We start from the raw sequence: 288,358 nt of genomic DNA on the forward strand, positions 1-288,358 counted from the left end.
TTTTACCAAGATACAACTGCTGAATTGCAAGAAAACAGCAGAATTCTGCACGAAATCGTCAAAATTCTTAGAGAAAACCGCATATTTCGATGCAAAACGAGGATTTCTCGCCGATTTTCGATGTTTTCTGGCTTGAATTCGCAAAGAAGAGCACGAAATCTACAAAATCATCACTTTTTACCAAGATTCAACGGCTGAATTGCAAGAAAACAGCAGAATTCTGCACGAAATCATCAAAATTCTTAGAGAAAACCGCATATTTCGATGCAAAACGACGATTTCTCGCCGATTTTCGTTGTTTTCTGGCTTGAATTCGCAAAAGAGCACGAAATCTACAAAATCATCTTTACCAAGATTCAACGGCTGAATTGCAAGAAAACAGCAGAATTCTGCACGAAATCATCAAAATTCTTTGAGAAAACTGCATATTTCGATGCAAAACAACGATTTCTCGCCGATTTTCGTTGTTTTCTATCTTGAATTCGCCAAGAAGAGCACGAAATCTACAAAATCATGACTTTTTACCTAGATTCAACGGCTGAATTGGAAGAAAACAGCAGAATTCTGCACGAAATCATCAAAATTCTTACAGAAAACCGCATATTTCGATGCAAAACAACGATTTCTCGCCGATTTTCGTTGTTTTCTATCTTGAATTCGCCAAGAAGAGCACGAAATCTACAAAATCATGACTTTTTACCTAGATTCAACGGCTGAATTGCAGGAAAACAGCAGAATTCTCCACGAAATCATCAAAATTCTTACAGAAAACCGCATATTTAGATGCAAAACGACGATTTTTCGCCGATTTTCGTTGTTTTCTGGCTTGAATTCGCAAAGAAGAGCACGAAATCTACAAAATCATGACTTTTTACCAAGATTCAACGGCTGAATTGCAAGAAAACAGCAGAATTCTGCACGAAATCATCAAAATTCTTACAGAAAACCGCATATTTCGATGCAAAACGACGATTTCTCGCCGATTTTCGTTGTTTTCTGGCATGAATTTGCAAAGAAGAGCACGAAATCCACAAAATCATGACTTTTTACCAAGATTCAACGGCTGAATTGCAAGAAAACAGCAGAATTCTGCACGAAATCATCAAAATTCTTAGAGAAAAGAAGAGCACGAAATCCACAAAATCATGACTTTTTACCAAGATTCAACGGCTGAATTGCAAGAAAACAGCAGAATTCTGCACGAAATCATCAAAATTCTTAGAGAAAACTGCAAATTTCGATGCAAAACGACGATTTCTCGCCTATTTTCGTTGTTTTCTGGCTTGAATTCGCAAAGAAGAGCACGAAATCTACAAAATCATCACTTTTTACCAAGATTCACGGGCTGAATTGCAAGAAAACAGCAGGATTCTGCACAAAATCATCAAAATTCTTAGAGAAAACCGCATATTTCGATGCAAAACGACGTTTTCTCGCTGATTTTCGTTGTTTTCTATCTTGAATTCGCAAAGAAGAGCACGAAATCTACAAAATCATGACGTTTTACCAAGATTCAACGGCTGAATTGCAAGAAAACAGCAGAATTCTGCACGAAATCATCAAAATTCTTAGAGAAATCCGCATATTTCGATGCAAAACGACGATTTCTCGCTGATTTTCGTTGTTTTCTATCTTGAATTCGCAAAGAAGAGCACAAAATCTACAAAATCATGACTTTTTACCAAGATTCAACGGCTGAATTGCAAGAAAACAGCAGAATTCTGCACGAAATCGTCAAAATTCTTAGAGAAAACCGCATATTTCGATGCAAAACGACGATTTCTCGCCGATTTTCGATGTTTTCTGGCTTGAATTCGCAAAGAAGAGCACGAAATCTACAAAATCATGACTTTTTACCAAGATTCAACGGCTGAATTGCAAGAAAACAGCAGAATTCTGCACGAAATCGTCAAAATTCTTAGAGAAAACCGCATATTTCGATGCAAAACGAAGATTTCTCGCCGATTTTCGTTGTTTTCTGGCTTGAATTCGCAAAGAAGAGCACGAAATCTACAAAATCATCACTTTTTACCAAGATTCAACGGCTGAATTGCAAGAAAACAGCAGAATTCTGCACGAAATCATCAAAATTCTTAGAGAAAACCGCATATTTCGATGCAAAACGACGATTTCTCGCCGATTTTCGTTGTTTTCTGGCTTGAATTCGCAAAAGAGTACGAAATCTACAAAATCATCACTTTTTACCAAGATTCAACGGCTGAATTGCAAGAAAACAGCAGAATTCTGCACGAAATCATCAAAATTCTTAGAGAAAACTGCATATTTCGATGCAAAACAACGATTTCTCGCCGATTTTCGTTGTTTTCTATCTTGAATTCGCCAAGAAGAGCACGAAATCTACAAAATCATGACTTTTTACCAAGATTCAACGGCTGAATTGCAAGAAAACAGCAGAATTCTGCACGAAATCGTCAAAATTCTTAGAGAAAACCGCATATTTCGATGCAAAACGACGATTTCTCGCCGATTTTCGTTGTTTTCTGGCTTGAATTCGCAAAAGAGTACGAAATCTACAAAATCATCACTTTTTACCAAGATTCAACCTCTGAATTGCAAGAAAACAGCAGAATTCTGCACGAAATCATCAAAATTCTTAGAGAAAACTGCATATTTCGATGCAAAACAACGATTTCTCGCCGATTTTCGTTGTTTTCTATCTTGAATTCGCCAAGAAGAGCACGAAATCTTCAAAATCATGACTTTTTACCTAGATTCAACGGCTGAATTGCAAGAAAACAGCAGAATTCTGCACGAAATCATCAAAATTCTTACAGAAAACCGCATATTTCGATGCAAAACAACGATTTCTCGCCGATTTTCGTTGTTTTCTATCTTGAATTCGGCAAGAAGAGCACGAAATCTACAAAATCATGACTTTTTACCTAGATTTAACGGCTGAATTGCAGGAAAACAGCAGAATTCTCCACGAAATCATCAAAATTCTTACAGAAAACCGCATATTTCGATGCAAAACGACGATTTTTCGCCGATTCTCGTTGTTTTCTGACTTGAATTCGCAAAGAAGAGCACGAAATCTACAAAATCATGACTTTTTACCAAGATTCAACGGCTGAATTGCAAGAAAACAGCAGAATTCTGCACGAAATCATCAAAATTCTTAGAGAAAACCGCATATTTCGATGCAAAACGACGATTTCTCGCTGATTTTCGTTGTTTTCTGGCATGAATTTGCAAAGAAGAGCACGAAATCCACAAAATCATGACTTTTTACCAAGATTCAACGGCTGAATTGCAAGAAAACAGCAGAATTCTGCACGAAATCATCAAAATTCTTAGAGAAAACCGCATATTTCGATGCAAATCGACGATTTCTCGCTGATTTTCGTTGTTTTCTATCTTGAATTCGCAAAGAAGAGCACAAAATCTACAAAATCATGACTTTTTACCAAGATTCAACGACTGAATTGCAAGAAAACAGCAGAATTCTGCACGAAATCATCAAAATTCTTAGAGAAAACCGCATATTTCGATGCAAAACGACGATTTCTCGCCGATTTTCGATGTTTTCTGGCTTGAATTCGCAAAGAAGAGCACGAAATCTACAAAATCATGACTTTTTACCAAGATTCAACGGCTGAATTGCAAGAAAACAGCAGAATTCTGCACGAAATCGTCAAAATTCTTAGAGAAAACCGCATATTTCGATGCAAAACGACGATTTCTCGCCGATTTTCGTTGTTTTCTGGCTTGCATTCGCAAAGAAGAGCACGAAATCTACAAAATCATGACTTTTTACCAAGATTCAACAGCTGAATTGCAAGAAAACAGCAGAATTCTGCACGAAATCATCAAAATTCTTACAGAAAACCGCATATTTCGATGCAAAACGACGATTTCTCGCCGATTTTCGTTGTTTTCTGGCTTGAATTCGCAAAGAAAAGCACGAAATCTACAAAATCATGACTTTTTACCTAGATTCAACGGCTGAATTGCAAGGAAACAGCAGAATTCTGCACGAAATCATCAAAATTCTTACAGAAAACCGCATATTTCGATGCAAAACAACGATTTCTCGCCGATTTTCGTTGTTTTCTGGCATGAATTTGCAAAGAAGAGCACGAAATCTACAAAATCATGACTTTTTACCAAGATTCAACGGCTGAATTGCAAGAAAACAGCAGAATTCTGCACGAAATCATCAAAATTCTTAGAGAAAACCGCATATTTCGATGCAAAACGACGATTTCTCGCTGATTTTCGTTGTTTTCTATCTTGAATTCGCAAAGAAGAGCACAAAATTTACAAAATCATGACTTTTTACCAAGATTCAACGGCTGAATTGCAAGAAAACAGCAGAATTCTGCACGAAATCGTCAAAATTCTTAGAGAAAACCGCATATTTCGATGCAAAACGACGATTTCTCGCCGATTTTCGTTGTTTTCTAGCTTGAATTCGCAAAGAAGAGCACGAAATCTACAAAATCATTACTTTTTACCAAGATTCAACAGCTGAATTGCAAGAAAACAGCAGAATTCTGCACGAAATCATCAGAATTCTTAGAGAAAACCGCATATTTCGATGCAAAACGACGATTTCTCGCTGATTTTCGTTGTTTTCTATCTTGAATTCGCAAAGAAGAGCACGGAATCTACAAAATCATGACTTTTTACCAAGATTCAACGGCTGAATTGCAAGAAAACAGCAGAATTCTGCACGAAATCATCAAAATTCTTACAGAAAACCGCATATTTCGATGCAAAACGACGATTTCTCGCCGATTTTCGTTGTTTTCTGGCTTGAATTCGCAAAGAAGAGCACGAAATCTACAAAATCATGACTTTTTACCAAGATTTAACGGCTGAATTGCAAGAAAACAGCAGAATTCTGCACGAAATCATCAAAATTCTTACAGAAAACCGCATTTTTCGATGCAAAACGACGATTTCTCGCCGATTTTCGTTGTTTTCTGGCTTGAATTCGCAAAGAAGAGCACGAAATCTACAAAATCATGACTTTTTACCAAGATTCAAGGGCTGAATTGCAAGAAAACAGCAGAATTCTGCACGAAATCATCAAAATTCTTACAGAAAACCGCATATTTCGATGCAAAACAACGATTTCTCGCCGATTTTCGTTGTTTTCTGGCTTGAATTCGCAAAGAAGAGCACGAAATCTACAAAATCATCACTTTTTACCAAGATTCTACGGCTGAATTGCAAGAAAACAGCAGAATTCTGCACGAAATCATCAAAATTCTTAGAGAAAACCGCATATTTCGATGCAAAACGACGATTTCTCGCCGATTTTCGTTGTTTTCTGGCTTGAATTCGCAAAGAAGAGCACGAAATCTACAAAATCAAGACTTTTTACCAAGATTCAACGGCTGAATTGCAAGAAAACAGCAGAATTCTGCACGAAATCATCAAAATTCTTAGAGAAAACTGCATATTTCGATGCAAAACAACGATTTCTCGCCGATTTTCGTTGTTTTCTATCTTGAATTCGCCAAGAAGAGCACGAAATCTACAAAATCATGACTTTTTACATAGATTCAACGGCTGAATTGCAAGAAAACAGCAGAATTCTGCACGAAATCATCAAAATTCTTACAGAAATCCGCATATTTCGATGCAAAACAACGATTTCTCGCCGATTTTCGTTGTTTTCTATCTTGAATTCGCCAAGAAGAGCACGAAATCTACAAAATCATGACTTTTTACCTAGATTCAACGGCTGAATTGCAAGAAAACAGCAGAATTCTGCACGAAATCATCAAAATTCTTACAGAAAACCGGATATTTCGATGCAAAACGACGATTTCTCGCCGATTTTCGTTGTTTTCTGGCTTGAATTCGCAAAGAAGAGCACGAAATCTACAAAATCATGACTTTTTACCAAGATTCATGGCTGAATTGCAAGAAAACAGCAGAATTCTGCACGAAATCATCAAAATTCTTACAGAAAACCGCATATTTCGATGCAAAACGACGATTTCTCGCCGATCTTCGTTGTTTTCTGGCATGAATTTGCAAAGAAGAGCACGAAATCTACAAAATTATGACTTTTTATCAAGATTCAACTACTGAATTGCAAGAAAACAGCAGAATTCTGCACGAAATCATCAAAATTCTTAGAGAAAACCGCATATTTCGATGCAAAACGACGATTTCTCGCTGATTTTCGCTGTTTTCTATCTTGAATTCGCAAAGAAGAGCACGAAATCTACAAAATCATCATTTTTTACCAAGATTCAACGGCTGAATTGCAAGAAAACAGCAGAATTCTGCACGAAATCATCAAAATTCTTAGAGAAAACCGCATATTTCGATGCAAAACGACGATTTCTCGCCGATTTTCGTTGTTTTCTGGCTTGAATTCGCATAAGAGCACGAAATCTACAAAATCATGGCGTTTTACCAAGATTCAACGGCTGAATTGCAAGAAAACAGCAGAATTCTGCACGAAATCATCAAAATTCTTAGAGAAAACTGCATATTTCGATGCAAAACAACGATTTCTCGCCGATTTTCGTTGTTTTCTATCTTGAATTCGCCAAGAAGAGCACGAAATCTACAAAATCATGACTTTTTACCTAGATTCAACGGCTGAATTGCAAGAAAACAGCAGAATTCTGCACGAAATCATCAAAATTCTTACAGAAAACCGCATATTTCGATGCAAAACAACGATTTCTCGCCGATTATCGTTGTTTTCTATCTTGAATTCGCCAAGAAGAGCACGAAATCTACAAAATCATGACTTTTTACCTAGATTCAACGGCTGAATTGCAAGAAAACAGCAGAATTCTGCACGAAATCATCAAAATTCTTGCAGAAAACCGCATATTTCGATGCAAAACGACGATTTCTCGCCGATTTTCGATGTTTTCTGGCTTGAATTCGCAAAGAAGAGCACGAAATCTACAAAATCATGACTTTTTACCAAGATTCAACGGCTGAATTGCAAGAAAACAGCAGAATTTTGCACGAAATCATCAAAATTCTTACAGAAAACCGCATATTTCGATGCAAAACGACGATTTCTCGCCGATTTTCGTTGTTTTCTGGCATGAATTTGCAAAGAAGAGCACGAAATCTACTAAATCATGACTTTTTACCAAGATTCAACGGCTTAATTGCAAGAAAACAGCAGAATTCTGCACGAAATCATCAAAATTCTTACAGAAAACCGCATATTTCGATGCAAAACGACGATTTCTTGTCGATTTTCGTTGTTTTCTGGCTTGAATTCGCAAAGAAGAGCACTAAATCTACAAAATCATGACTTTTTACCAAGATTCAACGGCTGAATTGCAAGAAAACAGCAGAATTCTGCACGAAATCATCAAAATTCTTACAGAAAACCGCATATTTCGATGCAAAACAACGATTTCTCGCCGATTTTCGTTGTTTTCTGGCTTGAATTCGCAAAGAAGAGCACGAAATCTACAAAATCATCACTTTTTACCAAGATTCTACGGCTGAATTGCAAGAAAACAGCAGAATTCTGCACGAAATCATCAAAATTCTTACAGAAAACCGCATATTTCGATGCAAAACGACGATTTCTCGCCGATTTTCGTTGTTTTCTGGCTTGAATTCGCAAAGAAAAGCACGAAATCTACAAAATCATGACTTTTTACCTAGATTCAACGGCTGAATTGCAAGGAAACAGCAGAATTCTGCACGAAATCATCAAAATTCTTACAGAAAACCGCATATTTCGATGCAAAACAACGATTTCTCGCCGATTATCGTGGTTTTCTATCTTGAATTCGCCAAGAAGAGCACGAAATCTACAAAGTCATGACTTTTTACCTAGATTCAACGGCTGAATTGCAAGAAAACAGCAGAATTCTGCACGAAATCATCAAAATTCTTGCAGAAAACCGCATATTTCGATGCAAAACGACGATTTCTCGCCGATTTTCGTTGTTTTCTGGCTTGAATTCGCAAAGAAGAGCACGAAATCCACAAAATCATGACTTTTTACCAAGACTCAACGGCTGAATTGCAAGAAAACAGCAGAATTCTGCACGAAATCATCAAAATTCTTACAGAAAACCGCATATTTCGATGCAAAACGACGATTTCTCGCCGATTTTCGTTGTTTTCTGGCATGAATTTGCAAAGAAGACCACGAAATCTACAAAATCATGACTTTTTACCAAGATTCAACGGCTGAATTGCAAGAAAACAGCAGAATTCTGCACGAAATCATCAAAATTCTTAGAAAAAACCGCATATTTCGATGCAAAACGACGATTTCTCGCTGATTTTCGTTGTTTTCTATCTTGAATTCGCAAAGAAGAGCACAAAATTTACAAAATCATGACTTTTTACCAAGATTCAACGGCTGAATTGCAAGAAAACAGCAGAATTCTGCACGAAATCGTCAAAATTCTTAGAGAAAACCGCATATTTCGATGCAAAACGACGATTTCTCGCCGATTTTCGTTGTTTTCTAGCTTGAATTCGCAAAGAAGAGCACGAAATCTACAAAATCATTACTTTTTACCAAGATTCAACAGCTGAATTGCAAGAAAACAGCAGAATTCTGCACGAAATCATCAGAATTCTTAGAGAAAACCGCATATTTCGATGCAAAACGACGATTTCTCGCTGATTTTCGTTGTTTTCTATCTTGAATTCGCAAAGAAGAGCACGGAATCTACAAAATCATGACTTTTTACCAAGATTCAACGGCTGAATTGCAAGAAAACAGCAGAATTCTGCACGAAATCATCAAAATTCTTACAGAAAACCGCATATTTCGATGCAAAACGACGATTTCTCGCCGATTTTCGTTGTTTTCTGGCTTGAATTCGCAAAGAAGAGCACGAAATCTACAAAATCATGACTTTTTACCAAGATTTAACGGCTGAATTGCAAGAAAACAGCAGAATTCTGCACGAAATCATCAAAATTCTTACAGAAAACCGCATATTTCGATGCAAAACGACGATTTCTCGCCGATTTTCGTTGTTTTCTGGCTTGAATTCGCAAAGAAGAGCACGAAATCTACAAAATCAAGACTTTTTACCAAGATTCAACGGCTGAATTGCAAGAAAACAGCAGAATTCTGCACGAAATCATCAAAATTCTTAGAGAAAACTGCATATTTCGATGCAAAACAACGATTTCTCGCCGATTTTCGTTGTTTTCTATCTTGAATTCGCCAAGAAGAGCACGAAATCTACAAAATCATGACTTTTTACATAGATTCAACGGCTGAATTGCAAGAAAACAGCAGAATTCTGCACGAAATCATCAAAATTCTTACAGAAATCCGCATATTTCGATGCAAAACAACGATTTCTCGCCGATTTTCGTTGTTTTCTATCTTGAATTCGCCAAGAAGTGCACGAAATCTACAAAATCATGACTTTTTATCAAGATTCAACTACTGAATTGCAAGAAAACAGCAGAATTCTGCACGAAATCATCAAAATTCTTAGAGAAAACCGCATATTTCGATGCAAAACGACGATTTCTCGCTGATTTTCGCTGTTTTCTATCTTGAATTCGCAAAGAAGAGCACGAAATCTACAAAATCATCATTTTTTACCAAGATTCAACGGCTGAATTGCAAGAAAACAGCAGAATTCTGCACGAAATCATCAAAATTCTTAGAGAAAACCGCATATTTCGATGCAAAACGACGATTTCTCGCCGATTTTCGTTGTTTTCTGGCTTGAATTCGCATAAGAGCACGAAATCTACAAAATCATCACTTTTTACCAAGATTCAACGGCTGAAATGCAAGAAAACAGCAGAATTCTGCACGAAATCATCAAAATTCTTAGAGAAAACTGCATATTTCGATGCAAAACAACGATTTCTCGCCGATTTTCGTTGTTTTCTATCTTGAATTCGCCAAGAAGAGCACGAAATCTACAAAATCATGATTTTTACCTAGATTCAACGGCTGAATTGCAAGAAAACAGCAGAATTCTGCACGAAATCATCAAAATTCTTACAGAAAACCGCATATTTCGATGCAAAACGACGATTTTTCGCCGATTTTCGTTGTTTTCTGGCTTGAATTCGCAAAGAAGAGCACGAAATCTACAAAATCATGACTTTTTACCAAGATTCAAAGGCTGAATTGCAAGAAAACAGCAGAATTCTGCTCGAAATCATCAAAATTCTTACAGAAAACCGCATATTTCGATGCAAAACGACGATTTCTCGCCGATTTTCGTTGTTTTCTGGCATGAATTTGCAAAGAAGAGCACGAAATCCACAAAATCATGACTTTTTACCAAGATTCAACGGCTGAATTGCAAGAAAACAGCAGAATTCTGCACGAAATCGTCAAAATTCTTAGAGAAAACCGCATATTTCGATGCAAAACGAAGATTTCTCGCCGGTTTTCGTTGTTTTCTGGCTTGAATTCGCAAAGAAGAGCACGAAATCTACAAATCATCACTTTTTACCAAGATTCAACGGCTGAATTGCAAGAAAACAGCAGAATTCTGCACGAAATCATCAAAATTCTTAGAGAAAACCGCATATTTCGATGCAAAACGACGATTTCTCGCCGATTTTCGTTGTTTTCTGGCTTGAATTCGCAAAGAAGAGCACGAAATCTACAAAATCATCACTTTTTACCAAGATTCTACGGCTGAATTGCAAGAAAACAGCAGAATTCTGCACGAAATCATCAAAATTCTTAGAGAAAACCGCATATTTCGATGCAAAACGACGATTTCTCGCCGATTTTCGTTGTTTTCTGGCTTGAATTCGCAAAGAAGAGCACGAAATCTACAAAATCAAGACTTTTTACCAAGATTCAACGGCTGAATTGCAAGAAAACAGCAGAATTCTGCACGAAATCATCAAAATTCTTAGAGAAAACTGCATATTTCGATGCAAAACAACGATTTCTCGCCGATTTTCGTTGTTTTCTATCTTGAATTCGCCAAGAAGAGCACGAAATCTACAAAATCATGACTTTTTACATAGATTCAACGGCTGAATTGCAAGAAAACAGCAGAATTCTGCACGAAATCATCAAAATTCTTACAGAAATCCGCATATTTCGATGCAAAACAACGATTTCTCGCCGATTTTCGTTGTTTTCTATCTTGAATTCGCCAAGAAGAGCACGAAATCTACAAAATCATGACTTTTTATCAAGATTCAACTACTGAATTGCAAGAAAACAGCAGAATTCTGCACGAAATCATCAAAATTCTTAGAGAAAACCGCATATTTCGATGCAAAACGACGATTTCTCGCTGATTTTCGCTGTTTTCTATCTTGAATTCGCAAAGAAGAGCACGAAATCTACAAAATCATCATTTTTTACCAAGATTCAACGGCTGAATTGCAAGAAAACAGCAGAATTCTGCACGAAATCATCAAAATTCTTAGAGAAAACCGCATATTTCGATGCAAAACGACGATTTCTCGCCGATTTTCGTTGTTTTCTGGCTTGAATTCGCAAAGAAGAGCACGAAATCTACAAAATCAAGACTTTTTACCAAGATTCAACGGCTGAATTGCAAGAAAACAGCAGAATTCTGCACGAAATCATCAAAATTCTTACAGAAAACCGCATATTTCGATGCAAAACGACGATTTTTCGCCGATTTTCGTTGTTTTCTGGCTTGAATTCGCAAAGAAGAGCACGAAATCTACAAAATCATGACTTTTTACCAAGATTCAAAGGCTGAATTGCAAGAAAACAGCAGAATTCTGCTCGAAATCATCAAAATTCTTACAGAAAACCGCATATTTCGATGCAAAACGACGATTTCTCGCCGATTTTCGTTGTTTTCTGGCATGAATTTGCAAAGAAGAGCACGAAATCCACAAAATCATGACTTTTTACCAAGATTCAACGGCTGAATTGCAAGAAAACAGCAGAATTCTGCACGAAATCGTCAAAATTCTTAGAGAAAACCGCATATTTCGATGCAAAACGAAGATTTCTCGCCGATTTTCGTTGTTTTCTGGCTTGAATTCGCAAAGAAGAGCACGAAATCTACAAATCATCACTTTTTACCAAGATTCAACGGCTGAATTGCAAGAAAACAGCAGAATTCTGCACGAAATCATCAAAATTCTTAGAGAAAACCGCATATTTCGATGCAAAACGACGATTTCTCGCCGATTTTCGTTGTTTTCTGGCTTGAATTCGCAAAAGAGCACGAAATCTACAAAATCATCACTTTTTACCAAGATTCAACGGCTGAATTGCAAGAAAGCAGCAGAATTCTGCACGAAATCATCAAAATTTTTAGAGAAAACCGCATATTTCGATGCAAAACAACGATTTCTCGCCGATTTTCGTTGTTTTCTATCTTGAATTCGCCAAGAAGAGCACGAAATCTACAAAATCATGACTTTTTACCTAGATTCAACGGCTGCATTGCAAGAAAACAGCAGAATTCTGCACGAAATCGTCAAAATTCTTAGAGAAAACCGCATATTTTGATGCAAAACGAGGATTTCTCGCCGATTTTCGATGTTTTCTGGCTTGAATTCGCAAAGAAGAGCACGAAATCTACAAAATCATGACTTTTTACCAAGATTCAACGGCTGAATTGCAAGAAAACAGCAGAATTCTGCACGAAATCATCAAAATTCTTACAGAAAACCGCATATTTCGATGCAAAACGACGATTTCTCGCCGATTTTCGTTGTTTTCTATCTTGAATTCGCAAAGAAGAGCACAAAATCTACAAAATCATGACTTTTTACCAAGATTCAACGGCTGAATTGCAAGAAAGCAGCAGAATTCTGCACGAAATCATCAAAATTCTTAGAGAAAACCGCATATTTCGATGCAAAACAACGATTTCTCGCCGATTTTCGTTGTTTTCTATCTTGAATTCGCCAAGAAGAGCACGAAATCTACAAAATCATGACTTTTTACCTAGATTCAACGGCTGAATTGCAGGAAAACAGCAGAATTCTGCACGAAATCATCAAAATTCTTACAGAAAACCGCATATTTCGATGCAAAACAACGATTTCTCGCCGATTTTCGTTGTTTTCTATCTTGAATTCGCCAAGAAGAGCACGAAATCTACAAAATCATGAATTTTTACCTAGATTCAACGGCTGAATTGCAGGAAAACAGCAGAATTCTCCACGAAATCATCAAAATTCTTACAGAAAACCGCATATTTAGATGCAAAACGACGATTTTTCGCCGATTTTCGTTGTTTTCTGGCTTGAATTCGCAAAGAAGAGGACGAAATCTGCAAAATCATGACTTTTTACCAAGATTCAACGGCTGAATTGCAAGAAAACAGCAGAATTCTGCACGAAATCATCAAAATTCTTACAGAAAACCGCATATTTCGATGCAAAACGACGATTTCTCGCCGATTTTTGTTGTTTTCTGGCATGAATTTGCAAAGAAGAGCACGAAATCCACAAAATCATGACTTTTTACCAAGATTCAACGGCTGAATTGCAAGAAAACAGCAGAATTCTGCACGAAATCATCAAAATTCTTCGAGAAAAGAAGAGCACGAAATCCACAAAATCATGACTTTTTACCAAGATTCAACGGCTGAATTGCAAGAAAACAGCAGAATTCTGCACGAAATCATCAAAATTCTTAGAGAAAACCGCATATTTCGATGCAAAACGACGATTTCTCGCTGATTTTCGTTGTTTTCTATCTTGAATTCGCAAAGAAGAGCACAAAATCTACAAAATCATGACTTTTTACCAAGATTCAACGGCTGAATTGCAAGAAAACAGCAGAATTCTGCACGAAATTGTCAAAATTCTTAGAGAAAACCGCATATTTCGATGCAAAACGACGATTTCTCGCCGATTTTCGATGTTTTCTGGCTTGAATTCGCAAAGAAGAGCACGAAATCTACAAAATCATGACTTTTTACCAAGATTCAACGGCTGAATTGCAAGAAAACAGCAGAATTCTGCACGAAATCGTCAAAATTCTTAGAGAAAACCGCATATTTCGATGCAAAACGAAGATTTCTCGCCGATTTTCGTTGTTTTCTGGCTTGAATTCGCAAAGAAGAGCACGAAATCTACAAAATCATCACTTTTTACCAAGATTCAACGGCTGAATTGCAAGAAAACAGCAGAATTCTGCACGAAATCATCAAAATTCTTAGAGAAAACAGCATATTTCGATGCAAAACGACGATTTCTCGCCGATTTTCGTTGTTTTCTGGCTTGAATTCGCAAAAGAGTACGAAATCTACAAAATCATCACTTTTTACCAAGATTCAACGGCTGAATTGCAAGAAAACAGCAGAATTCTGCACGAAATCATCAAAATTCTTAGAGAAAACTGCATATTTCGATGCAAAACAACGATTTCTCGCCGATTTTCGTTGTTTTCTATCTTGAATTCGCCAAGAAGAGCACGAAATCTACAAAATCATGACTTTTTACCAAGATTCAACTGCTGAATTGCAAGAAAACAGCAGAATTCTGCAGGAAATCATCAAAATTCTTACAGAAAACCGCATATTTCGATGCAAAACAACAATTTCTCGCCGATTTTCGTTGTTTTCTATCTTGAATTCGCCAAGAAGAGCACGAAATCTACAAAATCATGACTTTTTACCTAGATTCAACGGCTGAATTGCAAGAAAACAGCAGAATTCTGCACGAAATCATCAGAATTCTTAGAGAAAACCGCATATTTCGATGCAAAACGACGATTTCTCGCTGATTTTCGTTGTTTTCTATCTTGAATTCGCAAAGAAGAGCACGGAATCTACAAAATCATGACTTTTTACCAAGATTCAACGGCTGAATTGCAAGAAAACAGCAGAATTCTGCACGAAATCATCAAAATTCTTACAGAAAACCGCATATTTCGATGCAAAACGACGATTTCTCGCCGATTTTCGTTGTTTTCTGGCTTGAATTCGCAAAGAAGAGCACGAAATCTACAAAATCATGACTTTTTACCAAGATTTAACGGCTGAATTGCAAGAAAACAGCAGAATTCTGCACGAAATCATCAAAATTCTTACAGAAAACCGCATTTTTCGATGCAAAACGACGATTTCTCGCCGATTTTCGTTGTTTTCTGGCTTGAATTCGCAAAGAAGAGCACGAAATCTACAAAATCATGACTTTTTACCAAGATTCAAGGGCTGAATTGCAAGAAAACAGCAGAATTCTGCACGAAATCATCAAAATTCTTACAGAAAACCGCATATTTCGATGCAAAACAACGATTTCTCGCCGATTTTCGTTGTTTTCTGGCTTGAATTCGCAAAGAAGAGCACGAAATCTACAAAATCATCACTTTTTACCAAGATTCTACGGCTGAATTGCAAGAAAACAGCAGAATTCTGCACGAAATCATCAAAATTCTTAGAGAAAACCGCATATTTCGATGCAAAACGACGATTTCTCGCCGATTTTCGTTGTTTTCTGGCTTGAATTCGCAAAGAAGAGCACGAAATCTACAAAATCAAGACTTTTTACCAAGATTCAACGGCTGAATTGCAAGAAAACAGCAGAATTCTGCACGAAATCATCAAAATTCTTAGAGAAAACTGCATATTTCGATGCAAAACAACGATTTCTCGCCGATTTTCGTTGTTTTCTATCTTGAATTCGCCAAGAAGAGCACGAAATCTACAAAATCATGACTTTTTACATAGATTCAACGGCTGAATTGCAAGAAAACAGCAGAATTCTGCACGAAATCATCAAAATTCTTACAGAAATCCGCATATTTCGATGCAAAACAACGATTTCTCGCCGATTTTCGTTGTTTTCTATCTTGAATTCGCCAAGAAGAGCACGAAATCAACAAAATCATGACTTTTTATCAAGATTCAACTACTGAATTGCAAGAAAACAGCAGAATTCTGCACGAAATCATCAAAATTCTTAGAGAAAACCGCATATTTCGATGCAAAACGACGATTTCTCGCTGATTTTCGCTGTTTTCTATCTTGAATTCGCAAAGAAGAGCACGAAATCTACAAAATCATCATTTTTTACCAAGATTCAACGGCTGAATTGCAAGAAAACAGCAGAATTCTGCACGAAATCATCAAAATTCTTAGAGAAAACCGCATATTTCAATGCAAAACGACGATTTCTCGCCGATTTTCGTTGTTTTCTGGCTTGAATTCGCATAAGAGCACGAAATCTACAAAATCATCACTTTTTACCAAGATTCAACGGCTGAAATGCAAGAAAACAGCAGAATTCTGCACGAAATCATCAAAATTCTTAGAGAAAACTGCATATTTCGATGCAAAACAACGATTTCTCGCCGATTTTCGTTGTTTTCTATCTTGAATTCGCCAAGAAGAGCACGAAATCTACAAAATCATGATTTTTACCTAGATTCAACGGCTGAATTGCAAGAAAACAGCAGAATTCTGCACGAAATCATCAAAATTCTTACAGAAAACCGCATATTTCGATGCAAAACGACGATTTTTCGCCGATTTTCGTTGTTTTCTGGCTTGAATTCGCAAAGAAGAGCACGAAATCTACAAAATCATGACTTTTTACCAAGATTCAAAGGCTGAATTGCAAGAAAACAGCAGAATTCTGCTCGAAATCATCAAAATTCTTACAGAAAACCGCATATTTCGATGCAAAACGACGATTTCTCGCCGATTTTCGTTGTTTTCTGGCATGAATTTGCAAAGAAGAGCACGAAATCCACAAAATCATGACTTTTTACCAAGATTCAACGGCTGAATTGCAAGAAAACAGCAGAATTCTGCACGAAATCGTCAAAATTCTTAGAGAAAACCGCATATTTCGATGCAAAACGAAGATTTCTCGCCGATTTTCGTTGTTTTCTGGCTTGAATTCGCAAAGAAGAGCACGAAATCTACAAATCATCACTTTTTACCAAGATTCAACGGCTGAATTGCAAGAAAACAGCAGAATTCTGCACGAAATCATCAAAATTCTTAGAGAAAACCGCATATTTCGATGCAAAACGACGATTTCTCGCCGATTTTCGTTGTTTTCTGGCTTGAATTCGCAAAAGAGCACGAAATCTACAAAATCATCACTTTTTACCAAGATTCAACGGCTGAATTGCAAGAAAGCAGCAGAATTCTGCACGAAATCATCAAAATTCTTAGAGAAAACCGCATATTTCGATGCAAAACAACGATTTCTCGCCGATTTTCGTTGTTTTCTATCTTGAATTCGCCAAGAAGAGCACGAAATCTACAAAATCATGACTTTTTACCTAGATTCAACGGCTGAATTGCAAGAAAACAGCAGAATTCTGCACGAAATCGTCAAAATTCTTAGAGAAAACCGCATATTTTGATGCAAAACGAGGATTTCTCGCCGATTTTCGATGTTTTCTGGCTTGAATTCGCAAAGAAGAGCACGAAATCTACAAAATCATGACTTTTTACCAAGATTCAACGGCTGAATTGCAAGAAAACAGCAGAATTCTGCACGAAATCATCAAAATTCTTACAGAAAACCGCATATTTCGATGCAAAACGACGATTTCTCGCCGATTTTCGTTGTTTTCTATCTTGAATTCGCAAAGAAGAGCACAAAATCTACAAAATCATGACTTTTTACCAAGATTCAACGGCTGAATTTCAAGAAAGCAGCAGAATTCTGCACGAAATCATCAAAATTCTTAGAGAAAACCGCATATTTCGATGCAAAACAACGATTTCTCGCCGATTTTCGTTGTTTTCTATCTTGAATTTGCCAAGAAGAGCACGAAATCTACAAAATCATGACTTTTTACCTAGATTCAACGGCTGAATTGCAGGAAAACAGCAGAATTCTGCACGAAATCATCAAAATTCTTACAGAAAACCGCATATTTCGATGCAAAACAACGATTTCACGCCGATTTTCGTTGTTTTCTATCTTGAATTCGCCAAGAAGAGCACGAAATCTACAAAATCATGACTTTTTACCTAGATTCAACGGCTGAATTGCAGGAAAACAGCAGAATTCTCCACGAAATCATCAAAATTCTTACAGAAAACCGCATATTTAGATGCAAAACGACGATTTTTCGCCGATTTTCGTTGTTTTCTGGCTTGAATTCGCAAAGAAGAGGACGAAATCTGCAAAATCATGACTTTTTACCAAGATTCAACGGCTGAATTGCAAGAAAACAGCAGAATTCTGCACGAAATCATCAAAATTCTTACAGAAAACCGCATATTTCGATGCAAAACGACGATTTCTCGCCGATTTTTGTTGTTTTCTGGCATGAATTTGCAAAGAAGAGCACGAAATCCACAAAATCATGACTTTTTACCAAGATTCAACGGCTGAATTGCAAGAAAACAGCAGAATTCTGCACGAAATCATCAAAATTCTTCGAGAAAAGAAGAGCACGAAATCCACAAAATCATGACTTTTTACCAAGATTCAACGGCTGAATTGCAAGAAAACAGCAGAATTCTGCACGAAATCATCAAAATTCTTAGAGAAAACCGCATATTTCGATGCAAAACGACGATTTCTCGCTGATTTTCGTTGTTTTCTATCTTGAATTCGCAAAGAAGAGCACAAAATCTACAAAATCGCGACTTTTTACCAAGATTCAACGGCTGAATTGCAAGAAAACAGCAGAATTCTGCACGAAATTGTCAAAATTCTTAGAGAAAACCGCATATTTCGATGCAAAACGACGATTTCTCGCCGATTTTCGATGTTTTCTGGCTTGAATTCGCAAAGAAGAGCACGAAATCTACAAAATCATGACTTTTTACCAAGATTCAACGGCTGAATTGCAAGAAAACAGCAGAATTCTGCACGAAATCGTCAAAATTCTTAGAGAAAACCGCATATTTCGATGCAAAACGAAGATTTCTCGCCGATTTTCGTTGTTTTCTGGCTTGAATTCGCAAAGAAGAGCACGAAATCTACAAAATCATCACTTTTTACCAAGATTCAACGGCTGAATTGCAAGAAAACAGCAGAATTCTGCACGAAATCATCAAAATTCTTAGAGAAAACAGCATATTTCGATGCAAAACGACGATTTCTCGCCGATTTTCGTTGTTTTCTGGCTTGAATTCGCAAAAGAGTACGAAATCTACAAAATCATCACTTTTTACCAAGATTCAACGGCTGAATTGCAAGAAAACAGCAGAATTCTGCACGAAATCATCAAAATTCTTAGAGAAAACTGCATATTTCGATGCAAAACAACGATTTCTCGCCGATTTTCGTTGTTTTCTATCTTGAATTCGCTAAGAAGAGCACGAAATCTACAAAATCATGACTTTTTACCAAGATTCAACTGCTGAATTGCAAGAAAACAGCAGAATTCTGCAGGAAATCATCAAAATTCTTACAGAAAACCGCATATTTCGATGCAAAACAACAATTTCTCGCCGATTTTCGTTGTTTTCTATCTTGAATTCGCCAAGAAGAGCACGAAATCTACAAAATCATGACTTTTTACCTAGATTCAACGGCTGAATTGCAAGAAAACAGCAGAATTCTGCACGAAATCATCAAAATTCTTACAGAAAACCGCATATTTCGATGCAAAACGACGATTTCTCGCCGATTTTCGTTGTTTTCTGGCTTGAATTCGCAAAGAAGAGAACGAAATCTACAAAATCATGACTTTTTACCAAGATTCAACGGCTGAATTGCAAGAAAACAGCAGAATTCTGCACGAAATCATCAAAATTCTTAGAGAAAACCGCATATTTCGATGCAAATCGACGATTTCTCGCTGATTTTCGTTGTTTTCTATCTTGAATTTGCAAAGAAGAGCACGAAATCTACAAAATCATGACTTTTTACCAAGATTCAACGGCTGAATTGCAAGAAAACAGCAGAATTCTGCACGAAATCGTCAAAATTCTTAGAGAAAACCGCATATTTCGATGCAAAACGACGATTTCTCGCCGATTTCCGTTGTTTTCTGGCTTGAATTCGCAAAGAAGAGCACAAAATCTACAAAATCATCACTTTTTACCAAGATTCAACGGCTGAATTGCAAGAAAACAGCAGAATTCTGCACGAAATCATCAAAATTCTTAGAGAAAACCGCATATTTCGATGCAAAACGACGACTTCTCGCCGATTTTCGTTGTTTTCTGGCTTGAATTCGCAAAGAAGAGCACGAAATCTACAAAATCATGAAATTTTACCAAGATTCAACGGCTGAATTGCAAGAAAACAGCAGAATTCTGCACGAAATCATCAAAATTCTTACAGAAAACCGCATATTTCGATGCAAAACGACGATTTCTCGCCGATTTTCGTTGTTTTCTGGCATGAATTCGCAAAGAAGAGTACGAAATCTACAAAATCATGACTTTTTACCAAGATTCAACGGCTGAATTGCAAGAAAACAGCAGAATTCTGCACGAAATCATCAAAATTCTTACAGAAAACCGCATATTTCGATGCAAAACGACGATTTCTCGCCGATTTTCGTTGTTTTCTGGCATGAATTCGCAAAGAAGAGTACGAAATCTACAAAATCATGACTTTTTACCAAGATTCAACGGCTGAATTGCAAGAAAACAGCAGAATTCTGCACGAAATCGTCAAAATTCTTAGAGAAAACCGCATATTTCGATGCAAAACGACGATTTCTCGCCGATTTTCGTTGTTTTCTGACTTGAATTCGCAAAGAAGAGCACGAAATCTACAAAATCATGACTTTTTACCAAGATTCAACGGCTGAATCGCAAGAAAACAGCAGAATTCTGCACGAAATAATCAAAATTCTTACAGAAAACCGCATTTTTCGATGCAAAACGTCGATTTCTCGCCGATTTTCGTTGTTTTCTGGCTTGAATTCGCAAAGAAGAGCACGAAATCTACAAAATCATGACTTTTTACCAAGATTCAACGGCTGAATTGCAAGAAAACGGCAGAATTCTGCACGAAATCATCAAAATTCTTACAGAAAACCGCATATTTCGATGCAAAACAACGATTTCTCGCCGATTTTCGTTGTTTTCTGGCTTGAATTCGCAAAGAAGAGCACGAAATCTACAAAATCATCACTTTTTACCAAGATTCTACACTGAATTGCAAGAAAACAGCAGAATTCTGCACGAAATCATCAAAATTCTTACAGAAAACCGCATATTTCGATGCAAAACGACGATTTCTCGCCGATTTTCGTTGTTTTTTGGCTTGAATTCGCAAAGAAGAGCACGAAATCTACAAAATCATGACTTTTTACCAAGATTCAACGGCTGAATTGCAAGAAAACAGCAGAATTCTGCACGAAATCATCAAAATTCTTACAGAAAACCGCATATTTCGATGCAAAACCACGATTTCTCGCCGATTTTCGTTGTTTTCTGGCTTGAATTCGCAAAGAATAGCACGAAATCTACAAAATCATCACTTTTTACCAAGATTCTACGGCTGAATTGCAAGAAAACAGCAGAATTCTGCACGAAGTCATCAAAATTCTTACAGAAAACCGCATATTTCGATGCAAAACGACGATTTCTCGTCGATTTTCGTTGTTTTCTGGCTTGAATTCGCAAAGAAGAGCACGAAATCTACAAAATCATGACTTTTTACCAAGATTCAACGGCTGAATTGCAAGAAAACAGCAGAATTCTGCACGAAATCATCAAAATTCTTACAGAAAACCGCATATTTCGATGCAAAACGACGATTTCTCGTCGATTTTCGTTGTTTTCTGGCTTGAATTCGCAAAGAAGAGCACGAAATCTACAAAATCATCACTTTTTACCAAGATTCTACGGCTGAATTGCAAGAAAACAGCAGAATTCTGCACGATATCATCAAAATTCTTACAGAAAACCGCATTTTTCGATGCAAAACGTCGATTTCTCGCCGATTTTCGTTGTTTTCTGGCTTGAATTCGCAAAGAAGAGCACGAAATCTACAAAATCATGACTTTTTACCAAGATTCAACAGCTGAATTGCAAGAAAACAGCAGAATTCTGCACGAAATCATCAAAATTCTTACAGAAAACCGCATATTTCGATGCAAAACAACGATTTCTCGCCGATTTTCGTTGTTTTCTGGCTTGAATTCGCAAAGAAGAGCACGAAATCTACAAAATCATCACTTTTTACCAAGATTCTACGGCTGAATTGCAAGAAAACAGCAGAATTCTGCACGAAATCATCAAAATTCTTACAGAAAACCGCATATTTCGATGCAAAACGACGATTTCTCGTCGATTTTCGTTGTTTTCTGGCTTGAATTCGCAAAGAAGAGCACGAAATCTACAAAATCATGACTTTTTACCAAGATTCAACGGCTGAATTGCAAGAAAACAGCAGAATTCTGCACGAAATCATCAAAATTCTTACAGAAAACCGCATATTTCGATGCAAAACGACGATTTCTCGTCGATTTTCGTTGTTTTCTGGCTTGAATTCGCAAAGAAGAGCACGAAATCTACAAAATCATCACTTTTTACCAAGATTCTACGGCTGAATTGCAAGAGAACAGCAGAATTCTGCACGAAATCATCAAAATTCTTACAGAAAACCGCATTTTTCGATGCAAAACGTCGATTTCTCGCCGATTTTCGTTGTTTTCTGGCTTGAATTCGCAAAGAAGAGCACGAAATCTACAAAATCATGACTTTTTACCAAGATTCAACAGCTGAATTGCAAGAAAACAGCAGAATTCTGCACGAAATCATCAAAATTCTTACAGAAAACCGCATATTTCGATGCAAAACAACGATTTCTCGCCGATTTTCGTTGTTTTCTGGCTTGAATTCGCAAAGAAGAGCACGAAATCTACAAAATCATCACTTTTTACCAAGATTCTACGGCTGAATTGCAAGAAAACAGCAGAATTCTGCACGAAACCATCAAAATTCTTACAGAAAACCGCATATTTCGATGCAAAACGACGATTTCTCGCCGATTTTCGTTGTTTTCTGGCTTGAATTCGCAAAGAAGAGCACGAAATCTACAAAATCATCACTTTTTACCAAGATTCTACGGCTGAATTGCAAGAAAACAGCAGAATTCTGCACGAAATCATCAAAATTCTTACAGAAAACCGCATATTTCGATGCAAAACGACGATTTCTCGCCGATTTTCGTTGTTTTCTGGCTTGAATTCGCAAAGAAGAGCACGAAATCTACAAAATCATGACTTTTTACCAAGATTCAACAGCTGAATTGCAAGAAAACAGCAGAATTCTGCACGAAATCATCAAAATTCTTTGAGAAAACTGCATATTTCGATGCAAAACAACGATTTCTCGCCGATTTTCGTTGTTTTCTATCTTGAATTCGCCAAGAAGAGCACGAAATCTACAAAATCATGACTTTTTACCAAGATTTAACGGCTGAATTGCAAGAAAACAGCAGAATTCTGCACGAAATCGTCAAAATTCTTAGAGAAAACCGCATATTTCGATGCAAAACGACGATTTCTCGCCGATTTTCGTTGCTTTCTGGCTTGAATTCGCAAAGAAGAGCACGAAATCAACAAAATCATTACTTTTACCAAGATTCAACGGCTGAATTGCAAGAAAACAGCAGAATTCTGCACGAAATCATCAAAATTCTTAGAGAAAACCGCATATTTCGATGCAAAACGACGATTTCTCGCCGATTTTCGTGGTTTTCTGGCTTGAGTTCACAAAGAAGAGCACGAAATCTACAAAATCATGACTTTTTATTAAGATTCAACGGCTGAATTGCAAGAAAACAGCAGAATTCTGCACGAAATCGTCAAAATTCATAGAGAAAACCGCATATTTCGATGCAAAACGACGATTTCTCGCCGATTTTCGTTGTTTTCTGGCTTGAATTCGCAAAGAAGAGCACGAAATCTACAAAATCATGACTTTTTACCAAGATTCAACGGCTGAATTGCAAGAAAACCGCAGAATTCTGCACGAAATCATCAAAATTCTTACAGAAAACCGCATATTTCGATGCAAAACGACGATTTCTCGCCGATTTTCGTTGTTTTCTGGCTTGAATTCGCAAAGAAGAGCACGAAATCTACAAAATCATGACTTTTTACCAAAATTCAACGGCTGAATTGCAAGCAAACAGCAGAATTCTGCACGAAATCATCAAAATTCTTAGAGAAAACCGCATATTTCGATGCAAAACGACGATTTCTCGCCGATTTTCGTTGTTTTCTGGCTTGAATTCGCAAAGAAGAGCACGGAATCTACAAAATCATGACTTTTTACCAAGATTCAACGGCTGAATTGCAAGAAAACAGCAGAATTCTGCACGAAATCATCAAAATTCTTACAGAAAACCGCATATTTCGATGCAAAACAACGATTTCTCGCCGATTTTCGTTGTTTTCTGGCTTGAATTCGCAAAGAAGAGCACGAAATCTACAAAATCATCACTTTTTACCAAGATTCTACGGCTGAATTGCAAGAAAACAGCAGAATTCTGCACGAAATCATCAAAATTCTTACAGAAAACCGCATATTTCGATGCAAAACGACGATTTCTCGCCGATTTTCGTTGTTTTCTGGCTTGAATTCGCAAAGAAGAGCACGAAATCTACAAAATCATGACTTTTTACCAAGATTCAACGGCTGAATTGCAAGAAAACAGCAGAATTCTGCACGAAATCATCAAAATTCTTTGAGAAAACTGCATATTTCGATGCAAAACAACGATTTCTCGCCGATTTTCGTTGTTTTCTATCTTGAATTCGCCAAGAAGAGCACGAAATCTACAAAATCATGACTTTTTACCAAGATTTAACGGCTGAATTGCAAGAAAACAGCAGAATTCTGCACGAAATCGTCAAAATTCTTAGAGAAAACCGCATATTTCGATGCAAAACGACGATTTCTCGCCGATTTTCGTTGTTTTCTGGCTTGAATTCGCAAAGAAGAGCACGAAATCAACAAAATCATCACTTTTTACCAAGATTCAACGGCTGAATTGCAAGAAAACAGCAGAATTCTGCACGAAATCATCAAAATTCTTAGAGAAAACCGCATATTTCGATGCAAAACGACGATTTCTCGCCGATTTTCGTGGTTTTCTGGCTTGAGTTCACAAAGAAGAGCACGAAATCTACAAAATCATGACTTTTTTATTAAGATTCAACGGCTGAATTGCAAGAAAACAGCAGAATTCTGCACGAAATCGTCAAAATTCATAGAGAAAACCGCATATTTCGATGCAAAACGACGATTTCTCGCCGATTTTCGTTGTTTTCTGGCTTGAATTCGCAAAGAAGAGCACGAAATCTACAAAATCATGACTTTTTACCAAGATTCAACGGCTGAATTGCAAGAAAACCGCAGAATTCTGCACGAAATCATCAAAATTCTTACAGAAAACCGCATATTTCGATGCAAAACGACGATTTCTCGCCGATTTTCGTTGTTTTCTGGCTTGAATTCGCAAAGAAGAGCACGAAATCTACAAAATCATGACTTTGTACCAAAATTCAACGGCTGAATTGCAAGCAAACAGCAGAATTCTGCACGAAATCATCAAAATTCTTACAGAAAACCGCATTTTTCGATGCAAAACGACGATTTCTCGCCGATTTTCGTTGTTTTCGGGCATGAATTTGCAAAGAAGAGCACGAAATCTACAAAATCATGACTTTTTACCAAGATTCAACGGCTGAATTGCAAGAAAACAGCAGAATTCTGCACGAAATCATCAAAATTCTTAGAGAAAACCGCATATTTCGATGCAAAACGACGATTTCTCGCTGATTTTCGTTGTTTTCTATCTTGAATTCGCAAAGAAGAGCACGAAATCTACAAAATCATGACTTTTTACCAAGATTCAACGGCTGAATTGCAAGTAAACAGCAGAATTCTGCACGAAATCGTCAAAATTCTTAGAGAAAACCGCATATTTCGATGCAAAACGACGATTTCTCGCCGATTTTCGTTGTTTTCTGGCTTTAATTCGCAAAGAAGAGCACGAAATCTACAAAATCATCACTTTTTACCAAGATTCAACGGCTGAATTGCAAGAAAACAGCAGAGTTCTGCACGAAATCATCAAAATTCTTAGAGAAAACCGCATATTTCGATGCAAAACGACGATTTCTGGCCGATTTTCGTTGTTTTCTGGCTTGAATTCGCAAAGAAGAGCACGAAATCTACATAATCATCACTTTTTGCCAAGATTCAACGGCTGAATTGCAAGAAAACAGCAGAATTCTGCACGAAATCATCAAAATTCTTAGAGAAAACCGCATATTTCGATGCAAAACGACGATTTCTCGCTGATTTTCGTTGTTTTCTATCTTGAATTTGCAAAGAAGAGCACGGAATCTACAAAATCATGACTTTTTACCAAGATTCAACGGCTGAATTGCAAGAAAACAGCAGAATTCTGCACGAAATCATCAAAATTCTTACAGAAAAGCGCATATTTTGATGCAAAACGACAATTTCTCGCCGATTTTCGTTGTTTTCTGGCTTGAATTCGCAAAGAAGAGCACGAAATCTACAAAATCATGACTTTTTACCATGATTCAACGGCTGAATTGCAAGAAATCAGCAGAATTCTGCACGAAATCATCAAAATTCTTACAGAAAACCGCATTTTTCGATGCAAAACGACGATTTCTCGCCGATTTTCGTTGTTTTCTGGCTTGAATTCGCAAAGAAGAGCACGAAATCTACAAAATCATGACTTTTTACCAAGATTCAACGGCTGAATTGCAAGAAAACAGCAGAATTCTGCACGAAATCATCAAAATTCTTACAGAAAACCGCATATTTCGATGCAAAACGACGATTTCTCGCCGATTTTCGTTGTTTTCTATCTTGAATTCGCCAAGGAGAGCACGAAATCTACAAAATCATGACTTTTTACCAAGATTCAACGGCTGAATTGCAATTGCATCAAAATTCTTACAGAAAACCGCATATTTCGATGCAAAACGACGATTTCTCGCCGATTTTCGTTGTTTTCTGGCTTGAATTCGCAAAAAAGAGCACGAAATCTACAAAATCATGACTTTTTACCAAGATTCAACGGCTGAATTGCAAGAAAACAGCAGAATTCTGCACGAAATCATCAAAATTCTTACAGAAAACCGCATATTTCGATGCAAAACGACGATTTCTCGCCGATTTTCGTTGTTTTCTGGCTTGAATTCGCAAAGAAGAGCACGAAATCTACAAAATCATGACTTTTCACCAAGATTCAACGGCTGAATTGCAAGAAAACAGCAGAATTCTGCACGAAATCATCAAAATTCTTAGAGAAAACCGCATATTTCGATGCAAAACGACGATTTCTCGCTGATTTCCGTTGTTTTCTATCTTGAATTCGCAAAGAAGAGCACGAAATCTACAAAATCATGACTTTTTACCAAGATTCAACGGCTGAATTGCCAGAAAACAGCAGAATTCTGCACGAAATCATCAAAATTCTTACAGAAAACCGCATATTTCGATGCAAAACAACGATTTCTCGTCGATTTTCGTTGTTTTCTGGCTTGAATTCGCAAAGAAGAGCACGAATTCTACAAAATCATCACTTTTTACCAAGATTCTACGGCTGAATTGCAAGAAAACAGCAGAATTCTGCACGAAATCATCAAAATTCTTACAGAAAACCGCATATTTCGATGCAAAACGACGATTTCTCGCCGATTTTCGTTGTTTTCTGGCTTGAATTCGCAAAGAAGAGCACGAAATCTACAAAATCATGACTTTTTACCAAGATTCAACAGCTGAATTGCAAGAAAACAGCAGAATTCTGCACGAAATCATCAAAATTCTTACAGAAAACCGCATATTTCGATGCAAAACGACGATTTCTCGCCGATTTTCGTTGTTTTCTGGCTTGAATTCGCAAAGAAGAGCACGAAATCTACAAAATCATGACTTTTTACCAAGATTCAACGGCTGAATTGCAATTGCATCAAAATTCTTACAGAAAACCGCATATTTCGATGCAAAACGACGATTTCTCGCCGATTTTCGTTGTTTTCTGGCTTGAATTCGCAAAGAAGAGCACGAAATCTACAAAATCATGACTTTTTACCAAGATTCAACGGCTGAATTGCAAGAAAACAGCAGAATTCTGCACGAAATCATCAAAATTCTTAGAGAAAACCGCATATTTCGATGCAAAACGACGATTTCTCGCCGATTTTCGTTGTTTTCTGGCTTGAATTCGCAAAGAAGAGCACGAAATCTACAAAATCATGACTTTTTACCAAGATTCAACAGCTGAATTGCAAGAAAACAGCAGAATTCTGCACGAAATCATCAAAATTCTTACAGAAAACCGCATATTTCGATGCAAAACGACGATTTCTCGGTGATTTCCGTTGTTTTCTGGCTTGAATTCGCAAAGAAGAGCACGAAATCTACAAAATCATGACTTTTTACCAAGATTCAACGGCTGAATTGCAATTGCATCAAAATTCTTACAGAAAACCGCATATTTCGATGCAAAACGACGATTTCTCGCCGATTTTCGTTGTTTTCTGGCTTGAATTCGCAAAGAAGAGCACGAAATCTACAAAATCATGACTTTTTACCAAGATTCAACGGCTGAATTGCAAGAAAACAGCAGAATTCTGCACGAAATCATCAAAATTCTTAGAGAAAACCGCATATTTCGATGCAAAACGACGATTTCTCGCTGATTTTCGTTGTTTTCTATCTTGAATTCGCAAAGAAGAGCACGAAATCTACAAAATCATGACTTTGTTACCAAGATTCAACGGCTGAATTGCAAGAAAACAGCAGAATTCTGCACGAAATCATCAAAATTCTTACAGAAAACCGCATATTTCGATGCGAAACGACGATTTCTCGTCGATTTTCGTTGTTTTCTGGCTTGAATTCGCAAAGAAGAGCACGAAATCTACAAAATCATCACTTTTTACCAAGATTCTACGGCTGAATTGCAAGAAAACAGCAGAATTCTGCACGAAATCATCAAAATTCTTACAGAAAACCGCATATTTCGATGCAAAACGACGATTTCTCGTCGATTTTTGTTGTTTTCTGGCTTGAATTCGCAAAGAAGAGCACGAAATCTACAAAATAATGACTTTTTACCAAGATTCAACGGCTGAATTGCAAGAAAACAGCAGAATTCTGCACGAAATCATCAAAATTCTTACAGAAAACCGCATTTTTCGATGCAAAACGTCGATTTCTCGCCGATTTTCGTTGTTTTCTGGCTTGAATTCGCAAAGAAAAGCACGAAATCTACAAAATCATCACTTTTTACCAAGATTCTACGGCTGAATTGCAAGAAAACAGCAGAATTCTGCACGAAATCATCAAAATTCTTACAGAAAACCGCATATTTCGATGCAAAACGACGATTTCTCGCCGATTTTCGTTGTTTTCTGGCTTGAATTCGCAAAGAAGAGCACGAAATCTACAAAATCATGACTTTTTACCAAGATTCAACGGCTGAATTGCAAGAAAACAGCAGAATTCTGCACGAAATCATCAAAATTCTTACAGAAAACCGCATATTTCGATGCAAAACCACGATTTCTCGCCGATTTTCGTTGTTTTCTGGCTTGAATTCGCAAAGAATAGCACGAAATCTACAAAATCATCATTTTTTACCAAGATTCTACGGTGAATTGCAAGAAAACAGCAGAATTCTGCACGAAATCATCAAAATTCTTACAGAAAACCGCATATTTCGATGCAAAACGACGATTTCTCGTCGATTTTCGTTGTTTTCTGGCTTGAATTCGCAAAGAAGAGCACGAAATCTACAAAATCATCACTTTTTACCAAGATTCTACGGCTGAATTGCAAGAAAACAGCAGAATTCTGCACGAAATCATCAAAATTCTTACAGAAAACCGCATATTTCGATGCAAAACGACGATTTCTCGTCGATTTCCGTTGTTTTCTGGCTTGAATTCGCAAAGAAGAGCACAAAATCTACAAAATCATGACTTTTTACCAAGATTCAACAGCTGAATTGCAAGAAAACAGCAGAATTCTGCACGAAATCATCAAAATTCTTACAGAAAACCGCATATTTCGATGCAAAACAACGATTTCTCGCCGATTTTCGTTGTTTTCTGGCTTGAATTCGCAAAGAAGAGCACAAAATCTACAAAATCATCACTTTTTACCAAGATTCTACGGCTGAATTGCAAGAAAACAGCAGAATTCTGCACGAAATCATCAAAATTCTTACAGAAAACCGCATATTTCGATGCAAAACGACGATTTCTCGCCGATTTTCGATGTTTTCTGGCTTGAATTCGCAAAGAAGAGCACGGAATCTACAAAATCATGACTTTTCACCAAGATTCAACGGCTGAATTGCAAGAAAACAGCAGAATTCTGCACGAAATCATCAAAATTCTTAGAGAAAACCGCATATTTCGATGCAAAACGACGATTTCTCGCTGATTTCCGTTGTTTTCTATCTTGAATTCGCAAAGAAGAGCACGAAATCTACAAAATCATGACTTTTTACCAAGATTCAACGGCTGAATTGCCAGAAAACAGCAGAATTCTGCACGAAATCATCAAAATTCTTACAGAAAACCGCATATTTCGATGCAAAACAACGATTTCTCGTCGATTTTCGTTGTTTTCTGGCTTGAATTCGCAAAGAAGAGCACGAATTCTACAAAATCATCACTTTTTACCAAGATTCTACGGCTGAATTGCAAGAAAACAGCAGAATTCTGCACGAAATCATCAAAATTCTTACAGAAAACCGCATATTTCGATGCAAAACGACGATTTCTCGCCGATTTTCGTTGTTTTCTGGCTTGAATTCGCAAAGAAGAGCACGAAATCTACAAAATCATGACTTTTTACCAAGATTCAACGGCTGAATTGCAAGAAAACAGCAGAATTCTGCACGAAATCATCAAAATTCTTACAGAAAACCGCATATTTCGATGCAAAACGACGATTTCTCGCCGATTTTCGTTGTTTTCTGGCTTGAATTCGCAAAGAAGAGCACGAAATCTACAAAATCATGACTTTTTACCAAGATTCAACGGCTGAATTGCAATTGCATCAAAATTCTTACAGAAAACCGCATATTTCGATGCAAAACGACGATTTCTCGCCGATTTTCGTTGTTTTCTGGCTTGAATTCGCAAAGAAGAGCACGAAATCTACAAAATCATGACTTTTTACCAAGATTCAACGGCTGAATTGCAAGAAAACAGCAGAATTCTGCACGAAATCATCAAAATTCTTAGAGAAAACCGCATATTTCGATGCAAAACGACGATTTCTCGCCGATTTTCGTTGTTTTCTGGCTTGAATTCGCAAAGAAGAGCACGAAATCTACAAAATCATGACTTTTTACCAAGATTCAACAGCTGAATTGCAAGAAAACAGCAGAATTCTGCACGAAATCATCAAAATTCTTACAGAAAACCGCATATTTCGATGCAAAACGACGATTTCTCGGTGATTTCCGTTGTTTTCTGGCTTGAATTCGCAAAGAAGAGCACGAAATCTACAAAATCATGACTTTTTACCAAGATTCAACGGCTGAATTGCAATTGCATCAAAATTCTTACAGAAAACCGCATATTTCGATGCAAAACGACGATTTCTCGCCGATTTTCGTTGTTTTCTGGCTTGAATTCGCAAAGAAGAGCACGAAATCTACAAAATCATGACTTTTTACCAAGATTCAACGGCTGAATTGCAAGAAAACAGCAGAATTCTGCACGAAATCATCAAAATTCTTAGAGAAAACCGCATATTTCGATGCAAAACGACGATTTCTCGCTGATTTTCGTTGTTTTCTATCTTGAATTCGCAAAGAAGAGCACGAAATCTACAAAATCATGACTTTTTACCAAGATTCAACGGCTGAATTGCAAGAAAACAGCAGAATTCTGCACGAAATCATCAAAATTCTTACAGAAAACCGCATATTTCGATGCGAAACGACGATTTCTCGTCGATTTTCGTTGTTTTCTGGCTTGAATTCGCAAAGAAGAGCACGAAATCTACAAAATCATCACTTTTTACCAAGATTCTACGGCTGAATTGCAAGAAAACAGCAGAATTCTGCACGAAATCATCAAAATTCTTACAGAAAACCGCATATTTCGATGCAAAACGACGATTTCTCGTCGATTTTTGTTGTTTTCTGGCTTGAATTCGCAAAGAAGAGCACGAAATCTACAAAATAATGACTTTTTACCAAGATTCAACGGCTGAATTGCAAGAAAACAGCAGAATTCTGCACGAAATCATCAAAATTCTTACAGAAAACCGCATTTTTCGATGCAAAACGTCGATTTCTCGCCGATTTTCGTTGTTTTCTGGCTTGAATTCGCAAAGAAAAGCACGAAATCTACAAAATCATCACTTTTTACCAAGATTCTACGGCTGAATTGCAAGAAAACAGCAGAATTCTGCACGAAATCATCAAAATTCTTACAGAAAACCGCATATTTCGATGCAAAACGACGATTTCTCGCCGATTTTCGTTGTTTTCTGGCTTGAATTCGCAAAGAAGAGCACGAAATCTACAAAATCATGACTTTTTACCAAGATTCAACGGCTGAATTGCAAGAAAACAGCAGAATTCTGCACGAAATCATCAAAATTCTTACAGAAAACCGCATATTTCGATGCAAAACCACGATTTCTCGCCGATTTTCGTTGTTTTCTGGCTTGAATTCGCAAAGAATAGCACGAAATCTACAAAATCATCATTTTTTACCAAGATTCTACGGTGAATTGCAAGAAAACAGCAGAATTCTGCACGAAATCATCAAAATTCTTACAGAAAACCGCATATTTCGATGCAAAACGACGATTTCTCGTCGATTTTCGTTGTTTTCTGGCTTGAATTCGCAAAGAAGAGCACGAAATCTACAAAATCATCACTTTTTACCAAGATTCTACGGCTGAATTGCAAGAAAACAGCAGAATTCTGCACGAAATCATCAAAATTCTTACAGAAAACCGCATATTTCGATGCAAAACGACGATTTCTCGTCGATTTCCGTTGTTTTCTGGCTTGAATTCGCAAAGAAGAGCACAAAATCTACAAAATCATGACTTTTTACCAAGATTCAACAGCTGAATTGCAAGAAAACAGCAGAATTCTGCACGAAATCATCAAAATTCTTACAGAAAACCGCATATTTCGATGCAAAACAACGATTTCTCGCCGATTTTCGTTGTTTTCTGGCTTGAATTCGCAAAGAAGAGCACAAAATCTACAAAATCATCACTTTTTACCAAGATTCTACGGCTGAATTGCAAGAAAACAGCAGAATTCTGCACGAAATCATCAAAATTCTTACAGAAAACCGCATATTTCGATGCAAAACGACGATTTCTCGCCGATTTTCGATGTTTTCTGGCTTGAATTCGCAAAGAAGAGCACGGAATCTACAAAATCATGACTTTTTACCAAGATTCAACGGCTGAATTGCAAGAAAACAGCAGAATTCTGCACGAAATCATCAAAATTCTTACAGAAAACCGCATATTTCGATGCAAAACAACGATTTCTCGCCGATTTTCGTTGTTTTCTGGCTTGAATTCGCATAGAAGAGCACGAAATCTACAAAATCATCACTTTTTACCAAGATTCTACGGCTGAATTGCAAGAAAACAGCAGAATTCTGCACGAAATCATCAAAATTCTTACAGAAAACCGCATATTTCGATGCAAAACGACGATTTCTCGCCGATTTCCGTTGTTTTCTGGCTTGAATTCGCAAAGAAGAGCACGAAATCTACAAAATCATGACTTTTTACCAAGATTCAACGGCTGAATTGCAAGAAAACAGCAGAATTCTGCACGAAATCATCAAAATTCTTACAGAAAACAGCATATTTCGATGCAAAACGACGATTTCTCGTCGATTTTCGTTGTTTTCTGGCTTGAATTCGCAAAGAAGAGCACAAAATCTACAAAATCATCACTTTTTACCAAGATTCTACGGCTGAATTGCAAGAAAACAGCAGAATTCTGCACGAAATCATCAAAATTCTTACAGAAAACCGCATATTTCGATGCAAAACGACGATTTCTCGCCGATTTTCGATGTTTTCTGGCTTGAATTCGCAAAGAAGAGCACGGAATCTACAAAATCATGACTTTTTACCAAGATTCAACGGCTGAATTGCAAGAAAACAGCAGAATTCTGCACGAAATCATCAAAATTCTTACAGAAAACCGCATATTTCGATGCAAAACAACGATTTCTCGCCGATTTTCGTTGTTTTCTGGCTTGAATTCGCATAGAAGAGCACGAAATCTACAAAATCATCACTTTTTACCAAGATTCTACGGCTGAATTGCAAGAAAACAGCAGAATTCTGCACGAAATCATCAAAATTCTTACAGAAAACCGCATATTTCGATGCAAAACGACGATTTCTCGTCGATTTCCGTTGTTTTCTGGCTTGAATTCGCAAAGAAGAGCACGAAATCTACAAAATCATGACTTTTTACCAAGATTCAACGGCTGAATTGCAAGAAAACAGCAGAATTCTGCACGAAATCATCAAAATTCTTACAGAAAACAGCATATTTCGATGCAAAACGACGATTTCTCGTCGATTTTCGTTGTTTTCTGGCTTGAATTCGCAAAGAAGAGCACGAAATCTACAAAATCATCACTTTTTACCAAGATTCTACGGCTGAATTGCAAGAAAACAGCAGAATTCTGCACGAAATCATCAAAATTCTTACAGAAAATTGCATTTTTCGATGCAAAACGTCGATTTCTCGCCGATTTTCGTTGTTTTCTGGCTTGAATTCGCAAAGAAGAGCACGAAATCTACAAAATCATGACTTTTTACCAAGATTCAACAGCTGAATTGCAAGAAAACAGCAGAATTCTGCACGAAATCATCAAAATTCTTACAGAAAACCGCATATTTCGATGCAAAACAACGATTTCTCGCCGATTTTCGTTGTTTTCTGGCTTGAATTCGCAAAGAAGAGCACAAAATCTACAAAATCATCACTTTTTACCAAGATTCTACGGCTGAATTGCAAGAAAACAGCAGAATTCTGCACGAAATCATCAAAATTCTTACAGAAAACCGCATATTTCGATGCAAAACGACGATTTCTCGCCGATTTTCGATGTTTTCTGGCTTGAATTCGCAAAGAAGAGCACGGAATCTACAAAATCATGACTTTTTACCAAGATTCAACGGCTGAATTGCAAGAAAACAGCAGAATTCTGCACGAAATCATCAAAATTCTTACAGAAAACCGCATATTTCGATGCAAAACAACGATTTCTCGCCGATTTTCGTTGTTTTCTGGCTTGAATTCGCATAGAAGAGCACGAAATCTACAAAATCATCACTTTTTACCAAGATTCTACGGCTGAATTGCAAGAAAACAGCAGAATTCTGCACGAAATCATCAAAATTCTTACAGAAAACCGCATATTTCGATGCAAAACGACGATTTCTCGCCGATTTTCGTTGTTTTCTGGCTTGAATTCGCAAAGAAGAGCACGAAATCTACAAAATCATGACTTTTTACCAAGATTCAACGGCTGAATTGCAAGAAAACAGCAGAATTCTGCACGAAATCATCAAAATTCTTCGAGAAAACTGCATATTTCGATGCAAAACAACGATTTCTCGCCGATTTTCGTTGTTTTCTATCTTGAATTCGCCAAGAAGAGCACGAAATATACAAAATCATAACTTTTTACCAAGATTTAACGGCTGAATTGCAAGAAAACAGCAGAATTCTGCACGAAATCGTCAAAATTCTTAGAGAAAACCGCATATTTCGATGCAAAACGACGATTTCTCGCCGATTTTCGTTGTTTTCTGGCTTGAATTCGCAGAGAAGAGCACGAAATCAACAAAATCATCACTTTTTACCAAGATTCAACGGCTGAATTGCAAGAAAACAGCAGAATTCTGCACGAAATCATCAAAATTCTTAGAAAAAACCGCATATTTCGATGCAAAACGACGATTTCTCGCCGATTTTCGTGGTTTTCTGGCTTGAGTTCACAAAGAAGAGCACGAAATCTATAAAATCATGACTTTTTACCAAAATTCAACGGCTGAATTGCAAGCAAACAGCAGAATTCTGCACGAAATCATCAAAATTCTTACAGAAAACCGCATATTTCGATGCAAAACGACGATTTCTCGCCGATTTTCGTTGTTTTCGGGCATGAATTTGCAAAGAAGAGCACGAAATCTACAAAATCATGACTTTTTACCAAGATTCAACGGCTGAATTGCAAGAAAACAGCAGAATTCTGCCCGAAATCATCAAAGTTCTTAGAGAAAACCGCATATTTCGATGCAAAACGACGATTTCTCGCCGATTTTCGTTGTTTTCTGGCTTGAATTCGCAAAGAAGAGCACGAAATCTACAAAATCATGACTTTTTACCAAAATTCAACGGCTGAATTGCAAGCAAACAGCAGAATTCTGCACGAAATCATCAAAATTCTTACAGAAAACCGCATATTTCGATGCAAAACGACGATTTCTCGCCGATTTTCGTTGTTTTCGGGCATGAATTTGCAAAGAAGAGCACGAAATCTACAAAATCATGACTTTTTACCAAGATTCAACGGCTGAATTGCAAGAAAACAGCAGAATTCTGCCCGAAATCATCAAAATTCTTAGAGAAAACCGCATATTTCGATGCAAAACGACGATTTCTCGCTGATTTTCGTTGTTTTCTATCTTGAATTCGCAAAGAAGAGCACGAAATCTACAAAATCATGACTTTTTATCAAGATTCAACGGCTGAATTGCAAGTAAACAGCAGAATTCTGCACGAAATCGTCAAAATTCTTAGAGAAAACCGCATATTTCGATGCAAAACGACGATTTCTCGCCGATTTTCGTTGTTTTCTGGCTTTAATTCGCAAAGAAGAGCACGAAATCTACAAAATCATCACTTTTTACCAAGATTCAACGGCTGAATTGCAAGAAAACAGCAGAGTTCTGCACGAAATCATCAAAATTCTTAGAGAAAACCGCATATTTCGATGCAAAACGACGATTTCTCGCCGATTTTCGTTGTTTTCTGGCTTGAATTCGCAAAGAAGCGCACGAAATCTACAAAATCATCACTTTTTACCAAGATTCAACGGCTGAATTGCAAGAAAACAGCAGAATTCTGCACGAAATCATCAAAATTCTTACAGAAAACAGCATATTTCGATGCAAAACGACGATTTCTCGTCGATTTTCGTTGTTTTCTGGCTTGAATTCGCAAAGAAGAGCACGAAATCTACAAAATCATCACTTTTTACCAAGATTCTACGGCTGAATTGCAAGAAAACAGCAGAATTCTGCACGAAATCATCAAAATTCTTACAGAAAACCGCATTTTTCGATGCAAAACGTCGATTTCTCGCCGATTTTCGTTGTTTTCTGGCTTGAATTCGCAAAGAAGAGCACGAAATCTACAAAATCATGACTTTTTACCAAGATTCAACAGCTGAATTGCAAGAAAACAGCAGAATTCTGCACGAAATCATCAAAATTCTTACAGAAAACCGCATATTTCGATGCAAAACAACGATTTCTCGCCGATTTTCGTTGTTTTCTGGCTTGAATTCGCAAAGAAGAGCACAAAATCTACAAAATCATCACTTTTTACCAAGATTCTACGGCTGAATTGCAAGAAAACAGCAGAATTCTGCACGAAATCATCAAAATTCTTACAGAAAACCGCATATTTCGATGCAAAACGACGATTTCTCGCCGATTTTCGATGTTTTCTGGCTTGAATTCGCAAAGAAGAGCACGGAATCTACAAAATCATGACTTTTTACCAAGATTCAACGGCTGAATTGCAAGAAAACAGCAGAATTCTGCACGAAATCATCAAAATTCTTACAGAAAACCGCATATTTCGATGCAAAACAACGATTTCTCGCCGATTTTCGTTGTTTTCTGGCTTGAATTCGCATAGAAGAGCACGAAATCTACAAAATCATCACTTTTTACCAAGATTCTACGGCTGAATTGCAAGAAAACAGCAGAATTCTGCACGAAATCATCAAAATTCTTACAGAAAACCGCATATTTCGATGCAAAACGACGATTTCTCGTCGATTTCCGTTGTTTTCTGGCTTGAATTCGCAAAGAAGAGCACGAAATCTACAAAATCATGACTTTTTACCAAGATTCAACGGCTGAATTGCAAGAAAACAGCAGAATTCTGCACGAAATCATCAAAATTCTTACAGAAAACAGCATATTTCGATGCAAAACGACGATTTCTCGTCGATTTTCGTTGTTTTCTGGCTTGAATTCGCAAAGAAGAGCACGAAATCTACAAAATCATCACTTTTTACCAAGATTCTACGGCTGAATTGCAAGAAAACAGCAGAATTCTGCACGAAATCATCAAAATTCTTACAGAAAACCGCATTTTTCGATGCAAAACGTCGATTTCTCGCCGATTTTCGTTGTTTTCTGGCTTGAATTCGCAAAGAAGAGCACGAAATCTACAAAATCATGACTTTTTACCAAGATTCAACAGCTGAATTGCAAGAAAACAGCAGAATTCTGCACGAAATCATCAAAATTCTTACAGAAAACCGCATATTTCGATGCAAAACAACGATTTCTCGCCGATTTTCGTTGTTTTCTGGCTTGAATTCGCAAAGAAGAGCACAAAATCTACAAAATCATGACTTTTTACCAAGATTCAACGGCTGAATTGCAAGAAAACAGCAGAATTCTGCACGAAATCATCAAAATTCTTACAGAAAACCGCATATTTCGATGCAAAACGACGATTTCTCGCCGATTTTCGTTGTTTTCTGGCTTGAATTCGCAAAGAAGAGCACGAAATCTACAAAATCATGACTTTTTACCAAGATTCAACAGCTGAATTGCAAGAAAACAGCAGAATTCTGCACGAAATCATCAAAATTCTTTGAGAAAACTGCATATTTCGATGCAAAACAACGATTTCTCGCCGATTTTCGTTGTTTTCTATCTTGAATTCGCCAAGAAGAGCACGAAATCTACAAAATCATGACTTTTTACCAAGATTTAACGGCTGAATTGCAAGAAATCAGCAGAATTCTGCACGAAATCGTCAAAATTCTTAGAGAAAACCGCATATTTCGATGCAAAACGACGATTTCTCGCCGATTTTCGTTGCTTTCTGGCTTGAATTCGCAAAGAAGAGCACGAAATCTACAAAATCATCACTTTTTACCAAGATTCTACGGCTGAATTGCAAGAAAACAGCAGAATTCTGCACGAAATCATCAAAATTCTTACAGAAAACCGCATTTTTCGATGCAAAACGTCGATTTCTCGCCGATTTTCGTTGTTTTCTGGCTTGAATTCGCAAAGAAGAGCACGAAATCTACAAAATCATGACTTTTTACCAAGATTCAACAGCTGAATTGCAAGAAAACAGCAGAATTCTGCACGAAATCATCAAAATTCTTACAGAAAACCGCATATTTCGATGCAAAACGACGATTTCTCGCCGATTTTCGATGTTTTCTGGCTTGAATTCGCAAAGAAGAGCACGGAATCTACAAAATCATGACTTTTTACCAAGATTCAACGGCTGAATTGCAAGAAAACAGCAGAATTCTGCACGAAATCATCAAAATTCTTACAGAAAACCGCATATTTCGATGCAAAACAACGATTTCTCGCCGATTTTCGTTGTTTTCTGGCTTGAATTCGCATAGAAGAGCACGAAATCTACAAAATCATCACTTTTTACCAAGATTCTACGGCTGAATTGCAAGAAAACAGCAGAATTCTGCACGAAATCATCAAAATTCTTACAGAAAACCGCATATTTCGATGCAAAACGACGATTTCTCGCCGATTTTCGTTGTTTTCTGGCTTGAATTCGCAAAGAAGAGCACGAAATCTACAAAATCATGACTTTTTACCAAGATTCAACGGCTGAATTGCAAGAAAACAGCAGAATTCTGCACGAAATCATCAAAATTCTTCGAGAAAACTGCATATTTCGATGCAAAACAACGATTTCTCGCCGATTTTCGTTGTTTTCTATCTTGAATTCGCCAAGAAGAGCACGAAATATACAAAATCATAACTTTTTACCAAGATTTAACGGCTGAATTGCAAGAAAACAGCAGAATTCTGCACGAAATCGTCAAAATTCTTAGAGAAAACCGCATATTTCGATGCAAAACGACGATTTCTCGCCGATTTTCGTTGTTTTCTGGCTTGAATTCGCAGAGAAGAGCACGAAATCAACAAAATCATCACTTTTTACCAAGATTCAACGGCTGAATTGCAAGAAAACAGCAGAATTCTGCACGAAATCATCAAAATTCTTAGAGAAAACCGCATATTTCGATGCAAAACGACGATTTCTCGCCGATTTTCGTGGTTTTCTGGCTTGAGTTCACAAAGAAGAGCACGAAATCTATAAAATCATGACTTTTTACCAAAATTCAACGGCTGAATTGCAAGCAAACAGCAGAATTCTGCACGAAATCATCAAAATTCTTACAGAAAACCGCATATTTCGATGCAAAACGACGATTTCTCGCCGATTTTCGTTGTTTTCGGGCATGAATTTGCAAAGAAGAGCACGAAATCTACAAAATCATGACTTTTTACCAAGATTCAACGGCTGAATTGCAAGAAAACAGCAGAATTCTGCCCGAAATCATCAAAGTTCTTAGAGAAAACCGCATATTTCGATGCAAAACGACGATTTCTCGCCGATTTTCGTTGTTTTCTGGCTTGAATTCGCAAAGAAGAGCACGAAATCTACAAAATCATGACTTTTTACCAAAATTCAACGGCTGAATTGCAAGCAAACAGCAGAATTCTGCACGAAATCATCAAAATTCTTACAGAAAACCGCATATTTCGATGCAAAACGACGATTTCTCGCCGATTTTCGTTGTTTTCGGGCATGAATTTGCAAAGAAGAGCACGAAATCTACAAAATCATGACTTTTTACCAAGATTCAACGGCTGAATTGCAAGAAAACAGCAGAATTCTGCCCGAAATCATCAAAATTCTTAGAGAAAACCGCATATTTCGATGCAAAACGACGATTTCTCGCTGATTTTCGTTGTTTTCTATCTTGAATTCGCAAAGAAGAGCACGAAATCTACAAAATCATGACTTTTTATCAAGATTCAACGGCTGAATTGCAAGTAAACAGCAGAATTCTGCACGAAATCGTCAAAATTCTTAGAGAAAACCGCATATTTCGATGCAAAACGACGATTTCTCGCCGATTTTCGTTGTTTTCTGGCTTTAATTCGCAAAGAAGAGCACGGAATCTACAAAATCATGACTTTTTACCAAGATTCAACGGCTGAATTGCAAGAAAACAGCAGAATTCTGCACGAAATCATCAAAATTCTTACAGAAAACCGCATATTTCGATGCAAAACAACGATTTCTCGCCGATTTTCGTTGTTTTCTGGCTTGAATTCGCATAGAAGAGCACGAAATCTACAAAATCATCACTTTTTACCAAGATTCTACGGCTGAATTGCAAGAAAACAGCAGAATTCTGCACGAAATCATCAAAATTCTTACAGAAAACCGCATATTTCGATGCAAAACGACGATTTCTCGCCGATTTTCGTTGTTTTCTGGCTTGAATTCGCAAAGAAGAGCACGAAATCTACAAAATCATGACTTTTTACCAAGATTCAACGGCTGAATTGCAAGAAAACAGCAGAATTCTGCACGAAATCATCAAAATTCTTCGAGAAAACTGCATATTTCGATGCAAAACAACGATTTCTCGCCGATTTTCGTTGTTTTCTATCTTGAATTCGCCAAGAAGAGCACGAAATATACAAAATCATAACTTTTTACCAAGATTTAACGGCTGAATTGCAAGAAAACAGCAGAATTCTGCACGAAATCGTCAAAATTCTTAGAGAAAACCGCATATTTCGATGCAAAACGACGATTTCTCGCCGATTTTCGTTGTTTTCTGGCTTGAATTCGCAGAGAAGAGCACGAAATCAACAAAATCATCACTTTTTACCAAGATTCAACGGCTGAATTGCAAGAAAACAGCAGAATTCTGCACGAAATCATCAAAATTCTTAGAGAAAACCGCATATTTCGATGCAAAACGACGATTTCTCGCCGATTTTCGTGGTTTTCTGGCTTGAGTTCACAAAGAAGAGCACGAAATCTATAAAATCATGACTTTTTACCAAAATTCAACGGCTGAATTGCAAGCAAACAGCAGAATTCTGCACGAAATCATCAAAATTCTTACAGAAAACCGCATATTTCGATGCAAAACGACGATTTCTCGCCGATTTTCGTTGTTTTCGGGCATGAATTTGCAAAGAAGAGCACGAAATCTACAAAATCATGACTTTTTACCAAGATTCAACGGCTGAATTGCAAGAAAACAGCAGAATTCTGCCCGAAATCATCAAAGTTCTTAGAGAAAACCGCATATTTCGATGCAAAACGACGATTTCTCGCCGATTTTCGTTGTTTTCTGGCTTGAATTCGCAAAGAAGAGCACGAAATCTACAAAATCATGACTTTTTACCAAAATTCAACGGCTGAATTGCAAGCAAACAGCAGAATTCTGCACGAAATCATCAAAATTCTTACAGAAAACCGCATATTTCGATGCAAAACGACGATTTCTCGCCGATTTTCGTTGTTTTCGGGCATGAATTTGCAAAGAAGAGCACGAAATCTACAAAATCATGACTTTTTACCAAGATTCAACGGCTGAATTGCAAGAAAACAGCAGAATTCTGCCCGAAATCATCAAAATTCTTAGAGAAAACCGCATATTTCGATGCAAAACGACGATTTCTCGCTGATTTTCGTTGTTTTCTATCTTGAATTCGCAAAGAAGAGCACGAAATCTACAAAATCATGACTTTTTATCAAGATTCAACGGCTGAATTGCAAGTAAACAGCAGAATTCTGCACGAAATCGTCAAAATTCTTAGAGAAAACCGCATATTTCGATGCAAAACGACGATTTCTCGCCGATTTTCGTTGTTTTCTGGCTTTAATTCGCAAAGAAGAGCACGAAATCTACAAAATCATCACTTTTTACCAAGATTCAACGGCTGAATTGCAAGAAAACAGCAGAGTTCTGCACGAAATCATCAAAATTCTTAGAGAAAACCGCATATTTCGATGCAAAACGACGATTTCTCGCCGATTTTCGTTGTTTTCTGGCTTGAATTCGCAAAGAAGCGCACGAAATCTACAAAATCATCACTTTTTACCAAGATTCAACGGCTGAATTGCAAGAAAACAGCAGAATTCTGCACGAAATCATCAAAATTCTTACAGAAAACAGCATATTTCGATGCAAAACGACGATTTCTCGTCGATTTTCGTTGTTTTCTGGCTTGAATTCGCAAAGAAGAGCACGAAATCTACAAAATCATCACTTTTTACCAAGATTCTACGGCTGAATTGCAAGAAAACAGCAGAATTCTGCACGAAATCATCAAAATTCTTACAGAAAACCGCATTTTTCGATGCAAAACGTCGATTTCTCGCCGATTTTCGTTGTTTTCTGGCTTGAATTCGCAAAGAAGAGCACGAAATCTACAAAATCATGACTTTTTACCAAGATTCAACAGCTGAATTGCAAGAAAACAGCAGAATTCTGCACGAAATCATCAAAATTCTTACAGAAAACCGCATATTTCGATGCAAAACAACGATTTCTCGCCGATTTTCGTTGTTTTCTGGCTTGAATTCGCAAAGAAGAGCACAAAATCTACAAAATCATCACTTTTTACCAAGATTCTACAGCTGAATTGCAAGAAAACAGCAGAATTCTGCACGAAATCATCAAAATTCTTACAGAAAACCGCATATTTCGATGCAAAACGACGATTTCTCGCCGATTTTCGATGTTTTCTGGCTTGAATTCGCAAAGAAGAGCACGGAATCTACAAAATCATGACTTTTTACCAAGATTCAACGGCTGAATTGCAAGAAAACAGCAGAATTCTGCACGAAATCATCAAAATTCTTACAGAAAACCGCATATTTCGATGCAAAACAACGATTTCTCGCCGATTTTCGTTGTTTTCTGGCTTGAATTCGCATAGAAGAGCACGAAATCTACAAAATCATCACTTTTTACCAAGATTCTACGGCTGAATTGCAAGAAAACAGCAGAATTCTGCACGAAATCATCAAAATTCTTACAGAAAACCGCATATTTCGATGCAAAACGACGATTTCTCGTCGATTTCCGTTGTTTTCTGGCTTGAATTCGCAAAGAAGAGCACGAAATCTACAAAATCATGACTTTTTACCAAGATTCAACGGCTGAATTGCAAGAAAACAGCAGAATTCTGCACGAAATCATCAAAATTCTTACAGAAAACAGCATATTTCGATGCAAAACGACGATTTCTCGTCGATTTTCGTTGTTTTCTGGCTTGAATTCGCAAAGAAGAGCACGAAATCTACAAAATCATCACTTTTTACCAAGATTCTACGGCTGAATTGCAAGAAAACAGCAGAATTGTGCACGAAATCATCAAAATTCTTACAGAAAACCGCATTTTTCGATGCAAAACGTCGATTTCTCGCCGATTTTCGTTGTTTTCTGGCTTGAATTCGCAAAGAAGAGCACGAAATCTACAAAATCATGACTTTTTACCAAGATTCAACAGCTGAATTGCAAGAAAACAGCAGAATTCTGCACGAAATCATCAAAATTCTTACAGAAAACCGCATATTTCGATGCAAAACAACGATTTCTCGCCGATTTTCGTTGTTTTCTGGCTTGAATTCGCAAAGAAGAGCACAAAATCTACAAAATCATGACTTTTTTACCAAGATTCAACGGCTGAATTGCAAGAAAACAGCAGAATTCTGCACGAAATCATCAAAATTCTTACAGAAAACCGCATATTTCGATGCAAAACGACGATTTCTCGCCGATTTTCGTTGTTTTCTGGCTTGAATTCGCAAAGAAGAGCACGAAATCTACAAAATCATGACTTTTTACCAAGATTCAACAGCTGAATTGCAAGAAAACAGCAGAATTCTGCACGAAATCATCAAAATTCTTTGAGAAAACTGCATATTTCGATGCAAAACAACGATTTCTCGCCGATTTTCGTTGTTTTCTATCTTGAATTCGCCAAGAAGAGCACGAAATCTACAAAATCATGACTTTTTACCAAGATTTAACGGCTGAATTGCAAGAAAACAGCAGAATTCTGCACGAAATCGTCAAAATTCTTAGAGAAAACCGCATATTTCGATGCAAAACGACGATTTCTCGCCGATTTTCGTTGCTTTCTGGCTTGAATTCGCAAAGAAGAGCACGAAATCTACAAAATCATCACTTTTTACCAAGATTCTACGGCTGAATTGCAAGAAAACAGCAGAATTCTGCACGAAATCATCAAAATTCTTACAGAAAACCGCATTTTTCGATGCAAAACGTCGATTTCTCGCCGATTTTCGTTGTTTTCTGGCTTGAATTCGCAAAGAAGAGCACGAAATCTACAAAATCATGACTTTTTACCAAGATTCAACAGCTGAATTGCAAGAAAACAGCAGAATTCTGCACGAAATCATCAAAATTCTTACAGAAAACCGCATATTTCGATGCAAAACGACGATTTCTCGCCGATTTTCGATGTTTTCTGGCTTGAATTCGCAAAGAAGAGCACGGAATCTACAAAATCATGACTTTTTACCAAGATTCAACGGCTGAATTGCAAGAAAACAGCAGAATTCTGCACGAAATCATCAAAATTCTTACAGAAAACCGCATATTTCGATGCAAAACAACGATTTCTCGCCGATTTTCGTTGTTTTCTGGCTTGAATTCGCATAGAAGAGCACGAAATCTACAAAATCATCACTTTTTACCAAGATTCTACGGCTGAATTGCAAGAAAACAGCAGAATTCTGCACGAAATCATCAAAATTCTTACAGAAAACCGCATATTTCGATGCAAAACGACGATTTCTCGCCGATTTTCGTTGTTTTCTGGCTTGAATTCGCAAAGAAGAGCACGAAATCTACAAAATCATGACTTTTTACCAAGATTCAACGGCTGAATTGCAAGAAAACAGCAGAATTCTGCACGAAATCATCAAACGTCTTCGAGAAAACTGCATATTTCGATGCAAAACAACGATTTCTCGCCGATTTTCGTTGTTTTCTATCTTGAATTCGCCAAGAAGAGCACGAAATATACAAAATCATAACTTTTTACCAAGATTTAACGGCTGAATTGCAAGAAAACAGCAGAATTCTGCACGAAATCGTCAAAATTCTTAGAGAAAACCGCATATTTCGATGCAAAACGACGATTTCTCGCCGATTTTCGTTGTTTTCTGGCTTGAATTCGCAGAGAAGAGCACGAAATCAACAAAATCATCACTTTTTACCAAGATTCAACGGCTGAATTGCAAGAAAACAGCAGAATTCTGCACGAAATCATCAAAATTCTTAGAGAAAACCGCATATTTCGATGCAAAACGACGATTTCTCGCCGATTTTCGTGGTTTTCTGGCTTGAGTTCACAAAGAAGAGCACGAAATCTATAAAATCATGACTTTTTACCAAAATTCAACGGCTGAATTGCAAGCAAACAGCAGAATTCTGCACGAAATCATCAAAATTCTTACAGAAAACCGCATATTTCGATGCAAAACGACGATTTCTCGCCGATTTTCGTTGTTTTCGGGCCTGAATTTGCAAAGAAGAGCACGAAATCTACAAAATCATGACTTTTTACCAAGATTCAACGGCTGAATTGCAAGAAAACAGCAGAATTCTGCCCGAAATCATCAAAGTTCTTAGAGAAAACCGCATATTTCGATGCAAAACGACGATTTCTCGCCGATTTTCGTTGTTTTCTGGCTTGAATTCGCAAAGAAGAGCACGAAATCTACAAAATCATGACTTTTTACCAAAATTCAACGGCTGAATTGCAAGCAAACAGCAGAATTCTGCACGAAATCATCAAAATTCTTACAGAAAACCGCATATTTCGATGCAAAACGACGATTTCTCGCCGATTTTCGTTGTTTTCGGGCATGAATTTGCAAAGAAGAGCACGAAATCTACAAAATCATGACTTTTTACCAAGATTCAACGGCTGAATTGCAAGAAAACAGCAGAATTCTGCCCGAAATCATCAAAATTCTTAGAGAAAACCGCATATTTCGATGCAAAACGACGATTTCTCGCTGATTTTCGTTGTTTTCTATCTTGAATTCGCAAAGAAGAGCACGAAATCTACAAAATCATGACTTTTTATCAAGATTCAACGGCTGAATTGCAAGTAAACAGCAGAATTCTGCACGAAATCGTCAAAATTCTTAGAGAAAACCGCATATTTCGATGCAAAACGACGATTTCTCGCCGATTTTCGTTGTTTTCTGGCTTTAATTCGCAAAGAAGAGCACGAAATCTACAAAATCATCACTTTTTACCAAGATTCAACGGCTGAATTGCAAGAAAACAGCAGAGTTCTGCACGAAATCATCAAAATTCTTAGAGAAAACCGCATATTTCGATGCAAAACGACGATTTCTCGCCGATTTTCGTTGTTTTCTGGCTTGAATTCGCAAAGAAGCGCACGAAATCTACAAAATCATCACTTTTTACCAAGATTCAACAGCTGAATTGCAAGAAAACAGCAGAATTCTGCACGAAATCATCAAAATTCTTAGAGAAAACCGCACAATTTTGATGATTTCGTGCAGAATTCTGCTGTTTTCTTGCAATTCAGCCGTTGAATCTTGGTAAAAAGTCATGATTTTGTAGATTTTGTGCTCTTCTTTGCGAATTCAAGCCAGAAAACAACGAAAATCGGCGAGAAATCGTCGTTTTACATCGAAATATGCGGTTTTCTGTAAGAATTTTGATGATTTCATGCAGAATTCTGCTGTTTTCTTGCAATTCAGCCGTAGAGTGTTGGTAAAAAGTGATGATTTTGTAGATTTCGTGCTCTTCTTTGCGAATTCAAGCCAGAAAACAACGAAAATCGGCGAGAAATCGTTGTTTTGCATCGAAATATGCGGTTTTCTGTAAGAATTTTGATGATTTCGTGCAGAATTCTGCTGTTTTCTTGCAATTCAGCCGTTGAATCTAGGTAAAAAGTCATGATTTTGTAGATTTCGTGCTCTTCTTTGCAAATTCATGCCAAAAAACAGCGAAGATCGGCGAGAAATCGTCGTTTTGCATCGAAATATGCGGTTTTCTGTAAGAATTTTGATGATTTCGTGCAGAATTCTGCTGTTTTCTTGCAATTCAGCCGTTGAATCTTGGTAAAAAGTCATGATTTTGTAGATTCCGTGCTCTTCTTTGCGAATTCAAGATAGAAAACAACGAAAATCGGCGAGAAATCGTCGTTTTGCATCGAAATATGCTGTTTTCTGTAAGAATTTTGATGATTTCGTGCAGAATTCTGCTGTTTTCTTGCAATTCAGCTGTTGAATCTTGGTTAAAAGTCATGATGTTGTAGATTCCGTGCTCTTCTTTGCGAATTCAAGATAGAAAACAACGAAAATCACCGAGAAATCGTCGTTTTGCATCTAAATATGAGGTTTTCTCTAAGAATTTTGATGATTTCGTGCAGAATTCTGCTGTTTTCTTGCAATTCAGCCGTTGAATCTTGGTAAAAAGTCATGATTTTGTAGATTTCGTTCTCTTCTTTGCGAATTCAAGCCAGAAAACAACGAAAATCGGCGAGAAATCGTCGTTTTGCATCGAAATATGCGGTTTTCTGTAAGAATTTTGATGATTTCGTGCAGAATTCTGCTGTTTTCTTGCAATTCAGCCGTTGAATCTTGGTAAAAAGTCATGATTTTGTAGATTCCGTGCTCTTCTTTGCGAATTCAAGATAGAAAACAACGAAAATCAGCAAGAAATCGTCGTTTTGCATCGAAATATGCGGTTTTCTCTAAGAATTTTGATGATTTCGTGCAGAATTCTGCTGTTTTCTTGCAATTCAGCCGTTGAATCTTGGTAAAAAGTCATGATTTTGTAGATTCCGTGCTCTTCTTTGCGAATTCAAGATAGAAAACAACGAAAATCGGCGAGAAATCGTCGTTTTGCATCGAAATATGCGGTTTTCTGTAAGAATTTTGATGATTTCGTGCAGAATTCTGCTGTTTTCTTGCAATTCAGCCGTTGAATCTTGGTTAAAAGTCATGATGTTGTAGATTCCGTGCTCTTCTTTGCGAATTCAAGATAGAAAACAACGAAAATCAGCGAGAAATCGTCGTTTTGCATCTAAATATGAGGTTTTCTCTAAGAATTTTGATGATTTCGTGCAGAATTCTGCTGTTTTCTTGAAATTCAGCCGTTGAATCTTGGTAAAAAGTCATGATTTTGTAGATTTCGTTCTCTTCTTTGCGAATTCAAGCCAGAAAACAACGAAAATCGGCGAGAAATCGTCGTTTTGCATCGAAATATGCGGTTTTCTGTAAGAATTTTGATGATTTCGTGCAGAATTCTGCTGTTTTCTTGCAATTCAGCCGTTGAATCTAGGTAAAAAGTCATGATTTTGTAGATTTCGTGCTCTTCTTGGCGAATTCGAGATAGAAAACAACGAAAATCGACGAGAAATCGTTGTTTTGCATCGAAATATGCGGTTTTCCGTAAGAATTTTGATGATTTCGTGCAGAATTCTGCTGTTTTCTTGCAATTCAGCCGTTGAATCTATGTAAAAAGTCATGATTTTGTAGATTTCGTGCTCTTCTTGGCAAATTCAAGATAGAAAACAACGAAAATCGGCGAGAAATCGTTGTTTTGCATCGAAATATGCAGTTCTCTCTAAGAATTTTGATGATTTCGTGCAGAATTCTGCTGTTTTCATGCAATTCAGCCGTTGAATCTTGGTAAAAAGTGATGATTTTGTAGATTTCGTGCTCTTCTTTGCGAATTCAAGCCAGAAAACAACGAAAATCGGCGAGAAATCGTCGTTTTGCATCGAAATATGCGGTTTTCTCTAAGAATTTTGATGATTTCGTGCAGAATTCTGCTGTTTTCTTGCAATTCAGCCGTTGAATCTTGGTAAAAAGTGATGATTTTGTAGATTTCGTGCTCTTCTTTGCGAATTCAAGCCAGAAAACAACGAAAATCGGCGAGAAATCGTCGTTTTGCATCGCAATATGCGGTTTTCTCTAAGAATTTTGACGATTTCGTGCAGAATTCTGCTTATTTCTTGCAATTCAGCCGTTGAATCTTGGTAAAAAGTCATGATTTTGTAGATTTCGTGCTCTTCTTTGCGAATTCAAGATAGAAAACAACGAAAATCAACGAGAAATCGTCGTTTTGCATCGAAATATGCGGTTTTCTGTAAGAATTTTGATGATTTCGTGCAGAATTCTGCTGTTTTCTTGCAATTCAGCCGTTGAATCTTGGTAAAAAGTCATGATTTTGTAGATTTCGTGCTCTTCTTTGCGAATTCAAGCCAGAAAACAACGAAAATCGGCGAGAAATCGTCGTTTTGCATCGAAATATGCGGTTTTCTGTAAGAATTTTGATGATTTCGTGCAGAATTCTGCTGTTTTCTTGCAATTCAGCCGTTGAATCTAGGTAAAAAGTCATGATTTTGTAGATTTCGTGCTCTTCTTGGCGAATTCAAGATAGAAAACAACGAAAATCGGCGAGAAATCGTTGTTTTGCATCGAAATATGCAGTTATCTCTAAGAATTTTGATGATTTCGTGCAGAATTCTGCTGTTTTCATGCAATTCAGCCGTTGAATCTTGGTAAAAAGTGATGATTTTGTAGATTTCGTGCTCTTCTTTGCGAATTCAAGCCAGAAAACAACGAAAATCGGCGAGAAATCGTCGTTTTGCATCGAAATATGCGGTTTTCTCTAAGAATTTTGATGATTTCGTGCAGAATTCTGCTGTTTTCTTGCAATTCAGCCGTTGAATCTTGGTAAAAAGTCATGATTTTGTAGATTTCGTGCTCTTCTTTGCGAATTCAAGCCAGAAAACAACGAAAATCGGCGAGAAATCGTCGTTTTGCATCGAAATATGCGGTTTTCTCTAAGAATTTTGATGATTTCGTGCAGAATTCTGCTGTTTTCTTGCAATTCAGCCGTTGAATCTTGGTAAAAAGTCAGGATTTTGTAGATTTCGTGCTCTTCTTTGCAAATTCAAGCCAGAAAACAACGAAAATCCGCGAAAAATCGTCGTTTTGCATCGAATTATGCGGTTTTCTGTAAGAATTTTGATGATTTCGTGCAGAATTCTGCTGTTTTCTTGCAATTCAGCCGTTGAATCTTGGTAAAAAGTCATGATTTTGTAGATTCCGTGCTCTTCTTTGCGAATTCAAGATAGAAAACAACGAAAATCAGCGAGAAATCGTCGTTTTGCATCGAAATATGCGGTTTTCTCTAAGAATTTCGATGATTTCGTGCAGAATTCTGCTGTTTTCTTGCAATTCAGCTGTTGAATTTTGGTAAAAAGTCATGATTTTGTAGATTTCGTTCTCTTCTTTGCGAATTCAAGCCAGAAAACAACGAAAATCGGCGAGAAATCGTCGTTTTGCATCGAAATATGCGGTTTTCTGTAAGAATTTTGATGATTTCGTGCAGAATTCTGCTGTTTTCTTGCAATTCAGCCGTTGAATCTTGGTAAAAAGTCATGATTTTGTAGATTTCGTGCTCTTTGTTGCGAATTCAAGCCAGAAAACCACAAAAATCGGCGAGAAATCGTCGTTTTGCATCGAAATATGCGGTTTTCTGTAAGAATTTTGATGATTTCGTGCAGAATTCTGCTGTTTTCTTGCAATTCAGCCGTTGAATCTTGGTAAAAAGTGATGATTTTGTAGATTTTGTGCTCTTCTTTGCGAATTCAAGCCAGAAAACAACGAAAATCGGCGAGAAATCGTCGTTTTGCATCGAAATATGCGGTTTTCTCTAAGAATTTTGACGATTTCGTGCAGAATTCTCCTGTTTTCTTGCAATTCAGCCGTTGAATCTTGGTAAAAAGTCATGATTTTGTAGATTTCGTGCTCTTCTTGGCGAATTCAAGATAGAAAACAACGAAAATCGGCGAGAAATCGTTGTTTTGCATCGAAATATGCAGTTTTCTCTAAGAATTTTGATGATTTCGTGCAGAATTCTGCTGTTTTCTTGCAATTCAGCCGTTGAATCTTGGTAAAAAGTCATGATTTTGTAGATTTCGTGCTCTTCTTTGCGAATTCAAGCCAGAAAACAACGAAAATCGGCGAGAAATCGTCGTTTTGCATCGAAATATGCGGTTTTCTGTAAGAATTTTGATGATTTCGTGCAGAATTCTGCTGTTTTCTTGCAATTCAGCCGTAGAATTTTGGTAAAAAGTGATGATTTTGTAGATTTCGTGCTCTTCTTTGCGAATTCAAGCCAGAAAACAACTAAAATCGGCGAGAAATCGTTGTTTTGCATCGAAATATGCGGTTTTCTTTAAGAATTTTGATGATTTCGTGCAGAATTCTGCGGTTTTCTTGCAATTCAGCCGTTGAATCTTGGTAAAAAGTCATGATTTTGTAGATTTCGTGCTCTTCTTTGCGAATTCAAGCCAGAAAACCACGAAAATCGGCGAGAAATAATCGTTTTGCATCGAAATATGCGGTTTTCTGTCAGAATTTTGATGATTTCGTGCAGAATTCTGCTGTTTTCTTGCAATTCAGCCGTTGAATCTTGGTAAAAAGTCATGATTTTGTAGATTTCGTGCTCTTTTTTGCGAATTCAAGCCAGAAAACCACAAAAATCGGTGAGAAATCGTCGTTTTGCATCGAAATATGCGGTTTTCTCTAAGAATTTTGATGATTTCGTGCAGAATTCCGCTGTTTTCTTGCAATTCAGCCATTGAATCTTGGTAAAAAGTGATGATTTTGTAGATTTCGTGCTCTTCTTTGCGAATTCAAGCCAGAAAACAACGAAAATCGGCGAGAAATCGTCGTTTTGCATCGAAATATGCGGTTTTCTCTAAGAATTTTGACGATTTCGTGCAGAATTCTTCTGTTTTCTTGCAATTCAGCCGTTGAATCTTGGTAAAAAGTCATGATTTTGTAGATTTCGTGCTCTTCTTGGCGAATTCAAGATAGAAAACAACGAAAATCGGCGAGAAATCGTTGTTTTGCATCGAAATATGCAGTTTTCTCTAAGAATTTTGATGATTTCGTGCAGAATTCTGCTGTTTTCTTGCAATTCAGCCGTTGAATCTTGGTAAAAAGTCATGATTTTGTAGATTTCGTGCTCTTCTTTGCGAATTCAAGCCAGAAAACAACGAAAATCGGCGAGAAATCGTCGTTTTGCATCGAAATATGCGGTTTTCTGTAAGAATTTTGATGATTTCGTGCAGAATTCTGCTGTTTTCTTGCAATTCAGCCGTAGAATCTTGGTAAAAAGTGATGATTTTGTAAATTTCGTGCTCTTCTTTGCGAATTCAAGCCAGAAAACAACGAAAATCGGCGAGAAATCGTTGTTTTGCATCGAAATATGCGGTTTTCTGTAAGAATTTTGATGATTTCGTGCAGAATTCTGCTGTTTTCTTGCAATTCAGCCGTAGAATCTTGGTAAAAAGTGATGATTTTGTAGATTTCGTGCTCTTCTTTGCGAATTCAAGCCAGAAAACAACGAAAATCGGCGAGAAATCGTCGTTTTGCATCGAAATATGCGGTTTTCTGTAAGAATTTTGATGATTTCGTGCAGAATTCTGCTGTTTTCTTGCAATTCAGCCGTAGAATCTTGGTAAAAGGTGATGATTTTGTAGATTTCGTGCTCTTCTTTGCGAATTCAAGCCAGAAAACAACGAAAATCGGCGAGAAATCGTCGTTTTGCATCGAAAAATGCGGTTTTCTGTAAGTATTTTGATGATTTCGTGCAGAATTCTGCTGTTTTCTTGCAATTCAGCCGTTGAATCTTGGTAAAAAGTCATGATTTTGTAGATTTCGTGCTCTTCTTTGCGAATTCAAGCCAGAAAACAACGAAAATCGGCGAGAAATCGTCGTTTTGCATCGAAATATGCGGTTTTCTGTAAGAATTTTGATGATTTCGTGCTGAATTCTGCTGTTTTCTTGCAATTCAGCCGTTGAATATTGGTAAAAATCATGATTTTGTAGATTCCGTGCTCTTCTTGGCGAATTCATGCCAGAAAACAACGAAAATCGGCGAGAAATCGTCGTTTTGCATCGAAATATGCGGTTTTCTCTAAGAATTTTGACGATTTCGTGCAGAATTCTGCTGTTTACTTGCAATTCAGCCGTTGAATCTTGGTAAAAAGTCATGATTTTGTAGATTTCGTGCTCTTCTTTGCGAATTCAAGATAGAAAACAACGAAAATCGGCGAGAAATCGTTGTTTTGCATCGAAATATGCGGTTTTCTGTAAGAATTTTGATGATTTCGTGCAGAATTCTGCTGTTTTCTTGCAATTCAGCCGTTGAATCTAGGTAAAAAGTCATGATTTTGTAGATTTCGTGCTCTTCTTGGCGAATTCAAGATAGAAAACAACGAAAATCGGCGAGAAATCGTTGTTTAGCATCGAAATATGCAGTTTTCTCTAAGAATTTTGATGATTTCGTGCAGATTTCTGCTGTTTTCTTGCAATTCAGCCGTTGAATCTTGGTAAAAAGTCATGATTTTGTAGATTTCGTGCTCTTCTTTGCGAATTCAAGCCAGAAAACAACGAAAATCGGCGAGAAATCGTCGTTTTGCAACGAAATATGCGGTTTTCTCTAAGAATTTTAACGATTTCGTGCAGAATTCTGCTGTTTACTTGCAATTCAGCCGTTGAATCTTGGTAAAAAGTCATGATCTTGTAGATTTCGTGCTCTTCTTTGCGAATTCAAGACAAAAAACAACGAAAATCAGCGAGAAATCGTCTTTTTGCATCGAAATATGCGGTTTTCTCTAAGAATTTTGATGATTTCGTGCCGAATTCTGCTGTTTTCTTGCAATTCAGCAGTTGAATCTTGGTAAAAAGTCATGATTTTGTAGATTTCGTGCTCTTCTTTGCAAATTCATGCCAGAAAACAACGAAAATCGCCGAGGAATCGTCGTTTTGCATCGAAATATGCGGTTTTCTGTAAGAATTTTGATGATTTCGTGCAGAATTCTGCTGTTTTCTTGCAATTCAGCCGTTGAATCTTGGTAAAAAGTCATGATTTTGTAGATTTCGTGCTCTTCTTTGCGAATTCAAGCCAGAAAACAACGAAAATCGGCGAGAAATCGTCGATTTGCATCGAAAAATGCGGTTTTCTGTAAGAATTTTGATGATTTCGTGCAGAATTCTGCGGTTTTCTTGCAATTCAGCCGTTGAATCTTGGTAAAAAGTCATGATTTTGCAGATTTCGTGCTCTTCTTTGCGAATTCAAGCCAGAAAACAACGAAAATCGGCGAGAAATCGTCGTTTTGCATCGAAATATGCGGTTTTCTGTAAGAATTTTGATGATTTCGTGCAGAATTCTGCTGTTTTCTTGCAATTCAGTCGTTGAATCTTGGTAAAAAGTCATGATTTTGTAGATTTCGTGCTCTTCTTTGCGAATTCAAGCCAGAAAACAACGAAAATCGGCGAAAAATAATCGTTTTGCATCGAAATATGCGGTTTTCTGTAAGAATTTTGATGATTTCGTGCAAAATTCTGCTGTTTTCTTGCAATTCAGCCGTTGAATCTTGGTAAAAAGTCATGATTTTGTAGATTTCGTGCTCTTCTTTGCGAATTCAAGCCAGAAAACCACGAAAATCGGCGAGAAATCGTCGTTTTGCATCGAAATATGCGGTTTTCTCTAAGAATTTTGATGATTTCGTGCAGAATTTTGCTGTTTTCTTGCAATTCAGCCGTTGAATCTTGGTAAAAAGTGATGATTTTGTAGATTTCGTGCTCTTCTTTGCGAATTCAAGCCAGAAAACAACGAAAATCGGCGAGAAATCGTCGTTTTGCATCGAAATATGCGGTTTTCTGTAAGAATTTTGATGATTTCGTGCAGAATTCTGCTGTTTTCTTGCAATTCAGCCGTAGAATCTTGGTAAAAACTGATGATTTTGTGGATTTCGTGCCCTTCTTTGCGAATTCAAGCCAGAAAACAACGAAAATCGGCGAGAAATCGTTGTTTTGCATCGAAATATGCGGTTTTCTGTAAGAATTTTGATGATTTCGTGCAGAATTCTGCTGTTTTCTTGCAATTCAGCCGTTGAATCTTGGTAAAAAGTTATGATTTTGTAGATTTCGTGCTCTTCTTTGCGAACTCAAGCCAGAAAACAACGAAAATCGGCGAGAAATCGTTGTTATGCGTCGAAATATGCGGTTTTCTGTAAGAATTTTGATGATTTCGTGCAGATTTCTGCTGTTTTCTTGCAATTCAGCCGTAGAATCTTGGTAAAAAGTGATGATTTTGTAGATTTCGTGCTCTTCTTTGCGAATTCAAGCCAGAAAACAACGAAAATCGGCGAGAAATCGTCGTTTTGCATCGAAATATGCGGTTTTCTGTAAGAATTTTGATGATTTCGTGCAGAATTCTGCTGTTTTCTTGCAATTCAGCCGTAGAATCTTGGTAAAAAGTGATGATTTTGTAGATTTCGTGCTCTTCTTTGCGAATTCAAGCCAGAAAACAACGAAAATCGGCGAGAAATCGTTGTTTTGCATCGAAATATGCGGTTTTCTGTAAGATTTTTGATGATTTCGTGCAGAATTCTGCTGTTTTCTTGCAATTCAGCCGTTGAATCTTGGTAAAAAGTTATGATTTTGTAGATTTCGTGCTCTTCTTTGCGAATTCAAGCCAGAAAACAACGAAAATCAGCGAGAAATCGTCGTTTTGCATCGAAATATGCGGTTTTCTCTAAGAATTTTGACGATTTCGTGCAGAATTCTGCTGTTTACTTGCAATTCAGCCGTTGAATCTTGGTAAAAAGTCATGATTTTGTAGATTTCGTGCTCTTCTTTGCGAATTCAAGCGAGAAAACAACGAAAATCGGCGAGAAATCGTCGTTTTGCATCGAAATTTGCGGTTTTCTGTAAGAATTTTGATGATTTCGTGCAGAATTCTGCTGTTTTCTTGCAATTCAGATGTTGAATCTTGGTAAAAAGTGATGATTTTGTAGATTTCGTGCTCTTCTTTGCGAATTCAAGCCAGAAAACAACGAAAATCGGCGAGAAATCGTCGTTTTGCATCGAAATATGCGGTTTTCTCTAAGAATTTTGATGATTTCGTGAAGAATTCTGCTGTTTTCTTGCAATTCAGCCGTTGAATCTTGGTAAAAAGTGATGATTTTGTAGATTTTGTGCTCTTCTTTGCGAATTCAAGCCAGAAAACAACGAAAATCGGCGAGAAATCGTCGTTTTGCATCGAAATATGCGGTTTTCTCTAAGAATTTTGATGATTTCGTGCAGAAGTCTGCTGTTTTCTTGCAATTCAGCTGTTGAATCTTGGTAAAAAGTGATGATTTTGTAGATTTCGTGCTCTTCTTTGCGAATTCAAGCCAGAAAACAACGAAAATCGGCGAGAAATCGTCGTTTTGCATCGAAATATGCGGTTTTCTGTAAGAATTTTGATGATTTCGTGCAGAATTCTGCTGTTTTCTTGCAATTCAGCCGTTGAATCTTGGTAAAAAGTCATGATTTTGTAGATTTCGTGCTCTTCTTTGCGAATTCAAGCGAGAAAACAACGAAAATCGGCGAGAAATCGTCGTTTTGCATCGAAATATGCGGTTTTCTGTAAGAATTTTGATGATTTCGTGCAGAATTCTGCTGTTTTCTTGCAATTCAGCCGTTGAATCTAGGTAAAAAGTCATGATTTTATAGATTTCGTGCTCTTCTTGGCGAATTCAAGATAGAAAACAACGAAAATCGGCGAAAAATCGTTGTTTTGCATCGAAATATGCGGTTTTCTGTAAGAATTTTGATGATTTCGTGCAGAATTCTGCTGTTTTCTTGCAATTCAGCCGTTGAATCTAGGTAAAAAGTCATGATTTTGTAGATTTCGTGCTCTTCTTGGCGAATTCAAGATAGAAAACAACGAAAATCGGCGAGAAATCGTTGTTTTGCATCGAAATTTGCAGTTTTCTCTAAGAATTTTGATGATTTCGTGCAGAATTCTGCTGTTTTCTTGCAATTCAGCTGTTGAATCTTGGTAAAAAGTCATGATTTTGTAGATTTCGTGCTCTTCTTTGCGAATTCAAGCCAGAAAACAACGAAAATCGGCGAGAAATCGTCGTTTTGCATCGAAATATGCGGTTTTCTGTAAGAATTTTGATGATTTCGTGCAGAATTCTGCTGTTTTCTTGCAATTCAGCCGTAGAATCTTGGTAAAAAGTGATGATTTTGTAGATTTCGTGCTCTTCTTTGCGAATTCAAGCCAGAAAACAACGAAAATCGGCGAGAAATCGTTGTTTTGCATCGAAAGATGCGGTTTTCTGTAAGAATTTTGATGATTTCGTGCAGAATTCTGCGGTTTTCTTGCAATTCAGCCGTTGAATCTTAGTAAAAAGTCATGATTTTGTAGATTTCGTGCTCTTCTTTGCGAATTCAAGCCAGAAAACAACGAAAATCCGCGAGAAATCGTCGTTTTGCATCGAAATATGCGGTTTTCTGTAAGAATTTTGATGATTTCGTGCAAAATTCTGCTGTTTTCTTGCAATTCAGCCGTTGAATCTTGGTAAAAAGTCATGATTTTGTAGATTTCGTGCTCTTCTTTGCGAATTCAAGCCAGAATACAACGAAAATCGGCGAGAAATCGTGGTTTTGCATCGAAATATGCGCTTTTCTGTAAGAATTTTGATGATTTCGTGCAGAATTCTGCTGTTTTCTTGCAATTCAGCTGTTGAATCTTGGTAAAAAGTCATGATTTTGTAGATTTAGTGCTCTTCTTTGCGAATTCAAGCCAGAAAACAACGAAAATCGGCGAGAAATCGTCGTTTTGCATCGAAAAATGCGGTTTTCTGTAAGAATTTTGATGATTTCGTGCAGAATTCTGCTGTTTTCTTGCAATTCAGCCGTTGAATCTTGGTAAAAAGTCATGATTTTGTAGATTTCGTGCTCTTCTTTGCGAATTCAAGCCAGAAAACAACGAAAATCGGCGAGAAATCGTCGTTTTGCATCGAAATATGCGGTTTTCTGTAAGAATTTTGATGATTTCGTGCAGAATTCTGCTGTTCTCTTGCAATTCAGCCGTTGAATCTTGGTAAAAAGTGATGATTTTGTAGATTTCGTGCTCTTCTTTGCGAATTCAAGCCAGAAAACAACGAAAATCGGCGAGAAATCGTTGTTTTGCATCGTAATATGCAGTTTTCTCTAAGAATTTTGATGATTTCGTGCAGAATTCTGCTGTTTTCTTGCAATTCAGCCGTAGAATCTTGGTAAAAAGTGATGATTTTGTAGATTTCGTGCTCTTCTTTGCGAATTCAAGCCAGAAAACAACGAAAATCGGCGAGAAATCGTTGTTTTGCATCGAAATATGCGGTTTTCTTTAAGAATTTTGATGATTTCGTGCAGAATTCTGCTGTTTTCTTGCAATTCAGCCGTTGAATCTTGGTAAAAAGTCATGATTTTGTAGATTTAGTGCTCTTCTTTGCGAATTCAAGCCAGAAAACAACGAAAATCGGCGAGAAATCGTCGTTTTGCATCGAAATATGCGGTTTTCTGTAAGAATTTTGATGATTTCGTGCAGAATTCTGCTGTTTTCTTGCAATTAAGCCGTTGAATCTTGGTAAAAAGTCATGATTTTGTAGATTTCGTGCTCTTCTTTGCAAATTCATGCCAGAAAACAACGAAAATCGGCGAGAAATCGTCGTTTTGCATCGAAATATGCGGTTTTCTGTAAGAATTTTGATGATTTCGTGCAGAATTCTGCTGTTTTCTTGCAATTCAGCTGTTGAATCTTGGTAAAAAGTCATGATTTTGTAGATTTCGTGCTCTTCTTTGCGAATTCAAGCCAGAAAACATCGAAAATCGGCGAGAAATCGTCGTTTTGCATCGAAATATGCGGTTTTCTGCAAGAATTTTGATGATTTCGTGCAGAATTCTGCTGTTTTCTTGCAATTCAGCAGTTGAATCTAGGTAAAAAGTCATGATTTTGTAGATTTCGTGCTCTTCTTGGCGAATTCAAGATAGAAAACAACGAAAATCGGCGAGAAATCGTTGTTTTGCATCGAAATATGCGGTTTTCTGTAAGAATTTTGATGATTTCGTGCAGAATTCTGCTGTTTTCTTGCAATTCAGCCGTTGAATCTATGTAAAAAGTCATGATTTTGTTGATTTCGTGCTCTTCTTGGCGAATTCAAGATAGAAAACAACGAAAATCGGCGAGAAATCGTTGTTTTGCATCGTAATATGCAGTTTTCTCTAAGAATTTTGATGATTTCGTGCAGAATTCTGCTGTTTTCTTGCAATTCAGTCGTTGAATCTTGGTAAAAAGTCATGATTTTGTAGATTTCGTGCATTTCTTTGCGAATTCAAGCCAGAAAACAACGAAAATCGGCGAGAAATCGTCGTTTTGCATCGAAATATGCGGTTTTCTGTAAGAATTTTGATGATTTCGTGCAGAATTCTGCTGTTTTCTTGCAATTCAGCCGTAGAATCTTGGTAAAAAGTGATGATTTTGTAGATTTCGTGCTCTTCTTTGCGAATTCAAGCCAGAATACAACGAAAATCGGCGAGAAATCGTGGTTTTGCATCGAAATATGCGCTTTTCTGTAAGAATTTTGATGATTTCGTGCAGAATTCTGCTGTTTTCTTGCAATTCAGCTGTTGAATCTTGGTAAAAAGTCATGATTTTGTAGATTTAGTGCTCTTCTTTGCGAATTCAAGCCAGAAAACAACGAAAATCGGCGAGAAATCGTCGTTTTGCATCGAAAAATGCGGTTTTCTGTAAGAATTTTGATGATTTCGTGCAGAATTCTGCTGTTTTCTTGCAATTCAGCCGTTGAATCTTGGTAAAAAGTCATGATTTTGTAGATTTCGTGCTCTTCTTTGCGAATTCAAGCCAGAAAACAACGAAAATCGGCGAGAAATCGTCGTTTTGCATCGAAATATGCGGTTTTCTGTAAGAATTTTGATGATTTCGTGCAGAATTCTGCTGTTCTCTTGCAATTCAGCCGTTGAATCTTGGTAAAAAGTGATGATTTTGTAGATTTCGTGCTCTTCTTTGCGAATTCAAGCCAGAAAACAACGAAAATCGGCGAGAAATCGTCGTTTTGCATCGAAATATGCGGTTTTCTCTAAGAATTTTGACGATTTCGTGCAGAATTCTGCTGTTTTCTTGCAATTCAGCCGTTGAATCTTGGTAAAAAGTCATGATTTTGTAGATTTTGTGCTCTTCTTTGCAAATTCAAGATAGAAAACAACGAAAATCAGCGAGAAATCGTCGTTTTGCATCGAAATATGCGGTTTTCTCTAAGAATTTTGATGATTTCGTGCAGAATTCTGCTGTTTTCTTGCAATTCAGCCGTTGAATCTTGGTAAAAAGTCATGATTTTGTAGATTTCGTGCTCTTCTTTGCAAATTCATGCCAGAAAACAACGAAAATCGGCGAGAAATCGTCGCTTTGCATCGAAATATGCGGTTTTCTGTAAGAATTTTGATGATTTCGTGCAGAATTCTGCTGTTTTCTTGCAATTCAGCCGTTGAATCTTGGTAAAAAGTCATGATTTTGTAGATTTCGTGCTCTTCTTTGCGAATTCAAGCCAGATAACAACGAAAATCGGCGAGAAATCGTTGTTTTGCATCGAAATATGCGGTTTTCTGTAAGAATTTTAATGATTTCGTGCAGAATTCTGCTGTTTTCTTGCAATTCAGCCGTTGAATCTAGGTAAAAAGTCATGATTTTGTAGATTTCGTGCTCTTCTTGGCGAATTCAAGATAGAAAACAACGAAAATCGGCGAGAAATCGTTGTTTTGCATCGAAATATGCAGTTTTCTCTAAGAATTTTGATGATTTTGTGCAGAATTCTGCTGTTTTCTTGCAATTCAGCCGTTGAATCTTGGTAAAACGTCATGATTTTGTAGATTTCGTGCTCTTCTTTGCGAATTCAAGATAGAAAACAACGAAAATCAGCGAGAAAACGTCGTTTTGCATCGAAATATGCGGTTTTCTCTAAGAATTTTGATGATTTCGTGCAGAATTCTGCTGTTTTCTTGCAATTCAGCCGTTGAATCTTGGTAAAAAGTCATAATTTTGTAGATTTCGTGCTCTTCTTTGCAAATTCATGCCAGAAAACAACGAAAATCGGCGAAAAATCGTCGTTTTGCATCGAAATATGCGGTTTTCTGTAAGAATTTTGATGATTTCGTGCAGAATTCTGCTGTTTTCTTGCAATTCAGCCGTTGAATCTTGGTAAAAAGTCATGATTTTGTAGATTTCGTGCTCTTCTTTGCGAATTCAAGCCAGAAAACAACGAAAATCGGCGAGAAATCGTCGTTTTGCATCGAAATATGCGGTTCTCTCTAAGAATTTTGATGATTTCGTGCAGAATTCTGCTGTTTTCTTGCAATTCAGCTGTTGAATCTTGGTAAAAAGTCATGATTTTGTAGATTTAGTGCTCTTCTTTGCGAATTCAAGCCAGAAAACAACGAAAATCGCCGAGAAATCGTCGTTTTGCATCGAAATATGCGGTTTTCTGTAAGAATTTTGATGATTTCGTGCAAAATTCTGCTGTTTTCTTGCAATTCAGCCGTTGAATCTAGGTAAAAAGTCATGATTTTGTAGATTTCGTGCTCTTCTTTGCGAATTCAAGATAGAAAACAACGAAAATCGGCGAGAAATCGTTGTTTTGCATCGAAATATGCGGTTTTCTGTAAGAATTTTGATGATTTCGTGCAGAGTTCTGCTGTTTTCTTGCAATTCAGCCGTAGAATCTAGGTAAAAAGTCATGATTTTGTAGATTTCGTGCTCTTCTTGGCGAATTCAAGATAGAAAACAACGAAAATCGGCGAGAAATCGTTGTTTTGCATCGAAATATGCAGTTTTCTCTAAGAATTTTGATGATTTCGTGCAGATTTCTGCTGTTTTCTTGCAATTCAGCCGTTGAATCTTGGTAAAAAGTCATGATTTTGTAGATTTCGTGCTCTTCTTTGCGAATTCAAGCCAGATAACAACGAAAATCGGCGAGAATCGTTGTTTTGCATCGAAATATGCGGTTTTCTGTAAGAATTTTGATGATTTCGTGCAGAATTCTGCTGTTTTCTTGCAATTCAGCCGTTGAATCTAGGTAAAAAGTCATGATTTTGTAGATTTCGTGCTCTTCTTGGCGAATTCAAGATAGAAAACAACGAAAATCGGCGAGAAATCGTTGTTTTGCATCGAAATATGCAGTTTTCTCTAAGAATTTTGATGATTTTGTGCAGAATTCTGCTGTTTTCTTGCAATTCAGCCGTTGAATCTTGGTAAAATGTCATGATTTTGTAGATTTCGTGCTCTTCTTTGCGAATTCAAGATAGAAAACAACGAAAATCAGCGAGAAAACGTCGTTTTGCATCGAAATATGCGGTTTTCTCTAAGAATTTTGATAATTTCGTGCAGAATTCTGCTGTTTTCTTGCAATTCAGCCGTTGAATCTTGGTAAAAAGTCATAATTTTGTAGATTTCGTGCTCTTCTTTGCAAATTCATGCCAGAAAACAACGAAAATCGGCGAAAAATCGTCGTTTTGCATCTAAATATGCGGTTTTCTGTAAGAATTTTGATGATTTCGTGCAGAATTCTGCTGTTTTCTTGCAATTCAGCGGTAGAATCTTGGTAAAAAGTGATGATTTTGTAGATTTCGTGCTCTTCTTTGCGAATTCAAGCCAGAAAACAACGAAAATCGGCAAGAAATCGTTGTTTTGCATCGAAATATGCGGTTTTCTGTAAGAATTTTGATGATTTCGTGCAGAATTCTGCTGTTTTCTTGCAATTCAGCCGTTGAATCTTGGTGAAAAGTCATGATTTTGTAGATTTCGTGCTCTTCTTTGCAAATTCAAGCCAGAAAACAACGAAAATCGGCGAGAAATCGTCGTTTTGCATCGAAAAATGCGGTTTTCTGTAAGAATTTTGATGATTTCGTGCAGAATTCTGCTGTTTTCTAGCAATTCAGCCGTAGAATCTTGGTAAAAAGTGATGATTTTGTAGATTTCGTGCTCTTCTTTGCGAATTCAAGCCAGAAAACAACGAAAATCGGCGAGAAATCGTTGTTTTGCATCGAAATATGCGGTTTTCTGTAAGAATTTTGATGATTTCGTGCAGAATTCTGCTGTTTTCTTGCAATTCAGCTGTTGAATCTTGGTAAAAAGTCATGATTTTGTAGATTTAGTGCTCTTCTTTGCGAATTCAAGCCAGAAAACAACGAAAATCGGCGAGAAATCGTCGTTTTGCATCGAAAAATGCGGTTTTCTGTAAGAATTTTGATGATTTCGTGCAGAATTCTGCTGTTTTCTTGCAATTCAGCCGTTGAACCTAGGTAAAAAGTCATGATTTTGTAGATTTCGTAATCTTCTTGGCGAATTCAAGATAGAAAACAACGAAAATCGGCAAGAAATCGTTGTTTTGCATCGTAATATGCAGTTTTCTCTAAGAATTTTGATGATTTCGTGCAGAATTCTGCTGTTTTCATGCAATTCAGCCGTTGAATCTTGGTAAAAAGTGATGATTTTGTAGATTTCGTGCTTTTCTTTGCGAATTCAAGCCAGAAAACAACGAAAATCGGCGAGAAATCGTCGTTTTGCATCGAAATATGCGGTTTTCTCTAAGAATTTTGATGATTTCGTGCAGAATTCTGCTGTTTTCTTGCAATTCAGCCGTTGAATCATGGTAAAAAGTCATGATTTTGTAGATTTCGTGCTCTTCTTTGCGAATTCAAGATAGAAAACAACGAAAATCAGCGAGAAATCGTCGTTTTGCATCGAAATATGCGGTTTTCTCTAAGAATTTTGATGATTTCGTGCAGAATTCTGCTGTTTTCTTGCAATTCAGCCGTTGAATCTTGGTAAAAAGTCATGATTTTGTAGATTTCGTGCTCTTCTTTGCGAATTCAAGCCAGAAAACAACGAAAATCGGCGAGAAATCGTCGTTTTGCATCGAAATATGCGGTTTTCTCTAAGAATTTTGATGATTTCGTGCAGAATTCTGCTGTTTTCTTGCAATTCAGCCGTTGAATCTTGGTAAAAAGTCATGATTTTGTAGAATTCGTGCTCTTCTTTGCAAATTCAAGCCAGAAAACAACGAAAATCGGCGAGAAATCGTCGTTTTGCATCGAAATATGCGGTTTTCTGTAAGAATTTTGATGATTTCGTGCAGAATTCTGCTGTTTTCTTGCAATTCAGCCGTTGAATCTTGGTAAAAAGTCATGATTTTGTAGACTTCGTGCTCTTCTTTGCGAATTCAAGCCAGAAAACAACGAAAGTCGGCGAGAAATCGTCGTTTTGCATCGAAATATGCGGTTTTCTGTAAGAATTTTGATGATTTCGTGCAGAATTCTGCTGTTTTCTTGCAATTCAGCCGTTGAATCTAGGTAAAAAGTCATGATTTTGTAGATTTCGTGCTCTTCTTGGCGAATTCAAGATAGAAATCAACGAAAATCGGCAAGAAATCGTTGTTTTGCATCGAAATATGCAGTTTTCTCTAAGAATTTTGATGATTTCGTGCAGAATTCTGCTGTTTTCATGCAATTCAGCCGTTGAATCTTGGTAAAAAGTGATGATTTTTTTAGATTTCGTGCTCTTCTTTGCGAATTCAAGCCAGAAAACAACGAAAATCGGCGAGAAATCGTTGTTTTGCTTCGAAATATGCGGTTTTCTGTAAGAATTTTGATGATTTCGTGCAGAATTCTGCTGTTTTCTTGCAATTCAGCCGTTGAATCTAGGTAAAAAGTCATGATTTTGTAGATTTCGTGCTCTTCTTGGCGAATTCAAGATAGAAAACAACCAAAATCGGCGAGAAATCGTTGTTTTGCATCGAAATATGCAGTTTTCTGTAAGAATTTTGATGATTTCGTGCAGAATTCTGCTGTTTTCTTGCAATTCAGCCGTAGAATCTTGGTAAAAAGTGATGATTTTGTAGATTTCGTGCTCTTCTTTGCGAATTCAAGCCAGAAAACAACGAAAATCGGCGAGAAATCGTTGTTTTGCATCGAAATATGCCGTTTTCTGTAAGAATTTTGATGATTTCGTGCAGAATTCTGCTGTTTTCATGCAATTCAGCCGTTGAATCTAGGTAAAAAGTGATGATTTTGTAGATTTCGTGCTCTTCTTTGCGAATTCAAGCCAGAAAACAACGAAAATCGGCGAGAAATCGTTGTTTTGCATCGAAATATGCGGTTTTCTGTAAGAATTTTGATGATTTCGTGCAGAATTCTGCTGTTTTCTTGCAATTCAGCCGTAGCATATTTCGATGCAAAACGACGATTTCTCGCCGATTTTCGTTGTTTTCTGGCTTGAATTCGCAAAGAAGAGCACGAAATCTACAAAATCATCACTTTTTACCAAGATTCAACGGCTGAATTGCAAGAAAACAGCAGAATTCTGCACGAAATCATCAAAATTCTTACAGAAAACCGCATATTTCGATGCAAAACGACGATTTCTCGCCGATTTTCGTTGTTATCTGGCTTGAATTCGCAAAGAAGAGCACGAAATCTACAAAATCATGACTTTTTACCAAGATTCAACGGCTGAATTGCAAGAAAACAGCAGAATTCTGCACGAAATCGTCAATATTCTTAGAGAAAACCGCATTTTTCGATGCAAAACGACGATTTCTCGCCGATTTTCGTTGTTTTCTGGCTTGAATTCGCAAAGAAGAGCACGAAATCTACAAAATCATGACTTTTTACCAAGATTCAACGGCTGAATTGCAAGAAAACCGCAGAATTCTGCACGAAATCATCAAAATTCTTACAGAAAACCGCATATTTCGATGCAAAACGACGATTTCTCGCCGATTTTCGTTGTTTTCTGGCTTGAATTCGCAAAGAAGAGCACGAAATCTACAAAATCATGACTTTTTACCAAGATTCAACGGCTGAATTGCAAGTAAACAGCAGAATTCTGCACAAAATCGTCAAAATTCTTAGAGAAAACCGCATATTTCGATGCAAAACGACGATTTCTCGCTGATTTTCGTTGTTTTCTATCTTGAATTCGCAAAGAAGAGCACGGAATCTACAAAATCATGACTTTTTACCAAGATTCAACAGCTGAATTGCAAGAAAACAGCAGAATTCTGCACGAAATCATCAAAATTCTTACAGAAAACCGCATATTTTGATGCAAAACGACGATTTCTCGCCGATTTTCGTTGTTTTCTGGCTTAAATTCGCAAAGAAGAGCACGAAATCTACAAAATCATCACTTTTTACCAAGATTCAACGGCTGAATTGCAAGAAAACAGCAGAATTCTGCACGAAATCATCAAAATTCTTACAGAAAACCGCATATTTCGATGCAAAACGACGATTTCTCGCCGATTTTCGTTGTTTTCTGGCTTGAATTCGCAAAGAAGAGCACGAAATCTACAAAATCATGACTTTTTACCAAGATTCAACGGCTGAATTGCAAGAAAACAGCAGAATTCTGCACGAAATCGTCAATATTCTTAGAGAAAACCGCATTTTTCGATGCAAAACGACGATTTCTCGCCGATTTTCGTTGTTTTCTGGCTTGAATTCGCAAAGAAGAGCACGAAATCTACCAAATCATCACTTTTTACCAAGATTCTAGGGCTGAATTGCAAGAAAACAGCAGAATTCTGCACGAAATCATCAAAATTCTTACAGAAAACCGCATATTTCGATGCAAAACGACGATTTCTCGCCGATTTTCGTTGTTTTCTGGCTTGAATTTGCAAAGAAGAGCACGAAATCTACAAAATCATGACTTTTTACCAAGATTCAACGGCTGAATTGCAAGAAAACAGCAGAATTCTGCACGAAATCATCAAAATTCTTAGAGAAAACTGCATATTTCGATGCAAAACAACGATTTCTCGCCGATTTTCGTTGTTTTCTATCTTGAATTCGCCAAGAAGAGGACGAAATCTACAAAATCATGACTTTTTACCTAGATTCAACGGCTGAATTGCAAGAAAACAGCAGAATTCTGCACGAAATCATCAAAATTCTTACAGAAAACAACATATTTCGATGCAAAACGACGATTTCTCGCCGATTTTCGTTGTTTTCTGGCTTGAATTTGCAAAGAAGAGCACGAAATCTACAAAATCATGACTTTTTACCAAGATTCAACGGCTGAATTGCAAGAAAACAGCAGAATTCTGCACGAAATCATCAAAATTCTTAGAGAAAACTGCATATTTCGATGCAAAACGACGATTTCTCGCCGATTTTCGTTGTTTTCTGGCTTGAATTCGCAAAAAAGAGCACGAAATCTACAAAATCATCACTTTTTACCAAGATTCAACGGCTGAATTGCAAGAAAACAGCAGAATTCTGCACGAAATCATCAAAATTCTTAGAGAAAACCGCATATTTCGATGCAAAACGACGATTTCTCGCCGATTTTCGTTGTTTTCTGGCTTGAATTCGCAAAGAAGAGCACGAAATCTACAAAATCATCACTTTTTACCAAGATTCAACGGCTGAATTGCAAGCAAACAGCAGAATTCTGCACGAAATCATCAAAATTCTTACAGAAAACCGCATTTTTCGATGCAAAACGACGATTTCTCGCCGATTTTCGTTGTTTTCTGGCTTGAATTCGCAAAGAAGAGCACAAAATCATGACTTTTTACCAAGATTCAACGGCTGAATTGCAAGAAAACAGCAGAATTCTGCACGAAATCATCAAAATTCTTACAGAAAACCGCATATTTCGATGCAAAACAACGATTTCTCGCCGATTTTCGTTGTTTTCTGGCTTGAATTCGCAAAGAAGAGCACGAAATCTACAAAATCATCACTTTTTACCAAGATTCTACGGCTGAATTGCAAGAAAACAGCAGAATTCTGCACGAAATCATCAAAATTCTTACAGAAAACCGCATATTTCGATGCAAAACAACGATTTCTCGCCGATTTTCGTTGTTTTCTATCTTGAATTTGCCAAGAAGAGCACGAAATCTACAAAATCATGACTTTTTACCTAGATTCAACGGCTGAATTGCAAGAAAACAGCAGAATTCTGCACGAAATCATCAAAATTCTTACAGAAAACCGCATATTTCGATGCAAAACGACGATTTCTCGCCGATTTTCGTTGTTTTCTAACTTGAATTCGCAAAGAAGAGCACGAAATCTACAAAATCATGACTTTTTACCAAGATTCAACGGCTGAATTGCAAGAAAACAGCAGAATTCTGCACGAAATCGTCAATATTCTTAGAGAAAACCGCATATTTCGATGCAAAACGACGATTTCTCGCCGATTTTCGTTGTTTTCTGGCTTGAATTCGCAAAGAAGAGCACGAAATCTACAAAATCATGACTTTTTACCAAGATTCAACGGCTGAATTGCAAGAAAACCGCAGAATTCTGCACGAAATCATCAAAATTCTTACAGAAAACCGCATATTTCGATGCAAAACGACGATTTCTCGCCGATTTTCGTTGTTTTCTGGCTTGAATTCACAAAGAAGAGCACGAAATCTACAAAATCATGACTTTTTACCAAGATTCAACGGCTGAATTGCAAGTAAACAGCAGAATTCTGCACGAAATCGTCAAAATTCTTAGAGAAAACCGCATATTTCGATGCAAAACGACGATTTCTCGCCGATTTTCGTTGTTTTCTGGCTTTAATTCGCAAAGAAGAGCACGAAATCTACAAAATCATCACTTTTTACCAAGATTCAACGGCTGAATTGCAAGAAAACAGCAGAATTCTGCACAAAATCATCAAAATTCTTACAGAAAACCGCATATTTCGATGCAAAACGACGATTTCTCGCCGATTTTCGTTGTTTTCTGGCTTGAATTTGCAAAGAAGAGCACGAAATCTACAAAATCATGACTTTTTACCAAGATTCAATAGCTGAATTGCAAGAAAACAGCAGAATTCTGCACGAAATCATCAAAATTTTTACAGAAAACCGCATATTTCGATGCAAAACGACGATTTCTCGCCGATTTTCGTTGTTTTCTGGCTTGAATTCGCAAAGAAGAGCACGAAATCTACAAAATCATGACTTTTTACCAAGATTCAACGGCTGAATTGCAAGAAAACAGCAGAATTCTGCACGAAATCATCAAAATTCTTAGAGAAAACTGCATATTTCGATGCAAAACGACGATTTCTCGCCGATTTTCGTTGTTTTCTGGCTTGAACTCGCAAAGAAGAGCACGAAATTTACAAAATCATCACTTTTTACCATGATTCAACAGCTGAATTGCAAGAAAACAGCAGAATTCTGCACGAAATCATCAAAATTCTTACAGAAAACCGCATATTTTGATGCAAAACGACGATTTCTCGCCGATTTTCGTTGTTTTCTGGCTTGAATTCGCAAAGAAGAGCACGAAATGTACAAAATCATGACTTTTTACCAAGATTCAACGGCTGAATTGCAAGAAAACAGCAGAATTCTGCACGAAATCATCAAAATCCTTACAGAAAACCGCATTTTTCGATGCAAAACGACGATTTCTCGCCGATTTTCGTTGTTTTCTGGCTTGAATTCGCAAAGAAGAGCACGAAATCTACAAAATCATGACTTTTTACCAAGATTCAACGGCTGAATTGCAAGAAAACAGCAGAATTCTGCACGAAATCATCAAAATTCTTACAGAAAACCGCATATTTCGATGCAAAACAACGATTTCTCGCCGATTTTCGTTGTTTTCTGGCTTGAATTCGCAAAGAAGAGCACGAAATCTACAAAATCATCACTTTTTACCAAGATTCTACGGCTGAATTGCAAGAAAACAGCAGAATTCTGCACGAAATCATCAAAATTCTTAGAGAAAACTGCATATTTCGATGCAAAACAACGATTTCTCGCCGATTTTCGTTGTTTTCTATCTTGAATTCGCCAAGAAGAGCACGAAATCTACAAAATCATGACTTTTTACCTAGATTCAACGGCTGAATTGCAAGAAAACAGCAGAATTCTGCACGAAATCATCAAAATTCCATATTTCGATGCAAAACGACGATTTCTCGCCGATTTTCGTTGTTTTCTGGCTTGAATTCGCAAAGAAGAGCACGAAATCTACAAAATCATGACTTTTTACCAAGATTCATCGGCTGAATTGCAAGAAAACAGCAGAATTCTGCACGAAATCGTCAATATTCTTAGAGAAAACCGCATATTTCGATGCAAAACGACGATTTCTCGCCGATTTTCGTTGTTTTCTGGCTTGAATTCGCAAAGAAGAGCACGAAATCTACAAAATCATGACTTTTTACCAAGATTCAACGGCTAAATTGCAAGAAAACCGCAGAATTCTGCACGAAATCATCAAAATTCTTACAGAAAACCGCATATTTCGATGCAAAACGACGATTTCTCGCCGATTTTCGTTGTTTTCTGGCTTGAATTCGCAAAGAAGAGCACGAAATCTACAAAATCATGACTTTTTACCAAGATTCAACAGCTGAATTGCAAGTAAACAGCAGAATTCTGCACGAAATCGTCAAAATTCTTAGAGAAAACCGCATATTTCGATGCAAAACGACGATTTCTCGCCGATTTTCGTTGTTTTCTAGCTTTAATTCGCAAAGAAGAGCACGAAATCTACAAAATCATCACTTTTTACCAAAATTCAACGGCTGAATTGCAAGAAAACAGCAGAGTTCTGCACGAAATCATCAAAATTCTTAGAGAAAACCGCATATTTCGATGCAAAACGACGATTTCTCGCCGATTTTCGTTGTTTTCTGGCTTGAATTCGCAAAGAAGAGCACGAAATCTACAAAATCGTGACTTTTTACCAAGATTCAACGGGTGAATTGCAAGAAAACAGCAGAATTCTGCACGAAATCATCAAAATTCTTACAGAAAACCGCATTTTTCGATGCAAAACGACGATTTCTCGCCGATTTTCGTTGTTTTCTGGCTTGAATTCGCAAAGAAGAGCACGAAATCTACAAAATCATGACTTTTTACCAAGATTCAACGGCTGAATTGCAAGAAAACAGTAGAATTCTGCACGAAATCATCAAAATTCTTACAGAAAACCGCATATTTCGATGCAAAACAACGATTTCTCGCCGATTTTCGTTGTTTTCTGGCTTGAATTCGCAAAGAAGAGCACGAAATCTACAAAATCATCACTTTTTACCAAGATTCTACGGCTGAATTGCAAGAAAACAGCAGAATTCTGCACGAAATCATCAAAATTCTTACAGAAAACCGCATATTTCGATGCAAAACGACGATTTCTCGCCGATTTTCGTTGTTTTCTGGCTTGAATTCGCAAAGAAGAGCACGAAATCTACAAAATCATGACTTTTTACCAAGATTCAACGGCTGAATTGCAGGAAAACAGCAGAATTCTGCACGAAATCATCAAAATTCTTACAGAAAACCGCATATTTCGATGCAAAACAACGATTTCTCGCCGATTTTCGTTGTTTTCTGGCTTGAATTCGCAAAGAAGAGCACGAAATCTACAAAATCATCACTTTTTACCAAGATTCTACGGCTGAATTGCAAGAAAACAGCAGAATTCTGCACGAAATCATCAAAATTCTTAGAGAAAACTGCATATTTCGATGCAAAACAACGATTTCTCGCTGATTTTCGTTGTTTTCTATCTTGAATTCGCCAAGAAGAGCACGAAATCTACAAAATCATGACTTTTTACCTAGAATCAACGGCTGAATTGCAAGAAAACAGCAGAATTCTGCACGAAATCATCAAAATTCCATATTTCGATGCAAAACGACGATTACTCGCCGATTTTCGTTGTTTTCTGGCTTGAATTCGCAAAGAAGAGCACGAAATCTACAAAATCATGACTTTTTACCAAGATTCAACAGCTGAATTGCAAGAAAACAGCAGAATTCTGCACGAAATCGTCAATATTCTTAGAGAAAACCGCATATTTCGATGCAAAACGACGATTTCTCGCCGATTTTCGTTGTTTTCTGGCTTGAATTCGCAAAGAAGAGCACGAAATCTACAAAATCATGACTTTTTACCAAGATTCAACAACTGAATTGCAAGAAAACCGCAGAATTCTGCACGAAATCATCAAAATTCTTACAGAAAACCGCATATTTCGATGCAAAACGACGATTTCTCGCCGATTTTCGTTGTTTTCTGGCTTGAATTCGCAAAGAAGAGCACGAAATCTACAAAATCATGACTTTTTACCAAGATTCAACGGCTGAATTGCAAGTAAACAGCAGAACTCTGCACGAAATCGTCAAAATTCTTAGAGAAAACCGCATATTTCGATGCAAAACGACGATTTCTCGCCGATTTTCGTTGTTTTCTGGCTTTAATTCGCAAAGCAGAGCACGAAATCTACAAAATCATCACTTTTTACCAAGATTCAACGGCTGAATTGCAAGAAAACAGCAGAATTCTGCACGAAATCATCAAAATTCTTACAGAAAACCGCATATTTCGATGCAAAACGACGATTTCTCGCCGATTTTCGTTGTTTTCTGGCTTGAATTCGCAAAGAAGAGCACGAAATCTACAAAATCATGACTTTTTACCAAGATTCAACGGCTGAATTGCAAGAAAACAACAGAATTCTGCACGAAATCATCAAAATTCTTAGAGAAAACCGCATATTTCGATGCAAAACAACCATTTCTCGCTGATTTTCGTTGTTTTCTATCTTGAATTTGCAAAGAAGAGCACGAAATCTACAAAATCATGACTTTTTACCAAGATTCAACTGCTGAATTGCAAGAAAACAGCAGAATTCTGCACGAAATCGTCAAAATTCTTAGAGAAAACCGCATATTTCGATGCAAAACGACGATTTCTCGCCGATTTTCGTTGTTTTCTGGCTTGAATTCGCAAAGAAGAGCACGAAATCTACAAAATCATGACTTTTCACCAAGATTCAACGGCTGAATTGCAAGAAAACAGCAGAATTCTGCACGAAATCATCAAAATTCTTACAGAAAACCGCATTTTTCGATGCAAAACGACGATTTCTCGCCGATTTTCGTTGTTTTCTGGCTTGAATTCGCAAAGAAGAGCACGAAATCTACAAAATCATGACTTTTCACCAAGATTCAACGGCTGAATTGCAAGAAAACAGCAGAATTCTGCACGAAATCATCAAAATTCTTACAGAAAACCGCATATTTCGATGCAAAACAACGATTTCTCGTCGATTTTCGTTGTTTTCTGGCTTGAATTCGCAAAGAAGAGCACGAAATCTACAAAATCATGACTTTTTACCAAGATTCAACGGCTGAATTGCAAGAAAACAGCAGAATTCTGCACGAAATCATCAAAATTCTTACAGAAAACCGCATTTTTCGATGCAAAACGACGATTTCTCGTCGATTTTCGTTGTTTTCTGGCTTGAATTCGCAAAGAAGAGCACGAAATCTACAAAATCATCACTTTTTACCAAGATTCTACGGCTGAATTGCAAGAAAACAGCAGAATTCTGCACGAAATCATCAAAATTCTTACAGAAAACCGCATATTTCGATGCAAAACGACGATTTCTCGCCGATTTTCCTTGTTTTCTGGCTTGAATTTGCAAAGAAGAGCACGAAATCTACAAAATCATGACTTTTTACCAAGATTCAACGGCTGAATTGCAAGAAAACAGCAGAATTCTGCACGAAATCATCAAAATTCTTACAGAAAACCGCATATTTCGATGCAAAACGACGATTTTTCGCCCATTTTCGTTGTTTTCTGGCATGAATTTGCAAAGAAGAGCACGAAATCTACAAAATTATGACTTTTTACCAAGATTCAACGGCTGAATTGCAAGAAAACAGCAGAATTCTGCACGAAATCATCAAAATTCTTAGAGAAAACCGCATATTTCGATGCAAAACGACGTTTTCTCGCTGATTTTCGTTGTTTTCTATCTTGAATTCGCAAAGAAGAGCACGAAATCTACAAAATCATGACGTTTTACCAAGATTCAACGGCTGAATTGCAAGAAAACAGCAGAATTCTGCACAAAATCATCAAAATTCTTAGAGAAACTGCATATTTCGATGCAAAACAACGATTTCTCGCCGATTTTCGTTGTTTTCTATCTTGAATTCGCCAAGAAGAGCACGAAATCTACAAAATCATGACTTTTTACCTAGATTCAACGGCTGAATTGCAAGAAAACAGCAGAATTCTGCACGAAATCATCAAAATTCTTACAGAAAACCGCATATTTCGATGCAAAACAACGATTTCTCGCCGATTTTCGTTGTTTTCTGGCTTGAATTCGCAAAGAAGAGCACGAAATCTACAAAAACATGACTTTTTACCAAGATTCAACGGCTGAATTGCAAGAAAACAGCAGAATTCTACACGAAATCATCAAAATTCTTAGAGAAAACTGCATATTTTGATGCAAAACAACGATTTCTCGCCGATTTTCGTTGTTTTCTATCTTGAATTCGCCAAGAAGAGCACGAAATCTACAAAATCATGACTTTTTACCTAGATTCAACGGCTGAATTGCAAGAAAACAGCAGAATTCTGCACGAAATCATCAAAATTCTTACAGAAAACCGCATATTTCGATGCAAAACAACGATTTCTCGTCGATTTTCGTTGTTTTCTGGCTTGAATTCGCAAAGAAGAGCACGAAATCTACAAAATCATGACTTTTTACCAAGATTCAACGGCTGAATTGCAAGAAAACAGCAGAATTCTGCACGAAATCATCAAAATTCTTACAGAAAACCGCATTTTTCGATGCAAAACGACGATTTCTCGCCGATTTTCGTTGTTTTCTGGCTTGAATTCGCAAAGAAGAGCACGAAATCTACAAAATCATGACTTTTCACCAAGATTCAACGGCTGAATTGCAAGAAAACAGCAGAATTCTGCACGAAATCATCAAAATTCTTACAGAAAACCGCATATTTCGATGCAAAACAACGATTTCTTGCCGATTTTCGTTGTTTTCTGGCTTGAATTCGCAAAGAAGAGCACGAAATCTACAAAATCATCACTTTTTACCAAGATTCTACGGCTGAATTGCAAGAAAACAGCAGAATTCTGCACGAAATCATCAAAATTCTTACAGAAAACCGCATATTTCGATGCAAAACGACGATTTCTCGCCGATTTTCCTTGTTTTCTGGCTTGAATTTGCAAAGAAGAGCACGAAATCTACAAAATCATGACTTTTTACCAAGATTCAACGGCTGAATTGCAAGAAAACAGCAGAATTCTGCACGAAATCATCAAAATTCTTACAGAAAACCGCATATTTCGATGCAAAACGACGATTTTTCGCCCATTTTCGTTGTTTTCTGGCATGAATTTGCAAAGAAGAGCACGAAATCTACAAAATTATGACTTTTTACCAAGATTCAACGGCTGAATTGCAAGAAAACAGCAGAATTCTGCACGAAATCATCAAAATTCTTAGAGAAAACCGCATATTTCGATGCAAAACGACGTTTTCTCGCTGATTTTCGTTGTTTTCTATCTTGAATTCGCAAAGAAGAGCACGAAATCTACAAAATCATGACGTTTTACCAAGATTCAACGGCTGAATTGCAAGAAAACAGCAGAATTCTGCACAAAATCATCAAAATTCTTAGAGAAAACTGCATATTTCGATGCAAAACAACGATTTCTCGCCGATTTTCGTTGTTTTCTATCTTGAATTCGCCAAGAAGAGCACGAAATCTACAAAATCATGACTTTTTACCTAGATTCAACGGCTGAATTGCAAGAAAACAGCAGAATTCTGCACGAAATCATCAAAATTCTTACAGAAAACCGCATATTTCGATGCAAAACAACGATTTCTCGCCGATTTTCGTTGTTTTCTGGCTTGAATTCGCAAAGAAGAGCACGAAATCTACAAAAACATGACTTTTTACCAAGATTCAACGGCTGAGTTGCAAGAAAACAGCAGAATTCTGCACGAAATCATCAAAATTCTTAGAGAAAACTGCATATTTCGATGCAAAACAACGATTTCTCGCCGATTTTCGTTGTTTTCTATCTTGAATTCGCCAAGAAGAGCACGAAATCTACAAAATCATGACTTTTTACCTAGATTCTACGGCTGAATTGCAAGAAAACAGCAGAACTCTGCACGAAATCATCAAAATTCTTACAGAAAACCGCATATTTCGATGCAAAACAACGATTTCTCGCCGATTTTCGTTGTTTTCTATCTTGAATTCGCCAAGAAGAGCACGAAATCTACAAAATCATGACTTTTTACCTAGATTCAACGGCTGAATTGCAAGAAAACAGCAAAATTCTGCACGAAATCATCAAAATTCTTACAGAAAACCGCATATTTCGATGCAAAACGACGATTTCTCGGCGATTTTCGTTGTTTTCTGGCTTGAATTCGCAAAGAAGAGCACAAAATCTACAAAATCATGACTTTTTACCAAGATTCAACGGCTGAATTGCAAGAAAACAGCAGAATTCTGCACGAAATCATCAAAATTCTTACAGAAAACCGCATATTTCGATGCAAAGCGACGATTTCTCGCCGATTTTCGTTGTTTTCTGGCATGAATTTGCAAAGAAGAGCACGAAATCTACAAAATCATGACTTTTTACCAAGATTCAACGGCTAAATTGCAAGAAAACAGCAGAATTCTGCACGAAATCATCAAAATTCTTAGAGAAAACCGCATATTTCGATGCAAAACGACGATTTCTCGCTGATTTTCGTTGTTTTCTGGCTTGAATTCGCAAAGAAGAGCACGAAATCTACAAAATCATCACTTTTTACCAAGATTCAACGGCTGAATTGCAAGAGAACAGCAGAATTCTGCACGAAATCATCAAAATTCTTACAGAAAACCGCATATTTCGAGGCAAAACGACGATTTCTCGCCGATTTTCGTTGTTTTCTGGCTTGAATTCGCAAAGAAATGCACGAAATCTACAAAATCATGACTTTTTACCAAGATTCAACGGCTGAATTGCAAGAAAACAGCAGAATTCTGCACGAAATCATCAAAATTCTTACAGAAAACCGCATATTTCGATGCAAAACAACGATTTCTCGCCGATTTTCGTTGTTTTCTGGCTTGAATTCGCAAAGAAGAGCACGAAATCTACAAAAACATGACTTTTTACCAAGATTCAACGGCTGAATTGCAAGAAAACAGCAGAATTCTGCACGAAATCATCAAAATTCTTAGAGAAAACTGCATATTTTGATGCAAAACAACGATTTCTCGCCGATTTTCGTTGTTTTCTATCTTGAATTCGCCAAGAAGAGCACGAAATCTACAAAATCATGACTTTTTACCTAGATTCAACGGCTGAATTGCAAGAAAACAGCAGAATTCTGCACGAAATCATCAAAATTCTTACAGAAAACCGCATATTTCGATGCAAAACAACGATTTCTCGTCGATTTTCGTTGTTTTCTGGCTTGAATTCGCAAAGAAGAGCACGAAATCTACAAAATCATGACTTTTTACCAAGATTCAACGGCTGAATTGCAAGAAAACAGCAGAATTCTGCACGAAATCATCAAACTTCTTACAGAAAACCGCATTTTTCGATGCAAAACGACGATTTCTCGCCGATTTTCGTTGTTTTCTGGCTTGAATTCGCAAAGAAGAGCACGAAATCTACAAAATCATGACTTTTCACCAAGATTCAACGGCTGAATTGCAAGAAAACAGCAGAATTCTGCACGAAATCATCAAAATTCTTACAGAAAACCGCATATTTCGATGCAAAACAACGATTTCTTGATGATTTTCGTTGTTTTCTGGCTTGAATTTGCAAAGAAGAGCACGAAATCTACAAAATCATCACTTTTTACCAAGATTCTACGGCTGAATTGCAAGAAAACAGCAGAATTCTGCACGAAATCATCAAAATTCTTACAGAAAACCGCATATTTCGATGCAAAACGACGATTTCTCGCCGATTTTCCTTGTTTTCTGGCTTGAATTTGCAAAGAAGAGCACGAAATCTACAAAATCATGACTTTTTACCAAGATTCAACGGCTGAATTGCAAGAAAACAGCAGAATTCTGCACGAAATCATCAAAATTCTTACAGAAAACCGCATATTTCGATGCAAAACGACGATTTTTCGCCCATTTTCGTTGTTTTCTGGCATGAATTTGCAAAGAAGAGCACGAAATCTACAAAATTATGACTTTTTACCAAGATTCAACGGCTGAATTGCAAGAAAACAGCAGAATTCTGCACGAAATCATCAAAATTCTTAGAGAAAACCGCATATTTCGATGCAAAACGACGTTTTCTCGCTGATTTTCGTTGTTTTCTATCTTGAATTCGCAAAGAAGAGCACGAAATCTACAAAATCATGACGTTTTACCAAGATTCAACGGCTGAATTGCAAGAAAACAGCAGAATTCTGCACAAAATCATCAAAATTCTTAGAGAAAACTGCGTATTTCGATGCAAAACAACGATTTCTCGCCGATTTTCGTTGTTTTCTATCTTGAATTCGCCAAGAAGAGCACGAAATCTACAAAATCATGACTTTTTACCTAGATTCAACGGCTGAATTGCAAGAAAACAGCAGAATTCTGCACGAAATCATCAAAATTCTTACAGAAAACCGCATATTTCGATGCAAAACAACGATTTCTCGCCGATTTTCGTTGTTTTTTGGCTTGAATTCGCAAAGAAGAGCACGAAATCTACAAAAACATGACTTTTTACCAAGATTCAACGGCTGAATTGCAAGAAAACAGCAGAATTCTGCACGAAATCATCAAAATTCTTAGAGAAAACTGCATATTTCGATGCAAAACAACGATTTCTCGCCGATTTTCGTTGTTTTCTATCTTGAATTCGCCAAGAAGAGCACGAAATCTACAAAATCATGACTTTTTACCTAGATTCTACGGCTGAATTGCAAGAAAACAGCAGAACTCTGCACGAAATCATCAAAATTCTTACAGAAAACCGCATATTTCGATGCAAAACAACGATTTCTCGCCGATTTTCGTTGTTTTCTATCTTGAATTCGCCAAGAAGAGCACGAAATCTACAAAATCATGACTTTTTACCTAGATTCAACGGCTGAATTGCAAGAAAACAGCAAAATTCTGCACGAAATCATCAAAATTCTTACAGAAAACCGCATATTTCGATGCAAAACGACGATTTCTCGGCGATTTTCGTTGTTTTCTGGCTTGAATTCGCAAAGAAGAGCACGAAATCTACAAAATCATGACTTTTTACCAAGATTCAACGGCTGAATTGCAAGAAAACAGCAGAATTCTGCACGAAATCATCAAAATTCTTACAGAAAACCGCATATTTCGATGCAAAGCGACGATTTCTCGCCGATTTTCGTTGTTTTCTGGCATGAATTTGCAAAGAAGAGCACGAAATCTACAAAATCATGACTTTTTACCAAGATTCAACGGCTAAATTGCAAGAAAACAGCAGAATTCTGCACGAAATCATCAAAATTCTTAGAGAAAACCGCATATTTCGATGCAAAACGACGATTTCTCGCTGATTTTCGTTGTTTTCTGGCTTGAATTCGCAAAGAAGAGCACGAAATCTACAAAATCATCACTTTTTACCAAGATTCAACGGCTGAATTGCAAGAGAACAGCAGAATTCTGCACGAAATCATCAAAATTCTTACAGAAAACCGCATATTTCGAGGCAAAACGACGATTTCTCGCCGATTTTCGTTGTTTTCTGGCTTGAATTCGCAAAGAAATGCACGAAATCTACAAAATCATGACTTTTTACCAAGATTCAACGGCTGAATTGCAAGAAAACAGCAGAATTCTGCACGAAATCATCAAAATTCTTACAGAAAACCGCATATTTCGATGCAAAACGACGATTTCTCGCCGATTTTCGTTGTTTTCTGGCATGAATTCGCAAAGAAGAGCACGAAATCTACAAAATCATGACTTTTTACCAAGACTCAACGGCTGAATTGCAAGAAAACAGCAGAATTCTGCACGAAATCATCAAAATTCTTAGAGAAAACCGCATATTTCGATGCAAAGCGACGATTTCTCGCCGATTTTCGTTGTTTTCTGGCATGAATTTGCAAAGAAGAGCACGAAATCTACAAAATCATGACTTTTTACCAAGATTCAACGGCTAAATTGCAAGAAAACAGCAGAATTCTGCACGAAATCATCAAAATTCTTAGAGAAAACCGCATATTTCGATGCAAAACGACGATTTCTCGCTGATTTTCGTTGTTTTCTGGCTTGAATTCGCAAAGAAGAGCACGAAATCTACAAAATCATCACTTTTTACCAAGATTCAACGGCTGAATTGCAAGAGAACAGCAGAATTCTGCACGAAATCATCAAAATTCTTACAGAAAACCGCAAATTTCGATGCAAAACGACGATTTCTCGCCGATTTTCGTTGTTTTCTGGCTTGAATTCGCAAAGAAATGCACGAAATCTACAAAATCATGACTTTTTACCAAGATTCAACGGCTGAATTGCAAGAAAACAGCAGAATTCTGCACGAAATCATCAAAATTCTTACAGAAAACCGCATATTTCGATGCAAAACGACGATTTCTCGCCGATTTTCGTTGTTTTCTGGCATGAATTCGCAAAGAAGAGCACGAAATCTACAAAATCATGACTTTTTACCAAGACTCAACGGCTGAATTGCAAGAAAACAGCAGAATTCTGCACGAAATCATCAAAATTCTTAGAGAAAACCTCATATTTCGATGCAAAACAACCATTTCTCGCTGATTTTCGTTGTTTTCTATCTTGAATTTGCAAAGAAGAGCATGAAATCTACAAAATCATGACTTTTTACCAAGATTCAACTGCTGAATTGCAAGAAAACAGCAGAATTCTGCACGAAATCGTCAAAATTCTTAGAGAAAACCGCATATTTCGATGCAAAACGACGATTTCTCGCCGATTTTCGTTGTTTTCTGGCTTGCATTCGCAAAGAAGAGCACGAAATCTACAAAATCATGACTTTTTACCAAGATTCAACGGCTGAATTGCAAGAAAACAGCAGAATTCTGCACGAAATCATCAAAATTCTTAGAGAAAACTGCATATTTCGATGCAAAACAACGATTTCTCGCCGATTTTCGTTGTTTTCTATCTTGAATTCGCCAAGAAGAGCACGAAATCTACAAAATCATGACTTTTTACCAAGATTCAACGGCTGAATTGCAAGAAAACAGCAGAATTCTGCACGAAATCATCAAAATTCTTACAGAAAACCGCATATTTCGATGCAAAACAACGATTTCTTGCCGATTTTCGTTGTTTTCTGGCTTGAATTCGCAAAGAAGAGCACGAAATCCACAAAATCATCACTTTTTACCAAGATTCTACGGCTGAATTGCAAGAAAACAGCAGAATTCTGCACGAAATCATCAAAATTCTTACAGAAAACCGCATATTTCGATGCAAAACGACGATTTCTCGCCGATTTTCCTTGTTTTCTGGCTTGAATTTGCAAAGAAGAGCACGAAATCTACAAAATCATGACTTTTTACCAAGATTCAACGGCTGAATTGCAAGAAAACAGCAGAATTCTGCACGAAATCATCAAAATTCTTACAGAAAACCGCATATTTCGATGCAAAACGACGATTTTTCGCCCATTTTCGTTGTTTTCTGGCATGAATTTGCAAAGAAGAGCACGAAATCTACAAAATTATGACTTTTTACCAAGATTCAACGGCTGAATTGCAAGAAAACAGCAGAATTCTGCACGAAATCATCAAAATTCTTAGAGAAAACTGCATATTTCGATGCAAAACAACGATTTCTCGCCGATTTTCGTTGTTTTCTATCTTGAATTCGCCAAGAAGAGCACGAAATCTACAAAATCATGACTTTTTACCTAGATTCAACGGCTGAATTGCAAGAAAACAGCAGAATTCTGCACGAAATCATCAAAATTCTTACAGAAAACCGCATATTTCGATGCAAAACAACGATTTCTCGTCGATTTTCGTTGTTTTCTGGCTTGAATTCGCAAAGAAGAGCACGAAATCTACAAAATCATGACTTTTTACCAAGATTCAACGGCTGAATTGCAAGAAAACAGCTGAATTCTGCACGAAATCATCAAAATTCTTACAGAAAACCGCATTTTTCGATGCAAAACGACGATTTCTCGCCGATTTTCGTTGTTTTCTGGCTTGAATTCGCAAAGAAGAGCACGAAATCTACAAAATCATGACTTTTCACCAAGATTCAACGGCTGAATTGCAAGAAAACAGCAGAATTCTGAACGAAATCATCAAAATTCTTACAGAAAACCGCATATTTCGATGCAAAACAACGATTTCTTGCCGATTTTCGTTGTTTTCTGGCTTGAATTCGCAAAGAAGAGCACGAAATCTACAAAATCATCACTTTTTACCAAGATTCTACGGCTGAATTGCAAGAAAACAGCAGAATTCTGCACGAAATCATCAAAATTCTTACAGAAAACCGCATATTTCGATGCAAAACGACGATTTCTCGCCGATTTTCCTTGTTTTCTGGCTTGAATTTGCAAAGAAGAGCACGAAATCTACAAAATCATGACTTTTTACCAAGATTCAACGGCTGAATTGCAAGAAAACAGCAGAATTCTGCACGAAATCATCAAAATTCTTACAGAAAACCGCATATTTCGATGCAAAACGACGATTTTTCGCCCATTTTCGTTGTTTTCTGGCATGAATTTGCAAAGAAGAGCACGAAATCTACAAAATTATGACTTTTTACCAAGATTCAACGGCTGAATTGCAAGAAAACAGCAGAATTCTGCACGAAATCATCAAAATTCTTAGAGAAAACCGCATATTTCGATGCAAAACGACGTTTTCTCGCTGATTTTCGTTGTTTTCTATCTTGAATTCGCAAAGAAGAGCACGAAATCTACAAAATCATGACGTTTTACCAAGATTCAACGGCTGAATTGCAAGAAAACAGCAGAATTCTGCACAAAATCATCAAAATTCTTAGAGAAAACTGCATATTTCGATGCAAAACAACGATTTCTCGCCGATTTTCGTTGTTTTCTATCTTGAATTCGCCAAGAAGAGCACGAAATCTACAAAATCATGACTTTTTACCTAGATTCAACGGCTGAATTGCAAGAAAACAGCAGAATTCTGCACGAAATCATCAAAATTCTTACAGAAAACCGCATATTTCGATGCAAAACAACGATTTCTCGCCGATTTTCGTTGTTTTCTGGCTTGAATTCGCAAAGAAGAGCACGAAATCTACAAAAACATGACTTTTTACCAAGATTCAACGGCTGAATTGCAAGAAAACAGCAGAATTCTGCACGAAATCATCAAAATTCTTACAGAAAACCGCATATTTCGATGCAAAGCGACGATTTCTCGCCGATTTTCGTTGTTTTCTGGCATGAATTTGCAAAGAAGAGCACGAAATCTACAAAATCATGACTTTTTACCAAGATTCAACGGCTAAATTGCAAGAAAACAGCAGAATTCTGCACGAAATCATCAAAATTCTTAGAGAAAACCGCATATTTCGATGCAAAACGACGATTTCTCGCCGATTTTCGTTGTTTTCTGGCATGAATTTGCAAAGAAGAGCACGAAATCTACAAAATCATGACTTTTTACCAAGATTCAACGGCTAAATTGCAAGAAAACAGCAGAATTCTGCACGAAATCATCAAAATTCTTAGAGAAAACCGCATATTTCGATGCAAAACGACGATTTCTCGCTGATTTTCGTTGTTTTCTGGCTTGAATTCGCAAAGAAGAGCACGAAATCTACAAAATCATCACTTTTTACCAAGATTCAACGGCTGAATTGCAAGAGAACAGCAGAATTCTGCACGAAATCATCAAAATTCTTACAGAAAACCGCATATTTCGATGCAAAACGACGATTTCTCGCCGATTTTCGTTGTTTTCTGGCTTGAATTCGCAAAGAAATGCACGAAATCTACAAAATCATGACTTTTTACCAAGATTCAACGGCTGAATTGCAAGAAAACAGCAGAATTCTGCACGAAATCATCAAAATTCTTACAGAAAACCGCATATTTCGATGCAAAACGACGATTTCTCGCCGATTTTCGTTGTTTTCTGGCATGAATTCGCAAAGAAGAGCACGAAATCTACAAAATCATGACTTTTTACCAAGATTCAACGGCTGAATTGCAAGAAAACAGCAGAATTCTGCACGAAATCATCAAAATTCTTAGAGAAAACCGCATATTTCGATGCAAAACAACCATTTCTCGCTGATTTTCGTTGTTTTCTATCTTGAATTTGCAAAGAAGAGCATGAAATCTACAAAATCATGACTTTTTACCAAGATTCAACTGCTGAATTGCAAGAAAACAGCAGAATTCTGCACGAAATCGTCAAAATTCTTAGAGAAAACCGCATATTTCGATGCAAAACGACGATTTCTCGCCGATTTTCGTTGTTTTCTGGCTTGCATTCGCAAAGAAGAGCACGAAATCTACAAAATCATGACTTTTTACCAAGATTCAACGGCTGAATTGCAAGAAAACAGCAGAATTCTGCACGAAATCATCAAAATTCTTAGAGAAAACTGCATATTTCGATGCAAAACAACGATTTCTCGCCGATTTTCGTTGTTTTCTATCTTGAATTCGCCAAGAAGAGCACGAAATCTACAAAATCATGACTTTTTACCTAGATTCAATGGCTGAATTGCAAGAAAACAGCAGAATTCTGCACGAAATCATCAAAATTCTTACAGAAAACCGCATAATTCGATGCAAAACAACGATTTCTCGCCGATTATCGTTGTTTTCTATCTTGAATTCGCCAAGAAGAGCACGAAATCTACAAAATCATGACTTTTTACCTAGATTCAACGGCTGAATTGCAAGAAAACAGCAGAATTCTGCACGAAATCATCAAAATTCTTGCAGAAAACCGCATATTTCGATGCAAAACGACGATTTCTCGCCGATTTTCGATGTTTTCTGGCTTGAATTCGCAAAGAAGAGCACGAAATCTACAAAATCATGACTTTTTACCAAGATTCAACGGCTGAATTGCAAGAAAACAGCAGAATTCTGCACGAAATCATCAAAATTCTTACAGAAAACCGCATATTTCGATGCAAAACGACGATTTCTCGCCGATTTTCCTTGTTTTCTGGCTTGAATTTGCAAAGAAGAGCACGAAATCTACAAAATCATGACTTTTTACCAAGATTCAACGGCTGAATTGCAAGAAAACAGCAGATTTCTGCACGAAATCATCAAAATTCTTACAGAAAACCGCATATTTCGATGCAAAACGACGATTTTTCGCCGATTTTCGTTGTTTTCTGGCATGAATTTGCAAAGAAGAGCACGAAATCTACAAAATTATGGCTTTTTACCAAGATTCAACGGCTGAATTGCAAGAAAACAGCAGAATTCTGCACGAAATCATCAAAATTCTTACAGAAAACCGCATATTTCGATGCAAAACAACGATTTCTCGCCGATTTTCGTTGTTTTCTGGCTTGAATTCGCAAAGAAGAGCACGAAATCTACAAAATCATGACTTTTTACCAAGATTCAACGGCTGAATTAATAAAACAGCAGAATTCTGCACAAAATCATCAAAATTCTTACAGAAAACCACATTTTTCGATGCAAAACGACGATTTCTCGCCGATTTTCGTTGTTTTCTGGCTTGAATTCGCAAAGAAGAGCACGAAATCTACAAAATCATGACATTTTACCAAGATTCAAGGGCTGAATTGCAAGAAAACAGCAGAATTCTGCACGAAATCATCAAAATTCTTACAGAAAACCGCATATTTCGATGCAAAACAACGATTTCTCGCCGATTTTCGTTGTTTTCTGGCTTGAATTCGCAAAGAAGAGCACGAAATCTACAAAAACATGACTTTTTACCAAGATTCAACGGCTGAATTGCAAGAAAACAGCAGAATTCTGCACGAAATCATCAAAATTCTTAGAGAAAACTGCATATTTCGATGCAAAACAACGATTTCTCGCCGATTTTCGTTGTTTTCTATCTTGAATTCGCCAAGAAGAGCACGAAATCTACAAAATCATGACTTTTTACTTAGATTCTACGGCTGAATTGCAAGAAAACAGCAGAACTCTGCACGAAATCATCAAAATTCTTACAGAAAACCGCATATTTCGATGCAAAACAACGATTTCTCGCCGATTTTCGTTGTTTTCTATCTTGAATTCGCCAAGAAGAGCACGAAATCTACAAAATCATGACTTTTTACCTAGATTCAACGGCTGAATTGCAAGAAAACAGCAAAATTCTGCACGAAATCATCAAAATTCTTACAGAAAACCGCATATTTCGATGCAAAACGACGATTTCTCGGCGATTTTCGTTGTTTTCTGGCTTGAATTCGCAAAGAAGAGCACGAAATCTACAAAATCATGACTTTTAACCAAGATTCAACGGCTGAATTGCAAGAAAACAGCAGAATTCTGCACGAAATCATCAAAATTCTTACAGAAAACCGCATATTTCGATGCAAAGCGACGATTTCTCGCCGATTTTCGTTGTTTTCTGGCATGAATTTGCAAAGAAGAGCACGAAATCTACAAAATCATCACTTTTTAACAAGATTCAACGGCTGAATTGCAAGAGAACAGCAGAATTCTGCACGAAATCATCAAAATTCTTACAGAAAACCGCATATTTCGATGCAAAACGACGATTTCTCGCCGATTTTCGTTGTTTTCTGGCTTGAATTCGCAAAGAAGAGCACGAAATCTACAAAATCATCACTTTTTACCAAGATTCAACGGCTGAATTGCAAGAGAACAGCAGAATTCTGCACGAAATCATCAAAATTCTTACAGGAAACCGCATATTTCGATGCAAAACGACGATTTCTCGCCGATTTTCGTTGTTTTCTGGCTTGAATTCGCAAAGAAGAGCACGAAATCTACAAAATCATGACTTTTTACCAAGATTCAACGGCTGAATTGCAAGAAAACAGCAGAATTCTGCACGAAATCATCAAAATTCTTACAGAAAACCGCATATTTCGATGCAAAACGACGATTTCTCGACGATTTTCGTTGTTTTCTGGCATGAATTCGCAAAGAGCACGAAATCTACAAAATCATGACTTTTTACCAAGATTCAACGGCTGAATTGCAAGAAAACAGCAGAATTCTGCACGAAATCATCAAAATTCTTAGAGAAAACCGCATATTTCGATGCAAAACAACCATTTCTCGCTGATTTTCGTTGTTTTCTATCTTGAATTTGCAAAGAAGAGCACGAAATCTACAAAATCATGACTTTTTACCAAGATTCAACTGCTGAATTGCAAGAAAACAGCAGAATTCTGCACGAAATCGTCAAAATTCTTAGAGAAAACCGCATATTTCGATGCAAAACGACGATTTCTCGCCGATTTTCGTTGTTTTCTGGCTTGCATTCGCAAAGAAGAGCACGAAATCTACAAAATCATGACTTTTTACCAAGATTCAACGGCTGAATTGCAAGAAAACAGCAGAATTCTGCACGAAATCATCAAAATTCTTACAGAAAACCGCATATTTCGATTAAAACGACGATTTCTCGCCGATTTTCGTTGTTTTCTGGCTTGAATTCGCAAAGAAGAGCACGAAATCTACAAAATCATGACTTTTTACCAAGATTCAACGGCTGAATTGCAAGAAAACAGCAGAATTCTGCACGAAATCATCAAAATTCTTAGAGAAAACTGCATATTTCGATGCAAAACAACGATTTCTCGCCGATTTTCGTTGTTTTCTATCTTGAATTCGCCAAGAAGAGCACGAAATCTACAAAATCATGACTTTTTACCTAGATTCAACGGCTGAATTGCAAGAAAACAGCAGAATTCTGCACGAAATCATCAAAATTCTTACAGAAAACCGCATAATTCGATGCAAAACAACGATTTCTCGCCGACTATCGTTGTTTTCTATCTTGAATTCGCCAAGAAGAGCACGAAATCTACAAAATCATGACTTTTTACCTAGATTCAACGGCTGAATTGCAAGAAAACAGCAGAATTCTGCACGAAATCATCAAAATTCTTGCAGAAAACCGCATATTTCGATGCAAAACGACGATTTCTCGCCGATTTTCGATGTTTTCTGGCTTGAATTCGCAAAGAAGAGCACGAAATCTACAAAATCATGACTTTTTACCAAGATTCAACAGCTGAATTGCAAGAAAACAGCAGAATTCTGCACGAAATCATCAAAATTCTTACAGAAAACCGCATATTTCGATGCAAAACGACGATTTCTCGCCGATTTTCGTTGTTTTCTGGCATGAATTTGCAAAGAAGAGCACGAAATCTACAAAATCATGACTTTTTACCAAGATTCAACGGCTTAATTGCAAGAAAACAGCAGAATTCTGCACGAAATCATCAAAATTCTTACAGAAAACCGCATATTTCGATGCAAAACGACGATTTCTCGCCGATTTTCGTTGTTTTCTGGCTTGAATTCGCAAAGAAGAGCACTAAATCTACAAAATCATGACTTTTTACCAAGATTCAACGGCTGAATTGCAAGAAAACAGCAGAATTCTGCACAAAATCATCAAAATTCTTACAGAAAACCGCATATTTCGATGCAAAACAACGATTTCTCGCCGATTTTCGTTGTTTTCTGGCTTGAATTCGCAAAGAAAAGCACGAAATCTACAAAATCATGACTTTTTACCTAGATTCAACGGCTGAATTCCAAGAAAACAGCAGAATTCTGCACGAAATCATCAAAATTCTTACAGAAAACCGCATATTTCGATGCAAAACAACGATTTCTTGCCGATTATCGTTGTTTTCTATCTTGAATTCGCCAAGAAGAGCACGAAATCTACAAAATCATGACTTTTTACCTAGATTCAACGGCTGAATTGCAAGAAAACAGCAGAATTCTGCACGAAATCATCAAAATTCTTAGAGAAAACCGCATATTTCGATGCAAAACGACGATTTCTCGCTGATTTTCGTTGTTTTCTATCTTGAATTCGCCAAGAAGAGCACGAAATCTACAAAATCATGACTTTTTACCTAGATTCAACGGCTGAATTGCAAGAAAACAGCAGAATTCTGCACGAAATCATCAAAATTCTTACAGAAAACCGCATATTTCGATGCAAAACGACGATTTCTCGCCGATTTTCGTTGTTTTCTGGCATGAATTTGCAAAGAAGAGCACGAAATCTACAAAATCATGACTTTTTACCAAGATTCAACGGCTGAATTGCAAGAAAACAGCAGAATTCTGCACGAAATCATCAAAATTCTTAGAGAAAACCGCATATTTCGATGCAAAACGACGATTTCTCGCTGATTTTCGTTGTTTTCTACCTTGAATTCGCAAAGAAGAGCACAAAATTTACAACATCATGACTTTTTACCAAGATTCAACGGCTGAATTGCAAGAAAACAGCAGAATTCTGCACGAAATCGTCAAAATTCTTAGAGAAAACCGCATATTTCGATGCAAAACGACGATTTCTCGCCGATTTTCGTTGTTTTCTAGCTTGAATTCGCAAAGAAGAGCACGAAATCTACAAAATCATTACTTTTTACCAAGATTCAACAGCTGAATTGCAAGAAAACAGCAGAATTCTGCACGAAATCATCAGAATTCTTAGAGAAAACCGCATATTTCGATGCAAAACTACGATTTCTCGCTGATTTTCGTTGTTTTCTATCTTGAATTTGCAAAGAAGAGCACGGAATCTACAAAATCATGACTTTTTACCAAGATTCAACGGCTGAATTGCAAGAAAACAGCAGAATTCTGCACGAAATCATCAAAATTCTTACAGAAAACCGCATATTTCGATGCAAATCGACGATTTCTCGCCGATTTTCGTTGTTTTCTGGCTTGAATTCGCAAAGAAGAGCACGAAATCTACAAAATCATGACTTTTTACCAAGATTCAACGGCTGAATTGCAAGAAAACAGCAGAATTCTGCACGAAATCATCAAAATTCTTAGAGAAAACCGCATATTTCGATGCAAAACGACGATTTCTCGCTGATTTTCGTTGTTTTCTACCTTGAATTCGCAAAGAAGAGCACAAAATTTACAACATCATGACTTTTTACCAAGATTCAACGGCTGAATTGCAAGAAAACAGCAGAATTCTGCACGAAATCGTCAAAATTCTTAGAGAAAACCGCATATTTCGATGCAAAACGACGATTTCTCGCCGATTTTCGTTGTTTTCTAGCTTGAATTCGCAAAGAAGAGCACGAAATCTACAAAATCATTACTTTTTACCAAGATTCAACAGCTGAATTGCAAGAAAACAGCAGAATTCTGCACGAAATCATCAGAATTCTTAGAGAAAACCGCATATTTCGATGCAAAACGACGATTTCTCGCTGATTTTCGTTGTTTTCTATCTTGAATTTGCAAAGAAGAGCACGGAATCTACAAAATCATGACTTTTTACCAAGATTCAACGGCTGAATTGCAAGAAAACAGCAGAATTCTGCACGAAATCATCAAAATTCTTACAGAAAACCGCATATTTCGATGCAAATCGACGATTTCTCGCCGATTTTCGTTGTTTTCTGGCTTGAATTCGCAAAGAAGAGCACGAAATCTACAAAATCATGACTTTTTACCAAGATTCAACGGCTGAATTGCAAGAAAACAGCAGAATTCTGCACGAAATCATCAAAATTCTTACAGAAAACCACATTTTTCGATGCAAAACGACGATTTCTCGCCGATTTTCGTTGTTTTCTGGCTTGAATTCGCAAAGAAGAGCACGAAATCTACAAAATCATGACATTTTACCAAGATTCAAGGGCTGAATTGCAAGAAAACAGCAGAATTCTGCACGAAATCATCAAAATTCTTACAGAAAACCGCATATTTCGATGCAAAACAACGATTTCTCGCCGATTTTCGTTGTTTTCTGGTTTGAATTCGCAAAGAAGAGCACGAAATCTACAAAATCATCACTTTTTACCAAGATTCTACGGCTGAATTGCAAGAAAACAGCAGAATTCTGCACGAAATCATCAAAATTCTTACAGAAAACCGCATATTTCGATGCAAAACGACGATTTCTCGCCGATTTTCGTTGTTTTCTGGCTTGAATTCGCAAAGAAGAGCACGAAATCTACAAAATCAAGACTTTTTACCAAGATTCAACGGCTGAATTGCAAGAAAACAGCAGAATTCTGCACGAAATCATCAAAATTCTTAGAGAAAACCGCATATTTCGATGCAAAACAACCATTTCTCGCTGATTTTCGTTGTTTTCTATCTTGAATTTGCAAAGAAGAGCACGAAATCTACAAAATCATGACTTTTTACCAAGATTCAACTGCTGAATTGCAAGAAAACAGTAGAATTCTGCACGAAATCGTCAAAATTCTTAGAGAAAACCGCATATTTCGATGCAAAACGACGATTTCTCGCCGATTTTCGTTGTTTTCTGGCTTGCATTCGCAAAGAAGAGCACGAAATCTACAAAATCATGACTTTTTACCAAGATTCAACGGCTGAATTGCAAGAAAACAGCAGAATTCTGCACGAAATCATCAAAATTCATAGAGAAAACTGCATATTTCGATGCAAAACAACGATTTCTCGCCGATTTTCGTTGTTTTCTATCTTGAATTCGCCAAGAAGAGCACGAAATCTACAAAATCATGACTTTTTACCTAGATTCAACGGCTGAATTGCAAGAAAACAGCAGAATTCTGCACGAAATCATCAAAATTCTTACAGAAAACCGCATATTTCGATGCAAAACAACGATTTCTCGCCGATTATCGTTGTTTTCTATCTTGAATTCGCCAAGAAGAGCACGAAATCTACAAAATCATGACTTTTTACCTAGATTCAACGGCTGAATTGCAAGAAAACAGCAGAATTCTGCACGAAATCATCAAAATTCTTGCAGAAAACCGCATATTTCGATGCAAAACGACGATTTCTCGCCGATTTTCGATGTTTTCTGGCTTGAATTCGCAAAGAAGAGCACGAAATCTACAAAATCATGACTTTTTACCAAGATTCAACATCTGAATTGCAAGAAAACAGCAGAATTCTGCACGAAATCATCAAAATTCTTACAGAAAACCGCATATTTCGATGCAAAACGACGATTTCTCGCCGATTTTCGTTGTTTTCTGGCATGAATTTGCAAAGAAGAGCACGAAATCTACAAAATCATGACTTTTTACCAAGATTCAACGGCTTAATTGGAAGAAAACTGCAGAATTCTGCACGAAATCATCAAAATTCTTACAGAAAACCGCATATTTCGATGCAAAACGACGATTTCTCGCCGATTTTCGTTGTTTTCTGGCTTGAATTCGCAAAGAAGAGCACTAAATCTACAAAATCATGACTTTTTACCAAGATTCAACGGCTGAATTGTAAGAAAACAGCAGAATTCTGCACAAAATCATCAAAATTCTTACAGAAAACCGCATATTTCGATGCAAAACAACGATTTCTCGCCGATTTTCGTTGTTTTCTGGCTTGAATTCGCAAAGAAGAGCACGAAATCTGCAAAATCATCACTTTTTACCAAGATTCTACGGCTGAATTGCAAGAAAACAGCAGAATTCTGCACGAAATCGTCAAAATTCTTACAGAAAACCGCATATTTCGATGCAAAACGACGATTTCTCGCCGATTTTCGTTGTTTTCTGGCTTGAATTCGCAAAGAAAAGCACGAAATCTACAAAATCATGACTTTTTACCTAGATTCAACGGCTGAATTGCAAGAAAACAGCAGAATTCTGCACGAAATCATCAAAATTCTTACAGAAAACCGCATATTTCGATGCAAAACAACGATTTCTCGCCGATAATCGTTGTTTTCTATCTTGAATTCGCCAAGAAGAGCACGAAATCTACAAAATCATGACTTTTTACCTAGATTCAACGGCTGAATTGCAAGAAAACAGCAGAATTCTGCACGAAATCATCAAAATTCTTGCAGAAAACCGCATATTTCGATGCAAAACGACGATTTCTCGCCGATTTTCGTTGTTTTCTGGCTTGAATTCGCAAAGAAGAGCACGAAATCCACAAAATCATGACTTTTTACCAAGATTCAACGGCTGAATTGCAAGAAAACAGCAGAATTCTGCACGAAATCATCAAAATTCTTACAGAAAACCGCATATTTCGATGCAAAACGACGATTTCTCGCCGATTTTCGTTGTTTTCTGGCATGAATTTGCAAAGAAGAGCACGAAATCTACAAAATTATGACTTTTTACCAAGATTCAACGGCTGAATTGCAAGAAAACAGCAGAATTCTGCACGAAATCATCAAAATTCTTAGAGAAAACCGCATATTTCGATGCAAAACGACGATTTCTCGCTGATTTTCGTTGTTTTCTATCTTGAATTCGCAAAGAAGAGCAGAAAATTTACAACATCATGACTTTTTACCAAGATTCAACAGCTGAATTGCAAGAAAACAGCAGAATTCTGCACGAAATCGTCAAAATTCTTAGAGAAAACCGCATATTTCGATGCAAAACGACGATTTCTCGCCGATTTTCGTTGTTTTCTAGCTTGAATTCGCAAAGAAGAGCACGAAATTTACAAAATCATTACTTTTTACCAAGATTCAACAGCTGAATTGCAAGAAAACAGCAGAATTCTGCACGAAATCATCAGAATTCTTAGAGAAAACCGCATATTTTGATGCAAAACGACGATTTCTCGCTGATTTTCATTGTTTTCTATCTTGAATTTGCAAAGAAGAGCACGGAATCTACAAAATCATGACTTTTTACCAAGATTCAACGGCTGAATTGCAAGAAAACAGCAGAATTCTGCACGAAATCATCAAAATTCTTACAGAAAACCGCATATTTCGATGCAAATCGACGATTTCTCGCCGATTTTCGTTGTTTTCTGGCTTGAATTCGCAAAGAAGAGCACGAAATCTACAAAATCATGACTTTTTACCAAGATTCAACGGCTGAATTGCAAGAAAACAGCAGAATTCTGCACGAAATCATCAAAATTCTTACAGAAAACCGCATTTTTCGATGCAAAACGACGATTTCTCGCCGATTTTCGTTGTTTTCTGGCTTGAATTCGCAAAGAAGAGCACGAAATCTACTAAATCATGACTTTTTACCAAGATTCAAGGGCTGAATTGCAAGAAAACAGCAGAATTCTGCACGAAATCATCAAAATTCTTACAGAAAACCGCATATTTCGATGCAAAACAACGATTTCTCGCCGATTTTCGTTGTTTTCTGGCTTGAATTCGCAAAGAAGAGCACGAAATCTACAAAATCATCACTTTTTACCAAGATTCTACGGCTGAATTGCAAGAAAACAGCAGAATTCTGCACGAAATCATCAAAATTCTTACAGAAAACCGCATATTTCGATGCAAAACGACGATTTCTCGCCGAGTTTCGTTGTTTTCTGGCTTGAATTTGCAAAGAAGAGCACGAAATCTACAAAATCAAGACTTTTTACCAAGATTCAACGGCTGAATTGCAAGAAAACAGCAGAATTCTGCACGAAATCATCAAAATTCTTAGAGAAAACCGCATATTTCGATGCAAAACAACCATTTCTCGCTGATTTTCGTTGTTTTCTATCTTGAATTTGCAAAGAAGAGCACGAAATCTACAAAATCATGACTTTTTACCAAGATTCAACTGCTGAATTGCAAGAAAACAGCAGAATTCTGCACGAAATCGTCAAAATTCTTAGAGAAAACCGCATATTTCGATGCAAAACGACGATTTCTCGCCGATTTTCGTTGTTTTCTGGCTTGCATTCGCAAAGAAGAGCACGAAATCTACAAAATCATGACTTTTTACCAAGATTCAACGGCTGAATTGCAAGAAAACAGAAGAATTCTGCACGAAATCATCAAAATTCATAGAGAAAACTGCATATTTCGATGCAAAACAACGATTTCTCGCCGATTTTCGTTGTTTTCTATCTTGAATTCGCCAAGAAGAGCACGAAATCTACAAAATCATGACTTTTTACCTAGATTCAACGGCTGAATTGCAAGAAAACAGCAGAATTCTGCACGAAATCATCAAAATTCTTACAGAAAACCGCATATTTCGATGCAAAACAACGATTTCTCGCCGATTATCGTTGTTTTCTATCTTGAATTCGCCAAAAAGAGCACGAAATCTACAAAATCATGACTTTTTACCTAGATTCAACGGCTGAATTGCAAGAAAACAGCAGAATTCTGCACGAAATCATCAAAATTCTTGCAGAAAACCGCATATTTCGATGCAAAACGACGATTTCTCGCCGATTTTCGATGTTTTCTGGCTTGAATTCGCAAAGAAGAGCACGAAATCTACAAAATCATGACTTTTTACCAAGATTCAACGGCTGAATTGCAAGAAAACAGCAGAATTCTGCACGAAATCATCAAAATTCTTACAGAAAACCGCATATTTCGATGCAAAACGACGATTTCTCGCCGATTTTCGTTGTTTTCTGGCATGAATTTGCAAAGAAGAGCACGAAATCTACAAAATCATGACTTTTTACCAAGATTCAACGGCTTAATTGGAAGAAAACAGCAGAATTCTGCACGAAATCATCAAAATTCTTACAGAAAACCGCATATTTCGATGCAAAACGACGATTTCTCGCCGATTTTCGTTGTTTTCTGGCTTGAATTCGCAAAGAAGAGCACTAAATCTACAAAATCATGACTTTTTACCAAGATTCAACGGCTGAATTGTAAGAAAACAGCAGAATTCTGCACGAAATCATCAAAATTCTTACAGAAAACCGCATATTTCGATGCAAAACAACGATTTCTCGCCGATTTTCGTTGTTTTCTGGCTTGAATTCGCAAAGAAGAGCACGAAATCTACAAAATCATCACTTTTTACCAAGATTCTACGGCTGAATTGCAAGAAAACAGCAGAATTCTGCACGAAATCATCAAAATTCTTACAGAAAACCGCATATTTCGATGCAAAACGACGATTTCTCGCCGATTTTCGTTGTTTTCTGGCTTGAATTCGCAAAGAAAAGCACGAAATCTACAAAATCATGACTTTTTACCTAGATTCAACGGCTGAATTGCAAGAAAACAGCAGAATTCTGCACGAAATCATCAAAATTCTTGCAGAAAACCGCATATTTCGATGCAAAACGACGATTTCTCGCCGATTTTCGTTGTTTTCTGGCTTGAATTCGCAAAGAAGAACACGAAATCCACAAAATCATGACTTTTTACCAAGATTCAACGGCTGAATTGCAAGAAAACAGCAGAATTCTGCACGAAATCATCAAAATTCTTACAGAAAACCGCATATTTCGATGCAAAACGACGATTTCTCGCCGATTTTCGTTGTTTTCTATTTTGAATTCGCCAAGAAGAGCACGAAATCTACAAAATCATGACTTTTTACCTAGATTCAACGGCTGAATTGCAAGAAAACAGCAGAATTCTGCACGAAATCATCAAAATTCTTACAGAAAACCGCATATTTCGATGCAAAACAACGATTTCTCGCCGATTTTCGTTGTTTCCTGGCTTGAATTCGCAAAGAAGAGCACGAAATCTACAAAAACATGACTTTTTACCAAGATTCAACGGCTGAATTGCAAGAAAACAGCAGAATTCTGCACGAAATCATCAAAATTCTTGCAGAAAACCGCATATTTCGATGCAAAACGACGATTTCTCGCCGATTTTCGATGTTTTCTGGCTTGAATTCGCAAAGAAGAGCACGAAATCTACAAAATCATGACTTTTTACCAAGATTCAACGGCTGAATTGCAAGAAAACAGCAGAATTCTGCACGAAATCATCAAAATTCTTACAGAAAACCGCATATTTCGATGCAAAACGACGATTTCTCGCCGATTTTCGTTGTTTTCTGGCATGAATTTGCAAAGAAGAGCACGAAATCTACAAAATCATGACTTTTTACCAAGATTCAACGGCTGAATTGCAAGAAAACAGCAGAATTCTGCACGAAATCATCAAAATTCTTAGAGAAAACTGCATATTTCGATGCAAAACAACGATTTCTCGCCGATTTTCGTTGATTTCTATCTTGAATTCGCCAAGAAGAGCACGAAATCTACAAAATCATGACTTTTTACCTAGATTCTACGGCTGAATTGCAAGAAAACAGCAGAACTCTGCACGAAATCATCAAAATTCTTACAGAAAACCGCATATTTCGATGCAAAACAACGATTTCTCGCCGATTTTCGTTGTTTTCTATCTTGAATTCGCCAAGAAGAGCACGAAATCTACAAAATCATGACTTTTTACCTAGATTCAACGGCTGAATTGCAAGAAAACAGCAAAATTCTGCACGAAATCATCAAAATTCTTACAGAAAACCGCATATTTCGATGCAAAACGACGATTTCTCGGCGATTTTCGTTGTTTTCTGGCTTGAATTTGCAAAGAAAAGCACGAAATCTACAAAATCATGACTTTTTACCAAGATTCAACGGCTGAATTGCAAGAAAACAGCAGAATTCTGCACGAAATCATCAAAATTCTTACAGAAAACCGCATATTTCGATGCAAAGCGACGATTTCTCGCCGATTTTCGTTGTTTTCTGGCATGAATTTGCAAAGAAGAGCACGAAATCTACAAAATCATGACTTTTTACCAAGATTCAACGGCTGAATTGCAAGAAAACAGCAGAATTCTGCACGAAATCATCAAAATTCTTACAGAAAACCGCATATTTCGATGCAAAACGACGATTTCTCGCCGATTTTCGTTGTTTTCTGGCATGAATTTGCAAAGAAGAGCACGAAATCTACAAAATCATGACTTTTTACCAAGATTCAACGGCTGAATTGCAAGAAAACAGCAGAATTCTGCACGAAATCATCAAAATTCTTAGAGAAAACTGCATATTTCGATGCAAAACAACGATTTCTCGCCGATTTTCGTTGATTTCTATCTTGAATTCGCCAAGAAGAGCACGAAATCTACAAAATCATGACTTTTTACCTAGATTCTACGGCTGAATTGCAAGAAAACAGCAGAACTCTGCACGAAATCATCAAAATTCTTACAGAAAACCGCATATTTCGATGCAAAACAACGATTTCTCGCCGATTTTCGTTGTTTTCTATCTTGAATTCGCCAAGAAGAGCACGAAATCTACAAAATCATGACTTTTTACCTAGATTCAACGGCTGAATTGCAAGAAAACAGCAAAATTCTGCACGAAATCATCAAAATTCTTACAGAAAACCGCATATTTCGATGCAAAACGACGATTTCTCGGCGATTTTCGTTGTTTTCTGGCTTGAATTCGCAAAGAAAAGCACGAAATCTACAAAATCATGACTTTTTACCAAGATTCAACGGCTGAATTGCAAGAAAACAGCAGAATTCTGCACGAAATCATCAAAATTCTTACAGAAAACCGCATATTTCGATGCAAAGCGACGATTTCTCGCCGATTTTCGTTGTTTTCTGGCATGAATTTGCAAAGAAGAGCACGAAATCTACAAAATCATCACTTTTTACCAAGATTCAACGGCTGAATTGCAAGAGAACAGCAGAATTCTGCACGAAATCATCAAAATTCTTACAGAAAACCGCATATTTCGATGCAAAACGACGATTTCTCGCCGATTTTCGTTGTTTTCTGGCTTGAATTCGCAAAGAAGAGCACGAAATCTACAAAATCATTACTTTTTACCAAGATTCAACGGCTGAATTGCAAGAGAACAGCAGAATTCTGCACGAAATCATCAAAATTCTTACAGAAAACCGCATATTTCGATGCAAAACGACGATTTCTCGCCGATTTTCGTTGTTTTCTGGCTTGAATTCGCAAAGAAGAGCACGAAATCTACAAAATCATGACTTTTTACCAAGATTCAACGGCTGAATTGCAAGAAAACAGCAGAATTCTGCACGAAATCATCAAAATTCTTACAGAAAACCGCATATTTCGATGCAAAACGACGATTTCTCGCCGATTTTCGTTGTTTTCTGGCATGAATTCGCAAAGAAGAGCACGAAATCTACAAAATCATGACTTTTTACCAAGATTCAACGGCTGAATTGCAAGAAAACAGCAGAATTCTGCACGAAATCATCAAAATTCTTAGAGAAAACCGCATATTTCGATGCAAAACAACCATTTCTCGCTGATTTTCGTTGTTTTCTATCTTGAATTTGCAAAGAAGAGCACGAAATCTACAAAATCATGACTTTTTACCAAGATTCAACTGCTGAATTGCAAGAAAACAGCAGAATTCTGCACGAAATCGTCAAAATTCTTAGAGAAAACCGCATATTTCGATGCAAAACGACGATTTCTCGCCGATTTTCGTTGTTTTCTGGCATGAATTTGCAAAGAAGAGCACGAAATCTACAAAATCATGACTTTTTACCAAGATTCAACGGCTTAATTGCAAGAAAACAGCAGAATTCTGCACGAAATCATCAAAATTCTTACAGAAAACCGCATATTTCGATGCAAAACGACGATTTCTCGCCGATTTTCGTTGTTTTCTGGCTTGAATTCGCAAAGAAGAGCACTAAATCTAGAAAATCATGACTTTTTACCAAGATTCAACGGCTGAATGGCAAGAAAACAGCAGAATTCTGCACAAAATCATCAAAATTCTTACAGAAAACCGCATATTTCGATGCAAAACAACGATTTCTCGCCGATTTTCGTTGTTTTCTGGCTTGAATTCGCAAAGAAGAGCACGAAATCTACAAAATCATCACTTTTTACCAAGATTCTACGGCTGAATTGCAAGAAAACAGCAGAATTCTGCACGAAATCGTCAAAATTCTTACAGAAAACCAGAAATTTCGTGCAGAATTCTGCTGTTTTCTTGCAATTCAGCCGTTGAATCTAGGTAAAAAGTCATGATTTTGTAGATTTCGTGCTCTTCTTGGCGAATTCAAGATAGAAAACAACGAAAATCGGCAAGAAATCGTTGTTTTGCATCGAAATATGCAGTTTTCTCTAAGAATTTTGATGATTTCGTGCAGAATTCTGCTGTTTTCATGCAATTCAGCCGTTGAATCTTGGTAAAAAGTGATGATTTTGTAGATTTCGTGCTCTTCTTTGCGAATTCAAGCCAGAAAACAACGAAAATCGGCGAGAAATCGTCGTTTTGCATCGAAATATGCGGTTTTCTCTAAGAATTTTGATGATTTCGTGCAGAATTCTGCTGTTTTCTTGCAATTCAGCCGTTGAATCTTGGTAAAAAGTCATGATTTTGTAGATTTCGTGCTCTTCTTTGCGAATTCAAGATAGAAAACAACGAAAATCGGCAAGAAATCGTTGTTTTGCATCGTAATATGCAGTTTTCTCTAAGAATTTTGATGATTTCGTGCAGAATTCTGCTGTTTTCATGCAATTCAGCCGTTGAATCTTGGTAAAAAGTGATGATTTTGTAGATTTCGTGCTTTTCTTTGCGAATTCAAGCCAGAAAACAACGAAAATCCGCGAGAAATCGTCGTTTTGCATCGAAATATGCGGTTTTCTCTAAGAATTTTGATGATTTCGTGCAGAATTCTGCTGTTTTCTTGCAATTCAGCCGTTGAATCTTGGTAAAAAGTAATGATTTTGTAGATTTCGTGCTCTTCTTTGCGAATTCAAGCCAGAAAACAACGAAAATCGGCGAGAAATCGTCGTTTTGCATCGAAATATGCGGTTTTCTCTAAGAATTTTGACGATTTCGTGCAGAATTCTGCTGTTTTCTTGCAATTCAGCCGTTGAATCTTGGTAAAAAGTAATGATTTTGTTGATTTCGTGCTCTTCTTTGCGAATTCAAGCCAGAAAACAACAAAAATCGGCGAGAAATCGTCGTTTTGCATCGAAATATGCGGTTTTCTGTAAGAATTTTGATGATTTCGTGCAGAATTCTGCTGTTTTCTTGCAATTCAGCTGTTGAATCTAGGTAAAAAGTAATGATTTTGTAGATTTCGTGCTCTTCTTTGCGAATTCAAGCCAGAAAACAACGAAAATCGGCGAGAAATCGTCGTTTTGCATCGAAATATGCGGTTTTCTCTAAGAATTTTGACGATTTCGTGCAGAATTCTGCTGTTTTCTTGCAATTCAGCCGTTGCATCTTGGTAAAAAGTCATGATTTTGTAGATTTTGTGCTCTTCTTTGCGAATTTAAGATAGAAAACAACGAAAATCAGCGAGAAATCGTCGTTTTGCTTCGAAATATGCGGTTTTCTCTAAGAATTTTGATGATTTCGTGCAGAATTCTGCTGTTTTCTTGCAATTTAGCCGTTGAATCTTGGTAAAAAGTCATGATTTTGTAGATTTCGTGCTCTTCTTTGCGAATTCAAGATAGAAAACGACGAAAATCAGCGAGAAATCGTCGTTTTGCATCGAAATATGCGGTTTTCTCTAAGAATTTTGATGATTTCGTGCAGAATTCTGCTGTTTTCTTGCAATTCAGCCGTTGAATCTTGGTAAAAAGTCATGATTTTGTAGATTTCGTGCTCTTCTTTGCGAATTCAAGCCAGAAAACAACGAAAATCGGCGAGAAATCGTCGTTTTGCATCGAAATATGCGGTTTTCTGTAAGAATTTTGATGATTTCGTGCAGAATTCTGCTGTTTTCTTGCAATTCAGCTGTTGAATCTAGGTAAAAAGTCATGATTTTGTAGATTTCGTGCTCTTCTTGGCGAATTCAAGATAGAAAACAACGAAAATCGGCGAGAAATCGTTGTTTTGCATCGAAATATGCGGTTTTCTGTAAGAATTTTGATGATTTCGTGCAGAATTTTGCTGTTTTCTTGCAATTCAGCCGTTGAATCTATGTATAAAGTCATGATTTTGTAGATTTCGTGCTCTTCTTGGCGAATCAAGATAGAAAACAACGAAAATCAGCGAGAAATCGTTGTTTTGCATCGAAATATGCAGTTTTCTCTAAGAATTTTGATAATTTCGTGCAGAATTCTGCTGTTTTCTTGCAATTCAGCCGTTGAATCTTGGTAAAAAGTCATGATTTTGTAGATTTCGTGCTCTTCTTTGCGAATTCAAGCCAGAAAACAACGAAAATCGGCGAGAAATCGTCGTTTTGCATCAAAATATGCGGTTTTCTGTAGGAATTTTGATGATTTCGTGCAGAATTCTGCTGTTTTCTTGCAATTCAGCCGTAGAATCTTGGTAAAAAGTGATGATTTTGTAGATTCCGTGCTCTTCTTTGCGAATTCAAGATAGAAAACAACGAAAATCCGCGAGAAATCGTCGTTTTGCATCGAAATATGCGGTTTTCTCTAAGAATTTTGATGATTTCGTGCAGAATTCTGCTGTTTTCTTGCAATTCAGCCGTTGACTCTTGGTAAAAAGTCATGATTTTGTAGATTCCGTGCTCCTCTTTGCGAATTCAAGATAGAAAACAACGAAAATCAACGAGAAATCGTCGTTTTGCATCGAAATTTGCGGTTTTCTCTAAGAATTTTGATGATTTCGTGCAGAATTCTGCTGTTTTCTTGCAATTCAGCCGTTGAATCTTGGTAAAATGTGATGATTTTGTAGAGTTCGTGCTCTTCTTTGCGAATTCAAGCCAGAAAACAACGAAAATCGGCGAGAAATCGTCGTTTTGCATCGAAATATGCGGTTTTCTCTAAGAATTTTGACGATTTCGTGCAGAATTCTGCTGTTTACTTGCAATTCAGCCGTTGAATCTTGGTAAAAAGTCATGATTTTGTAGATTTCGTGCTCTTCTTTGCGAATTCAAGATAGAAAACAACGAAAATCGGCAAGAAATCGTTGTTTTGCATCGTAATATGCAGTTTTCTCTAAGAATTTTGATGATTTCGTGCAGAATTCTGCTGTTTTCATGCAATTCAGCGTTGAATCTTGGTAAAAAGTGATGATTTTGTAGATTTCGTGCTTTTCTTTGCGAATTCAAGCCAGAAAACAACGAAAATCCGCGAGAAATCGTCGTTTTGCATCGAAATATGCGGTTTTCTCTAAGAATTTTGATGATTTCGTGCAGAATTCTGCTGTTTTCTTGCAATTCAGCCGTTGAATCTTGGTAAAAAGTAATGATTTTGTAGATTTCGTGCTCTTCTTTGCGAATTCAAGCCAGAAAACAACGAAAATCGGCGAGAAATCGTCGTTTTGCATCGAAATATGCGGTTTTCTCTAAGAATTTTGACGATTTCGTGCAGAATTCTGCTGTTTTCTTGCAATTCAGCCGTTGAATCTTGGTAAAAAGTAATGATTTTGTTGATTTCGTGCTCTTCTTTGCGAATTCAAGCCAGAAAACAACAAAAATCGGCGAGAAATCGTCGTTTTGCATCGAAATATGCGGTTTTCTGTAAGAATTTTGATGATTTCGTGCAGAATTCTGCTGTTTTCTTGCAATTCAGCTGTTGAATCTAGGTAAAAAGTAATGATTTTGTAGATTTCGTGCTCTTCTTTGCGAATTCAAGCCAGAAAACAACGAAAATCGGCGAGAAATCGTCGTTTTGCATCGAAATATGCGGTTTTCTCTAAGAATTTTGACGATTTCGTGCAGAATTCTGCTGTTTTCTTGCAATTCAGCCGTTGCATCTTGGTAAAAAATCATGATTTTGTAGATTTTGTGCTCTTCTTTGCGAATTTAAGATAGAAAACAACGAAAATCAGCGAGAAATCGTCGTTTTGCTTCGAAATATGCGGTTTTCTCTAAGAATTTTGATGATTTCGTGCAGAATTCTGCTGTTTTCTTGCAATTTAGCCGTTGAATCTTGGTAAAAAGTCATGATTTTGTAGATTTCGTGCTCTTCTTTGCGAATTCAAGATAGAAAACGACGAAAATCAGCGAGAAATCGTCGTTTTGCATCGAAATATGCGGTTTTCTCTAAGAATTTTGATGATTTCGTGCAGAATTCTGCTGTTTTCTTGCAATTCAGCCGTTGAATCTTGGTAAAAAGTCATGATTTTGTAGATTTCGTGCTCTTCTTTGCGAATTCAAGCCAGAAAACAACGAAAATCGGCGAGAAATCGTCGTTTTGCATCGAAATATGCGGTTTTCTGTAAGAATTTTGATGATTTCGTGCAGAATTCTGCTGTTTTCTTGCAATTCAGCTGTTGAATCTAGGTAAAAAGTCATGATTTTGTAGATTTCGTGCTCTTCTTGGCGAATTCAAGATAGAAAACAACGAAAATCGGCGAGAAATCGTTGTTTTGCATCGAAATATGCGGTTTTCTGTAAGAATTTTGATGATTTCGTGCAGAATTTTGCTGTTTTCTTGCAATTCAGCCGTTGAATCTATGTAAAAAGTCATGATTTTGTAGATTTCGTGCTCTTCTTGGCGAATCAAGATAGAAAACAACGAAAATCAGCGAGAAATCGTTGTTTTGCATCGAAATATGCAGTTTTCTCTAAGAATTTTGATAATTTCGTGCAGAATTCTGCTGTTTTCTTGCAATTCAGCCGTTGAATCTTGGTAAAAAGTCATGATTTTGTAGATTTCGTGCTCTTCTTTGCGAATTCAAGCCAGAAAACAACGAAAATCGGCGAGAAATCGTCGTTTTGCATCAAAATATGCGGTTTTCTGCAGGAATTTTGATGATTTCGTGCAGAATTCTGCTGTTTTCTTGCAATTCAGCCGTAGAATCTTGGTAAAAAGTGATGATTTTGTAGATTCCGTGCTCTTCTTTGCGAATTCAAGATAGAAAACAACGAAAATCCGCGAGAAATCGTCGTTTTGCATCGAAATATGCGGTTTTCTCTAAGAATTTTGATGATTTCGTGCAGAATTCTGCTGTTTTCTTGCAATTCAGCCGTTGACTCTTGGTAAAAAGTCATGATTTTGTAGATTCCGTGCTCCTCTTTGCGAATTCAAGATAGAAAACAACGAAAATCAACGAGAAATCGTCGTTTTGCATCGAAATTTGCGGTTTTCTCTAAGAATTTTGATGATTTCGTGCAGAATTCTGCTGTTTTCTTGCAATTCAGCCGTTGAATCTTGGTAAAATGTGATGATTTTGTAGAGTTCGTGCTCTTCTTTGCGAATTCAAGCCAGAAAACAACGAAAATCGGCGAGAAATCGTCGTTTTGCATCGAAATATGCGGTTTTCTCTAAGAATTTTGACGATTTCGTGCAGAATTCTGCTGTTTACTTGCAATTCAGCCGTTGAATCTTGGTAAAAAGTCATGATTTTGTAGATTTCGTGCTCTTCTTTGCGAATTCAAAATAGAAAACAACGAAAATCAGCGAGAAATCGTCGTTTTGCATCGAAATATGCGGTTTTCTCTAAGAATTTTGATGATTTCGTGCAAAATTCTGCTGTTTTCTTACAATTCAGCCGTTGAATCTTAGTAAAAAGTAATGATTTTGTAGATTTTGTGCTCTTCTTTGCGAATTCAAGCCAGAAAACAACGAAAATCGGCGAGAAATCGTCGTTTTGCATCGAAATATGCGGTTTTCTCTAAGAATTTTGACGATTTCGTGAAGAATTCTGCTGTTTTCTTGCAATTCAGCCGTTGAATCTTGGTAAAAAGTCATGATTTTGTAGATTTTGTGCTCTTCTTTGCGAATTTAAGATAGAAAACAACGAAAATCAGCGAGAAATCGTCGTTTTGCATCGAAATATGCGGTTTTCTCTAAGAATTTTGATGATTTCGTGCAGAATTCTGCTGTTTTCTTTCAATTCAGCTGTTGAATCTTGGTAAAAAGTCATGATTTTGTAGATTTCGTGCTCATCTTTGCAAATTCATGCTAAAAAACAACGAAAATCGGCGAGAAATCGTCGTTTTGCATCGAAATATGCGGTTTTCTGTAAGAATTTTGATGATTTCGTGCAGAATTCTGCTGTTTTCTTGCAATTCAGCCGTTGAATCTTGGTAAAAAGTCATGTTTTTGTAGATTTTGTGCTCTTCTTTGCGAATTCAAGCCAGATAACAACGAAAATCGGCGAGAAATCGTCGTTTTGCATCGAAATATGCGGTTTTCTGTAAGAATTTTGATGATTTCGTGCAGAATTCTGCTGTTTTCTTGCAATTCAGCTGTTGAATCTAGGTAAAAAGTCATGATTTTGTAGATTTCGTGCTCTTCTTGGCGAATTCAAGATAGAAAACAACGAAAATCGGCGAGAAATCGTTGTTTTGCATCGAAATATGCGGTTTTCTGTAAGAATTTTGATGATTTCGTGCAGAGTTCTGCTGTTTTCTTGCAATTCAGCCGTTGAATCTATGTAAAAAGTCATCATTTTGTATATTTCGTGCTCTTCTTGGCGAATTCGAGATAGAAAACAACGAAAATCGGCGAGAAATCGTTGTTTTGCATCGAAATATGCAGTTTTCTCTAAGAATTTTTATGATTTCGTGCAGAATTCTGCTGTTTTCTTGCAATTCAGCCGTTGAATCTTGGTAAAAAGTCATGATTTTGTAGATTTCGTGCTCTTCTTTGCGAATTCAAGCCAGAAAACAACGAAAATCGGCGAGAAATCGTCGTTTTGCATCGAAATATGCGGTTTTCTGTAAGAATTTTGATGATTTCGTGCTGAATTCTGCTGTTTTCTTGCAATTCAGCCGTAGAATCTTGGTAAAAAGTGATGATTTTGTAGATTCCGTGCTATTCTTTGCGAATTCAAGATAGAAAACAACGAAAATCCGCGAGAAATCGTTGTTTTGCATCGAAATATGCGGTTTTCTCTAAGAATTTTGATGATTTCGTGCAGAATTCTGCTGTTTTCTTGCAATTCAGCCGTTGAATCTTGGTAAAAAGTCATGATTTTGTAGATTTCGTGTTCTTCTTTGCGAATTCAAGCCAGAAAACAACGAAAATCGGCAAGAAATCGTCGTTTTGCATCGAAATATGCGGTTTTCTGTAAGAATTTTGATGATTTCGTGCAGAATTCTGCTGTTTTCTTGCAATTCAGCCGTTGACTCTTGGTAAAAAGTCATGATTTTGTAGATTCCGTGCTCCTCTTTGCGAATTCAAGATAGAAAACAACGAAAATCAACGAGAAATCGTCGTTTTGCATCGAAATTTGCGGTTTTCTCTAAGAATTTTGATGATTTCGTGCAGAATTCTGCTGTTTTCTTGCAATTCAGCCGTTGAATCTTGGTAAAATGTGATGATTTTGTAGAGTTCGTGCTCTTCTTTGCGAATTCAAGCCAGAAAACAACGAAAATCGGCGAGAAATCGTCGTTTTGCATCGAAATATGCGGTTTTCTCTAAGAATTTTGACGATTTCGTGCAGAATTCTGCTGTTTACTTGCAATTCAGCCGTTGAATCTTGGTAAAAAGTCATGATTTTGTAGATTTCGTGCTCTTCTTTGCGAATTCAAAATAGAAAACAACGAAAATCAGCGAGAAATCGTCGTTTTGCATCGAAATATGCGGTTTTCTCTAAGAATTTTGATGATTTCGTGCAAAATTCTGCTGTTTTCTTACAATTCAGCAGTTGAATCTTGGTAAAAAGTCATGATTTTGTAGATTTCGTGATCTTCTTTGCAAATTCATGCCAGAAAACAACGAAAATCGGCGAGAAATCGTCGTTTTGCATCGAAATATGCGGTTTTCTGTAAGAATTTTGATGATTTCGTGCAGAATTCTGCTGTTTTCTTGCAATTCAGCCGTTGAATCTAGGTAAAAAGTCATGATTTTATAGATTTCGTGCTCTTCTTGGCGAATTCAAGATAGAAAACAACGAAAATCGGCGAGAAATCGTTGTTTTGCATCGAAATATGCGGTTTTCTGTAAGAATTTTGATGATTTCGTGCAGAATTCTGCTGTTTTCTTGCAATTCAGCCGTTGAATCTAGGTAAAAAGTCATGATTTTGTAGATTTTGTGCTCTTCTTGGCGAATTCAAGATAGAAAACAACGAAAATCGGCGAGAAATTGTTGTTTTGCATTGAAATATGCAGTTTTCTCTAAGAATTTTGATGATTTCGTGCAGAATTCTGCTGTTTTCTTGCAATTCAGCCGTTGAATCTAGGTAAAAAGTCATGATTTTGTAGATTTCGTGCTCTTCTTTGCGAATTCAAGCCAGAAAACAACGAAAATCGGCGAGAAATCGTCGTTTTGCATCGAAATATGCGGTTTTCTGTAAGAATTTTGATAATTTCGTGCAGAATTCTGCTGTTTTCTTGCAATTCAGCCGTAGAATCTTGGTAAAAAGTGATGATTTTGTAGATTTCGTGCTCTTCTTTGCGAATTCAAGCCAGAAAACAACGAAAATCGGCGAGAAATCGTTGTTTTGCATCGAAATATGCGGTTTTCTGTAAAAATTTTGATGATTTCGTGCAGAATTCTGCTGTTTTCTTGCAATTCAGCCGTTGAATCTTGGTAAAAAGTCATGATTTTGTAGATTTCGTGTTCTTCTTTGCGAATTCAAGCCAGAAAACAACGAAAATCGGCGAGAAATCGTCGATTTGCATCGAAAAATGCGGTTTTCTGTAAGAATTTTGATGATTTCGTGCAGAATTCTGCTGTTTTCTTGCAATTCAGCCGTTGAATCTTGGTAAAAAGTCATGATTTTGTAGATTTCGTGTTCTTCTTTGCGAATTCAAGCCAGAAAACAACGAAAATCGGCGAGAAATCGTCGATTTGCATCGAAAAATGCGGTTTTCTGTAAGAATTTTGATGATTTCGTGCAGAATTCTGCGGTTTTCTTGCAATTCAGCCGTTGAATCTTGGTAAAAAGTCATGATTTTGTAGATTTCGTGTTCTTCTTTGCGAATTCAAGCCAGAAAACAACGAAAATCGGCGAGAAATCGTCGATTTGCATCGAAAAATGCGGTTTTCTGTAAGAATTTTGATGATTTCGTGCAGAATTCTGCTGTTTTCTTGCAATTCAGCCGTTGAATCTTGGTAAAAAGCCATGATTTTGTAGATTTCGTGCTCTTCTTTCGAATTCAAGCCAGAAAACAACGAAAATCGGCAAGAAATCGTCGTTTTGCATCGAAATATGCGGTTTTCTGTAAGAATTTTGATGATTTCGTGCAGAATTCTGCTGTTTTCTTGCAATTCAGCCGTTGAATCTAGGTAAAAAGTCATGATTTTATAGATTTCGTGCTCTTCTTGGCGAATTCAAAATAGAAAACAACGAAAATCGGCGAGAAATCGTTGTTTTGCATCGAAATATGCGGTTTTCTGTAAGAATTTTGATGATTTCGTGCAGAATTCTGCTGTTTTCTTGCAATTCAGCCGTTGAATCTTGGTAAAAAGTCATGATTTTGTAGATTTTGTGCTCTTCTTTGCGAATTCAAGCCAGAAAACAACGAAAATCGGCGAGAAATCGTCGTTTTGCATCGAAATATGCGGTTTTCTCTAAGAATTTTGACGATTTCGTGCAGAATTCTGCTGTTTTCTTGCAATTCAGCCGTTGAATCTATGTAAAAAGTCATCATTTTGTATATTTCGTGCTCTTCTTGGCGAATTCGAGATAGAAAACAACGAAAATCGGCGAGAAATCGTTGTTTTGCATCGAAATGTGCAGTTTTCTCTAAGAATTTTTATGATTTCGTGCAGAATTTTGCTGTTTTCTTGCAATTCAGCCGTTGAATCTTGGTAAAAAGTCATGATTTTGTAGATTTCGTGCTCTTCTTTGCGAATTCAAGCCAGAAAACAACGAAAATCGGCGAGAAATCGTCGTTTTGCATCGAAATATGCGGTTTTCTGTAAGAATTTTGATGATTTCGTGCTGAATTCTGCTGTTTTCTTGCAATTCAGCCGTAGAATCTTGGTAAAAAGTGATGATTTTGTAGATTCCGTGCTATTCTTTGCGAATTCAAGATAGAAAACAACGAAAATCCGCGAGAAATCGTTGTTTTGCATCGAAATATGCGGTTTTCTCTAAGAATTTTGATGATTTCGTGCAGAATTCTGCTGTTTTCTTGTAATTCAGCCGTTGAATCTTGGTAAAAAGTCATGATTTTGTAGATTTCGTGTTCTTCTTTGCGAATTCAAGCCAGAAAACAACGAAAATCGGCAAGAAATCGTCGTTTTGCATCCAAATATGCGGTTTTCTGTAAGAATTTTGATGATTTCGTGCAGAATTCTGCTGTTTTCTTGCAATTCAGCCGTTGACTCTTGGTAAAAAGTCATGATTTTGTAGATTCCGTGCTCCTCTTTGCGAATTCAAGATAGAAAACAACGAAAATCAACGAGAAATCGTCGTTTTGCATCGAAATTTGCGGTTTTCTCTAAGAATTTTGATGATTTCGTGCAGAATTCTGCTGTTTTCTTGCAATTCAGCCGTTGAATCTTGGTAAAATGTGATGATTTTGTAGAGTTCGTGCTCTTCTTTGCGAATTCAAGCCAGAAAACAACGAAAATCGGCGAGAAATAGTCGTTTTGCATCGAAATATACGGTTTTCTCTAAGAATTTTGACGATTTCGTGCAGAATTCTGCTGTTTACTTGCAATTCAGCCGTTGAATCTTGGTAAAAAGTCATGATTTTGTAGATTTCGTGCTCTTCTTTGCGAATTCAAAATAGAAAACAACGAAAATCAGCGAGAAATCGTCGTTTTGCATCGAAATATGCGGTTTTCTCTAAGAATTTTGATGATTTCGTGCAAAATTCTGCTGTTTTCTTACAATTCAGCAGTTGAATCTTGGTAAAAAGTCATGATTTTGTAGATTTCGTGCTCTTCTTTGCAAATTCATGCCAGAAAACAACGAAAATCGGCGAGAAATCGTCGTTTTGCATCGAAATATGCGGTTTTCTGTAAGAATTTTGATGATTTCGTGCAGAATTCTGCTGTTTTCTTGCAATTCAGCCGTTGAATCTAGGTAAAAAGTCATGATTTTATAGATTTCGTGCTCTTCTTGGCGAATTCAAGATAGAAAACAACGAAAATCGGCGAGAAATCGTTGTTTTGCATCGAAATATGCGGTTTTCTGTAAGAATTTTGATGATTTCGTGCAGAATTCTGCTGTTTTCTTGCAATTCAGCCGTTGAATCTAGGTAAAAAGTCATGATTTTGTAGATTTTGTGCTCTTCTTGGCGAATTCAAGATAGAAAACAACGAAAATCGGCGAGAAATTGTTGTTTTGCATTGAAATATGCAGTTTTCTCTAAGAATTTTGATGATTTCGTGCAGAATTCTGCTGTTTTCTTGCAATTCAGCCGTTGAATCTAGGTAAAAAGTCATGATTTTGTAGATTTCGTGCTCTTCTTTGCGAATTCAAGCCAGAAAACAACGAAAATCGGCGAGAAATCGTCGTTTTGCATCGAAATATGCGGTTTTCTGTAAGAATTTTGATAATTTCGTGCAGAATTCTGCTGTTTTCTTGCAATTCAGCCGTAGAATCTTGGTAAAAAGTGATGATTTTGTAGATTTCGTGCTCTTCTTTGCGAATTCAAGCCAGAAAACAACGAAAATCGGCGAGAAATCGTTGTTTTGCATCGAAATATGCGGTTTTCTGTAAAAATTTTGATGATTTCGTGCAGAATTCTGCTGTTTTCTTGCAATTCAGCCGTTGAATCTTGGTAAAAAGTCATGATTTTGTAGATTTCGTGTTCTTCTTTGCGAATTCAAGCCAGAAAACAACGAAAATCGGCGAGAAATCGTCGATTTGCATCGAAAAATGCGGTTTACTGTAAGAATTTTGATGATTTCGTGCAGAATTCTGCTGTTTTCTTGCAATTCAGCCGTTGAATCTTGGTAAAAAGTCATGATTTTGTAGATTTCGTGTTCTTCTTTGCGAATTCAAGCCAGAAAACAACGAAAATCGGCGAGAAATCGTCGATTTGCATCGAAAAATGCGGTTTTCTGTAAGAATTTTGATGATTTCGTGCAGAATTCTGCGGTTTTCTTGCAATTCAGCCGTTGAATCTTGGTAAAAAGTCATGATTTTGTAGATTTCGTGCTCTTCTTTGCGAATTCAAGCCAGAAAACAACAAAAATCGGCGAGAAATCGTCGTTTTGCATCGAAATATGCGGTTTTCTGTAAGAATTTTGATGATTTCGTTCAGAATTCTGCTGTTTTCTTGCAATTCAGCCGTTGAATCTTGGTAAAAAGCCATGATTTTGTAGATTTCGTGCTCTTCTTTCGAATTCAAGCCAGAAAACAACGAAAATCGGCAAGAAATCGTCGTTTTGCATCGAAATATGCGGTTTTCTGTAAGAATTTTGATGATTTCGTGCAGAATTCTGCTGTTTTCTTGCAATTCAGCCGTTGAATCTAGGTAAAAAGTCATGATTATATAGATTTCGTGCTCTTCTTGGCGAATTCAAAATAGAAAACAACGAAAATCGGCGAGAAATCGTTGTTTTGCATCGAAATATGCGGTTTTCTGTAAGAATTTTGATGATTTCGTGCAGAATTCTGCTGTTTTCTTGCAATTCAGCCGTTGAATCTAGGTAAAAAGTCATGATTTTGTAGATTTTGTGCTCTTCTTGGCAAATTCAAGATAGAAAAAACGAAAATCGGCGAGAAATTGTTGTTTTGCATCGAAATATGCAGTTTTCTCTAAGAATTTTGATGATTTCGTGCAGAATTCTGCTGTTTTCTTGCAATTCAACCGTTGAATCTAGGTAAAAAGTCATGATTTTGTAGATTTCGTGCTCTTCTTTGCGAATTCAAACCAGAATACAACGAAAATCTGCGAGAAATCGTCGTTTTGCATCGAAATATGCGGTTTTCTGTAAGAATTTTGATGATTTCGTGCAGAATTCTGCTGTTTTCTTGCAATTCAGCCGTAGAATCTTGGTAAAAAGTGATGATTTTGTAGATTTCGTGCTCTTCTTTGCGAATTCAAGCCAGAAAACAACGAAAATCGGCGAGAAATCGTTGTTTTGCATCGAAATATGCGGTTTTCTGTAAAAATTTTGATGATTTCGTGCAGAATTCTGCTGTTTTCTTGCATTCAGCCGTTGAATCTTGGTAAAAAGTCATGATTTTGTAGATTTCGTGTTCTTCTTTGCGAATTCAAGCCAGAAAACAACGAAAATCGGCGAGAAATCGTCGATTTGCATCGAAAAATGCGGTTTTCTGTAAGAATTTTGATGATTTCGTGCAGAATTTTGCGGTTTTCTTGCAATTCAGCTGTTGAATCTTGGTAAAAAGTGATGATTTTGTAGATTTCGTGCTCTTCTTTGCGAATTCAAGCCAGAAAACAACGAAAATCGGCGAGAAATCGTCGTTTTGCATCGAAATATGCGGTTTTCTTTAAGAATTTTGATGATTTCGTGCAGAATTCTGCTGTTTTCTTGCAATTCAGCCGTTGAATCTTGGTAAAAAGTGATGATTTTGTAGATTTCGTGCTCTTCTTTGCGAATTCAAGCCAGAAAACAACGAAAATCGGCGAGAAGTCGTCGTTTTGCATCGAAATATGCGGTTTTCTCTAAGAATTTTGACGATTTCGTGCAGAATTCTGCTGTTTACTTGCAATTCAGCCGTTGAATCTTGGTAAAAAGTGATGATTTTGTAGATTTCGTGCTCTTCTTTGCGAATTCAAGCCAGAAAACAACGAAAATCGGCGAGAAGTCGTCGTTTTGCATCGAAATATGCGGTTTTCTCTAAGAATTTTGACGATTTCGTGCAGAATTCTGCTGTTTACTTGCAATTCAGCCGTTGAATCTTGGTAAAAGTCATGATTTTGTAGATTTCGTGCTCTTTTTTGCGAATTCAAGCCAGAAAACCACGAAAATCAGCGAGAAATCGTCGTTTTGCATCGAAATATGCGGTTTTCTCTAAGAATTTTGATGATTTCGTGCAGAATTCTGCTGTTTTCTTGCAATTCAGCCGTTGAATCTTGGTAAAAAGTGATGATTTTGTAGATTTCGTGCTCTTTTTTGCGAATTCAAGCCAGAAAACAACGAAAATCGGCGAGAAATCGTCGTTTTGCATCGAAAAATGCGGTTTTCTTTAAGAATTTTGATGATTTCGTGCAGAATTCTGCTGTTTTCTTGCAATTCAACCGTTGAATCTTGGTAAAAAGTGATGATTTTGTAGATTTCGTGCTCTTCTTTGCGAATTCAAGCCAGAAAACAACGAAAATCGGCGAGAAGTCGTCGTTTTGCATCGAAATATGCGGTTTTCTCTAAGAATTTTGACGATTTCGTGCAGAATTCTGCTGTTTACTTGCAATTCAGCCGTTGAATCTTGGTAAAAAGTGATGATTTTGTAGATTTCGTGCTCTTCTTTGCGAATTCAAGCCAGAAAACAACGAAAATCGGCGAGAAGTCGTCGTTTTGCATCGAAATATGCGGTTTTCTGTAAGAATTTTGATGATTTCGTGCAGAATTCTGCTGTTTTCTTGCAATTCAGCCGTTGAATCTTGGTAAAAAGTCATGATTTTGTAGATTTCGTGCTCTTCTTTGCAAATTCAAGCCAGAAAACAACGAAAATCGGCGAGAAATCGTCGTTTTGCATCGAAATATGCGGTTTTCTGTAAGAATTTTGATGATTTCGTGCAGAATTCTGCTGTTTTCTTGCAATTCAGCCGTTGAATCTAGGTAAAAAGTCATGATTTTATAGATTTCGTGCTCTTCTTGGCGAATTCAAGATAGAAAACAACGAAAATCGGCGAGAAATCGTTGTTTTGCATCGAAATATGCGGTTTTCTGTAAGAATTTTGATGATTTCGTGCAGAATTCTGCTGTTTTCTTGCAATTCAGCCGTTGAATCTTGGTAAAAAGTCATGATTTTGTAGATTTCGTGCTCTTTTTTGCGAATTCAAGCCAGAAAACAACGAAAATCGGCGAGAAATCGTCGTTTTGCATCGAAATATGCGGTTTTCTTTAAGAATTTTGATGATTTCGTGCAGAATTCTGCTGTTTTCTTGCAATTCAGCCCTTGAATCTTGGTAAAAAGTGATGATTTTGTAGATTTCGTGCTCTTCTTTGCGAATTCAAGCCAGAAAACAACGAAAATCGGCGAGAAGTCGTCGTTTTGCATCGAAATATGCGGTTTTCTCTAAGAATTTTGACGATTTCGTGCAGAATTCTGCTGTTTACTTGCAATTCAGATGTTGAATCTTGGTGAAAAGTGATGCTTTTGTAGATTTCGTGCTCTTCTTTGCGAATTCAAGCCAGAAAACAACGAAAATCGGCGAGAAGTCGTCGTTTTGCATCGAAATATGCAGTTTTCTGTAAGAATTTTGATGATTTCGTGCAGAATTCTGCTGTTTTCTTGCAATTCAGCCGTTGAATCTTGGTAAAAAGTCATGATTTTGTAGATTTCGTGCTCTTCTTTGCAAATTCAAGCCAGAAAACAACGAAAATCGGCGAGAAATCGTCGTTTTGCATCGAAATATGCGGTTTTCTGTAAGAATTTTGATGATTTCGTGCAGAATTCTGCTGTTTTCTTGCAATTCAGGCGTTGAATCTAGGTAAAAAGTCATGATTTTATAGATTTCGTGCTCTTCTTGGCGAATTCAAGATAGAAAACAACGAAAATCAGCGAGAAATCGTCGTTTTGCATCGAAATATGCGGTTTTCTCTAAGAATTTTGATGATTTCGTGCAGAATTCTGCTGTTTTCTTGCAATTCAGCCGTTGAATCTTGGTAAAAAGTCATGATTTTGTAGATTTCGTGCTCTTTTTTGCGAATTCAAGCCAGAAAACCACAAAAATCGGCGAGAAATCGTCGTTTTGCATCGAAATATGCGGTTTTCTCTAAGAATTTTGATGATTTCGTGCAGAATTCTGCTGTTTTCTTGCAATTCAGCTGTTGAATCTTGGTAAAAATCATGATTTTGTAGATTCCGTGCTCTTCTTTGCGAATTCAAGATAGAAAACAACGAAAATCAGCGAGAAATCGTCGTTTTGCATCGAAATATGCGGTTTTCTCTAAGAATTTTGATGATTTCGTGCAGAATTCTGCTGTTTTCTTGCAATTCAGCCGTTGAATCTTGGTAAAAATCTTGATTTTGTAGATTCCGTGCTCTTCTTTGCGAATTCAAGATAGAAAACAACGAAAATCGGCGAGAAATCGTTGTTTTGCATCGAAATATGCGGTTTTCTGTAAGAATTTTGATGATTTCGTGCAGAATTCTGCTGTTTTCTTGCAATTCAGCCGTTGAATCTTGGTAAAAAGTGATGATTTTGTAGATTTCGTGCTCTTCTTTGCGAATTCAAGCCAGAAAACAACGAAAATCGGCGAGAAATCGTCGTTTTGCATCGAAATATGCGGTTTTCTTTAAGAATTTTGATGATTTCGTGCAGAATTCTGCTGTTTTCTTGCAATTCAGCCGTTGAATCTTGGTAAAAAGTGATGATTTTGTGGATTTCGTGCTCTTCTTTGCGAACTCAAGCCAGAAAACAACGAAAATCGGCGAGAAGTCGTCGTTTTGCATCGAAATATGCGGTTTTCTCTAAGAATTTTGACGATTTCGTGCAGAATTCTGCTGTTTACTTGCAATTCAGCCGTTGAATCTTGGTAAAAAGTGATGATTTTGTAGATTTCGTGCTCTTCTTTGCGAATTCAAGCCAGAAAACAACGAAAATCGGCGAGAAGTCGTCGTTTTGCATCGAAATATGCGGTTTTCTGTAAGAATTTTGACGATTTCGTGCAGAATTCTGCTGTTTACTTGCAATTCAGCCGTTGAATCTTGGTAAAAGTCATGATTTTGTAGATTTCGTGCTCTTTTTTGCGAATTCAAGCCAGAAAACCACGAAAATCGGCGAGAAATCGTCGTTTTGCATCGAAATATGCGGTTTTCTCTAAGAATTTTGATGATTTCGTGCAGAATTCTGCTGTTTTCTTGCAATTCAGCCGTTGAATCTTGGTAAAAATCATGATTTTGTAGATTCCGTGCTCTTCTTTGCGAATTCAAGATAGAAAACAACGAAAATCAGCGAGAAATCGTCGTTTTGCATCGAAATATGCGGTTTTCTCTAAGAATTTTGATGATTTCGTGCAGAATTCTGCTGTTTTCTTGCAATTCAGCCGTTGAATCTTGGTAAAAAGTGATGATTTTGTAGATTTCGTGCTCTTCTTTGCGAATTCAAGCCAGAAAACAACGAAAATCGGCGAGAAATCGTCGTTTTGCATCGAAATATGCGGTTTTCTTTAAGAATTTTGATGATTTCGTGCAGAATTCTGCTGTTTTCTTGCAATTCAACCGTTGAATCTTGGTAAAAAGTGATGATTTTGTAGATTTCGTGCTCTTCTTTGCAAATTCAAGCCAGAAAACAACGAAAATCGGCGAGAAGTCGTCGTTTTGCATCGAAATATGCGGTTTTCTCTAAGAATTTTGACGATTTCGTGCAGAATTCTGCTGTTTACTTGCAATTCAGATGTTGAATCTTGGTGAAAAGTGATGCTTTTGTAGATTTCGTGCTCTTCTTTGCGAATTCAAGCCAGAAAACAACGAAAATCGGCGAGAAGTCGTCGTTTTGCATCGAAATATGCAGTTTTCTGTAAGAATTTTGATGATTTCGTGCAGAATTCTGCTGTTTTCTTGCAATACAGCCGTTGAATCTTGGTAAAAAGTCATGATTTTGTAGATTTCGTGCTCTTCTTTGCAAATTCAAGCCAGAAAACAACGAAAATCGGCGAGAAATCGTCGTTTTGCATCGAAATATGCGGTTTTCTGTAAGAATTTTGATGATTTCGTGCAGAATTCTGCTGTTTTCTTGCAATTCAGCCGTTGAATCTAGGTAAAAAGTCATGATTTTATAGATTTCGTGCTCTTCTTGGCGAATTCAAGATAGAAAACAACGAAAATCGGCGAGAAATCGTTGTTTTGCATCGAAATATGCGGTTTTCTGTAAGAATTTTGATGATTTCGTGCAGAATTCTGCTGTTTTCTTGCAATTCAGCCGTTGAATCTTGGTAAAAAGTCATGAATTTGTAGATTTCGTGCTCTTTTTGCGAATTCAAGCCAGAAAACCACGAAAATCGGCGAGAAATCGTCGTTTTGCATCGAAATATGCGGTTTTCTCTAAGAATTTTGATGAATTCGTGCAGAATTCTGCTGTTTTCTTGCAATTCAGCCGTTGAATCTTGATTAAAATCATGATTTTGTAGATTCCGTGCTCTTCTTTGCGAATTCAAGATAGAAAACAACGAAAATCAGCGAGAAATCGTCGTTTTGCATCGAAATATGCGGTTTTCTCTAAGAATTTTGATGATTTCGTGCAGAATTCTGCTGTTTTCTTGCAATTCAGCCGTTGAATCTTGGTAAAAAGTGATGTTTTTTTAGATTTCGTGCTCTTCTTTGCGAATTCAAGCCAGAAAACAACGAAAATCGGCGAGAAATCGTCGTTTTGCATCGAAATATGCGGTTTTCTTTAAGAATTTTGATGATTTCGTGCAAAATTCTGCTGTTTTCTTGCAATTGAGCCGTTGAATCTTGGTAAAAAGTGATGATTTTGTAGATTTCGTGCTCTTCTTTGCGAATTCAAGCCAGAAAACAACGAAAATCGGCGAGAAGTCGTCGTTTTGCATCGAAATATGCGGTTTTCTCTAAGAATTTTGACGATTTCGTGCAGAATTCTGCTGTTTACTTGCAATTCAGCCGTTGAATCTTGGTAAAAGTCATGATTTTGTAGATTTCGTGCTCTTCTTTGCGAATTCAAGATAGAAAACAACGAAAATCAGCGAAAAATCGTCGTTTTGCATCGAAATATGCGGTTTTCTCTAAGAATTTTGATGATTTCGTGCAAAATTCTACTGTTTTCTTGCAATTCAGCCGTTGAATCTTGGTAAAAAGTCATGATTTTGTAGATTTCGTGCTCTTCTTTGCAAATTCATGCCAGAAAACAACGAAAATCGGCGAGAAATCGTCGTTTTGCATCGAAATATGCGGTTTTCTGTAAGAATTTTGATGATTTAGTGCAGAATTCTGCTGTTTTCTTGCAATTCAGCCGTTGAATCTTGGTAAAAAGTCATGATTTTGTAGATTTCGTGCTCTTCTTTGCAAATTCAAGCCAGAAAACAACGAAAATCGGCGAGAAATCGTCGTTTTGCATCGAAATATGCGGTTTTCTGTAAGAATTTTGATGATTTCGTGCAGAATTCTGCTGTTTTCTTGCAATTCAGCCGTTGAATCTTGGTAAAAAGTCACGATTTTGTAGATTTTGTGCTCTTCTTTGCGAATTCAAGCCAGAAAACAACGAAAATCGGCGAGAAATCGTCGTTTTGCATCGAAATATGCGGTTTTCTGTAAGAATTTTGATGATTTCGTGCAGAATTCTGCTGTTTTCTTGCAATTCAGCCGTTGAATCTTGGTAAAAAGTCATGATTTTGTAGATTTCGTGCTCTTCTATGCGAATTCAAGCCAGAAAACAACGAAAATCGGCGAGAAATAATCGTTTTGCATCGAAATATGCGGTTTTCTGTAAGAATTTTGATGATTTCGTGCAGAATTCTGCTGTTTTCTTGCAATTCAGCCGTTGAATCTTGGTAAAAAGTCATGATTTTATAGATTTCGTGCTCTTCTTGGCGAATTCAAGATAGAAAACAACGAAAATCGGCGAGAAATCGTTGTTTTGCATCGAAATATGCGGTTTTCTGTAAGAATTTTGATGATTTCGTGCAGAATTCTGCTGTTTTCTTGCAATTCAGCCGTTGAATCTAGGTAAAAAGTCATGATTTTATAGATTTCGTGCTCTTCTTGGCGAATTCAAGATAGAAAACAACGAAAATCAGCGAGAAATCGTCGTTTTGCATCGAAATATGCGGTTTTCTCTAAGAATTTTGATGATTTCGTGCAGAATTCTGCTGTTTTCTTGCAATTCAGCCGTTGAATCTTGGTAAAAAGTCATGATTTTGTAGATTTCGTGCTCTTTTTTGCGAATTCAAGCCAGAAAACCACGAAAATCGGCGAGAAATCGTCGTTTTGCATCGAAATATGCGGTTTTCTCTAAGAATTTTGATGATTTCGTGCAGAATTCTGCTGTTTTCTTGCAATTCAGCCGTTGAATCTAGGTAAAAAGTCATGATTTTATAGATTTCGTGCTCTTCTTGGCGAATTCAAGATAGAAAACAACGAAAATCAGCGAGAAATCGTCGTTTTGCATCGAAATATGCGGTTTTCTCTAAGAATTTTGATGATTTCGTGCAGAATTCTGCTGTTTTCTTGCAATTCAGCCGTTGAATCTTGGTAAAAAGTCATGATTTTGTAGATTTCGTGCTCTTCTATGCGAATTCAAGCCAGAAAACAACGAAAATCGGCGAGAAATAATCGTTTTGCATCGAAATATGCGGTTTTCTGTAAGAATTTTGATGATTTCGTGCAGAATTCTGCTGTTTTCTTGCAATTCAGCCGTTGAATCTTGGTAAAAAGTCATGATTTTATAGATTTCGTGCTCTTCTTGGCGAATTCAAGATAGAAAACAACGAAAATCGGCGAGAAATCGTTGTTTTGCATCGAAATATGCGGTTTTCTGTAAGAATTTTGATGATTTCGTGCAGAATTCTGCTGTTTTCTTGCAATTCAGCCGTTGAATCTAGGTAAAAAGTCATGATTTTATAGATTTCGTGCTCTTCTTGGCGAATTCAAGATAGAAAACAACGAAAATCAGCGAGAAATCGTCGTTTTGCATCGAAATATGCGGTTTTCTCTAAGAATTTTGATGATTTCGTGCAGAATTCTGCTGTTTTCTTGCAATTCAGCCGTTGAATCTTGGTAAAAAGTCATGATTTTGTAGATTTCGTGCTCTTTTTTGCGAATTCAAGCCAGAAAACCACGAAAATCGGCGAGAAATCGTCGTTTTGCATCGAAATATGCGGTTTTCTCTAAGAATTTTGATGATTTCGTGCAGAATTCTGCTGTTTTCTTGCAATTCAGCCGTTGAATCTTGGTAAAAATCATGATTTTGTAGATTCCGTGCTCTTCTTTGCGAATTCAAGATAGAAAACAACGAAAATCAGCGAGAAATCGTCGTTTTGCATCGAAATATGCGGTTTTCTCTAAGAATTTTGATGATTTCGTGCAGAATTCTGCTGTTTTCTTGCAATTCAGCCGTTGAATCTTGGTAAAAAGTCATGATTTTATAGATTTCGTGCTCTTCTTGGCGAATTCAAGATAGAAAACAACGAAAATCGGCGAGAAATCGTTGTTTTGCATCGAAATATGCGGTTTTCTGTAAGAATTTTGATGATTTCGTGCAGATTTCTGCTGTTTTCTTGCAATTCAGCCGTTGAATCTAGGTAAAAAGTCATGATTTTGTAGATTTCGTGCTCTTCTTGGCGAATTCAAGATAGAAAACAACGAAAATCGGCGAGAAATCGTTGTTTTGCATCGAAATATGCAGTTTTCTCTAAGAATTTTGATGATTTCGTGCAGAATTCTGCTGTTTTCTTGCAATTCAGCCGTTGAATCTTGGTAAAAAGTCATGATTTTGTAGATTTCGTGCTCTTCTTTGCGAATTCAAGCCAGAAAACAACGAAAATCGGCGAGAAATCGTCGTTTTGCATCGAAATATGCGGTTTTCTGTAAGAATTTTGATGATTTCGTGCAGAATTCTGCTGTTTTCTTGCAATTCAGCCGTTGAATCTTGGTAAAAAGTCACGATTTTGTAGATTTTGTGCTCTTCTTTGCGAATTCAAGCCAGAAAACAACGAAAATCGGCGAGAAATCGTCGTTTTGCATCGAAATATGCGGTTTTCTGTAAGAATTTTGATGATTTCGTGCAGAATTCTGCTGTTTTCTTGCAATTCAGCCGTTGAATCTTGGAAAAAAGTCATGATTTTGTAAATTTCGTGCTCTTCTTTGCGAATTCAAGATAGAAAACAACGAAAATCGGCGAGAAATCGTCGTTTTGCATCGAAATATGCGGTTTTCTTTAAGAATTCTGATGATTTCGTGCAGAATTCTGCTGTTTTCTTGCAATTCAGCCGTTGAATCTTGGTAAAAAGTGATGATTTTGTAGATTTCGTGCTCTTCTTTGCGAATTCAAGCCAGAAAACAACGAAAATCGGCGAGAAATCGTCGTTTTGCATCGAAATATGCGGTTTTCTGTAAGAATTTTGATGATTTCGTGCAGAATTTTGCTGTTTTCTTGCAATTCAGCCGTTGAATCTTGGTAAAAAGTGATGATTTTGTAGATTTCGTGCTCTTCTTTGCAAATTCAAGCCAGAAAACAACGAAAATCGGCGAGAAATCGTCGTTTTGCATCGATATATGCGGTTTTCTCTAAGAATTTTGACGATTTCGTGCAGAATTCTGCTGTTTACTTGCAATTCAGCCATTGAATCTTGGTAAAAAGTCATGATTTTGTAGATTTCGTGCTCTTCTTTGCGAATTCAAGATAGAAAACAACGAAAATCAGCGAGAAATCGTCGTTTTGCATCGAAATATGCGGTTTTCTCTAAGAATTTTGATGATTTCGTGCAGAATTCTGCTGTTTTCTTGCAATTCAGCCGTTGAATCTTGGTAAAAAGTCATGATTTTGTAGATTTCGTGCTCTTCTTTGCAAATTTATGCCAGAAAACAACGAAAATCGGCGAGAAATCGTCGTTTTGCATCGAAATATGCGGTTTTCTGTAAGAATTTTGATGATTTCGTGCAGAATTCTGCTGTTTTCTTGCAATTCAGCCGTTGAATCTTGGTAAAAAGTCATGATTTTGTAGATTTCGTGCTCTTTTTTGCGAATTCAAGCCAGAAAACCACGAAAATCGGCGAGAAATCGTCGTTTTGCATCGAAATATGCGGTTTTCTCTAAGAATTTTGATGATTTCGTGCAGAATTCTGCTGTTTTCTTGCAATTCAGCAGTTGAATCTTGGTAAAAAGTCCTGATTTTGTAGATTTCGTGCTCTTCTTTGCGAATTCAAGCCAGAAAACAACGAAAATCGGCGAGAAATAATCGTTTTGCATCGAAATATGCGGTTTTCTGTAAGAATTTTGATGATTTCGTGCAGAATTCTGCTGTTTTCTTGCAATTCAGCCGTTGAATCTTGGTAAAAAGTCATGATTTTGTAGATTTCGTGCTCTTTTTTGCGAATTCAAGCCAAGAAACCACGAAAATCGGCGAGAAATCGTCGTTTTGCATCGAAATATGCGGTTTTCTCTAAGAATTTTGATGATTTCGTGCAGAATTCTGCTGTTTTCTTGCAATTCAGCTGTTGAATCTTGGTAAAAAGTCAAGATTTTGTAGATTTCGTGCTCTTCTTTGCGAATTCAAGCCAGAAAACAACGAAAATCGGCGAGAAATCGTCGTTTTGCATCGAAATATGCGGTTTTCTCTAAGAATTTTGACGATTTCGTGCAGAATTCTGCTGTTTTCTTGCAATTCAGCCGTTGAATCTTGGTAAAAAGTCATGTTTTTGTAGATTTCGTGCTTTTCTTGGCGAATTCAAGACAGAAAACAACGAAAATCGGCGAGAAATCGTTGTTTTGCATCGAAATATGCAGTTTTCTCTAAGAATTTTGATGATTTCGTGCAGAATTCTGCTGTTTTCTTGCAATTCAGCCGTTGAATCTTGGTAAAAAGTCATGATTTTGTAGCTTTCGTGCTCTTCTTTGCGAATTCAAGCCAGAAAACAACGAAAATCGGCGAGAAATCGTCGTTTTGCATCGAAATATGCGGTTTTCTTTAAGAATTCTGATGATTTCGTGCAGAATTCTGCTGTTTTCTTGCAATTCAGCCGAATTCGCAAAGAAGAGCACAAAATCTACAAAATCATGACTTTTTACCAAGATTCAACGGCTGAATTGCAAGAAAACAGCAGAATTCTGCACGAAATCATCAAAATTCTTACAGAAAACCGCATATTTCGATGCAAAAGAACGATTTCTCGCCGATTTTCGTTGTTTTCTGGCTTGAATTCGCAAAGAAGAGCACGAAATCTACAAAATCATCACTTTTTACCAAGATTCTACGGCTGAATTGCAAGAAAACAGCAGAATTCTGCACGAAATCATCAAAATTCTTACAGAAAACCGCATATTTCGATGCAAAACGACGATTTCTCGCCGATTTTCGTTGTTTTCTGGCTTGAATTCGCAAAGAAGAGCACGAAATCTACAAAATCATGACTTTTTACCAAGATTCAACGGCTGAATTGCAAGAAAACAGCAGAATTCTGCACGAAATCATCAAAATTCTTAGAGAAAACTGCATATTTCGATGCAAAACAACGATTTCTCGCCGATTTTCGTTGTTTTCTATCTTGAATTCGCAAAGAAGAGCACGGAATCTACAAAATCATGACTTTTTACCAAGATTCAACGGCTGAATTGCAAGAAAACAGCAGAATTCTGCACGAAATCATCAAAATTCTTAGAGAAAACTGCATATTTCGATGCAAAACAACGATTTCTCGCCGATTTTCGTTGTTTTCTATCTTGAATTCGCAAAGAAGAGCACGGAATCTACAAAATCATGACTTTTTACCAAGATTCAACGGCTGAATTGCAAGAAAACAGTAGAATTCTGCACGAAATCGTCAAAATTCTTAGAGAAAACCGCATATTTCGATGCAAAACGACGATTTCTCGCCGATTTTCGTTGTTTTCTGGCTTGAATTCGCAAAGAAGAGCACGAAATCTACAAAATCTTGACTTTTTACCAAGATTCAACGGCTGAATTGCAAGAAAACAGCAGAATTCTACACGAAATCATCAAAATTCTTACAGAAAACCGCATATTTCGATGCAAAACGACGATTTCTCGCCGATTTTCGTTGTTTTCTGGCATGAATTTGCAAAGAAAAGCACGAAATCTACAAAATCATCACTTTTTACCAAGATTCAACGGCTGAATTGCAAGAAAACAGCAGAATTCTGCACGAAATCATCAAAATTCTTAGAGAAAACCGCATATTTCGATGGAAAACGACGATTTCTCGCTGATTTTCGTTGTTTTCTATCTTGAATTCGCAAAGAAGAGCACGGAATCTACAAAATCATGACTTTTTACCAAGATTCAACGGCTGAATTGCAAGAAAACAGCAGAATTCTGCACGAAATCATCAAAATTCTTACAGAAAACCGCATAGTTCGATGCAAAACGACGATTTCTCGCCGATTTTCGTTGTTTTCTGGCTTGAATTCGCAAAGAAGAGCACAAAATCTACAAAATCATGACTTTTTACCAAGTTTCAACGGCTGAATTGCAAGAAAACAGCAGAATTCTGCACGAAATCATCAAAATTCTTACAGAAAACCGCATTTTTCGATGCAAAACGACGATTTCTCGCCGATTTTCGTTGTTTTCTGGCTTGAATTCGCAAAGAAGAGCACGAAATCTACAAAATCATGACTTTTTGCCAAGATTCAACGGCTGAATTGCAAGAAAACAGCAGAATTCTGCAGGAAATCATCAAAATTCTTAGAGAAAACCGCATATTTCGATGCAAAACGACGATTTCTCGCTGATTTTCGTTGTTTTCTATCTTGAATTCGCAAAGAAGAGCACGAAATTTACAAAATCATGACTTTTTTCCAAGATTCAACGGCTGAATTGCAAGAAAACAGCAGAATTCTGCACGAAATCGTCAAAATTCTTAGAGAAAACCGTATATTTCGATGCAAAACGACGATTTCTCGCCGATTTTCGTTGTTTTCTGGCTTGAATTCGCAAAGAAGAGCACGAAATCTACAAAATCATCACATTTTACCAAGATTCAACGGCTGAATTGCAAGAAAACAGCGGAATTCTGCACGAAATCATCAAAATTCTTAGAGAAAACCGTATATTTCGATGCAAAACAACGATTTCTCGCCGATTTTCGTTGTTTTCTGGCTTGAATTCGCAAAGAAGAGCACGAAATCTAGAAAATCATGACTTTTTACCAAGATTCAACGGCTGAATTGCAAGAAAACAGCAGAATTCTGCACGAAATCGTCAAAATTCTTAGAGAAAACCGCATTTTTCGATGCAAAACAACGATTTCTCGCCGATTTTCGTTGTTTTCTGGCTTGAATTCGCAAAGAAGAGCACGAAATCTACAAAATCATGACTTTTTGCCAAGATTCAACGGCTGAATTGCAAGAAAACAGCAGAATTCTGCACGAAATCATCAAAATTCTTAGAGAAAACCGCATATTTCGATGCAAAACGACGATTTCTCGCTGATTTTCGTTGTTTTCTGGCTTGAATTCGCAAAGAAGAGCACGAAATCTACAAAATCTTGACTTTTTACCAAGATTCAACGGCTGAATTGCAAGAAAACAGCAGAATTCTACACGAAATCATCAAAATTCTTACAGAAAACCGCATATTTCGATGCAAAACGACGATTTCTCGCCGATTTTCGTTGTTTTCTGGCATGAATTTGCAAAGAAAAGCACGAAATCTACAAAATCATCACTTTTTACCAAGATTCAACTGCTGAATTGCAAGAAAACAGCAGAATTCTGCACGAAATCATCAAAATTCTTAGAGAAAACCGCATATTTCGATGGAAAACGACGATTTCTCGCTGATTTTCGTTGTTTTCTATCTTGAATTCGCAAAGAAGAGCACGGAATCTACAAAATCATGACTTTTTACCAAGATTCAACGGCTGAATTGCAAGAAAACAGCAGAATTCTGCACGAAATCATCAAAATTCTTACAGAAAACCGCATTTTTCGATGCAAAACGACGATTTCTCGCCGATTTTCGTTGTTTTCTGGCTTGAATTCGCAAAGAAGAGCACGAAATCTACAAAATCATGACTTTTTGCCAAGATTCAACGGCTGAATTGCAAGAAAACAGCAGAATTCTGCAGGAAATCATCAAAATTCTTAGAGAAAACCGCATATTTCGATGCAAAACGACGATTTCTCGCTGATTTTCGTTGTTTTCTATCTTGAATTCGCAAAGAAGAGCACGAAATTTACAAAATCATGACTTTTTTCCAAGATTCAACGGCTGAATTGCAAGAAAACAGCAGAATTCTGCACGAAATCGTCAAAATTCTTAGAGAAAACCGTATATTTCGATGCAAAACGACGATTTCTCGCCGATTTTCGTTGTTTTCTGGCTTGAATTCGCAAAGAAGAGCACGAAATCTACAAAATCATCACATTTTACCAAGATTCAACGGCTGAATTGCAAGAAAACAGCGGAATTCTGCACGAAATCATCAAAATTCTTAGAGAAAACCGTATATTTCGATGCAAAACAACGATTTCTCGCCGATTTTCGTTGTTTTCTGGCTTGAATTCGCAAAGAAGAGCACGAAATCTAGAAAATCATGACTTTTTACCAAGATTCAACGGCTGAATTGCAAGAAAACAGCAGAATTCTGCACGAAATCGTCAAAATTCTTAGAGAAAACCGCATTTTTCGATGCAAAACAACGATTTCTCGCCGATTTTCGTTGTTTTCTGGCTTGAATTCGCAAAGAAGAGCACGAAATCTACAAAATCATGACTTTTTGCCAAGATTCAACGGCTGAATTGCAAGAAAACAGCAGAATTCTGCACGAAATCATCAAAATTCTTAGAGAAAACCGCATATTTCGATGCAAAACGACGATTTCTCGCTGATTTTCGTTGTTTTCTATCTTGAATTCGCAAAGAAGAGCACGAAATTTACAAAATCATGACTTTTTTCCAAGATTCAACGGCTGAATTGCAAGAAAACAGCAGAATTCTGCACGAAATCGTCAAAATTCTTAGAGAAAACCGTATATTTCGATGCAAAACGACGATTTCTCGCCGATTTTCGTTGTTTTCTGGCTTGAATTCGCAAAGAAGAGCACGAAATCTACAAAATCATCACTTTTTACCAAGATTCAACGGCTGAATTGCAAGAAAACAGCGGAATTCTGCACGAAATCATCAAAATTCTTAGAGAAAACCGTATATTTCGATGCAAAACAACGATTTCTCGCCGATTTTCGTTGTTTTCTGGCTTGAATTCGCAAAGAAGAGCACGAAATCTAAAAAATCATCACTTTTTACCAAGATTCTACGGCTGAGTTGCAAGAAAACAGCAGAATTCTGCACGAAATCGTCAAAATTCTTAGAGAAAACCGCATATTTCGATGCAAAACGACGATTTCTCGCCGATTTTCGTTGTTTTCTGGCTTGAATTCGCAAAGAAGAGCACGAAATCTACAAAATCATCACTTTTTGTCAAGATTCAACGGCTGAATTGCAAGAAAACAGCAGAATTCTGCACGAAATCATCAAAATTCTTAGAGAAAACCGCATATTTCGATGCAAAACGACGATTTCTCGCTGATTTTCGTTGTTTTCTATCTTGAATTCGCAAAGAAGAGCACGAAATCTACAAAATCATGACTTTTTACCAAGATTCAACGGCTGAATTGCAAGAAAACAGCAGAATTCTGCACGAAATCATCAAAATTCTTACAGAAAACCGCATATTTAGATGCAAAACGACGATTTCTCGCCGATTTTCGTTGTTTTCTGGCTTGAATTCGCAAAGAAGAGCACGAAATCTACAAAATCATGACTTTTTACCAAGATTCAACGGCTGAATTGCAAGAAAACAGCAGAATTCTGCACGAAATCATCAAAATTCTTAGAGAAAACTGCATATTTCGATGCAAAACGACGATTTCTCGCCGATTTTCGTTGTTTTCTGGCTTGAATTCGCAAAGAAGAGCACGAAATCTACAAAATTTTGACTTTTTACCAAGATTCAACGGCTGAATTGCAAGAAAACAGCAAAATTCTGCACGAAATCATCAAAATTCTTACAGAAAACCGCATATTTCGATGCAAAACGACGATTTCTCGCCGATTTTCGTTGTTTTCTGGCATGAATTTGCAAAGAAATGCACGAAATATACAAAATCATCACTTTTTACCAAGATTCAACGGCTGAATTGCAAGAAAACAGCAGAATTCTGCACGAAATCATCAAAACTCTTAGAGAAAACGGCATATTTCGATGCAAATCGACGATTTCTCGCTGATTTTCGTTGTTTTCTATCTTGAATTCGCAAAGAAGAGCACGAAATCTACAAAATCATGACTTTTTACCAAGATTCAACGGCTGAATTGCAAGAAAACAGCAGAATTCTGCACGAAATCGTCAAAATTCTTAGAGAAAACCGCATATTTCGATGCAAAACGACGATTTCTCGCCGATTTTTGTTGTTTTCTGGCTTGAATTCGCAAAGAAGAGCACGAAATCTACAAAATCATCACTTTTTACCAAGATTCAACGGCTGAATTGCAAGAAAACAGCAGTATTCTGCACGAAATCATCAAAATTCTTAGAGAAAACCGCATATTTCGATGGAAAACGACGATTTCTCGCTGATTTTCGTTGTTTTCTATCTTGAATTCGCAAGAAGAGCACGGAATCTACAAAATCATGACTTTTTACCAAGATTCAACGGCTGAATTGCAAGAAAACAGCAGAATTCTGCACGAAATCATCAAAATTCTTACAGAAAACCGCATTTTTCGATGCAAAACGACGATTTCTCGCCGATTTTCGTTGTTTTCTGGCTTGAATTCGCAAAGAAGAGCACGAAATCTACAAAATCATGACTTTTTGCCAAGATTCAACGGCTGAATTGCAAGAAAACAGCAGAATTCTGCACGAAATCATCAAAATTGTTAGAGAAAACCGCATATTTCGATGCAAAACGACGATTTCTCGCTGATTTTCGTTGTTTTCTATCTTGAATTCGCAAAGAAGAGCACGAAATCTACAAAATCATGACTTTTTACCAAGATTCAACGGCTGAATTGCAAGAAAACAGCAGAATTCTGCACGAAATCGTCAAAATTCTTAGAGAAAACCACATATTTCGATGCAAAACGACGATTTCTCGCCGATTTTCGTTGTTTTCTGGCTTGAATTTGCAAAGAAGAGCACGAAATCTACAAAATCATCACTTTTTACCAAGATTCAACGGCTGAATTGCAAGAAAACAGCAGAATTCTGCACGAAATCATCAAAATTCTTAGAGAAAACCGCATATTTCGATGCAAAACGACGATTTCTCGCCGATTTTCGTTGTTTTCTGGCTTGAATTCGCAAAGAAGAGCACGAAATCTACAAAATCATGACTTTTTACCAAAATTCAACGGCTGAATTGCAAGAAAACAGCAGAATTCTGCACGAAATCATCAAAATTCTTACAGAAAACCGCATATTTAGATGCAAAACGACGATTTCTCGCCGATTTTCGTTGTTTTCTGGCTTGAATTCGCAAAGAAGAGCACGAAATCTACAAAATCATGACTTTTTACCAAGATTCAACGGCTGAATTGCAAGAAAACAGCAGAATTCTGCACGAAATCATCAAAATTCTTAGAGAAAACCGCATATTTCGATGCAAAACGACGATTTCTCGCCGATTTTTGTTGTTTTCTGGCTTGAATTCGCAAAGAAGAGCACGAAATCTACAAAATCATCACTTTTTACCAAGATTCAACGGCTGAATTGCAAGAAAACAGCAGTATTCTGCACGAAATCGTCAAAATTCTTAGAGAAAACCGCATATTTCGATGCAAAACGACGATTTCTCGCCGATTTTCGTTGTTTTCTGGCTTGAATTCGCAAAGAAGAGCACGAAATCTACAAAATCATCACTTTTTGTCAAGATTCAACGGCTGAATTGCAAGAAAACAGCAGAATTCTGCACGAAATCATCAAAATTCTTAGAGAAAACCGCATATTTCGATGCAAAACGACGATTTCTCGCTGATTTTCGTTGTTTTCTATCTTGAATTCGCAAAGAAGAGCACGAAATCTACAAAATCATGACTTTTTACCAAGATTCAACGGCTGAATTGCAAGAAAACAGCAGAATTCTGCACGAAATCATCAAAATTCTTACAGAAAACCGCATATTTAGATGCAAAACGACGATTTCTCGCCGATTTTCGTTGTTTTCTGGCTTGAATTCGCAAAGAAGAGCACGAAATCTACAAAATCATGACTTTTTACCAAGATTCAACGGCTGAATTGCAAGAAAACAGCAGAATTCTGCACGAAATCATCAAAATTCTTAGAGAAAACTGCATATTTCGATGCAAAACGACGATTTCTCGCCGATTTTCGTTGTTTTCTGGCTTGAATTCGCAAAGAAGAGCACGAAATCTACAAAATTTTGACTTTTTACCAAGATTCAATTGCTGAATTGCAAGAAAACAGCAAAATTCTGCACGAAATCATCAAAATTCTTACAGAAAACCGCATATTTCGATGCAAAACGACGATTTCTCGCCGATTTTCGTTGTTTTCTGGCATGAATTTGCAAAGAAATGCACGAAATCTACAAAATCATCACTTTTTACCAAGATTCAACGGCTGAATTGCAAGAAAACAGCAGAATTCTGCACGAAATCATCAAAACTCTTAGAGAAAACGGCATATTTCGATGCAAATCGACGATTTCTCGCTGATTTTCGTTGTTTTCTATCTTGAATTCGCAAAGAAGAGCACGAAATCTACAAAATCATGACTTTTTACCAAGATTCAACGGCTGAATTGCAAGAAAACAGCAGAATTCTGCACGAAATCGTCAAAATTCTTAGAGAAAACCGCATATTTCGATGCAAAACGACGATTTCTCGCCGATTTTTGTTGTTTTCTGGCTTGAATTCGCAAAGAAGAGCACGAAATCTACAAAATCATCACTTTTTACCAAGATTCAACGGCTGAATTGCAAGAAAACAGCAGTATTCTGCACGAAATCATCAAAATTCTTAGAGAAAACCGCATATTTCGATGGAAAACGACGATTTCTCGCTGATTTTCGTTGTTTTCTATCTTGAATTCGCAAAGAAGAGCACGGAATCTACAAAATCATGACTTTTTACCAAGATTCAACGGCTGAATTGCAAGAAAACAGCAGAATTCTGCACGAAATCATCAAAATTCTTACAGAAAACCGCATATTTCGATGCAAAACGACGATTTCTCGCCGATTTTCGTTGTTTTCTGGCTTGAATTCGCAAAGAAGAGCACGAAATCTACAAAATCATGACTTTTTACCAAGATTCAACGGCTGAATTGCAAGAAAACAGCAGAATTCTGCACGAAATCATCAAAATTCTTACAGAAAACCGCATTTTTCGATGCAAAACGACGATTTCTCGCTGATTTTCGTTGTTTTCTGGCTTGAATTCGCAAAGAAGAGCACGAAATCTACAAAATCATGACTTTTTGCCAAGATTCAACGGCTGAATTGCAAGAAAACAGCAGAATTCTGCACGAAATCATCAAAATTGTTAGAGAAAACCGCATATTTCGATGGAAAACGACGATTTCTCGCTGATTTTCGTTGTTTTCTATCTTGAATTCGCAAAGAAGAGCACGGAATCTACAAAATCATGACTTTTTACCAAGATTCAACGGCTGAATTGCAAGAAAACAGCAGAATTCTGCACGAAATCGTCAAAATTCTTAGAGAAAACCACATATTTCGATGCAAAACGACGATTTCTCGCCGATTTTCGTTGTTTTCTGGCTTGAATTCGCAAAGAAGAGCACGAAATCTACAAAATCATCACTTTTTACCAAGATTCAACGGCTGAATTGCAAGAAAACAGCAGAATTCTGCACGAAATCATCAAAATTCTTACAGAAAACCGCATATTTCGATGCAAAACGACGATTTCTCGCCGATTTTCGTTGTTTTCTGGCATGAATTCGCAAAGAAGAGCACGAAATCTACAAAATCATGATTTTTTACCAAGATTCAACGGCTGAATTGCAAGAAAACAGCAGAATTCTGCACGAAATCGTCGAAATTCTTAGAGAAAACCGCATATTTCGATGCAAAACGACGATTTCTCGCCGATTTTCGTTGTTTTCTGGCTTGAATTCGCAAAGAAGAGCACGAAATCTACAAAATCATGACTTTTTACCAAGATTCAACGGCTGAATTGCAAGAAAACAGCAGAATTCTGCACGAAATCATCAAAATTCTTACAGAAAACCGCATATTTCGATGCAAAACGACGATTTCTCGCCGATTTTCGTTGTTTTCTGGCTTGAATTCGCAAAGAAGAGCACGAAATCTACAAAATCATGACTTTTTACCAAGATTCAACGGCTGAATCGCAAGAAAACAGCAGAATTCTGCACGAAATCATCAAAATTGTTAGAGAAAACCGCATATTTCGATGCAAAACGACGATTTCTCGCTGATTTTCGTTGTTTTCTATCTTGAATTCGCAAAGAAGAGCACGAAATCTACAAAATCATGACTTTTTACCAAGATTCAACGGCTGAATTGCAAGAAAACAGCAGAATTCTGCACGAAATCGTCAAAATTCTTAGAGAAAACCACATATTTCGATGCAAAACGACGATTTCTCGCCGATTTTCGTTGTTTTCTGGCTTGAATTCGCAAAGAAGAGCACGAAATCTACAAAATCATCACTTTTTACCAAGATTCAACGGCTGAATTGCAAGAAAACAGCAGAATTCTGCACGAAATCATCAAAATTCTTAGAGAAAACCGCATATTTCGATGCAAAACGACGATTTCTCGCCGATTTTCGTTGTTTTCTGGCTTGAATTCGCAAAGAAGAGCACGAAATCTACAAAATCATGACTTTTTACCAAGATTCAACGGCTGAATTGCAAGAAAACAGCAGAATTCTGCACGAAATCATCAAAATTCTTACAGAAAACCGCATATTTCGATGCAAAACGACGATTTCTCGCCGATTTTCGTTGTTTTCTGGCATGAATTCGCAAAGAAGAGCACGAAATCTACAAAATCATGACTTTTTACCAAGATTCAACGGCTGAATTGCAAGAAAACAGCAGAATTCTGCACGAAATCATTAAAATTCTTAGAGAAAACTGCATATTTCGATGCAAAACAACGATTTCTCGCCGATTTTCGTTGTTTTCTATCTTGAATTCGCCAAGAAGAGCACGAAATCTACAAAATCATGACTTTTTACCTAGATTCAACGGCTGAATTGCAAGAAAACAGCAGAATTCTGCACGAAATCATCAAAATTCTTACAGAAAACCGCATATTTCGATGCAAAACGACGATTTCTCGCCGATTTTCGTTGTTTTCTGACTTGAATTTGCAAAGAAGAGCACGAAATCTACAAAATCATGACTTTTTACCAAGATTCAACGGCTGAATTGCAAGAAAACAGCAAAATTCTGCACGAAATCATCAAAATTCTTACAGAAAACCGCATATTTCGATGCAAAACGACGATTTCTCGCCGATTTTCGTTGTTTTCTGGCTTGAATTTGCAAAGAAGAGCACGAAATCTACAAAATCATGACTTTTTACCAAGATTCAACGGCTGAATTGCAAGAAAACAGCAGAATTCTGCACGAAATCATCAAAATTCTTACAGAAAACCGCATATTTCGATGCAAAACGACGATTTCTCGCCGATTTTCGTTGTTTTCTGGCATGAATTCGCAAAGAAGAGCACGAAATCTACAAAATCATGATTTTTTACCAAGATTCAACGGCTGAATTGCAAGAAAACAGCAGAATTCTGCACGAAATCGTCGAAATTCTTAGAGAAAACCGCATGTTTCGATGCAAAACGACGATTTCTCGCCGATTTTCGTTGTTTTCTGGCTTGAATTCGCAAAGAAGAGCACGAAATCTACAAAATCATGACTTTTTACCAAGATTCAACGGCTGAATTGCAAGAAAACAGCAGAATTCTGCACGAAATCATCAAAATTCTTACAGAAAACCGCATATTTCGATGCAAAACGACGATTTCTCGCCGATTTTCGTTGTTTTCTGGCTTGAATTCGCAAAGAAGAGCACGAAATCTACAAAATCATGACTTTTTACCAAGATTCAACGGCTGAATCGCAAGAAAACAGCAGAATTCTGCACGAAATCATCAAAATTCTTACAGAAAACCGCATTTTTCGATGCAAAACGTCGATTTCTCGCCGATTTTCGTTGTTTTCTGGCTTGAATTCGCAAAGAAGAGCACGAAATCTACAAAATCATGACTTTTTACCAAGATTCAACGGCTGAATTGCAAGAAAACAGCAGAATTCTGCACGAAATCATCAAAATTCTTACAGAAAACCGCATATTTCGATGCAAAACAACGATTTCTCGCCGATTTTCGTTGTTTTCTGGCTTGAATTCGCAAAGAAGAGCACGAAATCTACAAAATCATCACTTTTTACCAAGATTCTACGGCTGAATTGCAAGAAAACAGCAGAATTCTGCACGAAATCATCAAAATTCTTACAGAAAACCGCATATTTCGATGCAAAACGACGATTTCTCGCCGATTTTCGTTGTTTTCTGGCTTGAATTCGCAAAGAAGAGCACGAAATCTACAAAATCATGACTTTTTACCAAGATTCAACGGCTGAATTGCAAGAAAACAGCAGAATTCTGCACGAAATCTTCAAAATTCTTACAGAAAACCGCATATTTCGATTCAAAACAACGATTTCTCGCCGATTTTCGTTGTTTTCTGGCTTGAATTCGCAAAGAAGAGCACGAAATCTACAAAATCATCACTTTTTACCAAGATTCTACGGCTGAATTGCAAGAAAACAGCAGAATTCTGCACGAAATCATCAAAATTCTTACAGAAAACCGCATATTTCGATGCAAAACGACGATTTCTCGCCGATTTTCGTTGTTTTCTGGCTTGAATTCGCAAAGAAGAGCACGAAATCTACAAAATCATGACTTTTTACCAAGATTCAACGGCTGAATTGCAAGAAAACAGCAGAATTCTGCACGAAATCATCAAAATTCTTAGAGAAAACTGCATATTTCGATGCAAAACAACGATTTCTCGCCGATTTTCGTTGTTTTCTATCTTGAATTCGCAAAGAAGAGCACGAAATCTACAAAATCGTGACTTTTTACCAAGATTCAACGGCTGAATCGCAAGAAAACAGCAGAATTCTGCACGAAATCATCAAAATTCTTACAGAAAACCGCATTTTTCGATGCAAAACGTCGATTTCTCGCCGATTTTCGTTGTTTTCTGGCTTGAATTCGCAAAGAAGAGCACGAAATCTACAAAATCATCACTTTTGACCAAGATTCAACGGCTGAATTGCAAGAAAACAGCAGAATTCTGCACGAAATCAACAAAATTCTTAGAGAAAACCGCATATTTCGATGCAAAACGACGATTTCACGCCGATTTTCGTGGTTTTCTTGCTTGAGTTCGCAAAGAAGAGCACGAAATCTACAAAATCATGACTTTTTATTAAGATTCAACGGCTGAATTGCAAGAAAACAGCAGAATTCTGCACGAAATCATCAAAATTCTTACAGAAAACCGCATATTTCGATGCAAAACGACGATTTCTCGCCGATTTTCGTTGTTTTCTGGCTTGAATTCGCAAAGAAGAGCACGAAATCTACAAAATCATGACTTTTTACCAAGATTCAACGGCTGAATTGCAAGAAAACCGCAGAATTCTGCACGAAATCATCAAAATTCTTAGAGAAAACCGCATATTTCGATGCAAAACGACGATTTCACGCCGATTTTCGTGGTTTTCTGGCTTGAGTTCGCAAAGAAGAGCACGAAATCTACAAAATCATGACTTTTTATTAAGATTCAACGGCTGAATTGCAAGAAAACAGCAGAATTCTGCACGAAATCATCAAAATTCTTACAGAAAACCGCATATTTCGATGCAAAACGACGATTTCTCGCCGATTTTCGTTGTTTTCTGGCTTGAATTCGCAAAGAAGAGCACGAAATCTACAAAATCATGACTTTTTACCAAGATTCAACGGCTGAATTGCAAGAAAACCGCAGAATTCTGCACGAAATCATCAAAATTCTTAGAGAAAACCGCATATTTCGATGCAAAACGACGATTTCTCGCCCATTTTCGTTGTTTTCTGGCATGAATTTGCAAAGAAGTGCACGAAATCTACAAAATCATGACTTTTTACCAAGATTCAACGGCTGAATTGCAAGAAAACAGCAGAATTCTGCACGAAATCATCAAAATTCTTAGAGAAAACTGCATATTTCGATGCAAAACGACGATTTCTCGCTGATTTTCGTTGTTTTCTATCTTGAATTCGCAAAGAAGAGCACGAAATCTACAAAATCATAACTTTTTACCAAGATTCAACGGCTGAATTGCAAGTAAACAGCAGAATTCTGCACGAAATCGTCAAAATTCTTAGAGAAAACCGCATATTTCGATGCAAAACGACGATTTCTCGCCGATTTTCGTTGTTTTCTGGCTTTAATTCGCAAAGAAGAGCACGAAATCTACAAAATCATCACTTTTTACTAAGATTCAACAGCTGAATTGCAAGAAAACAGCAGAATTCTGCACGAAATCATCAAAATTCTTAGAGAAAACCGCTGTCACACCTTTCGAAAAAAAGGTCGGTAGGTGACACCGCACCGGTGCTCTTGTAGCCTTTGGTGAGCTGGTGTCGTGGGTCAGAGAGTCTGGGCGCCAAGAACTTAGTTTGATTTTAAAGTAGCCAAGTCGCTCAATGCTACTCAGAAGTAAAATAAATGGTTTTTAAAAAATTTGGTTTTAATAAAAAAATATGAACTTAACAATTGGTGAAATTTTAGGTGATGTTGGTTACTTAAATTTAAATGACAGGTTTGTTACCGTGTCACAGCTGTGATTGGTTTACAGAAAGACTATAAAAAAGTTAAATACTAAAAATAATGATGATTAATTGAATTGAACTCAAGAGGAAGTTAATAAAATCAGGTTACAGGCCAGCGAGACTCTCGATAGAGTCTAGATAACACGCTGTCGGTGACGTCGATAGTACGACTCAGGCGGTGACGCAATTAAACAATAATATCGCAAAAAAGGTACTTATCGCCGTCGGGAACGCTCCAGGTGCCTCTTGTCGTCTGGTCTGGGTTGGATGTGGCCGCTCGGGATGGTTATTAGCGGGCGAGAAAGTCTCGGTTACTCCACGAGGTCGATCGGGGACTCAAGGCGACGGGCAAGGTGTTACGGGCGTACCGGCGAGAATCTGGTAGTCGTTTTTGCGAGAGTCGTAGGCGTGCGTGCGAGAGTTGTAGGCGTCCGTGCGACCCTCTCTGAGGGTGGACGATACTTAATGCGGTTCTGGGGTTCTTAACCGCAAATACGGGACTTCAAATAGTACTAGGAAGTGCTTAGACGGTAAAAGGTAAGATAATACGTCTGCTTCCTTCGAAGCCCAAAACGGAAAAGAGAGTTGAAAGGCCACGAGGAATCGTAGGTGGCACTACCTGCGTTTTCGGGGATGATAAGAAGATTCCGACCTCTGCGCGAGTACCGCGGGCGTTCTCAATGTCGCACTTGTCAAAGGGTCGTGATTGACAGGTTATGTTTGTTTGTTATTGTTGGCGGACATCCGCAATAAACGTAAGTTGGTAAGTGGTACTGTTATTTAACATAGTAGTCGCGAGGGGGTTGATCTTGAAAACTAAAACGGTTGTTGTAGGGATTTAGAGAAAGGTAGGGAACCAGTCATGACGAATTCCTGGACTGGACAACATAAAGGGGCTTTAAACCACACCGAGTCGCCCTGGGTTCGGTGCGACGATACAAGAAGGAACGTGGGCTCTGAAATTCACCGGAAGGGTGCCAACACCTTCCGGAGGGACAGTCGAAAACGCTCAGGGGTGGTCTGCGCCTCACCAACCCCTTCCTGGCGAACACACGAAATTTTTGGGGCAAAGGCTTGATCCAACTTCCCCTAGGATTGGAGCCGAAGAAAAGATAAAAAAGATAAACGCGATAATAGTAAGTTTTGAACTGTGGAGACTTACTAGACTATTATTCATTTTAGGTTGAACACTGATGTTGTCGTGTCAACGGTGGAAAAGTACCCAGGCATTTATGGGACTCCAAAATCGCCTCCCATACCAGCGGTGTCTCGCGTTTATCCCCTAATTCATAAAAATCTTAATAAATGACCTTGTTCTCATTTTAGAAACGTTACACTGCCCCCTTCCAAAAAAGAAGAAAAAGATGAAGTCTTTTTCTTAAAATAATCTGTCGTCAGGAAGAGAAAAGCTCTACAATAATCAACTCTTTGTAACCAATCTATTAATCCGGTAAAATTTCCGTAAATCCGCGTCTTAAAGGTCGTTACATCTGTGTCATGTGACAACTAAAAGCAAAACAGTGTCGGTATCTGCGCGTACCATACGCCTCGGGAGGGTCAAAATCAGTAGTTTCCGTTTTTTTTTTGGAAACTGTCAAAATCGGTAGGGGTCAAAATCGGGGGTTGTCAAGGACTGTTCGCAATTTAGTCTGTAGCATGAGGCTAGATAATACCTTGCGCGAGGAAAAAATCGGTAAATGAGGTAGAGTAGTTTTAATCGTAGGGAAAAAATAATTTAATCGACCAGGAATATTTCGATAAGAGGACGCGGTCTCGTCCAAGGTAGTCGGTAGATTAAATAACGGTAATTTCGGTAAAAGAACGTCGGTAACGTCCTAGCGGTAGGTTGACAGATATTTTAATTTAGGTAAATGAGAAGTTGACAGTAACGGCAATAAATGAGAGAACGAGGGAGGAAAAAGTTAGTCTGAACTTTCGGTATCTTGGGTCGAATTCGATTCACTGTCCGAATCGTCCGTGTCGGTAACATCGTCATCATAATAGAGCTTGAGATCTTTTACATGCCATTTACCCGCGTCCGAGCCATCTTCGTTGCGGATGCGGTAAACTAATCTGGACACCTTCTGCGTAATGGTACCAGGAACATATCGAGGCGCTAATTTAGCCATGTATCGGTCAACAGCTGATGAGAGAGTTTTATTTTTCCGCCATACGCGATCGCCAACGTTAAACTCTTGGTCGCGACGGGAAGCGTTATAATAAGATGATTGTCGACGATATGCTCTATTGAGATTGACACGAACTTCACGAAAGACTTCACGTAACTGATCGAGATTATCCGCATAATCACGCCTATCGATAGTGGTGAGGTCGAGTTCTTCGTCGTCAAGATCGTAAGAATCGTAAAAGTCACCTGATAACGGTACATGTCGTCCAAAATTAAGGAAGGATGGGGTGTAACCGGTGCTTTCATGACAAGCTGTGTTAATCGCGCATTGAATTTTTGGCAGTTCTAGATCCCAGGTATCGTGAGTTGTCACATATGACCGAATGCAAGCGCCAATAGTTCTATTATTCCGCTCGACGAAGTTAACTTGAGGATGGTATTTTGCGTTATACCAGATTTTTTCTACATTATAGGAATTAACGAAATTTTTGAAGGTATTTCCGATAAATTGAGTACCATTATCTACCATGATAAATTGAGGGACTCCAAAGATAAGAAAAACTCGTTCTTCCAGCAATTTTATAACGGGTTTTGCCGTAGCTTTCTTGAGAGGGAACAATAGCGAATATTTAGAAAACCAATCGGAAATTACTAACAGGTAACGATGTCCGGCTTTTGACCGAGGAAATGGACCCATGAAATCTATCGCAATTATCTGCCACGGAAAATGTACGACCTTTTCACGGCCCGCGAGACCAAAGGGAGACGTAGTCGGAACTTTCTGGGACGCGCAAATTCTGCAAGCACGCACATACTTGATAACGTCTTTTCGCATACCTGGCCAAAAATAATTTTCTCTAATCCGCCTGAGAGTTTTAAAAACTCCTAAATGTCCGGCTTCCGGAGGGTCATGACAAGAACGAATCACGGTATGGCGTTGAGACTTGGGTACGACGATTTTCCATTTGCGATACCACTGTAAGGCAGGTCCGTCAAAGAAATCTACCGCAGACGCGAATAATTCCGCTTCGCTGAATCCTCTAGCAGGAGCCAACTCTTCAACACGCTCTAGGAAAGAGATTAAGTTATCTCGCGGCATACCGGAGTAAGAAATTCCCCATTTAAAAGCGGGAACCGATTTAGTTGAAGGGAGTTTAGCGGCATCGGTAAAAGACATCGTCGTAGAGTTAAACCACGGAAGCAACGGATTCACAAGAGTCGCTGGCGACAACAAGAGACAATCTCGAAGGTCTGCTTCGAGTTTGAGAGCGGTAGCATACAGTTCGTCACGTTGTTCGAGGGCTGCATCTTTATTCTCAACCGGAATGGGTACTCGCAAAATTCGTTCGCGAACATGATTCAGTCTCGAGGTAATCCGGCGGCACAAGGAGTCACCCGGCGGTCCTGAACCGAATTCAAGGATGAGGGTCGTTACCGATTCCAAAGTGGAGGAAATTTCGCGAATGTCTGACTCAAAGATAAGATATTTTGTAGAGAAATGAACTGGATTTGACCTCTCCTTAAACAGTTCATGTTCTAACAAGCGCCTTTTTTCCTCAATAGGACGTTTAGTCTTAATTCGCCGAATTAGAAGTTCATAGTTAACCTCCGCCTCCGACAGATATTCCGGTACAATCATTATTACATCCATGTTCGTGTAAAGCCTGTTACTGATTCTATTATTTAAAAAAAATACTGAAAATAGATACTTGACTTAACGAAAACTAGGCCTACTTGCCTGACAAAAAAATTAAGTTAAATCGGGCCCCACGTTGGGCGCCAAAATCTTGTGTCACACCTTTCGAAAAAAAGGTCGGTAGGTGACACCGCACCGGTGCTCTTGTAGCCTTTGGTGAGCTGGTGTCGTGGGTCAGAGAGTCTGGGCGCCAAGAACTTAGTTTGATTTTAAAGTAGCCAAGTCGCTCAATGCTACTCAGAAGTAAAATAAATGGTTTTTAAAAAATTTGGTTTTAATAAAAAAATATGAACTTAACAATTGGTGAAATTTTAGGTGATGTTGGTTACTTAAATTTAAATGACAGGTTTGTTACCGTGTCACAGCTGTGATTGGTTTACAGAAAGACTATAAAAAAGTTAAATACTAAAAATAATGATGATTAATTGAATTGAACTCAAGAGGAAGTTAATAAAATCAGGTTACAGGCCAGCGAGACTCTCGATAGAGTCTAGATAACACGCTGTCGGTGACGTCGATAGTACGACTCAGGCGGTGACGCAATTAAACAATAATATCGCAAAAAAGGTACTTATCGCCGTCGGGAACGCTCCTGGTGCCTCTTGTCGTCTGGTCTGGGTTGGATGTGGCCGCTCGGGATGGTTATTAGCGGGCGAGAAAGTCTCGGTTACTCCACGAGGTCGATCGGGGACTCAAGGCGACGGGCAAGGTGTTACGGGCGTACCGGCGAGAATCTGGTAGTCGTTTTTGCGAGAGTCGTAGGCGTGCGTGCGAGAGTTGTAGGCGTCCGTGCGACCCTCTCTGAGGGTGGACGACACTTAATGCGGTTCTGGGGTTCTTAACCGCAAATACGGGACTTCAAATAGTACTAGGAAGTGCTTAGACGGTAAAAGGTAAGATAATACGTCTGCTTCCTTCGAAGCCCAAAACGGAAAAGAGAGTTGAAAGGCCACGAGGAATCGTAGGTGGCACTACCTGCGTTTTCGGGGATGATAAGAAGATTCCGACCTCTGCGCGAGTACCGCGGGCGTTCTCAATGTCGCACTTGTCAAAGGGTCGTGATTGACAGGTTATGTTTGTTTGTTATTGTTGGCGGACATCCGCAATAAACGTAAGTTGGTAAGTGGTACTGTTATTTAACATAGTAGTCGCGAGGGGGTTGATCTTGAAAACTAAAACGGTTGTTGTAGGGATTTAGAGAAAGGTAGGGAACCAGTCATGACGAATTCCTGGACTGGACAACATAAAGGGGCTTTAAACCACACCGAGTCGCCCTGGGTTCGGTGCGACGATACAAGAAGGAACGTGGGCTCTGAAATTCACCGGAAGGGTGCCAACACCTTCCGGAGGGACAGTCGAAAACGCTCAGGGGTGGTCTGCGCCTCACCAACCCCTTCCTGGCGAACACACGAAATTTTTGGGGCAAAGGCTTGATCCAACTTCCCCTAGGATTGGAGCCGAAGAAAAGATAAAAAAGATAAACGCGATAATAGTAAGTTTTGAACTGTGGAGACTTACTAGACTATTATTCATTTTAGGTTGAACACTGATGTTGTCGTGTCAACGGTGGAAAAGTACCCAGGCATTTATGGGACTCCAAAATCGCCTCCCATACCAGCGGTGTCTCGCGTTTATCCCCTAATTCATAAAAATCTTAATAAATGACCTTGTTCTCATTTTAGAAACGTTACACCGCATATTTCGATGCAAAACGACGATTTCTCGCTGATTTTCGTTGTTTTCTATCTTGAATTCGCAAAGAAGAGCACGGAATCTACAAAATCATGACTTTTTACCAAGATTCAACAGCTGAATTGCAAGAAAACAGCAGAATTCTGCACGAAATCATCAAAATTCTTACAGAAAACCGCATATTTTGATGCAAAACGACGATTTCTCGCCGATTTTCGTTGTTTTCTGGCTTGAATTCGCAAAGATGAGCACGAAATCTACAAAATCATTACTTTTTACCAAGATTCAACGGCTGAATTGCAAGAAAACAGCAGAATTCTGCACAAAATCATCAAAATTCTTACAGAAAACCGCATTTTTCGATGCAAAACGACGATTTCTCGCCGATTTTCGTTGTTGTCTGGCTTGAATTCGCAAAGAAGAGCACGAAATCTACAAAATCATGACTTTTTACCAAAATTCAACGGCTGAATTGCAAGAAAACAGCAGAATTCTGCACGAAATCATCAAAATTCTTACAGAAAACCGCATATTTCGATGCAAAACAACGATTTCTCGCCGATTTTCGTTGTTTTCTGGCTTGAATTCGCAAAGAAGAGCACGAAATCTACAAAATCATCATTTTTTACCAAGATTCTACGGCTGAATTGCAAGAAAACAGCAGAATTCTGCACGAAATCATCAAAATTCTTAGAGAAAACTGCATATTTCGATGCAAAACACCGATTTCTCGCCGATTTTTGTTGTTTTCTATCTTGAATTCGCCAAGAAGAGCACGAAATCTACAAAATCATGACTTTTTACCTAGATTCAACGGCTGAATTGCAAGAAAACAGCAGAATTCTGCACGAAATCATCAAAATTCTTAGAGAAAACCGCATATTTCGATGCAAAACGACGATTTCTCGCCGATTTTCGTTGTTTTCTGGCTTGAATTCGCAAAGAAGAGCACGAAATCTACAAAATCATCACTTTTTACCAAGATTCAACGGCTGAATTGCAAGAAAACAGCAGAATTCTGCACGAAATCATCAAAATTCTTAGAGAAAACCGCATATTTCGATGCAAAACGACGATTTCTCGCTGATTTTCGTTGTTTTCTATCTTGAATTCGCAAAGAAGAGCACGAAATCTACAAAATCATGACTTTTTACCAAGATTCAACGGCTGAATTGCAAGAAAACAGCAGAATTCTGCACGAAATCATCAAAATTCTTAGAGAAAACTGCATATTTCGATGCAAAACAACGATTTCTCGCCGATTTTCGTTGTTTTCTATCTTGAATTCGCAAAGAAGAGCACGAAATCTACAAAATCATGACTTTTTACCAAGATTCAACGGCTGAATCGCAAGAAAACAGCAGAATTCTGCACGAAATCATCAAAATTCTTACAGAAAACCGCATTTTTCGATGCAAAACGTCGATTTCTCGCCGATTTTCGTTGTTTTCTGGCTTGAATTCGCAAAGAAGAGCACGAAATCTACAAAATCATCACTTTTGACCAAGATTCAACGGCTGAATTGCAAGAAAACAGCAGAATTCTGCACGAAATCAACAAAATTCTTAGAGAAAACCGCATATTTCGATGCAAAACGACGATTTCACGCCGATTTTCGTGGTTTTCTGGCTTGAGTTCGCAAAGAAGAGCACGAAATCTACAAAATCATGACTTTTTATTAAGATTCAACGGCTGAATTGCAAGAAAACAGCAGAATTCTGCACGAAATCATCAAAATTCTTACAGAAAACCGCATATTTCGATGCAAAACGACGATTTCTCGCCGATTTTCGTTGTTTTCTGGCTTGAATTCGCAAAGAAGGGCACGAAATCTACAAAATCATGACTTTTTACCAAGATTCAACGGCTGAATTGCAAGAAAACCGCAGAATTCTGCACGAAATCATCAAAATTCTTAGAGAAAACCGCATATTTCGATGCAAAACGACGATTTCACGCCGATTTTCGTGGTTTTCTGGCTTGAGTTCGCAAAGAAGAGCACGAAATCTACAAAATCATGACTTTTTATTAAGATTCAACGGCTGAATTGCAAGAAAACAGCAGAATTCTGCACGAAATTATCAAAATTCTTACAGAAAACCGCATATTTCGATGCAAAACGACGATTTCTCGCCGATTTTCGTTGTTTTCTGGCTTGAATTCGCAAAGAAGAGCACGAAATCTACAAAATCATCACTTTTTACTAAGATTCAACAGCTGAATTGCAAGAAAACAGCAGAATTCTGCACGAAATCATCAAAATTCTTAGAGAAAACCGCATATTTCGATGCAAAACGACGATTTCTCGCCGATTTTCGTTGTTTTCTGGCTTGAATTTGCAAAGAAGAGCACGAAAACTACAAAATCATTACTTTTTACCAAGATTCAACGGCTGAATTGCAAGAAAACAGCAGAATTCTGCACGAAATCATCAAAATTCTTAGAGAAAACCGCATATTTCGATGCAAAACGACGATTTCTCGCTGATTTTCGTTGTTTTCTATCTTGAATTCGCAAAGAAGAGCACGGAATCTACAAAATCATGACTTTTTACCAAGATTCAACGGCTGAATTGCAAGAAAACAGCAGAATTCTGCACGAAATCATCAAAATTCTTACAGAAAACCGCATATTTTGATGCAAAACGACGATTTCTCGCTGATTTTCGTTGTTTTCTATCTTGAATTCGCAAAGAAGAGCACGAAATCTACAAAATCATGACTTTTTACCAAGATTCAACGGCTGAATTGCAAGAAAACAGCAGAATTCTGCACGAAATCATCAAAATTCTTAGAGAAAACCGCATATTTCGATGCAAAACGACGATTTCTCGCTGATTTTCGTTGTTTTCTATCTTGAATTCGCAAAGAAGAGCACGAAATCTACAAAATCATGACTTTTTACCAAGATTCAACGGCTGAATCGCAAGAAAACAGCAGAATTCTGCACGAAATCATCAAAATTCTTACAGAAAACCGCATTTTTCGATGCAAAACGTCGATTTCTCGCCGATTTTCGTTGTTTTCTGGCTTGAATTCGCAAAGAAGAGCACGAAATCTACAAAATCATCACTTTTGACCAAGATTCAACAGCTGAATTGCAAGAAAACAGCAGAATTCTGCACGAAATCAACAAAATTCTTAGAGAAAACCGCATATTTCGATGCAAAACGACGATTTCACGCCGATTTTCGTGGTTTTCTGGCTTGAGTTCGCAAAGAAGAGCACGAAATCTACAAAATCATGACTTTTTATTAAGATTCAACGGCTGAATTGCAAGAAAACAGCAGAATTCTGCACGAAATCATCAAAATTCTTACAGAAAACCGCATATTTCGATGCAAAACGACGATTTCTCGCCGATTTTCGTTGTTTTCTGGCTTGAATTCGCAAAGAAGGGCACGAAATCTACAAAATCATGACTTTTTACCAAGATTCAACGGCTGAATTGCAAGAAAACCGCAGAATTCTGCACGAAATCATCAAAATTCTTAGAGAAAACCGCATATTTCGATGCAAAACGACGATTTCACGCCGATTTTCGTGGTTTTCTGGCTTGAGTTCGCAAAGAAGAGCACGAAATCTACAAAATCATGACTTTTTATTAAGATTCAACGGCTGAATTGCAAGAAAACAGCAGAATTCTGCACGAAATTATCAAAATTCTTACAGAAAACCGCATATTTCGATGCAAAACGACGATTTCTCGCCGATTTTCGTTGTTTTCTGGCTTGAATTCGCAAAGAAGAGCACGAAATCTACAAAATCATCACTTTTTACTAAGATTTAACAGCTGAATTGCAAGAAAACAGCAGAATTCTGCACGAAATCATCAAAATTCTTAGAGAAAACCGCATATTTCGATGCAAAACGACGATTTCTCGCCGATTTTCGTTGTTTTCTGGCTTGAATTTGCAAAGAAGAGCACGAAAACTACAAAATCATCACTTTTTACCAAGATTCAACGGCTGAATTGCAAGAAAACAGCAGAATTCTGCACGAAATCATCAAAATTCTTAGAGAAAACCGCATATTTCGATGCAAAACGACGATTTCTCGCTGATTTTCGTTGTTTTCTATCTTGAATTCGCAAAGAAGAGCACGGAATCTACAAAATCATGACTTTTTACCAAGATTCAACGGCTGAATTGCAAGAAAACAGCAGAATTCTGCACGAAATCATCAAAATTCTTACAGAAAACCGCATATTTTGATGCAAAACGACGATTTCTCGCCGATTTTCGTTGTTTTCTGGCTTGAATTCGCAAAGATGAGCACGAAATCTACAAAATCATTACTTTTTACCAAGATTCAACGGCTGAATTGCAAGAAAACAGCAGAATTCTGCACGAAATCATCAAAATTCTTACAGAAAACCGCATTTTTCGATGCAAAACGACGATTTCTCGCCGATTTTCGTTGTTGTCTGGCTTGAATTCGCAAAGAAGAGCACGAAATCTACAAAATCATGACTTTTTACCAAAATTCAACGGCTGAATTGCAAGAAAACAGCAGAATTCTGCACGAAATCATCAAAATTCTTACAGAAAACCGCATATTTCGATGCAAAACAACGATTTCTCGCCGATTTTCGTTGTTTTCTGGCTTGAATTCGCAAAGAAGAGCACGAAATCTACAAAATCATCACTTTTTACCAAGATTCTACAGCTGAATTGCAAGAAAACAGCAGAATTCTGCACGAAATCATCAAAATTCTTAGAGAAAACTGCATATTTCGATGCAAAACACCGATTTCTCGCCGATTTTTGTTGTTTTCTATCTTGAATTCGCCAAGAAGAGCACGAAATCTACAAAATCATGACTTTTTACCTAGATTCAACGGCTGAATTGCAAGAAAACAGCAGAATTCTGCACGAAATCATCAAAATTCTTACAGAAAACCGCATATTTCGATGCAAAACGACGATTTCTCGCCGATTTTCGTTGTTTTCTGGCTTGAATTTGCAAAGAAGAGCACGAAATCTACAAAATCATGACTTTTTACCAAGATTCAACGACTGAATTGCAAGAAAACAGCAGAACTCTGCACGAAATCATCAAAATTCTTACAGAAATCCGCATATTTCGATGCAAAACGACGATTTCTCGCCGATTTTCGTTGTTTTCTGGCATGAATTTGCAAAGAAGAGCACGAAATCTACAAAATCATGACTTTTTACCAAGATTCAACGGCTGAATTGCAAGAAAACAGCAGAATTCTGCACGAAATCATCAAAATTCTTAGAGAAAACCGCATATTTCGATGCAAAACGACGATTTCTCGCCGATTTTCGTTGTTTTCTATCTTGAATTCGCCAAGAAGAGCACGAAATCTACAAAATCATGACTTTTTACCTAGATTCAACGGCTGAATTGCAAGAAAACAGCAGAATTCTGCACGAAATCATCAAAATTCTAACAGAAAACCGCATATTTCGATGCAAAACGACGATTTCTCGCCGATTTTCGTTATTTTCTGGCTTGAATTTGCAAATAAGAGCACGAAATCTACAAAATCATCACTTTTTACCAAGATTCTACGGCTGAATTGCAAGAAAACAGCAGAATTCTGCACGAAATCATCAAAATTCTTAGAGAAAACTGCATATTTCGATGCAAAACAAGGATTTCTCGCCGATTTTCGTTGTTTTCTATCTTGAATTCGCCAAGAAGAGCACGAAATCTACAAAATCATGACTTTTTACCTAGATTCAACGGCTGAATTGCAAGAAAACAGCAGAATTCTGCACGAAATCATCAAAATTCTTACAAAAAAACGCATATTTCGATGCAAAACGACGATTTCTCGCCGATTTTCGTTGTTTTCTGGCTTGAATTCGCAAAGAAGAGCACGAAATCTACAAAATCATGACTTTTTACCAAGATTCAACGGCTGAATTGCAAGAAAACAGCAGAATTCTGCACGAAATCATCAAAATTCTTACAGAAAACCGCATATTTCGATGCAAAACAACGATTTCTCGCCGATTTTCGTTGTTTTCTGGCTTGAATTCGCAAAGAAGAGCACGAAATCTACAAAATCATCACTTTTTACCAAGATTCTACGGCTGAATTGCAAGAAAACAGCAGAATTCTGCACGAAATCATCAAAATTCTTACAGAAAACCGCATATTTCGATGCAAAACGACGATTTCTCGCCGATTTTCGTTGTTTTCTGGCTTGAATTCGCAAAGAAGAGCACGAAATCAACAAAATCATCACTTTTGACCAAGATTCAACGGCTGAATTGCAAGAAAACAGCAGAATTCTGCACGAAATCAACAAAATTCTTAGAGAAAACCGCATATTTCGATGCAAAACGACGATTTCACCCCGATTTTCGTGGTTTTCTGGCTTGAGTTCGCAAAGAAGAGCACGAAATCTACAAAATCATGACTTTTTATTAAGATTCAACGGCTGAATTGCAAGAAAACAGCAGAATTCTGCACGAAATCATCAAAATTCTTACAGAAAACCGCATATTTCGATGCAAAACGACGATTTCACGCCGATTTTCGTGGTTTTCTGGCTTGAGTTCGCAAAGAAGAGCACGAAATCTACAAAATCATGACTTTTTATTAAGATTCAACAGCTGAATTGCAAGAAAACAGCAGAATTCTGCACGAAATCATCAAAATTCTTACAGAAAACCGCATATTTCGATGCAAAACGACGATTTCTCGCCGATTTTCGTTGTTTTCTGGCTTGAATTCGCAAAGAAGAGCACGAAATCTACAAAATCATGACTTTTTACTAAGATTCAACGGCTGAATTGCAAGAAAACCGCAGAATTCTGCACGAAATCATCAAAATTCTTACAGAAAACCGCATATTTCGATGCAAAACGACGATTTCTCGCCGATTTTCGTTGTTTTCTGGCATGAATTTGCAAAGAAGAGCACGAAATCTACAAAATCATGACTTTTTACCAAGATTCAACGGCTGAATTGCAAGAAAACAGCAGAATTCTGCACGAAATCGTCAAAATTCTTAGAGAAAACCGCATATTTCGATGCAAAATGACGATTTCTCGCCGATTTTCGTTGTTTTCTGGCTTGAATTCGCAAAGAAGAGCACGAAATCAACAAAATCATCACTTTTGACCAAGATTCAACGGCTGAATTGCAAGAAAACAGCAGAATTCTGCACGAAATCAACAAAATTCTTAGAGAAAATCGCATATTTCGATGCAAAACGACGATTTCACGCCGATTTTCGTGGTTTTCTGGCTTGAGTTTGCAAAGAAGAGCACGAAATCTACAAAATCATGACTTTTTATTAAGATTCAACGGCTGAATTGCAAGAAAACAGCAGAATTTTGCACGAATTTATCAAAATTCTTAGAGAAAACCGCATATTTCGATGCAAAACGACGATTTCTCGCCGATTTTCGTTGTTTTCTGGCTTGAATTCGCAAAGAAGAGCACGAAATCTACAAAATCATGACTTTTTACCAAGATTCAACGGCTGAATTGCAAGAAAACAGCAGAATTCTGCACGAAATCATCAAAATTCTTAGAGAAAACCGCATATTTCGATGCAAAACGACGATTTCTCGCTGATTTTCGTTGTTTTCTATCTTGAATTCGCAAAGAAGAGCACGAAATCTACAAAATCATGACTTTTTACCAAGATTCAACGGCTGAATTGCAAGTAAACAGCAGAATTCTGCACGAAATCGTCAAAATTCTTAGAGAAAACCGCATATTTCGATGCAAAACGACGATATCTCGCCGATTTTCGTTGTTTTCTGGCTTTAATTCGCAAAGAAGAGCACGAAATCTACAAAATCATCACTTTTTACCAAGATTCAACAGCTGAATTGCAAGAAAACAGCAGAATTCTGCACGAAATCATCAAAATTCTTAGAGAAAACCGCATATTTCGATGCAAAACGACGATTTCTCGCCGATTTTCGTTGTTTTCTGGCTTGAATTCGCAAAGAAGAGCACGAAATCTACAAAATCATCACTTCTAACCAAGATTCAACGGCTGAATTGCAAGAAAACAGCAGAATTCTGCACGAAATCATCAAAATTCTTAGAGAAAACCGCATATTTCGATGCAAAACGACGATTTCTCGCTGATTTTCGTTGTTTTCTATCTTGAATTTGCAAAGAAGAGCACGGAATCTACAAAATCATGACTTTTTACCAAGATTCAACGGCTGAATTGCAAGAAAACAGCAGAATTCTGCACGAAATCATCAAAATTCTTACAGAAAACCGCATATTTTGATGCAAAACGACGATTTTTCGCCGATTTTCGTTGTTTTCTGGCTTGAATTCGGAAAGAAGAGCACGAAATCTACAAAATCATTACTTTTTACCAAGATTCAACGGCTGAATTGCAAGAAAACAGCAGAATTCTGCACGAAATCATCAAAATTCTTACAGAAAACCGCATTTTTCGATGCAAAACGACGATCTCTCGCCGATTTTCGTTGTTTTCTGGCTTGAATTCGCAAAGAAGAGCACGAAATCTACAAAATCATCACTTTTTACCAAGATTCTACGGCTGAATTGCAAGAAAACAGCAGAATTCTGCACGAAATCATCAAAATTCTTACAGAAAACCGCATATTTCGATGCAAAACGACGATATCTCGCCGATTTTCGTTGTTTTCTGGCTTGAATTCGCAAAGAAGAGCACGAAATCAACAAAATCATCACTTTTGACCAAGATTCAACGGCTGAATTGCAAGAAAACAGCAGAATTCTGCACGAAATCAACAAAATTCTTAGAGAAAACCGCATATTTCGATGCAAAACGACGATTTCACGCCGATTTTCGTGGTTTTCTGGCTTGAGTTCGCAAAGAAGAGCACGAAATCTACAAAATCATGACTTTTTATTAAGATTCAACGGCTGAATTGCAAGAAAACAGCAGAATTCTGCACGAAATCATCAAAATTCTTACAGAAAACCGCATATTTCGATGAAAAACGACGATTTCGCGCCGATTTTCGTGGTTTTCTGGCTTGAGTTCGCAAAGAAGAGCACGAAATCTACAAAATCATGACTTTTTATTAAGATTCAACGGCTGAATTGCAAGAAAACAGCAGAATTCTGCACGAAATCATCAAAATTCTTACAGAAAACCGCATATATCGATGCAAAACGACGATTTCTCGCCGATTTTCGTTGTTTTCTGGCTTGAATTCGCAAAGAAGAGCACGAAATCTACAAAATCATGACTTTTTACTAAGATTCAACGGCTGAATTGCAAGAAAACAGCAGAATTCTGCACGAAATCGTCAAAATTCTTAGAGAAAACCGCATATTTCGATGCAAAATGACGATTTCTCGCCGATTTTCGTGGTTTTCTGGCTTGAGTTCGCAAAGAAGAGCACGAAATCAACAAAATCATCACTTTTGACCAAGATTCAACGGCTGAATTGCATGAAAACAGCAGAATTCTGCACGAAATCAACAAAATTCTTAGAGAAAACCGCATATTTCGATGCAAAACGACGATTTCACGCCGATTTTCGTGGTTTTCTGGCTTGAGTTCGCAAAGAAGAGCACGAAATCTACAAAATCATGACTTTTTATTAAGATTCAACGGCTGAATTGCAAGAAAACAGCAGAATTTTGCACGAATTCATCAAAATTCTTACAGAAAACCGCATATTTCGATGCAAAACGACGATTTCTCGCCGATTTTCGTTGTTTTCTGGCTTGAATTCGCAAAGAAGAGCACGAAATCTACAAAATCATGACTTTTTACCAAGATTCAACGGCTGAATTGCAAGAAAACCGCAGAATTCTGCACGAAATCATCAAAATTCTTAGAGAAAACCGCATATTTCGATGCAAAACGACGATTTCTCGCCGATTTTCGTTGTTTTCTGGCATGAATTTGCAAAGAAGAGCACGAAATCTACAAAATCATGACTTTTTACCAAGATTCAACGGCTGAATTGCAAGAAAACAGCAGAATTCTGCACGAAATCATCAAAATTCTTAGAGAAAACCGCATATTTCGATGCAAAATGACGATTTCTCGCCGATTTTCGTGGTTTTCTGGCTTGAGTTCGCAAAGAAGAGCACGAAATCAACAAAATCATCACTTTTGACCAAGATTCAACGGCTGAATTGCAAGAAAACAGCAGAATTCTGCACGAAATCAACAAAATTCTTAGAGAAAACCGCATATTTCGATGCAAAACGACGATTTCACGCCGATTTTCGTGGTTTTCTGGCTTGAGTTCGCAAAGAAGAGCACGAAATCTACAAAATCATGATTTTTTATTAAGATTCAACGGCTGAATTGCAAGAAAACAGCAGAATTTTGCACGAATTCATCAAAATTCTTACAGAAAACCGCATATTTCGATGCAAAACGACGATTTCTCGCCGATTTTCGTTGTTTTCTGGCTTGAATTCGCAAAGAAGAGCACGAAATCTACAAAATCATGACTTTTTACCAAGATTCAACGGCTGAATTGCAAGAAAACCGCAGAATTTTGCACGAAATCATCAAAATTCTTAGAGAAAACCGCATATTTCGATGCAAAACGACGATTTCTCGCCGATTTTCGTTGTTTTCTGGCATGAATTTGCAAAGAAGAGCACGAAATCTACAAAATCATGACTTTTTACCAAGATTCAACGGCTGAATTGCAAGAAAACAGCAGAATTCTGCACGAAATCATCAAAATTCTTAGAGAAAACCGCATATTTCGATGCAAAACGACGATTTCTCGCTGATTTTCGTTGTTTTCTATCTTGAATTCGCAAAGAAGAGCACGAAATCTACAAAATCATGACTTTTTACCAAGATTCAACAGCTGAATTGCAAGTAAACAGCAGAATTCTGCACGAAATCGTCAAAATTCTTAGAGAAAACCGCATATTTCGATGCAAAACGACGATATCTCGCCGATTTTCGTTGTTTTCTGGCTTTAATTCGCAAAGAAGAGCACGAAATCTACAAAATCATCACTTTTTACCAAGATTCAACAGCTGAATTGCAAGAAAACAGCAGAATTCTGCACGAAATCATCAAAATTCTTAGAGAAAACCGCATATTTCGATGCAAAACGACGATTTCTCGCCGATTTTCGTTGTTTTCTGGCTTGAATTCGCAAAGAAGAGCACGAAATCTACAAAATCATCACTTCTAACCAAGATTCAACGGCTGAATTGCAAGAAAACAGCAGAATTCTGCACGAAATCATCAAAATTCTTAGAGAAAACCGCATATTTCGATGCAAAACGACGATTTCTCGCCGATTTTCGTTGTTTTCTATCTTGAATTTGCAAAGAAGAGCACGGAATCTACAAAATCATGACTTTTTACCAAGATTCAACGGCTGAATTGCAAGAAAACAGCAGAATTCTGCACGAAATCAACAAAATTCTTAGAGAAAACCGCATATTTCGATGCAAAACGACGATTTCACGCCGATTTTCGTGGTTTTCTGGCTTGAGTTCGCAAAGAAGAGCACGAAATCTACAAAATCATGACTTTTTATTAAGATTCACCGGCTGAATTGCAAGAAAACAGCAGAATTCTGCACGAAATCATCAAAATTCTTACAGAAAACCGCATATTTCGATGCAAAACGACGATATCTCGCCGATTTTCGTTGTTTTCTGGCATGAATTTGCAAAAAAGAGCACGAAATCAACAAAATCATCACTCTTGACCAAGATTCAACGGCTGAATTGCAAGAAAACAGCAGAATTCTGCACGAAATCGTCAAAATTTCGATGCAAAACGACGATTTCACGCCGATTTTCGTGGTTTTCTGGCTTGAGTTCGCAAAGAAGAGCACGAAATCTACAAAATCATGACTTTTTATTAAGATTCACCGGCTGAATTGCAAGAAAACAGCAGAATTCTGCACGAAATCATCAAAATTCTTACAGAAAACCGCATATTTCGATGCAAAACGACGATATCTCGCCGATTTTCGTTGTTTTCTGGCATGAATTTGCAAAAAAGAGCACGAAATCAACAAAATCATCACTCTTGACCAAGATTCAACGGCTGAATTGCAAGAAAACAGCAGAATTCTGCACGAAATCGTCAAAATTCTTAGAGAAAACCGCATATTTCGATGCAAAATGACGATTTCTCGCCGATTTTCGTTGTTTTCTGGCTTGAATTCGCAAAGAAGAGCACGAAATCAACAAAATCATCACTTTTGACCAAGATTCAACGGCTGAATTGCAAGAAAACAGCAGAATTCTGCACGAAATCAACAAAATTCTTAGAGAAAACCGCATATTTCGATGCAAAACGACGATTTCACGCCGATTTTCGTGGTTTTCTGGCTTGAGTTTGCAAAGAAGAGCACGAAATCTACAAAATCATGACTTTTTATTAAGATTCAACAGCTGAATTGCAAGAAAACAGCAGAATTCTGCACGAAATCATCAAAATTCTTACAGAAAACCGCATATTTCGATGCAAAACGACGATTTCACGCCGATTTTCGTGGTTTTCTGGCTTGAGTTCGCAAAGAAGAGCACGAAATCTACAAAATCATGACTTTTTATAAAGATTCAACGGCTGAATTGCAAGAAAACAGCAGAATTCTGCACGAAATCATCAAAATTCTTAGAGAAAACCGCATATTTCGATGCAAAACGACGATTTCTCGCTGATTTTCGTTGTTTTCTATCTTGAATTTGCAAAGAAGAGCACGGAATCTACAAAATCATGACTTTTTACCAAGATTCAACGGCTGAATTGCAAGAAAACAGCAGAATTCTGCACGAAATCATCAAAATTCTTACAGAAAACCGCATATTTTGATACAAAACGACGATTTCTCGCCGATTTTCGTTGTTTTCTGGCTTGAATTCGGAAAGAAGAGCACGAAATCTACAAAATCATTACTTTTTACCAAGATTCAACGGCTGAATTGCAAGAAAACAGCAGAATTCTGCACGAAATCATCAAAATTCTTACAGAAAACCGCATTTTTCGATGCAAAACGACGATTTCTCGCCGATTTTCGTTGTTGTCTGGCTTGAATTCGCAAAGAAGAGCACGAAATCTACAAAATCATGACTTTTTACCAAAATTCAACGGCTGAATTGCAAGAAAACAGCAGAATTCTGCACGAAATCATCAAAATTCTTACAGAAAACCGCATATTTCGATGCAAAACAACGATTTCTCGCCGATTTTCGTTGTTTTCTGGCTTGAATTCGCAAAGAAGAGCACGAAATCTACAAAATCATCACTTTTTACCAAGATTCTACGGCTGAATTGCAAGAAAACAGCAGAATTCTGCACGAAATCATCAAAATTCTTAGAGAAAACTGCATATTTCGATGCAAAACAACGATTTCTCGCCGATTTTCGTTGTTTTCTATCTTGAATTCGCCAAGAAGAGCACGAAATCTACAAAATCATGACTTTTTACCTAGTTTCAACGGCTGAATTGCAAGAAAACAGCAGAATTCTGCACGAAATCATCAAAATTCTTACAGAAAACCGCATATTTCGATGCAAAACGACGATTTCTCGCCGATTTTCGTTGTTTTCTGGCTTGAATTTGCAAAGAAGAGCACGAAATCTACAAAATCATGACTTTTTACCAAGATTCAACGGCTGAATTGCAAGAAAACAGCAGAATTCTGCACGAAATCATCAAAATTCTTACAGAAAACCGCATATTTCGGACCGTTTTCTCGCTGATTTTCGTTGTTTTCTATCTTGAATTCGCAAAGAAGAGCACGAAATCTACAAAATCATGACTTTTTACCAAGATTCAACGGCTGAATTGCAAGAAAACAGCAGAATTCTGCACAAAATCATCAAAATTCTTAGAGAAAACTGCATATTTCGATGCAAAACAACGATTTCTCGCCGATTTTCGTTGTTTTCTATCTTGAATTCGCCAAGAAGAGCACGAAATCTACAAAATCATGACTTTTTACCTAGATTCAACGGCTGAATTGCAAGAAAACAGCAGAATTCTGCACGAAATCATCAAAATTCTTACAGAAAACCGCATATTTCGATGCAAAACAACGATTTCTCGCCGATTTTCGTTGTTTTCTGGCTTGAATTCGCAAAGAAGAGCACGAAATCTACAAAATCATGACTTTTTACCAAGATTCAACGGCTGAATTGTAAGAAAACAGCAGAACTCTGCACGAAATCATCAAAATTCTTACAGAAAACCGCATATTTCGATGCAAAACGACGATTTCTCGCCGATTTTCGTTGTTTTCTGGCATGAATTTGCAAAGAAGAGCACGAAATCTACAAAATCATGACTTTTTACCAAGATTCAACGGCTGAATTGCAAGAAAACAGCAGAATTCTGCACGAAATCATCAAAATTCTTAGAGAAAACCGCATATTTCGATGCAAAACGACGATTTCTCGCCGATTTTCGTTGTTTTCTGGCTTGAATTCGCAAAGAAGAGCACGAAATCTACAAAATCATGACTTTTTACCAAGATTCAACGGCTGAATTGCAAGAAAACAGCAGAATTCTGCACGAAATCATCAAAATTCTTACAGAAAACCGCATATTTCGATGCAAAACGACGATTTCTCGCCGATTTTCGTTGTTTTCTGGCTTGAATTCGTAAAGAAGAGCACGAAATCTACAAAATCATCACTTTTTACCAAGATTCTACGGCTGAATTGCAAGAAAACAGCAGAATTCTGCACGAAATCATCAAAATTCTTACAGAAAACCGCATATTTCGATGCAAAACGACGATTTCTCGCCGATTTTCGTTGTTTTCTGGCTTGAATTCGTAAAGAAGAGCACGAAATCTACAAAATCATGACTATTTACCAAGATTCAACGGCTGAATTGCAAGAAAACAGCAGAATTCTGCACAAAATCATCAAAATTCTTAGAGAAAACTGCATATTTCGATGCAAAACAACAATTTCTCGCCGATTTTCGTTGTTTTCTATCTTGAATTCGCCAAGAAGAGCACGAAATCTACAAAATCATGACTTTTTACCTAGATTCAACGGCTGAATTGCAAGAAAACAGCAGAATTCTGCACGAAATCATCAAAAATCTTACAGAAAACCGCATATTTCGATGCAAAACAACGATTTCTCGCCGATTTTCGTTGTTTTCTGGCTTGAATTCGCAAAGAAGAGCACGAAATCTACAAAATCATGACTTTTTACCAATATTCAACGGCTGAATTGCAAGAAAACAGCAGAATTCTGCACGAAATCATCAAAATTCTTAGAGAAAACTGGTTATTTCGATGCAAAACAACGATTTCTCGCCGATTTTCGTTGTTTTCTATCTTGATTTCGCCAAGAAGAGCACGAAATCTACAAAATCATGACTTTTTACCTAGATTCAACGGCTGAATTGCAAGAAAACAGCAGAATTCTGCACGAAATCATCAAAATTCTTACAGAAAACCGCATATTTCGATGCAAAACAACGATTTCTCGCCGATTTTCGTTGTTTTCTATCTTGAATTTGCCAAGAAGAGCACGAAATCTACAAAATCATGACTTTTTACCTAGATTCAACGGCTGAATTGCAAGAAAACAGCAGAATTCTGCACGAAATCATCAAAATTCTTACAGAAAACCGCATATTTCGATGCAAAACGACGATTTCTCGGCGATTTTCGTTGTTTTCTGGCTTGAATTCGCAAAGAAGAGCACGAAATCTACAAAATCATGACTTTTTACCAAGATTCAACAGCTGAATTGCAAGAAAACAGCAGAATTCTGCACGAAATCATCAAAATTCTTACAGAAAACCGCATTTTTCGATGCAAAACGACGATTTCTCGCCGATTTTCGTTGTTTTCTGGCTTGAATTCGCAAAGAAGAGCACTAAATCTACAAAATCATGACTTTTTACCAAGATTCAACGGCTGAATTGCAAGAAAACAGCAGAATTCTGCACGAAATCATCAAAATTCTTACAGAAAACCGCATATTTCGATGCAAAACAACGATTTCTCGCCGATTTTCGTTGTTTTCTGGCTTGAATTCGCAAAGAAGAGCACGAAATCTACAAAATCATCACTTTTTACCAAGATTCTACGGCTGAATTGCAAGAAAACAGCAGAATTCTGCACGAAATCATCAAAATTCTTACAGAAAACCGCATATTTCGATGCAAAACGACGATTTCTCGCGGATTTTCGTTGTTTTCTGGCTTGAATTTGCAAAGAAGAGCACGAAATCAACAAAATCATCACTTTTGACCAAGATTCAACGGCTGAATTGCAAGAAAACAGCAGAATTCTGCACGAAATCAACAAAATTCTTAGAGAAAACCGCATATTTCGATGCAAAACGACGATTTTACGCCGATTTTCGTGGTTTTCTGGCTTGAGTTCGCAAAGAAGAGCACGAAATCTACAAAATCATGACTTTTTATTAAGATTCAACGGCTGAATTGCAAGAAAACAGCAGAATTCTGCACGAAATCATCAAAATTCTTACAGAAAACCGCATATTTCGATGCAAAACGACGATTTCACGCCGATTTTCGTGGTTTTCTGGCTTGAGTTCGCAAAGAAGAGCACGAAATCTACAAAATCATGACTTTTTATTAAGATTCAACGGCTGAATTGCAAGAAAACAGCAGAATTCTGCACGAAATCATCAAAATTCTTAGAGAAAACCGCATATTTCGATGCAAAACGACGATTTCTCGCTGATTTTCGTTGTTTTCTATCTTGAATTTGCAAAGAAGAGCACGGAATCTACAAAATCATGACTTTTTACCAAGATTCAACGGCTGAATTGCAAGAAAACAGCAGAATTCTGCACGAAATTATCAAAATTCTTACAGAAAACAGCATATTTTGATACAAAACGACGATTTCTCGCCGATTTTCGTTGTTTTCTGGCTTGAATTCGGAAAGAAGAGCACGAAATCTACAAAATCATTACTTTTTACCAAGATTCAACGGCTGAATTACAAGAAAACAGCAGAATTCTGCACGAAATCATCAAAATTCTTACAGAAAACCGCATTTTTCGATGCAAAACGACGATTTCTCGCCGATTTTCGTTGTTGTCTGGCTTGAATTCGCAAAGAAGAGCACGAAATCTACAAAATCATGACTTTTTACCAAAATTCAACGGCTGAATTGCAAGAAAACAGCAGAATTCTGCACGAAATCATCAAAATTCTTACAGAAAACCGCATATTTCGATGCAAAACAACGATTTCTCGCCGATTTTCGTTGTTTTCTGGCTTGAATTCGCAAAGAAGAGCACGAAATCTACAAAATCATCACTTTTTACCAAGATTCTACGGCTGAATTGCAAGAAAACAGCAGAATTCTGCACGAAATCATCAAAATTCTTAGAGAAAACTGCATATTTCGATGCAAAACAACGATTTTTCGCCGATTTTCGTTGTTTTCTATCTTGAATTCGCCAAGAAGAGCACGAAATCTACAAAATCATGACTTTTTACCTAGTTTCAACGGCTGAATTGCAAGAAAACAGCAGAATTCTGCACGAAATCATCAAAATTCTTACAGAAAACCGCATATTTCGATGCAAAACGACGATTTCTCGCCGATTTTCGTTGTTTTCTGGCTTGAATTTGCAAAGAAGAGCACGAAATCTACAAAATCATGACTTTTTACCAAGATTCAACGGCTGAATTGCAAGAAAACAGCAGAATTCTGCACGAAATCATCAAAATTCTTACAGAAAACCGCATATTTCGGACCGTTTTCTCGCTGATTTTCGTTGTTTTCTATCTTGAATTCGCAAAGAAGAGCACGAAATCTACAAAATCATGACTTTTTACCAAGATTCAACGGATGAATTGCAAGAAAACAGCAGAATTCTGCACAAAATCATCAAAATTCTTAGAGAAAACTGCATATTTCGATGCAAAACAACGATTTCTCGCCGATTTTCGTTGTTTTCTATCTTGAATTCGCCAAGAAGAGCACGAAATCTACAAAATCATGACTTTTTACCTAAATTCAACGGCTGAATTGCAAGAAAACAGCAGAATTCTGCACGAAATCATCAAAATTCTTACAGAAAACCGCATATTTCGATGCAAAACAACGATTTCTCGCCGATTTTCGTTGTTTTCTGGCTTGAATTCGCAAAGAAGAGCACGAAATCTACAAAATCATGACTTTTTACCAAGATTCAACGGCTGAATTGTAAGAAAATAGCAGAACTCTGCACGAAATCATCAAAATTCTTACAGAAAACCGCATATTTCGATGCAAATCGACGATTTCTCGCCGATTTTCGTTGTTTTCTGGCATGAATTTGCAAAGAAGAGCACGAAATCTACAAAATCATGACTTTTTACCAAGATTCAACGGCTGAATTGTAAGAAAACAGCAGAATTCTGCACGAAATCATCAAAATTCTTACAGAAAACCGCATATTTCGATGCAAAACGACGATTTCTCGCCGATTTTCGTTGTTTTCTGGCTTGAATTCGTAAAGAAGAGCACGAAATCTACAAAATCATGACTTTTTACCAAGATTCTACGGCTGAATTGCAAGAAAACAGCAGAATTCTGCACAAAATCATCAAAATTCTTAGAGAAAACTGCATATTTCGATGCAAAACAACGATTTCTCGCCGATTTTCGTTGTTTTCTATCTTGAATTCGCCAAGAAGAGCACGAAATCTACAAAATCATGACTTTTTACCTAGATTCAACGGCTGAATTGCAAGAAAACAGCAGAATTCTGCACGAAATCATCAAAATTCTTACAGAAAACCGCATATTTCGATGCAAAACAACGATTTCTCGCCGATTTTCGTTGTTTTCTGGCTTGAATTCGCAAAGAAGAGCACGAAATCTACAAAATCATGACTTTTTACCAATATTCAACGGCTGAATTGCAAGAAAACAGCAGAATTCTGCACGAAATCATCAAAATTCTTAGAGAAAACTGCTTATTTCGATGCAAAACAACGATTTCTCGCCGATTTTCGTTGTTTTCTATCTTGATTTCGCCAAGAAGAGCACGAAATCTACAAAATCATGACTTTTTACCTAGATTCAACGGCTGAATTGCAAGAAAACAGCAGAATTCTGCACGAAATCATCAAAATTCTTACAGAAAACCGCATATTTCGATGCAAAACAACGATTTCTCGCCGATTTTCGTTGTTTTCTATCTTGAATTTGCCAAGAAGAGCACGAAATCTACAAAATCATGACTTTTTACCTAGATTCAACGGCTGAATTGCAAGAAAACAGCAGAATTCTGCACGAAATCATCAAAATTCTTACAGAAAACCGCATATTTCGATGCAAAACGACGATTTCTCGGCGATTTTCGTTGTTTTCTGGCTTGAATTCGCAAAGAAGAGCACGAAATCTACAAAATCATGACTTTTTACCAAGATTCAACGGCTGAATTGCAAGAAAACAGCAGAATTCTGCACGAAATCATCAAAATTCTTAGAGAAAACCGCATATTTCGATGCAAAACGACGATTTCTCGCTGATTTTCGTTGTTTTCTATCTTGAATTCGCAAAGAAGAGCACGGAATCTACAAAATCATGACTTTTTACCAAGATTCAACGGCTGAATTGCAAGAAAACAGCAGAATTCTGCACAAAATCATCAAAATTCTTAGAGAAAACTGCATATTTCGATGCAAAACAACGATTTCTCGTAATTTTCGTTGTTTTCTATCTTGAATTCGCCAAGAAGAGCACGAAATCTACAAAATCATGACTTTTTACCTAGATTCAACGGCTGAATTGCAAGAAAACAGCAGAATTCTGCACGAAATCATCAAAATTCTTACAGAAAACCGCATATTTCGATGCAAAACAACGATTTCTCGCCGATTTTCGTTGTTTTCTGGCTTGAATTCGCAAAGAAGAGCACGAAATCTACAAAATCATGACTTTTTACCAAGATTCAACGGCTGAATTGTAAGAAAACAGCAGAACTCTGCACGAAATCATCAAAATTCTTATAGAAAACCGCATATTTCGATGCAAAACGACGATTTCTCGCCGATTTTCGTTGTTTTCTGGCATGAATTTGCAAAGAAGAGCACGAAATCTACAAAATCATGACTTTTTACCAAGATTCAACGGCTGAATTGCAAGAAAACAGCAGAATTCTGCACGAAATCATCAAAATTCTTAGAGAAAACCGCATATTTCGATGCAAAACGACGATTTCTCGCCGATTTTCGTTGTTTTCTGGCTTGAATTCGCAAAGAAGAGCACGAAATCTACAAAATCATGACTTTTTACCAAGATTCAACGGCTGAATTGCAAGAAAACAGCAGAATTCTGCACGAAATCATCAAAATTCTTACAGAAAACCGCATATTTCGATGCAAAACGACGATTTCTCGCCGATTTTCGTTGTTTTCTGGCTTGAATTCGTAAAGAAGAGCACGAAATCTACAAAATCATCACTTTTTACCAAGATTCTACGGCTGAATTGCAAGAAAACAGCAGAATTCTGCACGAAATCATAAAAATTCTTACAGAAAACCGCATATTTCGATGCAAAACGACGATTTCTCGGCGATTTTCGTTGTTTTCTGGCTTGAATTCGCAAAGAAGAGCACGAAATCTACAAAATCATGACTTTTTACCAAGATTCAACGGCTGAATTGCAAGAAAACAGCAGAATTCTGCACGAAATCATCAAAATTCTTAGAGAAAACCGCATATTTCGATGCAAAACGACGATTTCTCGCCGATTTTCGTTGTTTTCTGGCTTGAATTCGCAAAGAAGAGCACGAAATCTACAAAATCATGACTTTTTACCAAGATTCAACGGCTGAATTGCAAGAAAACAGCAGAATTCTGCACGAAATCATCAAAATTCTTACAGAAAACCGCATATTTCGATGCAAAACGACGATTTCTCGCCGATTTTCGTTGTTTTCTGGCTTGAATTCGTAAAGAAGAGCACGAAATCTACAAAATCATGACTTTTTACCAAGATTCTACGGCTGAATTGCAAGAAAACAGCAGAATTCTGCACAAAATCATCAAAATTCTTAGAGAAAACTGCATATTTCGATGCAAAACAACGATTTCTCGCCGATTTTCGTTGTTTTCTATCTTGAATTCGCCAAGAAGAGCACGAAATCTACAAAATCATGACTTTTTACCTAGATTCAACGGCTGAATTGCAAGAAAACAGCAGAATTCTGCACGAAATCATCAAAATTCTTACACAAAACCGCATATTTCGATGCAAAACAACGATTTCTCGCCGATTTTCGTTGTTTTCTGGCTTGAATTCGCAAAGAAGAGCACGAAATCTACAAAATCATGACTTTTTACCAATATTCAACGGCTGAATTGCAAGAAAACAGCAGAATTCTGCACGAAATCATCAAAATTCTTAGAGAAAACTGCTTATTTCGATGCAAAACAACGATTTCTCGCCGATTTTCGTTGTTTTCTATCTTGAATTTGCCAAGAAGAGCACGAAATCTACAAAATCATGACTTTTTACCTAGATTCAACGGCTGAATTGCAAGAAAACAGCAGAATTCTGCACGAAATCATCAAAATTCTTACAGAAAACCGCATATTTTGATGCAAAACGACGATTTCTCGGCGATTTTCGTTGTTTTCTGGCTTGAATTCGCAAAGAAGAGCACGAAATCTACAAAATCATGACTTTTTACCAAGATTCAACGGCTGAATTGCAAGAAAACAGCAGAATTCTGCACGAAATCATCAAAATTCTTAGAGAAAACCGCATATTTCGATGCAAAACGACGATTTCTCGCTGATTTTCGTTGTTTTCTATCTTGAATTCGCAAAGAAGAGCACGGAATCTACAAAATCATGACTTTTTACCAAGATTCAACGGCTGAATTGCAAGAAAACAGCAGAATTCTGCACGAAATCATCAAAATTCTTACAGAAAACCGCATATTTTGATGCAAAACGACGATTTCTCGCCGATTTTCGTTGTTTTCTGGCTTGAATTCGCAAAGAAGAGCACGAAATCTACAAAATCATGACTTTTTACCAAGATTCAACGGCTGAATTGCAAGAAAACAGCAGAATTCTGCACGAAATCATCAAAATTCTTACAGAAAACCGAATTTTTCGATGCAAAACGACGATTTCTCGCCGATTTTCGTTGTTTTCTGGCTTGAATTCGCAAAGAAGAGCACTAAATCTACAAAATCATGACTTTTTACCAAGATTCAACGGCTGAATTGCAAGAAAACAGCAGAATTCTGCACGAAATCATCAAAATTCTTACAGAAAACCGCATATTTCGATGCAAAACAACGATTTCTCGCCGATTTTCGTTGTTTTCTGGCTTGAATTCGCAAAGAAGAGCACGAAATCTACAAAATCATCACTTTTTACCAAGATTCTACGGCTGAATTGCAAGAAAACAGCAGAATTCTGCACGAAATCATCAAAATTCTTACAGAAAACCGCATATTTCGATGCAAAACGACGATTTCTCGCCGATTTTCGTTGTTTTCTGGCTTGAATTCGCAAAGAAGAGCACGAAATCTACAAAATCATGACTTTTTACCAAGATTCTACGGCTGAATTGCAAGAAAACAGCAGAATTCTGCACGAAATCATCAAAATTCTTAGAGAAAACTGCATATTTCGATGCAAAACAACGATTTCCCGTCGATTTTCGTTGTTTTCTATCTTGAATTCGCAAAGAAGAGCACGAAATCTACAAAATCATGACTTTTTACCAAGATTCAACGGCTGAATTGCAAGAAAACAGCAGAATTCTGCACGAAATCATCAAAATTCTTACAGAAAACCGCATATTTCGACGCAAAACGACGATTTCTCGCCGATTTTCGTTGTTTTCTGGCATGAATTTGCAAAGAAGAGCACGAAATCTACAAAATCATAACTTTTTACCAAGATTCAACAGCTGAATTGCAAGAAAACAGCAGAATTCTGCACGAAATCATCAAAATTCTTAGAGAAAACCGCATATTTCGATGCAAAACGACGTTTTCTCGCTGATTTTCGTTGTTTTCTATCTTGAATTCGCAAAGAAGAGCACGAAATCTACAAAATCATGACTTTTTACCAAGATTCAACGGCTGAATTGCAAGAAAACAGCAGAATTCTGCACAAAATCATCAAAATTCTTAGAGAAAACTGCATATTTCGATGCAAAACAACGATTTCTCGCCGATTTTCGTTGTTTTCTATCTTGAGTTCGCCAAGAAGAGCACGAAATCTACAAAATCATGACTTTTTACCAAGATTCAACAGCTGAATTGCAAGAAAACAGCAGAATTCTGCACGAAATCATCAAAATTCTTAGAGAAAACTGCATATTTCGATGCAAAACAACGATTTCTCGCCGATTTTCGTTGTTTTCTATCTTGAATTCGCCAAGAAGAGCACGAAATCTACAAAATCATGACTTTTTACCTAGATTCAACAGCTGAATTGCAAGAAAACAGCAGAATTCTGCACGAAATCATCAAAATTCTTACAGAAAACCGCATATTTCGATGCAAAACAACGATTTCTCGCCGATTTTCGTTGTTTTCTATCTTGAATTCGCAAAGAAGAGCACGAAATCTACAAAATCATGACTTTTTACCTAGATTCAATGGCTGAATTGCAAGAAAACAGCAGAATTCTGCACGAAATCATCAAAATTCTTAGAGAAAACCGCATATTTCGATGCAAAACAACGATTTCTCGCCGATTTTCGTTGTTTTCTATCTTGAATTCCCCAAGAAGAGCACAAAATCTACAAAATCATGACTTTTTACCAAGATTCAACGGCTGAATTGCAAGAAAACAGCAGAATTCTGCACGAAATCATCAAAATTTTTAGAGAAAACTGCATATTTCGATGCAAAACAACGATTTCTCGCCGATTTTCGTTGTTTTCTATCTTGAATTCGCCAAGAAGAGCACGAAATCTACAAAATCATGACTTTTTACCTAGATTCAATGGCTGAATTGCAAGAAAACAGCAGAATTCTGCACGAAATCATCAAAATTCTTAGAGAAAACCGCATATTTCGATGCAAAACAACGATTTCTCGCCGATTTTCGTTGTTTTCTATCTTGAATTCCCCAAGAAGAGCACAAAATCTACAAAATCATGACTTTTTACCTAGATTCAACGGCTGAATTGCAAGAAAACAGCAGAATTCTGCACGAAATCATCAAAATTCTTACAGAAAACCGCATATTTCGATGCAAAACGACGATTTCTCGCCGATTTTCGTTGTTTTCTAAATTGAATTTGCAAAGAAGAGCACGAAATCTACAAAATCATGACTTTTTACCAAGATTCAACGGCTGAATTGCAAGAAAACAGCAGAATTCTGCACGAAATCATCAAAATTCTTAGAGAAAACCGCATATTTCGATGCAAAACGACGATTTCTCGCCGATTTTCGTTGTTTTCTGGCTTGAATTCGCAAAGAAGAGCACGAAATCTACAAAATCATGACTTTTTACCAAGATTCAACGGCTGAATTGCAAGAAAACAGCAGAATTCTGCACGAAATCATCAAAATTCTTACAGAAAACCGCATATTTCGATGCAAAACGACGATTTCTCGCCGATTTTCGTTGTTTTCTGGCTTGAATTCGTAAAGAAGAGCACGAAATCTACAAAATCATCACTTTTTACCAAGATTCTACGGCTGAATTGCAAGAAAACAGCAGAATTCTGCACGAAATCATCAAAATTCTTACAGAAAACCGCATATTTCTATGCAAAACGACGATTTCTCGCCGATTTTCGTTGTTTTCTGGCTTGAATTCGTAAAGAAGAGCACGAAATCTACAAAATCATGACTTTTTACCAAGATTCAACGGCTGAATTGCAAGAAAACAGCAGAATTCTGCACAAAATCATCAAAATTCTTAGAGAAAACTGCATATTTCGATGCAAAACAACGATTTTTCGCCGATTTTCGTTGTTTTCTATCTTGAATTCGCCAAGAAGAGCACGAAATCTACAAAATCATGACTTTTTACCTAGATTCAACGGCTGAATTGCAAGAAAACAGCAGAATTCTGCACGAAATCATCAAAATTCTTACAGAAAACCGCATATTTCGATGCAAAACAACGATTTCTCGCCGATTTTCGTTGTTTTCTGGCTTGAATTCGCAAAGAAGAGCACGAAATCTACAAAATCATGACTTTTTACCAATATTCAACGGCTGAATTGCAAGAAAACAGCAGAATTCTGCACGAAATCATCAAAATTCTTAGAGAAAACTGCTTATTTCGATGCAAAACAACGATTTCTCGCCGATTTTCGTTGTTTTCTATAATGATTTCGCCAAGAAGAGCACGAAATCTACAAAATCATGACTTTTTACCAAGATTCAACGGCTGAATTGCAAGAAAACGGCAGAATTCTGCACGAAATCATCAAAATTCTTACAGAAAACCGCATATTTCGATGCAAAACAACGATTTCTCGCCGATTTTCGTTGTTTTCTATCTTGAATTTGCCTAGAAGAGCACGAAATCTACAAAATCATGACTTTTTACCTATTTTCAACGGCTGAATTGCAAGAAAACAGTAGAATTCTGCACGAAATCATCAAAATTCTTACAGAAAACCGCATATTTCGATGCAAAACGACGATTTCTCGGCGATTTTCGTTGTTTTCTGGCTTGAATTCGCAAAGAAGAGCACGAAATCTACAAAATCATGACTTTTTACCAAGATTCAACGGCTGAATTGCAAGAAAACAGCAGAATTCTGCACGAAATCATCAAAATTCTTAGAGAAAACCGCATATTTCGATGCAAAACGACGATTTCTCGCTGATTTTCGTTGTTTTCTATCTTGAATTCGCAAAGAAGAGCACGGAATCTACAAAATCATGACTTTTTACCAAGATTCAACGGCTGAATTGCAAGAAAACAGCAGAATTCTGCACGAAATCATCAAAATTCTTACAGAAAACCGCATATTTTGATGCAAAACGACGATTTCTCGCCGATTTTCGTTGTTTTCTGGCTTGAATTCGCAAAGAAGAGCACGAAATCTACAAAATCATGACTTTTTACCAAGATTCAACAGCTGAATTGCAAGAAAACAGCAGAATTCTGCACGAAATCATCAAAATTCTTACAGAAAACCGCATTTTTCGATGCAAAACGACGATTTCTCGCCGATTTTCGTTGTTTTCTGGCTTGAATTCGCAAAGAAGAGCACTAAATCTACAAAATCATGACTTTTTACCAAGATTCAACGGCTGAATTGCAAGAAAACAGCAGAATTCTGCACGAAATCATCAAAATTCTTACAGAAAACCGCATATATCGATGCAAAACAACGATTTCTCGCCGATTTTCGTTGTTTTCTGGCTTGAATTCGCAAAGAAAAGCACGAAATCTACAAAATCATCACTTTTTACCAAGATTCTACGGCTGAATTGCAAGAAAACAGCAGAATTCTGCACGAAATCATCAAAATTCTTACAGAAAACCGCATATTTCGATGCAAAACGACGATTTCTCGCCGATTTTCGTTGTTTTCTGGCTTGAATTCGCAAAGAAGAGCACGAAATCTACAAAATCATGACTTTTTACCAAGATTCTACGGCTGAATTGCAAGAAAACAGCAGAATTCTGCACGAAATCATCACAATTCTTAGAGAAAACTGCATATTTCGATGCAAAACAACGATTTCCCGTCGATTTTCGTTGTTTTCTATCTTGAATTCGCAAAGAAGAGCACGAAATCTACAAAATCATGACTTTTTACCAAGATTCAACGGCTGAATTGCAAGAAAACAGCAGAATTCTGCACGAAATCATCAAAATTCTTACAGAAAACCGCATATTTCGACGCAAAACGACGATTTCTCGCCGATTTTCGTTGTTTTCTGGCATGAATTTGCAAAGAAGAGCACGAAATCTACAAAATCATAACTTTTTACCAAGATTCAACAGCTGAATTGCAAGAAAACAGCAGAATTCTGCACGAAATCATCAAAATTCTTAGAGAAAACCGCATATTTCGATGCAAAACGACGTTTTCTCGCTGATTTTCGTTGTTTTCTATCTTGAATTCGCAAAGAAGAGCACGAAATCTACAAAATCATGACTTTTTACCAAGATTCAACAGCTGAATTGCAAGAAAACAGCAGAATTCTGCACGAAATCATCAAAATTCTTAGAGAAAACTGCATATTTCGATGCAAAACAACGATTTCTCGCCGATTTTCGTTGTTTTCTATCTTGAATTCGCCAAGAAGAGCACGAAATCTACAAAATCATGACTTTTTACCTAGATTCAACAGCTGAATTGCAAGAAAACAGCAGAATTCTGCACGAAATCATCAAAATTCTTACAGAAAACCGCATATTTCGATGCAAAACAACGATTTCTCGCCGATTTTCGTTGTTTTCTATCTTGAATTCGCAAAGAAGAGCACGAAATCTACAAAATCATGACTTTTTACCAAGATTCAACGGCTGAATTGCAAGAAAACAGCAGAATTCTGCACGAAATCATCAAAATTTTTAGAGAAAACTGCATATTTCGATGCAAAACAACGATTTCTCGCCGATTTTCGTTGTTTTCTATCTTGAATTCGCCAAGAAGAGCACGAAATCTACAAAATCATGACTTTTTACCTAGATTCAATGGCTGAATTGCAAGAAAACAGCAGAATTCTGCACGAAATCATCAAAATTCTTACAGAAAACCGCATATTTCGATGCAAAACAACGATTTCTCGCCGATTTTCGTTGTTTTCTATCTTGAATTCGCCAAGAAGAGCACGAAATCTACAAAATCATGACTTTTTACCAAGATTCAACTGCTGAATTGCAAGAAAACAGCAGAATTCTGCACGAAATCGTCAAAATTCTTAGAGAAAACCGCATATTTCGATGCAAAACGACGATTTCTCGCCGATTTTCGTTGTTTTCTGGCTTGAATTCGCAATGAAGAGCACGAAATCTACAAAATCATGACTTTTTACCAAGATTCAACAGCTGAATTGCAAGAAAACAGCAGAATTCTACACGAAATCATCAAAATTCTTAGAGAAAACCGCATATTTCGATGCAAAACGACGATTTCTCGCTGATTTTCGTTGTTTTCTATCTTGAATTTGCAAAGAAGAGCACAAAATCTACAAAATCATGACTTTTTACCAAGATTCAACGGCTGAATTGCAAGAAAACAGCAGAATTCTGCACGAAATCGTCAAAATTCTTAGAGAAAACCGCATATTTCGATGCAAAACGACGATTTCTCGCCGATTTTCGTTGTTTTCTAGCTTGAATTCGCAAAGAAGAGCACGAAATCTACAAAATCATTACTTTTTACCAAGATTCAACGGCTGAATTGCAAGAAAACAGCAGAATTCTGCACGAAATCATCAAAATTCTTAGAGAAAACCGCATATTTCGATGCAAAACGACGATTTCTCGCCGATTTTCGTTGTTTTCTATCTTGAATTCGCCAAGAAGAGCACGAAATCTACAAAATCATGACTTTTTACCTAGATTCAACGGCTGAATTGCAAGAAAACAGCAGAATTCTGCACGAAATCATCAAAATTCTTACAGAAAACCGCATATTTCGATGCAAAACGACGATTTCTCGCCGATTTTCGTTGTTTTCTGGCTTGAATTTGCAAAGAAGAGCACGAAATCTACAAAATCATGACTTTTTACCAAGATTCAACGGCTGAATTGCAAGAAAACAGCAGAATTCTGCACGAAATCATCAAAATTCTTACAGAAAACCGCATATTTTGATGCAAAACGACGATTTCTCGCCGATTTTCGTTGTTTTCTGGCTTGAATTCGCAAAGAAGAGCACGAAATCTACAAAATCATGACTTTTTACCAAGATTCAACGGCTGAATTGCAAGAAAACAGCAGAATTCTGCACGAAATCATCAAAATTCTTACAGAAAACCGCATTTTTCGATGCAAAACGACGATTTCTCGCCGATTTTCGTTGTTTTCTGGCTTGAATTCGCAAAGAAGAGCACTAAATCTACAAAATCATGACTTTTTACCAAGATTCAACGGCTGAATTGCAAGAAAACAGCAGAATTCTGCACGAAATCATCAAAATTCTTACAGAAAACCGCATATTTCGATGCAAAACAACGATTTCTCGCCGATTTTCGTTGTTTTCTGGCTTGAATTCGCAAAGAAGAGCACGAAATCTACAAAATCATCACTTTTTACCAAGATTCTACGGCTGAATTGCAAGAAAACAGCAGAATTCTGCACGAAATCATCAAAATTCTTACAGAAAACCGCATATTTCGATGCAAAACGACGATTTCTCGCCGATTTTCGTTGTTTTCTGGCTTGAATTCGTAATGAAGAGCACGAAATCTACAAAATCATCACTTTTTACCAAGATTCTACGGCTGAATTGCAAGAAAACAGCAGAATTCTGCACGAAATCATCAAAATTCTTACAGAAAACCGCATATTTCTATGCAAAACGACGATTTCTCGCCGATTTTCGTTGTTTTCTGGCTTGAATTCGTAAAGAAGAGCACGAAATCTACAAAATCATGACTTTTTACCAAGATTCAACGGCTGAATTGCAAGAAAACAGCAGAATTCTGCACAAAATCATCAAAATTCTTAGAGAAAACTGCATATTTCGATGCAAAACAACGATTTTTCGCCGATTTTCGTTGTTTTCTATCTTGAATTCGCCAAGAAGAGCACGAAATCTACAAAATCATGACTTTTTACCTAGATTCAACGGCTGAATTGCAAGAAAACAGCAGAATTCTGCACGAAATCATCAAAATTCTTACAGAAAACCGCATATTTCGATGCAAAACAACGATTTCTCGCCGATTTTTGTTGTTTTCTGGCTTGAATTCGCAAAGAAGAGCACGAAATCTACAAAATCATGACTTTTTACCAATATTCAACGGCTGAATTGCAAGAAAACAGCAGAATTCTGCACGAAATCATCAAAATTCTTAGAGAAAACTGCATATTTCGATGCAAAACAACGATTTCTCGCCGATTTTCGTTGTTTTCTATCTTGAATTCGCCAAGAAGAACACGAAATCTACAAAATCATGACTTTTTACCTAGATTCAATGGCTGAATTGCAAGAAAACAGCAGAATTCTGCACGAAATCATCAAAATTCTTACAGAAAACCGCATATTTCGACGCAAAACGACGATTTTTCGCCGATTTTCGTTGTTTTCTGGCATGAATTTGCAAAGAAGAGCACGAAATCTACAAAATCATAACTTTTTACCAAGATTCAACGGCTGAATTGCAAGAAAACAGCAGAATTCTGCCCGAAATCATCAAAATTCTTAGAGAAAACCGCATATTTCGATGCAAAACGACGTTTTCTCGCTGATTTTCGTTGTTTTCTATCTTGAATTCGCAAAGAAGAGCACGAAATCTACAAAATCATGACTTTTTACCAAGATTCAACGGCTGAATTGCAAGAAAACAGCAGAATTCTGCACAAAATCATCAAAATTCTTAGAGAAAACTGCATATTTCGATGCAAAACAACGATTTCTCGCCGATTTTCGTTGTTTTCTATCTTGAGTTCGCCAAGAAGAGCACGAAATCTACAAAATCATGACTTTTTACCAAGATTCAACAGCTGAATTGCAAGAAAACAGCAGAATTCTGCACGAAATCATCAAAATTCTTAGAGAAAACTGCATATTTCGATGCAAAACAACGATTTCTCGCCGATTTTCGTTGTTTTCTATCTTGAATTCGCCAAGAAGAGCACGAAATCTACAAAATCATGACTTTTTACCTAGATTCAACAGCTGAATTGCAAGAAAACAGCAGAATTCTGCACGAAATCATCAAAATTCTTACAGAAAACCGCATATTTCGATGCAAAACAACGATTTCTCGCCGATTTTCGTTGTTTTCTATCTTGAATTCGCAAAGAAGAGCACGAAATCTACAAAATCATGACTTTTTACCAAGATTCAACGGCTGAATTGCAAGAAAACAGCAGAATTCTGCACGAAATAATCAAAATTTTTAGAGAAAACTGCATATTTCGATGCAAAACAACGATTTCTCGCCGATTTTCGTTGTTTTCTATCTTGAATTCGCCAAGAAGAGCACGAAATCTACAAAATCATGACTTTTTACCTAGATTCAATGGCTGAATTGCAAGAAAACAGCAGAATTCTGCACGAAATCATCAAAATTCTTACAGAAAACCGCATATTTCGATGCAAAACAACGATTTCTCGCCGATTTTCGTTGTTTTCTATCTTGAATTCGCCAAGAAGAGCACGAAATCTACAAAATCATGACTTTTTACCAAGATTCAACTGCTGAATTGCAAGAAAACAGCAGAATTCTGCACGAAATCGTCAAAATTCTTAGAGAAAACCGCATATTTCGATGCAAAACGACGATTTCTCGCCGATTTTCGTTGTTTTCTGGCTTGAATTCGCAATGAAGAGCACGAAATCTACAAAATCATGACTTTTTACCAAGATTCAACGGCTGAATTGCAAGAAAACAGCAGAATTCTACACGAAATCATCAAAATTCTTAGAGAAAACCGCATATTTCGATGCAAAACGACGATTTCTCGCTGATTTTCGTTGTTTTCTATCTTGAATTTGCAAAGAAGAGCACAAAATCTACAAAATCATGACTTTTTACCAAGATTCAACGGCTGAATTGCAAGAAAACAGCAGAATTCTGCACGAAATCGTCAAAATTCTTAGAGAAAACCGCATATTTCGATGCAAAACGACGATTTCTCGCCGATTTTCGTTGTTTTCTAGCTTGAATTCGCAAAGAAGAGCACGAAATCTACAAAATCATTACTTTTTACCAAGATTCAACGGCTGAATTGCAAGAAAACAGCAGAATTCTGCACGAAATCATCAAAATTCTTAGAGAAAACCGCATATTTCGATGCAAAACGACGATTTCTCGCCGATTTTCGTTGTTTTCTATCTTGAATTCGCCAAGAAGAGCACGAAATCTACAAAATCATGACTTTTTACCTAGATTCAACGGCTGAATTGCAAGAAAACAGCAGAATTCTGCACGAAATCATCAAAATTCTTACAGAAAACCGCATATTTCGATGCAAAACGACGATTTCTCGCCGATTTTCGTTGTTTTCTGGCTTGAATTTGCAAAGAAGAGCACGAAATCTACAAAATCATGACTTTTTACCAAGATTCAACGGCTGAATTGCAAGAAAACAGCAGAATTCTGCACGAAATCGTCAAAATTCTTAGAGAAAACCGCATATTTTGATGCAAAACGACGATTTCTCGCCGATTTTCGTTGTTTTCTGGCTTGAATTCGCAAAGAAGAGCACGAAATCTACAAAATCATGACTTTTTACCAAGATTCAACGGCTGAATTGCAAGAAAACAGCAGAATTCTGCACGAAATCATCAAAATTCTTAGAGAAAACTGCATATTTCGATGCAAAACAACGATTTCTCGCCGATTTTCGTTGTTTACTATCTTGAATTCGCCAAGAAGAGCACGAAATCTACAAAATCATGACTTTTTACCTAGATTCAACGGCTGAATTGAAAGAAAACAGCAGAATTCTGCACGAAATCATCAAAATTCTTACAGAAAACCGCATATTTCGATGCAAAACGACGATTTCTCGCCGATTTTCGTTGTTTTCTGGCTTGAATTTGCAAAGAAGAGCACGAAATCTACAAAATCATGACTTTTTACCAAGATTCAACGGCTGAATTGCAAGAAAACAGCAGAATTCTGCATGAAATCGTCAAAATTCTTAGAGAAAACCGCATATTTCGATGCAAAACGACGATTTCTCGCCGATTTTCGTTGTTTTCTGGCTTGAATTCGCAAAGAAGAGCACGAAATCTACAAAATCATAACTTTTTACCAAGATTCAACGGCTGAATTGCAAGAAAACAGCAGAATTCTGCACAAAATCATCAAAATTCTTAGAGAAAACTGCATATTTCGATGCAAAACTACGATTTCTCGCCGATTTTCGTTGTTTTCTATCTTGAATTCGCCAAGAAGAGCACGAAATCTACAAAATCATGACTTTTTACCTAGATTCAACGGCTGAATTGCAAGAAAACAGCAGAATTCTGCACGAAATCGTCAAAATTCTTAGAGAAAACCGCATATTTCGATGCAAAACGACGATTTCTCGCCGATTTTCGTTGTTTTCTAGCTTGAATTCGCAAAGAAGAGCACGAAATCTACAAAATCATGACTTTTTACCAAGATTCAACGGCTGAATTGCAAGAAAACAGCAGAATTCTGCACGAAATCATCAAAATTCTTAGAGAAAACCGCATATTTCGATGCAAAACGACGATTTCTCGCTGATTTTCGTTGTTTTCTATCTTGAATTCGCAAAGAAGAGCACAAAATCTACAAAATCATAACTTTTTACCAAGATTCAACGGCTGAATTGCAAGAAAACAGCAGAATTCTGCACGAAATCGTCAAAATTCTTAGAGAAAACCGCATATTTCGATGCAAAACGACGATTTCTCGCCGATTTTCGTTGTTTTCTAGCTTGAATTCGCAAAGAAGAGCACGAAATCTACAAAATCATTACTTTTTACCAAGATTCAACGGCTGAATTGCAAGAAAACAGCAGAATTCTGCACGAAATCATCAAAATTTTTAGAGAAAACCGCATATTTCGATGCAAAACGACGATTTCTCGCCGATTTTCGTTGTTTTCTATCTTGAATTCGCCAAGAAGAGCACGAAATCTACAAAATCATGACTTTTTACCTAGATTCAAAGGCTGAATTGCAAGAAAACAGCAGAATTCTGCACGAAATCATCAAAATTCTTACAGAAAACCGCATATTTCGATGCAAAACGACGATTTCTCGCCGATTTTCGTTGTTTTCTGGCTTGAATTTGCAAAGAAGAGCACAAAATCTACAAAATCATGACTTTTTACCTAGATTCAACGGCTGAATTGCAAGAAAACAGCAGAATTCTGCACGAAATCATCAAAATTCTTAGAGAAAACCGCATATTTCGATGCAAAACGACGATTTCTCGCTGATTTTCGTTGTTTTCTATTTTGAATTTGCAAAGAAGAGCACAAAATCTACAAAATCATGACTTTTTACCAAGATTCAACGGCTGAATTGCAAGAAAACAGCAGAATTCTGCACGAAATCATCAAAATTCTTACAGAAAACCGCATATTTCGATGCAAAACGACGATTTCTCGCCGGTTTTCGTTGTTTTCTGGCATGAATTTGCAAAGAAGAGCACGAAATCTACAAAATCATGACTTTTTACTAAGATTCAACGGCTGAATTGCAAGAAAACAGCAGAATTCTGCACGAAATCATCAAAATTCTTAGAGAAAACCGCATATTTCGATGCAAAACGACGTTTTCTCGCTGATTTTCGTTGTTTTCTATCTTGAATTCGCAAAGAAGAGCACGAAATCTACAAAATCATGACTTTTTACCAAGATTCAACGGCTGAATTGCAAGAAAACAGCAGAATTCTGCACAAAATCATCAAAAATCTTAGAGAAAACTGCATATTTCGATGCAAAACAACGATTTCTCGCCGATTTTCGTTGTTTTCTATCTTGAATTCGCCAAGAAGAGCACGAAATCTACAAAATCATGACTTTTTACCTAGATTCAACGGCTGAATTGCAAGAAAACAGCAGAATTCTGCACGAAATCATCAAAATTCTTACAGAAAACCGCATATTTCGATGCAAAACGACGATTTCTCGCCGATTTTCGTTGTTTTCTGGCTTGAATTTGCAAAGAAGAGCACGAAATCTACAAAATCATAACTTTTTACCAATATTCAACGGCTGAATTGCAAGAAAACAGCAGAATTCTGCACGAAATCGTCAAAATTCTTAGAGAAAACCGCATATTTCAGTGCAAAACGACGATTTTTCGCCGATTTTCGTTGTTTTCTGGCTTGAATTCGCAAAGAAGAGCACGAAATCTACAAAATCATGACTTTTTACTAAGATTCAACGGCTGAATTGCAAGAAAACAGCAGAATTCTGCACGAAATCATCAAAATTCTTAGAGAAAACTGCATATTTCGATGCAAAACTACGATTTCTCGCCGATTTTCGTTGTTTTCTATCTTGAATTCGCCAAGAAGAGCACGAAATCTACAAAATCATGACTTTTTACCTAGATTCAACGGCTGAATTGCAAGAAAACAGCAGAATTCTGCACGAAATCATCAAAATTCTTACAGAAAACCGCATATTTCGATGCAAAACAACGATTTTTCGCCGATTTTCGTTGTTTTCTATCTTGAATTCGCCAAGAAAAGCACAAAATCTACAAAATCATGACTTTTTACCTAGATTCAACGGCTGAATTGCAAGAAAACAGCAGAATTCTGCACGAAATCATCAAAATTCTTAGAGAAAACCGCATATTTCGATGCAAAACGACGATTTCTCGCTGATTTTCGTTGTTTTCTATCTTGAATTCGCAAAGAAGAGCACAAAATCTACAAAATCATGACTTTTTACCAAGATTCAACGGCTGAATTGCAAGAAAACAGCAGAATTCTGCATGAAATCGTCAAAATTCTTAGAGAAAACCGCATATTTCGATGCAAAACGACGATTTCTCGCCGATTTTCGTTGTTTTCTAGCTTGAATTCGCAAAGAAGAGCACGAAATCTACAAAATCATTACTTTTTACCAAGATTCAACGGCTGAATTGCAAGAAAACAGCAGAATTCTGCACGAAATCATCAAAATTTTTAGAGAAAACCGCATATTTCGATGCAAAACGACGATTTCTCGCCGATTTTCGTTGTTTTCTATCTTGAATTCGCCAAGAAGAGCACGAAATCTACAAAATCATGACTTTTTACCTAGATTCAAAGGCTGAATTGCAAGAAAACAGCAGAATTCTGCACGAAATCGTCAAAATTCTTAGAGAAAACCGCATATTTCGATGCAAAACGACGATTTCTCGCCGATTTTCGTTGTTTTCTGGCTTGAATTCGCAAAGAAGAGCACGAAATCTACAAAATCATGACTTTTTACCTAGATTCAACGGCTGAATTGCAAGAAAACAGCAGAATTCTGCACGAAATCATCAAAATTCTTACAGAAAACCGCATATTTCGATGCAAAACAACGATTTCTCGCCGATTTTCGTTGTTTTCTATCTTGAATTCGCCAAGAAGAGCACGAAATCTACAAAATCATGACTTTTTACCTAGATTCAACGGCTGAATTGCAAGAAAACAGCAGAATTCTGCACGAAATCATCAAAATTCTTACAGAAAACCGCATATTTCGATGCAAAACAACGATTTCTCGCCGATTTTCGTTGTTTCCTGGCTTGAATTCGCAAAGAAGAGCACGAAATCTACAAAATCATGACTTTTTACCAAGATTCAACGGCTGAATTGCAAGAAAACAGCAGAATTCTGCACGAAATCATCAAAATTCTTAGAGAAAACTGCATATTTCGATGCAAAACAACGATTTCTCGCCGATTTTCGTTGTTTTCTATCTTGAATTCGCCAAGAAAAGCACGAAATCTACAAAATCATGACTTTTTACCTAGATTCAACGGCTGAATTGCAAGAAAACAGCAGAATTCTGCACGAAATCATCAAAATTCTTACAGAAAACCGCATATTTCGATGCAAAACAACGATTTCTCGCCGATTTTCGTTGTTTTCTATCTTGAATTCGCCAAGAAGAGCACGAAATCTACAAAATCATGACTTTTTACCAAGATTCAACTGCTGAATTGCAAGAAAACAGCAGAATTCTGCACGAAATCGTCAAAATTCTTAGAGAAAACCGCATATTTCGATGCAAAACGACGATTTCTCGCCGATTTTCGTTGTTTTCTGGCTTGAATTCGCAAAGAAGAGCACGAAATCTACAAAATCATGACTTTTTACCAAGATTCAACGGCTGAATGCAAGAAAACAGCAGAATTCTGCACGAAATCATCAAAATTCTTAGAGAAAACTGCATATTTCGATGCAAAACTACGATTTCTCGCCGATTTTCGTTGTTTTCTATCTTGAATTCGCAAAGAAGAGCACGGAATCTACAAAATCGTGACTTTTTACCAAGATTCAACGGCTGAATTGCAAGAAAACAGCAGAATTCTGCACGAAATCATCAAAATTCTTACAGAAAACCGCATATTTCGATGCAAAACGACGATTTCTCGCCGATTTTCGTTGTTTTCTGGCTTGAATTCGCAAAGAAGAGCGCGAAATCTACAAAATCATGACTTTTTACCAAGATTCAACGGCTGAATTGCAAGAAAACAGCAGAATTCTGCACGAAATCATCAAAATTCTTACAGAAAACCGCATTTTTCGATGCAAAACGACGATTTCTCGCCGATTTTCGTTGTTTTCTGGCTTGAATTCGCAAAGAAGAGCACGAAATCTACAAAATCATGACTTTTTACCAAGATTCAACGGCTGAATTGCAAGAAAACAGCAGAATTCTGCACGAAATCATCAAAATTCTTACAGAAAACCGCATATTTCGATGCAAAACAACGATTTCTCGCCGATTTTCGTTGTTTTCTGGCTTGAATTCGCAAAGAAGAGCACGAAATCTACAAAATCATCACTTTTTACCAAGATTCTACGGCTGAATTGCAAGAAAACAGCAGAATTCTGCACGAAATCATCAAAATTCTTACAGAAAACCGCATATTTCGATGCAAAACGACGATTTCTCGCCGATTTTCGTTGTTTTCTGGCTTGAGTTCGCAAAGAAGAGCACGAAATCTACAAAATCATGACTTTTTACATAGATTCAACGGCTGAATTGCAAGAAAATAGCAGAATTCTGCACGAAATCATCAAAATTCTTACAGAAAACCGCATATTTCGATGCAAAACAACGATTTCTCGCCGATTTTCGTTGTTTTCTATCTTGAATTCGCCAAGAAGAGCACGAAATCTACAAAATCATGACTTTTTACCTAGATTCAACGGCTGAATTGCAAGAAAACAGCAGAATTCTGCACGAAATCATCAAAATTCTTACAGAAAACCGGATTTTTCGATGCAAAACGACGATTTCACGCCGATTTTCGTTGTTTTCTGGCTTGAATTCGCAAAGAAGAGCACGAAATCTACAAAATCATGACTTTTTACCAAGATTCATGGCTGAATTGCAAGAAAACAGCAGAATTCTGCACGAAATCATCAAAATTCTTACAGAAAACCGCATATTTCGATGCAAAACGACGATTTCTCGCCCGATTTCTCGCCGATTTTCGTTGTTTTCTGGCTTGAATTTGCAAAGAAGAGCACGAAATCTACAAAATCATGACTTTTTACCTAGATTCAACGGCTGAATTGCAAGAAAACAGCAGAATTCTGCGCGAAATCATCAAAATTCTTAGAGAAAACCGCATATTTCGATGCAAAACGACGATTTCTCGCTGATTTTCGTTGTTTTCTATTTTGAATTTGCAAAGAAGAGCACAAAATCTACAAAATCATGACTTTTTACCAAGATTCAACGGCTGAATTGCAAGAAAACAGCAGAATTCTGCACGAAATCATCAAAATTCTTACAGAAAACCGCATATTTCGATGCAAAACGACGATTTCTCGCCGGTTTTCGTTGTTTTCTGGCATGAATTTGCAAAGAAGAGCACGAAATCTACAAAATCATGACTTTTTACCAAGATTCAACGGCTGAATTGCAAGAAAACAGCAGAATTCTGCACGAAATCATCAAAATTCTTAGAGAAAACCGCATATTTCGATGCAAAACGACGTTTTCTCGCTGATTTTCGTTGTTTTCTATCTTGAATTCGCAAAGAAGAGCACGAAATCTACAAAATCATGACTTTTTACCAAGATTCAACGGCTGAATTGCAAGAAAACAGCAGAATTCTGCACAAAATCATCAAAAATCTTAGAGAAAACTGCATATTTCGATGCAAAACAACGATTTCTCGCCGATTTTCGTTGTTTTCTATCTTGAATTCGCCAAGAAGAGCACGAAATCTACAAAATCATGACTTTTTACCTAGATTCAACGGCTGAATTGCAAGAAAACAGCAGAATTCTGCACGAAATCATCAAAATTCTTACAGAAAACCGCATATTTCGATGCAAAACGACGATTTCTCGCCGATTTTCGTTGTTTTCTGGCTTGAATTTGCAAAGAAGAGCACGAAATCTACAAAATCATAACTTTTTACCAAGATTCAACGGCTGAATTGCAAGAAAACAGCAGAATTCTGCACGAAATCGTCAAAATTCTTAGAGAAAACCGCATATTTCGATGCAAAACGACGATTTTTCGCCGATTTTCGTTGTTTTCTGGCTTGAATTCGCAAAGAAGAGCACGAAATCTACAAAATCATGACTTTTTACCAAGATTCAACGGCTGAATTGCAAGAAAACAGCAGAATTCTGCACGAAATCATCAAAATTCTTAGAGAAAACTGCATATTTCGATGCAAAACTACGATTTCTCGCCGATTTTCGTTGTTTTCTATCTTGAATTCGCCAAGAAGAGCACGAAATCTACAAAATCATGACTTTTTACCTAGATTCAACGGCTGAATTGCAAGAAAACAGCAGAATTCTGCACGAAATCATCAAAATTCTTACAGAAAACCGCATATTTCGATGCAAAACAACGATTTTTCGCCGATTTTCGTTGTTTTCTATCTTGAATTCGCCAAGAAAAGCACGAAATCTACAAAATCATGACTTTTTACCTAGATTCAACGGCTGAATTGCAAGAAAACAGCAGAATTCTGCACGAAATCATCAAAATTCTTAGAGAAAACCGCATATTTCGATGCAAAACGACGATTTCTCGCTGATTTTCGTTGTTTTCTATCTTGAATTCGCAAAGAAGAGCACAAAATCTACAAAATCATGACTTTTTACCAAGATTCAACGGCTGAATTGCAAGAAAACAGCAGAATTCTGCATGAAATCGTCAAAATTCTTAGAGAAAACCGCATATTTCGATGCAAAACGACGATTTCTCGCCGATTTTCGTTGTTTTCTAGCTTGAATTCGCAAAGAAGAGCACGAAATCTACAAAATCATTACTTTTTACCAAGATTCAACGGCTGAATTTCAAGAAAACAGCAGAATTCTGCACGAAATCATCAAAATTTTTAGAGAAAACCGCATATTTCGATGCAAAACGACGATTTCTCGCCGATTTTCGTTGTTTTCTATCTTGAATTCGCCAAGAAGAGCACGAAATCTACAAAATCATGACTTTTTACCTAGATTCAAAGGCTGAATTGCAAGAAAACAGCAGAATTCTGCACGAAATCGTCAAAATTCTTAGAGAAAACCGCATATTTCGATGCAAAACGACGATTTCTCGCCGATTTTCGTTGTTTTCTGGCTTGAATTCGCAAAGAAGAGCACGAAATCTACAAAATCATGACTTTTTACCTAGATTCAACGGCTGAATTGCAAGAAAACAGCAGAATTCTGCACGAAATCATCAAAATTCTTACAGAAAACCGCATATTTCGATGCAAAACAACGATTTCTCGCCGATTTTCGTTGTTTTCTATCTTGAATTCGCCAAGAAGAGCACGAAATCTACAAAATCATGACTTTTTACCTAGATTCAACGGCTGAGTTGCAAGAAAACAGCAGAATTCTGCACGAAATCATCAAAATTCTTACAGAAAACCGCATATTTCGATGCAAAACAACGATTTCTCGCCGATTTTCGTTGTTTTCTGGCTTGAATTCGCAAAGAAGAGCACGAAATCTACAAAATCATGACTTTTTACCAAGATTCAACGGCTGAATTGCAAGAAAACAGCAGAATTCTGCACGAAATCATCAAAATTCTTAGAGAAAACTGCATATTTCGATGCAAAACAACGATTTCTCGCCGATTTTCGTTGTTTTCTATCTTGAATTCGCCAAGAAAAGCACGAAATCTACAAAATCATGACTTTTTACCTAGATTCAACGGCTGAATTGCAAGAAAACAGCAGAATTCTGCACGAAATCATCAAAATTCTTACAGAAAACCGCATATTTCGATGCAAAACAACGATTTCTCGCCGATTTTCGTTGTTTTCTATCTTGAATTCGCCAAGAAGAGCACGAAATCTACAAAATCATGACTTTTTACCAAGATTCAACTGCTGAATTGCAAGAAAACAGCAGAATTCTGCACGAAATCGTCAAAATTCTTAGAGAAAACCGCATATTTCGATGCAAAACGACGATTTCTCGCCGATTTTCGTTGTTTTCTGGCTTGAATTCGCAAAGAAGAGCACGAAATCTACAAAATCATGACTTTTTACCAAGATTCAACGGCTGAATGCAAGAAAACAGCAGAATTCTGCACGAAATCATCAAAATTCTTAGAGAAAACTGCATATTTCGATGCAAAACTACGATTTCTCGCCGATTTTCGTTGTTTTCTATCTTGAATTCGCAAAGAAGAGCACGGAATCTACAAAATCGTGACTTTTTACCAAGATTCAACGGCTGAATTGCAAGAAAACAGCAGAATTCTGCACGAAATCATCAAAATTCTTACAGAAAACCGCATATTTCGATGCAAAACGACGATTTCTCGCCGATTTTCGTTGTTTTCTGGCTTGAATTCGCAAAGAAGAGCGCGAAATTTACAAAATCATGACTTTTTACCAAGATTCAACGGCTGAATTGCAAGAAAACAGCAGAATTCTGCACGAAATCATCAAAATTCTTACAGAAAACCGCATTTTTCGATGCAAAACGACGATTTCTCGCCGATTTTCGTTGTTTTCTGGCTTGAATTCGCAAAGAAGAGCACGAAATCTACAAAATCATGACTTTTTACCAAGATTCAACGGCTGAATTGCAAGAAAACAGCAGAATTCTGCACGAAATCATCAAAATTCTTACAGAAAACCGCATATTTCGATGCAAAACAACGATTTCTCGCCGATTTTCGTTGTTTTCTGGCTTGAATTCGCAAAGAAGAGCACGAAATCTACAAAATCATCACTTTTTACCAAGATTCTACGGCTGAATTGCAAGAAAACAGCAGAATTCTGCACGAAATCATCAAAATTCTTACAGAAAACCGCATATTTCGATGCAAAACGACGATTTCTCGTCGATTTTCGTTGTTTTCTGGCTTGAGTTCGCAAAGAAGAGCACGAAATCTACAAAATCATGACTTTTTACATAGATTCAACGGCTGAATTGCAAGAAAATAGCAGAATTCTGCACGAAATCATCAAAATTCTTACAGAAAACCGCATATTTCGATGCAAAACAACGATTTCTCGCCGATTTTCGTTGTTTTCTATCTTGAATTCGCCAAGAAGAGCACGAAATCTACAAAATCATGACTTTTTACCTAGATTCAACGGCTGAATTGCAAGAAAACAGCAGAATTCTGCACGAAATCATCAAAATTCTTACAGAAAACCGGATTTTTCGATGCAAAACGACGATTTCACGCCGATTTTCGTTGTTTTCTGGCTTGAATTCGCAAAGAAGAGCACGAAATCTACAAAATCATGACTTTTTACCAAGATTCATGGCTGAATTGCAAGAAAACAGCAGAATTCTGCACGAAATCATCAAAATTCTTACAGAAAACCGCATATTTCGATGCAAAACGACGATTTCTCGCCGATCTTCGTTGTTTTCTGGCATGAATTTGCAAAGAAGAGCACGAAATCTACAAAATCATGACTTTTTACCAAGATTCAACGGCTGAATTGCAAGAAAACAGCAGAATTCTGCACGAAATCATCAAAATTCTTAGAGAAAACCGCATATTTCGATGCAAAACGACGATTTCTCGCTGATTTTCGTTGTTTTCTATCTTGAATTCGCAAAGAAGAGCTCGAAATCTACAAAATCATGACTTTTTACCAAGATTCAACGGCTGAATTGCAAGAAAACAGCAAAATTCTGCACGAAATCATCAAAATTTTTAGAGAAAACTGCATATTTCGATGCAAAACAACGATTTCTCGCCGATTTTCGTTGTTTTCTATCTTGAATTTGCAAAGAAGAGCACAAAATCTACAAAATCATGACTTTTTACCAAGATTCAACGGCTGAATTGCAAGAAAACAGCAGAATTCTGCACGAAATCGTCAAAATTCTTAGAGAAAACCGCATATTTCGATGCAAAACGACGATTTCTCGCCGATTTTCGTTGTTTTCTAGCTTGAATTCGCAAAGAAGAGCACGAAATCTACAAAATCATTACTTTTTACCAAGATTCAACGGCTGAATTGCAAGAAAACAGCAGAATTCTGCACGAAATCATCAAAATTCTTAGAGAAAACCGCATATTTCGATGCAAAACGACGATTTCTCGCCGATTTTCGTTGTTTTCTATCTTGAATTCGCCAAGAAGAGCACGAAATCTACAAAATCATGACTTTTTACCTAGATTCAACGGCTGAATTGCAAGAAAACAGCAGAATTCTGCACGAAATCATCAAAATTCTTACAGAAAACCGCATATTTCGATGCAAAACGACGATTTCTCGCCGATTTTCGTTGTTTTCTGGCTTGAATTTGCAAAGAAGAGCACGAAATCTACAAAATCATGACTTTTTACCAAGATTCAACGGCTGAATTGCAAGAAAACAGCAGAATTCTGCACGAAATCGTCAAAATTCTTAGAGAAAACCGCATATTTTGATGCAAAACGACGATTTCTCGCCGATTTTCGTTGTTTTCTGGCTTGAATTCGCAAAGAAGAGCACGAAATCTACAAAATCATGACTTTTTACCAAGATTCAACGGCTGAATTGCAAGAAAACAGCAGAATTCTGCACGAAATCATCAAAATTCTTAGAGAAAACTGCATATTTCGATGCAAAACAACGATTTCTCGCCGATTTTCGTTGTTTACTATCTTGAATTCGCCAAGAAGAGCACGAAATCTACAAAATCATGACTTTTTACCTAGATTCAACGGCTGAATTGCAAGAAAACAGCAGAATTCTGCACGAAATCATCAAAATTCTTACAGAAAACCGCATATTTCGATGCAAAACGACGATTTCTCGCCGATTTTCGTTGTTTTCTGGCTTGAATTTGCAAAGAAGAGCACGAAATCTACAAAATCATGACTTTTTACCAAGATTCAACGGCTGAATTGCAAGAAAACAGCAGAATTCTGCACGAAATCATCAAAATTCTTACAGAAAACCGCATATTTTGATGCAAAATGACGATTTCTCGCCGATTTTCGTTGTTTTCTGGCTTGAATTCGCAAAGAAGAGCACGAAATCTACAAAATCATGACTTTTTACCAAGATTCAACGGCTGAATTGCAAGAAAACAGCAGAATTCTGCACAAAATCATCAAAATTCTTAGAGAAAACTGCATATTTCGATGCAAAACAACGATTTCTCGCCGATTTTCGTTGTTTTCTATCTTGAGTTCGCCAAGAAGAGCACGAAATCTACAAAATCATGACTTTTTACCAAGATTCAACAGCTGAATTGCAAGAAAACAGCAGAATTCTGCACGAAATCATCAAAATTCTTAGAGAAAACTGCATATTTCGATGCAAAACAACGATTTCTCGCCGATTTTCGTTGTTTTCTATCTTGAATTCGCCAAGAAGAGCACGAAATCTACAAAATCATGACTTTTTACCTAGATTCAACAGCTGAATTGCAAGAAAACAGCAGAATTCTGCACGAAATCATCAAAATTCTTACAGAAAACCGCATATTTCGATGCAAAACAACGATTTCTCGCCGATTTTCGTTGTTTTCTATCTTGAATTCGCAAAGAAGAGCACGAAATCTACAAAATCATGACTTTTTACCAAGATTCAACGGCTGAATTGCAAGAAAACAGCAGAATTCTGCACGAAATCATCAAAATTTTTAGAGAAAACTGCATATTTCGATGCAAAACAACGATTTCTCGCCGATTTTCGTTGTTTTCTATCTTGAATTCGCCAAGAAGAGCACGAAATCTACAAAATCATGACTTTTTACCTAGATTCAATGGCTGAATTGCAAGAAAACAGCAGAATTCTGCACGAAGTCATCAAAATTCTTAGAGAAAACCGCATATTTCGATGCAAAACAACGATTTCTCGCCGATTTTCGTTGTTTTCTATCTTGAATTCGCCAAGAAGAGCACGAAATCTACAAAATCATGACTTTTTACCAAGATTCAACTGCTGAATTGCAAGAAAACAGCAGAATTCTGCACGAAATCGTCAAAATTCTTAGAGAAAACCGCATATTTCGATGCAAAACGACGATTTCTCGCCGATTTTCGTTGTTTTCTGGCTTGAATTCGCAATGAAGAGCACGAAATCTACAAAATCATGACTTTTTACCAAGATTCAACGGCTGAATTGCAAGAAAACAGCAGAATTCTACACGAAATCATCAAAATTCTTAGAGAAAACCGCATATTTCGATGCAAAACGACGATTTCTCGCTGATTTTCGTTGTTTTCTATCTTGAATTTGCAAAGAAGAGCACAAAATCTACAAAATCATGACTTTTTACCAAGATTCAACGGCTGAATTGCAAGAAAACAGCAGAATTCTGCACGAAATCGTCAAAATTCTTAGAGAAAACCGCATATTTCGATGCAAAACGACGATTTCTCGCCGATTTTCGTTGTTTTCTAGCTTGAATTCGCAAAGAAGAGCACGAAATTTACAAAATCATTACTTTTTACCAAGATTCAACGGCTGAATTGCAAGAAAACAGCAGAATTCTGCACGAAATCATCAAAATTCTTAGAGAAAACCGCATATTTCGATGCAAAACGACGATTTCTCGCCGATTTTCGTTGTTTTCTATCTTGAATTCGCCAAGAAGAGCACGAAATCTACAAAATCATGACTTTTTACCTAGATTCAACGGCTGAATTGCAAGAAAACAGCAGAATTCTGCACGAAATCATCAAAATTCTTACAGAAAACCGCATATTTCGATGCAAAACGACGATTTCTCGCCGATTTTCGTTGTTTTCTGGCTTGAATTTGCAAAGAAGGGCACGAAATCTACAAAATCATGACTTTTTACCAAGATTCAACGGCTGAATTGCAAGAAAACAGCAGAATTCTGCACGAAATCGTCAAAATTCTTAGAGAAAACCGCATATTTTGATATAAAACGACGATTTCTCGCCGATTTTCGTTGTTTTCTGGCTTGAATTCGCAAAGAAGAGCACGAAATCTACAAAATCATGACTTTTTACCAAGATTCAACGGCTGAATTGCAAGAAAACAGCAGAATTCTGCACGAAATCATCAAAATTCTTAGAGAAAACTGCATATTTCGATGCAAAACAACGATTTCTCGCCGATTTTCGTTGTTTACTATCTTGAATTCGCCAAGAAGAGCACGAAATCTACAAAATCATGACTTTTTACCTAGATTCAACGGCTGAATTGCAAGAAAACAGCAGAATTCTGCACGAAATCATCAAAATTCTTACAGAAAACCGCATATTTTGATGCAAAACGACGATTTCTCGCCGATTTTCGTTGTTTTCTGGCTTGAATTCGCAAAGAAGAGCACGAAATCTACAAAATCATGACTTTTTACCAAGATTCAACGGCTGAATTGCAAGAAAACAGCAGAATTCTGCACAAAATCATCAAAATTCTTACAGAAAACCGCATATTTCGATGCAAAACAACGATTTCTCGCCGATTTTCGTTGTTTTCTGGCTTGAATTCGCAAAGAAGAGCACGAAATCTACAAAATCATCACTTTTTACCAAGATTCTACGGCTGAATTGCAAGAAAACAGCAGAATTCTGCACGAAATCATCAAAATTCTTACAGAAAACCGCATATTTCGATGCAAAACGACGATTTCTCGCCGATTTTCGTTGTTTTCTGGCTTGAATTCGCAAAGAAGAGCACGAAATCTACAAAATCATGACTTTTTACCAAGATTCTCCGGCTGAATTGCAAGAAAACAGCAGAATTCTGCACGAAATCATCAAAATTCTTAGAGAAAACTGCATATTTCGATGCAAAACAACGATTTCCCGTCGATTTTCGTTGTTTTCTATCTTGAATTCGCAAAGAAGAGCACGACGAAATCTACAAAATCATGACTTTTTACCAAGATTCAACGGCTGAATTGCAAGAAAACAGCAGAATTCTGCACGAAATCATCAAAATTCTTACAGAAAACCGCATATTTCGACGCAAAACGACGATTTCTCGCCGATTTTCGTTGTTTTCTGGCATGAATTTGCAAAAAAGAGCACGAAATCTACAAAATCATAACTTTTTACCAAGATTCAACGGCTGAATTGCAAGAAAACAGCAGAATTCTGCACGAAATCATCAAAATTCTTAGAGAAAACCGCATATTTCGATGCAAAACGACGTTTTCTCGCTGATTTTCGTTGTTTTCTATCTTGAATTCGCAAAGAAGAGCACGAAATCTACAAAATCATGACTTTTTACCAAGATTCAACGGCTGAATTGCAAGAAAACAGCAGAATTCTGCACAAAATCATCAAAATTCTTAGAGAAAACTGCATATTTCGATGCAAAACAACGATTTCTCGCCGATTTTCGTTGTTTTCTATCTTGAGTTCGCCAAGAAGAGCACGAAATCTACAAAATCATGACTTTTTACCAAGATTCAACAGCTGAATTGCAAGAAAACAGCAGAATTCTGCACGAAATCATCAAAATTCTTAGAGAAATCTGCATATTTCGATGCAAAACAACGATTTCTCGCCGATTTTCGTTGTTTTCTATCTTGAATTCGCCAAGAAGAGCACGAAATCTACAAAATCATGACTTTTTACCTAGATTCAACAGCTGAATTGCAAGAAAACAGCAGAATTCTGCACGAAATCATCAAAATTCTTAGAGAAAACCGCATATTTCGATGCAAAACGACGATTTCTCGCCGATTTTCGTTGTTTTCTATCTTGAATTCGCCAAGAAGAGCACGAAATCTACAAAATCATGACTTTTTACCTAGATTCAACGGCTGAATTGCAAGAAAACAGCAGAATTCTGCACGAAATCATCAAAATTCTTACAGAAAACCGCATATTTCGATGCAAAACGACGATTTCTCGCCGATTTTCGTTGTTTTCTGGCTTGAATTTGCAAAGAAGGGCACGAAATCTACAAAATCATGACTTTTTACCAAGGTTCAACGGCTGAATTGCAAGAAAACAGCAGAATTCTGCACGAAATCGTCAAAATTCTTAGAGAAAACCGCATATTTTGATATAAAACGACGATTTCTCGCCGATTTTCGTTGTTTTCTGGCTTGAATTCGCAAAGAAGAGCACGAAATCTACAAAATCATGACTTTTTACCAAGATTCAACGGCTGAATTGCAAGAAAACAGCAGAATTCTGCACGAAATCATCAAAATTCTTAGAGAAAACTGCATATTTCGATGCAAAACAACGATTTCTCGCCGATTTTCGTTGTTTACTATCTTGAATTCGCCAAGAAGAGCACGAAATCTACAAAATCATGACTTTTTACCTAGATTCAACGGCTGAATTGCAAGAAAACAGCAGAATTCTGCACGAAATCATCAAAATTCTTACAGAAAACCGCATATTTTGATGCAAAACGACGATTTCTCGCCGATTTTCGTTGTTTTCTGGCTTGAATTCGCAAAGAAGAGCACGAAATCTACAAAATCATGACTTTTTACCAAGATTCAACGGCTGAATTGCAAGAAAACAGCAGAATTCTGCACAAAATCATCAAAATTCTTACAGAAAACCGCATATTTCGATGCAAAACAACGATTTCTCGCCGATTTTCGTTGTTTTCTGGCTTGAATTCGCAAAGAAGAGCACGAAATCTACAAAATCATCACTTTTTACCAAGATTCTACGGCTGAATTGCAAGAAAACAGCAGAATTCTGCACGAAATCATCAAAATTCTTACAGAAAACCGCATATTTCGATGCAAAACGACGATTTCTCGCCGATTTTCGTTGTTTTCTGGCTTGAATTCGCAAAGAAGAGCACGAAATCTACAAAATCATGACTTTTTACCAAGATTCTCCGGCTGAATTGCAAGAAAACAGCAGAATTCTGCACGAAATCATCAAAATTCTTAGAGAAAACTGCATATTTCGATGCAAAACAACGATTTCCCGTCGATTTTCGTTGTTTTCTATCTTGAATTCGCAAAGAAGAGCACGACGAAATCTACAAAATCATGACTTTTTACCAAGATTCAACGGCTGAATTGCAAGAAAACAGCAGAATTCTGCACGAAATCATCAAAATTCTTACAGAAAACCGCATATTTCGACGCAAAACGACGATTTCTCGCCGATTTTCGTTGTTTTCTGGCATGAATTTGCAAAGAAGAGCACGAAATCTACAAAATCATAACTTTTTACCAAGATTCAACGGCTGAATTGCAAGAAAACAGCAGAATTCTGCACGAAATCATCAAAATTCTTAGAGAAAACCGCATATTTCGATGCAAAACGACGTTTTCTCGCTGATTTTCGTTGTTTTCTATCTTGAATTCGCAAAGAAGAGCACGAAATCTACAAAATCATGACTTTTTACCAAGATTCAACGGCTGAATTGCAAGAAAACAGCAGAATTCTGCACAAAATCATCAAAATTCTTAGAGAAAACTGCATATTTCGATGCAAAACAACGATTTCTCGCCGATTTTCGTTGTTTTCTATCTTGAGTTCGCCAAGAAGAGCACGAAATCTACAAAATCATGACTTTTTACCAAGATTCAACAGCTGAATTGCAAGAAAACAGCAGAATTCTGCACGAAATCATCAAAATTCTTAGAGAAATCTGCATATTTCGATGCAAAACAACGATTTCTCGCCGATTTTCGTTGTTTTCTATCTTGAATTCGCCAAGAAGAGCACGAAATCTACAAAATCATGACTTTTTACCTAGATTCAACAGCTGAATTGCAAGAAAACAGCAGAATTCTGCACGAAATCATCAAAATTCTTACAGAAAACCGCATATTTCGATGCAAAACAACGATTTCTCGCCGATTTTCGTTGTTTTCTATCTTGAATTCGCAAAGAAGAGCACGAAATCTACAAAATCATGACTTTTTACCAAGATTCAACGGCTGAATTGCAAGAAAACAGCAGAATTCTGCACGAAATCATCAAAATTTTTAGAGAAAACTGCATATTTCGATGCAAAACAACGATTTCTCGCCGATTTTCGTTGTTTTCTATCTTGAATTCGCCAAGAAGAGCACGAAATCTACAAAATCATGACTTTTTACCTAGATTCAATGGCTGAATTGCAAGAAAACAGCAGAATTCTGCACGAAATCATCAAAATTCTTAGAGAAAACCGCATATTTCGATGCAAAACAACGATTTCTCGCCGATTTTCGTTGTTTTCTATCTTGAATTCCCCAAGAAGAGCACAAAATCTACAAAATCATGACTTTTTACCTAGATTCAACGGCTGAATTGCAAGAAAACAGCAGAATTCTGCACGAAATCATCAAAATTCTTACAGAAAACCGCATATTTCGATGCAAAACGACGATTTCTCGCCGATTTTCGTTGTTTTCTGGCTTGAATTTGCAAAGAAGAGCACGAAATCTACAAAATCATGACTTTTTACCAAGATTTAACGGCTGAATTGCAAGAAAACAGCAGAATTCTGCACGAAATCATCAAAATTCTTACAGAAAACCGCATATTTCGATGCAAAACGACGTTTTCCTCGCTGATTTTCGTTGTTTTCTATCTTGAATTCGCAAAGAAGAGCACGAAATCTACAAAATCATGACTTTTTACCAAGATTCAACGGCTGAATTGCAAGAAAACAGCAGAATTCTGCACAAAATCATCAAAATTCTTAGAGAAAACTGCATATTTCGATGCAAAACAACGATTTCTCGCCGATTTTCGTTGTTTTTTATCTTGAATTCGCCAAGAAGAGCACGAAATCTACAAAATCATGACTTTTTACCTAGATTCAACGGCTGAATTGCAAGAAAACAGCAGAATTCTGCACGAAATCATCAAAATTCTTACAGAAAACCGCATATTTCGATGCAAAACAACGATTTCTCGCCGATTTTCGTTGTTTTCTGGCTTGAATTTGCAAAGAAGAGCACGAAATCTACAAAATCATGACTTTTTACCAAGATTCAACGGCTGAATTGTAAGAAAACAGCAGAACTCTGCACGAAATCATCAAAATTCTTTCAGAAAACCGCATATTTCGATGCAAAACGACGATTTCTCGCCGATTTTCGTTGTTTTCTGGCATGAATTTGCTAAGAAGAGCACGAAATCTACAAAATCATGACTTTTTACCAAGATTCAACGGCTGAATTGCAAGAAAACAGCAGAATTCTGCACGAAATCATCAAAATTCTTAGAGACAACCGCATATTTCGATGCAAAACGACGATTTCTCGCCGATTTTCGTTGTTTTCTGGCTTGAATTCGCAAAGAAGAGCACAAAATCTACAAAATCATGACTTTTTACCAAGATTCAACGGCTGAATTGCAAGAAAACAGCAGAATTCTGCACGAAATCATCAAAATTCTTACAGAAAACCGCATATTTCGATGCAAAACGACGATTTCTCGCCGATTTTCGTTGTTTTCTGGCTTGAATTCGTAAAGAAGAGCACGAAATCTACAAAATCATCACTTTTTACCAAGATTCTACGGCTGAATTGCAAGAAAACAGCAGAATTCTGCACGAAATCATCAAAATTCTTACAGAAAACCGCATATTTCTATGCAAAACGACGATTTCTCGCCGATTTTCGTTGTTTTCTGGCTTGAATTCGTAAAGAAGAGCACGAAATCTACAAAATCATGACTTTTTACCAAGATTCAACGGCTGAATTGCAAGAAAACAGCAGAATTCTGCACAAAATCATCAAAATTCTTAGAGAAAACTGCATATTTCGATGCAAAACAACGATTTTTCGCCGATTTTCGTTGTTTTCTATCTTGAATTCGCCAAGAAGAGCACGAAATCTACAAAATCATGACTTTTTACCTAGATTCAACGGCTGAATTGCAAGAAAACAGCAGAATTCTGCACGAAATCATCAAAATTCTTACAGAAAACCGCATATTTCGATGCAAAACAACGATTTCTCGCCGATTTTCGTTGTTTTCTGGCTTGAATTCGCAAAGAAGAGCACGAAATCTACAAAATCATGACTTTTTACCAATATTCAACGGCTGAATTGCAAGAAAACAGCAGAATTCTGCACGAAATCATCAAAATTCTTAGAGAAAACTGCTTATTTCGATGCAAAACAACGATTTCTCGCCGATTTTCGTTGTTTTCTATCTTGATTTCGCCAAGAAGAGCACGAAATCTACAAAATCATGACTTTTTACCAAGATTCAACGGCTGAATTGCAAGAAAACAGCAGAATTCTGCACGAAATCATCAAAATTCTTACAGAAAACCGCATATTTCGATGCAAAACAACGATTTCTCGCCGATTTTCGTTGTTTTCTATCTTGAATTTGCCAAGAAGAGCACGAAATCTACAAAATCATGACTTTTTACCTATTTTCAACGGCTGAATTGCAAGAAAACAGTAGAATTCTGCACGAAATCATCAAAATTCTTACAGAAAACCGCATATTTCGATGCAAAACGACGATTTCTCGGCGATTTTCGTTGTTTTCTGGCTTGAATTCGCAAAGAAGAGCACGAAATCTACAAAATCATGACTTTTTACCAAGATTCAACGGCTGAATTGCAAGAAAACAGCAGAATTCTGCACGAAATCATCAAAATTCTTAGAGAAAACCGCATATTTCGATGCAAAACGACGATTTCTCGCTGATTTTCGTTGTTTTCTATCTTGAATTCGCAAAGAAGAGCACGGAATCTACAAAATCATGACTTTTTACCAAGATTCAACGGCTGAATTGCAAGAAAACAGCAGAATTCTGCACGAAATCATCAAAATTCTTACAGAAAACCGCATTTTTCGATGCAAAACGACGATTTCTCGCCGATTTTCGTTGTTTTCTGGCTTGAATTCGCAAAGAAGAGCACTAAATCTACAAAATCATGACTTTTTACCAAGATTCAACGGCTGAATTGCAAGAAAACAGCAGAATTCTGCACGAAATCATCAAAATTCTTACAGAAAACCGCATATTTCGATGCAAAACAACGATTTCTCGCCGATTTTCGTTGTTTTCTGGCTTGAATTCGCAAAGAAGAGCACGAAATCTACAAAATCATTACTTTTTACCAAGATTCTACGGCTGAATTGCAAGAAAACAGCAGAATTCTGCACGAAATCATCAAAATTCTTACAGAAAACCGCATATTTCGATGCAAAACGACGATTTCTCGCCGATTTTCGTTGTTTTCTGGCTTGAATTCGCAAAGAAGAGCACGAAATCTACAAAATCATGACTTTTTACCAAGATTCAACGGCTGAATTGCAAGAAAACAGCAGAATTCTGCACGAAATCATCAAAATTCTTACAGAAAACCGCATATTTCGACGCAAAACGACGATTTCTCGCCGATTTTCGTTGTTTTCTGGCATGAATTTGCAAAGAAGAGCACGAAATCTACAAAATCATAACTTTTTACCAAGATTCAACAGCTGAATTGCAAGAAAACAGCAGAATTCTGCACGAAATCATCAAAATTCTTAGAGAAAACCGCATATTTCGATGCAAAACGACGTTTTCTCGCTGATTTTCGTTGTTTTCTATCTTGAATTCGCAAAGAAGAGCACGAAATCTACAAAATCATGACTTTTTACCAAGATTCAACTGCTGAATTGCAAGAAAACAGCAGAATTCTGCACGAAATCGTCAAAATTCTTAGAGAAAACCGCATATTTCGATGCAAAACGACGATTTCTCGCCGATTTTCGTTGTTTTCTGGCTTGAATTCGCAATGAAGAGCACGAAATCTACAAAATCATGACTTTTTACCAAGATTCAACGGCTGAATTGCAAGAAAACAGCAGAATTCTACACGAAATCATCAAAATTCTTAGAGAAAACCGCATATTTCGATGCAAAACGACGATTTCTCGCTGATTTTCGTTGTTTTCTATCTTGAATTTGCAAAGAAGAGCACAAAATCTACAAAATCATGACTTTTTACCAAGATTCAACGGCTGAATTGCAAGAAAACAGCAGAATTCTGCACGAAATCGTCAAAATTCTTAGAGAAAACCGCATATTTCGATGCAAAACGACGATTTCTCGCCGATTTTCGTTGTTTTCTAGCTTGAATTCGCAAAAAAGAGCACGAAATCTACAAAATCATTACTTTTTACCAAGATTCAACGGCTGAATTGCAAGAAAACAGCAGAATTCTGCACGAAATCATCAAAATTCTTAGAGAAAACCGCATATTTCGATGCAAAACGACGATTTCTCGCCGATTTTCGTTGTTTTCTATCTTGAATTCGCCAAGAAGAGCACGAAATCTACAAAATCATGACGTTTTACCTAGATTCAACGGCTGAATTGCAAGAAAACAGCAGAATTCTGCACGAAATCATCAAAATTCTTACAGAAAACCGCATATTTCGATGCAAAACGACGATTTCTCGCCGATTTTCGTTGTTTTCTGGCTTGAATTTGCAAAGAAGAGCACGAAATCTACAAAATCATGACTTTTTACCAAGATTCAACGGCTGAATTGCAAGAAAACAGCAGAATTCTGCACGAAATCGTCAAAATTCTTAGAGAAAACCGCATATTTTGATGCAAAACGACGATTTCTCGCCGATTTTCGTTGTTTTCTGGCTTGAATTCGCAAAGAAGAGCACGAAATCTACAAAATCATGACTTTTTACCAAGATTCAACGGCTGAATTGCAAGAAAACAGCAGAATTCTGCACGAAATCATCAAAATTCTTAGAGAAAACTGCATATTTCGATGCAAAACAACGATTTCTCGCCGATTTTCGTTGTTTACTATCTTGAATTCGCCAAGAAGAGCACGAAATCTACAAAATCATGACTTTTTACCTAGATTCAACGGCTGAATTGCAAGAAAACAGCAGAATTCTGCACGAAATCATCAAAATTCTTACAGAAAACCGCATATTTCGATGCAAAACGACGATTTCTCGCCGATTTTCGTTGTTTTCTGGCTTGAATTTGCAAAGAAGAGCACGAAATCTACAAAATCATGACTTTTTACCAAGATTCAACGGCTGAATTGCAAGAAAACAGCAGAATTCTGCATGAAATCGTCAAAATTCTTAGAGAAAACCGCATATTTCGATGCAAAACGACGATTTCTCGCCGATTTTCGTTGTTTTCTGGCTTGAATTCGCAAAGAAGAGCACGAAATCTACAAAATCATAACTTTTTACCAAGATTCAACGGCTGAATTGCAAGAAAACAGCAGAATTCTGCACAAAATCATCAAAATTCTTAGAGAAAACTGCATATTTCGATGCAAAACTACGATTTCTCGCCGATTTTCGTTGTTTTCTATCTTGAATTCGCCAAGAAGAGCACGAAATCTACAAAATCATGACTTTTTACCTAGATTCAACGGCTGAATTGCAAGAAAACAGCAGAATTCTGCACGAAATCATCAAAATTCTTACAGAAAACCGCATATTTCGATGCAAAACAACGATTTCTCGCCGATTTTCGTTGTTTTCTATCTTGAATTCGCCAAGAAGAGCACGAAATCTACAAAATCATGACTTTTTACCTAGATTCAACGGCTGAATTGCAAGAAAACAGCAGAATTCTGCACGAAATCATCAAAATTCTTAGAGAAAACCGCATATTTCGATGCAAAACGACGATTTCTCGCTGATTTTCGTTGTTTTCTATCTTGAATTCGCAAAGAAGAGCACAAAATCTACAAAATCATAACTTTTTACCAAGATTCAACGGCTGAATTGCAAGAAAACAGCAGAATTCTGCACGAAATCGTCAAAATTCTTAGAGAAAACCGCATATTTCGATGCAAAACGACGATTTCTCGCCGATTTTCGTTGTTTTCTAGCTTGAATTCGCAAAGAAGAGCACGAAATCTACAAAATCATTACTTTTTACCAAGATTCAACGGCTGAATTACAAGAAAACAGCAGAATTCTGCACGAAATCATCAAAATTTTTAGAGAAAACCGCATATTTCGATGCAAAACGACGATTTCTCGCCGATTTTCGTTGTTTTCTATCTTGAATTCGCCAAGAAGAGCACGAAATCTACAAAATCATGAGTTTTTACCTAGATTCAAAGGCTGAATTGCAAGAAAACAGCAGAATTCTGCACGAAATCATCAAAATTCTTACAGAAAACCGCATATTTCGATGCAAAACAACGATTTCTCGCCGATTATCGTTGTTTTCTATCTTGAATTCGCCAAGAAGAGCACGAAATCTACAAAATCATGACTTTTTACTTAGATTCAACGGCTGAATTGCAAGAAAACAGCAGAATTCTGCACGAAATCATCAAAATTCTTGCAGAAAACCGCATATTTCGATGCAAAACGACGATTTCTCGCCGATTTTCGATGTTTTCTGGCTTGAATTCGCAAAAAAGAGCACGAAATCTACAAAATCATGACTTTTTACCAAGATTCAACGGCTGAATTGCAAGAAAACAGCAGAATTCTGCACGAAATCATCAAAATTCTTACAGAAAACCGCAAATTTCGATGCAAAACGACGATTTCTCGCCGATTTTCGTTGTTTTCTGGCATGAATTTGCAAAGAAGAGCACGAAATCTACAAAATCATGACTTTTTACCAAGATTCAACAGCTTAATTGCAAGAAAACAGCAGAATTCAGCACGAAATCATCAAAATTCTTACAGAAAACCGCATATTTCGATGCAAAACGACGATTTCTCGCCGATTTTCGTTGTTTTCTGGCTTGAATTCGCAAAGAAGAGCACTAAATCTACAAAATCATGACTTTTTACCAAGATTCAACGGCTGAATTGCAAGAAAACAGCAGAATTCTGCACGAAATCATCAAAATTCTTACAGAAAACCGCATATTTCGATGCAAAACAACGATTTCTCGGCGATTTTCGTTGTTTTCTGGCTTGAATTCGCAAAGAAGAGCACGAAATCTACAAAATCATCACTATTTACCAAGATTCTACGGCTGAATTGCAAGAAAACAGCAGAATTCTGCACGAAATCATCAAAATTCTTAGAGAAAACCGCATATTTCGATGCAAAACGACGATTTCTCGCTGATTTTCGTTGTTTTCTATCTTGAATTCGCAAAGAAGAGCACAAAATTTACAAAATCATGACTTTTTACCAAGATTCAACGGCTGAATTGCAAGAAAACAGCAGAATTCTGCACGAAATCTTCAAAATTCTTAGAGAAAACCGCATATTTCGATGCAAAACGACGATTTCTCGCTGATTTTCGTTGTTTTCTATCTTGAATTCGCAAAGAAGAGCACAAAATTTACAAAATCATGACTTTTTACCAAGATTCAACGGCTGAATTGCAAGAAAACAGCAGAATTCTGCACGAAATCTTCAAAATTCTTAGAGAAAACCGCATATTTCGATGCAAAACGACGATTTCTCGCCGATTTTCGTTGTTTTCTAGCTTGAATTCGCAAAGAAGAGCACGAAATCTACAAAATCATTACTTTTTACCAAGATCCAACAGCTGAATTGCAAGAAAACAGCAGAATTCTGCACGAAATCATCAGAATTCTTAAACGAAAATCGGCGAGAAATCGTCGTTTTGCATCGAAATATGCGGTTTTCTCTAAGAATTTTGATGATTTCGTGCAGAATTCCGCTGTTTTCTTGCAATTCAGCCGTTGAATCTTGGTAAAAAGTGATGATTTTGTAGATTTCGTGCTCTTCTTTGCGAATTCAAGCCAGAAAACAACGAAAATCGGCGAGAAATCGTCGTTTTGCATCGAAATATGCGGTTTTCTCTAAGAATTTTGACGATTTCGTGCAGAATTTTGCTGTTTTCTTGCAATTCAGCCGTTGAATCTTGGTAAAAAGTCATGATTTTGTAGATTTCGAGCTCTTCTTTGCGAATTCAAGATAGAAAACAACGAAAATCAGCGAGAAATCGTCGTTTTGCATCGAAATATGCGGTTTTCTCTAAGAATTTTGATGATTTCGTGCAGAATTCTGCTGTTTTCTTGCAATTCAGCCGTTGAATCTTGGTAAAAAGTCATGATTTTGTAGATTTCGTGCTCTTCTTTGCAAATTCATGCCAGAAAACAACGAAGATCGGCGAGAAATCGTCGTTTTGCATCGAAATATGCGGTTTTCTGTAAGAATTTTGATGATTTCGTGCAGAATTCTGCTGTTTTCTTGCAATTCAGCCATGAATCTTGGTAAAAAGTCATGATTTTGTAGATTTCGTGCTCTTCTTTGCGAATTCAAGCCAGAAAACAACGAAAATCGGCGTGAAATCGTCGTTTTGCATCGAAATATCCGGTTTTCTGTAAGAATTTTGATGATTTCGTGCAGAATTCTGCTGTTTTCTTGCAATTCAGCCGTTGAATCTAGGTAAAAAGTCATGATTTTGTAGATTTCGTGCTCTTCTTGGCGAATTCAAAATAGAAAACAACGAAAATCGGCGAGAAATCGTTGTTTTGCATCGAAATATGCGGTTTTCTGTAAGAATTTTGATGATTTCGTGCAGAATTCTGCTAATTTCTTGCAATTCAGCCGTTGAATCTATGTAAAAAGTCATGATTTTGTAGATTTCGTGCTCTTCTTTGCGAACTCAAGCCAGAAAACAACGAAAATCGGCGAGAAATCGTCGTTTTGCATCGAAATATGCGGTTTTCTGTAAGAATTTTGATGATTTCGTGCAGAATTCTGCTGTTTTCTTGCAATTCAGCCGTAGAATCTTGGTAAAAAGTGATGATTTTGTAGATTTCGTGCTCTTCTTTGCGAATTCAAGCCAGAAAACAACGAAAATCGGCGAGAAATCGTTGTTTTGCATCGAAATATGCGGTTTTCTGTAAGAATTTTGATGATTTCGTGCAGAATTCTGCTGTTTTCTTGCAATTCAGCCGTTGAATCTTGGTAAAAAGTCATGATTTTGTAGATTTCGTGCTCTTCTTTGCGAATTCAAGCCAGAAAACAACGAAAATCGGCGAGAAATCGTCGTTTTGCATCGAAAAATGCGGTTTTCTGTAAGAATTTTGATGATTTCGTGCAGAATTCTGCTGTTTTCTTGCAATTCAGCCGTTGAATCTTGGTAAAAAGTCATGATTTTGTAGATTTCGCGCTCTTCTTTGCGAATTCAAGCCAGAAAACAACGAAAATCGGCGAGAAATCGTCGTTTTGCATCGAAATAAGCGGTTTTCTGTAAGAATTTTGATGATTTCGTGCAGAATTCTGCTGTTTTCTTGCAATTCAGCCGTTGAATCTTGGTAAAAAGTCACGATTTTGTAGATTCCGTGCTCTTCTTTGCGAATTCAAGATAGAAAACAACGAAAATCGGCGAGAAATCGTAGTTTTGCATCGAAATATGCAGTTTTCTCTAAGAATTTTGATGATTTCGTGCAGAATTCTGCTGTTTTCTTGCATTCAGCCGTTGAATCTTGGTAAAAAGTCATGATTTTGTAGATTTCGTGCTCTTCTTTGCGAATTCAAGCCAGAAAACAACGAAAATCGGCGAGAAATCGTCGTTTTGCATCGAAATATGCGGTTTTCTCTAAGAATTTTGACGATTTCGTGCAGAATTCTGCTGTTTTCTTGCAATTCAGCAGTTGAATCTTGGTAAAAAGTCATGATTTTGTAGATTTCGTGCTCTTCTTGGCGAATTCAAGATAGAAAACAACGAAAATCGGCGAGAAATCGTTGTTTTGCATCGAAATATGCGGTTTTCTGTAAGAATTTTGATGATTTCGTGCAGAATTCTGCTGTTTTCTTGCAATTCAGCCATCTGAATCTAGGTAAAAAGTCATGATTTTGTAGATTTCGTGCATTTCTTGGCGAATTCAAGATAGAAAACAACGAAAATCGGCGAGAAATCGTTGTTTTGCATCGAAATATGCAGTTTTCTCTAAGAATTTTGATGATTTCGTGCAGAATTCTGCTGTTTTCTTGCAATTCAGCCGTTGAATCTTGGTAAAAAGTCATGATTTTGTAGATTTCGTGCTCTTCTTTGCGAATTCAAGCCAGAAAACAACGAAAATCGGCGAGAAATCGTTGTTTTGCATCGAAATATGCGGTTTTCTGTAAGAATTTTGATGATTTCGTGCAGAATTCTGCTGTTTTCTTGCAATTCAGCCGTTGAATCTAGGTAAAAAGTCATGATTTTGTAGATTTCGTGCTCTTCTTGGCGAATTCAAGATAGAAAACAACGAAAATCGGCGAGAAATCGTTGTTTTGCATCGAAATATGCGGTTTTCTGTAAGAATTTTGATGATTTCGTGCAGAATTCTGCTGTTTTCTTGCAATTCAGCCGTTGAATCTAGGTAAAAAGTCATGATTTTGTAGATTTCGTGCTCTTCTTTGCGAATTCAAGCCAGAAAACAACGAAAATCGGCGAGAAATCGTCGTTTTGCATCGAAATATGCGGTTTTCTCTAAGAATTTTGACGATTTCGTGCAGAATTCTGCTGTTTTCTTGCAATTCAGCCTTTGAATCTAGGTAAAAAGTCATGATTTTGTAGATTTCGTGCTCTTCTTGGCGAATTCAAGATAGAAAACAACGAAAATCAGCGAGAAATCGTCGTTTTGCATCGAAATATGCGGTTTTCTCTAAGAATTTTGATGATTTCGTGCAGAATTCTGCTGTTTTCTTGCAATTCAGCCGTTGAATCTAGGTAAAAAGTCATGATTTTGTAGATTTCGTGCTTTTCTTGGCGAATTCAAGATAGAAAACAACGAAAATCGGCGAAAAATCGTTGTTTTGCATCGAAATATGCGGTTTTCTGTAAGAATTTTGATGATTTCGTGCAGAATTCTGCTGTTTTCTTGCAATTCAGCCGTTGAGTCTAGGTAAAAAGTCATGATTTTGTAGATTTCGTGCTCTTCTTGGCGAATTCAAGATAGAAAACAACGAAAATCGGCGAGAAATCGTAGTTTTGCATCGAAATATGCAGTTTTCTCTAAGAATTTTGATGATTTCGTGCAGAATTCTGCTGTTTTCTTGCAATTCAGCCGTTGAATCTTGGTAAAAATTCATGATTTTGTAGATTTCGTGCTCTTCTTTGCGAATTCAAGCCAGAAAACAACGAAAATCGGCGAGAAATCGTCGTTTTGCATCGAAATATGCGGTTTTCTCTAAGAATTTTGACGATTTCGTGCAGAATTCTGCTGTTTTCTTGCAATTCAGCCGTTGAATCTTGGTAAAAAGTTATGATTTTGTAGATTTCGTGCTCTTCTTTGCAAATTCAAGCCAGAAAACAACGAAAATCGGCGAGAAATCGTCGTTTTGCATCGAAATATGCGGTTTTCTGTAAGAATTTTGATGATTTCGTGCAGAATTCTGCTGTTTTCTTGCAATTCAGCCGTTGAATCTAGGTAAAAAGTCATGATTTTGTAGATTTCGTGCTCTTCTTGGCGAATTCAAGATAGAAAACAACGAAAATCGGCGAGAAATCGTTGTTTTGCATCGAAATATGCAGTTTTCTCTAAGAATTTTGATGATTTTGTGCAGAATTCTGCTGTTTTCTTGCAATTCAGCCGTTGAATCTTGGTAAAAAGTCATGATTTTGTAGATTTCGTGCTCTTCTTTGCGAATTCAAGATAGAAAACAACGAAAATCAGCGAGAAAACGTCGTTTTGCATCGAAATATGCGGTTTTCTCTAAGAATTTTGATGATTTCGTGCAGAATTCTGCTGTTTTCTTGCAATTCAGCCGTTGAATCTTGGTAAAAAGTCATGATTTTGTAGATTTCGTGCTCTTCTTTGCAAATTCATGCCAGAAAACAACGAAAACCGGCGAGAAATCGTCGTTTTGCATCGAAATATGCGGTTTTCTGTAAGAATTTTGATGATTTCGTGCAGAATTCTGCTGTTTTCTTGCAATTCAGCCGTTGAATCTTGGTAAAAAGTCATGATTTTGTAGATTTTGTGCTCTTCTTTGCAAATTTAAAATAGAAAACAACGAAAATCAGCGAGAAATCGTCGTTTTGCATCGAAATATGCGGTTTTCTCTAAGAATTTTGATGATTTCGTGCAGAATTCTGCTGTTTTCTTGCAATTCAGCCGTTGAATCTAGGTAAAAAGTCATGATTTTGTAGATTTCGTGCTCTTCTTTGCAAATTCAAAATAGAAAACAACGAAAATCAGCGAGAAATCGTCGTTTTGCATCGAAGTATGCGGTTTTCTCTAAGAATTTTGATGATTTCGTGCAGAATTCTGCTGTTTTCTTGCAATTCAGCCGTTGAATCTAGGTAAAAAGTCATGATTTTGTAGATTTTGTGCTCTTCTTTGCAAATTCAAAATAGAAAACAACGAAAATCAGCGAGAAATCGTCGTTTTGCATCGAAATATGCGGTTTTCTCTAAGAATTTTGATGATTTCGTGCAGAATTCTGCTGTTTTCTTGCAATTCAGCCGTTGAATCTAGGTAAAAAGTCATGATTTTGTAGATTTCGTGCTCTTCTTGGCGAATTCAAGATAGAAAACAACGAAAATCGGCGAGAAATCGTTGTTTTGCATCGAAATATGCGGTTTTCTGTAAGAATTTTGATGATTTCGTGCAGAATTCTGCTGTTTTCTTGCAATTCAGCCGTTGAATCTTGGTAAAAAGTCATGATTTTGTAGATTTAGTGCTCTTCTTTGCGAATTCAAGCCAGAAAACAACGAAAATCGGCGAGAAATCGTCGTTTTGCATCGAAATATGCGGTTTTCTGTAAGAATTTTGATGATTTCGTGCAGAATTCTGCTGTTTTCTTGCAATTAAGCCGTTGAATCTTGGTAAAAAGTCATGATTTTGTAGATTTCGTGCTCTTCTTTGCAAATTCATGCCAGAAAACAACGAAAATCGGCGAGAAATCGTCGTTTTGCATCGAAATATGCGGTTTTCTGTAAGAATTTTGATGATTTCGTGCAGAATTCTGCTGTTTTCTTGCAATTCAGCCGTTGAATCTTGGTAAAAAGTCATGATTTTGTAGATTTCGTGCTCTTCTTTGCGAATTCAAGCCAGAAAACAACGAAAATCGGCGAGAAATCGTCGTTTTGCATCGAAATATGCGGTTTTCTGTAAGAATTTTGATGATTTCGTGCAGAATTCTGCTGTTCTCTTGCAATTCAGCCGTTGAATCTTGGTAAAAAGTGATGATTTTGTAGATTTCGTGCTCTTCTTTGCGAATTCAAGCCAGAAAACAACGAAAATCAGCGAGAAATCGTTGTTTTGCATCGAAATATGCGGTTTTCTGTAAGAATTTTGATGATTTCGTGCAGAATTCTGCTGTTTTCTTGCAATTCAGCCGTTGAATCTAGGTAAAAAGTCATGATTTTGTAGATTTCGTGCTCTTCTTGGCGAATTCAAGATAGAAAACAACGAAAATCGGCGAGAAATCGTTGTTTTGCATCGAAATATGCAGTTTTCTCTAAGAATTTTGATGATTTCGTGCAGAATTCTGCTGTTTTCTTGCAATTCAGCCGTTGAATCTTGGTAAAAAGTCATGATTTTGTAGATTTCGTGCTCTTCTTTGCGAATGCAAGCCAGAAAACAACGAAAATCGGCGAGAAATCGTCGTTTTGCATCGAAATATGCGGTTTTCTCCAAGAATTTTGACGATTTCGTGCAGAATTCTGCTGTTTTCTTGCAATTCAGCCGTTGAATCTTGGTAAAAAGTCATGATTTTGTAGATTTCGTGCTCTTCTTTGCGAATTCAAGCCAGAAAACAACGAAAATCGGCGAGAAATCATTGTTTTGCATCGAAATATGCGGTTTTCTGTAAGAATTTTGATGATTTCGTGCAGAATTCTGCTGTTTTCTTGCAATTCAGCCGTTGAATCTAGGTAAAAAGTCATGATTTTGTAGATTTCGTGCTCTTCTTGGCGAATTCAAGATAGAAAACAACGAAAATCGGCGAGAAATCGTTGTTTTGCATCGAAATATGCAGTTTTCTCTAAGAATTTTGATGATTTTGTGCAGAATTCTGCTGTTTTCTTGCAATTCAGCCGTTGAATCTTGGTAAAACGTCATGATTTTGTAGATTTCGTGCTCTTCTTTGCGAATTCAAGATAGAAAACAACGAAAATCAGCGAGAAAACGTCGTTTTGCATCGAAATATGCGGTTTTCTCTAAGAATTTTGATGATTTCGTGCAGAATTCTGCTGTTTTCTTGCAATTCAGCCGTTGAATCTTGGTAAAAAGTCATGATTTTGAAGATTTTGTGCTCTTCTTTGCAAATTCAAGCCAGAAAACAAGGAAAATCGGCGAGAAATCGTCGTTTTGCATCGAAATATGCGGTTTTCTGTAAGAATTTTGATGATTTCGTGCAGAATTCTGCTGTTTTCTTGCAATTCAGCCGTAGAATCTTGGTAAAAAGTGATGATTTTGTAGATTTCGTGCTCTTCTTTGCAAATTCAAGCCAGAAAACAACGAAAATCGGCAAGAAATCGTTGTTTTGCATCGAAATATGCGGTTTTCTGTAAGAATTTTGATGATTTCGTGCAGAATTCTGCTGTTTTCTTGCAATTCAGCCGTTGAATCTTGGTGAAAAGTCATGATTTTGTAGATTTCGTGCTCTTCTTTGCGAATTCAAGCCAGAAAACAACGAAAATCGCCGAGAAATCGTCGTTTTGCATCGAAAAATGCGGTTTTCTCTAAGAATTTTGATGATTTCGTGCAGAATTCTGCTGTTTTCTTGCAATTCAGCCGTTGAATCTTGGTAAAAAGTCATGATTTTGTAGATTTCGTGCTCTTCTTTGCGAATTCAAGCCAGAAAACAACGAAAATCGACGAGAAATCGTCGTTTTGCATCGAAATATGCGGTTTTCTGTAAGAATTTTGATGATTTCGTGCAGAATTCTGCTGTTTTCTTGCAATTCAGCCGTTGAATCTTGGTAAAAAGTCATAATTTTGTAGATTTCGTGCTCTTCTTTGCAAATTCATGCCAGAAAACAACGAAAATCGGCGAAAAATCGTCGTTTTGCATCGAAATATGCGGTTTTCTGTAAGAATTTTGATGATTTCGTGCAGAATTCTGCTGTTTTCTTGCAATTCAGCCGTTGAATCTTGGTAAAAAGTCATGATTTTGAAGATTTCGTGCTCTTCTTTGCAAATTCAAGCCAGAAAACAAGGAAAATCGGCGAGAAATCGTCGTTTTGCATCGAAATATGCGGTTTTCTGTAAGAATTTTGATGATTTCGTGCAGAATTCTGCTGTTTTCTTGCAATTCAGCCGTAGAATCTTGGTAAAAAGTGATGATTTTGTAGATTTCGTGCTCTTCTTTGCGAATTCAAGCCAGAAAACAACGAAAATCGGCAAGAAATCGTTGTTTTGCATCGAAATATGCGGTTTTCTGTAAGAATTTTGATGATTTCGTGCAGAATTCTGCTGTTTTCTTGCAATTCAGCCGTTGAATCTTGGTGAAAAGTCATGATTTTGTAGATTTCGTGCTCTTCTTTGCGAATTCAAGCCAGAAAACAACGAAAATCGGCGAGAAATCGTCGATTTGCATCGAAAAATGCGGTTTTCTGTAAGAATTTTGATGATTTCGTGCAGAATTCTGCTGTTTTCTTGCAATTCAGCCGTTGAATCTTGGTAAAAAGTCATGATTTTGTAGATTTCGTGCTCTTCTTTGCGAATTCAAGCCAGAAAACAACGAAAATCGACGAAAAATCGTCGTTTTGCATCGAAATATGCGGTTTTCTGTAAGAATTTTGATGATTTCGTGCAGAATTCTGCTGTTTTCTTGCAATTCAGCCGTTGAATCTTGGTAAAAAGTGATGATTTTGTAGATTTCGTGCTCTTCTTTGCGAATTCAAGCCAGAAAACAACGAAAATCGGCGAGAAATCGTTGTTTTGCATCGAAATATGCGGTTTTCTGTAAGAATTTTGATGATTTCGTGCAGAATTCTGCTGTTTTCTTCCAATTCAGCCGTTGAATCTTGGTAAAAGGTCATGATTTTGTAGATTTCGTGCTCTTCTTTGCGAATTCAAGCCAGAAAACAACGAAAATCGGCGAGAAATCGTCGATTTGCATCGAAAAATGCGGTTTTCTGTAAGAATTTTGATGATTTCGTGCAGAATTCTGCGGTTTTCTTGCAATTCAGCTGTTGAATCTTGGTAAAAAGTCACGATTTTGTAGATTTCGTGCTCTTCTTTGCGAATTCAAGCCAGAAAACAACGAAAATCGGCGAGAAATCGTCGTTTTGCATCGAAATATGCGGTTTTCTGTAAGAATTTTGATGATTTCGTGCAGAATTCTGCTGTTTTCTTGCAATTCAGCCGTTGAATCTTGGTAAAAAGTGATGATTTTGTAGATTTCGTGCTCTTTTTTGCGAATTCAAGCCAGAAAACAACGAAAATCGGCGAGAAATCGTCGTTTTGCATCGAAATATGCAGTTTTCTCTAAGAATTTTGATGATTTCGTGCAGAATTCTGCTGTTTTCTTGCAATTCAGCCGTAGAATCTTGGTAAAAAGTGATGATTTTGTAGATTTCGTGCTCTTCTTTGCGAATTCAAGCCAGAAAACAACGAAAATCGGCAAGAAATCGTTGTTTTGCATCGAAATATGCGGTTTTCTGTAAGAATTTTGATGATTTCGTGCAGAATTCTGCTGTTTTCTTGCAATTCAGCCGTTGAATCTTGGTGAAAAGTCATGATTTTGTAGATTTCGTGCTCTTCTTTGCGAATTCAAGCCAGAAAACAACGAAAATCGGCGAGAAATCGTCGTTTTGCATCGAAAAATGCGGTTTTCTGTAAGAATTTTGATGATTTCGTGCAGAATTCTGCTGTTTTCTTGCAATTCAGCCGTTGAATCTTGGTGAAAAGTCATGATTTTGTAGATTTCGTGCTCTTCTTTGCGAATTCAAGCCAGAAAACAACGAAAATCGGCGAGAAATCGTCGTTTTGCATCGAAAAATGCGGTTTTCTGTAAGAATTTTGATGATTTCGTGCAGAATTCTGCTGTTTTCTTGAAATTCAGCCGTTGAATCTTGGTAAAAAGTCATGATTTTGTAGATTTCGTGCTCTTCTTTGCGAATTCAAGCCAGAAAACAACGAAAATCGACGAGAAATCGTCGTTTTGCATCGAAATATGCGGTTTTCTCTAAGAATTTTGATGATTTCGTGCAGAATTCTGCTGTTTTCTTACAATTCAGCCGTTGAATCTTGGTAAAAAGTGATGATTTTGTAGATTTCGTGCTCTTCTTTGCGAATTCAAGCCAGAAAACAACGAAAATCGGCGGAAATCGTTGTTTTGCATCGAAATATGCGGTTTTCTGTAAGAATTTTGATGATTTCGTGCAGAATTCTGCTGTTTTCTTCCAATTCAGCCGTTGAATCTTGGTAAAAGGTCATGATTTTGTAGATTTCGTGCTCTTCTTTGCGAATTCAAGCCAGAAAACAACGAAAATCGGCGAGAAATCGTCGATTTGCATCGAAAAATGCGGTTTTCTGTAAGAATTTTGATGATTTCGTGCAGAATTCTGCGGTTTTCTTGCAATTCAGCCGTTGAATCTTGGTAAAAAGTCACGATTTTGTAGATTTCGTGCTCTTCTTTGCAAATTCAAGCCAGAAAACAACGAAAATCGGCGAGAAATCGTCGTTTTGCATCGAAATATGCGGTTTTCTGTAAGAATTTTGATGATTTCGTGCAGAATTCTGCTGTTTTCTTGCAATTCAGCCGTTGAATCTTGGTAAAAAGTCATGATTTTGTAAATTTCGTGCTCTTCTTTGCGAATTCAAGCCAGAAAACAACGAAAATCGGCGAGAAATCGTCGTTTTGCATCGAAATATGCGGTTTTCTGTAAGAATTTTGATGATTTCGTGCAGAATTCTGCTGTTTTCTTGCAATTCAGCCGTAGAATCTTGGTAAAAAGTGATGATTTTGTAGATTTTGTGCTCTTCTTTGCGAATTCAAGCCAGAAAACAACGAAAATCGGCGAGAAATCGTTGTTTTGCATCGAAATATGCGGTTTTCTGTAAGAATTTTGATGATTTCGTGCAGAATTCTGCTGTTTTCTTGCAATTCAGCCGTTGAATCTTGGTAAAAAGTCATGATTTTGTAGATTTCGTGCTCTTCTTTGCAAATTCATGCCAGAAAACAACGAAAATCGGCGAGAAATCGTCGTTTTGCATCGAAATATGCGGTTTTCTGTAAGAATTTTGATGATTTCGTGCAGAATTCTGCTGTTTTCTTGCAATTCAGCTGTTGAATCTTGGTAAAAAGTCATGATTTTGTAGATTTCGTGCTCTTCTTGGCGAATTCAAGATAGAAAACAACGAAAATCGGCGAGAAATCGTTGTTTTGCATCGAAATATGCAGTTTTCTCTAAGAATTTTGATGATTTCGTGCAGAATTCTGCTGTTTTCTTGCAATTCAGCCGTTGAATCTTGGTAAAAAGTCATGATTTTGTAGATTTCGTGCTCTTCTTTGCGAATTCAAGCCAGAAAACAACGAAAATCGGCGAGAAATCGTCGTTTTGCATCGAAATATGCGGTTTTCTGTAAGAATTTTGATGATTTCGTGCAGAATTCTGCTGTTTTCTTGCAATTCAGCCGTAGAACCTTGGTAAAAAGTGATGATTTTGTAGATTTCGTGCTCTTCTTTGCGAATTCAAGCCAGAAAACAACGAAAATCGGCGAGAAATCGTTGTATTGCATCGAAATATGCGGTTTTCTGTAAGAATTTTGATGATTTCGTGCAGAATTCTGCTGTTTTCTTGCAATTCAGCCGTTGAATCTTGGTAAAAAGTCATGATTTTGTAGATTTCGTGCTCTTCTTTGCGAATTCAAGCCAGAAAACAACGAAAATCGGCGAGAAATCGTCGTTTTGCATCGAAAAATGCGGTTTTCTGTAAGAATTTTGATGATTTCGTGCAGAATTCTGCTGTTTTCTTGCAATTCAGCCGTTGAATCTTGGTAAAAAGTCATGATTTTGTAGATTTCGTGCTCTTCTTTGCGAATTCAAGCCAGAAAACAACGAAAATCGGCGAGAAATCGTCGTTTTGCATCAAAATATGCGGTTTTCTGTAAGAATTTTGATGATTTCGTGCAGAATTCTGGTGTTTTCTTGCAATTCAGCCGTTGAATCTTGGTAAAAAGTGATAATTTTGTAGATTTCGTGCTCTTCTTTGCGAATTCAAGCCAGAAAACAACGAAAATCGGCGAGAAATCGTCGTTTTGCATCGAAATATGCGGTTTTCTCTAAGAATTTTGATGATTTCGTGCAGAATTCTGCTGTTTTCTTGCAATTCAGCCGTTGAATCTTGGTAAAAAGTCATGATTTTGTAGATTTCGTGCTCTTCTTTGCGAATTCAAGCCAGAAAACAACGAAAATCGGCGAGAAATCGTCGTTTTGCATCGAAATATGCGGTTTTCTCTAAGAATTTTGATGATTTCGTGCAGAATTCTGCTGTTTTCTTGCAATTCAGCCGTTGAATCTTGGTAAAAAGTGATGATTTTGTAGATTTCGTGCTCTTCTTTGCGAATTAAAGCCAGAAAACAACGAAAATCGGCGAGAAATCGTCGTTTTGCATCGAAATATGCGGTTTTCTCTAAGAATTTTGACGATTTCGTGCAGAATTCTGCTGTTTACTTGCAATTCAGCTGTTGAATCTTGGTAAAAAGTCATGATTTTGTAGATTTCGTGCTCTTCTTTGCGAATTCAAGCCAGAAAACAACGAAAATCGGCGAGAAATCGTCGTTTTGCATCGAAATATGCGGTTTTCTGTAAGAATTTTGATGATTTCGTGCAGAATTCTGCGGTTTTCTTGCAATTCAGCCGTTGAATCTTGGTAAAAAGTCATGATTTTGTAGATTTCGTGCTCTTCTTTGCGAATTCAAGCCAGAAAACAACGAAAATCGGCGAGAAATCGTCGTTTTGCATCGAAATATGCGGTTTTCTCTAAGAATTTTGACGATTTCGTGCAGAATTCTGCTGTTTTCTTGCAATTCAGCCGTTGAATCTTGGTAAAAAGTCATGATTTTGTAGATTTCGTGCTCTTCTTTGCGAATTCAAGCCAGAAAACAACGAAAATCGGCGAGAAATCGTCGTTTTGCATCGAAATATGCGGTTTTCTCTATAAATTTTGACGATTTCGTGCAGAATTCTGCTGTTTTCTTGCAATCCAGCCGTTGAATCTTAATAAAAAGTCATGATTTTGTAGATTTCGTGCTCTTCTTTGCGAACTCAAGCCAGAAAACCACGAAAATCGGCGAGAAATCGTCGTTTTGCATCGAAATATGCGGTTTTCTCTAAGAATTTTGACGATTTCGTGCAGAATTCTGCTGTTTACTTGCAATTCAGCCGTTGAATCTTGGTAAAAAGTCATGATTTTGTAGATTTCGTGCTCTTCTTTGCGAACTCAAGCCAGAAAACCACGAAAATCGGCGAGAAATCGTCGTTTTGCATCGAAATATGCGGTTTTCTCTAAGAATTTTGATGATTTCGTGCAGAATTCTGCTGTTTTCTTGCAATTCAGCCGTTGAATCTTGGTAAAAAGTGATGATTTTGTTGATTTCGTGCTCTTCTTTGCGAATTCAAGCCAGAAAACAACGAAAATCGGCGAGAAATCGTCGTTTTGCATCGAAATATGCGGTTTTCTCTAAGAATTTTGACGATTTCGTGCAGAATTCTGCTGTTTTCTTGCAATTCAGCCGTTAAATCTAGGTAAAAAGTCATGATTTTGTAGATTTCGTGCTCTTCTTGGCGAATTCAAGATAGAAAACAACGAAAATCGGCGAAAAATCGTTGTTTTGCATCGAAATATGGAGTTTTCTGTAAGAATTTTGATGATTTCGTGCAGAATTCTGCTGTTTTCTTGCAATTCAGCCGTTGAATCTTGGTAAAAAGTCATGATTTTGTAGATTTCGTGCTCTTCTTTGCGAATTCAAGCCAGAAAACAACGAAAATCGGCGAGAAATCGTCGTTTTGCATCGAAATATGCGGTTTTCTCTAAGAATTTTGACGATTTCGTGCAGAATTCTGCTGTTTTCTTGCAATTCAGCCGTTGAATCTTGGTAAAAAGTCATGATTTTGTAAATTTCGTGCTCTTCTTTGCGAATTCAAGCCAGAAAACAACGAAAATCGGCGAGAAATCGTCGTTTTGCATCGAAATATGCGGTTTTCTGTAAGAATTTTGATGATTTCGTGCAGAATTCTGCGGTTTTCTTGCAATTCAGCCGTTGAATCTTGGTAAAAAGTCATGATTTTGTAGATTTCGTGCTCTTCTTTGCGAATTCAAGCCAGAAAACAACGAAAATCGGCGAGAAATCGTCGTTTTGCATCGAAATATGCGGTTTTCTCTAAGAATTTTGACGATTTCGTGCAGAATTCTGCTGTTTTCTTGCAATTCAGCCGTTGAATCTTGGTAAAAAGTCATGATTTTGTAAATTTCGTGCTCTTCTTTGCGAATTCAAGCCAGAAAACAACGAAAATCGGCGAGAAATCGTCGTTTTGCATCGAAATATGCGGTTTTCTCTATGAATTTTGACGATTTCGTGCAGAATTCTGCTGTTTTCTTGCAATCCAGCCGTTGAATCTTAATAAAAAGTCATGATTTTGTAGATTTCGTGCTCTTCTTTGCGAACTCAAGCCAGAAAACCACGAAAATCGGCGAGAAATCGTCGTTTTGCATCGAAATATGCGGTTTTCTCTAAGAATTTTGACGATTTCGTGCAGAATTCTGCTGTTTACTTGCAATTCAGCCGTTGAATCTTGGTAAAAAGTCATGATTTTGTAGATTTCGTGCTCTTCTTTGCGAACTCAAGCCAGAAAACCACGAAAATCGGCGAGAAATCGTCGTTTTGCATCGAAATATGCGGTTTTCTCTAAGAATTTTGATGATTTCGTGCAGAATTCTGCTGTTTTCTTGCAATTCAGCCGTTGAATCTTGGTAAAAAGTGATGATTTTGTTGATTTCGTGCTCTTCTTTGCGAATTCAAGCCAGAAAACAACGAAAATCGGCGAGAAATCGTCGTTTTGCATCGAAATATGCGGTTTTCTCTAAGAATTTTGACGATTTCGTGCAGAATTCTGCTGTTTTCTTGCAATTCAGCCGTTAAATCTTGGTAAAAAGTCATGATTTTGTAGATTTCGTGCTCTTCTTGGCGAATTCAAGATAGAAAACAACGAAAATCGGCGAGAAATCGTTGTTTTGCATCGAAATATGGAGTTTTCTGTAAGAATTTTGATGATTTCGTGCAGAATTCTGCTGTTTTCTTGCAATTCAGCCGTTGAATCTTGGTAAAAAGTCATGATTTTGTAGATTTCGTGCTCTTCTTTGCGAACTCAAGCCAGAAAACCACGAAAATCGGCGAGAAATCGTCGTTTTGCATCGAAATATGCGGTTTTCTCTAAGAATTTTGATGATTTCGTGCAGAATTCTGCTGTTTTCTTGCAATTCAGCCGTTGAATCTTGGTAAAAAGTGATGATTTTGTTGATTTCGTGCTCTTCTTTGCGAATTCAAGCCAGAAAACAACGAAAATCGGCGAGAAATCGTCGTTTTGCATCGAAATATGCGGTTTTCTCTAAGAATTTTGACGATTTCGTGCAGAATTCTGCTGTTTTCTTGCAATTCAGCCGTTAAATCTTGGTAAAAAGTCATGATTTTGTAGATTTCGTGCTCTTCTTGGCGAATTCAAGATAGAAAACAACGAAAATCGGCGAGAAATCGTTGTTTTGCATCGAAATATGGAGTTTTCTGTGAGAATTTTGATGATTTCGTGCAGAATTCTGCTGTTTTCTTGCAATTCAGCCGTTGAATCTTGGTAAAAAGTCATGATTTTGTAGATTTCGTGCTCTTCTTTGCGAATTCAAGCCAGAAAACAACGAAAATCGGCCAGAAATCGTCGTTTTGCATCGAAATATGCGGTTTTCTGTAAGAATTTTGATGATTTCGTGCAGACTTCTGCTGTTTTCTTGCAATTCAGCCGTTGAATCTTGGTAAAAAGTCATGATTTTGTAGATTCCGTGCTCTTCTTTGCGAATTCAAGATAGAAAACAACGAAAATCGGCGAGAAATCGTCGTTTTGCATCGAAATATGCGGTTTTCTCTAAGAATTTTGATGATTTCGTGCAGAATTCTGCTGTTTTCTTGCAATTCAGCTGTTGAATCTTGGTAAAAAGTCATGATTTTGTAGATTTCGTGCTCTTTTTTGCGAATTCAAGCCAGAAAACAACGAAAATCGGCGAGAAATCGTCGTTTTGCATCGAAATATGCGGTTTTCTGTAAGAATTTTGATGATTTCGTGCAGAATTCTGCTGTTTTCTTGCAATTCAGCCGTTGAATCTTGGTAAAAAGTCATGATTTTGTAGATTTCGTGCTCTTCTTTGCAAATTCAAGCCAGAAAACAACGAAAATCGGCGAGAAATCGTCGTTTTGCATCGAAATATGCGGTTTTCTGTAAGAATCTTGATGATTTCGTGCAGAATTCTGCTGTTTTCTTGCAATTCAGCCGTTGAATCTTGGTAAAAAGTGATGATTTTGTTGATTTCGTGCTCTTCTTTGCGAATTCAAGCCAGAAAACAACGAAAATCGGCGAGAAATCGTCGTTTTGCATCGAAATATGCGGTTTTCTCTAAGAATTTTGACGATTTCGTGCAGAATTCTGCTGTTTTCTTGCAATTCAGCCGTTAAATCTTGGTAAAAAGTCATGATTTTGTAGACTTCGTGCTCTTCTTGGCGAATTCAAGATAGAAAACAACGAAAATCGGCGAGAAATCGTTGTTTTGCATCGAAATATGGAGTTTTCTGTAAGAATTTTGATGATTTCGTGCAGAATTCTGCTGTTTTCTTGCAATTCAGCCGTTGAATCTTGGTAAAAAGTCATGATTTTGTAGATTTCGTGCTCTTCTTTGCGAACTCAAGCCAGAAAACCACGAAAATCGGCGAGAAATCGTCGTTTTGCATCGAAATATGCGGTTTTCTCTAAGAATTTTGATGATTTCGTGCAGAATTCTGCTGTTTTCTTGCAATTCAGCCGTTGAATCTTGGTAAAAAGTGATGATTTTGTTGATTTCGTGCTCTTCTTTGCGAATTCAAGCCAGAAAACAACGAAAATCGGCGAGAAATCGTCGTTTTGCATCGAAATATGCGGTTTTCTCTAAGAATTTTGACGATTTCGTGCAGAATTCTGCTGTTTTCTTGCAATTCAGCCGTTAAATCTTGGTAAAAAGTCATGATTTTGTAGATTTCGTGCTCTTCTTGGCGAATTCAAGATAGAAAACAACGAAAATCGGCGAGAAATCGTTGTTTTGCATCGAAATATGGAGTTTTCTGTAAGAATTTTGATGATTTCGTGCAGAATTCTGCTGTTTTCTTGCAATTCAGCCGTTGAATCTTGGTAAAAAGTCATGATTTTGTAGATTTCGTGCTCTTCTTTGCGAATTCAAGCCAGAAAACAACGAAAATCGGCCAGAAATCGTCGTTTTGCATCGAAATATGCGGTTTTCTGTAAGAATTTTGATGATTTCGTGCAGAATTCTGCTGTTTTCTTGCAATTCAGCCGTTGAATCTTGGTAAAAAGTCATGATTTTGTAGATTCCGTGCTCTTCTTTGCGAATTCAAGATAGAAAACAACGAAAATCGGCGAGAAATCGTCGTTTTGCATCGAAATATGCGGTTTTCTCTAAGAATTTTGATGATTTCGTGCAGAATTCTGCTGTTTTCTTGCAATTCAGCTGTTGAATCTTGGTAAAAAGTCATGATTTTGTAGATTTCGTGCTCTTTTTTGCGAATTCAAGCCAGAAAACAACGAAAATCGGCGAGAAATCGTCGTTTTGCATCGAAATATGCGGTTTTCTGTAAGAATTTTGATGATTTCGTGCAGAATTCTGCTGTTTTCTTGCAATTCAGCCGTTGAATCTTGGTAAAAAGTCATGATTTTGTAGATTTCGTGCTCTTCTTTGCGAATTCAAGCCAGAAAACAACGAAAATCGGCGAGAAATCGTCGTTTTGCATCGAAATATGCGGTTTTCTGTAAGAATCTTGATGATTTCGTGCAGAATTCTGCTGTTTTCTTGCAATTCAGCCGTTGAATCTTGGTAAAAAGTCATGATTTTGTAGATTTCGTGCTCTTCTTTGCGAATTCAAGCCAGAAAACAACGAAAATCGGCGAGAAATCGTCGTTTTGCATCGAAATATGCGGTTTTCTGTAAGAATTTTGATGATTTCGTGCAGAATTCTGCTGTTTTCTTGCAATTCAGCCGTAGAATCTTGGTAAAAAGTGATGATTTTGTAGATTTCGTGCTCTTCTTTGCGAATTCAAGCCAGAAAACAACGAAAATCGGCGAGAAATCGTTGTTTTGCATCGAAAAATGCGGTTTTCTGTAAGAATTTTGATGATTTCGTGCAGAATTCTGCTGTTTTCTTGCAATTCAGCCGTTGAATCTTGGTAAAAAGTCATGATTTTGTAGATTTCGTGCTCTTCTTTGCAAATTCAAGCCAGAAAACAACGAAAATCGGCGAGAAATCGTCGTTTTGCATCAAAATATGCGGTTTTCTGTAAGAATTTTGATGATTTCGTGCAGAATTCTGCTGTTTTCTTGCAATTCAGCCGTTGAATCTTGGTAAAAAGTCATGATTTTGTAGATTTCGTGCTCTTCTTTGCGAATTTAAGATAGAAAACAACGAAAATCAGCGAGAAATCGTCGTTTTGCATCGAAATATGCGGTTTTCTCTAAGAATTTTGATGATTTCGTGCAGAATTCTGCTGTTTTCTTGCAATTCAGCCGATGAATCTTGGTAAAAAGTCATGATTTTGTAGATTTCGTGCCCTTCTTTGCAAATTTATGCCCGAAAACAACGAAAATCGGCGAGAAATCGTCGTTTTACATCGAAATATGGGGTTTTCTGTAAGAATTTTGATGATTTCGTGCAGAATTCTGCTGTTTTCTTGCAATTCAGCCGTTGAATCTTGGTAAAAAGTCATGATTTTGTAGATTTCGTGCTCTTCTTTGCGAATTCAAGCCAGAAAACAACGAAAATCGGCGAGAAATCGTCGTTTTGCATCGAAATATGCGGTTTTCTGTAAGAATTTTGATGATTTCGTGCAGAATTCTGCGGTTTTCTTGCAATTCAGCCGTTGAATCTTGGTAAAAAGTCATGATTTTGTAGATTTCGTGCTCTTCTTTGCGAATTCAAGCCAGAAAACAACGAAAATCGGCGAGAAATCGTCGTTTTGCATCGAAATATGCGGTTTTCTCTATGAATTTTGACGATTTCGTGCATAATTCTGCTGTTTTCTTGCAATTCAGCCGTTGAATCTTAATAAAAAGTCATGATTTTGTAGATTTCGTGCTCTTCTTTGCGAACTCAAGCCAGAAAACCACGAAAATCGGCGAGAAATCGTCGTTTTGCATCGAAATATGCGGTTTTCTCTAAGAATTTTGATGATTTCGTGCAGAATTCTGCTGTTTTCTTGCAATTCAGCCGTTGAATCTTGGTAAAAAGTGATGATTTTGTTGATTTCGTGCTCTTCTTTGCGAATTCAAGCCAGAAAACAACGAAAATCGGCGAGAAATCGTCGTTTTGCATCGAAATATGCGGTTTTCTCTAAGAATTTTGACGATTTCGTGCAGAATTCTGCTGTTTTCTTGCAATTCAGCCGTTAAATCTTGGTAAAAAGTCATGATTTTGTAGATTTCGTGCTCTTCTTGGCGAATTTAAGATAGAAAACAACGAAAATCGGCGAGAAATCGTTGTTTTGCATCGAAATATGCAGTTTTCTCAAAGAATTTTGATGATTTCGTGCAGAATTCTGCTGTTTTCTTGCAATTCAGCCGTTGAATCTTGGTAAAAAGTCATGATTTTGTAGATTTCGTGCTCTTCTTTGCGAATTCAAGCCAGAAAACAACGAAAATCGGCGAGAAATCGTCGTTTTGCATCGAAATATGCGGTTTTCTGTAAGAATTTTGATGATTTCGTGCAGAATTCTGCTGTTTTCTTGCAATTCAGCCGTAGAATCTTGGTAAAAAGTGATGATTTTGTAGATTTCGTGCTCTTCTTTGCGAATTCAAGCCAGAAAACAACGAAAATCGGCGAGAAATCGTTGTTTTGCATCGAAATATGCGGTTTTCTGTAAGAATTTTGATGATTTTGTGCAGAAATCTGCTGTTTTCTTGCAATTCAGCCGTTGAATCTTGGTAAAAAGTCATGATTTTGTAGATTCCGTGCTCTTCGTTGCGAATTCAAGCCAGAAAACAACGAAAATCGGCGAGAAATCGTCGTTTTGCATCGAAATATGCGGTTTTCTGTAAGAATTTTGATGATTTCGTGCAGAATTCTGCTGTTTTCTTGCAATTCAGCCGTAGAATCTTGGTAAAAAGTGATGATTTTGTAGATTTCGTGCTCTTCTTTGCGAATTCAAGCCAGAAAACAACGAAAATCGGCGAGAAATCGTTGTTTTGCATCGAAATATGCGGTTTTCTGTAAGAATTTTGATGATTTCGTGCAGAATTCTGCTGTTTTCTTGCAATTCAGCTGTTGAATCTTGGTAAAAAGTCATGATTTTGTAGATTTCGTGCTCTTCTTTGCGAATTCAAGCCAGAAAACAACGAAAATACCGCATATTTCGATGCAAAACAACGATTTCTCGCCGATTTTCGTTGTTTTCTATCTTGAATTCGCCAAGAAGAGCACGAAATCTACAAAATCATGACTTTTTACCAAGATTCAACGGCTGAATTGCAAGAAAACTGCAGAATTCTGCACGAAATCGTCAAAATTCTTAGAGAAAACCGCATATTTCGATGCAAAACGACGATTTCTCGCCGATTTTCGTTGTTTTCTGGCTTGAATTCGCAAAGAAGAGCACGAAATCTACAAAATCATCACTTTTTACCAAGATTCAACTGCTGAATTGCAAGAAAACAGCAGAATTCTGCACGAAATCATCAAAATTCTTAGAGAAAACTGCATATTTCGATGCAAAACAACGATTTCTCGCAGATTTTCGTTGTTTTCTATCTTGAATTCGCCAAGAAGAGCACGAAATCTACAAAATCATGACTTTTTACCAAGATTCAACGGCTGAATTGCAAGAAAACTGCAGAATTCTGCACGAAATCGTCAAAATTCTTAGAGAAAACCGCATATTTCGATGCAAAACGACGATTTCTCGCCGATTTTCGTTGTTTTCTGGCTTGAATTCGCGAAGAAGAGCACGAAATCTACAAAATCATCACTTTTTACCAAGATTCAACGGCTGAATTGCAAAAAAACAGCAGAATTCTGCACGAAATCATCAAAATTCTTAGAGAAAACCGCATATTTCGATGCAAAACGACGATTTCTCGCCGATTTTCGTTTAAGAATTCTGATGATTTCGTGCAGAATTCTGCTGTTTTCTTGCAATTCAGCTGTTGAATCTTGGTAAAAAGTAATGATTTTGTAGATTTCGTGCTCTTCTTGGCGAATTCAAGATAGAAAACAACGAAAATCGGCGAGAAATCGTTGTTTTGCATCGAAATATGCAGTTTTCTCTAAGAATTTTGATGATTTCGTGCAGAATTCTGCTGTTTTCTTGCAATTCAGCAGTTGAATCTTGGTAAAAAGTCATGATTTTGTAGATTTCGTGCTCTTCTTTGCAAATTCAAGCCAGAAAACAACGAAAATCGGCGAGAAATCGTCGTTTTGCATCAAAATATGCGGTTTTCTGTAAGAATTTTGATGATTTCGTGCAGAATTCTGCTGTTTTCTTGCAATTCAGCCGTTGAATCTTGGTAAAAAGTCATGATTTTGTAGATTTCGTGCTCTTCTTTGCGAATTTAAGATAGAAAACAACGAAAATCAGCGAGAAATCGTCGTTTTGCATCGAAATATGCGGTTTTCTCTAAGAATTTTGATGATTTCGTGCAGAATTCTGCTGTTTTCTTGCAATTCAGCCGATGAATCTTGGTAAAAAGTCATGATTTTGTAGATTTCGTGCCCTTCTTTGCAAATTTATGCCCGAAAACAACGAAAATCGGCGAGAAATCGTCGTTTTACATCGAAATATGGGGTTTTCTGTAAGAATTTTGATGATTTCGTGCAGAATTCTGCTGTTTTCTTGCAATTCAGCCGTTGAATCTTGGTAAAAAGTCATGATTTTGTAGATTTCGTGCTCTTCTTTGCGAATTCAAGCCAGAAAACAACGAAAATCGGCGAGAAATCGTCGTTTTGCATCGAAATATGCGGTTTTCTGTAAGAATTTTGATGATTTCGTGCAGAATTCTGCGGTTTTCTTGCAATTCAGCCGTTGAATCTTGGTAAAAAGTCATGATTTTGTAGATTTCGTGCTCTTCTTTGCGAATTCAAGCCAGAAAACAACGAAAATCGGCGAGAAATCGTCGTTTTGCATCGAAATATGCGGTTTTCTCTATGAATTTTGACGATTTCGTGCAGAATTCTGCTGTTTTCTTGCAATTCAGCCGTTGAATCTTAATAAAAAGTCATGATTTTGTAGATTTCGTGCTCTTCTTTGCGAACTCAAGCCAGAAAACCACGAAAATCGGCGAGAAATCGTCGTTTTGCATCGAAATATGCGGTTTTCTCTAAGAATTTTGATGATTTCGTGCAGAATTCTGCTGTTTTCTTGCAATTCAGCCGTTGAATCTTGGTAAAAAGTGATGATTTTGTTGATTTCGTGCTCTTCTTTGCGAATTCAAGCCAGAAAACAACGAAAATCGGCGAGAAATCGTCGTTTTGCATCGAAATATGCGGTTTTCTCTAAGAATTTTGACGATTTCGTGCAGAATTCTGCTGTTTTCTTGCAATTCAGCCGTTAAATCTTGGTAAAAAGTCATGATTTTGTAGATTTCGTGCTCTTCTTTGCGAATTTAAGATAGAAAACAACGAAAATCAGCGAGAAATCGTCGTTTTGCATCGAAATATGCGGTTTTCTCTAAGAATTTTGATGATTTCGTGCAGAATTCTGCTGTTTTCTTGCAATTCAGCCGATGAATCTTGGTAAAAAGTCATGATTTTGTAGATTTCGTGCCCTTCTTTGCAAATTTATGCCCGAAAACAACGAAAATCGGCGAGAAATCGTCGTTTTACATCGAAATATGGGGTTTTCTGTAAGAATTTTGATGATTTCGTGCAGAATTCTGCTGTTTTCTTGCAATTCAGCCGTTGAATCTTGGTAAAAAGTCATGATTTTGTAGATTTCGTGCTCTTCTTTGCGAATTCAAGCCAGAAAACAACGAAAATCGGCGAGAAATCGTCGTTTTGCATCGAAATATGCGGTTTTCTGTAAGAATTTTGATGATTTCGTGCAGAATTCTGCGGTTTTCTTGCAATTCAGCCGTTGAATCTTGGTAAAAAGTCATGATTTTGTAGATTTCGTGCTCTTCTTTGCGAATTCAAGCCAGAAAACAACGAAAATCGGCGAGAAATCGTCGTTTTGCATCGAAATATGCGGTTTTCTCTATGAATTTTGACGATTTCGTGCATAATTCTGCTGTTTTCTTGCAATTCAGCCGTTGAATCTTAATAAAAAGTCATGATTTTGTAGATTTCGTGCTCTTCTTTGCGAACTCAAGCCAGAAAACCACGAAAATCGGCGAGAAATCGTCGTTTTGCATCGAAATATGCGGTTTTCTCTAAGAATTTTGATGATTTCGTGCAGAATTCTGCTGTTTTCTTGCAATTCAGCCGTTGAATCTTGGTAAAAAGTGATGATTTTGTTGATTTCGTGCTCTTCTTTGCGAATTCAAGCCAGAAAACAACGAAAATCGGCGAGAAATCGTCGTTTTGCATCGAAATATGCGGTTTTCTCTAAGAATTTTGACGATTTCGTGCAGAATTCTGCTGTTTTCTTGCAATTCAGCCGTTAAATCTTGGTAAAAAGTCATGATTTTGTAGATTTCGTGCTCTTCTTGGCGAATTTAAGATAGAAAACAACGAAAATCGGCGAGAAATCGTTGGTTTGCATCGAAATATGCAGTTTTCTCAAAGAATTTTGATGATTTCGTGCAGAATTCTGCTGTTTTCTTGCAATTCAGCCGTTGAATCTTGGTAAAAAGTCATGATTTTGTAGATTTCGTGCTCTTCTTTGCGAATTCAAGCCAGAAAACAACGAAAATCGGCGAGAAATCGTCGTTTTGCATCGAAATATGCGGTTTTCTGTAAGAATTTTGATGATTTCGTGCAGAATTCTGCTGTTTTCTTGCAATTCAGCCGTAGAATCTTGGTAAAAAGTGATGATTTTGTAGATTTCGTGCTCTTCTTTGCGAATTCAAGCCAGAAAACAACGAAAATCGGCGAGAAATCGTTGTTTTGCATCGAAATATGCGGTTTTCTGTAAGAATTTTGATGATTTTGTGCAGAAATCTGCTGTTTTCTTGCAATTCAGCCGTTGAATCTTGGTAAAAAGTCATGATTTTGTAGATTCCGTGCTCTTCGTTGCGAATTCAAGCCAGAAAACAACGAAAATCGGCGAGAAATCGTCGTTTTGCATCGAAATATGCGGTTTTCTGTAAGAATTTTGATGATTTCGTGCAGAATTCTGCTGTTTTCTTGCAATTCAGCCGTAGAATCTTGGTAAAAAGTGATGATTTTGTAGATTTCGTGCTCTTCTTTGCGAATTCAAGCCAGAAAACAACGAAAATCGGCGAGAAATCGTTGTTTTGCATCGAAATATGCGGTTTTCTGTAAGAATTTTGATGATTTCGTGCAGAATTCTGCTGTTTTCTTGCAATTCAGCTGTTGAATCTTGGTAAAAAGTCATGATTTTGTAGATTTCGTGCTCTTCTTTGCGAATTCAAGCCAGAAAACAACGAAAATACCGCATATTTCGATGCAAAACAACGATTTCTCGCCGATTTTCGTTGTTTTCTATCTTGAATTCGCCAAGAAGAGCACGAAATCTACAAAATCATGACTTTTTACCAAGATTCAACGGCTGAATTGCAAGAAAACTGCAGAATTCTGCACGAAATCGTCAAAATTCTTAGAGAAAACCGCATATTTCGATGCAAAACGACGATTTCTCGCCGATTTTCGTTGTTTTCTGGCTTGAATTCGCAAAGAAGAGCACGAAATCTACAAAATCATCACTTTTTACCAAGATTCAACTGCTGAATTGCAAGAAAACAGCAGAATTCTGCACGAAATCATCAAAATTCTTAGAGAAAACTGCATATTTCGATGCAAAACAACGATTTCTCGCCGATTTTCGTTGTTTTCTATCTTGAATTCGCCAAGAAGAGCACGAAATCTACAAAATCATGACTTTTTACCAAGATTCAACGGCTGAATTGCAAGAAAACTGCAGAATTCTGCACGAAATCGTCAAAATTCTTAGAGAAAACCGCATATTTCGATGCAAAACGACGATTTCTCGCCGATTTTCGTTGTTTTCTGGCTTGAATTCGCGAAGAAGAGCACGAAATCTACAAAATCATCACTTTTTACCAAGATTCAACGGCTGAATTGCAAAAAAACAGCAGAATTCTGCACGAAATCATCAAAATTCTTAGAGAAAACCGCATATTTCGATGCAAAACGACGATTTCTCGCCGATTTTCGTTTAAGAATTCTGATGATTTCGTGCAGAATTCTGCTGTTTTCTTGCAATTCAGCTGTTGAATCTTGGTAAAAAGTAATGATTTTGTAGATTTCGTGCTCTTCTTGGCGAATTCAAGATAGAAAACAACGAAAATCGGCGAGAAATCGTTGTTTTGCATCGAAATATGCAGTTTTCTCTAAGAATTTTGATGATTTCGTGCAGAATTCTGCTGTTTTCTTGCAATTCAGCAGTTGAATCTTGGTAAAAAGTCATGATTTTGTAGATTTCGTGCTCTTCTTTGCAAATTCAAGCCAGAAAACAACGAAAATCGGCGAGAAATCGTCGTTTTGCATCAAAATATGCGGTTTTCTGTAAGAATTTTGATGATTTCGTGCAGAATTCTGCTGTTTTCTTGCAATTCAGCCGTTGAATCTTGGTAAAAAGTCATGATTTTGTAGATTTCGTGCTCTTCTTTGCGAATTTAAGATAGAAAACAACGAAAATCAGCGAGAAATCGTCGTTTTGCATCGAAATATGCGGTTTTCTCTAAGAATTTTGATGATTTCGTGCAGAATTCTGCTGTTTTCTTGCAATTCAGCCGATGAATCTTGGTAAAAAGTCATGATTTTGTAGATTTCGTGCCCTTCTTTGCAAATTTATGCCCGAAAACAACGAAAATCGGCGAGAAATCGTCGTTTTACATCGAAATATGGGGTTTTCTGTAAGAATTTTGATGATTTCCTGCAGAATTCTGCTGTTTTCTTGCAATTCAGCCGTTGAATCTTGGTAAAAAGTCATGATTTTGTAGATTTCGTGCTCTTCTTTGCGAATTCAAGCCAGAAAACAACGAAAATCGGCGAGAAATCGTCGTTTTGCATCGAAATATGCGGTTTTCTGTAAGAATTTTGATGATTTCGTGCAGAATTCTGCGGTTTTCTTGCAATTCAGCCGTTGAATCTTGGTAAAAAGTCATGATTTTGTAGATTTCGTGCTCTTCTTTGCGAATTCAAGCCAGAAAACAACGAAAATCGGCGAGAAATCGTCGTTTTGCATCGAAATATGCGGTTTTCTCTATGAATTTTGACGATTTCGTGCAGAATTCTGCTGTTTTCTTGCAATTCAGCCGTTGAATCTTAATAAAAAGTCATGATTTTGTAGATTTCGTGCTCTTCTTTGCGAACTCAAGCCAGAAAACCACGAAAATCGGCGAGAAATCGTCGTTTTGCATCGAAATATGCGGTTTTCTCTAAGAATTTTGATGATTTCGTGCAGAATTCTGCTGTTTTCTTGCAATTCAGCCGTTGAATCTTGGTAAAAAGTGATGATTTTGTTGATTTCGTGCTCTTCTTTGCGAATTCAAGCCAGAAAACAACGAAAATCGGCGAGAAATCGTCGTTTTGCATCGAAATATGCGGTTTTCTCTAAGAATTTTGACGATTTCGTGCAGAATTCTGCTGTTTTCTTGCAATTCAGCCGTTAAATCTTGGTAAAAAGTCATGATTTTGTAGATTTCGTGCTCTTCTTGGCGAATTTAAGATAGAAAACAACGAAAATCGGCGAGAAATCGTTGTTTTGCATCGAAATATGCAGTTTTCTCAAAGAATTTTGATGATTTCGTGCAGAATTCTGCTGTTTTCTTGCAATTCAGCCGTTGAATCTTGGTAAAAAGTCATGATTTTGTAGATTTCGTGCTCTTCTTTGCGAATTCAAGCCAGAAAACAACGAAAATCGGCGAGAAATCGTCGTTTTGCATCGAAATATGCGGTTTTCTGTAAGAATTTTGATGATTTCGTGCAGAATTCTGCTGTTTTCTTGCAATTCAGCCGTAGAATCTTGGTAAAAAGTGATGATTTTGTAGATTTCGTGCTCTTCTTTGCGAATTCAAGCCAGAAAACAACGAAAATCGGCGAGAAATCGTTGTTTTGCATCGAAATATGCGGTTTTCTGTAAGAATTTTGATGATTTTGTGCAGAAATCTGCTGTTTTCTTGCAATTCAGCCGTTGAATCTTGGTAAAAAGTCATGATTTTGTAGATTCCGTGCTCTTCGTTGCGAATTCAAGCCAGAAAACAACGAAAATCGGCGAGAAATCGTCGTTTTGCATCGAAATATGCGGTTTTCTGTAAGAATTTTGATGATTTCGTGCAGAATTCTGCTGTTTTCTTGCAATTCAGCTGTAGAATCTTGGTAAAAAGTGATGATTTTGTAGATTTCGTGCTCTTCTTTGCGAATTCAAGCCAGAAAACAACGAAAATCGGCGAGAAATCGTTGTTTTGCATCGAAATATGCGGTTTTCTGTAAGAATTTTGATGATTTCGTGCAGAATTCTGCTGTTTTCTTGCAATTCAGCTGTTGAATCTTGGTAAAAAGTCATGATTTTGTAGATTTCGTGCTCTTCTTTGCGAATTCAAGCCAGAAAACAACGAAAATACCGCATATTTCGATGCAAAACAACGATTTCTCGCCGATTTTCGTTGTTTTCTATCTTGAATTCGCCAAGAAGAGCACGAAATCTACAAAATCATGACTTTTTACCAAGATTCAACGGCTGAATTGCAAGAAAACTGCAGAATTCTGCACGAAATCGTCAAAATTCTTAGAGAAAACCGCATATTTCGATGCAAAACGACGATTTCTCGCCGATTTTCGTTGTTTTCTGGCTTGAGTTCGCAAAGAAGAGCACGAAATCTACAAAATCATCACTTTTTACCAAGATTCAACTGCTGAATTGCAAGAAAACAGCAGAATTCTGCACGAAATCATCAAAATTCTTAGAGAAAACTGCATATTTCGATGCAAAACAACGATTTCTCGCCGATTTTCGTTGTTTTCTATCTTGAATTCGCCAAGAAGAGCACGAAATCTACAAAATCATGACTTTTTACCAAGATTCAACGGCTGAATTGCAAGAAAACTGCAGAATTCTGCACGAAATCGTCAAAATTCTTAGAGAAAACCGCATATTTCGATGCAAAACGACGATTTCTCGCCGATTTTCGTTGTTTTCTGGCTTGAATTCGCGAAGAAGAGCACGAAATCTACAAAATCATCACTTTTTACCAAGATTCAACGGCTGAATTGCAAAAAAACAGCAGAATTCTGCACGAAATCATCAAAATTCTTAGAGAAAACCGCATATTTCGATGCAAAACGACGATTTCTCGCCGATTTTCGTTTAAGAATTCTGATGATTTCGTGCAGAATTCTGCTGTTTTCTTGCAATTCAGCTGTTGAATCTTGGTAAAAAGTAATGATTTTGTAGATTTCGTGCTCTTCTTGGCGAATTCAAGATAGAAAACAACGAAAATCGGCGAGAAATCGTTGTTTTGCATCGAAATATGCAGTTTTCTCTAAGAATTTTGATGATTTCGTGCAGAATTCTGCTGTTTTCTTGCAATTCAGCAGTTGAATCTTGGTAAAAAGTCATGATTTTGTAAATTTTGTGCTCTTCTTTGCGAATTCAAGCTAGAAAACAACGAAAATCGGCGAGAAATCGTCGTTTTGCATCGAAATATGCGGTTTTCTCTAAGAATTTTGAAGATTTCGTGCAGAATTCTGCTGTTTTCTTGCAATTCAGCCGTTGAATCTTGGTAAAAAGTCATGATTTTGTAAATTTTGTGCTCTTCTTTGCGAATTCAAGATAGAAAACAACGAAAATCAGCGAGAAATCGTCGTTTTGCATCGAAATATGCGGTTTTCTCTAAGAATTTTGAAGATTTCGTGCAGAATTCTGCTGTTTTCTTGCAATTCAGCTGTTGAATCTTGGTAAAAAGTCATGATTTTGTAAATTTTGTGCTCTTCTTTGCTAATTCAAGATAGAAAACAACGAAAATCAGCGAGAAATCGTCGTTTTGCATCGAAATATGCGGTTTTCTGTAAGAATTTTGATGATTTCGTGCAGAATTCTGCTGTTTTCTTGCAATTCAGCCGTTGAATCTTGGTAAAAAGTCATGATTTTGTAGATTTAGTGCTCTTCTTTGCGAATTCAAGCCAGAAAACAACGAACATCGGCGAGAAATCGTCGTTTTGCATCAAAATATGCGGTTTTCTGTAAGAATTTTGATGATTTCGTGCAGAATTCTGCTGTTTTCTTGCAATTAAGCCGTTGAATCTTGGTAAAAAGTCATGATTTTGTAGATTTCGTGCTCTTCTTTGCAAATTCATGCCAGAAAACAACGAAAATCGGCGAGAAATCGTCGTTTTGCATCGAAATATGCGGTTTTCTGTAAGAATTTTGATGATTTCGTGCAGAATTCTGCTGTTTTCTTGCAATTCAGCCGTTGAATCTTGGTAAAAAGTCATGATTTTGTAGATTTCGTGCTCTTCTTTGCGAATTCAAGCCAGAAAACATCGAAAATCGGCGAGAAATCGTCGTTTTGCATCGAAATATGCGGTTTTCTGCAAGAATTTTGATGATTTCGTGCAGAATTCTGCTGTTTTCTTGCAATTCAGCCGTTGAATCTAGGTAAAAAGTCATGATTTTGTAGATTTCGTGCTCTTCTTGGCGAATTCAAGATAGAAAACAACGATAATCGGCGAGAAATCGTTGTTTTGCATCGAAATATGCGGTTTTCTGTAAGAATTTTGATGATTTCGTGCAGAATTCTGCTGTTTTCTTGCAATTCAGCCGTTGAATCTAGGTAAAAAGTCATGATTTTGTAGATTTCGTGCTCTTCTTGGCGAATTCAAGATAGAAAACAACGAAAATCGGCGAGAAATCGTTGTTTTGCATCGAAATATGCGGTTTTCTGTAAGAATTTTGATGATTTCGTGCAAAATTCTGCTGTTTTCTTGCAATTCAGCCGTTGAATCTTGGTAAAAAGTCATGATTTTGTAGATTTAGTGCTCTTCTTTGCGAATTCAAGCCAGAAAACAACGAAAATCGGCGAGAAATCGTCGTTTTGCATCGAAATATGCGGTTTTCTGTAAGAATTTTGATGATTTCGTGCAGAATTCTGCTGTTTTCTTGCAATTAAGCCGTTGAATCTTGGTAAAAAGTCATGATTTTGTAGATTTCGTGCTCTTTTTTGCAAATTCATGCCAGAAAACAACGAAAATTGGCGAAAAATCGTCGTTTTGCATCGAAATATGCGGTTTTCTGTAAGAATTTTGATGATTTCGTGCAGAATTCTGCTGTTTTCTTGCAATTCAGCCGTTGAATCTTGGTAAAAAGTCATGATTTTGTAGATTTCGTGCTCTTCTTTGCGAATTCAAGCCAGAAAACATCGAAAATCGGCGAGAAATCGTCGTTTTGCATCGAAATATGCGGTTTTCTGCAAGAATTTTGATGATTTCGTGCAGAATTCTGCTGTTTTCTTGCAATTCAGCCGTTGAATCTAGGTAAAAAGTCATGATTTTGTAGATTTCGTGCTCTTCTTGGCGAATTCAAGATAGAAAACAACGATAATCGGCGAGAAATCGTTGTTTTGCATCGAAATATGCGGTTTTCTGTAAGAATTTTGATGATTTCGTGCAGAATTCTGCTGTTTTCTTGCAATTCAGCCGTTGAATCTAGGTAAAAAGTCATGATTTTGTAGATTTCGTGCTCTTCTTGGCGAATTCAAGATAGAAAACAACGAAAATGGGCGAGAAATCGTTGTTTTGCATCGAAATATGCAGTTTTCTCTAAGAATTTTGATGATTTCGTGCAGAATTCTGCTGTTTTCTTGCAATTCAGCCGTTGAATCTTGGTAAAAAGTCATGATTTTGTAGATTTCGTGCTCTTCTTTGCGAATGCAAGCCAGAAAACAACGAAAATCGGCGAGAAATCGTCGTTTTGCATCGAAATATGCGGTTTTCTCTAAGAATTTTGACGATTTCGTGCAGAATTCTGCTGTTTTCTTGCAATTCAGCAGTTAAATCTTGGTAAAAAGTCATGATTTTGTAGATTTCGTGCTCTTCTTTGCAAATTCAAGATAGAAAACAACGAAAATCAGCGAGAAATGGTTGTTTTGCATCGAAATATGCGGTTTTCTCTAAGAATTTTGATGATTTCGTGCAGAATTCTGCTGTTTTCTTGCAATTCAGCCGTTGAATCTTGGTAAAAAGTCATGATTTTGTAGATTTCGTGCTCTTCTTTGCAAATTCAAGCCAGAAAACAACGAAAATCGGCGAGAAATCGTCGTTTTGCATCGAAATATGCGGTTTTCTGTAAGAATTTTGATGATTTCGTGCAGAATTCTGCTGTTCTCTTGCAATTCAGCCGTTGAATCTTAGTAAAAAGTGATGATTTTGTAGATTTCGTGCTCTTCTTTGCGAATTCAAGCCAGAAAACAACGAAAATCAGCGAGAAATCGTCGTTTTGCATCGAAATATGCGGTTTTCTCTAAGAATTTTGATGATTTCGTGCAGAATTCTGCTGTTTTCTTGCAATTCAGCCGTTGAATCTTGGTAAAAACTCTTGATTTTGTAGATTTCGTGCTCTTCTTTGCAAATTCATGCCAGAAAACAACGAAAATCGGCGAGAAATCGTCGCTTTGCATCGAAATATGCGGTTTTCTGTAAGAATTTTGATGATTTCGTGCAGAATTCTGCTGTTTTCATGCAATTCAGCCGTTGAATCTTGGTAAAAAGTCATGATTTTGTTGATTTCGTGCTCTTCTTTGCGAATTCAAGCCAGAAAACAACGAAAATCGCCGAGAAATCGTCGTTTTGCATCGAAATATGCGGTTTTCTGTAAGAATTTTGATGATTTCGTGTAGAATTTTGCTGTTTTCTTGCAATTCAGCCGTTGAATCTTGGTAAAAAGTCATGATTTTGTAGATTTCGTGCTCTTCTTTGCAAATTTATGCCAGAAAACAACGAAAATCGGCGAGAAATCGTCGCTTTGCATCGAAATATGCGGTTTTCTGTAAGAATTTTGATGATTTCGTGCAGAATTCTGCTGTTTTCTTGCAATTCAGCCGTAGAATCTAGGTAAAAAGTCATGATTTTGTAGATTTCGTGCTCTTCTTGGCGAATTCAAGATAGAAAACAACGAAAATCGGCGAGAAATCGTTGTTTTGCATCGAAATATGCAGTTTTCTCTAAGAATTTTGATGATTTCGTGCAGAATTCTGCTGTTTTCTTGCAATTCAGCCGTTGAATCTTGGTAAAAAGTCATGATTTTGTAGATTTTGTGCTCTTCTTTGCGAATTCAAGCCAGAAAACAACGAAAATAGGCGAGAAATCGTTGTTTTGCATCGAAATATGCGGTTTTCTGTAAGAATTTTGATGATGTCGTGCAGAATTCTGCTGTTTTCTTGCAATTCAGCCGTTGAATCTAGGTAAAAAGTCATGATTTTGTAGATTTCGTGCTCTTCTTGGCGAATTCAAGATAGAAAACAACGAAAATCGGCGAGAAATCGTTGTTTTGCATCGAAATATGCGGTTTTCTGTAAGAATTTTGATGATTTCGTGCAGAATTCTGCTGTTTTCTTGCAATTCAGCCGTTGAATCTTGGTAAAAAGTCATGATTTTGTAGATTCCGTGCTCTTCTTTGCAAATTCAAGATAGAAAACAACGAAAATCAGCGAGAAATCGTCGTTTTGCATCGAAATATGCGGTTTTCTCTAAGAATTTTGACGATTTCGTGCAGAATTCTGCTGTTTTCTTGTAATTCAGCCGTTGAATCTTGGTAAAAAGTCATGATTTTGTAGATTCCGTGCTCCTCTTTGCGAATTCAAGCCAGAAATCCACGAAAATCGGCGAAAAATCGTCGTTTTGCATCGAAATATGCGGTTTTCTCTAAGAATTTTGATGATTTCGTGCAGAATTCTGCTGTTTTCTTGCAATTCAGCTGTTGAATCTTGGTAAAAAGTGATAATTTTGTAGATTTTGTGCTCTTCTTTGCGAATTCAAGCCAGAAAACAACGAAAATCGGCGAGAAATCGTCGTTTTGCATCGAAATATGCGGTTTTCTCTAAGAATTTTGACGATTTCGTGCAGAATTCTGCTGTTTTCTTGCAATTCAGCCGTTGAATCTTGGTAAAAATTTATGATTTTGTAGATTTCGTGCTCTTCTTTGCGAATTCAAGCCAGAAAACAACGAAAATCGGCGAGAAATCGTCGTTTTGCATCGAAATATGCGGTTTTCTGTAAGAATTTTGATGATTTCGTGCAGAATTCTGCTGTTTTCTTGCAATTCAGCCGTTGAATCTTGGTAAAAAGTCATGATTTTGTAGATTTCGTGCTCTTCTTTGCGAATTCAAGCCAGAAAACAACGAAAATCGGCGAGAAATCGTCGTTTTGCATCGAAATATGCGGTTTTCTCTAAGAATTTTGATGATTTCGTGCAGAATTCTGCTGTTTTCTTGCAATTCAGCCGTTGAATTTTGGTAAAAAGTGATGATTTTGTAGATTTCGTGCTCTTCTTTGCGAATTCAAGCCAGAAAACAACGAAAATCGGCGAGAAATCGTCGTTTTGCATCGAAATATGTGGTTTTCTCTAAGAATTTTGACAATTTCGTGCAGAATTCTGCTGTTTTCTTGCAATTCAGCCGTTGAATCTTGGTAAAAAGTCATGATTTTGTAGATTTCGTGCTCTTCTTTGCGAATTCAAGCCAGAAAACATCGAAAAAACGGCGAGAAATCGTCGTTTTGCATCGAAATATGCGGTTTTCTGCAAGAATTTTGATGATTTCGTGCAGAATTCTGCTGTTTTCTTGCAATTCAGCCGTTGAATCTAGGTAAAAAGTCATGATTTTGTAGATTTCGTGCTCTTCTTGGCGAATTCAAGATAGAAAACAACGATAATCGGCGAGAAATCGTTGTTTTGCATCGAAATATGCGGTTTTCTGTAAGAATTTTGATGATTTCGTGCAGAATTCTGCTGTTTTCTTGCAATTCAGCCGTTGAATCTAGGTAAAAAGTCATGATTTTGTAGATTTCGTGCTCTTCTTGGCGAATTCAAGATAGAAAACAACGAAAATGGGCGAGAAATCGTTGTTTTGCATCGAAATATGCAGTTTTCTCTAAGAATTTTGATGATTTCGTGCAGAATTCTGCTGTTTTCTTGCAATTCAGCCGTTGAATCTTGGTAAAAAGTCATGATTTTGTAGATTTCGTGCTCTTCTTTGCGAATGCAAGCCAGAAAACAACGAAAATCGGCGAGAAATCGTCGTTTTGCATCGAAATATGCGGTTTTCTCTAAGAATTTTGACGATTTCGTGCAGAATTCTGCTGTTTTCTTGCAATTCAGCAGTTAAATCTTGGTAAAAAGTCATGATTTTGTAGATTTCGTGCTCTTCTTTGCAAATTCAAGATAGAAAACAACGAAAATCAGCGAGAAATGGTTGTTTTGCATCGAAATATGCGGTTTTCTCTAAGAATTTTGATGATTTCGTGCAGAATTCTGCTGTTTTCTTGCAATTCAGCCGTTGAATCTTGGTAAAAAGTCATGATTTTGATGATTTCGTGCAGAATTCTGCTGTTTTCTTGCAATTCAGCCGTTGAATCTTGGTAAAAAGTCATGATTTTGTAGATTTCGTGCTCTTCTTTGCAAATTCAAGCCAGAAAACAACGAAAATCGGCGAGAAATCGTCGTTTTGCATCGAAATATGCGGTTTTCTGTAAGAATTTTGATGATTTCGTGCAGAATTCTGCTGTTCTCTTGCAATTCAGCCGTTGAATCTTAGTAAAAAGTGATGATTTTGTAGATTTCGTGCTCTTCTTTGCGAATTCAAGCCAGAAAACAACGAAAATCAGCGAAAAATCGTCGTTTTGCATCGAAATATGCGGTTTTCTCTAAGAATTTTGATGATTTCGTGCAGAATTCTGCTGTTTTCTTGCAATTCAGCCGTTGAATCTTGGTAAAAACTCTTGATTTTGTAGATTTCGTGCTCTTCTTCGCAAATTCATGCCAGAAAACAACGAAAATCGGCGAGAAATCGTCGCTTTGCATCGAAATATGCGGTTTTCTGTAAGAATTTTGATGATTTCGTGCAGAATTCTGCTGTTTTCATGCAATTCAGCCGTTGAATCTTGGTAAAAAGTCATGATTTTGTAGATTTCGTGCTCTTCTTTGCGAATTCAAGCCAGAAAACAACGAAAATCGCCGAGAAATCGTCGTTTCGCATCGAAATATGCGGTTTTCTGTAAGAATTTTGATGATTTCGTGTAGAATTTTGCTGTTTTCTTGCAATTCAGCCGTTGAATCTTGGTAAAAAGTCATGATTTTGTAGATTTCGTGCTCTTCTTTGCAAATTCATGCCAGAAAACAACGAAAATCGGCGAGAAATCGTCGCTTTGCATCGAAATATGCGGTTTTCTGTAAGAATTTTGATGATTTCGTGCAGAATTCTGCTGTTTTCTTGCAATTCAGCCGTAGAATCTAGGTAAAAAGTCATGATTTTGTAGATTTCGTGCTCTTCTTGGCGAATTCAAGATAGAAAACAACGAAAATCGGCGAGAAATCGTTGTTTTGCATCGAAATATGCAGTTTTCTCTAAGAATTTTGATGATTTCGTGCAGAATTCTGCTGTTTTCTTGCAATTCAGCCGTTGAATCTTGGTAAAAAGTCATGATTTTGTAGATTTTGTGCTCTTCTTTGCGAATTCAAGCCAGAAAACAACGAAAATAGGCGAGAAATCGTTGTTTTGCATCGAAATATGCGGTTTTCTGTAAGAATTTTGATGATGTCGTGCAGAATTCTGCTGTTTTCTTGCAATTCAGCCGTTGAATCTAGGTAAAAAGTCATGATTTTGTAGATTTCGTGCTCTTCTTGGCGAATTCAAGATAGAAAACAACGAAAATCGGCGAGAAATCGTTGTTTTGCATCGAAATATGCGGTTTTCTGTAAGAATTTTGATGATTTCGTGCAGAATTCTGCTGTTTTCTTGCAATTCAGCCGTTGAATCTTGGTAAAAAGTCATGATTTTGTAGATTCCGTGCTCTTCTTTGCGAATTCAAGATAGAAAACAACGAAAATCAGCGAGAAATCGTCGTTTTGCATCGAAATATGCGGTTTTCTCTAAGAATTTTGACGATTTCGTGCAGAATTCTGCTGTTTTCTTGTAATTCAGCCGTTGAATCTTGGTAAAAAGTCATGATTTTGTAGATTCCGTGCTCCTCTTTGCGAATTCAAGCCAGAAATCCACGAAAATCGGCGAAAAATCGTCGTTTTGCATCGAAATATGCGGTTTTCTCTAAGAATTTTGATGATTTCGTGCAGAATTCTGCTGTTTTCTTGCAATTCAGCTGTTGAATCTTGGTAAAAAGTGATAATTTTGTAGATTTTGTGCTCTTCTTTGCGAATTCAAGCCAGAAAACAACGAAAATCGGCGAGAAATCGTCGTTTTGCATCGAAATATGCGGTTTTCTCTAAGAATTTTGACGATTTCGTGCAGAATTCTGCTGTTTTCTTGCAATTCAGCCGTTGAATCTTGGTAAAAATTTATGATTTTGTAGATTTCGTGCTCTTCTTTGCGAATTCAAGCCAGAAAACAACGAAAATCGGCGAGAAATCGTCGTTTTGCATCGAAATATGCGGTTTTCTGTAAGAATTTTGATGATTTCGTGCAGAATTCTGCTGTTTTCTTGCAATTCAGCCGTTGAATCTTGGTAAAAAGTCATGATTTTGTAGATTTCGTGCTCTTCTTTGCGAATTCAAGCCAGAAAACAACGAAAATCGGCGAGAAATCGTCGTTTTGCATCGAAATATGCGGTTTTCTGTAAGAATTTTGATGATTTCGTGCAGAATTCTGCTGTTTTCTTGCAATTCAGCCGTTGAATCTTGGTAAAAAGTCATGATTTTGTAGATTCCGTGCTCTTCTTTGCGAATTCAAGATAGAAAACAACGAAAATCAGCGAGAAATCGTCGTTTTGCATCGAAATATGCGGTTTTCTCTAAGAATTTTGATGATTTCGTGCAGAATTCTGCTGTTTTCTTGCAATTCAGCCGTTGAATCTTGGTAAAAAGTGATGATTTTGTAGATTTCGTGCTCTTCTTTGCGAATTCAAGCCAGAAAACAACGAAAATCGGCGAGAAATCGTCGTTTTGCATCGAAATATGCGGTTTTCTCTAAGAATTTTGATGATTTCGTGCAGAATCCTGCGGTTTTCTTGCAATTCAGCCGTTGAATCTTGGTAAAAAGTGATGATTTTGTAGATTTCGTGCTCTTCTTTGCGAATTCAAGCCAGAAAACAACGAAAATCGGCGAGAAATCGTCGTTTTGCATCGAAATATGCGGTTTTCTCTAAGAATTTTGACGATTTCGTGGAGAATTCTGCTGTTTTCTTGCAATTCAGCCGTTGAATCTTGGTAAAAAGTCATGATTTTGTAGATTTCGTGCTCTCCTTTGCGAATTCAAGATAGAAAACAACGAAAATCAGCGAGAAATCGTCGTTTTGCATCGAAATATGCGGTTTTTTCTAAGAATTTTGATGATTTCGTGCAGAATTCTGCTGTTTTCTTGCAATTCAGCCGTTGAATCTTGGTAAAAAGTCATGATTTTGTAGATTTCGTGCTCTTTTTCGCAAATTCATGCCAGAAAACAACGAAAATCGGCGAGAAATCGTGGTTTTGCAACGAAATATGCGGTTTTCTGTAAGAATTTTGATGATTTCGTGCAGAATTCTGCTGTTTTCTTGCAATTCAGCCGTTGAATCTAGGTAAAAAGTCATGATTTTGTAGATTTCGTGCTCTTCTTGGCGAATTCAAGATAGAACACAACGAAAATCGGCGAGAAATCGTTGTTTTGCATCGAAATATGCGGTTTTCTGTAAGAATTTTGATGATTTTGTGCAGAATTCTGCTGTTTTCTTGCAATTCAGCCGTTGAATCTAGGTAAAAAGTCATGATTTTGTAGATTTCGTGCTCTTCTTGGCGAATTCAAGATAGAAAACAACGAAAATCGGCGAGAAATCGTTGTTTTGCATCGAAATATGCAGTTTTCTCTAAGAATTTTGATGATTTCGTGCAGAATTCTGCTGTTTTCTTGCAATTCAGCCGTTGAATCTTGGTAAAAAGTCATGATTTTGTAGATTTCGTGCTCTTCTTTGCGAATTCAAGCCAGAAAACAACGAAAATCGGCGAGAAATCGTCATTTTGCATCGAAATATGCGGTTTTCTGTAAGAATTTTGATGATTTCCTGCAGAATTCTGCTGTTTTCTTGCAATTCAGCCGTTGAATCTTGGTAAAAAGTCATGATTTTGTAGATTTCGTGCTCTTCTTTGCGAATTCAAGCCAGAAAACAACGAAAATCGGCGAGAAATCGTCGTTTTGCATCGAAAAATGCAGTTTTCTGTAAGAATTTTGATGATTTCGTGCAGAATTCTGCTGTTTTCTTGCAATTCAGCCGTTGAATCTTGGTTAAAAGTCGTGATTTTGTAGATTTCGTGCTCTTCTTTGCGAATTCAAGCCAGAAAACAACGAAAATCGGCGAGAAATCGTCGTTTTGCATCGAAATATGCGGTTTTCTGTAAGAATTTTGATGATTTCGTGCAGAATTCTGCTGTTTTCTTGCAATTCAGCCGTTGAATCTTGGTAAAAAGTCATGATTTTGTAGATTCCGTGCTCTTCTTTGCGAATTCAAGATAGAAAACAACGAAAATCAGCGAGAAATCGTCGTTTTGCATCGAAATATGCGGTTTTCTCTAAGAATTTTGATGATTTCGTGCAGAATTCTGCTGTTTTCTTGCAATTCAGCCGTTGAATCTTGGTAAAAAATGATGATTTTGTAGATTTCGTGCTCTTCTTTGCGAATTCAAGCCAGAAAACAACGAAAATCGGCGAGAAATCTTCGTTTTGCATCGAAATACGCGGTTTTCTCTAAGAATTTTGACGATTTCGTGCAGAATTCTGCTGTTTTCTTGCAATTCAGCCGTTGAATCTTGGTAAAAAGTCATGATTTTGTAGATTTCGTGCTCTTCTTTGCGAATTCAAGCCAGAAAACATCGAAAATCGGCGAGAAATCGTCGTTTTGCATCGAAATATGCGGTTTTCTCTAAGAATTTTGATGATTTCGTGCAGAATTCTGCTGTTTTCTTGCAATTCAGTCGTTGAATCTTGGTAAAAAGTCATGATTTTGTAGATTTTGTGCTCTTCTTTGCGAATTCAAGATAGAAAACAACGAAAATCAGCGAGAAATCGTCGATTTGCATCGAAATATGCGGTTTTCTCTAAGAATTTTGATGATTTCGTGCAGAATTCTGCTGTTTTCTTGCAATTCAGCCGTTGAATCTTGGTAAAAAGTCATGATTTTGTGGATTTCGTGCTCTTCTTTGCAAATTCATGCCAGAAAACAACGAAAATCAGCGAGAAATCGTCGTTTTGCATCGAAATATGCGGTTTTCTCTAAGAATTTTGATGATTTCGTGCAGAATTCTGCTGTTTTCTTGCAATTCAGCCGTTGAATCTTGGTAAAAAGTCATGATTTTGTGGATTTCGTGCTCTTCTTTGCAAATTCATGCCAGAAAACAACGAAAATCGGCGAGAAATCGTCGTTTTGCATCGAAATATGCGGTTTTCTGTAAGAATTTTGATGATTTCGTGCAGAATTCTGCTGTTTTCTTGCAATTCAGCCGTTGAATCTTGGTAAAAAGTCATGATTTTGTAGATTTCGTGCTCTTCTTTGCGAATTCAAGCCAGAAAACAACGAAAATCGGCGAAAAATCGTCGTTTTGCATCGAAATATGCGGTTTTCTGTAAGAATTTTGATGATTTCGTGCAGAATTCTGCTGTTTTCTTGCAATTCAGCCGTTGAATCTTGGTAAAAAGTCATGATTTTGTAGATTCCGTGCTCTTCTTTGCGAATTCAAGATAGAAAACAACGAAAATCAGCGAGAAATCGTCGTTTTGCATCGAAATATGCGGTTTTCTCTAAGAATTTTGATGATTTCGTGCAGAATTCTGCTGTTTTCTTGCAATTCAGCCGTTGAATCTTGGTAAAAAGTGATGATTTTGTAGATTTCGTGCTCTTCTTTGCGAATTCAAGCCAGAAAACAACGAAAATCGGCGAGAAATCTTCGTTTTGCATCGAAATACGCGGTTTTCTCTAAGAATTTTGACGATTTCGTGCAGAATTCTGCTGTTTTCTTGCAATTCAGCCGTTGAATCTTGGTAAAAAGTCATGATTTTGTAGATTTCGTGCTCTTCTTTGCGAATTCAAGCCAGAAAACATCGAAAATCGGCGAGAAATCGTCGTTTTGCATCGAAATATGCGGTTTTCTCTAAGAATTTTGATGATTTCGTGCAGAATTCTGCTGTTTTCTTGCAATTCAGTCGTTGAATCTTGGTAAAAAGTCATGATTTTGTAGATTTTGTGCTCTTCTTTGCGAATTCAAGATAGAAAACAACGAAAATCAGCGAGAAATCGTCGATTTGCATCGAAATATGCGGTTTTCTCTAAGAATTTTGATGATTTCGTGCAGAATTCTGCTGTTTTCTTGCAATTCAGCCGTTGAATCTTGGTAAAAAGTCATGATTTTGTGGATTTCGTGCTCTTCTTTGCAAATTCATGCCAGAAAACAACGAAAATCAGCGAGAAATCGTCGTTTTGCATCGAAATATGCGGTTTTCTCTAAGAATTTTGATGATTTCGTGCAGAATTCTGCTGTTTTCTTGCAATTCAGTCGTTGAATCTTGGTAAAAAGTCATGATTTTGTAGATTTTGTGCTCTTCTTTGCGAATTCAAGATAGAAAACAACGAAAATCAGCGAGAAATCGTCGATTTGCATCGAAATATGCGGTTTTCTCTAAGAATTTTGATGATTTCGTGCAGAATTCTGCTGTTTTCTTGCAATTCAGCCGTTGAATCTTGGTAAAAAGTCATGATTTTGTGGATTTCGTGCTCTTCTTTGCAAATTCATGCCAGAAAACAACGAAAATCAGCGAGAAATCGTCGTTTTGCATCGAAATATGCGGTTTTCTCTAAGAATTTTGATGATTTCGTGCAGAATTCTGCTGTTTTCTTGCAATTCAGCCGTTGAATCTTGGTAAAAAGTCATGATTTTGTGGATTTCGTGCTCTTCTTTGCAAATTCATGCCAGAAAACAACGAAAATCGGCGAGAAATCGTCGTTTTGCATCGAAATATGCGGTTTTCTGTAAGAATTTTGATGATTTCGTGCAGAATTCTGCTGTTTTCTTGCAATTCAGCCGTTGAATCTTGGTAAAAAGTCATGATTTTGTAGATTTAGTGCTCTTCTTTGCGAATTCAAGCCAGAAAACAACGAAAATCGGCGAAAAATCGTCGTTTTGCATCGAAATATGCGGTTTTCTGTAAGAATTTTGATGATTTCCTGCAGAATTCTGCTGTTTTCTTGCAATTCAGCCGTTGAATCTTGGTAAAAAGTCATGATTTTGTAGATTTCGTGCTCTTCTTTGCGAATTCAAGCCAGAAAACAACGAAAATCGGCGAGAAATCGTCGTTTTGCATCGAAATATGCGGTTTTCTCTAAGAATTTTGATGATTTCGTGCAGAATTCTGCTGTTTTCTTGCAATTCAGTCGTTGAATCTTGGTAAAAAGTCATGATTTTGTAGATTTTGTGCTCTTCTTTGCGAATTCAAGATAGAAAACAACGAAAATCAGCGAGAAATCGTCGATTTGCATCGAAATATGCGGTTTTCTCTAAGAATTTTGATGATTTCGTGCAGAATTCTGCTGTTTTCTTGCAATTCAGCCGATGAATCTTGGTAAAAAGTCATGATTTTGTAGATTTCGTGCCCTTCTTTGCAAATTTATGCCCGAAAACAACGAAAATCGGCGAGAAATCGTCGTTTTACATCGAAATATGGGGTTTTCTGTAAGAATTTTGATGATTTCGTGCAGAATTCTGCTGTTTTCTTGCAATTCAGCCGTTGAATCTTGGTAAAAAGTCATGATTTTGTAGATTTCGTGCTCTTCTTTGCGAATTCAAGCCAGAAAACAACGAAAATCGGCGAGAAATCGTCGTTTTGCATCGAAATATGCGGTTTTCCGTAAGAATTTTGATGATTTCGTGCAGAATTCTGCGGTTTTCTTGCAATTCAGCCGTTGAATCTTGGTAAAAAGTCATGATTTTGTAGATTTCGTGCTCTTCTTTGCGAATTCAAGCCAGAAAACAACGAAAATCGGCGAGAAATCGTCGTTTTGCATCGAAATATGCGGTTTTCTCTATGAATTTTGACGATTTCGTGCAGAATTCTGCTGTTTTCTTGCAATTCAGCCGTTGAATCTTAATAAAAAGTCATGATTTTGTAGATTTCGTGCTCTTCTTTGCGAACTCAAGCCAGAAAACCACGAAAATCGGCGAGAAATCGTCGTTTTGCATCGAAATATGCGGTTTTCTCTAAGAATTTTGATGATTTCGTGCAGAATTCTGCTGTTTTCTTGCAATTCAGCCGTTGAATCTTGGTAAAAAGTGATGATTTTGTTGATTTCGTGCTCTTCTTTGCGAATTCAAGCCAGAAAACAACGAAAATCGGCGAGAAATCGTCGTTTTGCATCGAAATATGCGGTTTTCTCTAAGAATTTTGACGATTTCGTGCAGAATTCTGCTGTTTTCTTGCAATTCAGCCGTTAAATCTTGGTAAAAAGTCATGATTTTGTAGATTTCGTGCTCTTCTTGGCGAATTTAAGATAGAAAACAACGAAAATCGGCGAGAAATCGTTGTTTTGCATCGAAATATGCAGTTTTCTCAAAGAATTTTGATGATTTTGTGCAGAAATCTGCTGTTTTCTTGCAATTCAGCCGTTGAATCTTGGTAAAAAGTCATGATTTTGTAGATTCCGTGCTCTTCGTTGCGAATTCAAGCCAGAAAACAACGAAAATCGGCGAGAAATCGTCGTTTTGCATCGAAATATGCGGTTTTCTGTAAGAATTTTGATGATTTCGTGCAGAATTCTGCTGTTTTCTTGCAATTCAGCCGTAGAATCTTGGTAAAAAGTGATGATTTTGTAGATTTCGTGCTCTTCTTTGCGAATTCAAGCCAGAAAACAACGAAAATCGGCGAGAAATCGTTGTTTTGCATCGAAATATGCGGTTTTCTGTAAGAATTTTGATGATTTCGTGCAGAATTCTGCTGTTTTCTTGCAATTCAGCTGTTGAATCTTGGTAAAAAGTCATGATTTTGTAGATTTCGTGCTCTTCTTGGCGAATTCAAGATAGAAAACAACGAAAATCGGCGAGAAATCGTTGTTTTGCATCGAAATATGCGGTTTTCTGTAAGAATTTTGATGATTTCGTGCAGAATTCTGCTGTTTTCTTGCAATTCAGCCGTTGAATCTTGGTAAAAAGTCATGATTTTGTAGATTTCGTGCTCTTCTTTGCAAATTCAAGATAGAAAACAACGAAAATCAGCGAGAAATGGTTGTTTTGCATCGAAATATGCGGTTTTCTCTAAGAATTTTGATGATTTCGTGCAGAATTCTGCTGTTTTCTTGCAATTCAGCCGTTGAATCTTGGTAAAAAGTCATGATTTTGATGATTTCGTGCAGAATTCTGCTGTTTTCTTGCAATTCAGCCGTTGAATCTTGGTAAAAAGTCATGATTTTGTAGATTTCGTGCTCTTCTTTGCAAATTCAAGCCAGAAAACAACGAAAATCGGCGAGAAATCGTCGTTTTGCATCGAAATATGCGGTTTTCTGTAAGAATTTTGATGATTTCGTGCAGAATTCTGCTGTTCTCTTGCAATTCAGCCGTTGAATCTTAGTAAAAAGTGATGATTTTGTAGATTTCGTGCTCTTCTTTGCGAATTCAAGCCAGAAAACAACGAAAATCAGCGAGAAATCGTCGTTTTGCATCGAAATATGCGGTTTTCTCTAAGAATTTTGATGATTTCGTGCAGAATTCTGCTGTTTTCTTGCAATTCAGCCGTTGAATCTTGGTAAAAACTCTTGATTTTGTAGATTTCGTGCTCTTCTTTGCAAATTCATGCCAGAAAACAACGAAAATCGGCGAGAAATCGTCGCTTTGCATCGAAATATGCGGTTTTCTGTAAGAATTTTGATGATTTCGTGCAGAATTCTGCTGTTTTCTTGCAATTCAGCCGTTGAATCTTGGTAAAAAGTCATGATTTTGTAGATTTCGTGCTCTTCTTTGCGAATTCAAGCCAGAAAACAACGAAAATCGCCGAGAAATCGTCGTTTTGCATCGAAATATGCGGTTTTCTGTAAGAATTTTGATGATTTCGTGTAGAATTTTGCTGTTTTCTTGCAATTCAGCCGTTGAATCTTGGTAAAAAGTCATGATTTTGTAGATTTCGTGCTCTTCTTTGCAAATTCATGCCAGAAAACAACGAAAATCGGCGAGAAATCGTCGCTTTGCATCGAAATATGCGGTTTTCTGTAAGAATTTTGATGATTTCGTGCAGAATTCTGCTGTTTTCTTGCAATTCAGCCGTAGAATCTAGGTAAAAAGTCATGATTTTGTAGATTTCGTGCTCTTCTTGGCGAATTCAAGATAGAAAACAACGAAAATCGGCGAGAAATCGTTGTTTTGCATCGAAATATGCAGTTTTCTCTAAGAATTTTGATGATTTCGTGCAGAATTCTGCTGTTTTCTTGCAATTCAGCCGTTGAATCTTGGTAAAAAGTCATGATTTTGTAGATTTTGTGCTCTTCTTTGCGAATTCAAGCCAGAAAACAACGAAAATAGGCGAGAAATCGTTGTTTTGCATCGAAATATGCGGTTTTCTGTAAGAATTTTGATGATGTCGTGCAGAATTCTGCTGTTTTCTTGCAATTCAGCCGTTGAATCTAGGTAAAAAGTCATGATTTTGTAGATTTCGTGCTCTTCTTGGCGAATTCAAGATAGAAAACAACGAAAATCGGCGAGAAATCGTTGTTTTGCATCGAAATATGCGGTTTTCTGTAAGAATTTTGATGATTTCGTGCAGAATTCTGCTGTTTTCTTGCAATTCAGCCGTTGAATCTTGGTAAAAAGTCATGATTTTGTAGATTCCGTGCTCTACTTTGCGAATTCAAGATAGAAAACAACGAAAATCAGCGAGAAATCGTCGTTTTGCATCGAAATATGCGGTTTTCTCTAAGAATTTTGACGATTTCGTGCAGAATTCTGCTGTTTTCTTGTATTCAGCTGTTGAATCTTGGTAAAAAGTCATGATTTTGTAGATTCCGTGCTCCTCTTTGCGAATTCAAGCCAGAAAACCACGAAAATCGGCGAAAAATCGTCGTTTTGCATCGAAATATGCGGTTTTCTCTAAGAATTTTGATGATTTCGTGCAGAATTCTGCTGTTTTCTTGCAATTCAGCTGTTGAATCTTGGTAAAAAGTGATAATTTTGTAGATTTTGTGCTCTTCTTTGCGAATTCAAGCCAGAAAACAACGAAAATCGGCGAGAAATCGTCGTTTTGCATCGAAATATGCGGTTTTCTCTAAGAATTTTGACGATTTCGTGCAGAATTCTGCTGTTTTCTTGCAATTCAGCCGTTGAATCTTGGTAAAAATTTATGATTTTGTAGATTTCGTGCTCTTCTTTGCGAATTCAAGCCAGAAAACAACGAAAATCGGCGAGAAATCGTCGTTTTGCATCGAAATATGCGGTTTTCTGTAAGAATTTTGATGATTTCGTGCAGAATTCTGCTGTTTTCTTGCAATTCAGCCGTTGAATCTTGGTAAAAAGTCATGATTTTGTAGATTTCGTGCTCTTCTTTGCGAATTCAAGCCAGAAAACAACGAAAATCGGCGAGAAATCGTCGTTTTGCATCGAAATATGCGGTTTTCTGTAAGAATTTTGATGATTTCGTGCAGAATTCTGCTGTTTTCTTGCAATTCAGCCGTTGAATCTTGGTAAAAAGTCATGATTTTGTAGATTCCGTGCTCTTCTTTGCGAATTCAAGATAGAAAACAACGAAAATCAGCGAGAAATCGTCGTTTTGCATCGAAATATGCGGTTTTCTCTAAGAATTTTGATGATTTCGTGCAGAATTCTGCTGTTTTCTTGCAATTCAGCCGTTGAATCTTGGTAAAAAGTGATGATTTTGTAGATTTCGTGCTCTTCTTTGCGAATTCAAGCCAGAAAACAACGAAAATCGGCGAGAAATCGTCATTTTGCATCGAAATATGCGGTTTTCTGTAAGAATTTTGATGATTTCGTGCAGAATTCTGCTGTTTTCTTGCAATTCAGCCGTTGAATCTTGGTAAAAAGTCATGATTTTGTAGATTCCGTGCTCTTCTTTGCGAATTCAAGATAGAAAACAACGAAAATCAGCGAGAAATCGTCGTTTTGCATCGAAATATGCGGTTTTCTCTAAGAATTTTGATGATTTCGTGCAGAATTCTGCTGTTTTCTTGCAATTCAGCCGTTGAATCTAGGTAAAAAGTCATGATTTTGTAGATTTCGTGCTCTTCTTGGCGAATTCAAGATAGAAAACAACGAAAATCGGCGAGAAATCGTTGTTTTGCATCGAAATATGCAGTTTTCTCTAAGAATTTTGATGATTTCGTGCAGAATTCTGCTGTTTTCTTGCAATTCAGCCGTTGAATCTTGGTAAAAAGTCATGATTTTGTAGATTTCGTGCTCTTCTTTGCGAATTCAAGCCAGAAAACAACGAAAATCGGCGAGAAATCGTCATTTTGCATCGAAATATGCGGTTTTCTGTAAGAATTTTGATGATTTCCTGCAGAATTCTGCTGTTTTCTTGCAATTCAGCCGTTGAATCTTGGTAAAAAGTCATGATTTTGTAGATTTCGTGCTCTTCTTTGCGAATTCAAGCCAGAAAACAACGAAAATCGGCGAGAAATCGTCGTTTTGCATCGAAAAATGCAGTTTTCTGTAAGAATTTTGATGATTTCGTGCAGAATTCTGCTGTTTTCTTGCAATTCAGCCGTTGAATCTTGGTAAAAAGTCGTGATTTTGTAGATTTCGTGCTCTTCTTTGCGAATTCAAGCCAGAAAACAACGAAAATCGGCGAGAAATCGTCGTTTTGCATCGAAATATGCGGTTTTCTGTAAGAATTTTGATGATTTCGTGCAGAATTCTGCTGTTTTCTTGCAATTCAGCCGTTGAATCTTGGTAAAAAGTCATGATTTTGTAGATTCCGTGCTCTTCTTTGCGAATTCAAGATAGAAAACAACGAAAATCAGCGAGAAATCGTCGTTTTGCATCGAAATATGCGGTTTTCTCTAAGAATTTTGATGATTTCGTGCAGAATTCTGCTGTTTTCTTGCAATTCAGCCGTTGAATCTTGGTAAAAAATGATGATTTTGTAGATTTCGTGCTCTTCTTTGCGAATTCAAGCCAGAAAACAACAAAAATCGGCGAGAAATCTTCGTTTTGCATCGAAATACGCGGTTTTCTCTAAGAATTTTGACGATTTCGTGCAGAATTCTGCTGTTTTCTTGCAATTCAGCCGTTGAATCTTGGTAAAAAGTCATGATTTTGTAGATTTCGTGCTCTTCTTTGCGAATTCAAGCCAGAAAACATCGAAAATCGGCGAGAAATCGTCGTTTTGCATCGAAATATGCGGTTTTCTCTAAGAATTTTGATGATTTCGTGCAGAATTCTGCTGTTTTCTTGCAATTCAGTCGTTGAATCTTGGTAAAAAGTCATGATTTTGTAGATTTTGTGCTTTTCTTTGCGAATTCAAGATAGAAAACAACGAAAATCAGCGAGAAATCGTCGATTTGCATCGAAATATGCGGTTTTCTCTAAGAATTTTGATGATTTCGTGCAGAATTCTGCTGTTTTCTTGCAATTCAGCCGTTGAATCTTGGTAAAAAGTCATGATTTTGTGGATTTCGTGCTCTTCTTTGCAAATTCATGCCAGAAAACAACGAAAATCAGCGAGAAATCGTCGTTTTGCATCGAAATATGCGGTTTTCTCTAAGAATTTTGATGATTTCGTGCAGAATTCTGCTGTTTTCTTGCAATTCAGCCGTTGAATCTTGGTAAAAAGTCATGATTTTGTGGATTTCGTGCTCTTCTTTGCAAATTCATGCCAGAAAACAACGAAAATCGGCGAGAAATCGTCGTTTTGCATCGAAATATGCGGTTTTCTGTAAGAATTTTGATGATTTCGTGCAGAATTCTGCTGTTTTCTTGCAATTCAGCCGTTGAATCTTGGTAAAAAGTCATGATTTTGTAGATTTCGTGCTCTTCTTTGCGAATTCAAGCCAGAAAACAACGAAAATCGGCGAAAAATAGTCGTTTTGCATCGAAATATGCGGTTTTCTGTAAGAATTTTGATGATTTCGTGCAGAATTCTGCTGTTTTCTTGCAATTCAGCCGTTGAATCTTGGTAAAAAGTCATGATTTTGTAGATTCCGTGCTTTTCTTTGCGAATTCAAGATAGAAAACAACGAAAATCAGCGAGAAATCGTCGTTTTGCATCGAAATATGCGGTTTTCTCTAAGAATTTTGATGATTTCGTGCAGAATTCTGCTGTTTTCTTGCAATTCAGCCGTTGAATCTTGGTAAAAAGTCATGATTTTGTAGATTTCGTGCTCTTCTTTGCGAATTCAAGCCAGAAAACAACGAAAATCGGCGAAAAATAGTCGTTTTGCATCGAAATATGCGGTTTTCTCTAAGAATTTTGATGATTTCGTGCAGAATTCTGCTGTTTTCTTGCAATTCAGCCGTTGAATCTTGGTAAAAAGTGATGATTTTGTAGATTTCGTGCTCTTCTTTGCGAATTCAAGCCAGAAAACAACGAAAATCGGCGAGAAATCTTCGTTTTGCATCGAAATACGCGGTTTTCTCTAAGAATTTTGACGATTTCGTGCAGAATTCTGCTGTTTTCTTGCAATTCAGCCGTTGAATCTTGGTAAAAAGTCATGATTTTGTAGATTTCGTGCTCTTCTTTGCGAATTCAAGCCAGAAAACATCGAAAATCGGCGAGAAATCGTCGTTTTGCATCGAAATTTGCGGTTTTCTCTAAGAATTTTGATGATTTCGTGCAGAATTCTGCTGTTTTCTTGCAATTCAGTCGTTGAATCTTGGTAAAAAGTCATGATTTTGTAGATTCCGTGCTCTTCTTTGCGAATTCAAGATAGAAAACAACGAAAATCAGCGAGAAATCGTCGTTTTGCATCGAAATATGCGGTTTTCTCTAAGAATTTTGATGATTTCGTGCAGAATTCTGCTGTTTTCTTGCAATTCAGCCGTTGAATCTTGGTAAAAAGTCATGATTTTGTGGATTTCGTGCTCTTCTTTGCAAATTCATGCCAGAAAACAACGAAAATCGGCGAGAAATCGTCGTTTTGCATCGAAATATGCGGTTTTCTGTAAGAATTTTGATGATTTCGTGCAGAATTCTGCTGTTTTCTTGCAATTCAGCCGTTGAATCTTGGTAAAAAGTCATGATTTTGTAGATTTCGTGCTCTTCTTTGCGAATTCAAGCCAGAAAACAACGAAAATCGGCGAAAAATCGTCGTTTTGCATCGAAATATGCGGTTTTCTGTAAGAATTTTGATGATTTCGTGCAGAATTCTGCTGTTTTCTTGCAATTCAGCCGTTGAATCTTGGTAAAAAGTCATGATTTTGTAGATTCCGTGCTCTTCTTTGCGAATTCAAGATAGAAAACAACGAAAATCAGCGAGAAATCGTCGTTTTGCATCGAAATATGCGGTTTTCTCTAAGAATTTTGATGATTTCGTGCAGAATTCTGCTGTTTTCTTGCAATTCAGCCGTTGAATCTTGGTAAAAAGTGATGATTTTGTAGATTTCGTGCTCTTCTTTGCGAATTCAAGCCAGAAAACAACGAAAATCGGCGAGAAATCTTCGTTTTGCATCGAAATACGCCGTTTTCTCTAAGAATTTTGACGATTTCGTGCAGAATTCTGCTGTTTTCTTGCAATTCAGCCGTTGAATCTTGGTAAAAAGTCATGATTTTGTAGATTTCGTGCTCTTCTTTGCGAATTCAAGCCAGAAAACATCGAAAATCGGCGAGAAATCGTCGTTTTGCATCGAAATTTGCGGTTTTCTCTAAGAATTTTGATGATTTCGTGCAGAATTCTGCTGTTTTCTTGCAATTCAGTCGTTGAATCTTGGTAAAAAGTCATGATTTTGTAGATTTTGTGCTCTTCTTTGCGAATTCAAGATAGAAAACAACGAAAATCAGCGAGAAATCGTCGATTTGCATCGAAATATGCGGTTTTCTCTAAGAATTTTGATGATTTCGTGCAGAATTCTGCTGTTTTCTTGCAATTCAGCCGTTGAATCTTGGTAAAAAGTCATGATTTTGTGGATTTCGTGCTCTTCTTTGCAAATTCATGCCAGAAAACAACGAAAATCAGCGAAAAATCGTCGTTTTGCATCGAAATATGCGGTTTTCTGTAAGAATTTTGATGATTTCCTGCAGAATTCTGCTGTTTTTTTGCAATTCAGCCGTTGAATCTTGGTAAAAAGTCATGATTTTGTAGATTTCGTGCTCTTCTTTGCGAATTCAAGCCAGAAAACAACGAAAATCGGCGAGAAATCGTCGTTTTGCATCGAAAAATGCAGTTTTCTGTAAGAATTTTGATGATTTTGTGCAGAATGCTGCTGTTTTCTTGCAATTCAGCCGTTGAATCTTGGTAAAAAGTCATGATTTTGTAGATTTCGTGCTCTTCTTTGCGAATTCAAGCCAGAAAACAACGAAAATCGGCGAGAAATCGTCGTTTTGCATCGAAATATGCGGTTTTCTGTAAGAATTTTGATGATTTCGTGCAGAATTCTGCTGTTTTCTTGCAATTCAGCCGTTGAATCTTGGTAAAAAGTCATGGTTTTGTAGATTTCGTGCTCTTCTTTGCGAATTCAAGCCAGAAAACAACGAAAATCGGCGAGAAATCGTCGTTTTGCATCGAAATATGCGGTTTTCTCTAAGAATTTTGACGATTTCGTGCAGAATTCTGCTGTTTTCTTGCAATTCAGCCGTTGAATCTTGGTAAAAAGTCATGATTTTGTAGATTTCGTGCTCTTCTTTGCGAATTCAAGCCAGAAAACATCGAAAATCGGCGAGAAATCGTCGTTTTGCATCGAAATATGCGGTTTTCTGTAAGAATTTTGATGATTTCGTGCAGAATTCTGCTGTTTTCTTGCAATTCAGCCGTTGAATCTTGGTAAAAAGTCATGATTTTGTAGATTTCGTGCTCTTCTTTGCGAATTCAAGCCAGAAAACAACGAAAATCGGCGAAAAATCGTCGTTTTGCATCGAAATATGCGGTTTTCTGTAAGAATTTTGATGATTTCGTGGAGAATTCTGCTGTTTTCCTGCAATTCAGCCGTTGAATCTAGGTAAAAAGTCATGATTTTGTAGATTTCGTGCTCTTCTTGGCGAATTCAAAATAGAAAACAACGAAAATCGGCGAGAAATCGTTGTTTTGCATCGAAATATGCGGTTTTCTGTAAGAATTTTGATGATTTCGTGCAGAATTCTGCTGTTTTCTTGCAATTCAGCTGTTGAATCTAGGTAAAAAGTCATGATTTTGAAGATTTCGTGCTCTTCTTGGCGAATTCAAGATAGAAAACAACGAAAATCGGCGAGAAATCGTTGTTTTGCATCGAAATATGCAGTTTTCTCTAAGAATTTTGATGATTTCGTGCAGAATTCTGCTGTTTTCTTGCAATTCAGCTGTTGAATCTTGGTAAAAAGTGATGATTTTGTAGATTTCGTGCTCTTCTTTGCGAATTCAAGCCAGAAAACAACGAAAATCGGCGAGAAATCGTCGTTTTGCATCGAAATATGCGGTTTTCTCTAAGAATTTTGACGATTTCGTGCAGAATTCTGCTGTTTTCTTGCAATTCAGCCGTTGAATCTTGGTAAAAAGTCATGATTTTGTAGATTTCGTGCTGTTCTTAGCGAATTCAAGATAGAAAACAACGAAAATCGGCGAGAAATCGTTGTTTTGCATCGAAATATGCAGTTTTCTCTAAGAATTTTGATGATTTCGTGCAGAATTCTGCTGTTTTCTTGCAATTCAGCCGTTGAATCTTGGTAAAAAGTGATGATTTTGTAGATTTCGTACTCTTTTGCGAATTCAAGCCAGAAAACAACGAAAATCGGCGAGAAATCGTCGTTTTGCATCGAAATATGCGGTTTTCTCTAAGAATTTTGATGATTTCTTGCAATTCAGCCGTTGAATCTTGGTAAAAAGTGATGATTTTGTAGATTTCGTGCTCTTCTTTGCGAATTCAAGCCAGAAAACAACGAAAATCGGCGAGAAATCTTCGTTTTGCATCGAAATATGCGGTTTTCTCTAAGAATTTTGACGATTTCGTGCAGAATTCTGCTGTTTTCTTGCAATTCAGCCGTTGAATCTTGGTAAAAAGTCATGATTTTGTAGATTTCGTGCTCTTCTTTGCGAATTCAAGCCAGAAAACATCGAAAATCGGCGAGAAATCGTCGTTTTGCATCGAAATATGCGGTTTTCTCTAAGAATTTTGACGATTTCGTGCAGAATTCTGCTGTTTTCTTGCAATTCAGCCGTTGAATCTTGGGAAAAAGTCATGATTTTGTAGATTTTGTGCTCTTCTTTGCGAATTCAAGATAGAAAACAACGAAAATCAGCGAGAAATCGTCGTTTTGCATCGAAATATGCGGTTTTCTCTAAGAATTTTGATGATTTCGTGCAGAATTCTGCTGTTTTCTTGCAATTCAGCCGTTGAATCTTGGTAAAAAGTCATGATTTTGTGGATTTCGTGCTCTTCTTTGCAAATTCATGCCAGAAAACAACGAAAATCGGCGAGAAATCGTCGTTTTGCATCGAAATATGCGGTTTTCTGTAAGAATTTTGATGATTTCGTGCAGAAATCTGCTGTTTTCTTGCAATTCAGCTGTTGAATCTTGGTAAAAAGTGATGATTTTGTAGATTTCGTGCTCTTCTTTGCGAATTCAAGCCAGAAAACAACGAAAATCGGCGAGAAATCGTCGTTTTGCATCTAAATATGCGGTTTTCTGTAAGAATTTTGATGATTTCGTGGAGAATTCTGCTGTTTTCTTGCAATTCAGCCGTTGAATCTTTGTAAAAAGTCATGATTTTGTAGATTTTGTGCTCTTCTTTGCGAATTCAAGATAGAAAACAACGAAAATCAGCGAGAAATCGTCGTTTTGCATCGAAATATGCGGTTTTCTCTAAGAATTTTGATGATTTCGTGCAGAATTCTGCTGTTTTCTTGCAATTCAGCCGTTGAATCTTGGTAAAAAGTCATGATTTTGTGGATTTCGTGCTCTTATTTGCAAATTCATGCCAGAAAACAACGAAAATCGGCGAGAAATCGTCGTTTTGCATGGAAATATGCGGTTTTCTGTAAGAATTTTGATGATTTCGTGCAGAATTCTGCTGTTTTCTTGCAATTCAGCCGTTGAATCTAGGTAAAAAGTCATGATTTTGTAGATTTCGTGCTCTTCTTGGCGAATTCAAGATAGAAAACAACGAAAATCGGCGAGAAATCGTTGTTTTGCATCGAAATATGCAGTTTTCTCTAAGAATTTTGATGATTTCGTGCAGAATTCTGCTGTTTTCTTGCAATTCAGCCGTTGAATCTTGGTAAAAGTCATGATTTTGTAGATTTTGTGCTCTTCTTTGCGAATTCAAGATAGAAAACAACGAAAATCAGCGAGAAATCGTCGTTTTGCTTCGAAATATGCGGTTTTCTCTAAGAATTTTGATGATTTCGTGCAGAATTCTGCTGTTTTCTTGCAATTCAGCCGTTGAATCTTGGTAAAAAGTCATGATTTTGTGGATTTCGTGCTCTTCTTTGCAAATTCATGCCAGAAAACAACGAAAATCGGCGAGAAATCGTCGTTTTGCATCGAAATATGCGGTTTTCTGCAAGAATTTTGATGATTTCGTGCAGAATTCTGCTGTTTTCTTGCAATTCAGCCGTTAAATCTTGGTAAAAAGTCATGATTTTGTAGATTTCGTGCTCTTCTTTGCGAATTCAAGCCAGAAAACAACGAAAATCGGCGAAAAATCGTCGTTTTGCATCGAAATATGCGGTTTTCTGTAAGAATTTTGATGATTTCGTGGAGAATTCTGCTGTTTTCCTGCAATTCAGCTGTTGAATCTTGGTAAAAAGTCATGATTTTGTAGATTTCGTGCTCTTCTTGGCGAATTCAAGATAGAAAACAACGAAAATCGGCGAGAAATCGTCGTTTTGCATCGAAATATGCGGTTTTCTCTAAGAATTTTGACGATTTCGTGCAGAATTCTGCTGTTTTCTTGCAATTCAGCCGCTGAATCTTGGTTAAAAGTCATGATTTTGTAGATTTCGTGCTCTTCTTTGCGAATTCAAGCCAGAAAACATCGAAAATCGGCGAGAAATCGTCGTTTTGCATCGAAATATGCGGTTTTCTCTAAGAATTTTGACGATTTCGTGCAGAATTCTGCTGTTTTCTTGCAATTCAGCCGTTGAATCTTGGTAAAAGTCATGATTTTGTAGATTTTGTGCTCTTCTTTGCGAATTCAAGATAGAAAACAACGAAAATCAGCGAGAAATCGTTGTTTTGCATCGAAATATGCAGTTTTCTCTAAGAATTTTGATGATTTCGTGCAGAATTCTGCTGTTTTCTTGCAATTCAGCCGTTGAATCTTGGTAAAAAGTCATGATTTTGTGGATTTCGTGCTCTTCTTTGCAAATTCATGCCAGAAAACAACGAAAATCGGCGAGAAATCGTCGTTTTGCATCGAAATATGCGGTTTTCTCTAAGAATTTTGACGATTTCGTGCAGAATTCTGCTGTTTTCTTGCAATTCAGCCGTTGAATCTTTGTAAAAAGTCATGATTTTGTAGATTTTGTGCTCATCTTTGCGAATTCAAGATAGAAAACAACGAAAATCAGCGAGAAATCGTCGTTTTGCATCGAAATATGCGGTTTTTTCTAAGAATTTTGATGATTTCGTGCAGAATTCTGCTGTTTTCTTGCAATTCAGCCGTTGAATCTTGGTAAAAAGTCATGATTTTGTGGATTTCGTGCTCTTCTTTGCAAATTCATGCCAGAAAACAACGAAAATCGGCGAGAAATCGTCGTTTTGCATCGAAATATGCGGTTTTCTGTAAGAATTTTGATGATTTCGTGCAGAATTCTGCTGTTTTCTTGCAATTCAGCCGTTGAATCTTGGTAAAAAGTCATGATTTTGTAGATTTCGTGCTCTTCTTTGCGAATTCAAGCCAGAAAACAACGAAAATCGGCGAGAAATCTTCGTTTTGCATCGAAATATGCGGTTTTCTCTAAGAATTTTGACGATTTCGTGCAGAATTCTGCTGTTTTCTTGCAATTCAGCCGTTGAATCTTGGTAAAAAGTCATGATTTTGTAGATTTCGTGCTCTTCTTTGCGAATTCAAGCCAGAAAACATCGAAAATTGGCGAGAAATCCTCGTTTTGCATCGAAATATGCGGTTTTCTCTAAGAATTTTGACGATTTCGTGCAGAATTCTGCTGTTTTCTTGCAATTCAGCCGTTGAATCTTGGTAAAAAGTCATGATTTTGTAGATTTTGTGCTCTTCTTTGCGAATTCAAGATAGAAAACAACGAAAATCAGCGAGAAATCGTCGTTTTGCATCGAAATATGCGGTTTTCTCTAAGAATTTTGATGATTTCGTGCAGAATTCTGCTGTTTTCTTGCAATTCAGCCGTTGAATCTTGGTAAAAAGTCATGATTTTGAGGATTTCGTGCTCTTCTTTGCAAATTCATGCCAGAAAACAACGAAAATCGGCGAGAAATCGTCGTTTTGCATCGAAATATGCGGTTTTCTGTAAGAATTTTGATGATTTCGTGCAGAATTCTGCTGTTTTCTTGCAATTCAGCCGTTGAATCTTGGTAAAAAGTCATGATTTTGTAGATTTCGTGCTCTTCTTTGCGAATTCAAGCCAGAAAACAACGAAAATCGGCGAAAAATCGTCGTTTTGCATCGAAATATGCGGTTTTCTGTAAGAATTTTGATGATTTCGTGGAGAATTCTGCTGTTTTCCTGCAATTCAGCTGTTGAATCTAGGTAAAAAGTCATGATTTTGTAGATTTCGTGCTCTTCTTGGCGAATTCAAGATAGAAAACAACGAAAATCGGCGAGAAATCGTTGTTTTGCATCGAAATATGCGGTTTTCTGTAAGAATTTTGATGATTTCGTGCAGAATTCTGCTGTTTTCTTGCAATTCAGCCGTTAAATCTAGGTAAAAAGTCATGATTTTGTAGATTTCGTGCTCTTCTTGGCGAATTCAAGATAGAAAACAACGAAAATCGGCGAGAAATCGTTGTTTTGCATCGAAATATGCAGTTTTCTCTAAGAATTTTGATGATTTCGTGCAGAATTCTGCTGTTTTCTTGCAATTCAGCCGTTGAATCTTGGTAAAAGTGATGATTTTGTAGATTTCGTGCTCTTTTGCGAATTCAAGCCAGAAAACAACGAAAATCGGCGAGAAATCGTCGTTTTGCATCGAAATATGCGGTTTTCTCTAAGAATTTTGATGATTTCGTGCAGAATTCTGCTGTTTTCTTGCAATTCAGCCGTTGAATCTTGGTAAAAAGTGATGATTTTGTAGATTTCGTGCTCTTCTTTGCGAATTCAAGCCAGAAAACAACGAAAATCGGCGAGAAATCGTCGTTTTGCATCGAAATATGCGGTTTTCTCTAAGAATTTTGACGATTTCGTGCAGAATTCTGCTGTCTTCTTGCAATTCAGCCGTTGAATCTTGGTAAAAAGTCATGATTTTGTAGATTTCGTGCTCTTCTTGGCGAATTCAAGATAGAAAACAACGAAAATCGGCGAGAAATCGTTGTTTTGCATCAAAATATGCAGTTTTCTCTAAGAATTTTGATGATTTCGTGCAGAATTCTGCTGTTTTCTTGCAATTCAGCAGTTGAATCTTGGTAAAAAGTGATGATTTTGTAGATTTCGTACTCTTTTGCGAATTCAAGCCAGAAAACAACGAAAATCGGCGAGAAATCGTCGTTTTGCATCGAAATATGCGGATTTCTCTAAGAATTTTGATGATTTCGTGCAGAATTCTGCTGTTTTCTTGCAATTCAGCTGTTGAATCTTGGTAAAAGTGATGATTTTGTAGATTTCGTGCTCTTCTTTGCGAATTTAAGCCAGAAAACAACGAAAATCGGCGAGAAATCTTTGTTTTGCATCGAAATATGCGGTTTTCTCTAAGAATTTTGACGATTTCGTGCAGAATTCTGCTGTTTTCTTGCAATTCAGCCGTTGAATCTTGGTAAAAAGTCATGATTTTGTGGATTTCGTGCTCTTCTTTGCGAATTCAAGCCAGAAAACAACGAAAATCAGCGAGAAATCGTCGTTTTGCATCGAAATATGCAGTTTTCTCTAAGAATTTTGATGATTTCGTGCAGAATTCTGCTGTTTTCTTGCAATTCAGTAGTTGAATCTTGATAAAAAGTCATGATTTTGTAGATTTCGTGCTCTTCTTTGCAAATTCATGCCAGAAAACAACGAAGATCGGCGAGAAATCGTCGTTTTGCATCGAAATATGCGGTTTTCTGTAAGAATTTTGATGATTTCGTGCAGAATTCTGCTGTTTTCTTGCAATTCAGCCATGAATCTTGGTAAAAAGTCATGATTTTGTAGATTTCGTGCTCTTCTTTGCGAATTCAAGCCAGAAAACAACGAAAATCGGCGAGAAATCGTCGTTTTGCATCGAAATATCCGGTTTTCTGTAAGAATTTTGATGATTTCCTGCAGAATTCTGCTGTTTTCTTGCAATTCAGCCGTTGAATCTAGGTAAAAAGTCATGATTTTGTAGATTTCGTGCTCTTCTTGGCGAATTCAAGATAGAAAACAACGAAAATCGGCGAGAAATCGTTGTTTTGCATCGAAATATGCGGTTTTCTGTAAGAATTTTGATGATTTCGTGCAGAATTCTGCTGTTTTCTTGCAATTCAGCCGTTGAATCTATGTAAAAAGTCATGATTTTGTAGATTTCGTGCTCTTCTTGGCGAATTCAAGATAGAAAACAACGAAAATCGGCGAGAAATCGTTGTTTTGCATCGAAATATGCAGTTTTCTCTAAGAATTTTGATGATTTCGTGCAGAATTCTGCTGTTTTCTTGCAATTCAGCCGTTGAATCTTGGTAAAAAGTCTTGATTTTGTAGATTTCGTGCTCTTCTTTGCGAATTCAAGCCAGAAAACAACGAAAATCGGCGAGAAATCGTCGTTTTGCATCGAAATATGCGGTTTTCTGTAAGAATTTTGATGATTTCGTGCAGAATTCTGCTGTTTTCTTGCAATTCAGCCGTAGAATCTTGGTAAAAAGTGATGATTTTGTAGATTTCGTGCTCTTCTTTGCGAATTCAAGCCAGAAAACAACGAAAATCGGCGAGAAATCGTCGTTTTGCATCGAAAAATGCGGTTTTCTGTAAGAATTTTGATGATTTCGTGCAGAATTCTGCTGTTTTCTTGCAATTCAGCCGTTGAATATTGGTAAAAAGTCATGATTTTGTAGATTTCGTGCTCTTCTTTGCAAATTCAAGCCAGAAAACAACGAAAATCGGCGAGAAATCGTCGTTTTGCATCGAAATATGCGGTTTTCTGTAAGAATTTTGATGATTTCGTGCAGAATTCTGCTGTTTTCTTGCAATTCAGCCGTTGAATCTTGGTAAAAAGTCATGATTTTGTAGATTCCGTGCTCTCCTTTGCGAATTCAAGATAGAAAACAACGAAAATCAGCGAAAAATCGTCGTTTTGCATCGAAATATGCGGTTTTCTCTAAGAATTCTGATGATTTCGTGCAGAATTCTGCTGTTTTCTTGCAATTCAGCCATGAATCTTGGTAAAAAGTCATGATTTTGTAGATTTCGTGCTCTTCTTTGCGAATTCAAGCCAGAAAACAACGAAAATCGGCGAGAAATCGTCGTTTTGCATCGAAATATCCGGTTTTCTGTAAGAATTTTGATGATTTCCTGCAGAATTCTGCTGTTTTCTTGCAATTCAGCCGTTGAATCTAGGTAAAAAGTCATGATTTTGTAGATTTCGTGCTCTTCTTGGCGAATTCAAGATAGAAAACAACGAAAATCGGCGAGAAATCGTTGTTTTGCATCGAAATATGCGGTTTTCTGTAAGAATTTTGATGATTTCGTGCAGAATTCTGCTGTTTTCTTGCAATTCAGCCGTTGAATCTATGTAAAAAGTCATGATTTTGTAGATTTCGTGCTCTTCTTGGCGAATTCAAGATAGAAAACAACGAAAATCGGCGAGAAATCGTTGTTTTGCATCGAAATATGCAGTTTTCTCTAAGAATTTTGATGATTTCGTGCAGAATTCTGCTGTTTTCTTGCAATTCAGCCGTTGAATCTTGGTAAAAAGTCTTGATTTTGTAGATTTCGTGCTCTTCTTTGCGAATTCAAGCCAGAAAACAACGAAAATCGGCGAGAAATCGTCGTTTTGCATCGAAATATGCGGTTTTCTGTAAGAATTTTGATGATTTCGTGCAGAATTCTGCTGTTTTCTTGCAATTCAGCCGTAGAATCTTGGTAAAAAGTGATGATTTTGTAGATTTCGTGCTCTTCTTTGCGAATTCAAGCCAGAAAACAACGAAAATCGGCGAGAAATCGTCGTTTTGCATCGAAAAATGCGGTTTTCTGTAAGAATTTTGATGATTTCGTGCAGAATTCTGCTGTTTTCTTGCAATTCAGCCGTTGAATATTGGTAAAAAGTCATGATTTTGTAGATTTCGTGCTCTTCTTTGCGAATTCAAGCCAGAAAACAACGAAAATCGGCGAGAAATCGTCGTTTTGCATCGAAATATGCGGTTTTCTGTAAGAATTTTGATGATTTCGTGCAGAATTCTGCTGTTTCCTTGCAATTCAGCCGTTGAATCTTGGTAAAAAGTCATGATTTTGTAGATTCCGTGCTCTCCTTTGCGAATTCAAGATAGAAAACAACGAAAATCAGCGAAAAATCGTCGTTTTGCATCGAAATATGCGGTTTTCTCTAAGAATTCTGATGATTTCGTGCAGAATTCTGCTGTTTTCTTGCAATTCAGCCGTTGAATCTTGGTAAAAAAGTAATGATTTTGTAGATTTCGTGCTCTTCTTTGCGAATTCAAGCTAGAAAACAACGAAAATCGGCGAGAAATCGTCGTTTTGCATCGAAATATGCGGTTTTCTCTAAAAATTTTGACAATTTCGTGCAGAATTCTGCTGTTTTCTTGCAATTCAGCCGTTGAATCTTGGTAAAAAGTCATGATTTTGTAGATTTTGTGCTCTTCTTTGCGAATTCAAGATAGAAAACAACGAAAATCAGCGAGAAATCGTCGTTTTGCATCGAAATATGCGGTTTTCTCTAAGAATTTTGATGATTTCGTGCAGAATTCTGCTGTTTTCTTGCAATTCAGCCGTTGAATCTTGATAAAAAGTGATGATTTTGTAGATTTCGTGCTCTTCTTTGCGAATTCAAGCCAGAAAACAACGAAAATCGGCGAGAAATCGTTGTTTTGCATCGAAATATGCGGTTTTCTGTAAGAATTTTGATGATTTCGTGCAGAATTCTGCTGTTTTCTTGCAATTCAGCCGTTGAATCTTGGTAAAAAGTCATGATTTTGTAGATTTAGTGCTCTTGTTTGCGAATTCAAGCCAGAAAACAACGAAAATCGGCGAGAAATCGTCGTTTTGCATCGAAATATGCGGTTTTCTGTAAGAATTTTGTTGATTTCGTGCAGAATTCTGCTGTTTTCTTGCAATTAAGCCGTTGAATCTTGGTAAAAAGTCATGATTTTGTAGATTTCGTGCTCTTCTTTGCAAATTCATGCCAGAAAACAACGAAAATCGGCGAGAAATCGTCGTTTTGCATCGAAATATGCGGTTTTCTGTAAGAATTTTGATGATTTCGTGCAGAATTCTGCTGTTTTCTTGCAATTCAGCCGTTGAATCTTGGTAAAAAGTCATGATTTTGTAGATTTCGTGCTCTTCTTTGCGAATTCAAGCCAGAAAACATCGAAAATCGGCGAGAAATCGTCGTTTTGCATCGAAATATGCGGTTTTCTGCAAGAATTTTGATGATTTCGTGCAGAATTCTGCTGTTTTCTTGCAATTCAGCCGTTGAATCTTGGTAAAAAGTCTTGATTTTGTAGATTTCGTGCATTTCTTTGCGAATTCAAGCCAGAAAACAACGAAAATCGGCGAGAAATCGTCGTTTTGCATCGAAATATGCGGTTTTCTGTAAGAATTTTGATGATTTCGTGCAGAATTCTGCTGTTTTCTTGCAATTCAGCCGTAGAATCTTGGTAAAAAGTGATGATTTTGTAGATTTCGTGCTCTTCTTTGCGAATTCAAGCCAGAAAACAACGAAAATCGGCGAGAAATCGTTGTTTTGCATCGAAATATGCGGTTTTCTGTAAGAATTTTGATGATTTCGTGCAGAATTCTGCTGTTTTCTTGCAATTCAGCTGTTGAATCTTGGTAAAAAGTCATGATTTTGTAGATTTAGTGCTCTTCTTTGCGAATTCAAGCCAGAAAACAACGAAAATCGGCGAGAAATCGTTGTTTTGCATCGTAATAAGCAGTTTTCTCTAAGAATTTTGATGATTTCGTGCAGAATTCTGCTGTTTTCTTGCAATTCAGCCGTTGAATCTTGGTAAAAAGTCTTGATTTTGTAGATTTCGTGCATTTCTTTGCGAATTCAAGCCAGAGTACAACGAAAATCGGCGAGAAATCGTCGTTTTGCATCGAAATATGCTGTTTTCTGTAAGAATTTTGATGATTTCGTGCAGAATTCTGCTGTTTTCTTGCAATTCAGCCGTAGAATCTTGGTAAAAAGTGATGATTTTGTAGATTTCGTGCTCTTCTTTGCGAATTCAAGCCAGAAAACAACGAAAATCGGCGAGAAATCGTTGTTTTGCATCGAAATATGCGGTTTTCTGTAAGAATTTTGATGATTTCGTGCAGAATTCTGCTGTTTTCTTGCAATTCAGCTGTTGAATCTTGGTAAAAAGTCATGATTTTGTAGATTTAGTGCTCTTCTTTGCGAATTCAAGCCAGAAAACAACGAAAATCGGCGAGAAATCGTCGTTTTGCATCGAAAAATGCGGTTTTCTGTCAGAATTTTGATGATTTCGTGCAGAATTCTGCTGTTTTCTTGCAATTCAGCCGTTGAATCTTGGTAAAAAGTCATGATTTTGTAGATTTCGTGCTCTTCTTTGCGAATTCAAGCCAGAAAACAACGAAAATCGGCGAGAAATCGTCGTTTTGCATCGAAATATGCGGTTTTCTGTAAGAATTTTGTTGATTTCGTGCAGAATTCTGCTGTTTTCTTGCAATTAAGCCGTTGAATCTTGGTAAAAAGTCATGATTTTGTAGATTTCGTGCTCTTCTTTGCAAATTCATGCCAGAAAACAACGAAAATCGGCGAGAAATCGTCGTTTTGCATCGAAATATGCGGTTTTCTGTAAGAATTTTGATGATTTCGTGCAGAATTCTGCTGTTTTCTTGCAATTCAGCCGTTGAATCTTGGTAAAAAGTCATGATTTTGTAGATTTCGTGCTCTTCATTGCGAATTCAAGCCAGAAAACATCGAAAATCGGCGAGAAATCGTCGTTTTGCATCGAAATATGCGGTTTTCTGCAAGAATTTTGATGATTTCGTGCAGAATTCTGCTGTTTTCTTGCAATTCAGCCGTTGAATCTTGGTAAAAAGTCTTGATTTTGTAGATTTCGTGCATTTCTTTGCGAATTCAAGCCAGAAAACAACGAAAATCGGCGAGAAATCGTCGTTTTGCATCGAAATATGCGGTTTTCTGTAAGAATTTTGATGATTTCGTGCAGAATTCTGCTGTTTTCTTGCAATTCAGCCGTAGAATCTTGGTAAAAAGTGATGATTTTGTAGATTTCGTGCTCTTCTTTGCGAATTCAAGCCAGAAAACAACGAAAATCGGCGAGAAATCGTTGTTTAGCATCGAAATATGCGGTTTTCTGTAAGAATTTTGATGATTTCGTGCAGAATTCTGCTGTTTTCTTGCAATTCAGCTGTTGAATCTTGGTAAAAAGTCATGATTTTGTAGATTTAGTGCTCTTCTTTGCGAATTCAAGCCAGAAAACAACGAAAATCGGCGAGAAATCGTTGTTTTGCATCGTAATAAGCAGTTTTCTCTAAGAATTTTGATGATTTCGTGCAGAATTCTGCTGTTTTCTTGCAATTCAGCCGTTGAATCTTGGTAAAAAGTCTTGATTTTGTAGATTTCGTGCATTTCTTTGCGAATTCAAGCCAGAAAACAACGAAAATCGGCGAGAAATCGTCGTTTTGCATCGAAATATGCGGTTTTCTGTAAGAATTTTGATGATTTCGTGCAGAATTCTGCTGTTTTCTTGCAATTCAGCCGTAGAATCTTGGTAAAAAGTGATGATTTTGTAGATTTCGTGCTCTTCTTTGCGAATTCAAGCCAGAAAACAACGAAAATCGGCGAGAAATCGTTGTTTTGCATCGAAATATGCGGTTTTCTGTAAGAATTTTGATGATTTCGTGCAGAATTCTGCTGTTTTCTTGCAATTCAGCTGTTGAATCTTGGTAAAAAGTCATGATTTTGTAGATTTAGTGCTCTTCTTTGCGAATTCAAGCCAGAAAACAACGAAAATCGGCGAGAAATCGTCGTTTTGCATCGAAAAATGCGGTTTTCTGTCAGAATTTTGATGATTTCGTGCAGAATTCTGCTGTTTTCTTGCAATTCAGCCGTTGAATCTTGGTAAAAAGTCATGATTTTGTAGATTTCGTGCTCTTCTTTGCGAATTCAAGCCAGAAAACAACGAAAATCGGCGAGAAATCGTCGTTTTGCATCGAAATATGCGGTTTTCTGTAAGAATTTTGATGATTTCGTGCAGAATTCTGCTGTTCTCTTGCAATTCAGCCGTTGAATCTTGGTAAAAAGTAATGATTATGTAGATTTCGTGCTCTTCTTTGCGAATTCAAGCCAGAAAACAACGAAAATCGGCGAGAAATCGTCGTTTTGCATCGAAATATGCGGTTTTCTCTAAGAATTTTGACGATTTCGTGCAGAATTCTGCTGTTTTCTTGCAATTCAGCCGTTGAATCTTGGTAAAAAGTCATGATTTTGTAGATTTTGTGCTCTTCTTTGCGAATTCAAGATGGAAAACAACGAAAATCAGCGAGAAATCGTCGTTTTGCATCGAAATACGCGGTTTTCTCTAAGAATTTTGATGATTTCGTGCAGAATTCTGCTGTTTTCTTGCAATTCAGCCGTTGAATCTTGGTAAAAAGTCATGATTTTGTAGATTTCGTGCTCTTCTTTGCAAATTCATGCCAGAAAACAACGAAAATCGGCGAGAAATCGTCGCTTTGCATCGAAATATGCGGTTTTCTGTAAGAATTTTGATGATTTCGTGCAGAATTCTGCTGTTTTCTTGCAATTCAGCCGTTGAATCTTGGTAAAAAGTCATGATTTTGTAGATTTTGTGCTCTTCTTTGCGAATTCAAGCCAGAAAACAACGAAAATCGCCGAGAAATCGTCGTTTTGCATCGAAATATGCGGTTTTCTGTAAGAATTTTGATGATTTCGTGCAGAATTCTGCTGTTTTCTTGCAATTCAGCCGTTGAATCTAGGTAAAAAGTCATGATTTTGTAGATTTCGTGCTCTTCTTGGCGAATTCAAGATAGAAAACAACGAAAATCGGCGAGAAATCGTTGTTTTGCATCGAAATATGCAGTTTTCTCTAAGAATTTTGATGATTTTGTGCAGAATTCTGCTGTTTTCTTGCAATTCAGCCGTTGAATCTTGGTAAAACGTCATGATTTTGTAGATTTCGTGCTCTTCTTTGCGAATTCAAGATAGAAAACAACGAAAATCAGCGAGGAAAACGTCGTTTTGCATCGAAATATGCGGTTTTCTCTAAGAATTTTGATGATTTCGTGCAGAATTCTGCTGTTTTCTTGCAATTCAGCCGTTGAATCTTGGTAAAAAGTCATAATTTTGTAGATTTCGTGCTCTTCTTTGCAAATTCATGCCAGAAAACAACGAAAATCGGCGAAAAATCGTCGTTTTGCATCGAAATATGCGGTTTTCTGTAAGAATTTTGATGATTTCGTGCAGAATTCTGCTGTTTTCTTGCAATTCAGCCGTTGAATCTTGGTAAAAAGTCATGATTTTGTAGATTTTGTGCTCTTCTTTGCGAATTCAAGCCAGAAAACAACGAAAATCGGCGAGAAATCGTCGTTTTGCATCGAAATATGCGGTTTTCTGTAAGAATTTTGATGATTTCGTGCAGAATTCTGCTGTTTTCTTGCAATTCAGCCGTTGAATCTTGGTAAAAAGTCATGATTTTGTAGATTTTGTGCTCTTCTTTGCGAATTCAAGCCAGAAAACAACGAAAATCGGCGAGAAATCGTCGTTTTGCATCGAAATATGCGGTTTTCTGTAAGAATTTTGATGATTTCGTGCAGAATTCTGCTGTTTTCTTGCAATTCAGCCGTTGAATCTTGGTAAAAAGTCATGATTTTGTAGATTTCGTGCTCTTCTTTGCAAATTCAAGCCAGAAAACAAGGAAAATCGGCGAGAAATCGTCGTTTTGCATCGAAATATGCGGTTTTCTGTAAGAATTTTGATGATTTCGTGCAGAATTCTGCTGTTTTCTTGCAATTCAGCCGTTGAATCTAGGTAAAAAGTCATGATTTTGTAGATTTCGTGCTCTTCTTGGCGAATTCAAGAATTTTGATGATTTTGTGCAGAATTCTGCTGTTTTCTTGCAATTCAGCCGTTGAATCTTGGTAAAACGTCATGATTTTGTAGATTTCGTGCTCTTCTTTGCGAATTCAAGATAGAAAACAACGAAAATCAGCGAGAAAACGTCGTTTTGCATCGAAATATGCGGTTTTCTCTAAGAATTTTGATGATTTCGTTCAGAATTCTGCTGTTTTCTTGCAATTCAGCCGTTGAATCTTGGTAAAAAGTCATAATTTTGTAGATTTCGTGCTCTTCTTTGCAAATTCAAGCCAGAAAACAAGGAAAATCGGCGAGAAATCGTCGTTTTGCATCGAAATATGCGGTTTTCTGTAAGAATTTTGATGATTTCGTGCAGAATTCTGCTGTTTTCTTGTAATTCAGCCGTAGAATCTTGGTAAAAAGTGATGATTTTGTAGATTTCGTGCTCATCTTTGCGAATTCAAGCCAGAAAACAACGAAAATCGCCGAGAAATCGTCGTTTTGCATCGAAATATGCGGTTTTCTGTAAGAATTTTGATGATTTCGTGCAGAATTCTGCTGTTTTCTTGCAATTCAGCCATAGAATCTAAGTAAAAAGTCATGATTTTGTAGATTTCGTGCTCTTCTTGGCGAATGCAAGATAGAAAACAACGAAAATCGGCGAGAAATCGTTGTTTTGCATCGAAATATGCAGTTTTCTCTAAGAATTTTGATGATTTCGTGCAGAATTCTGCTGTTTTCTTGCAATTCAGCCGTTTAATCTTGGTAAAAAGTCATGATTTTGTAGATTTCGTGCTCTTCTTTGCGAATTCAAGCCAGATAACAACGAAAATCGGCGAGAAATCGTTGTTTTGCATCGAAAGATGGGGTTTTCTGTAAGAATTTTGATGATTTCGTGCAGAATTCTGCTGTTTTCTTGCAATTCAGCCGTTGAATCTAGGTAAAAAGTCATGATTTTGTAGATTTCGTGCTCTCCTTGGCGAATTCAAGATAGAAAACAACGAAAATCGGCGAGAAATCGTTGTTTTGCATCGAAATATGCAGTTTTCTCCAAGAATTTTGATGATTTTGTGCAGAATTCTGCTGTTTTCTTGCAATTCAGCTGTTGAATCTTGGTAAAACGTCATGATTTTGTAGATTTCGTGCTCTTCTTTGCGAATTCAAGATAGAAAACAACGAAAATCAGCGAGAAAACGTCGTTTTGCATCGAAATATGCGGTTTTCTCTAAGAATTTTGATGATTTCGTTCAGAATTCTGCTGTTTTCTTGCAATTCAGCCGTTGAATCTTGGTAAAAAGTCATAATTTTGTAGATTTCGTGCTCTTCTTTGCAAATTCATGCCAGAAAACAACGAAAATCGGCGAAAAATCGTCGTTTTGCATCGAAATATGCGGTTTTCTGTAAGAATTTTGATGATTTCGTGCAGAATTCTGCTGTTTTCTTGCAATTCAGCCGTTGAATCTTGGTAAAAAGTCATGATTTTGTAGATTTCGTGCTCTTCTTTGCAAATTCAAGCCAGAAAACAAGGAAAATCGGCGAGAAATCGTCGTTTTGCATCGAAATATGCGGTTTTCTGTAAGAATTTTGATGATTTCGTGCAGAATTCTGCTGTTTTCTTGTAATTCAGCCGTAGAATCTTGGTAAAAAGTGATGATTTTGTAGATTTCGTGCTCATCTTTGCGAATTCAAGCCAGAAAACAACGAAAATCGGCAAGAAATCGTTGTTTTGCATCGAAATATGCGGTTTTCTGTAAGAATTTTGATGATTTCGTGCAGAATTCTGCTGTTTTCTTGCAATTCAGCCGTTGAATCTTGGTGAAAAGTCATGATTTTGTAGATTTCGTGCTCTTCTTTGCGAATTCAAGCCAGAAAACAACGAAAATCGGCGAGAAATCGTCGTTTTGCATCGAAAAATGCGGTTTTCTGTAAGAATTTTGATGATTTCGTGCAGAATTCTGCTGTTTTCTTGCAATTCAGCCGTTGAATCTTGGTAAAAAGTCATGATTTTGTAGATTTCGTGCTCTTCTTTGCGAATTCAAGCCAGAAAACAACGAAAATCGACGAGAAATCGTCGTTTTGCATCGAAATATGCGATTTTCTCTAAGAATTTTGATGATTTCGTGCAGAATTCTGCTGTTTTCTTGCAATTCAGCTGTTGAATCTTGGTAAAAAGTCATGATTTTGTAGATTTCGTGCTCTTCTTTGCAAATTCAAGCCAGAAAACAAGGAAAATCGGCGAGAAATCGTCGTTTTGCATCGAAATATGCGGTTTTCTGTAAGAATTTTGATGATTTCGTGCAGAATTCTGCTGTTTTCTTGTAATTCAGCCGTAGAATCTTGGTAAAAAGTGATGATTTTGTAGATTTCGTGCTCATCTTTGCGAATTCAAGCCAGAAAACAACGAAAATCGGCAAGAAATCGTTGTTTTGCATCGAAATATGCGGTTTTCTGTAAGAATTTTGATGATTTCGTGCAGAATTCTGCTGTTTTCTTGCAATTCAGCCGTTGAATCTTGGTGAAAAGTCATGATTTTGTAGATTTCGTGCTCTTCTTTGCGAATTCAAGCCAGAAAACAACGAAAATCGGCGAGAAATCGTCGTTTTGCATCGAAAAATGCGGTTTTCTGTAAGAATTTTGATGATTTCGTGCAGAATTCTGCTGTTTTCTTGCAATTCAGCCGTTGAATCTTGGTAAAAAGTCATGATTTTGTAGATTTCGTGCTCTTCTTTGCGAATTCAAGCCAGAAAACAACGAAAATCGACGAGAAATCGTCGTTTTGCATCGAAATATGCGATTTTCTCTAAGAATTTTGATGATTTCGTGCAGAATTCTGCTGTTTTCTTGCAATTCAGCTGTTGAATCTTGGTAAAAAGTGATGATTTTGTAGATTTCGTGCTCTTCTTTGCGAATTCAAGCCAGAAAACAACGAAAATCGGCGAGAAATCGTTGTTTTGCATCGAAATATGCGGTTTTCTGTAAGAATTTTGATGATTTCGTGCAGAATTCTGCTGTTTTCTTCCAATTCAGCCGTTGAATCTTGGCAAAAGGTCATGATTTTGTAGATTTCGTGCTCTTCTTTGCGAATTCAAGCCAGAAAACAACGAAAATCGGCGAGAAATCGTCGATTTGCATCGAAACATGCGGTTTTCTGTAAGAATTTTGATGATTTCGTGCATAATTCTGCGGTTTTCTTGCAATTCAGCCGTTGAATCTTGGTAAAAAGTCACGATTTTGTAGATTTCGTGCTCTTCTTTGCGAATTCAAGCCAGAAAACAACGAAAATCGGCGAGAAATCGTCGTTTTGCATCGAAATATGCGGTTTTCTGTAAGAATTTTGATGATTTCGTGCAGAATTCTGCTGTTTTCTTGCAATTCAGCCGTTGAATCTTGGTAAAAAGTGATGATTTTGTAGATTTCGTGCTCTTCTTTGCGAATTCAAGCCAGAAAACAACAAAAATCGGCGAGAAATCGTCGTTTTGCATCGAAATATGCAGTTTTCTCTAAGAATTTTGATGATTTCGTGCAGAATTCTGCTGTTTTCTTGCAATTCAGCCGTTGAATCTTGGTAAAAAGTCATGATTTTGTAGATTTCGTGCTCTTCTTTGCGAATTCAAGCCAGAAAACAACGAAAATCGCGAAAAATCGTCGTTTTGCATCGAAATATGCGGTTTTCTGTAAGAATTTTGATGATTTCGTGCAGAATTCTGCTGTTTTCTTGCAATTCAGCCGTAGAATCTTGGTAAAAAGTGATGATTTTGTAGATTTCGTGCTCTTCTTTGCGAATTCAAGCCAGAAAACAACGCAAATCGGCGAGAAATCGTTGTTTTGCATCGAAATATGCGGTTTTCTGTAAGAATTTTGATGATTTCGTGCAGAATTCTGCTGTTTTCTTGCAATTCAGCCGTTGAATCTTGGTAAAAAGTCATGATTTTATAGATTTCGTGCTCTTCTTTGCGAATTCAAGCCAGAAAACAACGAAAATCGGCGAGAAATCGTCGTTTTGCATCGAAAAATGCGGTTTTCTGTAAGAATTTTGATGATTTCGTGCAGAATTCTGCTGTTTTCTTGCAATTCAGCCGTTGAATCTTGGTAAAAAGTCATGATTTTGTAGATTTCGTGCTCTTCTTTGCGAATTCAAGCCAGAAAACAACGAAAATCGACGAGAAATCGTCGTTTTGCATCGAAATATGCGATTTTCTCTAAGAATTTTGATGATTTCGTGCAGAATTCTGCTGTTTTCTTGCAATTCAGCTGTTGAATCTTGGTAAAAAGTCATGATTTTGTAGATTTCGTGCTCTTCTTTGCAAATTCAAGCCAGAAAACAAGGAAAATCGGCGAGAAATCGTCGTTTTGCATCGAAATATGCGGTTTTCTGTAAGAATTTTGATGATTTCGTGCAGAATTCTGCTGTTTTCTTGTAATTCAGCCGTAGAATCTTGGTAAAAAGTGATGATTTTGTAGATTTCGTGCTCATCTTTGCGAATTCAAGCCAGAAAACAACGAAAATCGGCAAGAAATCGTTGTTTTGCATCGAAATATGCGGTTTTCTGTAAGAATTTTGATGATTTCGTGCAGAATTCTGCTGTTTTCTTGCAATTCAGCCGTTGAATCTTGGTGAAAAGTCATGATTTTGTAGATTTCGTGCTCTTCTTTGCGAATTCAAGCCAGAAAACAACGAAAATCGGCGAGAAATCGTCGTTTTGCATCGAAAAATGCGGTTTTCTGTAAGAATTTTGATGATTTCGTGCAGAATTCTGCTGTTTTCTTGCAATTCAGCCGTTGAATCTTGGTAAAAAGTCATGATTTTGTAGATTTCGTGCTCTTCTTTGCGAATTCAAGCCAGAAAACAACGAAAATCGACGAGAAATCGTCGTTTTGCATCGAAATATGCGATTTTCTCTAAGAATTTTGATGATTTCGTGCAGAATTCTGCTGTTTTCTTGCAATTCAGCTGTTGAATCTTGGTAAAAAGTGATGATTTTGTAGATTTCGTGCTCTTCTTTGCGAATTCAAGCCAGAAAACAACGAAAATCGGCGAGAAATCGTTGTTTTGCATCGAAATATGCGGTTTTCTGTAAGAATTTTGATGATTTCGTGCAGAATTCTGCTGTTTTCTTCCAATTCAGCCGTTGAATCTTGGCAAAAGGTCATGATTTTGTAGATTTCGTGCTCTTCTTTGCGAATTCAAGCCAGAAAACAACGAAAATCGACGAGAAATCGTCGTTTTGCATCGAAATATGCGATTTTCTCTAAGAATTTTGATGATTTCGTGCAGAATTCTGCTGTTTTCTTGCAATTCAGCTGTTGAATCTTGGTAAAACGTCATGATTTTGTAGATTTCGTGCTCTTCTTTGCGAATTCAAGCCAGAAAACAACGAAAATCGGCGAGAAATCGTCGATTTGCATCGAAACATGCGGTTTTCTGTAAGAATTTTGATGATTTCGTGCATAATTCTGCGGTTTTCTTGCAATTCAGCCGTTGAATCTTGGTAAAAAGTCACGATTTTGTAGATTTCGTGCTCTTCTTTGCGAATTCAAGCCAGAAAACAACGAAAATCGGCGAGAAATCGTCGTTTTGCATCGAAATATGCGGTTTTCTGTAAGAATTTTGATGATTTCGTGCAGAATTCTGCTGTTTTCTTGCAATTCAGCCGTTGAATCTTGGTAAAAAGTGATGATTTTGTAGATTTCGTGCTCTTCTTTGCGAATTCAAGCCAGAAAACAACAAAAATCGGCGAGAAATCGTCGTTTTGCATCGAAATATGCAGTTTTCTCTAAGAATTTTGAAGATTTCGTGCAGAATTCTGCTGTTTTCTTGCAATTCAGCCGTTGAATCTTGGTAAAAAGTCATGATTTTGTAGATTTCGTGCTCTTCTTTGCGAATTCAAGCCAGAAAACAACGAAAATCGCGAAAAATCGTCGTTTTGCATCGAAATATGCGGTTTTCTGTAAGAATTTTGATGATTTCGTGCAGAATTCTGCTGTTTTCTTGCAATTCAGCCGTAGAATCTTGGTAAAAAGTGATGATTTTGTAGATTTCGTGCTCTTCTTTGCGAATTCAAGCCAGAAAACAACGCAAATCGGCGAGAAATCGTTGTTTTGCATCGAAATATGCGGTTTTCTGTAAGAATTTTGATGATTTCGTGCAGAATTCTGCTGTTTTCTTGCAATTCAGCCGTTGAATCTTGGTAAAAAGTCATGATTTTATAGATTTCGTGCTCTTCTTTGCGAATTCAAGATAGAAAACAACGAAAATCGGCGAGAAATCGTCGTTTTGCATCGAAAAATGCGGTTTTCTGTAAGAATTTTGATGATTTCGTGCAGAATTCTGCTGTTTTCTTGCAATTCAGCCGTTGAATCTTGGTAAAAAGTCATGATTTTGTAGATTTCGTGCTCTTCTTTGCGAATTCAAGCCAGAAAACAACGAAAATCGACGAGAAATCGTCGTTTTGCATCGAAATATGCGATTTTCTCTAAGAATTTTGATGATTTCGTGCAGAATTCTGCTGTTTTCTTGCAATTCAGCTGTTGAATCTTGGTAAAAAGTCATGATTTTGTAGATTTCGTGCTCTTCTTTGCAAATTCAAGCCAGAAAACAAGGAAAATCGGCGAGAAATCGTCGTTTTGCATCGAAATATGCGGTTTTCTGTAAGAATTTTGATGATTTCGTGCAGAATTCTGCTGTTTTCTTGTAATTCAGCCGTAGAATCTTGGTAAAAAGTGATGATTTTGTAGATTTCGTGCTCATCTTTGCGAATTCAAGCCAGAAAACAACGAAAATCGGCAAGAAATCGTTGTTTTGCATCGAAATATGCGGTTTTCTGTAAGAATTTTGATGATTTCGTGCAGAATTCTGCTGTTTTCTTGCAATTCAGCCGTTGAATCTTGGTGAAAAGTCATGATTTTGTAGATTTCGTGCTCTTCTTTGCGAATTCAAGCCAGAAAACAACGAAAATCGGCGAGAAATCGTCGTTTTGCATCGAAAAATGCGGTTTTCTGTAAGAATTTTGATGATTTCGTGCAGAATTCTGCTGTTTTCTTGCAATTCAGCCGTTGAATCTTGGTAAAAAGTCATGATTTTGTAGATTTCGTGCTCTTCTTTGCGAATTCAAGCCAGAAAACAACGAAAATCGACGAGAAATCGTCGTTTTGCATCGAAATATGCGATTTTCTCTAAGAATTTTGATGATTTCGTGCAGAATTCTGCTGTTTTCTTGCAATTCAGCTGTTGAATCTTGGTAAAAAGTGATGATTTTGTAGATTTCGTGCTCTTCTTTGCGAATTCAAGCCAGAAAACAACGAAAATCGGCGAGAAATCGTTGTTTTGCATCGAAATATGCGGTTTTCTGTAAGAATTTTGATGATTTCGTGCAGAATTCTGCTGTTTTCTTCCAATTCAGCCGTTGAATCTTGGCAAAAGGTCATGATTTTGTAGATTTCGTGCTCTTCTTTGCGAATTCAAGCCAGAAAACAACGAAAATCGGCGAGAAATCGTCGATTTGCATCGAAACATGCGGTTTTCTGTAAGAATTTTGATGATTTCGTGCATAATTCTGCGGTTTTCTTGCAATTCAGCCGTTGAATCTTGGTAAAAAGTCACGATTTTGTAGATTTCGTGCTCTTCTTTGCGAATTCAAGCCAGAAAACAACGAAAATCGGCGAGAAATCGTCGTTTTGCATCGAAATATGCGGTTTTCTGTAAGAATTTTGATGATTTCGTGCAGAATTCTGCTGTTTTCTTGCAATTCAGCCGTTGAATCTTGGTAAAAAGTGATGATTTTGTAGATTTCGTGCTCTTCTTTGCGAATTCAAGCCAGAAAACAACAAAAATCGGCGAGAAATCGTCGTTTTGCATCGAAATATGCAGTTTTCTCTAAGAATTTTGATGATTTCGTGCAGAATTCTGCTGTTTTCTTGCAATTCAGCCGTTGAATCTTGGTAAAAAGTCATGATTTTGTAGATTTCGTGCTCTTCTTTGCGAATTCAAGCCAGAAAACAACGAAAATCGCGAAAAATCGTCGTTTTGCATCGAAATATGCGGTTTTCTGTAAGAATTTTGATGATTTCGTGCAGAATTCTGCTGTTTTCTTGCAATTCAGCCGTTGAATCTAGGTAAAAAGTCATGATTTTGTAGATTTTGTGCTCTTCTTGGGGAATTCAAGATAGAAAACAACGAAAATCGGCGAGAAATCGTTGTTTTGCATCGAAATATGCGGTTTTCTCTAAGAATTTTGATGATTTCGTGCAGAATTCTGCTGTTTTCTTGCAATTCAGCCGTTGAATCTTGGTAAAAAGTCATGATTTTGTAGATTTCGTGCTCTTCTTTGCGAATTCAAGCCAGAAAACAACGAATATCGGCGAGAAATCGTCGTTTTGCATCGAAATATGCGGTTTTCTGTAAGAATTTTGATGATTTCGTGCAGAATTCTGCTGTTTTCTTGCAATTCAGCCGTAGAATCTTGGTAAAAAGTGATGATTTTGTAGATTTCGTGCTCTTCTTTGCGAATTCAAGCCAGAAAACAACGAAAATCGGCGAGATATCGTTGTTTTGCATCGAAATATGCGGTTTTCTCTATGAATTTTGATGATTTCGTGCAGAATTCTGCTGTTTTCTTGCAATTCAGCCGTTGAATCTTGGTAAAAAGTCATGATTTTGTAGATTTCGTGCTCTTCTTTGCAAATTCATGCCAGAAAACAACGAAAATCGGCGAGAAATCGTCGTTTTGCATCGAAATATGCGGTTTTCTGTAAGAATTTTGATGATTTCGTGCAGAATTCTGCTGTTTTCTTGCAATTCAGCCGTTGAATCTAGGTAAAAAGTCATGATTTTGTAGATTTCGTGCTCTTCTTGGCGAATTCAAGATAGAAAACAACGAAAATCGCCGAGAAATCGTTGTTTTGCATCGAAATATGCAGTTTTCTCTAAGAATTTTGATGATTTCGTGCAGAATTCTGCTGTTTTCTTGCAATTCAGCCGTAGAATCTTGGTAAAAAGTGATGATTTTGTAGATTTCGTGCTCTTCTTTGCGAATTCAAGCCAGAAAACAACGCAAATCGGCGAGAAATCGTTGTTTTGCATCGAAATATGCGGTTTTCTGTAAGAATTTTGATGATTTCGTGCAGAATTCTGCTGTTTTCTTGCAATTCAGCCGTTGAATCTTGGTAAAAAGTCATGATTTTATAGATTTCGTGCTCTTCTTTGCGAATTCAAGCCAGACAACAACGAAAATCGGCGAGAAATCGTCGTTTTGCATCGAAAAATGCGGTTTTCTGTAAGAATTTTGATGATTTCGTGCAGAATTCTGCTGTTTTCTTGCAATTCAGCCGTTGAATCTTGGTAAAAAGTAATGATTTTGTAGATTTAGTGCTCTTCTTTGCGAATTCAAGCCAGAAAACCACGAAAATCGGCGAGAAATCGTCGTTTTGCATCGAAATATGCGGTTTTCTCTAAAAATTTTGATGATTTCGTGCAGAATTCTGCTGTTTTCTTGCAATTCAGCCGTTGAATCTTGGTAAAAAGTCATGATTTTGTAGATTTAGTGCTCTTCTTTGCAAATTCATGCCAGAAAACAACGAAAATCGGCGAGAAATCGTTGTTTTGCATCGAAATATGCAGTTTTCTCTAAGAATTTTGATGATTTCGTGCAGAATTCTGCTGTTTTCTTGCAATTCAGCCGTAGAATCTTGGTAAAAAGTGATGATTTTGTAGATTTCGTGCTCTTCTTTGCAAATTCAAGCCAGAAAACAACGAAAATCGGCGAGAAATCGTCGTTTTGCATCGAAATATGCGGTTTTCTGTTAGAATTTTGATGATTTCGTGCAGAATTCTGCTGTTTTCTTGCAATTCAGCCGTTGAATCTAGGTAAAAAGTCATGATTTTGTAGATTTCGTGCTCTTCTTGGCGAATTCAAGATAGAAAACAACGAAAATCGGCGAGAAATCGTCGTTTTGCATCGAAATATGCGGTTTTCTCTAAGAATTTTGATGATTTTGTGCAGAATTCTGCTGTTTTCTTGCAATTCAGCCGTTGAATCTTGGTAAAAAGTCATGATTTTGTAGATTTCGTGCTCTTCTTTGCAAATTCATGCCAGAAAACAACGAAAATCGGCGAGAAATCGTCGTTTTGCATCGAAATATGCGGTTTTCTGTAAGAATTTTGATGATTTCGTGCAGAGTTCTGCTGTTTTCTTGCAATTCAACCGTTGAATCTTGGTAAAAAGTCATGATTTTGTAGATTTCGTGCTCTTCTTTGCAAATTCAAGCCAGAAAACAACGAAAATCGGCGAGAAATCGTCGTTTTGCATCGAAATATGCGGTTTTCTGTAAGAATTTTGATGATTTCGTGCAGAATTCTGCTGTTTTTTTGCAATTCAGCCGTTGAAACTAGGTAAAAAGTCATGATTTTGTAGATTTCGTGCTCTTCTTGGCGAATTCAAGATAGAAAACAACGAAAATCGGCGAGAAATCGTTGTTTTGCATCGAAATATGCAGTTTTCTCTAAGAATTTTGATGATTTCGTGCAGAGTTCTGCTGTTTTCTTGCAATTCAACCGTAGAATCTTGGTAAAAAGTGATGATTTTGTAGATTTCGTGCTCTTCTTTGCAAATTCAAGCCAGAAAACAACGAAAATCGGCCAGAAATCGTCGTTTTGCATCGAAATATGCGGTTTTCTGTTAGAATTTTGATGATTTCGTGCAGAATTCTGCTGTTTTCTTGCAATTCAGCCGTTGAATCTTGGTAAAAAGTCATGATTTTGTAGATTTCGTGCTCTTCTCTGCAAATTCATGCCAGAAAACAACGAAAATCGGCGAGAAATCGTCGTTTTGCATCGAAATATGCGGTTTTCTGTAAGAATTTTGATGATTTCGTGCAGAGTTCTGCTGTTTTCTTGCAATTCAACCGTTGAATCTTGGTAAAAAGTCATGATTTTGTAGATTTCGTGCTCTTCTTTGCAAATTCAAGCCAGAAAACAACGAAAATCGGCGAGAAATCGTCGTTTTGCATCGAAATATGCGGTTTTCTGTAAGAATTTTGATGATTTCGTGCAGAATTCTGCTGTTTTCTTGCAATTCAGCCGTTGAAACTAGGTAAAAAGTCATGATTTTGTAGATTTCGTGCTGTTCTTTGCGAATTCAAGCCAGAAAACAACGAAAATCGGCGAGAAATCGTTGTTTTGCATCGAAATATGCGGTTTTCTGTAAGAATTTTGATGATTTCGTGCAGAATTCTGCTGTTTTCTTGCAATTCAGCCGTTGAATTTTGGTAAAAAGTCATGATTTTGTAGATTTCGTGCTCTTCTTTGCAAATTCAAGCCAGACAACAACGAAAATCGGCGAGAAATCGTCGTTTTGCATCGAAAAATGCGGTTTTCTGTAAGAATTTTGATGATTTCGTGCAGAATTCTGCTGTTTTCTTGGAATTCAGCTGTTGAATCTTGGTAAAAAGTAATGATTTTGTAGATTTCGTGCTCTTCTTTCCGAATTCAAGCCAGAAAACAACGAAAATCGGCGAGAAATCGTCGTTTTGCATCAATATATGCGGTTTTCTGTAAGAATTTTGATGATTTCGTGCAGAATTCTGCTGTTTTCTTGCAATTCAGCCGTTGAATCTTGGTAAAAAGTCATGATTTTGTAGATTCCGTGCTCTTCTTTGCAAATTCAAGATAAAAAACAACGAAAATCAGCGAGAAATCGTCGTTTTGCATCGAAATATGCGGTTCTCTCTAAGAATTTTGATGATTTCGTGCAGAATTCTGCTGTTTTCTTGCAATTCAGCCGTTGAATCTTAATAAAAAGTCATGATTTTGTAGATTTCGTGCTCTTCTTTGCGAACTCAAGCCAGAAAACCACGAAAATCGGCGTGAAATCGTCGTTTTGCATCGAAATATGCGGTTTTCTGTAAGAATGTTGATGATTTCGTGCAGAATTCTGCTGTTTTCTTGCAATTCAGCCCTTGAATCTTAATAAAAAGTCATGATTTTGTAGATTTCGTGCTCTTCTTTGCGAACTCAAGCCAGAAAACCACGAAAATCGGCGTGAAATCGTCGTTTTGCATCGAAATATGCGGTTTTCTCTAAGAATTTTGTTGATTTCGTGCAGAATTCTGCTGTTTTCTTGCAATTCAGCCGTTGAATCTTGGTCAAAAGTGATGATTTTGTTGATTTCGTGCTCTTCTTTGCGAATTCAAGCCAGAAAACAACGAAAATCGGCGAGAAATCGTCGTTTTGCATCGAAATATGCGGTTTTCTGTAAGAATTTTGATGATTTCGTGCAGAATTCTGCTGTTTTCTTGCAATTCAGCCGTAGAATCTTGGTAAAAAGTGATGATTTTGTAGATTTCGTGCTCTTCTTTGCGAATTCAAGCCAGAAAACAACGAAAATCGGCGAGAAATCGTCGTTTTGCATCGAAAAATGCGGTTTTCTGTAAGAATTTTGATGATTTCGTGCAGAATTCTGCTGTTTTCTTGCAATTCAGCCGTTGAATCTTGGTAAAAAGTAATGATTTTGTAGATTTCGTGCTCTTCTTTCCGAATTCAAGCCAGAAAACAACGAAAATCGGCGAGAAATCGTCGTTTTGCATCAAAATATGCGGTTTTCTGTAAGAATTTTGATGATTTCGTGCAGAATTCTGCTGTTTTCTTGCAATTCAGCCGTTGAATCTTGGTAAAAAGTCATGATTTTGTAGATTCCGTGCTCTTCTTTGCAAATTCAAGATAGAAAACAACGAAAATCAGCAAGAAATCGTCGTTTTGCATCGAAATATGCGGTTTTCTCTAAGAATTTTGATGATTTCGTGCAGAATTCTGCTGTTTTCTTGCAATTCAGCCGTTGAATCTTGGTTAGAAGTGATGATTTTGTAGATTTCGTGCTCTTCTTTGCGAATTCAAGCCAGAAAACAACGAAAATCGGCGAGAAATCGTCGTCTTGCATCGAAATATGCGGTTTTCTCTAAGAATTTTGATGATTTCGTGCAGAATTCTGCTGTTTTCTTGCAATTCAGCTGTTGAATCTTGGTAAAAAGTGATGATTTTGTAGATTTCGTGCTCTTCTTTGCGAATTAAAGCCAGAAAACAACGAAAATCGGCGAGATATCGTCGTTTTGCATCGAAATATGCGGTTTTCTCTAAGAATTTTGACGATTTCGTGCAGAATTCTGCTGTTTACTTGCAATTCAGCCGTTGAATCTTGGTAAAAAGTCATGATTTTGTAGATTTCGTGCTCTTCTTTGCGAATTCAAGATAGAAAACAACGAAAATCAGCGAGAAATCGTCGTTTTGCATCGAAATATGCGGTTTTCTCTAAGAATTTTGATGATTTCGTGCAGAATTCTGCTGTTTTCTTGCAATTCAGCCGTTGAATCTTGGTAAAAAGTCATGATTTTGTAGATTTCGTGCTCTTCTTTGCAAATTCATGCCAGAAAACAACGAAAATCGGCGAGAAATCGTCGTTTTGCATCGAAATATGCGGTTTTCTCTAAGAATTTTGATGATTTCGTGCAGAATTCTGCGGTTTTCTTGCAATTCAGCCGTTGAATCTTGGTAAAAAGTCATGATTTTGTAGATTTCGTGCTCTTCTTTGCGAATTCAAGCCAGAAAACAACAAAAATCGGCGAGAAATCGTCGTTTTGCATCGAAATATGCGGTTTTCTGTAAGAATTTTGATGAATTCGTGCAAAATTCTGCTGTTTTCTTGCAATTCAGCTGTTGAATCTTAATAAAAAGTCATGATTTTGTAGATTTCGTGCTCTTCTTTGCGAACTCAAGCCAGAAAACCACGAAAATCGGCGTGAAATCGTCGTTTTGCATCGAAATATGCGGTTTTCTCTAAGAATTTTGTTGATTTCGTGCAGAATTCTGCTGTTTTCTTGCAATTCAGCCGTTGAATCTTGGTCAAAAGTGATGATTTTGTTGATTTCGTGCTCTTCTTTGCGAATTCAAGCCAGAAAACAACGAAAATCGGCGAGAAATCGTCATTTTGCATCGAAATATGCGGTTTTCTCTAAGAATTTTGACGATTTCGTGCAGAATTCTGCTGTTTTCTTGCAATTCAGCCGTTGAATCTTGGTAAAAAGTCATGATTTTGTAGATTTCGTGCTCTTCTTTGCAAATTCATGCCAGAAAACAACGAAAATCGGCGAGAAATCGTCGTTTTGCATCGAAATATGCGGTTTTCTGTAAGAATTTTGATAATTTCGTGCAGAATTCTGCGGTTTTCTTGCAATTCAGCCGTTGAATCTTAGTAAAAAGTCATGATTTTGTAGATTTCGTGCTCTTCTTTGCGAATTCAAGCCAGAAAACAACGAAAATCGGCGAGAAATCGTCGTTTTGCATCGAAATATGCGGTTTTCTGTAAGAATTTTGATGATTTCGTGCAGAATTCTGCTGTTTTCTTGCAATTCAGCCGTTGAATCTTATGAAAAAGTCATGATTTTGTAGATTTCGTGCTCTTCTTTGCGAACTCAAGCCAGAAAACCACGAAAATCGGCGTGAAATCGTCGTTTTGCATCGAAATATGCGGTTTTCTCTAAGAATTTTGTTGATTTCGTGCAGAATTCTGCTGTTTTCTTGCAATTCAGCCGTTGAATCTTGGTCAAAAGTGATGATTTTGTTGATTTCGTGCTCTTCTTTGCGAATTCAAGCCAGAAAACAACGAAAATCGGCGAGAAATCGTCGTTTTGCATCGAAATATGCGGTTTTCTGTAAGAATTTTGATGATTTCGTGCAGAATTCTGCTGTTTTCTTGCAATTCAGCCGTAGAATCTTGGTAAAAAGTGATGATTTTGTAGATTTCGTGCTCTTCTTTGCGAATTCAAGCCAGAAAACAACGAAAATCGGCGAGAAATCGTCGTTTTGCATCGAAAAATGCGGTTTTCTGTAAGAATTTTGATGATTTCGTGCAGAATTCTGCTGTTTTCTTGCAATTCAGCCGTTGAATCTTGGTAAAAAGTAATGATTTTGTAGATTTCGTGCTCTTCTTTCCGAATTCAAGCCAGAAAACAACGAAAATCAGCGAGAAATCGTCGTTTTGCATCGAAATATGCGGTTTTCTCTAAGAATTTTGATGATTTCGTGCAGAATTCTGCTGTTTTCTTGCAATTCAGCCGTTGAATCTTGGTTAGAAGTGATGATTTTGTAGATTTCGTGCTCTTCTTTGCGAACTCAAGCCAGAAAACAACGAAAATCGGCCAGAAATCGTCGTTTTGCATCGAAATATGCGGTTTTCTCTAAGAATTTTGATGATTTCGTGCAGAATTCTGCTGTTTTCTTGCAATTCAGCTGTTGAATCTTGGTAAAAAGTGATGATTTTGTAGATTTCGTGCTCTTCTTTGCGAATTAAAGCCAGAAAACAACGAAAATCGGCGAGATATCGTCGTTTTGCATCGAAATATGCGGTTTTCTCTAAGAATTTTGATGATTTCGTGCAGAATTCTGCTGTTTTCTTGCAATTCAGCCGTTGAATCTTGGTAAAAAGTCATGATTTTGTAGATTCCGTGCTCTTCTTTGCAAATTCAAGATAGAAAACAACGAAAATCAGCGAGAAATCGTCGTTTTGCATCGAAATATGCGGTTTTCTCTAAGAATTTTGATGATTTCGTGCAGAATTCTGCTGTTTTCTTGCAATTCAGCCGTTGAATCTTGGTTAGAAGTGATGATTTTGTAGATTTCGTGCTCTTCTTTGCGAATTCAAGCCAGAAAACAACAAAAATCGGCGAGAAATCGTCGTTTTGCATCGAAATATGCGGTTTTCTCTAAGAATTTTGATGATTTCGTGCAGAATTCTGCTGTTTTCTTGCAATTCAGCTGTTGAATCTTGGTAAAAAGTGATGATTTTGTAGATTTCGTGCTCTTCTTTGCAAATTAAAGCCAGAAAACAACGAAAATCGGCGAGATATCGTCGTTTTGCATCGAAATATGCGGTTTTCTCTAAGAATTTTGACGATTTCGTGCAGAATTCTGCTGTTTACTTGCAATTCAGCCGTTGAATCTTGGTAAAAAGTCATGATTTTGTAGATTTCGTGCTCTTCTTTGCGAATTCAAGATAGAAAACAACGAAAATCAGCGAGAAATCGTCGTTTTGCATCGAAATATGCGGTTTTCTCTAAGAATTTTGATGATTTCGTGCAGAATTCTGCTGTTTTCTTGCAATTCAGCCGTTGAATCTTGGTAAAAAGTCATGATTTTGTAGATTTTGTGCTCTTCTTTGCCAATTCATGCCAGAAAACAACGAAAATCGGCGAGAAATCGTCGTTTTGCATCGAAATATGCGGTTTTCTCTAAGAATTTTGATGATTTCGTGCAGAATTCTGCGGTTTTCTTGCAATTCAGCCGTTGAATCTTGGTAAAAAGTCATGATTTTGTAGATTTCGTGCTCTTCTTTGCAAATTCAAGCCAGAAAACAACGAAAATCGGCGAGAAATCGTCGTTTTGCATCGAAATATGCGGTTTTCTGTAAGAATTTTGATGAATTCGTGCAAAATTCTGCTGTTTTCTTGCAATTCAGCCGTTGAATCTTAATAAAAAGTCATGATTTTGTAGATTTCGTGCTCTTCTTTGCGAACTCAAGCCAGAAAACCACGAAAATCGGCGTGAAATCGTCGTTTTGCATCGAAATATGCGGTTTTCTCTAAGAATTTTGTTGATTTCGTGCAGAATTCTGCTGTTTTCTTGCAATTCAGCCGTTGAATCTTGGTCAAAAGTGATGATTTTGTTGATTTCGTGCTCTTCTTTGCGAACTCAAGCCAGAAAACCACGAAAATCGGCGAGAAATCGTCATTTTGCATCGAAATATGCGGTTTTCTCTAAGAATTTTGATGATTTCGTGCAGAATTCTGCTGTTTTCTTGCAATTCAGCCGTTGAATCTTGGTAAAAAGTCATGATTTTGTAGATTTCGTGCTCTTCTTTGCAAATTCATGCCAGAAAACAACGAAATATGCGGTTTTCTCTAAGAATTTTGATGATTTCGTGCAGAATTCTGCGGTTTTCTTGCAATTCAGCTGTTGAATCTTGGTAAAAAGTCATGATTTTGTAGATTTCGTGCTCTTCTTTGCGAATTCAAGCCAGAAAACAACGAAAATCGGCGAGAAATCGTCGTTTTGCATCGAAATATGCGGTTTTCTGTAAGAATTTTGATGAATTCGTGCAAAATTCTGCTGTTTTCTTGCAATTCAGCCGTTGAATCTTAATAAAAAGTCATGATTTTGTAGATTTCGTGCTCTTCTTTGCGAACTCAAGCCAGAAAACCACGAAAATCGGCGTGAAATCGTCGTTTTGCATCGAAATATGCGGTTTTCTCTAAGAATTTTGTTGATTTCGTGCAGAATTCTGCTGTTTTCTTGCAATTCAGCCGTTGAATCTTGGTCAAAAGTGATGATTTTGTTGATTTCGTGCTCTTCTTTGCGAACTCAAGCCAGAAAACCACGAAAATCGGCGAGAAATCGTCATTTTGCATCGAAATATGCGGTTTTCTCTAAGAATTTTGACGATTTCGTGCAGAATTCTGCTGTTTTCTTGCAATTCAGCCGTTGAATCTTGGTAAAAAGTCATGATTTTGTAGATTTCGTGCTTTTCTTTGCAAATTCATGCCAGAAAACAACGAAAATCGGCGAGAAATCGTCGTTTTGCATCGAATTATGCGGTTTTCTCTAAGAATTTTGATGATTTCGTGCAGAATTCTGCGGTTTTCTTGCAATTCAGCCGTTGAATCTTAGTAAAAAGTCATGATTTTGTAGATTTCGTGCTCTTCTTTGCGAATTCAAGCCAGAAAACAACGAAAATCGGCGAGAAATCGTCGTTTTGCATCGAAATATGCGGTTTTCTGTAAGAATTTTGATGATTTCGTGCAGAATTCTGCTGTTTTCTTGCAATTCAGCCGTTGAATCTTAATAAAAAGTCATGATTTTGTAGATTTCGTGCTCTTCTTTGCGAACTCAAGCCAGAAAACCACGAAAATCGGCGTGAAATCGTCGTTTTGCATCGAAATATGCGGTTTTCTGTAAGAATTTTGATGATTTCGTGCAGAATTCTGCTGTTTTCTTGCAATTCAGCCGTTGAATCTTAATAAAAAGTCATGATTTTGTAGATTTCGTGCTCTTCTTTGCGAACTCAAGCCAGAAAACCACGAAAATTGGCGTGAAATCGTCGTTTTGCATCGAAATATGCGGTTTTCTCTAAGAATTTTGTTGATTTCGTGCAGAATTCTGCTGTTTTCTTGCAATTCAGCCGTTGAATCTTGGTCAAAAGTGATGATTTTGTTGATTTCGTGCTCTTCTTTGCGAATTCAAGCCAGAAAACAACGAAAATCGGCGAGAAATCGTCGTTTTGCATCGAAATATGCGGTTTTCTGTAAGAATTTTGATGATTTCGTGCAGAATTCTGCTGTTTTCTTGCAATTCAGCCGTAGAATCTTGGTAAAAAGTGATGATTTTGTAGATTTTGTGCTCTTCTTTGCGAATTCAAGCCAGAAAATAACGAAAATCGGCGAGAAATCGTCGTTTTGCATCGAAAAATGCGGTTTTCTGTAAGAATTTTGATGATTTCGTGCAGAATTCTGCTGTTTTCTTGCAATTTAGCCGTTGAATCTTGGTAAAAAGTAATGATTTTGTAGATTTCGTGCTCTTCTTTCCGAATTCATGCCAGAAAACAACGAAAATCGGCGAGAAATCGTCGTTTTGCATCAAAATATGCGGTTTTCTGTAAGAATTTTGATGATTTCGTGCAGAATTTTGCTGTTTTCTTGCAATTCAGCCGTTGAATCTTGGTAAAAAGTCATGATTTTGTAGATTCCGTGCTCTTCTTTGCAAATTCAAGATAGAAAACAACGAAAATCAGCGAGAAATCGTCGTTTTGCATCGAAATATGCGGTTTTCTCTAAGAATTTTGATGATTTCGTGCAGAATTCTGCGGTTTTCTTGCAATTCAGCTGTTGAATCTTAGTAAAAAGTCATGATTTTGTAGATTTCGTGCTCTTCTTTGCGAATTCAAGCCAGAAAACAACGAAAATCGGCGAGAAATCGTCGTTTTGCATCGAAATATGCGGTTTTCTGTAAGAATTTTGATGATTTCGTGCAGAATTCTGCTGTTTTCTTGCAATTCAGCCGTTGAATCTTAATAAAAAGTCATGATTTTGTAGATTTCGTGCTCTTCTTTGCGAACTCAAGCCAGAAAACCACGAAAATCGGCGTGAAATCGTCGTTTTGCATCGAAATATGCGGTTTTCTGTAAGAATTTTGATGATTTCGTGCAGAATTCTGCTGTTTTCTTGCAATTCAGCCGTTGAATCTTAATAAAAAGTCATGATTTTGTAGATTTCGTGCTCTTCTTTGCGAACTCAAGCCAGAAAACCACGAAAATCGGCGTGAAATCGTCGTTTTGCATCGAAATATGCGGTTTTCTCTAAGAATTTTGTTGATTTCGTGCAGAATTCTGCTGTTTTCTTGCAATTCAGCCGTTGAATCTTGGTCAAAAGTGATGATTTTGTTGATTTCGTGCTCTTCTTTGCGAATTCAAGCCAGAAAACAACGAAAATCGGCGAGAAATCGTCGTTTTGCATCGAAATATGCGGTTTTCTGTAAGAATTTTGATGATTTCGTGCAGAATTCTGCTGTTTTCTTGCAATTCAGCCGTAGAATCTTGGTAAAAAGTGATGATTTTGTAGATTTTGTGCTCTTCTTTGCGAATTCAAGCCAGAAAATAACGAAAATCGGCGAGAAATCGTCGTTTTGCATCGAAAAATGCGGTTTTCTGTAAGAATTTTGATGATTTCGTGCAGAATTCTGCTGTTTTCTTGCAATTTAGCCGTTGAATCTTGGTAAAAAGTAATGATTTTGTAGATTTCGTGCTCTTCTTTCCGAATTCAAGCCAGAAAACAACGAAAATCGGCGAGAAATCGTCGTTTTGCATCAAAATATGCGGTTTTCTGTAAGAATTTTGATGATTTCGTGCAGAATTTTGCTGTTTTCTTGCAATTCAGCCGTTGAATCTTGGTAAAAAGTCATGATTTTGTAGATTCCGTGCTCTTCTTTGCAAATTCAAGATAGAAAACAACGAAAATCAGCGAGAAATCGTCGTTTTGCATCGAAATATGCGGTTTTCTCTAAGAATTTTGATGATTTCGTGCAGAATTCTGCTGTTTTCTTGCAATTCAGCTGTTGAATCTTGGTTAGAAGTGATGATTTTGTAGATTTCGTGCTCTTCTTTGCGAATTCAAGCCAGAAAACAACGAAAATCGGCAAAAAATCGTCGTTTTGCATCGAAATATGCGGTTTTCTCTAAGAATTTTGATGATTTCGTGCAGAATTCTGCTGTTTTCTTGCAATTCAGCTGTTGAATCTTGGTAAAAAGTGATGATTTTGTAGATTTCGTGCTCTTCTTTGCGAATTAAAGCCAGAAAACAACGAAAATCGGCGAGATATCGTCGTTTTGCATCGAAATATGCGGATTTCTCTAAGAATTTTGACGATTTCGTGCAGAATTCTGCTGTTTACTTGCAATTCAGCCGTTGAATCTTGGTAAAAAGTCATGATTTTGTAGATTTCGTGCTCTTCTTTGCGAATTCAAGATAGAAAACAACGAAAATCAGCGAGAAATCGTCGTTTTGCATCGAAATATGCGGTTTTCTCTAAGAATTTTGATGATTTCGTGCAGAATTCTGCTGTTTTCTTGCAATTCAGCCGTTGAATCTTGGTAAAAAGTCATGATTTTGTAGATTTCGTGCTCTTCTTTGCAAATTCATGCCAGAAAACAACGAAAATCGGCGAGAAATCGTCGTTTTGCATCGAAATATGCGGTTTTCTGTAAGAATTTTGATAAATTCGTGCAAAATTCTGCTGTTTTCTTGCAATTCAGCCGTTGAATCTTAATAAAAAGTCATGATTTTGTAGATTTCGTGCTCTTCTTTGCGAACTCAAGCCAGAAAACCACGAAAATCGGCGTGAAATCGTCGTTTTGCATCGAAATATGCGGTTTTCTCTAAGAATTTTGACGATTTCGTGCAGAATTCTGCTGTTTTCTTGCAATTCAGCCGTTGAATCTTGGTAAAAAGTCATGATTTTGTAGATTTCGTGCTCTTCTTTGCAAATTCATGCCAGAAAACAACGAAAATCGGCGAGAAATCGTCGTTTTGCATCGAAATATGCGGTTTTCTGTAAGAATTTTGATGATTTCGTGCAGAATTCTGCGGTTTTCTTGCAATTCAGCCGTTGAATCTTAGTAAAAAGTCATGATTTTGTAGATTTCGTGCTCTTCTTTGCGAATTCAAGCCAGAAAACAACGAAAATCGGCGAGAAATCGTCGTTTTGCATCGAAATATGCGGTTTTCTGTAAGAATTTTGATGATTTCGTGCAGAATTCTGCTGTTTTCTTGCAATTCAGCCGTTGAATCTTAATAAAAAGTCATGATTTTGTAGATTTCGTGCTCTTCTTTGCGAACTCAAGCCAGAAAACCACGAAAATCGGCGTGAAATCGTCGTTTTGCATCGAAATATGCGGTTTTCTGTAAGAATTTTGATGATTTCGTGCAGAATTCTGCTGTTTTCTTGCAATTCAGCCGTTGAATCTTAATAAAAAGTCATGATTTTGTAGATTTCGTGCTCTTCTTTGCGAACTCAAGCCAGAAAACCACGAAAATCGGCGTAAAATCGTCGTTTTGCATCGAAATATGCGGTTTTCTCTAAGAATTTTGTTGATTTCGTGCAGAATTCTGCTGTTTTCTTGCAATTCAGCCGTTGAATCTTGGCCAAAAGTGATGATTTTGTTGATTTCGTGCTCTTCTTTGCGAATTCAAGCCAGAAAACAACGAAAATCGGCGAGAAATCGTCGTTTTGCATCGAAATATGCGGTTTTCTGTAAGAATTTTGATGATTTCGT

Source organism: Gnatocerus cornutus, unplaced genomic scaffold (assembly GCF_029298725.1).
Source record: "Gnatocerus cornutus isolate USDA-ARS CGAHR unplaced genomic scaffold, icGnaCorn1.1 ctg00000026.1, whole genome shotgun sequence".
Taxonomy (NCBI): Eukaryota; Metazoa; Arthropoda; class Insecta; order Coleoptera; family Tenebrionidae; genus Gnatocerus; species Gnatocerus cornutus.